This window comes from Cotesia typhae, unplaced genomic scaffold (assembly GCF_013202065.1).
Source record: "Cotesia typhae breed Kobodo isofemale line unplaced genomic scaffold, CoteBio_Ctyphae scaffold_121, whole genome shotgun sequence".
NCBI classification, from domain to species: Eukaryota; Metazoa; Arthropoda; class Insecta; order Hymenoptera; family Braconidae; genus Cotesia; species Cotesia typhae.
The window spans coordinates 136595-372655 of record NW_027423773.1 but is presented as its reverse complement, the minus strand read 5'-3'; the positions used below and the strand labels follow the sequence as shown (position 1 = coordinate 372655).

Sequence of the window (236061 nt, the reverse complement as noted above, 5' to 3'; positions counted from 1 at the left end):
TAGATATGCAATCAGTTACGTAAATACTCTATCTGTTGTTTGTTTGTTTGTTAATTACGGACTTTTTTATATTTTAAAAATAGCAACTGGTAAGGATATTTCTGGAGAAAATTTCAAATTTTCTCAATTAATACAAAACTTAAATTTTCCAGAACATTTATAAAATAAAATTTTCTATAATTTCTGGAAAAAAATTCCAATTTTCTAGAAATTCTGGAGAAATCAATTTTTCCAGAACCTCAAAAAGTTCCAAATTTCCATAAAAACAAACCCAGGAAACAATAATTGAATTCTCAATAAAATTATTAATAGAATTGATAATTTACCTTGAGATCTGGATTAGAGTATCACTATCGATTATTACACTTGATATTAATTTATCAATTTAGTCAACAGACATTTTATTAGCTATATATATATATATATATATAATAAACTAAACGAATATAGAAAAATCACTTATTATTATCATTATTATTAAAACCTTAGATCTTATATATTGTATATTGTAATATTGTATATAACATATTACATGACTACGCATCGATACCGTATCGATAACGGATAGAATCATTGATATTGATATTGAGGTTGTTATTTCATTATTTTCATCACATCAAACTATCGCACGTCATGAAATAATATTTAAAAAATCCACGGAATTTTTTTTAACATTTAAATAATTATTATTTCTTGGGAAAATAGAGATCCATTTGCACATTATTGATTAATATTATTCATATTTATATATGTCGGCGGTTTGTTTGCAAGCAATTGTAAATATTGTCATTGATTGTTTAAATATTTTCAACATACTTTTAACGAGTATCCGATCTTTTCTCACGGAATATTCTATTTTCTTATTTATATTATTTATATTTTTATCATTTTTTCTATTCACTAAGATTTTTCCCTGAGAAGCTATTAAAAAATTTATTAGCTCCAAGAAACAAAAGAAAAAAAGGTTTTTTGACCCTCCAGGAGACTTCTAGATGACTATTAAACCTTCCAGAAGCCTTAAATCCCGATATTTGTCCTTCTAGATGATCTTTTGACCTTTTTTTAATGTAAAAATAAAATAATTATTTTTACCTTCTAGATGCTTATTAAACCTTTTAGAAGTCCAAAAATCTTCAATTTTCTCTTCTAGATGATTCTTAAACCTTCTATAAGTCCCAAAACCATCAATCCAACCTTCCGAATGATCTACAAGCCTTCTAGAAGCATCAAAATCATAAATTACAATTTCTAGATGATCATAAAACTTTTTAGAAGTGTTTAACTCGCTCTTTTTCTCTTCTAGAAGTATTACCCCCACTTTTACAACCTTATAGACTTGAAAAAATTCTTTTTTTCATCCAAAAAAAGTCAACTTAATTATTCTAGAAGCCTTTTAGACGATTTTGAAGCCTTTTAGACGATTCAAAGGCTTGTTAATAATTCAGCTGATTAAAATTTAACATAAAATTGTTCTTTAAAACTCCAGCAGTGCAACATGAGTACCACTGGGACCACACAGGCGTGTTATTGTTGCAAAGTGGAGCTCTTCTGCTAAAGACGTTGTTAAATATCACAGAGTCTGTTATTGCAATGCATCCAATGAAAATAAACTAATAAACGCCCGCCCCCTCTCCGCCGGAAACTATTCAGGCTCCGCAACCTGTGCCTCAGAATTACCGAAATAAAAAGCGGAGAGAAAAAAAAATAAAATAAGTCATCAAGCTATTAAGATATTTGTCCTTGCAAACGAGAAGATAAAAGATAAATGAAACGAAAGAAGTGCTAACCGGTGTCACGGTAAACACTTTTTCTAAAAAATTTAAACCTGATGTTTATCTTGGGACATTTTTTTACACCCCAATGTCAAGTTGCGAGTGAACCAGACGGACGACCGCTTACGTTTGTTCACCGTAATACTTTTTTCATTTTTTATTTATTATTTTTGTAGTAATATAAAAAATTAACGGGGTTATTGATTTTTTTGGGGAAAATCCAAAGAGCTAAAAATTTTTTTTTAGGGCTTAAAAAATTCTCCAGACTCTCCTCTAGAATTTCCAAAAAAAAAAAAAAATTTCAAAATCCCCCCACTCATTCCCCCACAAAAAATTCCCAAAAAAAACTTCTTCTATATTTTATTATCGAAATAACTAAAACGTTGATGTTAAACGTCAAAATAAATAATAATAAAGCTCATCCAATTTATAAATTAGTCTTGGTTACTTAACTCGTCATCCCCTCGTCATCTTAACGCCGATTATTTTCTTTTTCTCCAGTCTCTACGGTGATTTAATTCCATTTATTTCTATCAACATCAGTATCATTTTTTGTTACAAAAATAAATTAAATATTTAATTACCGAAAAATATCCCGATTAAATTATTATTTAATCCTTCTGGCGAAAGAGGCTCCCTCTTGCCGGACAATAATAATTGTTTTGGCTCATTAGCGCCGTCCGCGATCAAAGCCGCCGATTTATATTTATATTAATTAACGAAAAAAGATTAAAAGAAGATTAAAAGATTAAAAGATTAAAAATGAAAATATGAGAGTTCTAAGGTCGATTTAAGATAAAATAGGAATTCGATCGATATCTCCGATCCGGCTATGTACATAATCGAGTATATAGAGGTATATATAAGCTGGAATTAAATATATAACAGAAAAGATAAAGAAATATATATAAATATGTGTCTGATTGAGAAATAAACGCCCGGGCTCCCTCGTCGTGCTCTTTAGACGCGATCATGGAAGGCGACTGATGGAAGAATTGGAGACTTTTTTTTTTGGAAATTGTAAAGGAGACTCTGGAGAATTTTTTGAGACCCTCCAAAATTTTTTTAGTTGGTTACTTTCTGAGAAAATTCAAGTTAAAGATTAAAAAGTGGATTTTTTTAGAAATTTTGCAATAAAAAAATTTTGAGAATTTTTTTTGAGAAAATGAGTGGGGGGATTTTGAAATTATTTTTTTTTGGAAATTGTAGAGGAGAGTCTGGAGAATATTTTAAGCACCTCAAAAGTGTTCTAAGTTGATTATTTTCGGAGAAAATTTAAGTTAAAGGTCAAAAAGTGGAATTTTTTGGGAATTTTTTGCAACAAAATAATTTTGAGAATTCTTTTTTTGAGGAAATGTGTGAGGGAATTTTTTAATTTTTTTCTTAGAAATTATAGAGGAAAGGGGAAGTCTGGAGAATTTTTTAAGCCTTAAAAAAATTTTTCCAAAAATTCCAAAGCCGTAGGAATTCTCGTGACGCAATCAAACCGAAGGTATACCTGAATGAGTCGTCAACCGGTGGGTCTTTGGGCTGATAAAGATTTCCGGGGTATCTCTAGTGAGATAACCGGCACCTGTATCAGTTAAGCCTAGCAGGCGTTATCGTCTATCGTCTATCGTTTATCGGGCGATCCAAAACTAAACGCCCGTGTGTAAACTTCTTCAGAAGGACAGACCTGTGACCGAACGGAGAACGGAGAACGGACAACCGACAACCGACAATTGGGCCTAATAGGCCCGAATAAAAATGCCGCTTTTGTTCTATGATTTACTGTAGGCCACTAAAATCCGACCAGGTAATTAAGTCCTTGCGACTCACTGGCACCGGTTCAACCCACGCCCAATCCAGGCTAGAGCTGGAGCTGGAGCTGGAGCTGGTAGATCCTTAGATAACGCTACTAACTCCTAACCTCCGCTAGATAAAACTCTGTAATAAAATAGTCAAGACGCCGGCCGGCCACTTAACGGATGGTGCTTTACACGTCCACTGATAACCTCAAGATTTATGCATCTCTTTATTGGGCTGTTAATCAATCAGTTCTTTAATTAGTTTCGAGAATCCGGGTGACGCTCAACATTCGTGTCAAGAATAACAATCTTTAGTTTATGACATTTTTTATTATAACTTTTGAGGTTATCAACCAATTTCGATCGGATTGACGGCAATCGACGTCATTTTACAACCCAAAGACTTCCCTAGAATTTCAATAAGATCGCACCAGCAGTTTTGAAATTATCGCGAAAAAATTAAAAAATGCAAATTGTGATTACCCAATAACAGTTTTTTGATGATAACTTTTGAAGTTATCAACCGATTTCGATCAGATTGGCGGCAATCGACGTTGTTTCGCAACCTGAAGATTTTCTTAAAATTTCAAATTCATCAGTTCAGTAGTTTTGAAGTTATTTAAAAAAAAATGAATGATCAAAAGACGGCTAAGTAGCGAATTCTCAAAAAAATGAATAACTTACACCTTAGAAAAAACTAGTATTGTAAAATAATAATTGAATTCTCAAAAGAAAACCACAAGGTATCGTTAACAAGGCCCGGGATGAAAAAAAAAAATCGTTGACACAAATAAAAAAATATTGTATAGATCTTCGGAATAAATACAGTATAGACAGCCAGTGTTAACGTAAGTGTCAGTGGTAAATGCTGATTGCCGATTGGTGATTGGTGATTGGTGATTGTGTTTAGCCGAGATTGCGTAACAAAAAAATAAATAACAACCTAACCGAAGAAGCACAATAACGATCGCCGGATTGGATACAATGATTGACCGCTTTAACTGAGCAACCGACTCACTCACACCGTTCTATATTATATTATACACACACTCAGTTACTCAGTTACTAGCTCTGTCTCTTTTACACTCTCGAAATTCACGTACAACACACATGAGGATAATCACCATGAGAATTCATGTTGTATTATAGAAAATTAAATGCCCTTTCATACCTACTCAATTATTATTATATTTTCTTCTTTTTGGAATTTAATATAAATTTTGTGAAAATCTATAAATTTTAAATCATCATTCTTTTCTCAATGTAGATTTATAAATAACTAGAAAGTGTTTTTTATTTTGAAAGTATGATAATTTTATCGAAGATTCCAAGTTAAGGTTAATAGATTGTTTAGAAATTTTATTAGTTTTTTTTTTTTTTTTTTTTAACATAAAACAAACATTTTAAAAGCTTGAAGAATTATTTTTTAGCTTGTATTTTTTGGCAATAACTAAAAAATCCACTTGACCGATCAATTTAAAATTCTACAAGAGTTTTAAGATCATAAAAAAATATTAATCGCCACAAACTTGGTCAAAATCGTTCAATAACTTCAAAAGTTATCGTCAAAAATATACTCTCCTGGTTTTCCACGACAAACATCTCTATTTAAAAAATAATAAATTCCGGAATTTGTTGGGTTGACCTTGAATAATTGATAAGAAAATAATAGAGTAAACACCGACTTGGTCTAAAACTAGTCTTGAATTACAGTGGAAGGTAGGACACCTGAAGGTTTCACCTGTCCTTAGGTTTTCCTCCGGTGATTAGTAACCTACTTTTCAGCTTAGCACTCCTCAATCATCTCCATCCAACCATCCCTCAAAATACATTAAATGAAGGTGGTATAACATTAGTTCTGACACTTGTAATCATCTTTTAAATTATAACTACTCAAAGTTAAGTGGCTCATTTATCTAAAAAAAAAAATTTATCATCACATGGTCACATTTTATCACTAATAACATTTTCTTACATACAACTACTCATACAGAATGACTACATATGATCATAAATGGTCACATGATCACAAATGGTCACATGTGATCATATTGATTACTGATAAAATATTTTTATTTAGGGAAAACTGATCATATAAGGGTCACATGGTCATATATGGTCACATATGATCACTGATCAGATATATTTTCATTTAAATACTGATCATATATGATCACAAATGGTCACATGATCATAATAATCACATATGATCATATGATCGTATGATCACATAAAAATTTTCCGGCACGCGTCTTCCAACAGCAACCGTTTAACAGTTCAACTTCCACGCGTGGATAATATCCTCATACACATACCTCGAGGCTTCATATATGTTATTCTCAACATTCACTACACACTATCACCGTAAACCCGCAACATATCTAAGTAAGTAAGTAAGTAAGTAAGTAAGTAAGTGTTAGACAGAGAAACTCGGCTGTGAGTTGTAAGAATCTGAGTAGCGAGTAAAGAAGTGGGGGGCCGTACGTGCCTCGTGCGATACGATACGACGTGAGAGCCGTAGAGGGGGCTGTCGAGCCGCTGAGTGGGGGCTATTCTCTAAGCAGGGACAATCGACGCCCGGCAGGTAAACGAGAACACTAGTGGGGCTGACTCACGCGTATATGCTTCTGCTAGATTTGTTCTGCGGCTGACTTTTTTTTTTCGAGTGAAAAGTTTGGAAAAAATTTCCCAAATGGATTAGGGGGGTGCAAAAAAAATTTGAAAAAAAAAAAAAATTTTTTTTGTGTTAATTGTGTGTGAAATTTTTTTTTTTTTTGGAAAATTTTTTTAATGTGAGTTATGGTGGATTAAAGGTGTGACAAATGTATATGTATATTTATATATTGGTATATTTATATATGTGGAGATTGTAAATTATATATATATATATATATATATATATATATATATATATATATCTGTATGTGGTTGATATGATAAGTGGAAAATGATCAGTCGGGGGCGGATATGGGTGACGATAATAAAAACAGAAGAGAATTGAAGATTTAAAAAAAAAAAAAAAAAAAAAAAAAAAAAAAAAAAAAAAATTAGGATAATTGATAACAATAAGGATAATTTATCGGTGTGGATGCCGCGGGTCGATTTGTGGATGAGCATTTTGAAAAGCTGAAGAAGGCCAGCCCGACGCAATGCGTCGACGCTGCTGACGCAACGCGCCTGGATGCGTCTCACTTTAAACACGTGAGTTTATTTTTTTTTCTTTTTTTTTTTTTTTTAAGGATCAAAAATTTTCCGGCGAAAAATTTTTTTGGGGAAATCACGATAACTTCCGGAGTTATCAATCGATTTTGATCCAGTTGGTGACAATCGATTTTGTTTCCTACCCTTAAGACTCCTATTAAATTTCAAAAAAATCGGTCCAGTAGTTTTGGAGTTACAGCGAAAACTTACTGGTCGAAGAAAACTTTCTACAAATTTTCTTGATCCAGAATTTTTTGGCAATAACTCAGGAACTAATCAACCGATTTTGACCAGGTTGGTGGCAATCGACGCTGTTTTTCATCCCGAAGACTCGTATATATTTTCAAATCAATCAGTCGGGTTGTAGAACTTGTAAAACGAAAAAAGAATTTAAAAAATAACAGAAATTGAAGCTTAAAATAGTTATGTAAAGTAGAGGAAGGGTCGGGGCTTAAATTATTCGCTCCCTGACAGCGAATGCGTGTTTTTTCACCCTCGGACATTCATCCCTCTCCAATTACACCCCTTATTATATTTACGATGTACAAGCGGTATAAAGTGCCTGGGAATTGATGTCAGACAGGCTTATACCGCGGATTTCTTGCACCCCAGGGAAATTTTTAAAAACCTCTTCTATGGGTTTACCATTGTCATTATAATTATTTTTATCAATAACTCATTATTATAAATTGATTTCCCCCCCCAATTCAGTTCTAATGCGGTTTTTTTTTTTTAAATATATGCGCAACAAAGCATTGCTTAGAAATTGTAAAAATAGCCATAACTCCTAAAATATTAATTTTAGGAAAAATTCATAAGATACCAAAATTATAGCTTAGGAAATTTCCTACAAAAAACATTTTTATACTAGGGGTCTATCTTTAATATTTTACTCATCATCTCTCAAAATTCAAAATTATAAATTTCCCTCTCCAAATTACAATGTTTTCATTTTTATCCAAAAATCTATTTCCGATTCGTATAACAGATTACCAAAAACTCCCAGCTGTGAATTTCTAATTCTATTTAATAACCCGAAAAAAGAATATTTTCACCCGTCATCGGCACATTAACACAAAGAAAAAATCAATAAATATTATTGATAACGCCGTGTCATTATTGTCCAAATAAATAACTGATATTTTTCCTTCTAAATATATATTTTTATACACCGTGAAACTATTATTCTTTATTCAGGCAAGGTGATCATAATAACCATCATATACAAACGGATTTTCTCACCCGTGACCCCCGCGGCGTCTCAAATCAGCGAAATACGTTGTATTAATACCTACCCTCGAAAAAAAAATCCGTTGCGATATAACTTCCCCTTAAATTTATTTTCTCCTTTCATTCCGAGCCCCTTAAAATTTTTTTTTTAATTTTTTCCCGTCAAAGTAGACCCTCAAGAGAGGGTTAAAAATTTTTCCGCTTCAATTTTCCAATTTTTGGGGTTTTTTTTTAAGCAAAAATCAAATTTCCCGGATTTTCCGCAATTTGGAAAATTAAAAAATTTTAAATTGTCTGTAACTTTAAAACTACTCGCTCGATTTTCTTGAAATTTTGTGGAGTCTTGTGTAACTACCCTTTGGATATTTTAATAAAATAAGGGGCAATTTGGACCATTAGAACGGAAGTTATGGCAATTATAAATTTAGCAAGTAAATTATTTATTGTGACTTTTATCTAAAGTATTTCTTTATCGGAAGATAAAACCGGAATTTATTAATGAGAACAAAAAAAATAGAAACAAAATTAACTGGGTAATTATTAGCAATTGTAACAATAGTACATTAATAAATAATAAATGAAAAAAAAAAAAAAAAAAAAAAAAAAAAAAAAAAAAAAGATTTTATTGATAGTAAGATTTTTTTAACAACAAAGAGATCAATGTCCTGGGAGTCATAAACTGAGATAAGATTGATAAATCATCGGCTGCGATTCTTGCTGTTTAGTTTTATTTTTATTTACAAAAATTATTTTTTTTTTCTTTTTTTTAAGTGTAACTTCCGTGATTATTGTCGGAATTCCTTTAATTTTTTTTTTAATTTTAGAGGGAGGAATTGTGACAAGAAATGTTTGAATATTATTATTATTGTTGTTGTTATTGCGGTCGGTGCATGTAATTTTGAAATAAAAGTTGAGTAATAAGAGAAGGTCAGAACTTATGATGATAATGATGATAATAATAATAATAATAATAAATAATGAGTGTGTTTGTCGGCAGAAACTAATGAAACAGTTTATAAACGACAACTGGTCATTAATCGAAAATCCATTACTGCTATCTTCGGTGGACGATTTATTTCTTATGTGTATTCATGTTAATATATGTCTTTTAAATGGTTAACATTCTCATCTAATGCAAATTTTTATGAAAAATTTTGGAGAATTTTTAGAATTTCAGAGGGAATTTCAGGAGATTTAAAATTTTGTGGGAATTTTGAGAAATTTCTTTTAAAAGTTTCTTATGGGAAATTTTTAACGGGTCGTAACATGAAAGTGGTCGCCTAGATTTCTATGAAATCAACATGAGCATGTATGAAGTATATAAATATACAAGTATGTATGTGTTATTGTTGATTTACAATAACACTATCGCAAGACTAAAGACTAAGAGCAAATGTTTGCTTTGTTTCCCACCCCTTTATCCTCCCTATTCTTTTTTTGCCGGCTAAGAGTGCTATGGTGTATGGTGTATTAACTTTTCTCGCGTAAGTCCCCCCGGATATATTGTGTATATATATATATATATATATATATATATATATATATATATATATATATATATATATATATATGTTTTGCGAATACGACGTAGCGAAAAAGTACTTGGGTCATGATTATTTCTCAAGACGCTTTACTGGCGATACGCTGGGCGTTGAATTACCTTCACGGTTATTTGTCGTACTTCGAACCCTATTACGTCTACGTACTTTATTGTATACAATTATATTATTATTATTATGAGAAAAAATTTTTAAATTAAATAACAAATAATTACCCAGGAGCTGTAAAAATGGCCATAACTCCTAAAATATTGACTTTAAGAGAAATTTATAAGAGATAAAAATTGTAGCTTAGGAAATTTCCTAAAAAAAAATGTTACTATTTTAAGGGTCTATTTCTAATATTTTAGGAGATACAGTCGCTAAAGTAGTAATTATAAATTTCTCCTAAATAACTGAAGACTTTTCCCCATTATTTTCTCACACTTCACCACTTTTCCCGAGAAATTGATCACTTACAAGCTTGGTAACTCATAAAACCTCACATCAACAAACCCATATACATAAATACATAAATACATAAAAATCCGTATAATATTACTGACAAAAAGTGATAAAAATCTTTCCTTGTAACTTGTAACAGCTTACCAAGTTGCGTTTAAGACGACAGTTTAAAAAAACAGGTATCACCTTGCCGATCCAAGATATTTATAATTATTTTATATTAATTTTACCCACACTAATACATTCATGATCAAAAAAAAAAAAAAATATGTATGGTAATGTCGTCACCATCACATCAGGGCATCAGGATCGTTATCACCCATAAGATCAGACGTTAAATAATAAATTGATCTAAACATGATAGCCGTGACATGACTGATGACAAGCCTGTTTTTTTTTTTTTTTTTTTTTTTTTTTTTTTCATCTTACCCACCCGAACACAAAACAAAATACAAACTTTATGATTCAACATTAAAACTCCTATGACTTAACTAGATGTCATGTTACCAGTCACCAGTCACCAGTCACCAGTCACCAATCACCAGATGATATGATGAGTTTTTAATTTAAATACTATGTAGTACACGGCAGCTTACAACCGTCGACCGGCAACAACTCGTTAACTAAAGATTGATCGATCGATCTTCAAATTTCCCACGCCGGATTCCACACCGGGTGTCGGGTGTTGATCGTATTCTTAAAGGTGTAACACCGAGAAATTATTATGACAGCAAAAAAACGACCGCTGATTGACTTTTTAATTGAACCTGCTCTTAAGTAGCTTATAATATCTCAAAAGCTACTCGTTCGATTCGTTCCAAATCAGAGCTCTTCAGAAACTGGTCTTCTTTTTAGAAATGGCTAGTTCAATATTTTTGCAATTTAGAGGGTACTTTTTGGGGGTAATAAGGAAGATACAGTTTCAATTTCAAGTCAATCGGATGATTAGTTCGTCAGAAATCGCGATAAATGTAAGTATCAGGATTTTTAACCATTACTTGGTCGCTGGTATTCTTTTTGGAAACCACTCAGCCGATCATTTGCCCCAACTCCAGGGGTGTTTTTGAGGATCTCCAAGGAAGCTGTAAGTTGAGTTTAAATTTAATCGGAACACTAAAACCTGGTAAATTCATCGTTGATGTGATGGGTCGTAGATATCTTAAATAAATCTCCAATTTAGGGAATTTTTCTTTCTTATTGGGAGGAATTAAGCTTGTATGCTTGTAAGCTTGTAAGCTTGTAAGCTTGTAAATATGTTAAAAGCGTGAAAGTTACAATGCTTCCACCTCAATTTTGAACATAAAGAGGACAAATGGTAACTTAGTTGTTTATAAAAGGACATAAAAGCTGGGTATGTGTAACAATTCTCTATTATAGGACATTGCACATTGCGTAGATAGCTGTTTACAAATAGCAGAGAACCTCCATAACAACTGTTCACTAGAACTACTCGAGTTTGACTGGTTTATCTATAGATAGATTGACTATAACTGTAACTATAACTATAACAGGAGTAGTTTCCAGTAGTTGTCTACTGTCTACTGTCTACAGTCTAGTGTCTAGTGTCTAGTGTCTAGAGTCTAGAGTCTGCCGAATCGTGATAGTTCAAATAAACTTTTCCCGGTTTCCTTTTCCACCTCCGCATTCTCAACCACACTCAGTATGGATAACACTGAGGGAGAAAGAAAAAAAGAATGAGGAGAAGAAGAAAGGGGAGGAGCTGATCGGACAAACACGCTAGCTTTAGCTGTAAAACCAGGGAAAACTTTATTCCGCTGAGTTGTCAAGGATTTTTGGGTATTGTTTTGTCACTGGACCATGGATATTGATATAAATTTTTGATATAACAGTCGGGTATTGAACTTTGGATTATGTATGTTTTGGGTTTAGAGGTAGGGAGTTTTTCTAGTTTAGTTGTTGTAAAAATTAAATTGATAGAAAAAAAGAAGTTTTATGATAATAATAATATTAATAAATAAATAAATAAAACTAAAAGGTAATACTAATAATATTACGATGTAAGAAAACGTAGAGTAGGCCGACGTTATACCCGATATCGACGTGACGTCGACCCTTAAACAATTCATGAGCGAGTTCGTCGTACCTTTGGTGAAAACGCTATAATGCAATCAGCTGGTAACTACCATCTACTCCTCCGACCCTCCTTCCTTCCGAAACGATAGCAAGCCAATTGTTAGCAAAATAGTGGATGGTTATCGATGACATTTGACTTGCTTTTTTTGTTATCGATCGACTGGTTAAATTCACTTCCAGGAACTCCCTTTTCTGCTCAATTCTTTCGAATGTTGAGATATTAATCCCCCCACTCCTCCTCCTCTGCAAATCAAAAGTTGAAAGTAATAGAATCGATAATTGATAATTGATAAGTAATTCCTCGAACAGGATCAACTAATACGGTATTATTTCCTCGGGAATAAACAATTAGTGGATAATAAATTTTCCTTAGGCCATAAAACTCTTACTCACTCTCACTCTTATTAGTGTAAACTTATTCAGTTTCTTCATAGCCCATCATAATAATAAATAACTGACCCATCATAATAATCACAGAGTTAAGAGTTTAATTGAATATTTAGTCGGTATCAAGAAACAAAATTGTATGTTATTATTTAATAATTTAGTCTCATTTCTTTGAATTATTTACGATCGAACGGTTTTTTCATTACGTACTTACCCTCTTTTTTCATCCGACGTGCATACACTCATGCATATTGCACCGCTGAGCAGCTTAATGGTCGAGATAAACGGGTGATATACGGCCAGAGTGAGCAAACATGATTATAAAAATCCTTTTTGTTTTTTGCGGCCTTTTCACTGAAGACTTTAGGATTTTTTAGGACGTCGTTTTTGGTCGTTGGGGTGGTCACAATTTTATTTTAGATCAAAACGCGCTCAAAGGGTGTTATAAAGTGTCTTAAGGAAGGTGTATATAAAATTTGAAGTTGATTTGAAGCTTAGTTCGCTTTTGGGAGCCAAAAATGTAAGCGGTTCAAGACGCAAATTTAAGATTTGGGCTTTTTAATTGTTCTGAGGTGGGGGGAGGGTGTAAAAATGTTGTCGTAGGTCAAAATGCCTTCAAAGGATGTTGTAAGGTACCTTAAGAAGGATATCTACAAAATTTGAAGTCAATCTGAGGGGTAGTTTGGTCATAGGAACCAAAAATGTAAATTGTCTAAGACGCAAATTAGTCTTGAAATAATCATCCATATATTAAAGCAGTTAATTAACACAAATAACGGTTGCAAAAGTATAAATCTTGTTATTAAAATGACTATTAAGGTGAATCGGCGACCACAGGAACCGCTGATAATTATTCATGCATGAAACCTCATGCTTGCGCTAATTAACCGCGGTAATATTAATTCGGTCGGTGATTTTTGCCCACCCTTGATAAATATAAAATGTAATTAATTAACAAATAAATTTATTAACCGTAACGCATCCGTAGGAAACAAATAGCCGGATAATTAGCGGGATACGTGGACCAACAGGGGGAGGATTATTTTTTTAATTTTTTAGGACGTCAGATCAGGAATTAGCACAAGGTGATTAAGATGATTAGTTTGCCTACTGCGGTGTTTATTCTAATAATTGTTGGCGTTATTTGTTATTTGTACCTATTAGTAACCACCGAGGAATTCGCGGTCTATATGTTGACTCAAAGAGAGAGAGAGAGAGAGAGATACACGTGGCCGTGCATATTATTAATCGTTTGTCCAAGGCTAGCTGAGCTACGATAAATATATTTTAAATAAATTATTTATTGTGTGGCTTAGATGATAATTATAATAATAGTGATGAGTTGAACGAAGGGAATCCGGTAAATAAATAGGATGAGGATTAAATAAACAATGTTTGTATTTCGATTGTAACGTGGGAATTTTAACGGTCATCGCAAACATATGAATTTTGTAAGTCATCGATCACTCAGTGGCGTAAGATTTTGTTTATTTATTTATTTTTTTTTGGTAGTTAAATCATATATTAAATGACTATTATGGACCATATAAAGTCACATGCGAACAAAAATTAAGAAAGTAACCTCTCTCTGATTTCTGTGAAATAAAAAATCGAGGTTATGGTTAGATTATGTATATCACATGCAATAGAGGATATCTGATATCACCTTCATACACATGTTTATAACCCAGATTAGCCATTTCTGTGGTTATTACTCATTCGTGTCTACTCCAATTAAATTGTATTAATCAATACCGTGTGTGGATAGAAATTCGAAAATGATTCGATCAAAAAAATTCCCGGTCGATGGTCTTTGAATAAATTTCATTGGACTAGCAATCTCTGAGTTGAGTCGAAAAAAAATATTGATTTAATGACTGAAAAGTAATTATGCCGTGACGGTAAAGCAATTAATCCGCGATATCGATCGATTCTTGCCAGCACCTTAGGGTATTTTCTCGGTGCTTCTGGACACGATCGTAACTTTGTTTTATCGCGCGTTTTCGTTTCCGCCGTCCGACGTCCACCGGGTGTGTGTGTTAGAAAATACACATACGTACATATATATGTTATATATATATATATATATATATATATATATATATATATATATATATATATATATATATATATATATATATATATATATATATATATATGTGCAATGATAAAGACGCACTAAAAGGATCCATGAAAACTCGGTTCTTCAAAATAAGAGCTTCCATTTTATTTTAAGTAACCTCGTAAAAACATTTATAGACCCTTTTTACAATTATTTTTAGTGGGTAAGAATTTTTTATCGTCAAATATGAAAAGTAAGTGCAAAAATTGAGACGTTGAATATTCGACGACTGTAATTACCGTTCGGACAAGTACATCACAATTAGCAGGTTATGGATCACGGAGGTCATAATTCACTGAAGAACAGTGACATGTAGCATTTAGGAAGTAATTGATTGCCGGTGTCAAGCATATATCTATATCTACTCCAAACTCTCATTTTTTACCTCGAGGGATTGATTATAATCGAATTAGCCGGAGCACTTGATTAACTAACAAAGATCCCTATTATCAGAGTTTGTTTTAATTTTTATTAGAGAAATTCAACAAAGTCTGTTTTTTATCCAAGTTTTTAGAAGAAAATAGTGGGAGGATTTAAAAAAAATTTACATTTTTGGTTCCTATGACCAAACTACCCCTCAGATTGACTTCAAATTTTGTAGACATCCTTATTAAAGTACCTTACAACATCCTTTGAAGGCATTTTGACCTACGACAACATTTTTACACCTTCCCCCCACCCCTGAACAATTAAAAAGCCCAAATCTTAAATTTGCGTCTTGAACCGCTTACATTTTTGGCTCCCAAAAGCTAACTAAGCTTCAAATCAACTTCAAATTTTATATACACCTTCCTTAAGACACCTTACAACACCCTTTGAGCGCGATTTGACCTACAATAAAATTTTGACCGCCCCAAAAATTCAACAAGTCCAAAAATCAAAATTTCATCTCAGAAAACTTACATTTTTCGTTCTTACGGCTAAACTAAGCATCAAATCAACTTGAAATTTTTTATACACGTTCTCCAAGAGCCTCCCCACCCTTCGTAAGCTCCAATAAAAATATCTCACCCCGATTGACGGTTAACCCGCAGAGTTTTCCGAGCAATTTACCCCCGAAAACAAATTTCCACAGCGCCTTAGTCTAGACTCCCAATTAATGCTCCCGGAAATGACGGAAAGACGTGACTCAGAAATTAGTCATACGAAATCCGATGGCGAAACCACACAAAATCCCGAAGTAGTCTCTGTCTGCAATATTATTATCATTATAATTATAATTATAATGATTATTCGGGGAGAGGCTTTGGATAAACTCGAGACTAAACAAGATTCCTGGCAGACATCGAACCCATGGCCAAAAATAAACAAAATCGATACCAATTGATTCAACGTTGTTTTTTTTTTTTTTTTTCTTTAGAACCTTTTTTATCCTCACCCGGTGAACCCGCTTCGGAGTATTGATTCCTAATTCATACCCAAAATAATAATAATAATAATTCCAATAATCTGAATAAAAAAAATTCATTGACCCAAATAAGGGCTTATCGTTTATCATAACTTATCAGTTTGTTTTACTTTTTACGCGTCAATCTTATTGATTAACTCGCTGTAGGTTTAGTTTTTATTGCTGATAACTATTTTTTTCGATATCACAAGCCGTATCTCATATAAATAGGCGTCATGGGAGGTCACTGGAAAGGGAATTTTATTTTTTACAATTTATACTTCATTAAAAAATAATGTAGAGTCGATAGTTATCGAGTTGTCGCGACTTTTATTTGAAAAAAAATTTACTGAAATGCCAGTTTTTCCCAAATTTTTGTGATAACTCGGGAAATTATTATGATAACTCTATTACAATGAATTTATTAGAAAGGAAATTTTATTTTCTACAAATTTTGTCTCTTAGTAAATTTTAATAACACTGATAGTTATCGAGTTATCGGCACTTTTATTAGTGAAAAAATGTAAAAAACCGCTAAAATGCCAGTTTTTCTCTAATTTTTGCAATAACTCGTATAATTATAATGATAATTAAATTAAATATAGCACCATTGAAAAGGAAATTGAATTTCCTACAATTTATATTTCTTATAAAATTTCCATAAACTCAATATTGAAAAAGTTACAATTTAAAATTAAAATAAATAAATAATAAGTTTTTTAAAGTAAAACTAAAAGTTGTTATTTCGAAAAAGTATATTAAATAAATCGACTCTATAAATAGTTTATTGAAATGAGAATTGACTGGAGAATCTAAGCCCTTGACCGTGGTGGGAAGAAGATAAAAAACGGTCACAAAATGTCAATAAATAAATAAATAATTCATTAGAAAATAATTGTTTAGATTAAATGCGTAATTTATTGTGAAATAAAATAATAATTTTGTTCGGTAACTTTATTTATTAGTATTTAATAGTCTGAAGATGAGTGTCGAGACGAGGCGCCTCATCAAGTTGTCGTCAATCGAAACCTGTCGCCGGCTTAAATTATCAAAGATAAAGTACTTTTTTAAAATTATTATTTATCTAATTAGTAATGACTCATTTTTTTTTCTCTTTTTTCATTTTATTTGGTACATTAATTATTCTTTATTATTTTGTTAATAGTTTTGGTGAAATTAGTCACCAAAATCACCGGTGGCCTAATTAATGTCCTGATGTGTCAGTCACGATGCATGTGTCATGTTGCATGTTCATTTAGGTTATTACGCTATTTTATTAATTTACTCGTGGGATAATTTCATTATTAAATAAATTGTTCCTTGTAATTGTGATAACTTGATAACTATTAGTCCTAATAAAATTTTAAATGAGACAAAAGTTGTAGAATATAATATTTTCTTTCTAATAGATTTATCTAAAAGAAATTATTGAGAAATCTCGTACTAAAAACTAGAATCTTAGAAAAAGAAACATTTGAGCATAAAAATTCCATAACTAGTACGTGATTGTTTAAAAACAATGTAATCTCACGTTTTTCGATAACTCTGTCCAGTACTTACCAGGCGAATTTGTAGTAGCCGAGTTTGAAATAAAAAAAAAAAAAAAAAAAAAAAATGGTTTATTTAGAGTGTAGACTTAAAAATATCAAGTGAACCCGCAGGATCTAATGGGCTTGCTCTCTCGAGGTTTTATTTATAAGAGGTTTTAGTGTCGTCGAACCCCGTAATCCCTAGTTTGCTTACCAAAAAATAGAGCACTACATACACACTTATCATGTATCATGTGTATTATGTATAATGTTAACACTGGACTGAACTGGACTGGCTGGACTAGGAACACAACTAAAATATAATCCAGACAGATGATTCATCGGCGGCCTTTTAATCTCATCTTTCACTCTCTTCGCCGTGTTATTGAGTATCGTTTTTACTGGATTTTGATTTTCAGCTTTATTCTAGACCGAGAGTGAGAGTCAGATTGATGGAATAAGAAAATTTATCCAATATCCATTACGGATTAGCCGATAAAAGGAGTCAAAATAGCTGACGGGATCAAAATTATTATAGTTTCAGTTTGTTTTTTGCGATAACTAAGATTATTATAAAAATAATTGAAGCGCTTATGACATAAATCTGAAGGAAATTTAATTGGCTACAATTATTGTATCTTATTAAATTTTTTTAGGACCGATAGTTATCGAGTTATCGGTACTTTTATGAGAGAAAAAATGTAAAAAACTGCTAAAATGGCAGTTTTTCTCAAATTTTCATGATAACTCGCTTAATTATCACGATAACTCTACTTAAATAGCAGTTATCCAAAGGAAATTTAATTGGCTACAATTATTGTATCTTATTAAATATCTCTAGGATCAATAGTTATCAAGTTATCGTCACTTTTGCAAGCAACTAAATGTAAAAAACCACAAAAATTCCAGTTTTTTTCCAATTTTCGCGATAACTCGCTCAATTATCATAATAACTCTATTAATTATAGCACTGTTGGGTAGGAAATTTAATTTCCTATGCCTTGAAATTTCTATCTGGCGTCCAATATTTGAAAAAATTTAAAAATTCGCTTTGAAACCACGAGTGCAGACACAAACGGGAGGTAGAGTCGCGACTTTAAGAAAAAAACTGTCGCGTGGCGACTTCATAGTCTAGCATTGGGACACTTGCCTAGAATTCTGAGGACACTTGATGATGCTGTCATCTAAATATAAAAAAAAAAAAAAAAAAAAAAAAAAAAAAAAAAAAAAAAAAATTTTTTCAGGAAATCGCGTCAGCAAAAAAATATTTTAAGCTCAAGTGAATCCTACCGCAACAGCAAACCGCAATCCCCACTTGCAACCCGTCAATAAAAGTCCCCACGTGTGACACGGGGTGACATAAAACAGTGACCTCATCTCATTCTCTTAACAGCTGATCAGTACGCCCGTGATTTTTCGGGACGTCGCATCTTTGCTCTTGTAATTTTATAATTTATTTATTATAATTTTGTGTAAATATTTTATTTTATTTTTTTTATTAATTAAAAATTACCAGTGAAATTATTTTATAAAATTTTCCCCGACAATGTCATGAATTTTAATGGGTGAGTGTTGCTCAGTGGATCATAAAAGTGACGCGTGCCGCTTATAAAGACAAGACAGGAATTTTAAATTCTAATTTTTGTTGCGTCAAACTTTACGCAATTTTATAAATTTTATAATTTGAATTAATTTATGAGAAAGTTTTAGATTTTTTATTTTATGGTTATGGATTCTGTGAAAATTTCGGAGATAAATTTAGATTTTTTTTTTTTTTAATGGGATTAAAAGGTTGAGAGGCGGAAAAATTTATGGGCAGTTTAAAGTGTGATAACTCTTAAGGAGTTTTGTAAGAATTTTTTAGAGAAAATTGAGTAATATAATTGAAATTAAAATGCCAGTTTTTCTCTAATTTTTGTGATAACTCGGCTAATTATTATGATAACTCCATTTATTATGAGTGAGTTAGAAAGGAAATTTTGTTTTCTACAAATTTTGTTTCTTATTGAATTTTGATAACTCTAATAGTTATCGAGTTATCGGCACTTTAGTAAGTGGAAAAATGCAAAAAACTGCTAAAATGCTAGTTTTTCTCAAATTTTCGCGATAACTCGATTAATTATCATGATAACTCTATTATCATCAAGCCATTAGAAAGAAAATTTAATTTTCTATAAATTTAGTCTCTTATTGAATTTTGATAACACTAATAGTTATCGAGTTATCGGCTTTAAAAAAGTGACAACTCAATTTTAAGAAAAATAAAAGAAAAAAACTGAATTACGACCCTGATTTTTTCAAATAGCTCCCTCCTTACATGTCATTTGTGGTGAAAAAAAAAAAAAAAAAAAAAAAAAAAAAAAAAAAAAAAAAACTGTAAGATCGGTAATTGATAATGAATTGCGTGAAATCTCGTAGGCGTACCTTAGTTAGAAAATAAAATAATAAATAAATAATAACCCGAGATGAGAAATAAATCGGTTGTATAACAACTTCTGTATGTTTCTGTTTTACCGGAGATTAATCACAAGTAAGCTCTACTCGGTACAGCCGACACGCATCAAATTGTAATGCGCAAAGACGTTTATATGTGCACATACTCAGGTTACGATATTTAATTGCGCACCGACAAACATTTTTCATTTTTAAATTTTAAATTAATTACTCACAATTCTTCCCTTTTTTATTTTTTTTTTCTCTCTACCAAATCGGTTTAATTTATTGAAATGCTTACGGAAATTATAGGGCGATTATTTCTTTAGATCGGGTTTATATGATAATCGGTGAGAACGCCACGCCTGCTGATCCTTACGATTTTTTTTTGCCCAACATTTTGAGTCGATTCATTTTTTAAGAAAAAGTTTTTGTTTAATTGCCGATAACTCGGAAGTTATCAGTCCTAGAGAAATTTTATAGGAAACAAAAATTGTTGAAAATTAATTGCTCTCTCTAATGGCACCTCAAGATGTCCAATTATTCTAGTAGAACAGCGTGAAATCACGCCGGTTTTAGCACACTTGTTAAACAAATAAATCTTAAAAATAATGTCCTGTGGTGACACAAGACTTGTAATTACGCAAGTACACTAGCTAACCACAGTAACTTGCTTGAAACCGCAGTACAATGACAAATTGTATAACCGTTACAATTTCTCTATTTATTATTATTATTATTATTTTTATGAATTAAAATAAAAATTGCTAATTAAAAAAAAGGGCCAGCGTTTACTTTTTTTAATTTTTTGCTGCCCCTTACTAAACTTGCATTTTCTCGGAAAATATTGGACTTGGCGGAAAATTTCCAAAGACCTTTTTGGTAGGAAATAAAATTTCCTACACAAACATTTCCATCAATTTCTTTTAGCTCCTATAGTTTTCCAAAAAAGGGCGCTCAAAATCAAGCTTCCAAATTTTGGTCATGAAATGACACTCTAATTATTATTATTATTATTATTATTATTATGGTTCCAGGTTACCACAGCTTGCCGTCTTAGCGAAGATTTTGTGCCTACTGATGGTAAGTTTCCAAAAAAAAATATAAACTCCTAAAAAATTGGAAAATTCCTAATAAATAAAATTATTTAAGGTGGTGATGTGCGGGGCGGTGCCGGCAATGGTGCGCTCCGTGAGTCTCTACTCGACTTGCAGCAGCGGGAACATTACAGTGATTGGCCGAAATGTCAAAGCATCTGCGCGCGACCAAGATAATGCCCCCTATCGTAAGTAACGCAAAGCTATATTAATTAAATAAAAAAAAAAAAAAAAATATATATATATATATATATATATATATATATATATATATATATATATAAATATAAATGTTATTGCAAATTAATGCATGAGTTGCTCAAGGCAATCTTTTAATTTATAAGTGACAAGTTTATTATTATTTTAATCTTTGTTCGTCGGTAAAATTCAGGTGGTAGAGAGAGAGAGAGAGAGAGGGTGAGAGAGGAGAGGGGGTAGGGTTAATCGGGCAGTTGTTTTTGGGGTAAAAGGTCCGCCGCGGAAGAAGATGATTAGAGAGTAAGACCGCAAATGAATTAAAAGCCAATTTTAATCAAAACGGCCGTTGTAATCTTTAAGCTAAGATTATCCGTAATAGGTTTGGGAGGGGCTATTATGACTCGTGATCTTATGCCCGGGTCATTTGTAATATGTTTTATAGAAGGTTTTTTTTACTTTTCAAAGGAGGATTTTTAGTTTTTTTTTAGGATTCGGAGGGAAAAAGTCGTGATAACTCGAAAAATATTGAGTTTAGAAAAATTTTTTACTTGACAAAAGTTGTAGAAAATTAAATTTTTAATCAATTAAAGACACATTTTTAGGGTTATCATCATAATTAACCGAGTTATCACAAAAATTGTAAAAAAACTGACATTTTAGCGGGTTTTTTTTTTTTTTTTTTTTTTTTTTTTTTTTTTTTTCATTTTTTACCTATAAAAGTGACGATAATCTGATAAATATTGGTACTAGAGCAATTCTACATGAATAAAAAATGATAGAAAATTAAATTTTCTTTCATTAACTGCTGAATTTAATGGAGTTATCACGATAACTCGCTGAGTTATCGCAAAAATTAGAAAAAAAAACTGGCGTTTTTTCAGTTTTTTTCTTTTGAATTCTATTATTTATGAAAGCTGCCGTATTTGAAAGTGACGATAATCTGATAAATATTGGTACTAGAGCAATTCTACATGAATAAAAAATGATAGAAAATTAAATTTTCTTTCATTAACTGCTGAATTTAATGGAGTTATCACGATAACTCGCTGAGTTATCGCAAAAATTAGAAAAAAAAACTGGCGTTTTTTCAGTTTTTTTCTTTTGAATTCTATTATTTATGAAAGCTGCCGTATTTGATTTAGTTATTCTGAAAATTACCCAGTTTACACAAAAATAAGACAAAATAAAACATTACATTCCTCAATAATGGAATAATAATAAAAATAATAATAATGAGTGAAGTACTCGAGAAAGAAAATAAGCTGTCCGCCCTCCGTAGCGCTGATAATACCCGACTGGTTAGCGTGAACCAGCGGCACCTTTAAAGGATCACGCTTTCGCGCAATCCAAAGTAACGTTTAATATAAATGAGTAAGATCGCGGTTAAATAAAAATTTTAATCAAAATTAGCCTTTGAATAAACAGATAATTTAAGTTAGCGCCTTACTAGGGCGTTCTTCCGTATATATCAATCAAATCGTAAAGTGTAATTCTCCTTTACAGTAAGTCGAGGTTATCCGCTCAGATTATTGCAATCAATCAGAAGCTAACCTTTTTTAAATTGAGTTACCGACTGAAGGTAAAACGTCATGCTTTATACTTTGATACCGGTCAGGAAAAATTATCCTGTATGATGAAATTTAATTAATCTAGTGTGTTGCGAGCGGTGATTATCGCGTCATACATTTCAGCCTGTCTGTTTTAACTTTCAGATTAACTTATTTTGCATTTTCATTTTTAGAAATCCAATAGTTTGTTAATGCTAACGATTTGGAGTAAAAATAAAAAAGTTACTAGATCGGAGGAACAAAGATAAATTTCTATGAACCGTACCTGAAAAATAGTTGTATAGGACACTTGACTAAAAAGCCGGAGCTAAAAATAAGAGAGTAAAAAGGTCTTGAGATGAGTGTTAAATAGTTAAGTACATAGTCCCAGTGTCTCCTTCATTAGCACATGGTAGTAAGAACAGAACCCAGGTATAGTACAAGTGCCAGTGTCTGCTCGTACTTAAAACTTTTATCCTCGAACGCCATAAAATATAATATCGTTTTCTCAGAATCACTGGCACCACACCATTCGCACTTATTACCACGGCTAGCTAACGGACACTTCCGGGTCGAAATATATTAATATTTAATATTTACCGAATTCCTGGCCTAAAAACACTCGCTAAAAATTATCCTTTTTTATTTATTGATTAAATTCCTGTTTGTTGCAGAAAAACTTACGACGCAATCAGACGACTTTAGTAGGAAGTTGTACATCTTCGCTGAAAAATCTCAACGGTTTATTTGCTTCAATAAACGCTGGAAACCCATTGCTTTGGTAAGATTCTTTCTTTATCGACACTTTTTTATGTTCAAAACGCCATTAAGCGCGTGCGTATTTTGACCCGTTGGAAAATCAGCGATATCTTGAAGGGGATTCGAGATATCGATTAGGGCCAAAGGACAAAACCTTTAGAAAATTTCAAGCCCTACAACTTTAGTTTATTTGCTCTGAATCGATATCTCCAACCGTTTCTGAGATATCGCCATTTTTGTAGAGGTCAACAAAGTTAAGCGTATGTTGGGTAGCCGCCAATAAAAAAACCCACTAAAAATTAATTGTTTTGTTTATTTTTTAGCCTAAGAAACAACGTGACGCAATGTGTCAATTCTACGAGACCTACAACGGGCCTTACCTGCGGTACCGCAGCGCCGTGGACCCAACGAAGTATCTAGGGTTCAACAAATACGGTCGACCGATCAAAGGACAGCGTGCGCGGCCAGAGTGCTACAACTTCATGAAGTATAACCCGAGCTTCAGTATAAACGACCACAACGATTGGATGACTGGAAATACACGCGTGCGCGAAGTTCACAAGCCCCACCCTCATCCTCACCACGAGCACGCGCACAAAGAGCCACTGCGGGTAAAAAAGACCAAAAAGTCCCCGCGTAGGCAAAATTTAAATTCTAATTTCGAGTCGAAACAAGACTTGGATGTGGATCCGCCGCAGCGTGACATATCGCGCCCTCTGGATTTGTTTGAAAAAAATCCAGATGAATTTTTGCGGCCTCCGCAATTTCTCGAGCCGGAGTTTTCTCTGGAAAAAAAGAAACTTCTTTTGGAAAGGGATGTTATTACGTACCAGAGGAACCCCGAGCTGGAAATGGCGCGACAGTCGAGGAAAAACCACCTCCAGGAGCCTCACCGCCATCGACATACGAGTCGCGGAAAGGGGAAGTCTGGAGATACGCGGACTAGGCGCCACCGTCTGCCCGCGAGCAAGTATTAGATTCTGTTAGTTTACCTTTTTTATTATTAATTATAATTATTATTAGTTGTAATTATTGTTAGTAAATATCAAGACTGCCTCTTTTTTTTATGTCCGAAGTGCCGGTTTCACACGCTAAATTTCATTTTTTATATGTCATTTACGCCGTAGGCTTTCTTTAGGGTGTTGTCATGAGTGGTGAGAACAACTGAGCGTGTATTTTTATTTAATAAGAGTTTTTTCCCGCCTTTTTTTCGGTTGAAACAACTTTAGAAGCTTGAGACGACAAAATGGCGTCGATGGGAACTTTAAATGGCCGCCAGGGAGTCAAAATACGGTTAAATTTAATTCTTAGTGTCTTTAATCAAAATGGTGGCTTAAAAGTGACACAAAATGGCGGCAAATCGTTCTTTAACAACAAAATGGCGGCTTTTAACGATCACAAAATGGCGGCTATGATTTCAAACTTCAATATAATCTCTCTAAAACATCACAAAGTCATTCTAAATTGCTCTAAATCATAAAAAAATATTTATTGTCAACAAAAATGGCGGACTTTGACCTAAAGGCGGGAAATTTAAATTTTATATTAAAAAAAAACTCTTATTAACCCCCAAAGTATTTTGTTATTTTGTTGTATTTAAGGATGTGCTGTCATTTAAAATGATGTGAGTGACTTTTCGTACGATTGTGTGTAAAATATTAATTAGTTAATTAATAATTAATATTTTTAATTAATTTCTTATCTAAATAATTATTAATTACCATTATATATTTTTAGTAATTAAATTTATTACTATTATTATTATTATTATTATTATTATTATTATTATTATTATTATTATTATTATTATTATTATTATTGTTATTATTAATTATTATTATTATTAATTATTATTATTGTAATGAAGTTGAAGTAATAAAATAATTGCTAATGCAGACTGTATTACTAGATTTTAGTGTTAGGTGGGGACTCAACGAAAAATCGATTTTTTTTATCTGGTCAAAAAAAAAATTTTTTTTTGATTAAAAAATTTTCAATTGCCGATTTTTCTGAAAAAAATTAAAAAAAAATAAATGAGTGGGCTTCGCGATGTAACATGTATGCTGTAGTGAGAAGTAATTAAAAAAAAAATTAAATAAATAGTAAATACTAACTGATTAATAATAAATAAATAAATAAATATAATTATAAAAAAAAATTAAATTGGACGCTTATAATTTAATAACGGACAATTAATTATATAATGTACTTGTAATGCCATATTACGCGGAAAAAAAAAAATCTATAAAAATAAACTGATTTTTTTGTATGTAACCAGGTTATTCCTTTTTCAAAAAAGATCTGGGTCTTTGTATTAAATAAATAAATATATTAATTAATTAATAAATATATATATTGAACATATTTAACTATAATCTCAAGAGGCCTGAAAATTTGTTCACGATTTCACTAGATTGACAATTATCTCATAACTAAGGGCCGGAAAATTTTTCTAAGGGCATAGGTCGATAGGAAATTTTGTCCTTAACAATTTTGGTCCCTTGGTCGAAATCGATATCTCAAACCGTTTAAGAGATGTCAATGATTTACTTATGGTCACTCAAAATACGCTGAGGTTTGAGGAGTTCTACAAAAATGGCGATTTCTCGAAAACGGGCCAAGTTATCGATTTGGACTAAGGGACAAAAAATGTAGGACTTAAAATTTCCTGAAGATATTGTTCAGAGTCCTAATCGATATCTCGAATCCCTTTCGAGATATTGCTGGTTTTGTGACGGGTTAAAATACGCACGCGCTAGATGGTGTTCTGTCCATCAAAAAGTGTCTATATTTAAAAAACGGTGCGAGATATCGTTTCGGGTCTAGAGACTTGAAGTTGTAGGACTTGAAATTTTCTAGTGACATATGCCCTTACAATGGCGCCAATGTGTACGGAGTAGGAGATAAGGAGGGAGAAATATGAATTTTTTACTTTTTGACCGTGAACTAAGAATCTGACTAGATAGAATACACAATAATTATTAATTATTATTAAAAAATAAAAAGAATGTAAGATACGGCACGATAAAAAAATTGTAAACAAAGCTTTCTATTGATGTTTATTTAATGTATGTTGATGGACGCACTGCTGATTGACAATAAAATAACTACTAATTATTTATTTTAAATCGGCCAGTGACTTAGAGATATTTTGACTATTTATTTTATCATTTTTATAATTATTTATTGTTAAAATTGCAGTGCGTCCAAAACTAGCAATAATAAAAAAAAAAAATAAATTAAAAAATATACATTCCAAAATATTTATAAAAAATAATAATAATAATTATATAATAACAAAAATTATAATATTATAATAATAATGGTAAATTGTGTGCCGCTATGAATTTATAAAAAAAAAAAAAATTATGATTTAATTAATAAAAATTTAATTTAAATTAAATATACAAAAACAAACACTGTCAAATACACGCTCATACACTGCTAATTATTGTTTTTTTTTTTTTTTTTTTTTTTACTTTTCCTTTTCCTCTTTTATTTTTAAAGGTAAGTGGAAATTTTTAAATTTCCGGTCTTATTGTCACACCATAAATCGAAAACACCGGGAGTTTTATATTTATTTTTTGTAAGTAGGACCGTTAAATTTGAAAACTAAAAAAAAATTTCTTTTCATTAATCGTAAATCCGTTATAATTTTTGATGTCTCTGTCGATATTTTTTTTTTTTTTTTCGAAGATGGATTAATTTTTTTTCTATAAATACATTTATATAGTGAAGTATGTTTACTGTTACGGTACTCCAGTGAGTAAATGTTTGTTGTAGCTGCCCAATTTCTCAATAAAGTTAAATCCCTCTTCTATATCTATTTATCAACCGTGTAAATATAATCCCTGCGGTGATTCTAACTACATTATGCCTATTTTATCGTTTTATTTATGTTACAACCCCAGGATTCTCTGTAAACATAAATAACTATTGTTCCGGATAGAATACTGTTTCGAAGGCTCAAGAGAGTATTGTTCAATTGTTCAATTATTCGGAGAAATTTTTTGGAATTTATTTCGTCACTTTTATAAGTAGTAAGTAAAACGCCAGTTTTTCTTCAATTTTCGCGATAACTCGCATAATTATCATGATAACTCAATTAAATATACCATCAATAAAAAGGAAATTTAATTCCTTACAATTTTTGTATCTTATTAAATTTTGATAAAACTAATAGTTATCGAGTTATCGCTACTTTTATTAGTAGAAAAATGTAAAAAACCGTTAAAATGTCAGTTTTTCTTAAATTTTCGCGATAACTCCCTCAATTATCGCGATAACTCTATGAAAATAGCTATTATCTGAAGGAAATTTTATTGGCTACAATTATTGTCTCTTATAAAATTTCTTTATGACCAATAGTTATCGAGTTATCGCCATTTTTGTAAGTAACTAAATGTAAAAAACCGCAAAAATGCCAGTTTTTCTTAAATTTTCGCGATAACTCCTCCCTCAATTATCAGAATAACTCGATCAAATATGACACAAAAAGAAAGAAAATTTAATTGTCTACAATTTTTGTGTCTTATTAAAATTTGATAATACTAATAGTTCCCGAGTTATCATAATTTAAAACTCTAAATATTTTTTTTTTTTTTTTTTTCTAATATTTTTAATTCAATTTTATTTTATTTCCCCCTAAAGCAACTAAAAAAAAATAAATTCTGTTGTCTGAGACATTACATCTGTGGGAAACAAGCTACAATGGTGGGCTCTTATTAAAATTCCACTTGTATTTTATGGCACGTGTACGAAAAAAACAACAAACCCAGATAAAGATTAAGAGAAAGAAAGTGATAAGGGTCCCGAACCTACACACAAAAGACCAAATAAAATCCTCTTGCTTATACTCAGCCTCCTACTTTCCTCCAGCCCCTACTTTTTACCAGCTCGCCCCCTCCAGATCTGCGAAAACTCGCGCCAGGGAATAGGACACTGTGGTTAGTATATAAAAAATCAGGGATTATCTGCTGACAAGCATTACATACGTAATATTGCCTACAAATTGAGTGCATTAGCCTTTATCTGAATAAACATGCTGGTCAGTACGTTGCGTTATCGCTAAATGACCGTGGAATGCCTTAATTAGAATTTAATTATTTCTTTTTTTGCTTGTACCAGCGGTTATTTAAGATAAGCTTGTATTACCACGCGACATTCACATTTATTTATCAATTAGAAAATTTACTTTACTAGAGATTTATTTTTATTTGTGTCAAGAAAGTTGACAAAGATTTTATTTTATTTAGCGAAAAAAAAAATTAATAAATATTTTCTAAATTAATTTTTATAAATTTTTCGAATGTTTTAGGACATAATTTAAAAACTGCTTGACCAAGTGCATAATTAAAAATTTTTTTAATTTTTTGAAGAGTCAAACAAGGTCGACAATTGGTAAATTCAATTTCATTTCATTTCAAATTACCAAAAGGATGATTATGTAGAAAATTTAATGATTTTATCTTTAACAGGTTCTGCAGGACTCTACGTTTTCAGCGGCCCGTCTTACCCTCCGTAAGTATCAATTACCCTGATAGCCACCTTACCTATAACTTACTGTCAATCTACGTCCGCAATTTGAAGCAAACTTGACGGAAAGAGTTGGCAAAGCGAGCGATTACCTATTAGTTACCTATAACTTACTCTGCAAATAGACGTCAAAACTTGCTGTACAAGTATTTCCTTCAAATTGTAGTAAAGTTGAAAGGAAATTTAACTACAAGTTTGATTGTTAACTTATATTCAAGTTGCGGCCGTAGATTTCTGTCAATTTGCTTACAACTGTTGTTGAGTGAAGAATTACCGCCAACTTGATGTATAACTTAACCGTAACTGCTGGGAGTCAACACTTACTGAGAAAGCGCTGGCTATCAGGGTAATTTAGTGCAAGCACACGTGTAGTTAAGATATAATAGACAATACAAACAACTCATTAGAATTATAAAATAATAAATTAGAATTATTATTAAATAAATAAATATGTCCGATACTGAAGAACTTAATGGATCAGAATTAGGAACGCTTGAGCAGTAAGTTTTTTTTATATAAATTTATTTATTTCATTTTTTAGAATGAATTATTTTTGTATAAATTTATTTAGGTTAGAAATTAGAGAATTTGGATTGTTGAATAATTTTTTTTTTTGTTATTAGCTGGGAGAAGATTTATGATGAAGAAATAAATAATTTTGAAGAATACGGCGATGTTGGAGAAATTTGGTTTGGAAAAAACAACGCTCTTAAATTGATAAAGTAAGTAATTACATTCTATTATATGTAACTAGCAACCTTGCAGTCACTATGTGACTTATAGAGACTAAATAAAATTATTATGATTAATTATTAATTTTTTTATAATTTCAGGTGTATCGAAAACCTAAATATATTAAAATCAGACCCAATAATAGACCTCGGCTGCGGAAACGGCTGGACACTGATAAAACTCCAGGAAAATGGGTACACTAATCTCCTGGGCGTGGACTACTCACCAAAAGCAGTCGAGCTAGCAAGGACAATCCTGGAGGAGCAGAAAATCGGTAAGGAATCAATAAGAATCGAAGTGTGCGATATCTTGGCAGACATGAGCAACCTGGAGCAATCTGCGGACTTTCTGAGGCCCAGAAGCTATAAATTGGTCCACGACAAGGGCACCTACGACGCAATAAGTCTCAACCCGGAAAACCGGCACCAACAGAGGCAAAAATATATAAAGAACGTCGGGAGACTGCTGATGGACTCCGGGTTGTTGGTCATCTCCTCCTGCAACTGGACCAAGGACGAGCTGGTCCATCATTTTAACGAGTTTGAGGTTCGAGAGGTTCTTGAGACTCCCGGAATTCAGTTCGGGGGAAAAGTGGGAAAGTCTGTCACGAATATTGTATTCACGAAAATAAAGGAATGAATTGTAATCTATTTATAGATTTTTTTTTAGCTTGAAAATTATTTGATCGGTAATTTTTTACGAAACAGTAATTTATAAGATTTTTCCTACAATCTTCCCAAGAAAATACCACCCAAATTTACCTGAGCTGCATTAAAGAGTCTCCACATCATGACTCTAACTTCCACCATTCACCTTTTTTGACCAGGATTTGTTCAGCCGGTGAATAATTTAAAGTAAATTGAAAAAAATTTTTTTCAACGATTTTTAGATCATACAATACCAATGAAGGTCAAGCAAACTTCGCTGCCACGGACAGTAAAAAGACTATCTCGTCTGACTCACTGTCAGAAGTCATCAAACTAAATGTTTATTACTAGAAGATATCCAGAGGCTAAGTTTTGAAATAATTGACGTGGCTTATTTAGCATCGTTGAACAAAAAAGTAAATACGTGTCCTAATTCAAGGATTCTGACTACTAAAAAATGATGATTCTACGTCTATCGCTGATAATCTTGCTGGGTGATGTTACTGGCGGATCAACCGAAGAGTGTTCGCCAGATTTTATTCAGATTGACTATCAGTGCGTGCCGCTGGTTGGAGGAAACTGCATAACGGACGATGAATGCCTGGTGTCCAACACCTACTGCAATGGAGCCTGCACGTGCCATAAGGGACTAAAACCGTCAAAGGATAAAACCTTCTGTGAAAATAACAATAAGAGTAAGTACTCAGATGTAAGAATAACCTAGAGTGATTAATAATGATGGACTGAATTGGTCCTTAAAGGAATTGGTGACAGCTGCAAAGGAAATGAATGCGATACGATCAAAAATGCAGTTTGTGCAACAAATAACATCGGCAAGTTGATGTTCTCACCAAGGCAAGAAGGATACGGAGAGTACAAGTGTCAATGCAAGCCAAACCATTACAAGCGGAAGACGTGGTGTGCCAAGTTCGCGAATAGTAAGTAGAGAAGAGTTTTTAATTGGAATGATGGGAGTAATGATGAATTTTGTAGATTTAACGGACACATGCGAAGACAATATTGGATGTATCAAGATAACTGGAAGCCACTGCAAAAAGGCGTCCAAGACTTGCCAGTGCAGACAAAATAGCTTTTACCCGGCGGAAGGCAAATGCCACAAAAAAGCAACAGGTAAGATTAATTGAGATGAAAAAAGGAAGTGATAGAATACTGATTGGTAGGTTGATGGCAGGTTTGGGAGGAGACTGCAAAAATGATGACGGCTGCACGAAAATTGACAACGCGGGATGTCCAAATACAACATGTGAGTGCAAGAAAGAATTCTACAATCACAAAAACATTTGTCTCCTTAAAGCAAAGACACTTGCAGGAAGCTGCAAAAACGACGATGGCTGCCCTGCTCCAGATAAGATGAAATGCCTCAGTAATATATGTCAATGCAAAGATACTTTTTATGAGAACGACAAAACATGCCTCCCGAAGGCACGGTCGATCGGTGGTGAATGCAAAAACAACAACGGATGTCTCAATTTCAATAACGCCAGTTGTAACATGACGTCATTTGTTTGCGAATGCAAGGCTAACTTCTACAATCACGCAAACAACTGCCTTGCCAAAGCGACGACTCTCAAAGAAAGCTGCAAGAATGACAATGGCTGCCCTGCTCCAGATAAAATGAAATGTCTTAATGATATATGCCAATGCAAAGATACTTTTTATGAGAACGACAAGACATGCCTCCCGAAGGCACGGTCGATCGGTGGCGTATGCAAAAACAACAACGGATGTCTCAATTTCAATAACGCCAGTTGTAACATGACGTCATTTGTTTGCGAATGCAAGGCTAACTTCTACAATCACGCAAACAACTGCCTTGCCAAAGCGACGACTCTCAAAGAAAGCTGCAAGAATGACAATGGCTGCCCTGCTCCAGATAAAATGAAATGTCTTAATGATATATGCCAATGCAAAGATACTTTTTATGAGAACGACAAGACATGCCTCCCGAAGGCACGGTCGATCGGTGGCGTATGCAAAAACAACAACGGATGTCTCAATTTCAATAACGCCAGTTGTAACATGACGTCATTTGTTTGCGAATGCAAGGCTAACTTCTACAATCACGCAAACAACTGCCTTGCCAAAGCGACGACTCTCAAAGAAAGCTGCAAGAATGACAATGGCTGCCCTGCTCCAGATAAAATGAAATGTCTTAATGATATATGCCAATGCAAAGATACTTTTTATGAGAACGACAAGACATGCCTCCCGAAGGCACGGTCGATCGGTGGCGTATGCAAAAACAACAACGGATGTCTCAATTTCAATAACGCCAGTTGTAACATGACGTCATTTGTTTGCGAATGCAAGGCTAACTTCTACAATCACGCAAACAACTGCCTTGCCAAAGCGACGACTCTCAAAGAAAGCTGCAAGAATGACAATGGCTGCCCTGCTCCAGATAAAATGAAATGTCTTAATGATATATGCCAATGCAAAGATACTTTTTATGAGAACGACAAGACATGCCTCCCGAAGGCACGGTCGATCGGTGGCGTATGCAAAAACAACAACGGATGTCTCAATTTCAATAACGCCAGTTGTAACATGACGTCATTTGTTTGCGAATGCAAGGCTAACTTCTACAATCACGCAAACAACTGCCTTGCCAAAGCGACGACTCTCAAAGAAAGCTGCAAGAATGACAATGGCTGCCCTGCTCCAGATAAAATGAAATGTCTTAATGATATATGCCAATGCAAAGATACTTTTTATGAGAACGACAAGACATGCCTCCCGAAGGCACGGTCGATCGGTGGCGTATGCAAAAACAACAACGGATGTCTCAATTTCAATAACGCCAGTTGTAACATGACGTCATTTGTTTGCGAATGCAAGGCTAACTTCTACAATCACGCAAACAACTGCCTTGCCAAAGCGACGACTCTCAAAGAAAGCTGCAAGAATGACAATGGCTGCCCTGCTCCAGATAAAATGAAATGTCTTAATGATATATGCCAATGCAAAGATACTTTTTATGAGAACGACAAGACATGCCTCCCGAAGGCACGGTCGATCGGTGGCGTATGCAAAAACAACAACGGATGTCTCAATTTCAATAACGCCAGTTGTAACATGACGTCATTTGTTTGCGAATGCAAGGCTAACTTCTACAATCACGCAAACAACTGCCTTGCCAAAGCGACGACTCTCAAAGAAAGCTGCAAGAATGACAATGGCTGCCCTGCTCCAGATAAAATGAAATGTCTTAATGATATATGCCAATGCAAAGATACTTTTATGAGAACGACAAGACATGCCTCCCGAAGGCACGGTCGATCGGTGGCGTATGCAAAAACAACAACGGATGTCTCAATTTCAATAACGCCAGTTGTAACATGACGTCATTTGTTTGCGAATGCAAGGCTAACTTCTACAATCACGCAAACAACTGCCTTGCCAAAGCGACGACTCTCAAAGAAAGCTGCAAGAATGACAATGGCTGCCCTGCTCCAGATAAAATGAAATGTCTTAATGATATATGCCAATGCAAAGATACTTTTTATGAGAACGACAAGACATGCCTCCCGAAGGCACGGTCGATCGGTGGCGTATGCAAAAACAACAACGGATGTCTCAATTTCAATAACGCCAGTTGTAACATGACGTCATTTGTTTGCGAATGCAAGGCTAACTTCTACAATCACGCAAACAACTGCCTTGCCAAAGCCTCGACTCTCAAAGAAAGCTGCAAGAATGACAATGGCTGCCCTGCTCCAGATAAAATGAAATGTCTTAATGATATATGCCAATGCAAAGATACTTTTTATGAGAACGACAAGACATGCCTCCCGAAGGCACGGTCGATCGGTGGCGTATGCAAAAACAACAACGGATGTCTCAATTTCAATAACGCCAGTTGTAACATGACGTCATTTGTTTGCGAATGCAAGGCTAACTTCTACAATCACGCAAACAACTGCCTTGCCAAAGCCTCGACTCTCAAAGAAAGCTGCAAGAATGACAATGGCTGCCCTGCTCCAGATAAAATGAAATGTCTTAATGATATATGCCAATGCAAAGATACTTTTTATGAGAACGACAAGACATGCCTCCCGAAGGCACGGTCGATCGGTGGCGTATGCAAAAACAACAACGGATGTCTCAATTTCAATAACGCCAGTTGTAACATGACGTCATTTGTTTGCGAATGCAAGGCTAACTTCTACAATCACGCAAACAACTGCCTTGCCAAAGCGACGACTCTCAAAGAAAGCTGCAAGAATGACAATGGCTGCCCTGCTCCAGATAAAATGAAATGTCTTAATGATATATGCCAATGCAAAGATACTTTTTATGAGAACGACAAGACATGCCTCCCGAAGGCACGGTCGATCGGTGGCGTATGCAAAAACAACAACAGTTGTCTCAATTTCGATAATGCCTATTGTAACACAAAAAAATCTGCTTGCGAATGCAAAGCTAACTTCTACAATCATAACGACAACTGCCTTGCCAAAGCGACGACTCTCAAAGAAAACTGCAAGAATGACAATGGCTGCCCTGCTCCAGATAAAATGAAATGTCTTAATGATATATGCCAATGCAAAGATACTTTTTATGAGAACGACAAGACATGCCTCCCGAAGGCACGGTCGATCGGTGGCGTATGCAAAAACAACAACGGATGTCTCAATTTCGATAATGCCTATTGTAACACAAAAAAATCTGCTTGCGAATGCAAGGCTGACTTCTACAATCACGCAAACAACTGCCTTGCCAAAGCGACGACTCTTAAAGGAAGCTGCAAAAATGACAATGGCTGCCCTGCTCCAGATAAAATGAAATGTCTTAATGATATATGCCAATGCAAAGATACTTTTTATGAGAACGACAAGACATGCCTCCCGAAGGCACGGTCGATCGGTGGCGTATGCAAAAACAACAACGGATGTCTCAATTTCGATAATGCCTATTGTAACACAAAAAAATCTGCTTGCGAATGCAAAGCTAACTTCTACAATCATAACGACAACTGCCTTGCCAAAGCGACGACTCTCAAAGAAAGCTGCAAGAATGACAATGGCTGCCCTGCTCCAGATAAAATGAAATGTCTTAATGATATATGCCAATGCAAAGATACTTTTTATGAGAACGACAAGACATGCCTCCCGAAGGCACGGTCGATCGGTGGCGTATGCAAAAACAACAACGGATGTCTCAATTTTGATAATGCCTATTGTAACATGACGTCATTTGTTTGCGAATGCAAGGCTAACTTCTACAATCACGCAAACAACTGCCTTGCCAAAGCGACGACTCTCAAAGAAAGCTGCAAGAATGACAATGGCTGCCCTGCTCCAGATAAAATGAAATGTCTTAATGATATATGCCAATGCAAAGATACTTTTTATGAGAACGACAAGACATGCCTCCCGAAGGCACGGTCGATCGGTGGCGTATGCAAAAACAACAACAGTTGTCTCAATTTCGATAATGCCTATTGTAACACAAAAAAATCTGCTTGCGAATGCAAAGCTAACTTCTACAATCATAACGACAACTGCCTTGCCAAAGCGACGACTCTCAAAGAAAACTGCAAGAATGACAATGGCTGCCCTGCTCCAGATAAAATGAAATGTCTTAATGATATATGCCAATGCAAAGATACTTTTATGAGAACGACAAGACATGCCTCCCGAAGGCACGGTCGATCGGTGGCGTATGCAAAAACAACAACGGATGTCTCAATTTCGATAATGCCTATTGTAACACAAAAAAATCTGCTTGCGAATGCAAGGCTGACTTCTACAATCACGCAAACAACTGCCTTGCCAAAGCGACGACTCTTAAAGGAAGCTGCAAAAATGACAATGGCTGCCCTGCTCCAGATAAAATGAAATGTCTTAATGATATATGCCAATGCAAAGATACTTTTTATGAGAACGACAAGACATGCCTCCCGAAGGCACGGTCGATCGGTGGCGTATGCAAAAACAACAACAGTTGTCTCAATTTCGATAATGCCTATTGTAACACAAAAAAATCTGCTTGCGAATGCAAGGCTGACTTCTACAATCACGCAAACAACTGCCTTGCCATAGCGACGACTCTTAAAGGAAGCTGCAAGAATGACTATGGCTGCCCTGCTCCAGATAAAATGAAATGTCTGAATGATATATGCCAATGCAAAGATACTTTTTATGAGAACGACAAGACATGCCTCCCGAAGGCACGGTCGATCGGTGGCGTATGCAAAAACAACAACGGATGTCTCAATTTCAATAACGCCAGTTGTAACATGACGTCATTTGTTTGCGAATGCAAAGCTAACTTCTACGATCACGCAAACAACTGCCTTGCCAAAGCGACGACTCTTAAAGGAAGCTGCAAGAATGACGATGGCTGCCCTGCTCCAGATAAAATGAAATGTCTGAATGATATATGCCAATGCAAAGATACTTTTTATGAGAACGACAAGACATGCCTCCCGAAGGCACGGTCGATCGGTGGCGTATGCAAAAACAACAACAGTTGTCTCAATTTCGATAATGCCTATTGTAACACAAAAAAATCTGCTTGCGAATGCAAAGCTAACTTCTACAATCATAACGACAACTGCCTTGCCAAAGCGACGACTCTCAAAGAAAACTGCAAGAATGACAATGGCTGCCCTGCTCCAGATAAAATGAAATGTCTTAATGATATATGCCAATGCAAAGATACTTTTTATGAGAACGACAAGACATGCCTCCCGAAGGCACGGTCGATCGGTGGCGTATGCAAAAACAACAACGGATGTCTCAATTTCGATAATGCCTATTGTAACACAAAAAAATCTGCTTGCGAATGCAAGGCTGACTTCTACAATCACGCAAACAACTGCCTTGCCAAAGCGACGACTCTTAAAGGAAGCTGCAAAAATGACAATGGCTGCCCTGCTCCAGATAAAATGAAATGTCTTAATGATATATGCCAATGCAAAGATACTTTTTATGAGAACGACAAGACATGCCTCCCGAAGGCACGGTCGATCGGTGGCGTATGCAAAAACAACAACGGATGTCTCAATTTCGATAATGCCTATTGTAACACAAAAAAATCTGCTTGCGAATGCAAAGCTAACTTCTACAATCATAACGACAACTGCCTTGCCAAAGCGACGACTCTCAAAGAAAGCTGCAAGAATGACAATGGCTGCCCTGCTCCAGATAAAATGAAATGTCTTAATGATATATGCCAATGCAAAGATACTTTTTATGAGAACGACAAGACATGCCTCCCGAAGGCACGGTCGATCGGTGGCGTATGCAAAAACAACAACGGATGTCTCAATTTTGATAATGCCTATTGTAACATGACGTCATTTGTTTGCGAATGCAAGGCTAACTTCTACAATCACGCAAACAACTGCCTTGCCATAGCGACGACTCTTAAAGGAAGCTGCAAGAATGACAATGGCTGCCCTGCTCCAGATAAAATGAAATGTCTCAGTGATATATGCCAATGCAAAGATACTTTTTATGAGAACGACAAGACATGCCTCCCGAAGGCACGGTCGATCGGTGGCGTATGCAAAAACAACAACGGATGTCTCAATTTCAATAACGCCAGTTGTAACATGACGTCATTTGTTTGCGAATGCAAAGCTAACTTCTACGATCACGCAAACAACTGCCTTGCCAAAGCGACGACTCTTAAAGGAAGCTGCAAGAATGACGATGGCTGCCCTGCTCCAGATAAAATGAAATGTCTGAATGATATATGCCAATGCAAAGATACTTTTTATGAGAACGACAAGACATGCCTCCCGAAGGCACGGTCGATCGGTGGCTCATGCAAAAACAACAACGGATGTCTCAATTTCGATAATGCCTATTGTCACACAGGACAATCTGTTTGCGAATGCAAAGCTAACTTCTACGATCACGCAAACACCTGCCTTGCCAAAGCGACGTCTCTTAAAGGAAGCTGCAAGAATGACTATGGCTGCCCTGCTCCAGATAAAATGAAATGTCTGAATGATATATGCCAATGCAAAGATACTTTTTATGAGAACGACAAGACATGCCTCCCGAAGGCACGGTCGATCGGTGGCTCATGCAAAAACAACAACGGATGTCTCAATTTCGATAATGCCTATTGTCACACCGGACAATCTGTTTGCGAATGCAAAGCTAACTTCTACGATCACGCAAACACCTGCCTTGCCAAAGCGACGTCTCTTAAAGGAAGCTGCAAGAATGACTATGGCTGCCCTGCTCCAGATAAAATGAAATGTCTGAATGATATATGCCAATGCAAAGATACTTTTTATGAGAACGACAAGACATGCCTCCCGAAGGCACGGTCGATCGGTGGCTCATGCAAAAACAACAACGGATGTCTCAATTTCGATAATGCCTATTGTCACACAGGACAATCTGTTTGCGAATGCAAAGCTAACTTCTACGATCACGCAAACAACTGCCTTGCCAAAGCGACGACTCTTAAAGGAAGCTGCAAGAATGACTATGGCTGCCCTGCTCCAGATAAAATGAAATGTCTGAATGATATATGCCAATGCAAAGATACTTTTTATGAGAACGACAAGACATGCCTCCCGAAGGCACGGTCGATCGGTGGCTCATGCAAAAACAACAACGGATGTCTCAATTTCGATAATGCCTATTGTCACACAGGACAATCTGTTTGCGAATGCAAAGCTAACTTCTACGATCACGCAAACACCTGCCTTGCCAAAGCGACGTCTCTTAAAGGAAGCTGCAAGAATGACTATGGCTGCCCTGCTCCAGATAAAATGAAATGTCTGAATGATATATGCCAATGCAAAGATACTTTTTATGAGAACGACAAGACATGCCTCCCGAAGGCACGGTCGATCGGTGGCTCATGCAAAAACAACAACGGATGTCTCAATTTCGATAATGCCTATTGTCACACAGGACAATCTGTTTGCGAATGCAAAGCTAACTTCTACGATCACGCAAACAACTGCCTTGCCAAAGCGACGACTCTTAAAGGAAGCTGCAAGAATGACTATGGCTGCCCTGCTCCAGATAAAATGAAATGTCTGAATGATATATGCCAATGCAAAGATACTTTTTATGAGAACGACAAGACATGCCTCCCAAAGGCACGGTCGATCGGTGGCGTATGCAAAAACAACAACGGATGTCTCAATTTCGATAATGCCTATTGTAACACAAAAAAATCTGCTTGCGAATGCAAAGCTAACTTCTACAATCACGCGAACAACTGCCTTGCCAAAGCGACGAGTCTTAAAGGAAGCTGCAAGAATGACTATGGCTGCCCTGCTCCAGATAAAATGAAATGTCTGAATGATATATGCCAATGCAAAGATACTTTTTATGAGAACGACAAGACATGCCTCCCGAAGGCACGGTCGATCGGTGGCTCATGCAAAAACAACAACGGATGTCTCAATTTCGATAATGCCTATTGTCACACAGGACAATCTGTTTGCGAATGCAAAGCTAACTTCTACGATCACGCAAACAACTGCCTTGCCAAAGCGACGACTCTTAAAGGAAGCTGCAAGAATGACTATGGCTGCCCTGCTCCAGATAAAATGAAATGTCTGAATGATATATGCCAATGCAAAGATACTTTTTATGAGAACGACAAGACATGCCTCCCGAAGGCACGGTCGATCGGTGGCGTATGCAAAAACAACAACGGATGTCTCAATTTCGATAATGCCTATTGTAACACAAAAAAATCTGCTTGCGAATGCAAAGCTAAGTTCTACAATCACGCGAACAACTGCCTTGCCAAAGCGACGAGTCTTAAAGGAAGCTGCAAGAATGACTATGGCTGCCCTGCTCCAGATAAAATGAAATGTCTGAATGATATATGCCAATGCAAAGATACTTTTTATGAGAACGACAAGACATGCCTCCCGAAGGCACGGTCGATCGGTGGCGTATGCAAAAACAACAACGGATGTCTCAATTTCGATAATGCCTATTGTCACACAGTACAATCTGTTTGCGAATGCAAAGCTAACTTCTACAATCACGCAAACAACTGCCGTGCGAAAGCGACGTCTCTTAAAGGAAGCTGCAAGAATGACAATGGCTGCCCTGCTCCAGATAAAATGAAATGTCTCAGTGATATATGCCAATGCAGAGATACTTTTTATGAGAACGACAAGACATGCCTCCCGAAGGCACGGTCGATCGGTGGCGTATGCAAAAACAACAACGGATGTCTCAATTTCGATAATGCCTATTGTAACACAAAAAAATCTGCTTGCGAATGCAAAGCTAACTTCTACAATCACGAGAATAAATGCTACCCTTCAACACTTCGTGAGTATTTAGATTATTGATCACAGTCTTTTCTTTGTTATCTATTTTCTCTAGTGATACTGTAATATATCACATTTTATTCGTTTAGGTCTTCATGGATCCTGCCAGCATGACGAAGTCTGTGCGTTATTTCCTTACTCACGCTGTTTCTCGGATACTTGCGAGTGTCTTCCACATTATCGTGAGGTCGATTCCCGTTTTTGCAATGGTACTGTCGGTGCTTCCTGCGTTAACTCCTACGAGTGCTATGGCTCCGCCTCTGTCTGTTCTTCTAATTCTTGTGACTGTCCTTACAAAAATGGCTATCTCTTCAACGACGAATGCTTACCATATGTCCCAGGTTTAATTTTTTTCGTACTTCATTTATGTCACTACTTTTGACTGGTCTTTTTTTTAGACCTCCGTACGAAATGCTATAATGATGCTTCTTGTCGACGAATTCCTTTTTCAACTTGCGGCCCTCACTTTTGCGAGTGCCAGTCTGGCTACAAGCCTAATTACAATGTTTGCCAGGGTCCTATTGGCGCTCAATGTTACTGGAACGAAGGCTGCTACGTTACCAACTCTTTCTGCTCTCAGAATGTTTGTCGTTGTCCTGAAGGCCACACAGTTCTGAACGACAAGTGCATCCGTAGCTCAAGTAAGCTAACTTGATTCTTTTCCTTCCAATTTTCTTACTTTCAGATCTCGGCGATTCCTGCAGCGTTTCTGATCAGTGCATAACCAGGTTCTCCTACTGTGATAGCGGTCACTGCCAGTGTCTTTCAAACTTCCATGTGGTCAACGGCGCTTGCTTAAGCTTCAACAATGCTATGTGCTCTGTCAATTCAGGCTGCTACAACGGAAGAGGAACACCTCCAAATCCTGCTAGGGAGTGTCTAAACAACGAGTGCCGTTGCCTGCCTACCCACCGGCCTTTTTCGTACTCCTGTCTTGCGCTTACCGACGGTTTCTTTTATGGAGATAAAGATTGTTACGTCCTGAACTCAATATGCAGGGGCACCTGTCAATGTCCATCAGGACACTATGAAAAGAACTTTATGTGTCGCCCCTTAGTTACTCGCCTTGGTGATAGTTGTTTTTTTCACGAAGATTGCAAGAATGTGATAGTTTTGACCTGTGGGTACGCCCTTGGCTGTCCTGATTATTCACTCCAATCCCAATGTGTCGATGGCGTGTGCTCTTGTCCTCTTGGCCACTACATTTCTTTTAATTCTCTAGCTTATTGCTCTTTTCCAGGTGATACCGATGATAACTCTCCGACGTACAGCTTTTAATTCTGTTATAATTTCAGCCCCTGGTCGCCCTTGCCAGGTTCAGCGCTACAACAGTGACTGTCCACGATGGTTTACTTGCAAAAATGGTCGATGCGTTTGCCCATCAGGCTACTGGAAAAGTGAGCGAGGTACTTGTCTTGCCCATAATGGTCATCGTTGCTACTATAATACTGACTGTGGATACAAGAATTCCGAGTGTGGACGTGGTGGAACCTGCCAGTGTAAAAAGGATCACTATCTCATCGACAACATCTGCTACCCTTACGCCAAAAGTAACACCTGATCTTGCTAGCTTATACCAGGTTGATAGCTTGGCTTGTTTCAGGACTTGGTGATGCGTGTCACTTTATGGAAGCTTGTACGACCATCAAGAGCGCTGCTTGCATTTTTGGTACCTGCCAATGTCATCGGACTCATCATCAGCTTGGCGGATCTTGCTGGCCAAATTTAACCTGCCTCACCAGAGAGCAGTGCAGGCGTTACGAATTGAATGATTGCAACAATCTTATGGCTGATAGTGAGTTGTTGGGGTTCTTGGATAGGTATTGTCATTGTCTGCTGGTCACTTGATTTCAGGTCCTGGCGATTGCTGCCACGTGGATGCTACGTGTCAGAATATCAAAGTCTGGTCCTACGTTGAACCTCAAAAGCCGATCTTGGAACACCCTGAGCACTTTCCTGTTAAATGCGTGGATAATATGTGCCGGTGCCCCAGCGAGACAATCGCTGGAGTTTATGAGTGCTTTATTTATTGGTTTAATCCAAAAAATCGATAAGGGATAGGGGTTGATTAGTTAATGACTTTTTTTTAATTAAATAGTTTATTTAAGCAATCATTACAAGTGTTATTTTGAGAATTATAAATAAATAGCGTTATATATGGTGGTAGTTTAGTACTTGATGATGGTAAGAATTGAGAAAATCAATAGCAGGAGCGAGTTCTCCAAAGATATCGATCCTGAAAGAGGAAGAAAGGTTAGTGGATGTTGGTGGAGTGATTGTGTGCTGGTTTGTACCGTTGCATTTGAAGTCTTCTTCGTAGTAATCTTCCTTACACACGCATTTCTTTGTTGAGGAGGTGGCGTTCTCTCGAGAGCATTCAGCGCCCTCACCACACTCGTTGTCGTCGTTACATATCGCGTGCAATGCTGGAAGAATTTATCTTTGTTAGTTACATTAGTTTTTATTTTTAGGAGATATGGAAAAATCATAACTTGTATTAATTGTCACTAATTAAGGCTTTGAAATTAATTCTAAGCTTTAAAACTCTCAGGATATCATTGTTTGTCGCCTCTAAATTGGCCCAAAGAGCAACAAAGTCAAAATCAGCCCATGTCCCAATTATCGACTGGTTGGTACCAAAAACTGGACCACTATTTTTTTTCAATATAATTGTTCTAGCAGACTTTTTTTGGGTAAAATTGAGCTTCGAAAGTGAAAAATAATCACCTTTGAACTGATAGCTGCAAAATCCGTTGACAGGAGCCGAGAGATCGCCGCAAAGACAACGTTTCTTGTCGCCATTCGGATCCTGGACGCAAGTTGTATTTTGAATAGCACTGCAGTCAGACTCGGCTTTGCACTCCCGAGCTTTTCCCACTGAAACAAAGACGTGCGGCAATTAATAAATATATAATGATAAAAATGAAGATTATCGAAAAAAAACATCATGCTGGCCGTGTCATCGGAAGTAAATTACATGTAAAATAAATAGGTGGTGATTGTAATTGCATATTGGATAAATAATATAAATAGGTTTATTTATATTATGGTCTATAAAACTATTTACAGCTGTTGTGTCCGACATGCGACGAGGAGCCCTTCAACCCGGTTGGTCGCATTCCGCTTCTTCCCATACTAGTTAATCGTGCTAATTCAAAAGCGCTTTTATTGAAGTTACTGCCAATTACCACCTCGTTATTGTAAGCTATAAAATGTAAAGACAAGTCTATCTAATGGTAGTCCTAGTCTACGGCTTACTACATAAGCATTATTGTCAATTGTAAATTGACATTTTTTTTTACTGAGAATTTTTTTCGAAAGTCGGATTTTTGGAGAAATGGTGGGAGATACGGAAAAATTATAAGAAACAAAAGTTTTAAAGATTTTAATTTGCTATAAAGTTTGTTTCAATTATTTTTTTGTAATTCCAATAGTTTAGTCAAAATATCAATTGGAAATTTCCCGCCAAAAATTCTCAATAATATAAAAATAATACTAAGCACTTTAAATTATAAAAAAAAAACTTACCTGGAGTAGGAGGAGGAGGGTTTTGATTCTGGGTGTTAGTTTTCCCAAAAGTTGTAAGCGCACTTGAATTAATGGGCAACAAAATCAAAAAAATAATAAAACTCAGGAGATTAATGTACAGCAGGTATTTTTTCATGATAAATATTTAAGAATAAACGAATTAAAATAAAATTAATCACACACTGCACTTTTCAAAGTTTAGCTTTTGGAGACGCGGCTTATACTGGTAGTGAGTCGATACCTGCGAGTCCTTTTAAAGCTTTGCTCCCCCTTTCTCTTGCCAAAGAGGTAAGTTAAAATTATTGTGTTACCGAAACTGCGGTCTTTTAAAAATAATTCCTGATTTGAATAATAACTGTAATTATTTGTAAATAAATTTCTTTTATTTCATTTCAATTGAGGTATTTATGATAATTTCGTATAATAAGCTTGTTAGGGGTAAGTTGGGTCATTTTTTTTACAATGCAAATTTGTTTAGAGAATTTTTCGGTTTTTTGTGACTTTAGAGAGCTTTTTTGGAGAAATGGTGGGAGATATAAAAAAATTATAAGAGACAAAATTTTTAGAGGGTTTAATTTTTTATAAAGTTTGTTTGAAATATTTTTTTGTAATTTTAATACTTTAGCAAGAATTTTAATTTAAAAGACAAAATTATTTTATTTTTTGTAGGCTAATTGCCAATTTGCAATAATAATAGTTATTCTTGTAAAAATAAATAATTTATACTAGCCCAATTTGTAATCGATTTTATTTGAATCAGTCAAGCTCGCGTGTTAACACAAATTCTGATCTTTTACAACTTGATTTATTTTTTATCGAATTTTTAAATTAAAATAAAAATATTGGAGAAAATTTTAGAATAAAATTACAAAGGAGATTTTATGTGGAAGAAATTGTTACAGTTAAAAAAAAATAATAATAATAATAAATAAAGTAAAAAAGTAATAAAGAAAAAAAAAACTTACCCGTGTGTGATAAGAGCCGAGAAATCACGATTGCCGACACGCAACGTCCTTAAATTCGAGCTAACACGAATACTTTGGCACAAAATGTCCGCGGCCTTTCACGTTGATGACGTTGCGAGAAGATTGTGACGTCATTTCTCTCGAGGTCAAGGTGTTTATCGACTGTAATTTCTTAAGTAATGCAATTCATAACTATTTTTCTGGGGTGTTATTTATTTATGTTATTTATTTTCCGATTTTTTGGCTTGCTGAGCTGAGGTCTGATTTGGGAGGCGATTTTTGGGAGAATGGTGGAAGGTATCAAAAAATTATTCAAACAAAAGTTATAGAGAATTTAATTCTCTACAATATTTATTCGAAACATTTTTCTGTAACTTGAATATTTTTGAAAAAAAAATTGGATTTTTTGAAAATTTGATCTTAAATCGCGGTTAGAAATTTTGAGGCGATTTTTGGAAAAATGATTGGGAATATCAAAAAATTGTAAGAAACAAAATTTATAGAGAATTAAATTTTCTATAAAATTTGTTCGAAGAGTTTTTTCGTAACTCTTATATTTTCTCCAGAATCTAACTTGGAACAATAGTCAACAAAATTGACCTTTTTAGAAAGGTCAGAGCCCCCCTCCAGCTGTCCGTCGGCTTGCAAAGAGATCGAGGTTAAGGATGTCATCTTGATTTGTTCCAAATTGGTGTTAATGGATTAGTAATAAAAGATTATGGATCACCGATAACAAGGAATACATTTGTAAATATTAACACACAACACACAATTATACCGTATAATAATTCAGGGGTGAGTTATTTGTCGGTATTATTGGATCGCGTGTCGCTTGACACCGGGATAGAAGGGGGTAGGAACAGGCAGGTGGAATTAGTTTTGCGTTATTTAAGCCTGGACATTATAATACCGTATTACCGAGGTCAAGGTCACCAACCACAATGGAACATTTCGAAGTAACACGGAAGAAAAATTTTAATAACAATAATTAATTAATTACTTCACGTTCACTTCGACTCAACTTCACGTGTGACCTAATTACTCATTCGACTTCTAAGAAGTTTTCTTCCGTTAATTCTGATAGTGCTATCAGCATTTCGTCGCCTAAATCTCAAGTGCTTTGAATATTCGGCGCCAATATATAAGCCCAGATTTAGCTGGAGTTCATCAGTCTGAAAGATACCACGATAATATGGCCGATTACGCAATATTTTGGTTGGTAATGTTCTTTGGAACCGCCGCAAGTTCACGTGACCAACCTCACGGCTAATGTCAGTGAAAACTCTATCAAAGACACCCTGCCTAGCGTACCAAACACTCAAGGTAAGTCAAAATATTCTATTGTTCCAATGTTTCATTGTTTTGTGGTTCTATTGTTCCATTGTTCCCTAGTTTTCAAGATTATTTGTTCCTCTCTTTCTATGCTAAATTATATTTTCCAGGTCAATTGTTTTTTTTTTGTTATATATTGTACAAAAAAAAAAAAAACAGCAGCTATTTTAATTGATAAAAATTTTAACAACTTGTTTTTTCGAATTTTATTCTTGTTAGAATCTTGATCTAATCTTATCAATAATTAGATAATTTATCACTATTTAAGAGATGACTGATTTGTTATAGATGTATTCAATCGAATATGATTGAAAAATATTTTATTTATTATCTTAGTATCTTAAAAAGTAAGTTGTTATCAAATGGCTTCTTGATTTTAATAAAGTTAGAATAAAATTTTTAATCTAGATATCGTTAAGAACTGTACTACGAACAACAATTGTACCAGCCAAAATTCAGTGTGTACCAACGAACACTGATATCGTTGTAAGCAATATTACTTTGAACTGAACAACCTATGTGTTCCTGGACTAGGAGCTGATTGTTCGAAAACCATAAAATGCCAAGCACTGAATTCGACTTGTGGATTAACTGACCACTGTGTTTGCGAAAAGAGGTTTATCTTTTCTAATACCAGTCGCTGTCTTCCAAGTAAGTTCTCAGAAGAATAGAACTGTAGAACAATAGAACCGTTATTTTAGTTACCCTTATTTTAGTTCAGTCATTTGGGAAGCCTTGTGAAGAAGACGAACAATGTTCCTGTATGGATGACACGAAATGCCAATTGGACAACAAAACATTCAAAGACATTGTTTGCTGGAACAAACAATGTAACTGTCAGCCAGGCCAGCACTACGCCATCAGAAGGAACGCCTGTGTTCATACTGCAGGTAAGTTCTGGAACTATCAAATTCCTGGCTTGTTCCAGAACAATAACTGACATTTTGTTCTAGGAATCGGCGAACAGTGTTCCATTGACGAGAACTGCGAGAAGCTAATGTTCGCGGAGTGCTACGAGAATAAATGCGTGTGCAAGCCGAACTATTTTGCATCAGGGGGCAAGTGCAAGATAGGATTGAACGCTGATTGTATCTTTCCCGACCAATGTTCAGCAGTGAAACATGCAAAGTGTACGAAGGGTAAGTGCAAGTGCGAGGATAATTTCGTGGAACGGTCGGTGGAACTCTGCGTTCCCGTGACTCCTTACGGCGGAGAGTGCCAGTACGTCGAACAATGCACCAGTCAAACCTCGAACGCGACTTGCGAGGCGACGAAAGATGGCGCGAAGGTGTGCGGGTGTGGAACCGGGCAGCACCACCACGCCTCCGGGTGCTTCCAAACTAAAACACTGGACGAACGATGTGACTTAACCAGCGAATGCTTCGTTACTTCCAAGTACGACAGCATTGCTTGCGTAGGGAACAAGTGCGTCTGTGTTGAAGGGTTTAAGAAAGTCAATGGAACATTCTGCGGTACGTGAGTTCTTGGTTGTTCCTGAGCGCCTTTACTGACAAGACTTTCTGTTCCAGGTAGCGCGGGAAGTATTCTCAGCTCAGCTGTGTTAGTTTTCTTCATGATGGTTGTCAAGTCTGTCATCTAGGAACGATTGTTCCATAACAACTGATTTTTTATCGTAGTTTTACATTTTATAATTTATAATTAGTTTAATAATTAAAAGTATTGTTCTAAATACTTTTATATAAAATATTTCTCTGTGACGTAAGGAAAATTGTTCCTAGAACACAAAGGATATTGTTCCGAGAACAATAAAATAATAATATATTTTTTTATTCTATAAATAATTTCGATATTTATTTTACATTTGATACAATATTAAATATTAATTTTACAACGAAGACATTAATTAATAAATCAAAAATTAAATTAATTACAATGTGCGTTTATAAAAAGAATATTTAATTAACGGTTAATACTTAAACTTATCTTTGATATGATGAATGATTAATTAATTAATACTTTGGTAAATAAAATAAATAAAAATAGTGTAGAGCTTAAAAAAATAATTTAAAAATTTGTTCGATTTTTGCAGGTGGAAGATTTTTTTTTGCGCCTATGACTAGACTATAATTAAACCGAAATTTATTTTTATATAGTTAATAATTTAATGGCACTAAGTTAACTCTTAAACACTAAATAATAAAAGCGTTCATTATTATTATTTTGTACACTATGATCATTTTTAAGTAAATACCAAGTTTTTATTTACAAACGCGATTGTCGGTCAACGAATTTAAAAAAAAAAAAAAATTGAAAATTCTACTCAAGTGAAAAATTTTTATCGCCGAATATCCAATATTTGTCCTTTAAAAATTTACAAAAATAAATAATAATAATAATAATAATTGAGGCAGTTTAAACCGAAAATGTATAATAAAAAAGTAACTTAAACAGTGACAGGAGGTTGATGTTCCTTGCTGACGACGTAAAACTTGTGTTTCTTACCGAGCAAGGCCCAGATGACTGCGATGTTCTCGGTGACGAGGTTAAAGGGAATGATTGCGAGGGCTCCTGATATGAACGCCAGATACCGGAAGAGCCCAAACCTGCTTAAGGAGAAGGACTTTATCACTCCGAAGACGTACATGTAGATGCTCATCGCCCCGATAAACGCACACAGCCCGTCGAGGATCTTCGGACAGCTGATGGGGCAAAGCCCCGCCAGGAGAATGTTTGAGGTTGACAGTGGGAGGGTCGCCCACGAGTACCAGCTGACCCCCAGCAAGAGCTTGTTCTTCAGGGGAATCTGCCGGGAGTGGACCACCAGATAGATCCCCTGGATCCACCGCTTGCGCTGCTGGATAAAGTCCCAGATGGTGAAGGGGGACTTTTCCCACATCTCGCCCTCGATGAAGTTAAACGAATGCCCGAGGCTGAAGGCCTTCAACGCGAAGAAACAGTCCTCGGCGATTGACCCGTCTATCCCGTTGTCGAAGCCGACCTCTCTTTCGGCCCCCGCCTGGAATAAACCCCCAAAAATTATAATCATCATAATACAGTGATAGATGATCATTCGAGAGAGCTTATTACCTGTGTGACCACGTAGGAGCCTTTCATGCTGAAGAGCGGCCGGTGGAACATGTTGAATTGGAACCGGAGTTTGCCCATGTCATCGGCGACGCGGAAGCAGTCGGCCATTGTCGTTACCCAGTTGACCACCGTCTCGTTAGCGTAAGTTATCAGTCCCTGGCCGAAGGGGTGCTTCCCGTCCAGAACAAAGTTCAGGATCCCCCTTAGGGAGTTCTCAGTCAGGAGAGTCTCCTCGTCGAGGTGGACGATCCAGTCGTGCTCGGCCAGCTCGTTTACTCTCTCCTCGAGGCAGTACTGGAGGGCCCGAGCCTTGAAAAGGGCCCCCGTTTTGGTCCGGTACTCGCTCGGGACCACCAGCTCCCTCAGTCGCCGGTGGGTCTTGAGCCCCAGGGGCTTGTCGGTTACCACCTCGATCTGGAAGTTCTCCAGACCGACGTCCAGACACTTGTTCAGGTTCCAGGTGACGTTCCTCGAGACCAGGTGAGGATAGTCCCCCCGAGTGACCACCCGGATGCTGATAAACGGCGCCAAAAGGGGCGAACCCTTCAGAGTCACCTTGTCCGGGAAGGCGTTGTACAATATCAGTCCCAGGAAGTTAAAGAGCGACTGCGGAAGCGCCAAAAGCGTCAGCAGTCTCAGTAGGAACAGCAGAGGCGTCACCACTCCGTACCGCTCCCACGAGTCTATCCTCGGTCTTTCTTCGCTGTCCAGGATACTCAGCACTCCCGAAGTGTACTCGAAGGTTGTTATTATCAGGATCAACAGGCAGCAGTGTGACACATGTTTCACTGTGCTTGTCATTAAAGTTCCTGGAGTGAAAATTTATTTTCATATAATTTTACAAACGTCAATTAGAATTACAACAATAAATAATATCAAAACTCACTAAAAAAAAATATATACCACGTCAATAAGTGCCTAAAAAAATTAAAATTATATTTTTTACCCCCTTTTGACTCTCAAGCAAATAACAACACTGAAATTATTAATCACCTAACACAATTTTTTATATTTTTATTAAAAATATAAACTACATAACCCCCGCAACCACTTATCTCCAGACTCGGTTAATCATTCAACAATTTCTCTTTCGCTCAGACAAACTTCCCCCTCTCTGTCTGAGAAATTAAAAACATAAAAATTGTAAACCTACCTGGTAAAAGTGTCATGTTTACTCAACACTCAACAAAAACAAAATTGTTAAAACTTTCTTAGCGTCTATGGTTGTATGCTGTCCATCCATCAATCCGAGCCGACCGTCCAATGGGCTAACACTAACACATTATACACAAATGTTGATTCATATTTATGCAAATAATAATTAAACTATATGAATTTATATATTTAACATCTGGTAAAAGAGTTCGCGCCTCACTTTAGTTCAAATTAAGACCGCCAGATGGCGTCTGTGCAATATTTCAATATTTTAAGGCAGCTAGTCAGCTGATCCGATCACAATTCTGCTGACTAAAAAATTTTGACAATTAAAATTAAGCTTAAAACTATAGTAATTAAATTAAATTTTTGGAAAATTGTTACTGCAAGTTTTTGATAAATTTTTTTTAGAGTTTGAATTTATTTTTTAATTAAGTTAAATAAATAAATTATCGAATGCGCTTCGAGGTATCGACTAAACAACAGTAAGTGTTTTTTTTTTTTTTTTTTTTTTTTTTTACAGTCGCGTCTCCCGTCTTCGTAACGGCGAGTCATTTTTCACACAACAATTCACTCAAATAGTTGACAATAAAAAACCATCTCTAAAAATTTTTTACATAAATTCAATATTTACAATTTTTATTATTTTATTGATCTCAATAAATTTTTAGTGAATTTTTTATAACTGACAATAATAATTATTATTATTGAATATATATTTTGATTTTGTTTTTTTGGTTATGATTTTAGTAAGTTTTTTTTTTTTTCTTTTTTTTTTTTTTAATTTATAAATTTATATTTTTTGTGTTGAAATTGAAATATTAATTGCAATTTTATTTATTTCAGATAATGGTGGAAGTTTCCGCAAAAATGAATTCATTTTGTGATGGTTGAAGTTTGGTGAATGGTTTTTTGATAATTTACTATTTTTTATTGGAGTCTATTTCAAGTCAGGTGGGTTAGATTTTTTATTTTTATATAATTTTATGTTAAAGACAAGTTTCTGCTTGTGAGAAAAAAAATTATTTTAATTTAATTTAATTTTTATCAAAATACAAAAAATAGAAAATTTAATTTTTTTTATGGAATCCCGAAAATAAAAAAATAAAAATGACTCATAAAATTTTCTATTTTATTAAAAATGATAATAGTAATAAAATCTATCACGATATATAAATATTCTCTAGACTGATAATATTAAAAAATAAACATTATTTTTTGACATAAGAAGATTAACCGATTTACTTAAGTGATAACGAGTTAGATTAATTTTAAATATTACTATCAATAATAATAATCATAATAACTTACATATATTATATATATTTTTTTGAATTAGTCTGATGATAAGATTCAGTCACATAAATTTATAAAAGTTTATTTTTTATTAAAAAATTATCCATGCAATTTTTTTATTTGAAATTTAATTGTCGGAAAAAAATTAAAAATTATTTAAAATCGGCTAATTTTATTATCATAAAAAAAAATTTGTTTTTTTTTTTACAGATAAATTTAAAAAAAAAAAAATGGGAAGGTATACAGGAAAAAAATGTCGTTTATTAACGATGTTATGGCTGACAGCATTTTTCTTCCTAGTGGAAATAATAGTCGGGTATGTTACTAATTCAATGGCGTTAATAGCCGATAGTTTTCATATGTTATCAGATGTGGCAGCGCTGGTGGTTGCGTTTCTCTCTGTCAAGGTCAGTTAATTCATCATTAATGACAATTAAATTAAATCACTGATTATAAATAATTTTTGACAGATGTCGCCAAAAAAATGGTCGAAAAATACATTCGGGTGGGCCCGAGCAGAAGTACTTGGCGCGCTAGTTAACGCCGTATTCTTAGTTGCCTTATGCTTTAGTATAACTGTTGAAGCCTGTAAGAGATTTATCGAGGTCGAGGAGATCCACGAAGCTAAACTTCTGGTGATAGTCGGAGCTCTGGGATTGTTTGTCAACCTAATAGGATTGTGTCTCTTTCATGGTAATTTTTAATTTTAAAAAATTTAATTAAAATTAATCATTAAAAAAAATTTTAGATAGAAAAAAAAAGAAAATAGAAGAAATAAATTACTACAAATTGTGTCCTCTCTCCTGTCCTCACCCGTGTAATTATATCCTTCCCTCGACGTCCTACCTAGGTTTGTGCAAGCACTTGGCTCAAGAATCAATTCCCAAAAATAAATAAAATTAATATTAATTTACAGAACACGGAAACATGCATGGACACTCTCATGGAATTTCCAGAAGTCACAACCGACTGAGCACCCTCGTTGGCACCGATGACAATGACAATGATCATGACAATGACACAACGACGAGCACTGCGTATCGTCCCGCTACTCCGGTTAAAAAGGTCCACCATGGACACAGCCATGATGCCAGTCAGATGAACATGAGAGGCGTATTTCTTCATGTACTTTCAGATGCACTTGGCTCGGTTATTGTCATTGTTTCTGCGTTGATTGTTTGGTTGACTAAGTGGGAGTACAGGTTAGTTACTTGGCGTGATATAATTCAAGGTACTTGGCAAGAAAAAATTATTACATTTTTTTAAATTAAAAATTCAATGATTGAAAATTTTTTTCATACCAAATAAATTTTTTATTGTTTACTTGGTATCCAAAATTAATGTACTTGGCATAAAAAAATTTTTTTTTAATAAAATTAAAGATTCTACATCGATCCAGCTCTATCACTGTTATTAGTCTTACTAATTCTCCGATCAGTGTGGCCGCTACTTCAAGAATCAGCGTTGATTCTCCTCCAAACTGTCCCAACACACATTCAAGTAGAAGCTATCCAGCAACGATTATTGGAAAATGTAGATGGCGTTTTAGCAGTTCACGAGTTCCATGTATGGCAATTAGCTGGGGATCGAATTATTGCATCAGCTCACATCAGATGTCGTAATTTATCTGAGTACATGAAAATCGCTGAACAGGTCAAAGAATTCTTCCATAATGAGGGCATACATTCTACTACTATCCAACCCGAGTTTATTGAGGTAATCTCAATTATTAAAAATTTTTTTTTATTATTTTTAATTAATAAATTATTATTTTTTTTTTTTTTTTTTTTTAGTATCACTCGAATAGTGAAGTCAAAGAAACTCCTACTGAAGACTGCGTATTAGATTGTCCTAAAACTGACAAACCGTGCAATCAAGCGACCTGCTGTGGTCCTTCTAAGCAGGTAAATTATTTATAAATTCATTTAATCATTAATTGTTATTAATATTATATTTTATTAATACAGTATTACCTGAAAAATCCTCCATCCCCGTCATTATTTTCCCGATGTTGTGAAGCTTTACATTCTGAATCAAGTTCAATTGCTTACATGTAATAAATAATAATAATAATTATTATTATTATTATCATTGTTATTGTTATTATAAAAATTTTTTAGGGACGTGAAACACCATCACCAGGTGAAACACCATATATGTGCCGACAGCGGAACAGTTTAGCACGATCAAACATAGCAATAAGCGGAATAGGCATAAACACTTCATCAAATGGCGGCCAAGAGCATCAAGAAGTTAACGAGATGGAACGCGGTTACCTACTGTCTCAATTCCGTCCAACTGCACCAGATAATCCGCAAGTTTGAGAATCCGGCTGATTTATTAATTAATAAATCATTAATTTAATAGAACAATTTATAATTATAATTAATATTATTATTTATAATTAATCACTGTCTTAAGTTTTATATTGCCGGGTATTCAAATCAAACTGCTGCTGATGTATTATAATAATAATGTGAAGTATGGTAATCCTTAGTGACTATTATTATTATTATTATTATTATTATTATTATTATTATTATTATTATTATTATAGATTTATTAGAGTATTTAATGGATAAATTTTTTACTATAAGTGCTCATTTTTGAATGAATTTTTAATAACCGTACAAATTTATCGGACGTTGCAATTCATTTTATGAATTTTTTTTTTATGCAAATACAAGACTTAATAAATCAATTTTAAAAGTTTTTCTGGATTTATTATTCTATATGTTCCTAGAACAATATCCCGTATGTTCCAAGAACCATTTTATAATTATTTTGAAAGTAATGTTCCAGGTAAGTACAATAATATATTAATATACAAATAGTTACAGCAATACTTTTTATTAGTGACTACACAAAACTATATTGACTAATATATAAAATGTATAATGTACAATCTCAGCTACATGTTATTAAACAATTGTTGCATCATACAAAAAACAGTGCCATTCCAGCAGTTCCTGGAACAATCGTTTCTAAACGGCCGACTTGATAATCGCCATGAAGAAAACTAACACTGCTGAGGCGAGGATACTGCCCGCGCCACCTGGAACAGAAGTATTGTCAGTAAAGGAGCTCTGGAACAAGCAAGAATTAACATACCACAAAATGTTCCATTGACTTTCTCAAACCCTTCAACGCAGACACACTTGTTCCCTATGCATGCGACACTGTCGTACTTGGAAGTAACGAAGCATTCGCTAATTGAGTCACATCGTTCGTCCAGTGTTCTAGTTTGGAAGCACCCGGTGGCGTGGTAGTGCTGCCCGGTTCCGCATCGGCACACTTTCTTCGCGCCATCTGTCGGCGCCTCACAAATCGCATTCGAGGTTTGACTGGTGCATTGTACATCGAACTGACACTCTCTACCGAAAGGACTCACCGGAACGCAAAGTTCCGTAGATCGTTCCACGAACAGTTCCGTACATTTGCATTTACTGTCCCTACACTCGGCATGTTCCACCGCGGAACAGTGATTGGTGGTGTTACAATTAGCGTTCAAACCTATCTTGCATTTACCTTCTGATAAAAAGTAGTTCGATTTGCACATGCATTTACTGTTGTAACACCCTGTGAACGGAAGCTGTATGCAGTTCTCATCAGTGGAACAAAGTTCGCCTATTCCTGGAATAAACTTTCGTCAGTCATTGTTCGGAACCAAGCATAAAACTTCCTACCTGTCGCGCTGTGAATACAGAACTTAGATTTGGGACTAAAGCGGTAATTCGCTGGACAACTGCAAGTTCCACCGGAACAAACAAGATCTCTGTTCGGTTGTTTCAAGTCACATCTTTGATGCAAGCAAGAACACTGATCATCCATCTCACAATTTTCTCCAAGCTCATTTACTACGAAAAAGTAGAAAAATGTTCTAAGAACTTGTTCCAAAAACGGAACTGATGGAACTTACTTGGAACACAGCGATCCTCTGCAGAAAATATGTGTCCAGGAGCACAGATGCACCGCCCATTTGATCCACAGATCGAGTTTAATCCCTGACAGTTCCCGGAACAGCGGGCTCCGATCCCTGGAACACATTGATTCTGTTGCTGGTAGTAATATTCCAGGCAAGAACATTTATTGTCCCAACAATGAGTGTTCGTAAGTCGTCCGCAGTGGTCGTTTACCGAGCAGTTTCCTCCGACGGCTGAAACAAATTATTTCTATCAAAAAACAATTGTTCTAAGAACCAAACAATGGACCTTACCTGTCGAACTTTCTACACACGCTCTTTTGTCATCTACATAATGAAAACCGTTGGAACATGAGCAAGTTCCATCACAAACAAGCTCTGTGTAAGGAACCTCCAAGGTTTCATTATTCTGACACTGTTCCTGGAACTGACACGATTCCCCATGGCTAGCAATCACTGCGCAAATTCCAGTTGATATTGGAATAAACTTATCGATGCACTGACACTCATTATCAATGCACTGAGAGTTTTTGACCGCGGAACAATAACTGTTGTTGGCACAGCCTGAGTGCAAACCTTGCCTGCATTGACCTTTATAGTTGAAATAGTTGTCGATGCATTGACATTTGTCTTGGTTACACTGGGTGTTGCTCAAGAGCATACAATTGTCGTTTATCGTACATGGATCATCGATAGCTGGAATAAGTTTTCATAAGAACATTGGAATGGGACATGAATAAACTAGATCTAAAAGTAAACTCACCTTTTGTACTACGGACACAAGAATCTTGTTCCGGAATATAATGAAATCCCTCAGAACAACTGCAGATATTGTTTGTATTGGAACAGATGAGATCTTTGTATATTTCATCCAAGTAACACCTTCTATTATTTTCACAGGAACATTGTTTGTTTATCAGACAATTTTCGCCTCGTTTCTTGACTGAAAAAGAAACTTAGTACTGTGTTTTAACCGAACGGAACAGGAACTTACCTGGAATGCATTGCTTCACGGAGAGTTCTACGAACTGGTCCTTGCATTGGCATTCTATAAATCCGCAACGCGAATTGTTGGCCTTGCAATTTTCACCAATATTGGGACACATGGCGCCTATGCCCCCGAAACACTGACCTTCTTCCACGAAATGTTTGTCAGGACAGGAACATTGATCGTCAATGCACTTAGTGTTCTTTATAGGGAGGCAACTATCAGTTACTGTACAGTTGTCACCTAGTTCTGGAACAAACGAAAGAGTGTTGGAACAGTTTAGGTTCCTGGATGCTTTATTCTGATTTTCTTACTTTGGGCGCTTTTAACGCAAGTGGATTTTTCAGGTACGTAGTGGTAACCTTCGATGCAGGAACATTTTTTTCCTACGCACAACACGTCTGTATATGGATCTTCAGTGACGCAGGTTCCATCGCTCTTGCAGCTGCACTGGATGTCATGCTCGCATTTTTCTCCATGTTTTGAAACTATAACAGTCAATCATTGAGTTAGGAACTCAGTTCTCGGAACTTGGAACTTGGAACTAGTAACAAAAAAATCCAACTTACCCCTCACACACTTAACTTTTGACAAAGCTACAAAACCATAATCACATTGACAAGTTCCATCGTTACATATTGTATTATCAAGCTTGAAGTCATTATAATTGCACTCTGTGCCAATCATCGGAACACAGTACTCGTTCCATGCAACGTACTCATCTTTACAAGTACACTTTTCATTATCAGAACAAAATGAATTCTCCAAAGATGGACAGCCCATTGACTTAAAGCATTTATCTCCAGGAACTGCAGATGTATTAGTGATAGGTTCCGCACTAGTCACAGCACGGAACCCCAAAGCTACCAGCAAAATTAACAAGTATTTAGGTGTCATTTTAAGTCAGAGTAAAAATTCAACTGACTCAAAGTTCACTTAAATTTAATGCTGCGGAGATTATCTCAGATAAGAATGTCTGCTATCTAGTATCGGATTAAGATAGTTGATTATTCTCAGGCAAATAAGCTCTGCGACTAATTAATGTCTCGGCTGAGTGATTTAGGTCACGAAGAATCAACCAAATGTTTAATCCAAGATCATTCCAGAAGAAAATTAAAATAAAGTACAACTAGGCACGAAAATATGCAACTGATAGGAATTTATCAGAACGTGGTCTTGCATTAATGATCTCAGTCCGAGGCATCCATCGTAGTCTGTACCAGAAACTAGTGGTAGTAGCAGAAATGACAATAACAAGTACAGTAAAATATGTGTCGCACTGCTGCCTGATGTTTCTGATAATAATAACAACCTTCGAGTACACCTCGGGAGTGCTGAGCATCCTGGACAGCGAAGAAAGACCGAGGATAGACTCGTGGGAGCGGTACGGAGTGATGGCGCCTCTGCTGTTCCTACTGAGACTGTTGACGCTTTTGGCGCTTCCGCAGTCGCTCTTCAACTTCCTGGGACTGACGTTGTACAACGCTTTCCCGGACAAGGTGACTCTGAAGGGTTCGCCCCTTTTGGCGCCGTTTATCAGCATCCGGGTGGTCACTCGGGGGGACTATCCTCACCTGGTCTCGAGGAACGTCACCTGGAATCTGAACAAATGTTTCGATGTCGGTCTGGAGAACTTCCAGATCGAGGTGGTGACCGACAAGCCCCTGGGGCTCAAGTCCCACCGGCGACTGAGGGAGCTGGTGGTCCCGAGCGAGTACCGGACCAAGACAGGAGCCCTCTTCAAAGCTCGGGCCCTCCAGTACTGCCTCGAGGAGGGGGTAAATAAGCTGGCGGAGCACGACTGGATCATCCACCTCGATGAGGAGACTCTCCTGACTGAGAACTCCCTAAGGGGGATCCTGAACTTTGTCCTGGACGGGAAGCACCCCTTCGGCCAGGGACTGATAACTTACGCTAACGAGACGGTGGTCAACTGGGTAACGACAATGGCCGATTGCTTCCGCGTCGCCGATGACATGGGCAAGCTCCGGTTCCAATTCAACATGTTCCACCGGCCGCTCTTCAGCATGAAAGGCTCCTACGTGGTCACACAGGTAATAAGCTCTCTCGAATGATCATCTATCACTGTATTATGATGATTATAATTTTTGGGGGTTTATTCCAGGCGGGGGCCGAAAGAGAGGTCGGCTTCGACAACGGGATAGACGGGTCAATCGCCGAGGACTGTTTCTTCGCGTTGAAGGCCTTCAGCCTCGGGCATTCGTTTAACTTCATCGAAGGCGAGATGTGGGAAAAGTCCCCCTTCACCATCTGGGACTTTATCCAGCAGCGTAAGCGGTGGATCCAGGGGATCTATCTGGTGATCCACTCCCGGCAGATTCCCCTGAAGAACAAGCTCCTGCTGAGGGTCAGCTGGTACTCGTGGGTGACCCTACCACTGTCAACCTCAAACATTCTCCTGGCGGGGCTCTGTCCCATCAGCTGTCCGAAAATCCTCGACGGGCTGTGCGCGTTCATCGGGGCGATGAGCATCTACATGTACGTCTTCGGAGTTATAAAATCCTTCTCCTTAAGTAGGTTCGGGCTCTTCCGGTATCTGGCGTTCATTTCAGGAGCCCTCGCAATCATTCCCTTTAACCTTGTCACCGAGAACATCGCAGTCGTCTGGGCCTTGCTTGGAAAAAAACACAAGTTCTACGTCGTCACCAAGGAACATAAACCTTCTGTCACTGTTTAAATTTCTTTTATTATTATTTATTTTCGATTTCAACTGCCTCAATTATTATTGTAATTTATTTTTGTAAATTTTCAGAGGATAAATATTGCCAATTCTAAAATCTCATTTATTAATTAATCTAGCAACAACAACTAAAATACATAACATGTATAATTATTATTATTATTATTATTATTATTATTATTATTATTATTATTATTATTATTATTATTATTATTATTATTATTATGATACCTTTGCAAGATAATTTATTTACTAAATTAATTAAATTAGTGATAAGTATACGTATGCGTTATTTTTATTGATTTAATTTTATTTATCAGATAACCAATAATAAAACATGAATGATAAGATAACTCGAATTGTAGAACAATTGTCTGGTCAATTAATTATTCTGATTGCTAAAGAATAATTATTATATTATTATTTGCTTAAAATAATTTTCCTTCTAAGAAACATCGAGAATTTAAAGTATCTAAAAATAGTTAACAATGTGAATAATAATAGCTGACGATTGTAAGTTACGTAAGCCAAAGTGTGAATATAAAGAATGACTGATAATTAAAGTTGTTTATGCACTGAGATTCACCGGCTACAAATTCTCGTTATTATTGACTATCAGCAGTGTAATTTCTAGATTGTTATCTAGCTTGCCGAGTCACTACGTTAGTTGTAATTAATAATAAGGAGCGATAATAAGTCATATTGATCCGAAATGTCAGTCGAAGTGGTAGCAATAAAACAGAGTTTGTTGATCCTGGTGTGTCTCTCGTTGAGTTCCGCGGATCCTCCGGGAAGAACCAACAAAACAGTAAAGACTTTTCTATCATTGCTACGAGTCTCAGAGAGTTACGCTCCAGAAAATAATTCCCTGGAGGCAAAATGCGATCACCAAATCCAAATTTTCGAGGACTCACTTCAAAATTTCGAGCTCTGGGCGCTGGAAAGTATTTAACCTTTTATTAACACATTGCCCCTGTTCTACCGTTAGTTTGTTTTTGTTAATTAGTTGACACTCCTCCTGCCCTTGCCCTTTGTCCTGAGAAGGCTTTCAAGTTAATGGCTCCTTTCGTTTGTTAGTGTTTGACGCGAGCACAAAGATTCCCTCGGGGATCTTCCAGGGGAACATCAAGGACCTGGGGATGTACGACCAGTGCCTCAAGGTCAACGCCACTGTCGGGAACGAGACCATCAGAGGGAAACACTGCATGTATACCCTCGAGGGGGAATTCAATGCAACAAAGCTGCCTGTAAATCCTGTTCTGAGTGTCTGCTTCCCAGCGACCTGCAGCCCGAAGCAGGTCAAAGAGAAGATGCAGGGGCTGATTAACATGACTGAACCGTTCCTGGGCGGCATCAAGATCCAGGTCAAAGACGCTACCTGCTCCGAAGTTGATGATCAGCCCTGGGAACTCGGTGCTAAAGTCACTCTGTAGGTATTTTTGATTATAATGTTGATTAACTAGGTTATTAGTCAGTGCGAATTTATTTCAGTGGAGTCTTCGGGAGTCTTGTGACCTTTCTATTAATCTGCACCTTCTGTGACCTGCTGTCGCGAATCACTAGCATCAACAGCAGCTTGGTTAATACTCTTTCCAAATTCTCATTAATCATAAACGGTCAACGCATTCTGAGCACTGAGATCGGTAAAGGAAACCTACCAGCTATAGCAGGCATCAGGTTCTACAGTATGTGTTGGGTCATTCTAGGACACACTTACATCCACAATTTCTTCGGCAGCGTCATTAATTCTGCTGATGCTTTGACAGTAAATCATCATTATTAATTATAAATTATTATCTTGAGTATATTATATTATATTGACTTATCAATTTTTTATGGTAGTGGTTCCGCTCCTGGAGCGCTATGCACATCCTTACAGCTCCATATGCAGTGGATACATTTTTTTCAATGAGCGGTTTCTTAACTTCGTACTTGTTTTTTAAAGAAATGGCTCGAGGACGCAATTTTAACATTTTTTTCTATTATTTTCATCGATATTTAAGGTAAAATATCGATTTTACAGCCTTTTTTTAAATTCACAGCCATTTTAAAATAACCTACAAAATGATTAACTTAGATTAACACCGGCGTTCATGGCGGTGCTGTTATTTACAACCTTCTTGCTTCCAAAATTAGGCTCAGGCGCCCTCTGGCAGACACTAATAACTACTGAGAGTCACTACTGCAGAATCAACTGGTGGCCGATGCTCCTTTATATTCACAATTACGTTTACAAAGATGGTCTGGTCAGTATGACCGATTAATCGACCATAATAATGAACTTAACAAGTGACTTAATTCATCCAGATGTGTATGGGCCACTCCTGGTACCTGGCAGTGGACATGCAGCTGTTCTGGGTGAGCCCATTAATCATCTATCCGCTTTACAAGAAACCCAAGCTGGGATTAATCATCCTCTCGGCTGCCATTGCTGCGTCGATAATCACGCCAGCTGTTGTAGCGGCTGTCAATAAGTTCACTGTTGCCTTAAAACCGATTGGCGAGTGAGTAGACAATGTTAATTCACTATTTTTAGGGAAAAGCCAAGCATTAATCGATTTTTTTCGCAGTCTCAGCAACACGGTAGACATGATGCTTTACTTTTACATTGTTGCTTACACTCGGGCTGGGCCCTGGGTCCTAGGAGTTCTATTGGGGTACATTTTGGCAACCGGTAGGAGACTCCCCACCCCTGGAGGGAGGAAACTTGGCTGGATTTTGGCGATTCTAGCCTTCCTGTACTCGTTTTTTACGTACAGAATCTACCAACAAGATGACTACGAGTGGAATATCTACTGGGAAACCTTCCAGGCCGCGTTCGCGAGACATTTTTGGGCGTTTGGAGTCTGCTGGATTATCTATGTGTCTGCTCTAAGCCACGGAGGTAAAAAAAATCGTTTTAATTATCGAAAAATCAATCAAAATCGTTGATAGATCGATTAATCGACTGACTACACTTTTATTTTTCAGGAATATTGTCAAAATTTCTTTCACTACCGATATATTTGCCCTTCAGTAGATTATCATACTCGATGTACCTCCTTCACTATCAAATTCAGACAATTAAAATTGCTTCCTCCCGAATTCCAGCCTACTTTAGCGACGTACAGATGGTGAGCTTTGCAATTTTAATTGAAACGTCGTCTAAAAAGTCCATTAACCTATAATTAATTTATCTACAGGTTGAAAGATTTATCAACGACCTGGTGATCTGCTTTTTCAGCGGATTTGTCTTCAGTCTGGTCTTTGAGTCACCATTTTTGGTCCTGGAAAAATTGATACTCACCGGAAAAGAGAAAGTAAACCAACGCGAGACTGTTGATAAAAATAATTTCGAGAAATTGTAAGAAGGAGATACTTTAGTTGAGAACGGAATCGTTAATAATGAATTTGAGAAGTAGTTAGATATTAATCTGTTAATGTTTAAGATAAATAAAAGAGTAATATTAATATATTGAACAAAATAAATGTTACGAAAGAATTTGAAGTAGCCTTTACATTTGTTTTTAAAAGTTTGAAGAAAATAATTCGATTATATCAAAGTTTGATGACTTCCAAAAAATTTTTATAAAAAAATCCAAAAACATATATGATTAACATGCTGTTGTTGTCTTAAGGCAAATTGATTAACCAAGCTTGGTCTCATTAATATTCAATAGTAAGGAGCGATGATAAGTCATATTGATCCGAAATGTCAGTCGAAGTGGTAGCAATAAAACAGAGTTTGTTGATCCTGGTGTGTCTCTCGTTGAGTTCCGCGGATCCTCCGGGAAGAACCAATAAAACAGTAAAGACTTTTCTATCATTGCTACGAGTCTCAGAGAGTTACGCTCCAGAAAATAATTCCCTGGAGGCAAAATGCGACCACCAAATCCAAATTTTCGAGGACTCACTTCAAAATTTCGAGCTCTGGGCGCTGGAAAGTATTTAACCTTTTATTAACACATTGCCCCTGTTCTACCGTTAGTTTGTTTTTGTTAATTAGTTGACACTCCTCCTGCCCTTGCCCTTTGTTCTGAGAAGGCTTTCAAGTTAATGGCTCCTTTCGTTTGTTAGTGTTTGACGCGAGCACAAAGATTCCCTCGGGGATCTTCCAGGGGAACATCAAGGACCTGGGGATGTACGACCAGTGCCTCAAGGTCAACGCCACTGTCGGGAATGAGACCATCAGAGGGAAGCACTGCATGTACACCCTCGAAGGGAATTTCAATTCAACAAAACTGCCTGTTGAATCTTTGATGAGTGTCTGCTTTCCAGCAACCTGCAGCCCGAAGCAGGTCAAGGAGAAGATGCAGAAGCTGTTGAATATGGCTGAACAGTACCTTGGCAATCATAAGATCGTGATCAAAAACGCTACCTGCTCCGAAATTGATAATCAGCCCTGGGAACTCGGTGCTAAAGTCACTCTGTAGGTATTTTTTTCATAAAGTCAATTGTTTTGGAGATAAGATACATATCAATTAATCATTAAAAATTCTGTACAAGTTATCAAATTTTGGATTAATAAGCAATTTTTTGTCCCTCTGATTTTTTTTTATTAAATCAATACTCCAAATGTTAGACAGCCATCAATCAAAAATATATTTTTAACATAATATCACATACTTTTAAGCGCACCTGTGCAAGCAAATGTTCCGTGATAATGCATTTGATAACATTGTTAACGAATTATTTTATTATAACTCACTGCTTGCTTATGAATTTAATATTCATCAGTTATCACAAGGAACAATTGTTGTCGATTACTGTAATATTTAACGACTACGTCATCGAAATTTAAGCATGATTGCAATATTTCAACCAGAATTAATGTTACAAAATATTCAAGGGACAATCAAAAATTTTAGCAAGAGCTAGAAAAATTTTATAACCCCTTTCCCTTTCCTATAATCTTTTCAGGGGCGTTTTTGGTTGTCTTGTGACCTTCCTATTAATCTGCACCTTCTGCGAATTACTTTCAAAGTTCACCAGCATCAACAGTGGCTTGATCAACACCCTCGGAAAATTTTCATTAATCGTCAACGGCCAAAGCATCCTGAGCACCAAAGTCTCAAAGGATAACATTCCCGCTATTGCAGGTCTCAAAGTCTTCAGCATGTTCTGGATAGTCTTCGTTCATGCCTATATTTATTCCTTCAGCAGTTGTATTATCAATTTGGGAGGAATCGAGGATGTAAGTTACTGATTAACGGCCGTTCATCATCAATAACTGTCCTTCTTTTTTCAGTGGTACTACTCTTGGCGGTCGACTCACGTTTTTGTGGCTATTTATTCGCTGGACACCTTTCTTGCGATCACTGGATTCTTAACTTCATACTTGTTTCTCAAAGAAATGGCTAAGAGACGCAAGTTTAATATTTTATTGTACTATTTACATCGATACATAAGGTAAAAAATTTTAAGAAAGTTAGTGGTTAATCAAAAGGATGGTTAACGGGAACGGGCTGTAACTTCTAACCTATCAATTTTAGAAATAAACTTTTGGAATAAAAGTTGTAGAAAATTAAATTTTCTATAATTTTTAATTCTTTATAAATTTTTTTAGGACAAATATTTTCCAAGTTATAACGACTCTAATATAATCCACAAAATTATTAACACAGATTAACACCCGCGGTCGGAGCGCTGGTGCTATTTTCGATATACCTACTTCCAAAAATGAGTTCAGGAGCCCTATGGCAGACAGCGTTTTACAACCAGAGTATCAGTTGCAAGAAAAATTGGGTGCCAATACTCCTGTATGGTTACAATTTTCATTACGCTCAAGGAATGGTCAGTATAAGCGATTAATCGATGATAAATCACTAACAACAAGTGTCTAAATTATTCCAGACATGCCTAGTCCATACCTGGTACCTGGCAGTGGACATGCAGTTGTTCTGGGTGAGCCCATTAATCCTCTATCCGCTTTACAAGAAGCCGAAGTTGGGATTAACCATCCTCTGGGCGGCCATTGCTGCATCGGTAATCACACCAGCTACTGTGGCGGCTGTCAATAAATACACAACGATGATCACCAAGGAAGCTTAGTGAGTAGAGTTAATTATTGAGCTATTAAATCAATAGAATTTAAGGATTAATCAATTAATTGAATACTTTAGCTCGGACATTACAATGTTGGTGAATTTTTACTCCCGTCCTTACACCCGTTCTGGGCCTTGGCTGCTAGGAATCCTAACGGGGTACCTTTTTTCATCCGGGAAGAAAGTTCCGAGTCCTGGAGTAAGATTAATCGGCTGGATTCTGGCAATTCTAGCCTTCGCTTACGGATATTTCTCGTTCAGAGTCTACCAACGTGAGGATTACATGTGGAATATGTACTGGGAAATATTCCACGGTGGGCTCGCAAAGCATATATGGGGTTTTGGAGTCTGCTGGATCATATATATGTCTGCTCTAGGCCACGGAGGTAGAAAAAAATCATTTTTATCGCGATATTTCAAGGCTGTTGATCAAAAATTTTATTAAAGCTATGAGTTTTGTGATTAATCGATCGATATCTCAGAAACTATTGATCCTAAGCGAAAAATCATTAGGACCTTTCTTGTAGCTCATTAAATTTTCTATAAAATTTGATCAAAATTTATCTTAACCTACAAATAATAACCGAGTTGCAATCGATTAATCACCAAAACTGCTTGAAATGACCTTGAAACCACTTATTTATCCCCACTTTTTCAGGCATTGTTACAAAATTCTTGTCACACCCAATCTACTTGCCCTTAAGCCGGGTGTCGTATTCAATCTACCTGCTCCACGTGATAATCCAGGGCATTAGAACGTACTCGATGCGAACTCCTATCTACTTTACCGAATTGCAAATGGTAAACTATTCTTCTCACCTTACTATAATTAATCACGCTTTAATAATATATACTGGATTAATTAACTTTACAGATAATTATCATCATCGGTGACGTAGTGACAAGTTTTTTATTGGCAATTGTCTTCAATCTTGTCTTTGAATCGCCATTTGTAGTCCTGGAAAAATTGATATTCTCCAGAGGGAAGCCTATTAATCAACCGGTGGAACCGGTTCAAAAAGAAATCACTTCTGGGAGTGGAATTATTAATCCCGGATTTGGAAAACAATTCGATTAATCATCTATTATAATAATTTAGTCTTATTATTATTATATATCTTAAAAAAAAAAAAAAAAAAAAAATAATAAATGTTACAGAATAATTACAACATTAATTTATTATTTTCGTAATCTCATTGACGCTATAAAGATAAGATAGAAAAATTCACTAGGTAAATAAAATAAGTAAGTACACAAGTGACGATAATAAATCACCAAATTTATTCTTTTGTCAGACGCTGTTGGTGTTTTATTTTTATCTAAAATGTTGGTTAGAAAAATTGACAGCTGTTGTTGCTTTAACCTTCAAACGGGGACGTTAATAATCGCTATTTTGTGGATGGTTTGTTGATATTTAATTATTAATAATTAAATTTACAACTTATTAATGGATGATTAATTATTACAGTTAAATTATGTATTCTTCTACGGGATATTGATATTTAACCATGACGTCTGCGAGGCCTTTTCGTCTCTGTGCCTAAAAAAAAATGACCTTTGGACCATTTGGAAGCTAACGTATAACACACTTGGCTCTGTTTTTATTCCGCTACTCATTTATGGAACGCTCAAGGTAAAATTTTTGATTAATCCATCGATATCTCAGAAATTATCGCTTCAATTTGAAAAAATACCAGGACCTTTTTTATAGCTTGGATAATTAGCTAAATGATTGATTCCGACTATTTTTTTTTAAATATTAATATTTAACGAGTTATGGCCCATTAATCACTAAAAACTACCATTTTTTTTTATTCCGTGATTTTTTTGATTAATGAATTAATATCTCTCGGAAACTATTGCTCCAATTGAAAAATTTCAAAGGACCTTTCTTGTAGCCTGGTAAATTTCCTATCCTACTGTATTATTGTTTTACATAAATCACCTAAATTAATCGAGTTAGCGCCCATTAATCATCAAAATCTCTAGCTTAAATTAAGTAACACTGCAATTAATTTTTTACAGGAGGACCACAAATTGATGTTACCATTTTTAGTCTTCGAATTTATAAGATTAATAGCCGAAACCTTCGCATTCGTATTTTGGACCGTCAGATTGTTAATCGACGACTTTTCCAACGGATGTTTCTTTCTAATTATTGGAATAATAATCATAAGTTTGTATATTATTGTAATTAATCTGCCATAAGTGATTAAAAATTTTAATATAAAATGAATTTTAATTTCAGATATTCTGGCTTACTTTTGGGTGATACTCTACAACAGGAAAGAAGAGATAAAAAGTGTTAATTTACCAAGCTACAATAAATCCGTCCAGCCTTACGCAATTAATGTCTAATCTCTTCTGATAAAAATTTAATCTTGTATTTTTTGTATTGAAATATTAAAAAATCATATTAAATTTCCATTAAAAAATTTTTAGATTACTTTTTTACCGAATGTGTTGATTAATCGACTGATAGATACACAATAATGTTTCTAATGATGAATATGTTATTGATTAAAAAAATAATTTTAAACTTCTAGAAAAACTCATGAATCATCAACGGGAATTCGTGTCATCAGAACAATTAAATAAAGTGTGTAATTAGCCGCAGGGAAGAAGTTTAAAGTAATTAATGACTATAATTAAACTTTAATACTAAAAAAAAAGTTTAATCTATTTACTTGCTCCGAAAAATTCAGTCCATTGTTCTCAATAAAAAGTGTTTTGTAACGTTAATTCTTAAAATATATTAAAATGGGATGGAAATTAAATAGCTGTTGTTGCTGCTTCGAACTCAAGACTGGAGTTGTCATTATCGGAATTTTGGGGCTGGTAATATTAATTTTTTTTTTTTTTTTTTTTTGAGGGGTTAATTAATGACTGGAGTTTTTTTTTGCGATCAGATTGGAGGAATCACGATTCTTATAACGCCATTTAGCGGCAATGATGTAGCTTGCAACAAATTTTATATGAAAAATTGCTCGGATTTCACCGACGGAGAAACTGCGGGGATCACTATTTGGAATTTGGCTAACATTTTGTTCACGATAATGCTGATCTATGGATCACAAAAGGTTTGTTTTCCTTTTTTGGCGCCAAAATTAATGATAACTGTCTAAGAGGCGATCTCTAGTATTTAAGCTAAAAAATCAAGTTAAAAATTATCTGTTTCAATATTTTAAAATTTGGGAGCATAATCTTGATTAATATTTTTCCAGCACAAACCAACCTTCATACTTCCAGTGATAATCGTGTCCATATTTGGCCTGATCTATTACTTGGTTATAATTTGGGCAGTTATGATAGTGGCGTTCAATAACGGTGAAACTGAGATCGGAGTAATCATCCTGATCTTCGGTCATGCTTTGTGGAGTAAGTACAATTTATATTAACAGTTCGTTAACATAATAATTAACGCTATATTTATTCCAGATGTGATGTTTTATTTCTTCATGGTTATCTACAGTCGGTACAAGGACCTCAGAGCCGACCAGCTGCCCGCCTATCCCAAAGAAAACAGTCCTTTGTATCCCTAAGACGCTTTTTGTACTTCCATAAGAATTTAAAAATAAATATTTGTTAATTAATCGATTGATATCTTGGAATTTATCAATTTTAGATAAAAATTATCCAAATCTTTTTTAAAAATCAGAGAATTTCCTACAAAAAAGGTTTCTTTGCTTTTTTCAATCCCATAGATATTAACCGAGTTACAGGCCATTAATCATTGAAAAACGGGATTTTGAGCAAAGTTCTTATATTTTATGATTAATCGATCGATATCTCAGAAACTATCGCTCCTAGAAAAAAAAATTACAAGGACCTTTTTTGTAGCTCATTAAATTTCCTACAAGATTGAATTAAAATAATTCAAAAAAATGCTAAAATTAACCGAGTTATCATGGCGTAAATAAAAAAAATAGCAGTTTTCAAGGTCAGCACTGACTATTTATTGAACTTTTTCATAAAAGTCCTTTAATAGTCGTCATATTGGATCTCAAGCTTCCGGCTGTTGATGACTAGCCACAGATAAATCTCCAGACCTGCGAGGAAATATTTTTATTAACTAAAATTTGGTTAAAGAAGTTAATTAAGCGATACTAACAGATAAAAGCGTTTCCAAAAATTAAGATAGTGAGGCCCCAACCAACTATCGTCAGTAAGTACTTGACTCCAATGTACCAAAGCGTGGCAAAGAGCAGGACAATCCCTGTTCCTCTGAGAAACAAGTACGGTACCATTAACTTGTGATTATCCTGGAAAAAAAAAAAAAAAAAAAAAATAATAATAATAATAATTGATGGATTAAATGATTAATGTTAAGCGGGGGGAAAATTACCCGCGTGGATCCAACAAGCATTATCGCTGTAACAACAAAGAACATGAGGTTACCGACCAAGGTAAAGACGACTTCCATTGTTGACGAGCGCTGGCACGCTAAAGGGTCTGGAACTCCGACGCAAGTCAGCTTGTTGTTCCGCACCACGCTTTGGACAACCGATATCATTTGGCCGATCTAAATCGAGTTAATTAATTGTTTTAGTTCTGTTTATTGTTGCTTAATTATTAATATTACAATTAATAATTACCAAAAAAATTATCCCGATGCACAAAGTCCCGGACCTTAAATCCAAACAACAGCATCCTTGTAGCCTTATTAATTTCATTATTTATTAATGGTTATAGGGTAATTAATGTCTAACCTTAGAATTAGTTGCTTGCGTTAGTCTTTTTTTTTTTTTTTTTTTTTACAGGTGCTTTTTAAAAGTAATAATCGAATTTTTATTCCCATTAAAATACATTTTTATCAAGCAGAAATTGAACTTTTTTTTTTCTGAAGAAAATTCTTTAAAAAATCCTTAAAAATTTTAATTATTTTAACGATTTTTAATTAATTAAATCGGTAATTATTGATGATATTAAAAAGTTAATTTAGAACGTTATAGGAAATTTTAGCGATATTGATCAATTAATAAAATAAAATGAATTTACAACTATAATTAATTTCTTTCTTTCTTTATTTTGTATATATTTATTTATATTTTTAACGTTAGTGTCCGCCAGATCCTTTAACGTTGATTTATTCCTCCGAAATAAGGTCAACTTCCTGGCGGTGACACTGATTAACGATCTCGTGTGTCAATTAATAGCTTCCCTCATGTCCATTTTATTAGTTAAAGTATGTCCGGATGCTTGCGAATTGATCATCTGTTCCGTGTTGTTTAATTTCCTTAGTGTCCTAGAGAAATACGTGAGTATTAAAATAATTGGGTGATTTTTGACCTGCGCGAGATCTATTAGCGAATATATCGTCGACTTAGAGGACGTTCAAAAAAAAAAAAAAAATAATCTTTTGACGGGTTAAATCGGTCAATTAGAACTCGAGATATCGGCGTTTTAATTTTTTAACAACTTCTGAGGTCCCGGGTTCGAATCTCCGACGGGTTTTATTTTTTATTTTTTAATAATATAATTTACCTGACATTAAATGAAATTCGTGCTCTATCATTCCGTGTCCGTGATCACTGTGGTCGATTATTTCGGGATTATACAGTAGAAAAAAAACTATCGACCAAATAACAAAGGATATGATGAAAAAAATAAATACTCGAGCGTTGAATGTGTCCCAGCCGAAAATAATATCTTTTAGAGAAATATTGTTGTTGTTTATGTTGTTTATATCACTGAAGACACTTTGACAGCAAATATTTTCAGTGCTGGGATTTTCCATATTTTTTTTTTTTTTTTTTTTTTTTTTTTTTTTTGTAAAATAAAAATTATTTTTCTGCTTCTGACGACTTTCTAAAGAAGACTGATTATCTACGGAAGAAATTTACGATAAAAAAAAAAAAAAAAAAAAAAAAAAAAAACGATTATTTTATCATCAGGTTCATTAATCGTTAATGATGTCATTTGATAACAAATTTACGAGTGTTTAATTAAAAAATTTAATTGTAATTGCTTTATTATTTTGTTATCTTTATTTAAAGTTATTTATGAAAAGTTTTAGAAGCAGCATTGAGAGTCGGGAGAATATTTGTCCCAAGAAAAAATCCAGAAGCCGAGACCCACGCCTGAAAGAACCGCGATCGCGAACCAAACATTGTAGGTCATAAAGATGAACATCAAAAAGTACCCGAGGGTGAATTGGAGGATGTGCAGTACTGTTTGAAACACATGGACAGGAGACAAGATTATTTTTCTAAAAAAAAAATTTTTTAATAATTTTTTTTTATAATTAAATTAATTTTTTTTACCTTCGAGATGTTTGGTTCCGGTAAAAATATGACAATTTTATAAATACTGACTCTCTGGAAGAAAATTAAGATTTTTATTGGAGTAAAAAATTAAATTGTGAGAAAAAAAATTACCTGTAACTTTTGAGGCCTTCGTAAATAACTCCGAGGATAAAAATACCTATACACGATCCTAAGACACCCTGCCAATCATTAGTTTTCCATCCGGAAAATAAAATTGCAGACTCTTTGACGCCAAAGTGAAAAAACATCTACCAAATAAAATATAGGACTAATATAGCACTGTATTTTCTTAACTATTCAAGTTTTTAAGGATATAAGCTGTTAATAAATACTTATTAAATCCTAAGACGTTAAAGAATCATTTATTAACAGTTATAAAAAATTTTATACACTATCAGTGTATAAAAAATTACAAACTAAACAATTTTTAGGTAAAAAAAACTTACGGCCATCATTGTAAAAATTTTTTATCGTCTCTGACGGAGTTTCGAAACAAAATAATGATAAATGTATAAAGATACGCTTATTAAAAATTTAATAGGAAGTTGGTCTTATCATAATTGATAAGATAGCAAGATAGCCGCAGGGAATAAAAAAGACCGAATGTAAACATCGTCAAAAAACAGCATTGGGCCAATTAAAAAAATTCCTTTGTGCAATAAAGCATCATTCATCTCTACAGTTGACAATGCCTCGAAAAAAGGGCAGTGGAACTCACCCCAGTAAAAAAACCTGTAGCTCTTTTTCGGAGCTCAGACAGCGCCTCTATCTTCAGCGTCGGGTACTAAAAATCAACCCTCGTGAAGCTACTTCACCCGATCATTCACGAGCGCATTCCTTCAGCATATCCCTACTGACCTCTCTGTTTTATTTCCCCCTCCGGTTTTCGAATGCTCGCGTGCTCTCTCTCTCTCTCTCTCTCTCTCTCTCTCTCTCTCTCTCTCTCTCTCTCTCTCTCTCTCTCTCTCTCTCTCTCTGGTTGCTCTATATCGTATCGAGTAATTCACCGTCTCAGAGGGTTATTATTGTCATACCAGAGTACACACGTACTGGTAAAAAGTATCTTTCAGTGCCATTTTTGCCGCCCGGGCGTACACATCGCCCAAGTATGTTTAAGTTTATTAATTAATTAATAATCAACTTTGCTGAGGGTATTTTTTTAATCTATTAGGGTAGGTATCGCCAGAGATTATTATTGTATGGTGTTTTTTTTTTTTTTTTTGTTGGGATAAAATGTTGGGGTGGAAATTATTATATTGAATTTTCTCTTGCGTTTCCATGGATATTATACTCCCTATTTTTTTTTTTTTTTTTTTACGTCGATGAATTGTCAGTGATAAAATTTATTTGTAAAGAAAATTTTTAAATTCTCCACAAAAAAACAATTTCTTTAATTTTTAATAAAATTATAATATTCACTTTTTTTTTTTTTTTTTTTTTTTTCCAGATTTTGTATCAACTTTACCGTCTCTAGCTGAAGATATGTACAAATAAAATCTATATTTTCTTGGAAATTCTTAATTATATCAACAATAAATGACTGGAAATTTTCTAGTGGGACCAAAATATTATCTGTGATTTATTTACGTGCCAAAAATATTTATCCGCTGGACTCAGGATTTATTTACATAAATTGATAATTAAATAATCAAAGGAATTAACTGCCATGACTGGACACTCTACGAGAACAAGCAGTGAAGCCATAAGACTAGAGCCTATTGGCAGGACCTCAAGTTCTAGAAGTCCTGGACAAAATGGGACTGCTAACACCGAAATTCCCGAAATTTCTGGTAAGAAATTTTTTTTTTTTTTTTTTTTTTTTTTTCATAATTTTTTTATAGAAGGAGGGAAAATCTATTTTTTGGATGTCGATAGAGCTGAATAATATATTTACGGAAGAATCTTAGATGTGTTTGATGAATGTAAGGTCACAAGTTCAAGAGGTCGTTCAGTGGCTCCCTATTTAAAGGAACTATTTTTCGGGTTGAATAACTTTAATTTGACTATTGATGTTAGATTTAAATAAACTTTTAACTTTTAAATCGAGGTTGGATTATTTTTGGACGTCCCGGAATAAAAATTGATCACTTTGTAAGATTGTAATTTATTTTTGTAGAGTTAATTTTTTATTCAGATCTCAATCTGAAAAAAATTTCACTTGCTAAGTGCCAAATCGAGTAATTAATTAAGTATCATAAAAAATTTATGCTTGATGAATTAATTATATGTGTAAATATTATTGAGTTATTTATATCACAAATTGAGGTAATGTTTCTTCTTAATATTTACCTGTAGAATTGATCGAGGTGATAAATTTTGGAATTATGTATATAATTAAGAGAATACTTGGATATTTTTTTTTTTTTTTAATTAAATAATTCTTATTAAAAAAAAAAAAAAAAAAAAAAAAAAAAAAAAAAAAATAGCTATTAAAATTAATTATACACTCTTAAATTTTTTTTAAATCATCACCAACTCTGAAAAAATTTTTTTTTTTAGTTCGGCTGTAAGAAAATAATAAATTTACCTCCAACTATAATTTTAAGGGTTGAAATCTGGCTCGAGCGTATGTCAGAAGATGGCAGCACATATTTACCAGAAATGCGTGACACAAATAAACCCCCGTGAGTGCGAGCGTGAATGAACGAGCACCCAGTAGAAATCAATCCGCCATTTTTGTCAAACCACGCACTGACTAGTTTCACTTGCTAAATTTTCCAAATGCTTGCTAATAATCATCAATAAATCCATCAAACTTATCTGCAAATAAATATAATAGCGTTAAAAAATTACTGGGAGGTAAAATGGCCAGTGAGTGGGAGGAAAGTCTAGCAGTAGTAGTTAACATTGCAAATACGGATTAATAATGAGTAAAATTTAACTCGAGAAGTGTTTTATCTCGTGGAATTCATTTTTTTTTTTTTTTTTTTTTTTTTTTTTAGTATGAGTGATTGATTGTGACGGTAATTTTAAAATAAAATTAAATTCGACAAATTTATTCTGGCTGAATCAACCGAGCCCTTAATTAAGGTCGCGTATGCGTCAGAGGACCAGGTTAAGGGATTTGTTTATAAAAGACCGCCTCTTAATTCTTTTGTAATAATGAGTGAGCAGGATGTTGACGATGTTGCTTTTTTGACGGGTGAGAAATTTATTTATTTAAAAAAGAAGACTAGGAGGACGAAGGGGTTGAAATTTTTTAAAAAATTTTTGCAAATTTAAAATTTACAAAACTTCAAAATTTGGAAGTAAAAAACCAAAAAGTATTAATAGAAGATTTGCTCTCGATAAAAAGTCCGCAAATAGCATTGTGTGCATAGTAATACACATGTTAGCACGATGTACACAATCGACACAAAAAGAGACCTTGTAACAATGACACGGTTGCATTAATTTATAAATAATTGTTTCCCCGGCGATAATTATCATTAATTTAAATTGTAATTAATATATTGGAATTGCAGGTGACAGTAACACTGGATTGCATAAACGGAGCATCTACGAGCACAATGGAGTCGCGGTGTGCTCACAAAAACGCGCATTGTGCATCGCGACTATTGTTTTCGCCACGTTGTTCGCCATATCACTTATTATCGCGTTCGCGGGACCACAAAATGGTAATTAAGTTTTTTTTTTTTTTATTGTAATTTTAGTGGGTCCAAATTTTAAACAATCTTTGGGAATTTTCAGACTGCCCATGTGCCGGTGAAAGACCGGATAATTTAGGCATCGATGATGATTACGAAAGTCTAGAGCCGTTAGCGACTAATGGAGAGGTAAATGATCTTTAAAATTTTCTTTGATCATGCAATTTTATTAATATCACCAAAACTAAATTATATATAAAGCCAAAATTATTTATTCTATGCCTTCTAAAATATTTTCAGATCCTAAAAACACTTTAAAAAATTTTTTCGACCACAAAATAATTTTTTCTAGATATTCCCGTGGGACAACGTAAGACTCCCATCATTCGCGCACCCAACCCGCTACAACATCACAATCCACCCAAATCTTACGACCTTAGAAGTGAAAGGCCAGGTGACAATCGAGTTCTACGTCGACAAAGAGACCAATTTCGTAGTCTTCCATTGCAAAAACCTGACAATAACCGAAAAGGTAACAGCGATCCTTACCATTCCGACCACAAACCCTTCTGACGGCTAAAATTACTCCCCAGATGGTGCAGAACCGAAAGGGGCATGACATGAAGATCAGCCGGCTGCTGGAGTACTCCAAGCACCAGCAACTCTACCTAGAGCTAGAAGAAACCAAGTTCAGAAAGCGAGGGAACTATTCAATCCACCTGAGATTTGTCTCCCAGTTGACCAGCGAACTGGAGGGTTTCTACTTGAGCACCTACACCACTGCTGATGGTGACAAAAGGTATCATCACCATCACCATCACCATCACCATCACTAACACCCCCAATTCTTGCAGGTACCTAGCAACGACCCACTTCGAGCCAACTTACGCAAGATCAGCGTTTCCTTGTTTCGACGAGCCTCAATTCAAGGCCAGGTTCCGGGTGTCAATCTTCAGGGACCGGTTCCACATCGCGCTGTGCAACATGCCGATCACCAACACAGAGGACGCGGGCTTCTACATGGGCCGTGGGTTGGTGAGTACTTAAAAATCCTTTACCTCAAAATCAGCCTCGTGCTCCTCAAAAGACCATCCTGGACAATTCTACCTCTGGTTTTGGAGACCAAGCTCCTGATCCAGTCGAACTTCCAGCTCAGGGACGACTTTGAAGAATCCGTGGAGATGTCAACCTACTTGGTGGCCTTCGTAGTCTGTGACTTCAAGCGGATCTCCCAGCTGACCAGCAGGAATGTGTCTGTCAGCGTCTACGCATCCGAAACGATGCTGCCGCAAGCGACCTACGCCCTGGACACTGCCGTCAAGGTCATGGATTACTTCGAGGACTTCTTCGGTGTCCACTATCCTTTACCAAAGCAAGATTTGATCGCAATTCCAGATTTCGCAGCCGGTGCTATGGAAAATTGGGGCCTGATCACTTACCGGGAAGCTTCCATCCTCTACGATCCTCAAGAAACTTCCACAGTCGCTCACGAATGGGTTGCTGTGGTGATAGCTCACGAACTGGCCCACCAATGGTTCGGGAACCTGGTCACCATGAAGTGGTGGAACGACTTGTGGCTGAATGAAGGAGCAGCTTCGTTCTTCGAGTACAAGGGTGTTAATCACGTGGCTCCGCATTGGAACATGATGGACCAGTTCGTCCTTGACAAGACCCAGTCGGGGTTGAGCTTGGACGGACTGGCTACCAGCCATCCGATCAGTGTTCCGGTCAAGGATCCAGCGGAGATCGAAGCTATCTTCGATACCATCAGCTACAACAAGGGTGCCAGCATTTTGAACATGTTGGAGGGCTTCTTGGGGGAGGAGGTCTTCAAGAAAGGGATCAATGAGTACCTCAACGTCCATGCTTACGGCAGCGCTGATACCAACGATCTGTGGGCTGTCTTCACCAAGCACGCCAACAAGAGCTTCGATGTTAAGGCTATCATGGACACCTGGACCCAGCAGACAGGCTTTCCTCTGGTTAGTATCAAAAGAGAAGGAAAGATGATCACTGCCAACCAGAAAAGGTTCATGCTCACTCCAGATAATGAGACTCTGGTGGGTGGCAAGCCGTTTAAATGGTATGTTCCACTGAGCTACTACGTTGACAAGGATCCTAATACTGTCTTTAATGTCTGGATGAACTTGTCTGATGGTGAGTGATTATTTTGCGCAATTGTTTTGGAGATTTGTTGTAATTGTGATGTGTTGGAATTTTTCAGTGACCTTTGAGATCCCGGAGAACACCAGCTACATCAAGTGCAATGTCAATCAGTCTGGGTTTTACAGGGTGACCTATCCGGAAGAGATGTGGGATGCGATCATTGAAACCCTGATGACCAAGCACCAGCAGTTCAGTGCGATAGACAGGGCGAATTTGATAGATGATGCATTTACATTGTGCGAAGCTGGGGAGATCAATGCCAGCATTCCGCTGAGGTTGAGCTTGTATCTGCTGAAAGAACGAGACTATGCTCCCTGGGAAACGGCGCTGAGCTACTTGCATTCTTGGAAGGGCAAGCTGGCCGAGAGTTCTGGGTACAAGAGGTATATCGTGTTCTTGAAGAAGCTTCTTGGGCCGATAACGGAGTTTGTTGGGTGGAAGGATGAAGGCGATCATCTGACGAAGTAAGTTGGATTTGTGCTTGATGATTTCTTGATATTAATGACTTTCCTTGATTCGTTGCTTTCAGGTGGCTCAGGATAGCAGTCCTCCAAGCAGCAGTTGAACTTAAATTAGAGGAAGTGGTCAAGCCTGCTAAGAACCTCTTCGAGGACTGGATGCTCCGCGGCAAACGGATTGTCCCCAACATCAGGGACGTCGTCTACATCGCTGGAGTCAGGTTTGGCGAAGAGACCGAGTGGAACTACTGTTGGGAGACCTTCAGGAAGACCCAGGTTCCTAGTGAAAAGAGGCTGATGCTCCAGGCTCTAGGAGCCTCCACGGATCCCTGGTTGCTCCAGCGGTATCTACTGAAGACTCTGGATCGGGAGAACGTCAAGTCTCAGGATGTCGAAGCGGTGATTTCCGCCGTTGCTAGGAATCCTGAGGGAAGGAGTCTTGCTTGGAGACATCTCAAGGCCTACTGGCCCCAGTTTCATGCCCTCTTTGGAAACGGATCGCTTACTATAGGCACACTTATTTCCACGGTCGTCTCGGAGTTCTTCACTGAGTATGATTATCAAGAGGTACGTGCAACTTTGATTTTTTAACCTCAATATTTTCCAAGTTACAGCTGAATTAATCCAAAACTTTACAAATTTTCTCAGGCGACAGAGTTCTTCAGTGACGTAGAAGTAGGAAGCGGCCAGAGGGCACTGGAGCAGAGCTTGGAAACAATAAGGTTCAACATCCGGTGGGTAAAGGAGAACGCGGACACGATAGACCAATGGCTGATCGACTATCTAAAGGATCACAACGGCTAATTCGGCTATTAATCAAATTAATTACTCAAATAAAAGTATTAATTACTATTATGATAATAACAATAACAATCATAAATACATTAAAATTCAACGTACAATTTATACCGGTAACTATATATATATATATATATATATATATATATATATATATATATATATATATATATATATATATATTTATATTTATCAAATTTGATGTGATAAATTTATTGATAGATCATAGACGTCATATCAAAATTAACCATCAATTATCGATTATTGCACTATTTTTATTGCTTTTTTCATTAATGAAAATTTTTTTTCAGAAATTGTACTCATTGATTCATGTCTCATGTGTAAGGATAAGTTATATATTAAGAATTAAGTATTAATCTTGTAATTAATTAATCAAGAGTGGGGATTTTTCGGCTTTAAGCTAATTAAAGGGAAATTATTGTTTGCTTTTGGCGAGTGGGAAAAATTTATATGTCATCAGATGGAAAATTTAATTTTCTACAATTTTTGTCTCTTATAAATTTCTCTTAATCTCAATATTTCCAAAGTTATCGCCATTTTCGTAAAATAAACAACATTTCCCGTCAAAATTCAAATTTTCTGCCAAAAATAAGAAAAATAAAATTAAAAAAAAATCTTCACTCTTCTCACGTATAACAACAATAAGTATACAATAATTAACTATTAAAAAACCATTAACAATACTAAAAAAAAAAAAAATATTTTAATAATACAAGTATTATAATAGATAAAAAAAATTTTTTTTAATTTGTTTTTTTTTGTCTCTACCGTCCGTAGTCAAAAATCATTTTTTTTCATTAAATTAATGCACTTTTTTTAGTTAATTATTATTGTAATTTTATATACAAGTAATATATATGTAAAAAAAAAAAACGTAAATATTTAAAATTGTAGATTTTTATACATCAATTAGAAAAATTTCCAAGTTTCTGATAAATTAAGTTTATTGTTTACGCACAAAAATAAATAATTATACGATTATGATTATTCTATTAAAAAGTAATGATGTAAATATTATAGGATATTTTTTCACAGAGCTTTACAATGTTTGATTATATTTATTTGTGGACAGTTTCTTTATTTAATTTAATTTTAGTATTTAATATTAATATTATTTATATAATTAATAAAAAATTTAAAAAGCTAATTCTGACTTTCATTTTTCATCTTATTTAAAAGAAAAAAATTTTTTTTTAGGGGACATTTAATATTTAAAAAGTACAAAGTCTTCTAAGGAACAAGGTCGCAATCTTTGCGCCATCTATTGGCTCTTTTTCAATTATTTTTCCTCACCCGCATGGTAAAATTATTTTCTTTATTATCTAGCTTGTTTTTATTAGTATATTTTATATTTATTTTTACTATGAAATTCAATTTTAAAAACATTTCCTAAATTTTATTCTACAATTTTAAGTTTACTATTTTTTTTTATAAATTTTAATAATTTTTATTAATATTTAAATAAATAAAAAAAAATATACAACCTGCGGTAAAAATTTAAAAATTTACAATCTCTTTCTTAAGGCCGTCCGAATTAAATAAAAAAATTAAAAAAAATTGGAGGTATAGCATATGCTGTTTAAAGTTTAACTGTATGGTGATTCGTCGGTGCAAAATCATCTGTTTAGTACCATCTTATAGTACTTTGATGGCTGTAGCCACGGAGGCTAGATATAAGGAGGACGATCGTAATGTATTACAAGCGTCCGAAAATTGGAGGACAGATCTTTCACCACTAGAGTGCGCAAGTGTCTCTAATGTCAGGTTTTTAAATAAATGACGCGGAATGCAATGTACAATCACATTTATCAAAAGAAAACATTAAAATTTCATTTTTAGTTGCGAATTGGGATAATAATAATAGTAATAGTAATAATAATAATAATAATAATAATAATAATAATAATAATAATAATAATAATAAAGTATTCAAATAGTTTAGGTAATTTTATTCTTAATTAATAAGCGTATATATGTTGAAAGTAGAATATTACTGAAGAGTTTAATAAGTTAAGCTAGTTTAGAAATTTTACGATGTTTCTTGGCCATCATCTTTCGTTCGTTAAGAGTTCGGTTGATAAGATTAGCTAAAAATTACCTCTCATAATTACAAAATTATTCAATATTTTAGCCGTAAGCTCCTTTTTGTGTTCATCACATCCTAGGATGGGGAGGCATTTAGCTTTTGCTATTTTCTCTAGCACTTGGTGCATAGTATTTATTTTAACAGTTTTAGTACCAACTACGGTTAAAACTATTTGTTCCAATTTTTTAATTAGTCTGAATAAATTTTCACTGGGAAAAATTAATCCACCATTGCTCATTAATTATATGACCCGATCACGTTCAGAGGAATTCGCAGAGCGTAATGTTTCAATACATTCACAGCAAGAAGTCATTCGCTGAAATTTTCTCGCAACATATCCAGCAATATAAGCAACTATACCATCACTGGTGGAAACAACATCATAATCATGATGGTAATGCTGGTCATCACGAAAACTATTACTTCCTTCCCAATCATTTTCACTTTGTAAAAAGTTTTCATTTGAATCAATATTAATTTTATTTTGATTATGATGATTAATGTTGTTTTCAGTAGAAGAATCGTCAACCTCAGTTAAATTTTCGAACGGATAATGATTATCGTGATACAAATCATCATCGTCCTCTATATCATCCTCACTATCTTCGTCTAATAAACTTTCGAATGGTTTTCTAATAAATGACGGTATAGTATCATCATTATCGTCATCACTATCTTCGTCTAACAAGCTTTCAAAGGGTTTTTAGCCACAGAGGTATTTGGATGAGAAAATGTATTATTATTATCATCACTAGACGAATAATTATTACTAGAAATACCATTTTCAACAATAGCGTCAATTTCATTCAGCCAATTTTTTTAATGCATTAGCTGTAGCCAGAGAATCTTTGGACTGCATTAAAGATTGTAGTAATTCACCAGCTGTGACATTGGACCCTTTCGGCGGCGTGACTAATGAATATGAACACAATAATCGAAAAACTTGCCCGAAAAGGATTGTATCCGGATGATCGTTGCAACGACAAACACTCCGCATTATACCGAAGAACTTCTATAAATTAAATAAGATTCAAATATTAAAAAAAAAAGAATATTTACTATAACAATTTTTAATTATTCATTTGATAAAAATCCAACGATTAATACATACTTCTAATTGATCTTGATTAAGCCGCGATGTCATCAAGTACTCAAAATTACATTCTTTTTGCAAAAATTCACTTAGCTCTAAAGTAGCCTGTAACGTAATTTTTAATCCAGTAAGAGTACTAGGAGTAATTGCGAAAAAAAATTTATCATCAACTTCATTTTCATTTTTGATTTTTGTTTTTTGCCTTTCTTCTTCTTTTTATAAAGTTCTCTTTCTTCATTAGCTTTGGCTTCCCAAATCTTCAGATAATCAATAAAATCACTTATTACCTAGCAAAAATAAATAGCATTACTTATTTATCCTCTATCTTATGGTAGTAGAAATTACTCTAGAAAAATGCATGTTTCAGAAAATAGGATACATAGTCCAAGAGAATATCAGCTATGATAAAGATTAGGAACTTCCGCAACTAATAAACTCAAATTCATTGAATTTGACTATCATTTGAAGTTTCGTTTAATAAGTTTCATATTGAAAATGTAAGTAAACTTGCGAGACTGGATTATGTGCAAACATTAGTAGGAATAATGTCATGATAAGATTGGAGTGTCTTAAATTATTTTTATAGTTATATACTTACATATATATACTTTATAAATATTTTCCAATATTGGTTATAATATGTGATTATGTACACATGGTATAATGATGGTTTTATGTTGACAATGGTTCTCCGTTTAGAACTATAATTTTCGCTTTATTATTGCGAAAAAATTGTATGAAGCTATCAAAAGACCTAATGTATATATTAAAAATTACCTTTTTTCGGGGACAATTATCATTTAAACGTAAAGCATTCAAAGGAGTACGTGAACTCATGGCTTCAATTAAATCATTTACTCTTTTAATAAAAACCACTGTTGGATCGCAATCACTGAGCTCAGGAGTAGCGTTCTTATAAGTCGCCATTGCAACTTGTATATTTTTCGAAAAAAGCTAAAAACAAAAAGTTTTAATTTTTCTCATTAAAATTAGATAAGCAGTTGTTATGATTGAAAATTTATAAAAATTAATTTTTTATCAAAATAAGAATAAATACATCTTATTATTTATTTTAACTGAATCAGCTATTTATAATATGAATTGTTAGAAATTAAAGATAAATATTAGGCCAGTTACCTCGATGTTAATGATAATCTTAAATTCATTTTAACTTACTCTCGCAGCTTTATAATTATAATTACCTGATAAGCCAACGGGACATTCATCTTTTGATATCCTTCTGGATTTAAATGCTGGGGAGTTAGTTGATAAGCTATTTTTAGATTGGCTTTCAGATAAATTTCATGCAATAATAAAGCTTCCTAATGACTTTTTCTTACAAAACCATCTGGAGTCTAAAAAATAAATAACATTTTCATAAATAATTAAATACAATCATTGAAAAATTTGATAGTTGTAAAATTAAATAGGTCACTTATGAATATATTCATTCCAATGCTAACTAAATTGAAAATTCAATCGTGAATAACAGTACACTGGTGTTAAAAATCATATTATAAGAGAAGCTTACCCAAAAAACAATCGTTTCATAATTTTGTTCCTGAAACATTTTATTAAGTGTGGAAAATCCGAAATAAACCAAAGTCTGCGGTCAAAATTGCATGGATGATCACAGCTACATTGTCCATCTTTGACACCGAAAAGTGTCCATGCTCCTCTGTTCCATTGAGCTGCATCAGAAGTAACGACATCAACATAAAACCCAGCATTCTCCAGTAATACGATGCATTCAATGAGTAATTTGTGAAGAATGGCACTCGTGACAGAATTTCTGCTCAGGAAGCTACCAACTACTTGCACCCAGTTACCCTGAAAAGGTTGGTACATGAAGACTAAGGCATGATCAGCCCGACTGTTGATTAAATTTTCCGGAGTATGTGCCCCCAAGTCTACAAAACCATCAAGCTGCATAGTTCTCCGATTTAGCTTCACGGCTTCACTTAAAGCTACTTCATCTATTAAAAGGGTACCTAGGAGAAAAAATAAAAAATTGTTAGAATGAAATAAATGTGAATCAGATGTAGTCTAACAATAATAGCCAGCTACTGTTAAAAGTTAATGAAGCTTTTAAAGAGTTATTTAAAAATATCAAATACGAATTACTTTTTCAGCTAAAAACTTATGCGCTCGGATTTGTTAATATAATCATACTCGATAGCTAAGTAGAGTTGTTAGATATAGTTAAAATGGTTGCGTTTTTAAGATTTGCATTTTTAAGATTTGCAGTTAGTAGTAAAGTGTGACAGGAATGGTGCATGGATACCCCGTTTTTCATGTGGTTCCATACGTGAACTTTTAATACGAAGAGTGTCGAATATGGCTTTAGGGAAACCAAAAGCGCTATCCAACTTCTGGATATATTTGTTAAGGGTGTCTTTGCAGGGAAGAGGGAGGATTTGACGTTCTCTGAGTCGTTCATATACCGCAGCATTTTTATACCAAGTAGCAAACATTCATAAACCCACTCAACCGTATATCTTCGTTGTTTGGCATTTTTAGCTTTTACTGCATTAAAACAAGCACGAATTGCTAGTTGTTGCACGGGAGGCAAAATAGAAATTTCCGCTCTTAGAGCTTCATCTTTAATTGCCATACAATTAAGTCTTTGCGTTTCTATAATTTTGATGAGTGATTCATTCTGTAAAGGGTTAAATAGTTAAATAGGCATTTACAGGTGATTTAATTTAAGTTCTCAGATTGTAGTTGATTAAATTTGTATTCACAAACTAAACCGTATTGACGAAATGATAATGTAATGTAACGAGCATTGTATCAAACTTTTAAGTTTATTGAAAAAAAAAAAAAGAATATTGATCTTAAACACTCACAACCTGTAAATAATCAAGTATACATGAAGAAACGATAAATAAGTAAATACCTACTTTACGTTTGAGGCGCTGAATTTGTTTAGTTTTCAGGCTCTCCTGGTACTTCAAGTCAGTGTACGAACTTTTAATGTCGGGTTTGACTTTGTACGATCGATTTTGCAATTTCCGTCTCAATTGCCGACAAGCAAAGCATCGAAAAAGATTCATTTGTTTCTTATATTGTTCGTCAGGCAATGACACACCAGAACACGCCGATGAACATCTATTATTAATGAGAAATGATACTAGTAAAGTTCATTTAACAAGTAATAAAAACCTTAGAATTATCATTTTTAGGCAATTGTAGAGTATACTAATGTGCTCCGTACTTAAGATACACAATAATTATTAAGTTTGGTAATCGATTTTTTAAACATGGAAAATCGATAGCAAATTTTTTAAATTTATTAATAACAAAAAATTAATGTCCGTAGCCAAAAATGGAAAAGTAATCCAGTCCCTTCACATAACTCACAGTTTTCCATTCCTTCAAAAACTCCCAAAAATCAGATATTTGGGAAAAATTGGTATTGAATTCTACCGACTCTTGCGTTTTCAAGTTAAGTAACTAATCAAAAGTATAATGTTAACATTACCACAAAAAAAAAACTGACGTTCGAACATTAGATTCTTATGAATTTTCAAAATTCTTGAAAGCTATTCTATCAAAATCTTCAAAAATACGCGAAAAAAATCGAGAAAATAACTTTGAGAACTGATATATTTCTGTGTAATGTTCGCTTCGAAGAAATTTGAACATTCGTTAGCAACCAACGTTCGGAACTTTATGTTTATACTGTGAAAAATAAATTACAAGATCTAAAAATTTCTTACTGATATATTGAAGTCTTCACTTATTTTTATACGAAATTTTAAATTCATGGATACTTTATCTAAATGACATAAAACTATATTTTTGGATTAACTAAATCTGTTGTCCAACTCCAATTTTGTGGCAAAGCATTGAATTTCAACACGTTGATAATTGTTAATAAAGAACATTTCTCAAGACGTAATTCAGGAGTAGATAACTCACGTGGCTTGAAATGATTAAATAAACAAAAATTAATGATTATTTTTTTGTAATAATAGTTCTAAATTTATAGGAGACGATATAAGAGACATGTCTAAAGACTTAACTTTTTTAACATATTCATAATTCAGATTGTTTGACTTATTGAAATATCTTATAACATGATTCTTTAATTATTTCATTTACTTTTGTTTTAAAGAATTGAATAGAGAAAAGAACGTGAATATGAAAAAAAAATAATTAATAATTTCTTTTCGAAAGACTATTTGTTTTATAACAATATTTTTCAAATTTAACTCTCATACACTGCTATAATAAATTCGAGTAAACTTGATAATTTTTATAGTGAATGTTTCTTATTATTTATAATAGTATATTACACACCTACGGAAGAAAAGTAAGAAATGTCTCAGATCACATGTAATTGTCGGCCGAGGCGAAGCCGAGGTTGACAAATATGTGATCTGAGGCTTTTTATTTACTTCCCGTAGAGTGTATACTATTTTTTTGCTCCACGAAGGCAGGGAGCTTCACTTTCTCAATATCTCAAGTACTTAAATAAATATTCTAACAAACAAGAGTAATTAGGCCTCCTAATTGTTTGTGCTTTTATCTTAAGTTGCAGAGTAATAATTCGAAATTTTAATTTTTCTTACCTGCATTTCGTTCTCACAATTATCATTTTCTTCAAAATTTTCAAATACGTCAATGCGTTTTGGTGACTCACAATTAATTATGTTTATGAGATCATTACTAATTATTGGTTCTTGGTTTTGTGGTGAGTTAGTTTTATGGTCATTTGTAATTAATAAATGGCATTGCATATACTGAGCTTCGTTATTTTCATTGTTGCAAGCTTTGTTTACACGGTTCGGATTCAACGTCGGAATAGCATCAGGCTTTAGCGAGTATCTTTTTCGAGGTAATTCTTCATAAATTCCAGTAGTCAATAATATTTTATCAGTTTTAATAATATCTTGATCATTAAAATGTAATTCACAGACATAATCTTTTTTTTTGGGGTGAGATCTTGCTTTAATCCACAGTACCACAATTTTAACAAGTCTGGACACTTGAATAAACAAACAAAAAATTGACATGAAGTTATATTTGGAAATAATTTTGATAAGTTACTTTGAGTAAAACGTTAGCTCCAAAAAATGGTAACGATGCAATTTTTTTAAAACTAATTCTAAGAAGAAAAAAATTACGTTATACCTTTTACAATTTCTTTTTAATTTGATCAAAAATGATACTAAAATCTACTGATATAAAAATTTTTGGGACTCTTGTAACATAAATTATTTAAAAAAATATTTTGAAAAAAGAGCACTTATAATTTCCTTTAATTTCTATAGGTAAAATTTTTTTATAATCATTTAATTAATATAAATTTAATTAGTATAAAAATTATTTCTTACAAAAATACTAAGTTAGGTTATATTACCTGTGGCACAATAAATAAAGACGTGTTTCGACTATTTAATTTTAATTTTTTATTACGATCTTTTATCCGGCCACTCAAACACCCATCAACTATACATTTATTTACCATTTTAAACTATTATCACTTTGATTATTAATTAAAAACTAATTAACTAACTGAATGTCAATTTGGTGTTATTAATAAACAATAACAAACGGACGCCATGATCCGGACATTAGCGAACGTAGTGACGCCCTAGCGGCTTCTTTTTGAAAATGATCTATCCTCAGTTTTCCGGACGCACTAACTGTACATTTACCTATGTCGATCGTCCTCCTTATATCTAGCCTCCGTGGCTGTAGCTGTAACTGTTGTTTAGTCTTACACAAAACTAAACAAAATATATATAAATTAGTTTCAAGTTGTTGTTTTGTGTCTTTTTCGGACGTCTAATTTCTGTTTCTAACGAACGCCTGTAAATAATAATTATAGTAATAATAATAAGTAAATTTTTTTAAATATCAACAAGTTAGGTATTATAATATAAATTTTGGAGTAAAAAAAAAAACTTTTTTTTTTTTTTTAATTTTGTTTTTTAATAATATTAAGGCAATAAAATTCAGTGACTTTAATGATAATAATTATAATAATAATAAAATCAACAAGTTTTTTATTGTATTTATTTTTGAAACTTAAAATTTTTTTTTTTTTTTAATTTTTATCAAAAATAAAATTCATATAATAATAAAAATAATTTAACTTTAAATCTTTGAAAATTATTATTATTATTATTATTATTATTATTGGAGCTTAAAAAAAATTTTTTTTTCCAATTCGGTCCTAAAAAAATTAACAAAATGAAATTTATTAATAATAATGATAAAATCAACAAGTTTTTCATTAAATTACATTTTTGAAGCTTAAAAAAAATTTTTTTTTTAATTTTTACCAAAAATAAAATTTATATAATAATAATAATAATTATTATTATTATTATTATTATTATTATTATTATTATTATTATTATTATTAAAGCCAAAAAAATTTTTATTTAATAAAATTTTTATTAAATTGAATCCTTGAAAAGAAATTAATAAAATAAAAATTTATTATTAATAACAATAATAATAATTTTATTATTGTTAAAATTTAAAATAGATAAATTCAAGGTTAATTTTTTGTGTTACTGACCTAGTAGCTATATATAATTTATATATATATATATATATATATATATATATATATAAAAAATTTTCTTTATTCGCGGCAAGTGATTGGTGAATCAGCCTAGAGCTCATATAATACTCATACTCAGTTTGTCTTGGCGACGAGACTTGGAAGCATCGCCAATTGTTTTAATTGTTTTTTTCTTTGTTTGTTTGTTGTAGTTTAAATTTATATTTTTCACCTAATTTGTAGTAAAATTAATGAATAATATAAAATTGTTTTTAGTTGGAGCAAGTGGAGTGAAGAGTGATTGAATTGTCGGCGGTAAGGTTATAAATTAACTTTGTGAGAAGACTCTACTCTGAGGACTTTAAAATGGAAAAAATAAGTGGAGTGGCTTATTAAGAGGGATGGACGTCAAAATGGTGAAATTAATAATTAATAAGTCCGACCCGCTGTGACCCCGATTGTTGTTGTTATTTGTTTTAATTTGATTTTTTTTTCCTGTCAAGATTCCAACAAATTTTGTGGTTAGTTTTTAATATATTTATTTATTATTATTTATAATAATTTTATAGAAATTATCTTGAAGGTTTAATTTTTTTAATTTTGTTGATTTTATTTGAGAATTAAGTTTTTAAATATCAAGAATTTTAAATTGAGTAAATATTGTTTTTTTTTAATTTTTATCAGTGATAATTTAAATTAAAATACTCAATATAAATTTTTTAAATTATTAACATCAATATTTAATTAAAAATTTGACATATTCAATTTTTTTTTTTTTTTAATTTAACTCATTTAAAATTCAAAAAAATTTTTTTTATCAAAATTTGACTCAATAAAATTTTTAAAAATATTTACATTTAATTTTTATAATCAAAAATTGTTTCAGATCCGATTTCCGCTCCAAAAATTAACCCCTAGATATTTAAACCCTCAAACCAAAATCCGCAAAAATGATAAGCCTGAAGAAATTGTACCGCGAGGATCTCCTCCAATTGGCTCTGCTCCTTTCCATCCTGCGAGTGGACCCGGAGAGCTACCTGGGAATTGACATCCAGAACATCGGCGTGGACCTATTGGACCTGAACAACGGCTCGGGATGGCACACCGACTCTCAGACGATCGCAATCCACCGACCGACTTTTCTTCACCCCAAGAATCCCGACTCGATGCTCTTCAACTACGAGCACGACATCTTCGAGGAACTCAACTCACTTGGGAGGTATAACTCGCGCCTGGACGTCGACCCTGGGTCGCTCACTCAGAGGAACAGTATTCATGCTTACCTCTTGAATGTTGAGGACTCGGGGAAGAATGCCAATGCCAATGATCGTAGTAACCCCGACAGGAACGCTACCAATGCCGATGTAGATGTCGCACAAACTCCCAGTGAATCTGCTGCTATCAGTGAACTCACTCAGGAGGTAAGTTTTTTTTTATTATTATTAATTTTTTTATAATGTTTGTAAAGATATAAGTTCATCCCGATGTTACAACGATTTTCTGCGTTCGTGTGTGAGCACACATTTTCTGCTCGTTGTCCCAACCTTTTCATACCCGAAAACCCCCACCACTTTCTCACATTATATAATACACTACTATTTCTCTCAAAATTTACCCACAATAAAAATTCTTTAGATTAAAAATTAAAAAAATAAAATATCAGACGATAATAATAATAATATTAATAATAATTATAATAAAATTCTACAAGTCTATCGTTGACGATATGATTATTAATTACACGTGTAGTTTTTTTTTTTTTTTTTTTTATCGAGACAATTTTTATTCAGACTTATCTTATGTATGTATGTGCGATTAATGTGAGTCACTTTTTATATTATTATAATTGAGCAATATGGTTTAATATTATCCGATTCCAATTAATGATTGTTATGATTATTATAATTATAATAAAAATGAAGAGTTTACATTCTATTTCGGGTGATGAAAGCGCGTAAAACGTAAATAAAAGTTAAAAACTCGGCGAGGATAAATCTGAAAAATAAGACAAATAATACAAATAATACAAATAAATTTCTTGGCAATATATTCGGGTATATATTAAAAGTATTACTTTTTTTTCTTATTATTGTTATTTTTGTTAGTTTACTTGTTAAGTAAAAATAATTCGAGTAGTGTTAAATTTGTAAATGCACTCATTTTTTTTAGTGGAATATTGATTTTGTTTTTAAAAATTCGACCTCGATTATAAAAATAGAGAAAAATTATTTGTTATTGTTAAGGACGTTATTGTAATGATAATTATTTTTTATAAATTTTTTAGCATGAATATATATGAACTGAATCAATATAGTATCTAAAATAAAACGACTCCACGTGTTGATTCACACACAAGTCGAATAATTATTAATAGACTTTATTCTATTCCACTATACAAGCATAAATTACCGTCCAAAGTTCATCGAAATCAAGTTATCTCAAAAGCTTATCGAACTGACCAGACAAAAAGCTCTATTACCTCCCCACCAGTCCTCCCAAAGTTAACCGGACCTACATATTTGAATTCTCCACTTCAAACCCTTTAAAATGAGTACCCACAAGTAGGCCTAGCGACAGAGTGCTCGTGTGTGCGCCGTGTGTGCTTGTGTGTGTCACATGGAGCAAATGGGGCTTGTGGGTACTCATTTTAAAGGTCTCAACGCGTAGATTCAAGTAATCCATGTCCCGCATCCCTAAAGTGACTCTGATTAGAAATAATCAAGGTTTTATCGAGAGCAGTAGTTAGCAATCAACCTCGTCCGATTGAGCCAATTTCTCAGTGACCATCTAGGGACATATCGAGAGCGAGCATTGAAAGTTGCCGATTAGGTAATCTTCATTTTAAGGGAATAGTTTTTTTTTTTTTTTTTTTTTCCTCAGCCTGAATTCAATTGACCTACGGAAATAATGTCGATATACGGACATCACACACGTGTATTAACAATTCATATGTATGCAAAATGGAAAATATGGTAATTTAATTAATGAGACCGCGTTGACCTTAAGGGGAAATAACAACGCGGATTTTAGTAGTCGTCGCTGTCGTCGCGAATCAACTTTAATTTTCGGTGTCTCTATTTTTTTTATTAAGTTTCTGAATTTTTAATTTAATTTTCTAAAGAACTATCAGTGAAAAATTGGAATTTTAAAGGCCTCTAGTTAGAAAATTTTCTGCTCTACAAAAAAGGTCTCTTTGAATTTTTTGGTAACTCCAACCGTTTTTCCGGAAGACTCGGAAAAAGGAATGGCGAGGAAAAAGAAGAAAAATCCAAGAATGATCCCCGTTTTTGTCTCAGATGACGTAAGTTTTGTAATTAAAAAAATTTTTTTACACATTTTTGCTTTTCTATACCCCCAGGGACTTGTATACAAAAATTCGTGGGTCAAAAAAAATTTTTAAAGCTCAAAATTTTGAAGAATAAAAATTTTTTCTTATAGCTCTAAATTCGGGGAAAATTTTTAATTGTGATAATTCGAGAAATTTTTGGAATTTTTCTATTTTTTTAGCATTGGGAGACAGAAAATTTAACGGGCTATAAAAAAAGTTTCTTATAATTTTTTGATAAAGTCAATTGTTCTGGAGTTATTTGATATCAAAGGTCGATTTATAGCAAAAACTCCGATTTTTGTTCTTTTTATTCCATTTTACGCGTATTTTAGAGAAAGTTTTCTTATCAGTGTCCAGTAGAGCTACTTGTTGTCTTACCGACGATCACTGACGGTCCTTTCTTGGTAACAGACTGTAAATTTTCGCTCTTATCGATAAAAGTATCAAGTAATAAAGCGATTTCTCGCTTACCGATTGAATAAAAATAGAATAACCCTGATAGCCACCTTACCTATAACTTACTGTCAATCTACGTCCGCAATTTGAAGCAAACTTGACGGAAAGAGTTGGCAAAGCGAGCGATTACCTATTAGTTACCTATAACTTACTCTGCAAATAGACGTTAAAACTTGCTGTACAAGTATTTCCTTCAAATTGTAGTAAAGTTGAAAAGAAATTTAACTACAAGTTTGATTGTTAACTTGTATTCAAGTTGCGGCCGTAGATTTCCGTCAATTTGCTTACAACTGTTGTTGAGAGAAGAATTACCGCCAACTTGATGTATAAATTAACCGTAACTGCTGGAAGTCAACACTTACTGAGAAAGCGCTGGCTATCAGGGAAGATTTGATAAATAAAGATCGAAAACTCGACATTGAAAACGTCCGGCCTTGGCAATGTATGATTAAAATAATCTAAGAGAATTTGATAACCTAATCAGGTACCTATTCCCCTACTAGGTTGTAGTATAAACAAAAATAGAGGGAATAATTCTAATATTCTGGGAGAAAAAGTAAAAAACGCGGCTGAGCTGCGGTTTTTCCAAATTATATTGGCTGTAAGTCGGAAACTATCGATCCTGAACGATTTTTTTAAAGGACCTAAATTATTCCTCAGAAAATTTCATAACTGTAATAGAAAATAGACCAGCCGAAGACTAATTTCTTCAGAGATACAAGCTTTTTTGTAAACTTAAAGAAAAATCACTGAAGAAACATCTTTTTTTTATTTATTTAGTTTTTTTTTTCTGTCTGAGAAGTTTGTTCTGTAATTAGTAGTTGTGATTAACCATGTAATAATATATCGTTATCTCCCGCTCGGCAGTAATCACACAACGTTCTTTACTCACAGTGCTTGCTTCCTTCTGCAGCGTGTTATATAAAATAGTGTAGATTCTAGTCTTTATTATTTGAGAAGAAACTTGTCGATGGTTTTTGTCTCATAAATATCGATCAATTATATATATATATATATATATATATATATATATATATATATATATATATATAAATTATTATACTGGGATTTTTATGTTATAAAAATATATTTTCGTCTAGTTTTTATTTTTTTTTTTTTAAATTATTTTATTGACGTTTTTTGTGAATTATTATTTTTTATTGTGGGTATTTATAGATATTTAATATATTATCTATATATTTGTTGGAATTAAAGAAAATAGTGGATAATTGTACTGGTTCAATTCGCTGGAAAAAATATTAATATGTGTGACGCAATAATGAGCAACACTACTATTTGCATTAAAGTGAGTTAATGTATACAAAATGTTTAATGAAAAAGAAGAAAAAGAAAAAATTTGTTTTCTGTCTTTATCTTGAAGGAATTTTCCATTGGAGGAAAAAAGTTGTTGTTGAAAATTAAAAAATTAATTTGTAATTTATATAATGATAAAAACAAAAATAATAATCATAATAATGATAATTAAAAAATCACTTATTATTATTTATTTTTTATTTAAGTGTATAAAATTAATAAAAAATTAGTAAAATTAATATTAAATACATGTTGATAAATTTAGCACAGATATAAATAGTAATCTAATTTATTATCAGTATAATCTAGGCGATAATAATAACCACAATATTAAATTCAATTAGACTTTTCATAATAAACGAGATATGAGATAATAACAAATAATTTTTTTAGTAGATTAATCTAAAAACTAGCAACCTTACAGTCATTATATGTGTGGATTAAAAAAAAAATTTTATTTTGCTTGAGAGCAATTATTTTCCTAAATAAGTGTTATTTTTGCAAAAATTGAATAATGCCTAAAAAATTGTTAATACTTAAAAAAATCTATTACAAAAATGATTTATTAAAAAAAAAAATGTAAATGTTTAATACATATTTACTATTACAACCGATTGATTGAAAGACCACCCCAAAAAAAATTAATAGATAAATTTTCTACTCCACCTATCTTCGAAAAACATATTTAATATTTATACATCACACATATATATTTCATGATATATGACTAATGATCTTCAAGACATCGGCGCTTTAAGTTGCGGTCAAAGAGAAATTTATAAGAAAGGAGCGACCGAGACAGAGACAGAGAAAAAAAGGGAAAAATTAATGGAAAATAATGAAAGAAATTTTTGGGAAGAAAGGCGCCGTACTGAGGTGAAAGCCCAACAGCTATTCTAAATATAACGAGTATTTATCATATTGTTGTGCTGCCTTGCGACCTCAAGTGGAACTAATGAGCTTCTTTTTATTCCCAAATTTTAAATCTTCGAATTAGTGTTTACTTTTTTGAGGAAACTATCAGAGGTAAACCCTCACTTGAAGAGTGTTTTGGATCGTAAATTTTCTGATCTACCCAAAAAATCGTTATGAGTGTAGCAAAAAAGTCGACGATTCGCGAGTTATTGCGATTTTAAAAGTACTAGTGTCCTTTTTTAGAGTTTTAATTTCCAAATTGGGCAGCTGGTGCTTTCAAATCGCTATAACTAAAAAACGGTTCGTTTTTTTGGTATGGTCATAGAGAACTTTTCAATAGATCGGTAAATTTCCGTTCGGAAACACTCCTCAGATGTCGATCTAAACCCAACAGTTCTCGCCAAAACTCGAAATTTAAAATCTACAACCTTCAAAAAGATTTTATTCACCTTTTTTCTCTTTAAGATACTTCCACTATAAAATGCAATTCACTTTGGAATCCCAGGGGAGCAAATCGATCAAACTCGGACGTGTTCCACATGTCGCGTCAAAATATTTTCCGTGTGACAAAAAGATATTATTTAAATATTTAATAAACAAAATATCTCGGGGGACTTATCAATCCTCGCGGATGTTTATGTATATTTTAGCCTTGACTAATTTTATAGGAATTTATTTACAGCATTAAATATTAACCATATCGATTGAAGGTTGCCTCAGCATCAACATCGATCTTTTGTGTTGTATATTATATTGTATAAATTGTATATATAGGTTGTATTAATTCACCCGTAGGCCGACGGCCATTTTGATTGACCCAGCAGGGTGTCCAACCGCGCCCACATCGTAATTTAAACGTACAACCCACTGTTATTAATGCAAACCACGCTCTCTTTGTGCATTCGTTAAAAATAGTCTCTCTAAAATAGAAAAAAAAAATTATTAATTGTAAATTATAAATTAAAAAAAATTTTTTTTTGTTTTTGAGTTTTGAAGCGAACTGCCGGGTTTAGATAGACACTTGAGTAGTGTTTTGGAACGGAAATTTACTGATTTATAAAAAAGGTCCTTTTGATCATGCCAAAAAAACAAACCGTTTTTGAGTTATAGCGATTTGAAAGCTCCAGCTGCCCAATTTGGAAATTAAAACTCCAAAAAAGACACTTTTTCAATCGCGATTAAAAAAATTCTAGGAATTTTATTTTTTTTTTACGAGACAATATTCAAGCAAAATATATAAATCAATGCAGAAATTACGCATAATAATTCCCATCGTTCCAGTTACGAAAGATTAATTTCCTTTTTAATTAAACCGAGCAATGGCGGCTTGTTTCCTTTTTTTTTTTTTTCTTCAGTTCTGTTGAGGATTTTTAATTTTTTCCCGGCCTCCCATTCGTTGGGAAAAAGTGCTCGGGAACGAGACACGAGGGGAATTTGATTAATGATATCTTCTATCGGATTTGCCGTCGCTGATTAAAAAAAAAAAAAAAAAAGTATCTTTTTATCGGAGTAATTTTATTTTAATTTTTACAGAAAATAAAAAATTCTAAAATTAGGAAAAATTTACGGAAGATTTTGGAATTTTGGGTTTTTTTCAGGATATGGATCTTATCGAGGTCCTCTGGAAGCAGGATCTCGACTTGGGCTTCACAATGGCGGACGTGGAACATGCTAAAACTGAATCCTCGAGTTCCCAAGAGAAAAAAGTTGATTTTGAGGTTCAGAAGCTCAAAACCGAGGCTGTGACGAAAAAAGAGGTGAGTTTTTGGGTCTTTAAAGCTCTAATTATCGAAAATAAAGTTCAAAAATAGTTTTCAACTTATTTACCTATTTCAAAGCTTCAAAAATAACTTCCTAAATTCAGTCAGCTTTTATAAATCCTCTTGCAAGGTACCTCGAGTCTTTCCAACAAGATTCCGATCAGATAAAATACCTAACTCGTTAATTTTTAAGGCTTAAGATATTTAATTCTCTAAAAGTAAGTCAGTAGCATTCGGAGTATTATCTAAAATTTGATAATTCCTTTTAAAATATATAAAAAAATAATCTTTAAGAACTTTTGAATCAAACAGTGGCGACATCCTGAAGATAAACCGACTTTTTAAGCCGTAAGCCCTACCTGGGCTTACATCAGCCACTAAAGGGATTAAAAGATTTCAATTTTGGACTAATGCCACGCGTACAAATATTTATTTTTAAATAAAATATTATATTAGTCAATTTTTTGATTAAAAAAATAATTTCTTTTTTTTTTTTTTTTTTTTTTTTCCCCATTAAAATTAAGGAAATAATTTTTTTTTTTAAGTGAAGCTGGAAAAAATAAAAAAGATGACTTGCAGTTTGGGCGGCTTAATATTTTATTTTATCGAATCTTTTGTAGCTTGACGCCGATCGGTGAATATATACAACAAGTAAAGGTATATTATACACTAAAGATCTTTCATTTTCGATAATCGTGATCGTAAAGATACGCTCTGGACATTCTTTGTGCTCAAGACCAGAACAAAGGATAGATCATTATTCCCACGGTTATAAATTTAATTTTAAATATTTAATAGTTGTTATCGGTCCTATGCTAGACTCTAAAAAATATATAAAGACAATTGGTAAATTATTTTTACGATAATTCGTCCCAAAAAAAAATAATAAAATAATAAAAAATCGGAGCAAGTCGAGCAGAAACAATTTCCCCAAGAGTATGTACAAGATGTATAAAATTTCCATAAGGATAAAAAACCACCGAGATTAATTCTACGAGGGTTACTATCACAGTGATAGTGATAAATTATCCTGTTCCCTGTTTTATTTTACTTTAGTCCTTAGATATACATCCGTATAGAGCGGAGGGTGGACCAGTCTAAAAAGTGTAAGCCCCTTTTCAGTAGAGGGGTCGCTCTAGTTCTTCTCAGTGTGATTTAGTGTTGGTGTTACGTCCTATTCGCTGGGAGAGATAAAACGAGAGAAGATGCTGCTTGAAAGGAGATTGGAGATCCCTCGATTTAATGCTGTCGTTCTATTCCAATGGTCGCTTACATCAAATCTAGATTATTATAAATGGGCGTTACGATATAAGCGTCTACTTTTTTTGTAAAAAGTTAAAAAATTTTGACGATTTTTCGAGAATTTTTATCTAAATTGGGCTATAACTCCTAAAATACTAAATTTATCAAAAATTGATAAGAATCAAAATTTGTAGGAAATTCAATTTCCTATCCAAAAGTATCATATATATCAAAAAAAAAAAAAAAATTCATATTAACCCCTTCAATAATTAATTTAAAATTATCAAAATTTTTTACAATAAAATTTGAATTTTTAGAAAGAAGAAATTAAAGACGAAAAAGACGACAATCCTTGGGCGGGTCTGTCATACACAGTTGACGTAGAAACCGGTGAGTACTCTGAACAATTATTTTATTTGTTACATCATAAATAAACACTCGGAGTAAATGTTATTAATTATGAAAGATAATATATAATGTATAAACACAAACAATAGCGTTGAAACAAAAATAATTTTGGAAGTTTGAGACAAGGATAATTAAACGACTTGCTTGCCGTTTCATGACTCGATAATTTACGTCGCTGCGCACGAGCTACTAGGGTGTCCAAGTAATTAAACGTGCCTATTGTTATTATTATTTTTGCGTTTTAGTTTTATTTTTAATAAAATTCTTTTTTATTATTTTTATTTATTATTTTATTACGTCAGCGTTAAAGGAGTGTCGCGGATACGCCTTTAGCTTTCAAACTTATTGCCCTGCCCTTTAACTCTTCGTGTGTATTAATTCTCTTAATGTATATATTAATAAATTAATTGTTAATCGAAAAAAATTAATTGTTTTGTTTATTTTGTGTAGATTGTTAAGAATTTTAGAGATATTTTTGGATAATTGGAATTTATGGAGAAATTATGGAGAAATTTTAGGAATTTTTAGGGTGTGTAGTTAGGAAATTTAATTTCCTATAATTTTTGTGTCTTATAAAATTTTTATAGAGCTGATGGTTCCTCAGATAAAGTCGATTAAAAAAAGTCGACTAATAGGAAAAATGAGAAAAATAGCAAAATTTTTGGTTTTTTGGAATAACTGGAATTTATGGAGAAATTATGGAGAAATTTTAGGGATTCTTAGGGTGTCTAGTTAGGAAATTTATTTCCCTACAATTTTTGTTTCTTATAAAATTTTTATAGAGCCAATAGTTCCTGAGATAAAGTCGATTAAAGATTGAAAAAAAAAAAAAAAAAAGAAATTTATTTTTTTAAACAGATTCATTAATCAAGCGGCATTCAAAACTTTCGATCGATCCTTGATAGCGAGTAATGAGTAGATTGATTGCTTTTTTTCTAATTATTATTTTTATTTACAATGTACAATGGTTGTTATTATCGGGGTAATTATTATGATTATTATTATTATTATTATTATTATTATGGATAAAAAAGGACAAATATGATAAGTCGTGGACCCACCATGAGGTCCAGATTAAAATCTTCTCTTACCGATCACGATCATTGATCGTACATTGAGCAATATCACAATCCCGTAGGTCTTTTCATTACGTTTATACTCTTTGAACACATTAATTAATCATTAAACTTTGATAATAAATAATACTGTAAATAATTATTATAAAAATTAAACTAAAAAAAATATTTAGTGCTTTCTTTTTTTGACAATAACTCTAAAACTAAGGGTTTTAAGGAAATTTTATATCAGACCAAAATTTTAGGGAAATAAATTTCCTAACTAGACGCCCTAAAAATTCCCAAAATTTCCCCATAGTTACTCCATAAATTACAATTATAAAAAAAAAAAAAAAAAAAAAAAAAAAAAAACGACTCAATATTGCTCTAAGTTCCGTCTAAAAATTAAATTGAAACCTCCTATGGATTACAAGCTCGATAGCTCAACAGTACCGTCAAAATTAACTCGTCTCGCTCGTTATTACGCATCATCAACTATTCTATTTGCTCATAATAATATTAACCGTGACTGATCCACCGAAAATTGAGTTTTATTAAATTTAATATCGAAACATACTTTTTTCAGCTCTAAATTTATTTTTTCTTTTTAATTTTTTTAAATTAAAAAAATTAAAAAAATGTGGGTCCGTCCTCGGGGATAAAATACGCCCTCATACGCGACAGATGCTTGAACGTACTGTGTGTTCTGTTCCAACGCATGCGACTTACGTATTTCGCATATGCTCCGCCTAGCTCCCTTCTATAGATCCTCATATATATACAGATATAGGTATATATAGATATATAAAAATATAAATATAAAAATTTGGTAGATTGAGCGAAAATAAAAATTTTTAATTTGGAAGAGGAAAATTTTGAAAAAGTTGTGGGAGTTAAGGAGTGAAATTTTTATGGGGTTGTAGGGGAAGGTTCAAAGAAACTTTTGTATCTAATTAGAAGGTTCTAGGGTAATTTGGACCAGAGTTATGGCGTTTTAAAAATTAAAAAGTGAAAATTAAAGAATTTTTAAGGAATTTTTTGGAGGAAGTTTTAAAAAAGTTTTAGGAAGGATAGCTATGGGAATTAAGGAATTTAATTGTTATGGGGTTGTAGAGGAAGGTTCAAAGGAACTTTTGTATATAAATAGAAGTTTCTAGGCCAGTTAGAACCAGAGTTATAGCGTTTCTAAGTTTAAAATTAAAGTAGACTGAAAAAGATAGCTTTCCTTGGTTATATTTTTTGAAATGGCCGCGAGTCCCAAGGGATAATCAATATTTGGAAGCAACCGTATTATATATGATGTACATTGTACATAGTTTCGGCATTGGGTGGGTAAGGCAGCTGAGCCGGGACCGAATCGTTGATGACTTGGCTCATTTCACCCCGCTGTTGTCGAGCAAAACTTGAACACGCACCATTACTCATATCTCGGCTCATTGCATAAAGAGATATATACACGCCCGAGGGGATGATACCTTCTTCCTTCTTATTCTATTCTTCGTCCTCCTTCGGTCCCTTTGACCTCCTTGCTATAAGATTCAATTATTTATTATTTTTCCCAGCAACAGACCCTCTTTTTCGCGATGCCCAAATATTTGCCAGCTAGTTTAATAATTAATCATAACTCTGGTCCAAATTACCCCACCGACTTTTAATTTTATACAAAAGTTTCTGTGAACCTTCCTCTAAGACCCTATAAAAATTTCACTCCTTAATTTTCATAATTTTCCAAGCTACGAATTTTCAAAAAATTCCTTCATCAAGATGTCAATATAAAAAATAGTAAATTGTATATATCTATACTTCCAAATAAAAATATTTGAAGCGTGTAGTTAAATAACAATGAGACGCTTGTGACGTGATAGCTGAATGAGAAGATGAAGAAGTGACTTTTTAAGTCACCATGAGTTTGCAAGTCTCGAAAAGGAAAAGAAAAATAAAATTAAAGAAAACGAAAAAAAAAAAAAAAAACTAAACTCGGAGCCGGAGAAATAGACATCGCAAGTTAAATCCCAAATAATTGAACCTGGCTCCGCTCAATCCAACGCCGCCATTGTGGTCGGCAATCCCAAAAAAATACACAACAATAATAACAACAATAATAATAATAATAGTTGAAAGAAGAGTAAAAAATAATTCGAATTTTCAATTGACGGGAGAAAAAAAGTGACATGGAGCCGACGGAGCTCTAATACGAATTTTATTGTAATATTTTAATCTAGAGTTATGTAAAGGCATTCCTGTACTTTTAAGTGATTTATTGATTCACTGTAATTGCTTAGAAAAATTTTATTATTATTGTAAGTAAGAGATTTTGATTTTTTTCTTGCTTCAGATGGAAGTTTTTGATGAAATTTTCTTAGTAGAGAAATTTTGAAAAAATTGTAGGGAGGAAAGTTATGGGAGTTAATGAATGAATTTTTTTATAGGGTCTTAGAAGAAAGTTCAAAGTAACTTTTGTATAAAATTAGAAATTGGTGGGGTAATTTGAACCAGAGTTATGAAGGAACGAAATTTGAAAGTGAAAATGAGATATTTTTAAGGAATTTTGAAAAAAGGAAAATTTTAAAAATTTGTTGGGAGGAAATTTATGGGAATTAAGGAATAAATTTTTTATGGGGTTGTAGAGAAAGATTCACAGAAACTTTTATATAAAATTAGAAGTCGGTAAGGTAATTAGGATCAGAGTTATCGCGTCTCAAAGTTAAACAAAAATCAGGGGTAAATTTTGTTATTTTTTTGTTAAAATGAACTTTCAGTTATAATTTTATGAATGAAAGGTTCGATAAAAAGTGATAGTGATAGTACAAAATCACAAAATACATTATACATGTATTTAGTAGTACCAAAAAGTGCATGTAATGCGGTAGCGGTGGCGTTCATTGACACTTATGCTCTTCGATCAGATGGTATTCAAATAAGCGGCGCCTGGACTCCAACCATAAGGATATTATTCTATTTCCTACAAGTTATTCTGGCGGTCGATAACATTATTTAACACTAAATAAATAAGCCGAGTTAACATCGAAAGTGATTCTAAGCATGACAGCCAAAATCAAACTGGCTCTAACTATCACACTAACCTCCGTCGAGCTTGCGATTCATGACAACTTGCAATACTCTATCAAGGTTAACCTGTCTGTATGGTAAATATTACGTATTATACCTGTTACATCCTCGCTTTCGCCATAAAAAATTCAGATAATTTTTTTTTGGTCGATTTCGACTAAATTTAGCTATTTTCAAACTTCTTACCTCCATAACTCCGGTCCAAATTACCCCACCAACTTCTAACTAAGTACAAAAGTTTCTTTGAACCTTTCTCTAAGGCTTAATAAAAATTTAATTCCTTAATCTTCATTACTTTTCTGTCTAAAAATTTTTTAAAATTGTTCTTCCCGCAATTTTATCTCCAAAATTCCAACTTCATCTGCATTATACTTCACAAACTTCCCAATAACATCCCACAAGAATATCTGGTTGCTCAAAAATTTAGAAAAAGTGTACCAAATCGTACACAGGCTCTAATGTACACAGAAGTAAGTCGAAAAATCTAACCGAAAAAGGATCAATAATAATCTAACAATGGCGTTAAGAAGTTAATGGCGGCAAAGTGACAACTCGTCACTCTTCTGTAAGCTCCTGAAGAGTTTAGTAGACCACTGATCTATATCTAGACTATTTAGTGTTTAACCAGACCCTAAACAAATAGTCTGGAGACAAGAGAGACTGGAGAGTCTTAACGCTGGCACCTGACCTATTAAAAATATTTTTGCTCGGCTGCCTTCTTTTATATTTTTTATTTTGAATTCTTAACATTTTTAACGACTTACTTTCCCATAAGCGTCCGGCTCTTGACTATTATGAAATTATGCTTACAATAACAAAAATAGTAAAGTGTTTTTTGTTTTATTTGGTTTTCAAATTTTTTTAAAATAAAATAATTGGAACTCTGGTTCTAGTGGTCCGATTATGGAAATTTTTTACTTAAAATTTTCTTTAAACCTTCCTCTACAATCCCATAACAATTTCATTTCTCAATCTCCACAAATTTCTTTCATACAATTTTTTAAAAAATTCTCTTTTGAAAATTCTTCTGAAATTCTCATATTTTTAATTTCAATTTTCAAAATGCCATAACTCTGGTCCAAATTACCCCAGAACCTTATAATTAAGTACAAAAGTATCTTTGAACTTTCCTCTACAACCCCCTAAAATTTTGAATCTCCACTCCCATAAGCTCTCTCAAAACTTGCTCATCAAAAATGATCAATTCTTATCAAACTTCTTCGTACCATTTTGATTTCTCTTAAATAAATTCCTGGCGTCTTCCACCTATCGATTAACCAGTTTAAAACTCACCTACAACTTATCCACATATATATATATATATATATATATATATATATATATATATATATATATATATATATATATATATATATATATATATATAGTTCAATGTTCGATGTGTGAGAAGAGAAATGATGATTACAGTCCCCCAATCCCCAATGGGGCTCGGGAATGCCATAGAGGCCCCTTTCCCTTCGCGTTCCCTCTCTCTGTGGGAACCTTCTGTGCGCATTATCGGCAGCCATCTTTGATTCGAGCTGCCACGGGATTGGCCGGCTGACTTTTTAATTTACATTTTTTTTCATCACCCGGGTCGCTGTTCGCTCCATTGCCGGATAAATTCATTGTCTTTCTTGTTTCATTGAAACAACATCGTGCTCGCGGTCCATCTTTCAACATTTTCCGAAAGAGTTTTCCGGAAAAAAAAGTTTGGTTTTTGTTGTGGTAATTTGTAAAATTTTGTGAATATACTAGTGAAACTTTTTTGGATTACTGAAATTTAATTTACAAATTTAATCAGGTAAAAAAAAATTACTTTTCACGAAAAACTACCCCGAAATTTCTAAAAATACCTTTTTTCATCCAAATTTGCTCCAAAATTTTCCAAAAAATTATTTCAAATAACTCAAAAAAATTTTCCACAAAAAATTCAACCAAAAAAAAAAAAATGATAAAATTTATTTAATATTAAATAAAAATTAATTTTTCTTCTCAAATAAAATTTTTAAGCTTAATTCTTATCAAAATAAATCTCGAAAAATATTCCGCTCAGATTTAAGATTTAAGATTTATTTTTCTGGACATTACATTAATTAGGAGCTCTTTAGTATATCTAGTTGCTTACTTAGAAAATCAGAAATAGACATCAACCCTGTTTCCCTTCTCTATTTCCTTTCTGTCACCAATATCTATCTAAATATATTTGTCACCAGAACTTCTGACAGGACAATTGTTGCCAGAAGAGTGGAAATTATTCAGTATACTTCTCTTTCTCTGTTTGATATATTCTTTTTTCCTAGCTCCTTATATATTTATATATATATATATATATATATATATATATATATGTTAACAATTGTCCGGGATTACATTATTATTATTAATATATATGTACGTGAATAATTTCTGCCTCGTAATGCCCGAGTTATTATTGCTATCGATCGTTAGGGATGAAAATGAAAATGAAAATGGAAAATATGAAAAATGATCTGTCAGCGGCTCTATATATGTATATATAGATTTGAGCTGCTCCGATGAATATCATGATTATTATGGTGACCCGGAAAAGAAATTTTATAAATTCGGGTTCGGATGAGTTGCTAAATTTGGTTAAAATTTTTTATTTATTTTTTTGGTGAGCTATTCAAGAATTGTAGGTGGGTTTTGAACTTTGGGGCACTGTAACTTGGGCTGTAATTGTACCAGAGACTTCTATGAGGACGCAAAAGTTTCTTTAAACCTTCCTCTAAGACTCCATGGAAATTTCATTCCTTAGTTTTCATAATTTTCCGAGCTACGAATTTTTTAAATTTTCTTCTTTTCAAAATCCTGTAAAATTCTCCGATTTAGACTTTTAATTTTCAAAATGCTATAACTCTGGTCCAAATTACCCCACCGACTTCTAATTTTATACAAAAGTTTTTGTGAACCTTCCTCTACAACCCTATAAAAATTAAATCCTTTAATCCCTATAACTTTCTTCCCTACAACTTTTTAAAATTCCCTCTTTTAAAAATTCCTTAAAAATTCTATAATTTTGACTTTTCAATTTTTAAGACACCATAACTCTGGCCCTAATTACCCCAGAACCTTCTAATTATATACAAAAGTTCCTTTGAACCTTCCTTAAAGACCCCATAAAAATTAGACTCCTCAATCTCAATTCCTCCCGCTGATACCTCACAACGAAAATAAAGTCTTCAACTTGTAGCTTTCAATAACCCCGACATGAAAGAGGGTGTTGTCAGCCATTATCGTCCTCCGAGGCCACGAATTCAAACCAGACAATGGCCGCTACTCGTTATATTAATGTACCAGGCATGCCTCAAAATGGTGTGGGACCTTCTTCTCATTATTATTCTTTTTTATAGTCTCTTGGCCACTCAAAGTCAGACCGCCGAACAAAAAAGAACAAGCGTAAATATAAATTATTATAAAAACTAGCCACCTTCATTATTATTATTATTATTATTATTATTATTATTATTATTATTATTATTATTATTATTTTTATCCTTTTGTGGTTGGGTACGATAATTTCTGTGGATAAATAAAAATATTCTCGGTCTCTGTTAACCGAAAACTAAACGCAGGTGAATTATTTGTTACCTGCTAGCCTGCATGCTTCTTTCTCGAGTGTACTTTTAGTCGAGCTGCAGGTTCAGCTTGAGAGCGACTTATTATTATATTGAAGACGGTTACTCTCCTCTAAGGTTTAACCTTCATCATTATGGCTCGAATTATTCCTGGCGAGTTTTGCGGGACATGTTTGGAGTGGTAATTATCCGATTAAAGGGAAATTGGAGGAGAGATAAAAGGAATTTTAAGGATTGTAAGGAGGGAAATGAAAGTGGAAATTTTTAAAATTATGGGGTCGTAGAGAAAGGTTCACTGAAACTTTTGTATAAAATTAGAAGTTGGTGAGGTAATTTGGACCAGAGTTATGGTGTCTTAAAAATTAAAAGTCGGAAATATAGGATTTTTCAGATATTTTGAAAAGGAGAATTTTTTAAAAAATTGTAGAGAGAAAAATTATGGGGATTAAGGAATTAAATTTATATAGGGTTATAAAGGAAGGTTCAAAGACACTTTTGTACTTAATTAGAAGGTTCTGGAGCAATTTGGACCAAAGTTATGGCGTCTCAAAGTTTAAAATTCCGAATTAAACACTTTTTACAGGACTTCCCAGTAGAAATTTTTTAAAAATTCGTCGCTTGGAAACTTATGGGAATTAATAACTAAAATTTTATGGGGTCCTAGAGGAAGGTCCAAACAAACTTTCGTACCTTAATTAAAGTCTTTAAAATAATTACAACCAAAGTTACTCCAATTTAAAATCCACATCCTAATTCCTTTTATTTTTCAAACATACCCCAGAGTTGACATTAAATTCCGAGCTTTCTACGAGTCTCCAAGCATGCCTACAGATTCCACATCCTACTCGAGTTCCAGCTGCTACGAGAGAAATCGTTCCAATAAAAGATTCGATCCCTGGTAGGGGATCGCGAGCTGTTATTGGCTGCGGGGCGGAGCCCGAGGGGAATTTAGCGGTTGCAGGTGGATCCTATCCCTAATCCCCGTCGGGTTCTCCTTGGTAACTTTTTAGGGATCCCCTCCAGAGGCCCGAGGATCCGGCGTCAGTTCTCGGGCGATGATCTTTGACGGCAAACCAATTTTCGCCGCGTCATTTACGGATTTTGTATTGTGGAGAGAAAAGTGAAAAAAAAAATTTTTTTAATTCTGAGAAAATTTTGGAAAAGTTCCGGGAAATATCATAGGAAATTTCCAAAATATTTTGACGGAAAATTTTAAAATTTTATAAAAATTTCTTGGAAATTTTTTAAGTTTGTGAATTTTTGGTGAATTCCAGGTGAATACATTCTAGAAAATCCAAGTCTAGAAGGAATAAGCGAGGAAAGTGGCTCAGAGCCTGGACCTTCGTTGGGTGACCCCGAGATCGGACTCGAGGACTCTTTGGGCCTGAGCAACAATTTTGGACTCGAGGATGACTTTCCGTCGGAACTTTTGAGCGATAGCCTGCTCGCTAGCGCGGGAGTCGACGGATTACTCTGTAACGACTCGCTCGGGCTTCCCGACGGGTTCAACCTCGAGGAGGCCCTGCAACTTGTGGGACTCAATGAGCAGCCGGAGGTAAGTGCCAATTTTAGGAAGCTTTGGAGAATTTTGGGGAAATTTTAAAAAATCGTTGGGAGGAAAGTTATGGGGATTAAGGAATAAAATTTTTATGGGGTTGTAGAGGAAGGTTCACAAAAACTTTTGTATAAAATTAGAAATCGGTGGGGTAATTTGGACCAGAGTTATGGAGACTTAAAGTTTGAAACCAAAAATTAGAAATTTTAGCAGTGAAAATCAGAGTTTAAATTAAATAAAAAAATTCTGGCTGATTTTTTTTCCAGGAAAAAGAACTGAAGAAACGCGACCGAGGAGGTTTGAGAGTGCGCAATCAAAACGAGTTGTCCTCAACCTCCCCAACTCCCTCAACTTCGACCTCAACTTCCATTTTGAGCTCCAATTCGATCCTCGAGGAGGCCGAAATCGACGAAATGATGCACACGCAGCAATATCACCCTCACTCCCATCCTCATCTTCACCCCCATCGGCACTATCAGGTAATTATTTATTTATTTATTTGAAATAGAAAATTTTTTAGCAACGGAAAAAAAAATTTTTTTTATAATTGCTGTAACTTTTGAACCAAGTGTACGAAAATTAAGTACTCTTAAGGAGTGTTTAGGAAGGGAAATTTTCCGGCCTATAAAAAAATAATTCTTTGGAAAATTTCATATTTTCAATATTTTACGAGTTATAGCCGTCTAAAGACAATACTAAAGTAAATTTTCCAAAAATTAGACCATAAAAAAATAAATTTCATTAGAAATAAATATTTAATCTAATTAAAAACCGACGCAATCAGAATAACCGTTATAGAGCGACGGTCCCACATGTCAAAACACATCCGAAAAGGTAAAAAAAAAAAAAACAAGACAATTATTTAACGGGTTATAAACAGACGAAATAAAACAAAATTCCCTAATTACTTTATTTATTTAAATTTCTAACACTTTAGTGTCTCTTGGAGCCTAAAAAAAAAAAAAAAAATTCCACGCATCAGCTCTCACTAATTTCTCGTTAAAATTCTTTACCGTAACCGTCGATAACTCCCAAGTTACTCAAAAACAATTATAATTACTATAAAGTACAATTATTCGTCATTACTCGTCATTGTTTTTCAATTTTATTTTCAAATGTCAATTACTTCAAGACTAATTAAATTAATTATTCACATTAGCATCCATTGGATAGGAAATTTTCTGGTCTAGAAAAAAGTATTCCTAAAAAATTTCCCTATTTTCAATATTTTCCCAGTTATATATGTGTTTTAACATAGGACAAAGTAAACTAAAAAAATATCTATTACCTCTTAAGTACTTGAAGCCCCCCCAGGTGCGTGAATAATGATAGTAGCAACGAGACCAAGTGTCCAGACGGATTGGACGTTGAGTATCCCCCCCCCTCTCTCTCTCTCTCTCTCTCTCTCTCCTTCTTATCGTACAAATTACAGTTACTCGGTCTCTGTACCTGCAATGTGCATTCACTTACTTCAGTTGTCGCTCAGTAGTCTTCCGGTATGCCGGTTTGTCGGTTTTAAGTAAAATAATTGTCAATTTTTCCGGAGTTTTTCGCACATTTATCGACGTTATAAAATCACAAGTGAAAAATGTAAGTTTGGAAAATAGTGAGTGAATATTTTTTCAAGTGAAAAATTTTTCTGAGTTGGAGTTTTCCGGAAAAATAAAAAAATTCATGGAAAATAATTTTCTGCACTTATGAATGTGGAATGTTTAAATTTTCTCTCAGAAGAGGATTTTAATCAGGTGAGAAAATTTTATTCCGAAATACTCATGAATTTTCTTGTTTTTGCGAAAGATATTCGGAGAAAAGTTGTTGGAAATTTTTAGGTTAGCATCGGAAAAAAGAAAATAGCGACATTTAAGATTATATTCATAGTTATTCGGAAAAATTAAAAAAATATCGGCTTCTAGTTTGGAAAATTCTCTACAAATTTTCCCTTGTATAAAATTTTTAATTTCCCAGCAACATTTTCAAATAAATGATTTAAAAGTCAAGTATCGCAAAATTTATGTTTTTTTTTTTTTTTCTAACCTTATATCTTATTTTTTCAGCTGGGAAAATTTTTTTTTAGAAAAACTAAGAAAATGCACGTGTAGCTAAGTAAATTCCCTACAAAATTCAGTCATACGACCTTAAAAATTTCCCACTGGAATTATCTGGGAATATTTATTAATTCCAAATTCACCTTAATGTCCGGGTTTTTTTACTTTTACGGGATTTTTCCGAGTTTGAAATTTTTTTTTGGGAAAAATGAGCACCAAGACTTGTACCTTATTGAATTACCTACAAATTTTACCTATCAAAATTTTTTTTTTTCTCTTATTGGACTCCTCTGGGAACATTTATAAAGTAAAAATTCCCCTTAATTTAAAAATTTTTGGACTTTTCTGGGATTTTCCCGGACTTAAAATTTTTTTTTCCCAAACCTAAGCCCATGGACTTACTTAGTATAGCTTGAACACTTATCTACAAAAAATACCCATTAAATGTCTAAAAATCGTCATAAGACTCTTTTCACAATTTATTATTTGAGCCTGAGACTACTAATGGGGAAATAATGACCAATAATAGTCTTAACCTCCACCTCCCTCTTATTAATTCCGTAAGACCTGGGACAGTAAGTTACAGAAAGAATGACAATTAAGACGTAAGTAGGGTGAATTAAAGCAGTGTCTGTGTAATAAAATACAGAGCAATTAGAGTCTCTAAGGTGAGTAAGGTCAGTGTTAATGTGAGAGGAGTTACCAAAAAATGACATGTTACATTACAATTATAATTAAGTACACGTTTAGTCTCTAGTATAATGTACACCGGCTGAGTTGCTCGTAGCTTGTTGCATAACGCACAATAACTCTCAATGCTATTACCTGAAAAAAGTAATATTATAAATAATTAGAGATTTAAATAAAAACATAATAATAAAAGGACAGTGCATTAAGTTAAGAATTAAAATACGAGCACAACTTCTTATAAAATGAAGAATATATTCATTTAATTCACTCATTAAATGGATTTGTCCTCCATCGTAATGACACACTAACTTGCTGAGGGATTCGCTGATATATCATGCACGACAATTATTTGCACGATTATTCCCCTTTTTTATTAAGACAATTCGATTTTAATTGCCAGGATGGATCCAGGTCACTATATTTTAATAATAACACATTTTAAGAATTTCGGTGGGGGTTTTTACACCTTAAAGTTTTACGGACAAAAACTCTTATAATCTTAAAGAAAAATTGAGTCAGTAAAAGTCTTTCTAGTCGCTTTAATTTTAAAAGTAACAAAAAAAGATAAAAAGCAATTTTGAGACTTACTTATTTTGTAGATGAATGCTAAAACCGGTAAGTCGGGTAATTACAAGTTTTAACCGCAGGTAGACGAAAGCTGTCAAAATGTTGCCGAACAATCGGCATTCAAAAATTCTAAAGTATAGTAAAGTGTAAAGTATAAAGTTAAAAATTGAGAAAAATTCTACCTGCTTTGATCGGACGGTTTTTTCAAAAGAAAATAAAATCTTTAGTTGGAATTTTTGGCGATCTTCAAAATAGTTAACTGTTTAGGAAGAAAAGTCAAATAGTCACAGACAAATTTCTGCGGTTATTTTGTGGGATACGGTCAGTACTTTGTAATTAATCAATTGTTCGCTCAAAGCGGTTCCTCTCTGACGTTTTGACGGACAACTTTTAGGGTTACGCTTCATAGGTGATTTCAAGCGAGGAGTCAAAGGGTTTCTTTTTTCTTTTTTTAGTTTTGATACTTTTTTTGGTGTTGACGTGGGTAAAATTCTTTAAAAAGAGAATTTTTTTTTAAATTGTAGGAAATAAAGAGTTATTATAGGAATTAAGGAACGAAATTTTTATGGGGTTGTAGAGGAAGGTTTATAGAAACTTTTGTATAAAATTAGAAGTCAGTGGGGTAATTTGGACCAGAGTTATCGGGACTTAAAGTTTAATTTGAAGTATAATTTTACAAATTTTTTTATAATATTTTTTTTCTCAATTTTACTTCCGTATTAAGTCGTCCTTGACTTCACATACATACTGTATATATATATATATATATATATATATATATAAGTACATATTTATATAAAAGTACAATAAACACATAAAAAAAATTAGACAATTTCCTGAGACGAGAAAACGCGGCAGGACGTCAACATATGTCGGATTTATCGTCTGTGAAATCGATAATTCACTTATATTATTTATATTTTTATATATTATTATTATTATCATCACTCGATTTATAAGATTAAAAACAAAAGCAGGTGTTTCCAGGGAAACAGCCAACCAAATTAACGGTTTAAAAGGGTCATTCGAAAGGAAATTTAATTGGCTACAATTTTTATTGGATATAAAAATTTTGTGGGAGTGATAGTTTCAGAGATAATAGCGTCGAAAGGTCAAAAAATTGCTGTCTAACAATTAATTTAATTTTTTTTTTAAGCCAATAAAAAATAAAAATAATATTTTTACAATCAGTATTATTAGAGGATTGAATTTACTTATAAAGTATATTTTTTATAAATTTTTTCGAGAAAGGTATAAGGTGTAAAGTGTGAATGAAGAAATAATAACGGATGATTTATGAAAGGTAAAATTTAGCGTCGCCCTTTTTTGTTTATTTATTGTCAAGGTAAGAGAGGGGGGGGGGAACAAAAGGGTCTGTGTTTAAAAATGGATTATTGTTCACGGCTGATGTTTTTATGTGCACTTGCTTGTGTAATGTCAGGGACGTATGCGTTTGTTGAAGAAAATTCGAACGGTTCATTATTTAATCGGATAAAAAAATTTTTGCTTATAGTTTTAAATTTTAAAAGTCTGTAATTTTTATTCTAATTATATTACAGACTTCTAATTTGGTACAAAAGTTCCTCTAAGTCCCCATAAAAATTTTATTCCTTAATCCCCATAAATTTTATCCCAACGATTTTTTTAAAAATTCTTCTTTTTAAAATTCCTCTAATTTTCTCTTTTCAATTTTTAAAACACCATAACTCCGGCCCGAATTAACCCAGACCATCGATTTTGGGCTTAAAATTTTCCTTGAACCTTCCCCTACAATCCCATAAAATTTCTCTCTAAAATTCGCCATAGAAACTCCACAATAAAATACCAAACTCTTACAAGTCTCATCACTTGAAATTAAACTAAAATTTCTTCTTGGCAATAATAATAATAATAATAATAATAATAATTATTATTATTATTATTATGATTTAAATATTTTCCAGACGCCATCTGGTATGAAACTTCTACCGTTTGACGGCCTTAAATCTCAATTTTCTCTTTTTTTTTTATCCTCTAAGACGCTTCCTACTGTAAATCACGGGCAAAAAAATCTAAATAAAAATCCCCTCTAATTTCCGCGTTTATAAAAGTCATAAATAATAACAATAATTACCGGCCATTAATCATCTCGTATTTTTATTGATTTCTCTATTGAGTCAGCTGAGAAATCTCGACTTCAATATATCCATTTTTTATTTTATTTTCAATCTTCCGCGGTTGTTTATTTAACGCGAATTTTTTAAGAGACCATCAAGACACTTTGACGTTTCAGTCAATCGCGAGTTGACGTTTGAAAAAAAAAAGAAAAAAAATTATATATATATATATATGGTACACACACATATGAAAGGCGTGAGAGAGGTCAATTTTTTGTTGTGAGCTGTAAGGACTTACTTTTTTTTTTGTTTTGTTTTTATTCAAGTGACTTTGAGTGTGAGAAAAAGTTTGAAATTTTTTTCAAGAGCAATTTTTCAAAATTTTGTTGCTCGGAAAATTATGAAGATTAAGGAATGAAATTTTTATGAGGTTGTAGTAGAAGGATCAAAGAAACTTTTGTATATAAATTGAAGTTGATGGGGTAATTTGGATCAGAGTTATAATAATTTTAATTTAAACTTCCAAGAGTTGATTGAACAAGACAAAAAATAAAAACATAAAAATAGGTTGTAATTGAGACAGAAATAAAAGAAGAAACACTTGTGTTGTATTCAAGATATTTGTCCAGGTAACAATTCCGAAATATCTTAAATCTCAAGCCAGGTAATAAAAATAATAAAAATAATAAAAATAAATCCCTGGCCCTCTGATATATAATGTATTACATATTATACAAGTTAGACTTGTTGTCAACATCGATCAACTTGTCACCCGTGTCAACAATCACCGACACACAAATTAAATGTGTATTTGTCTCAGGTGTCTTTTGGTATTTTTACCAGTCAAGTCACCTCTTTTCTGTTTTTTCAACGCAAATCCACAATATTATCAGATTATTAGATTATTAGATTATTAGAATATTACTTCGTTATTAATCTAAATATTTGTCAATGTTACTTTTCTTCACACGGTATTTAATATTTATTTGTAAGCAAACATTATCATAATCCTAAAAAATAATATTTTGTTGCTTTTTATTATTTTCGAGACGCTATAACTCTGGCCCAAATTACCCCACTGACTTCTATTTATATACAAAAGTTACTTTGAACCTTCCTCTACAATCCCATAAAAATTTCATTTTTTAATTCCCATAACTTTCTTCCCAACGAATTTTTGAAAAATTCCCTTTTCAAATTTTTCAATTTTTAAAACACCGTAACTCTGGTCCAAATTACCCCACCAACTTCTATTTATATACAAAAGTTACTTTGAACCTTCCTCTACAATCCCATAAAATTTTCATTCCTTAATCTCAATTCCCTTCTTCTCTACCATTCTTTAAAAATCTAGTCTTTTCATAATTCTAATTCAACCCAATAACCTCATTAATAATCATAATCACCATGAAAATAATTAATTACTCTAAAATATTAAATAATTCGCATTAAAGTATTTCTCGTCCTACATCTCATCAAAATTTACAGCTACAACAACAATAATAATAATAGTAATAATAATAATAATAATAATAATAATAATAATAATAATAATAATAATAATAATAATAATAATAATAATAATAATAATAAAATGACAGTAGTACTAAGTGTTGAAGACTCGGTTTGCCATATGGCGTTCTGGAAGACAGCGATAGAAATTTATTTTACAATATGTCCTCGCTCATAAAAATAATAATTTATTTTAAAAACTATAAAAACGCGTAATCACCTCACCAGATGCATTTCTATTTTTTTTTTTTTTTTTTTTTTTTTTTTTTTTTTATTACGGTACAAATTTTTATTTAATTTTTTATCGAAAAAATTTACAAAAGTAAATTCCGATGCATTGAAATAAAAATAATATTTAAATCTTTATGATTGATGAATTTTTAACGATTTATAACTCCCACGGGCTCCGCGGGGGCCCGATTAGACTAAATGCTTCTAAGCTAACAGGTATTTATTATAATAATAATAATGATAATGAGGTTTGACACCTGACAGCTCGAGAATTGTCCCCAAAAAATTTATAATAATTTTTTTTTTTTTTTTTTTATTGTATTTTATTCAGGCTGGAAGATGTTGAAGTAAAGTGTGGAGGAAAATCAATTTTTATGGGGTCTTAGAGGAAGGTTCAAAGGAACTTTTGTATGTAAATAGAAGTTTGTGGGGTAATTTGGACCAAAGTTATAGTGGGAAGAAGTTTGAATTAGAAGTAAAATAATTTAAATTAATTAATTGAATATTAAATTATTTTTGCAGAGTCGAGTAGCATATGGCCGACCAATGGGCGCCGACCAACGATGGCCACCGGGGGAACTATTCCTATCATTTCCCGGTGCGACAGAGTTCGGACATCCATCACATCCCGGGTATCCAGGACACGGCTTGAACTCCTCTCTTAATCATTACGAGATGCAGCGTAATGTTGTTCTCAACAATGCTACTCTACCTCTGCCGGTTGGCGACTATAATTCAACGGGCCCATTTCAAAATATTGGTAAGTCCTTAAAAATTTTTCATAAGGCCCAAAAATTTTTAAAAATAAGACCCAAAATTATTTTTTGCCTCAATTAAAAACAAAAAAAGTCGAAATTTAACTGAAAAAAAAATTTTTAAGTCCCAAAATTTTTTTTCTCAATATTAAAAAATAAATAAATTTATTGTAGGACCGTCGAATTTAGGATCAGCTGTAGCGACCTCAATGAACCTGACAAACAGCTCAGAGCCAATTGGGACCGACACAACTGGGCCTTACAAGCCAGAGCCACACGATATAAACTACAGTCATTATTCACACAATCCACTTTCATCTGAGGGAAATTTAAACCCCGACGGGTTGTTTTCCAACATCCTCGATGACACCAATTTGCAGCTGATGGATTTTACTGATGATGGTAATTATTATCATTAAATTATTATTACTTATATATTTTTTTTTTTTTTTTTAATAATCAATTATTTATTCATTAGAAATTTTTAAGCATATCAAAGTCATACAAGTCATGTCCTCATTTTTTAATGTCAATTACTATTAATAATTTTTAATAGCAATAAATGTTTGATATTTTATTAAATATCACTTATCGATTAAATTTATGATTGAAGTTCAAAAAAAAAAAAAAAAAAAAAAAAAAAAAAAAATGAACATTCTGAAAAGAGTTGTTATTGAGTCATGATTAATTTTTTTTTTATATTATTTAAATATAATTATTTTATTAATAATAATATTAATTAGAAAAATAGAAAAATTAAATTCAATTATTGAAACAATCGGGAAAAATCTTCCGATTAAAAAAATAAAATTAAGATATAAGAACTATTAATTGAATATAATAATTATAATTATGATTGCGATAATAAAAATAATAAGTGTAAAGTTAAGCGAAAAAAATGCAGGCTGCTGGTTGAGAGAAATTTTACCATCCTTCGTTCGTTTCAGTGTCAGCTGGTTGATTGTAGTTCTGAAAGAGAATAATTGAAAATTCTAATTAGGTTTTGGAAAAGTTTTTTTCAATTAATAAATATGTTTAAAATATTGAATAATTGAAAATAAAAATTTCAATTAATTTTTACTTAAATAATTTAAATTGAAATAAAAACTTACATCTCTAATGTCATAACCACCAAAGCTGCTGGATTCTCCAGCATTGAATCCACCACCAGCATCAAAGAATTCAGGAATTTCCTGACCAGCTTGAGTAAGGACCTTGATAAGGTCAGCCACCATTTTATCGTCATTCTCTGGTGTATAAAAGCTTGTCGCTTTTCCGCGATTTCCAACTCGTCCAGTTCTACCAATTCGATGAACATAATCATCAATGCACTTTGGAAGATCGTAATTAATAACATGCGCAACATTTTTAATATCCAATCCTCTTGCTGCGACAGAAGTAGCAACTAAAATAGGCATTTTTCCACTACGAAAATCAGCTAAAGCTGTTTCACGTTCACGCTGTTCTCTGTCACCATGAATACTTGTTGCTGGGAATAGGTTGTCGCTCATGTATGCAGCAATAAAGTCAGCAGTTTTTTTTGTCTCGACGAAGATTATTGTCTTGACTTTTAGACTTTGGCCTCCGTCGCGTTCTAAAAGTTCTTTCAATTTGTTGCGTTTGTCTTTTTTGCTGACTTCATAGAAAATTTGTTCAACATCACTGTTTGCTCCACCGACAATTCCGACTGTCAAGAAAAGATAGTTGTTCAGAAATTTACGGGCTAATTCTTGAACATCGCTGCTGAAGGTTGCGCTGAACATTAATGTTACTCGTGATTCTTTGGGTGGCATTTGCTCGTGTTCTAGGATTTCTTCCATTGATGATCTGAAATTTTTAATTATTTTTAAAATATTTTTAAATACTTAAAAAAAAATTAAATAATTGAAATAATTGAATTTTTTAAAATAAAAATTTACCTAAATCCTGAATCAAGCATACGATCAGCCTCATCAAGAACCATAAATTTGATACTGTTAAAACTGATTCTTCCTCCTTTGACAAAATCATTTAATCGTCCTGGAGTTGCAACAATAATGTGAGCACCGCGACGCACCTGATCAGCCTGGTGCATAGGTTTAACACCTCCATAGCAAGCTACTGTCCTGAGAATAGTGTCCTTGGCGAATTTCTCAGCTTCCCAGGATATCTGAAGTACTAATTCTCTGGTAGGAGCCATCACAATAACTTGAGGCTCACATCCTCTTTCAATAAGCTTAAGTTCGTCGTTATCCTCGAGCAATCGGTGGACTATCGGAATCAAGTAAGCCGCGGTTTTTCCACTACCGGTTTGAGCACACGCCATCAAATCGCGTCCTTGAAGAATTATTGGGATCGCGTGCTTTTGAACTGGGGTTGGTTTTGTGTAGTTTGATTTTTTTATGTTGATCATCAAGGCGTCGCGCAATTTTAAAGTGTTGAAGGCTGTGATTGGTGGTGCGATATTTTCACCAGTTACCTTAAAAAAAAAAAAAAAAAAAAAAAAAATTATTAATAATAACTAGCGATCTTTCAGTCACTATGTGACAATAAATAAAATTACCTTGCACTCAATGTCATCATATTTATCAAAATTAATTCCCGCAGTGACATTGGTCCCAAATATTTCTTCATCGTCCATGCTTCGCTCAGGGGGCACGTATGTGATAGGAGCTTTCTTCTCTTCACCATCGGCTCCATCGTCTCCACCACCATCATCCCCATCGCGATTGCGGTTGCGACCTCTGCCGCCGCCTCCAGTGTAATCGGAATCCTGATTGAAATCTCCGCGGTCTCTTCCACCGTCTCTGTCTCCACCGCGCCCGCGACCTCGACCACGACCTCTTCCGCGTCCGCGACCTCGTCCTCGGCCACCCTCTCCGTCGTTATCATTGTAATTAGAGTAGCCATTGGACCCAGAGTAGTTGTTGTCATTAGAGGACAACCACTCACTGCCAGTGTCATTGCCTCCGCCGTTTACCCAGTCGTCGGCTCCGTTGCTTCCATTTGTTTGGTCTGTTCCATTGGTACCGGTACCCCAATCTTCTGAGCCGTTGTTTATGCCAGGATTTTTGGATTCTGATGAACTAAATCCTCGACCTCTGCCGAAACTTCTGCCTTCTGAGGAACTCTGGAAATTTTTTTTTAATAATGATTATTATCAATTTTTTTTTTTTTTTTTTTTTTTTTTTTTTTTTATTTAATAATAATATTAAAATTTTTTTTATAGAAAATTAAAAAAAAAAAAAACTTACGTTAGTTCCTGACAACCACTCACTCATGTTGAATTTTTTTTCAAAGATATAATTCTGAAACAACAATAAATTATTATTAAAATTACAATAATAAATAAATAAATCTATAAATCAAGTCAAGTGTCTAAGTTTATAGTTTAAAAAAAAAAAAAAAAAAAAAAAAAAGTAAATAAGTACATAATAAAATAGACACTTTAAAATACATTAAATTAAAATAACAATAATAATAATAAGTGTCGAAGCTTCTCGGAATTCAGAAACTGTAGTTACGCTAGACTTCTCTCTCTCCGGCATAACTTTAATACATAAAAAAAAATATACTACAAACAAAAGATAAACCCTCGATACAATGATGCTCGGGCTTGAGAAAAAGAAAATAAAAAGATATTTTCTTATACAAACAATTATCTCGATATTTAATACATAATCTTTTTATAAATATGTATAGATTTATTCATAAATTCTTTGTTAAATTTATTTTAAAATGTTTAATTAATTTAAATATTTTAACAATTTTAACAAAATAAAAATTTCAATTAAGAAGTGAATTATTTTATAATTATGAAAAAAAAAAGTTCAATAATTAATAAAAATTTGTTAAATTCTCTCTCTCTCAAAAAAAAAAAAAAAAAATAAATAAATAAAATAAAATAAAATTGTTACAAAAATTAAATTATGTTTAAAAATTTAAATAGATTGACATTTAAATTAAAAAAAGAATGTAAAATAAGAATAGCGAAGAATTTTTTTACAAATGACAAAGAAATCTACAACAAAATGGCCGCTTTCAAGTATAAAAAAATTCTTTTGTCGTTTGCTAAAAATTTTTCAACAAAAGATTCGGTAATTGTTAAAGAAATTTTCTTATTAATTAATTCACTTTTTAATAATAATTATAATTGTAAAAAGAATGAATTAAAAATATTAAAATGAATTAACATAAAAATTACATACCAGGAATTAGCGTGAATTTTAGCAAAACAGCTGATTATTAACAAATTTACTTGTTAAATAATAATAGCAATAAATAATGAACTGTGAATATTATTTAATAATTAAATAATTTAAATTATAAGAAAAACACAAATTAAACAAAAAGGACGATGCGACTTTTGTAAAATTGCCGGTAGAAATGATCTGTCGGGTTCGAGAAGCGCGACAAGTGACTTCGGGACTTGTGTCGAGACAATGGGCTCGTGCCGGCTTCTCGGGGGGTGAAATCTGACACCCGCGACAGCCAATCACCAATCTTCCCGCTTTTTGTTAGTTCTAGAAGAAATTTAGAGCGTGCACGGTAGTTTCAGTCTGAGCGCGGGGAAATTTAAACTCTTTAAATAAAAAAATTACAATAATAATTACTTATTTCTCCCTCTTTACTTGTAAATGTAATCTATATTAGCCTCCCACTTGACTTGAATAGTAAGAAGCCGTCTAATAAAATATGATTCAGACTTTTAGAGCCACTCAGTAGATCTTTGCGTAATAATAATAAAAATAATAAAAAAAAAAAAAAAAAAAAAAAAAAAAGAAAATGACTAATAATGTGTCATTATTATAACAGATAAAAAAAAATCACATTTTTATTATCAATAATAAAAAAAATTAATTTTTTTTTTTTAGGAATGTACGGATGCATGAGAAATTGGGACACAAGCAATAATGGTACCCAAAACAGTACCACACTTGCGCCGCAAACAAGCACCGCTCCAGCAGTTACAAATTTGACAGGCGCGGTCACTGACGAGCGTTTGGACGCCTCCAGTGACAGCGCGGTCAGCAGCATGGGCAGCGAAAGAGTTCCGTCTTTGTCTGACGGTGAGTGGATGGAGACTGGAAGCAATTCCAGCCACACTCAGGCCGACTCTCATTACTCTATGGATTACGCGAGGTAAATATCAATTAATGTTATTAATTAATGTATTAAAATATTAATTACTGTTTTTACTTACAGCAAGTACCGAATGCAGTATGAATGTAACTACACAGTGAATGGCAGAACTGGTAACCGGTGTCCGGCGGACAGAATACCTCCGGTAGCGCAGAAGAAGCACCAGATGTTCGGTAAAAGATATCTCCAAGACCATGGGACCGGTAATTATTTTTTATTATTTTTAAATTAATAAATTTTGTGAATTTTGTTAACTAATTTTTTTTTCTCAGGGTCACCACTGGGTCACCATGGCCATGGGGCGCCTATTAAGTACGAGTATGATCCTCAGGCAGTAGCTGCAGGTCCTGCTCATGCTTATAGTCCCTTAGATGGCACTGCTGGTCCTGAAATGAAGTTTAGTTGCAGTGTAGACTTTGCGAGGCAATGTAAGATTCCTTTTTTTTTTTTTAAGCCGAAAATATTGGTCTTAGGAAAAACTTAAAAAATACCAATTTTATAGAAAATCAAATTATTTTTTTAAACTCATTAGTTTACCAGATATTGAATTTTTTCAGTGCACCATGTACCTGGAAGAACAGCTTTAGAGCACATTCATCACAACCACACGTATCATCTACCTCCGGACAGTTCGGGCGCCATGCGACCTCTAGCGAGGGCCAAAAAAAGTAATTATTTATTTTTTTTTTTTAAGAAAGAATAAATAAATAAAATTTTGCTAAAATTATTTATTAATAAATTTATATTTTTAGTGCGCAAAAGTGAGTCAGAAGACCAACATTTGACGCGTGACGAAAAGAAAGCGCGACAACACAACGTCCCGATCTCGGTCCACGACATAATAAACTTACCAATGGACGAGTTCAACGAGCGAATGAGCAAGTACGATCTCAGTGAGACCCAAGTGAGTCTGATCCGCGATATAAGGCGCCGCGGAAAGAACAAAGTAGCCGCCCAGAACTGCCGCAAGAGAAAGCTGGACCAGATCATGACCCTCGCGGACCAGGTCAAAGAGATGAAGGACCGGAAAATGAGGTTGATCAGCGACAGGGACTACATGCTGAGGGAGAGGCAGAGGGTCAAGGAAAAATTCGGGCAGCTTTACAGACACGTTTTCCAGGTGAGTTTTTATAGAATTTAATTTAAGGGGGAAATTTTAAAAAAACTAAATTTTCTTTTTTTTTTATTTCAGTCTCTCCGCGATTCGGAAGGAAATCAGTACAATCATCAAGAGTACGCACTCCAGCAAGCCGCAGACGGAAATTTCCACCTGGTCCGTAGGAACCAGGTCCTTCAACAGCATCACAATCACAATCACAATCACACGGGGCCCTATCCCCGGCAATCAATGGACCCAAAAACAAAACCGGACTCCGACCGCAAAGAATGAAGCGTTTTTTTTTTTTTAAATTGAATTTTTTTAAATCTTAAAAAATTTTCTAATAATTAATTAATAAATTAATTAATTGAGATCTCGGTGACGGTTAATCCGCAATTAATATTATATTATTAAAATTAATCGACACCAAATTTAAATTAATTATTTAATGTCTACTTAATGTACAGGTGTCTAATTATTAAGAAAATTTATTAATCATTATTATGTTTTTTTTTTTTTTTCTTAAAAAAAAATTTTTTTTAATTCAGGCATTTAATTTTCGGAATTTTTTTTATTTATTTTTTTTTTATATGTAAATAGATTTTTTAATAATAATAATAATATTTAGCATGTAAGTTAGAATTTTATTAATCGATTAGATTTAATGAAGCAAAAATTAATTAATTAATTAATTAATTAAATGCTATGCCTTTATTATATTTATACTTGAAAAAGAATGTATTAAAATATTTAAAAATAATTAATAATAAATTAAGGAAAATTGGGTTAAGGTACTTTACTGTACTCTATGAATTTAAATAATTATTATAATAAAACATAATTAATTATTAACGTAAGAAAAAATATAAATATATATGTCTTTCTTGATAATGAGGATAAATAAATGTTGAATATGTTTTATTTGATAATAAATGGATTAATTGATGATGAATTAAAAAATTTAAAATCAAGTTTTATTTAGACTTTTCCTCTAAGGCCAATATTTCTCTAGATATTTTGTTTTTTTATTAAATATATTCATTCAATTTATGAAAATCTAATTTTTAATTTTGCTCGCATTTTTTACCGACTGTGTTTCTCATTTTGGTTTATTATTCTGCCACCAGAGACTAATTCCTAATTTTTATTATTATTGTTATTATTTTTATTATTATTGTCGGTGTAATAAAAAAAAAAAAAAAAAAAAAAAACCAACAGTAACACCACAATAAAAATTATGGCGTGTTTTTTTTTGACTTGTCATCGGTGAAAATTAAATTATTCATTATTACATACTTAATAACGTTTTATAACAATAATAACACAACAATACAGTATTGACATACAAGTTATTAATAATTATTTCATTGTACAGTATTGAGTACAGCGATAAGAAATTTTTATACTTTTTATTTATTTGTATTAAAATTTGTTTCAGTTTTTTTGCAAAATGAATTTTAATAGAATTTATAACAGTAAGTATTTAATAAATAATAAAAATAATAAAAATTAATAACATTATTTTTTTTAGATTCTAGAAGTGTCAGCAATAATTTAATTCGTAATTTTTCTATTGGAAAATGTGAAAATACAGAAATTAAATCAAAACCTAAAACTGCAATTTTGATGTTAAATATGGGAGGACCAACTAAAGTTGAACAAGTTGGAGATTATTTGTTGAGAATTATGACTGATAGAGATATGATGCAATTACCTATTCAAAGGTTTATTTATTTATTATTATTATTAATTATTATTAATCAAAATTATTTTTGACATAATTTTTTTCTAATAATTTTCTAACATGTCTTTTAAATACATACAATAAATAATAATAATAATAATAATAATATTATTTTAGTAAATTAGGACCCTGGATCGCTAAAAGACGAACTCCAGAAGTAATGAAAAAATACAGTGAAATTGGCGGAGGCTCCCCAATTTTAAAATGGTCAAACTTGCAGGGCGAATTGATGACCGAGGAGTTGGACAAAATTTCTCCAGAAACTGGCCCGCACAAACATTACGTCGCTTTTCGCTACGCTGATCCGCTGACTGACGTAACTTTGCAACAACTAGAAGCGTAAATAATAATAATTAACAATAAATGTATTAATAAAATTTTTTAATTAAAATAATAAATTTTTAGGGACGAAATCGAGCACACTGTAATTTTTTCACAGTATCCGCAATATAGTTGCGCAACATCTGGCTCCAGTTTTAATGCAATTTGGAATTACTACAAAAATAGGTTCATAAATTTTTTTTTGTTAATGTTTATTCACTGATAAAAATTTTTAAATACAAAAATTAATTTTAATTTTTAGGGATCTGCCTAAAAATATGAAGCTAAGTATAATCGACCGATGGCCGACGCATCCACTTCTAGCCCGAACATTTGCTGAAAAAATTACCGAACAATTAAATCAATTTGACGAAAAAATTAAAAAAGATGTTTTAATTTTATTCTCTGCGCACTCAATTCCGCTCAAGAATTTAAACAGAGGCGATCCGTACCCCAGTGAAGTAGCAGCTTCGGTTCATATGGTCATGCAGGAGTTGAATTATTCTAATCCTTATCATCTTGTTTGGCAATCAAAGGTTATTTATTAAATTATTATTATTATTATTATTATTATATATAAATTAAATGAATAAATAAATAAAATTTTAGGTGGGACCACTGCCATGGTTAGGTCCGTTCACCGACGAAGCAATAAGAGGCTACGTCAAGCAAGGCAAAAAGCACTTTATCATCGTCCCAATAGCCTTTGTAAACGAGCACATTGAAACTTTACACGAGCTGGACATTGAATATTGCGACGAGCTCGCCCACGAGCTCAAAATTGATAAAATTAGACGCGCTGCTGCCCCAAATGACCATCCACTGTTTATTAAAGGCCTCGCAGATATTGTCAAGATACATTTACACTCCAAAATTCCGGTATCAAGGAAATTTGAAACCCGGTGTCCCCATTGTGTTAACAAAAATTGTTATTCCAGCAAAATTTGGTTTTCTGAAAATTGTCGGCTTTAAATTATTATTATTATTATTATTATTATTATTATTATTATTTTTTTTTTTTTTTTTTTTTTTTTTTAAGTTTAATTATACATTTTTATGTTTAAAAGAATTTTTACATGGGAAAAATTTTTTTTACAAAAGATTTAGTAGAAAATAAAAACTTTATTCAATTAAAAATATTATTGTTAAATAATTATTCATAATTCTTTTAATATTAAATTCATTTTATTAATTAATCAGTAAATTTAATAAGAATTTAAAATAAAAATCAACTTTCTACTTTTAAATTTATCATTTTTCCCGCATTATTAAAAAACCAACATGTCGGCCGTTGCGCATGCGCAGAAGCTTCCGACGCATGCGTCGCCATCTTAGCGTCACTTCTCCCTCAGAATTCCCAGATCAGCTGTTCCTCGCGTCGCTCCGCTAAAAAACAAACAAAGAAATTAAAATTTATCGTTAATAATTATCGACAAGTGTCAAGGTTAATAATTAAATATAAAATAACAATAAAAATCACCAATGAGTGTAAAAAAAATATCAAAAATGTCTCAAGTAACAAAAATAATTATTTTTAATAAAAATAGTGTCATGCGGTCGCGACTAGCGGTGAACCGAGTAACTAACACCGAAGAATTCTAGCAGCAATTGCGTTACAATCAGTATCAGTGGATGTGGACATTCATATCAGTACGAGTGCTCAATCCGAACTCAGTTTGTCGGTTGACGTCCACGCGAGCTGTCAGCTGACGGGAAAATATTCCAATTTGTTCGCGGTATTTTTTTATTTTAGATTAAAAAATACTTTTAATTATTTTGACAGTTTTTAATAATAATATTTTTGTTTTCAGAAATGAAAAATCAGTGGGAGCAATAACAGTAGCAGTGATTATGTGCCGCGGTACAATAAAAATGCAATGCGGTACATTATTTACTAATCCGAGTGCTAATTCGCCGTCATTATTGTTTTCATTGGCGGGTTTTTATTTTTTGTTTATCGCCAGTGGGCTTTGGTGCTCGCTTTGCTGTGCTAATGGAATATTTCATGACATCAAGTGCAGTCATCAACATCCTAGACCACACGAGGTTAGTGATTTTGTTGATTTTTATTTTATTTTATTTATTTATTTTTTTTTTTTTTAATTTCAAGGGAAATGCGAATTTTTTGGAGCCAATTTAAAATTAAAATATTTTTTTTAATTGTTAAAAATTTAATTTTAATAAAATTTCTGTGACTTGTTAAAATTTTGCACAAGCTGACGAAAGATTTTTAATTAAAAATATCTATACGATTAATAGATCAATATCTCTTATAACATTGATCCTATCAAATTTTTTATTGATACAAATGTCATAGGAAATTAAATTTCCTACAAATTCTGTCCCAAAAATTTTTCTCTTAACTCATTAGTTCAGAAATTAAACTTCATTATAGTAAATAAAAGAAAATCTAGAATAATTAATTAATAAAACTTCTCTCAGTAGGTCGCTTTCAAAATCAAAAAGAATTTTTAATGATTTGTAGAAATAATATCCCGGTTTCTTTCGGTTGCACGAATTTTTTAGCATAAACGTGCGCTAAATATTTATCGGAGACAATACCGGGAATATTTAGCTCGTATTGAGTCACGATAATTTTAAAATAGAACAAAATCGAAATTATTACACCGATTATAACGAATATTTAAACTACTTTCATCGCACGTACACTTTTATTGTATTATTATCACGGCCGTGGTGAAAGTTTTGCTTTAACAATCATTCTAGATGCACGTGTTGTCTTTACTCACGTGCTTCCACTCCTATTGTCGCTATAATTTCATAAATAAATAAAATCCTGAATATTTTATCAGAATAACCCGCGAATTTCGGTTATATTCGAGCTTGGGCCATGAAATTTTAGTGAAATTCAAGATTTAGATTCTCGAGAAAAGAAAGTCGATGATGAGCTGGATTAATCTTTGATTAATGCTGGGTAATTTAGTCGAGAGTTTATAAATAATAGCAATTTTTTATGGTTTCTAATTTACGACCCTTGATTTCGTTGTTGAGGTGATTAATGGATCGATATCTTGTAAAATATTGATCCTATAAAAATTTTCAATGTTACCAATCTTGTAGGAAATTAAATTTCCTACAATTTTTATTAAAAAAATTTTTTTCTAAACGCAATAGTTACAAAATTACATTAATTTTTATAAAATTTATCTCTTTTCTAAAATCATTTCCTATTTTTTTTTAATTAATTAATTTTAAACCTTTAGAAAAAAAATTAAAATAAAAAATTCATAAACATGTTAATAATTTTTTCCTCAGTAAATATCGGGTGTATTTTATCCATAGTACGTGCGCAATATTGTATGATAAAAAACTAAAAAAATAACAGGAGGAATAAAAAAGAAATAAAAGAGGCGAAAAGAGCCCCAGGAGGTAGAACGTATACAGATCATCTATGTCGACTGTTTGCCTCCTAAGGCATCTACGCAGAGCTTTTTTTTCTTTTTTTTTTTTTTTTTTTTTTTTTTTTTTGTTAGCTTGCGGGGTTTTTTAGTTTTTATTGGCGGCAACAAAAAGCTTGTGATTCAAAAAAATTTTCTTGTAAATTCATGAATTCATTGGCAAGTTTTGATCCGGCTGGAGGGACCACCAGGTACGAAATAAATGGAATCGGGATAAATGAAAGGAGTGGTAGATTGCTTCGCTAGTCGCCGTAGACAATGATTCATCGAGATATATCACGAGCAAAATACACAACACACACGGTATTAAGTTTAGAAGAGAGAGAAGGATAGGTCGTCCCATTCCCACGTTTTGTTCTTCTATTTATCCCATCACTCGCGATCAATAAATCGATCAATTTTGGAAACTTTTTTTTATTTAAAAGGATTTAAGTTACCAGGATCGTAACTCTTGAACTATTCATTTTAGCGTGAAATTTTTCAAACAAAAGTTGTAGATAATTTAATTTCCTATAAAATTTGTGTCTATATACATTTTTTTAGGATCAATAGTTTAGGAGATATTGATCCATTAATCAAGCACTTGCACTCACTGCAAAATCTATTTTTTTTTTGCTCAAATTTCGGAATTTTAGGAAAATTATGATGGTAGGCAGAATGTTATCCTTATTTTTTAGATTCTCGTGTAAAATCTACTCTATTGGATCATAAAAATATGTTAATATGCTTTAAAAAAAAAAAAAAAAAAAAAAAAAAAAAAAAATTTTATGGGAACTCCGCCAAATTGAAAGCGTCAGGTTCTCCGATATCATAACAGAGCGAGCGTGGAAATTAATCGAATAAATTTGGTTCTTTTTTTCTATTATATGCACGCGGTACTGTTGTATAACCGCGACAATTGAATGAAACGAACGCGAGGTAAATCGCGATAAGAGAGAGAAAGAGAGAGAGAGAGAGAGAGAGAGAGAGAGAGAGAGAGAGAGAGAGAGAGAGCGAGAGTGTAGTGGCGCAATGAAACGGTTGATCGACTAAAAAGAAAATAGCGTTAAAAAAGTACAATAGACACCAGTCCATCTTTTTTTATATTTTATTCTATTAGTGTCCCCTCGATCGACTTAATACTCGCTCGGTCTATTTATACACACTCCAATTCAATCATGCAAGATTTTAATAAAAGATTTTATTTTTATTCAGACTGTGAAGAGAAAATTTATATGTCAATCAGTACGTGAAGCCTTTTTTAATCTAAGATATTCCTCCAGTTGAATCTTATGTTAAGTGATTACTTAATTGCTTTGTAATTTGTTGAGTAATTATAGGATTTCTCAATGTAATATTTTTTTTTTTTTTTTTTTCGTTTCGAGAATTTTTCATTAATTTTCTCTGTTATTTGAGAGAATTACTGAGAAGAGACATTAAAACTGAGATTTCTAAGAAACTACTGGAGAAAATTAGAAGTTGTTGGAATAAAATTTATAGAAAATTGAATTTCCTATCGAAAAGGTTTCCTTGACTTTTCCGCTAGGACCAATATTTTCCGAGTTATAGCCACTTTTTAGGAAAAAAATCTTAATTTAAGAAAAAAAAAAAAAAAAAAAGAAATTAAAATTATGTCAAAATTTATTTTTTAACTATCCGGGAAATTAAAAATCCAATTAACTGAATTAAAAAAAAAAATAGTATCGGAAAAAATAAGTTTAATTTTATTTATTCATCAGGGTAAATTCTTTTGTCGGGAATACCGTGGGTAAACGAAAAAGTAATTGAAATTTTTCGAGTTTCGCAAACGTCAATTGTAAAAAACAGAGACTGCGGGTCTGCTCTGTTGTTTGTGCTTCGTTTTGTATTCCTATATGCCACTGATTGTATTGTCTACTATTTCAATATCATTTTACCTTTTATTTTTTTAACTCCAGCCTTTTCTCTTTCCGCCTCCATGTAAATTTTTTTTACTCTAAATTTCATTATTTTTTTCTTTGATCCCCTCTAGCGTTACAATTATTCATATTCGCCGGCAAAATTGTCGAAATAAAAATAAATTCGTCTGTAAAAGGGAAATTATTAATTACAAATATTAAATTGATGAGTCTAAATTATTTAAAAAAAAAAATTAAAACTAAAAACAAAGGGCGCGAAAGTTGAATTATATATTTTATTGAAAAATATTATTTTTCATGAATACAGAATATAATAACAAGTTTGGCAAGCTACAAAGTAAAATCTTTGTTGTCGAAGATTGGTTTATGTCACCGAGAGACCTTACCAACGAAATCCCATTCTATCCGAGTTAAACTACAAACAGAACAAGAAGAATTTATTCCGCTTTGTACACTCGCTACTGCTATACTGCTCCAGTGAAACTTGGATCTGGTAAGGACGTTTTATCCCGGGATTCGGGGATTTACCTTTTTGGGATGCGTTGAGGGAATATGTCATGTGATAACATTCTTCTTTCGGTTCGATCAATTATCAATTTTGCCTTCCAAAAGATCTAGGATAAAAAAAATAATTTTTGGATAGCTTACGGTCGCAATTTTAATAATTAATAAGCCAATAACTCCTAAAATATTGATCCTATCAAAATTTCCACTGAAATCAATCTGATAGAAAATTTAATTCCCTCAAACTTTTCTCCAAAAACTTTTTTCATAAAATCAATACATTAAAAGTTATGATCTAAAAATCTCTTAAATTATTTTGCGACTTAAAATCGATAGCGTGTTTTTTAAACATAAATACTTATCATTTTAAATAAAAAAAAAAAAAAAAAAAAAAAAAAATTACAGCAACTAGAATCGTAATTTGCTGTGAAGGTATGTAAGATGTACGACCGTCGAATGTTTAATATAATAATTTAATGATAGTCTAGCCGCGATATAAGTGAATAAGGTGAATGTATTGTTTGTATGACACGATTTACTTAGTATCCTTGTAACAATGTTACAACATGTCTACTTATATTAATATTGAAAATGGAGTGCCCTTTTAAGCATTATTATTTTTCTCTACTCCTCAAACACGTACCGTTTATATCCGAGCATTAGTAATAACTTAAACTGGGCGTTGGAGTAAGAAAAGTGGGGAGTTACTGTGACGTAGGCGCGAGAAAAAAAGCGGTAGTGGGAACAGAGCGAAGTTCAGTCGGCGCGGAGATTCTGAACAGTTAAGACACTGGAATTTAAGTGCTAGCGCGGCGTATTGACACGAAGGAACAGAACTACATCAATTATGGCGCGCTTGATTAAACCGCATTAGTCTCGACTGTTAATGCTCTCTGGTATCAATCAAATCTATGTCTTTCTCTGTTCCTCTTTGTTCGCTATTGTGCGAGGATAGATTGCTACCGGGATTTCGAGGGGCTTTAAGCTCTAAAGCTATTCGCTGATTGATTTAAAAGGGATAATGCAGATTGTAATTGATGTTGATTAGAATTTTTTTTTAATTTTTGGATAATTTACGATGACTTTTAAACTATTGAGTTTAGACAAATGTTTTTTAGGAGAAAAACAAATGAAATTCTTATATTATTTTTTTATACGTCGATAATTCAAATTAGTTAAGGGTAGTTGATGATGTGGTTGCTGTTTTTATCGAAGGAAAAATAGGAATCGTTAAGTTAGAGTTTGTACACAAAATAAGAGTGAATGAGCTCGGCTGGTAGATGGTAGAGCGCCGGAAAATGGATGGTTCAACTCAATCCTCTTCTTCTCTTCACGGGGAAGTTTTCTGTGGTGGGAAAACAGTATTTGCACAAGAACCGAGTAAACTACAGAAGGAACTCCCAGGGTCTTGCCCAGAAAGTTTCCCCAGGCACTTTTCCAGAAACTTGTGAGTTGTAAAATCAAGGATCGTACCACGGCCATCGTGTTTCTCATATCAACTCCTTATAAACTAATGGGTTCTATATTTGTTGGTATTTTATTATTAGGAAAAACTTCATGAAGGTCGAATTCCATCTTTTTTTTTTTTTTTTTTTTTTTTTTTTATCTCTATAATATAAATCTCGGAAAATCATATAAAAAATAATTATTTAAATGGCTCAACTTAACAAAGTGACATTTTACCCAGCAATTGCATAAAATAAGACATAACCCAAAAAAATTAAATAAAATAAAGAAACAAAGGAGCGAATAAAAGGACCCGGATAATTAAAACATGGAGCTGCGGTTTCAGAATTAATTCGAGTATAAAAGTTAAATGAAATAAAGTGCTCCTGTCTCTTGACAATAATAATGATAACAACACAACAACAACAACAATAATATTACTAATGGTGGTCGCTCTGTTCTGAGATAATACAATGAAATTATAACTATAATTAGGATAATAATAATGGTAATAAATATTAAATAAATGAAGAAACCCAGGAAGTGTGATTGCGATCGAGAGAAATGATATGAGTCAATCTCTTATTTTTATTTCTTCACTTATTTACAACCATTCTTATTTTTTTTTTTTTAATTAACTGAAAAAAGGCTAATCATACATTGTGCGAAAACATACAATTTTTTATCTTTTCATTAATTAAATAATTAACTGTAAGTAATTATTAGGCCCATGGCTTCCACAGTAGTGATTTATGAAGTTTTTAGAACGAAAAATAATTTGAGCTAAAAAATTAGCGACTAATTCTATGACTGAAAATACAGGCTAAAATCGGGACTAATTACTCTCATAAATAATGAATAGAATAATAATAACGTTGCGTAGATCAATGACCACACATAGAATTACATGTATATGAATGACTTTGTCTATGTAGCCTATGACCATAACTGACTGACACACTACAGTATAGTCAGTATTTCAGCGCTGTATGACACTCGACTGTTATTATGACAATAATAATAATGTCAAATGCAAATGCTCTCTCCCATTACTGTTACAAGTACAAGTTTAGCCAGGAATTATTCAACGAGTAGAACAATAATGACATCAATACCCTGGTCTGCTCTCTCCCTTTCCCTTCAGTCACAATACTTGCAGTCCTGGTACTAGCTCTAGTTCTAGATATTGTTGTTGTTGTTGTTGTTAGTCTATGAATAGTCAACTACAAATCCAGAATGGTGGCGTCTAAACATTGGACATTCAGACGTTTGGATACTCACTAGGTCGAAATAGAGAGACATATTAGCATGCTTCCAGTTTGGATTGTTGGAAAATTGATGGAAAATTCGGTTGTCTATGAAAAAGTGTGATTTATTCTTTTCAAAACTTCCCAATTAGAAAAAATTATAATTTTCATCGTTTAAAATCGAAAATTTGTCTCCTGGCGCCCAATCCATGCGAGAATTCTCCTGAAACTTTCTAAAAACCATAAAACTGCACATTTCCTGGCTCGTAAGCACGGAATAACACTACGGGCCCATAAAATAATCAATAAACGAGGATCATAAGCTCTTGGTGCTTAATACTGAGATAAGTCTGAGTGTAAGTAGACAATATCGGGTGTATGTACCAGCTAGTACCCTCTTTCTTCTATTCTTTTCACCGAGAAAGCAACTAGAGAAACAAGGAGGCCCTGAGTACTAAGACGGGTTGTTATTATCTACTCATTTATTGTGTCTTGTAATTCTCAGCTGCACTCTTCTTAGAGCCGTCTCCTGATCCTATTTGATGTCCTCCATTTTATCTCCAATGAGCGTTATTTCTCCTTCCCACCCTCTTTCTTAGTTTATTTTATTACTCTACTCTAACTGGGAATTTCTTCACTTTTTTTGTGTCCAAAAAAATCTAGAGGTACAAAAAAATTGGAAAAATAGAGGTACAAAAAATTTTAAAAACTCTTTTTTATGTTAAAATAGCTATTAATTAACCTGAAAAAAATTTTGACAAGTTTGGAAATAATTTTTCTTCATAAAAATGTACTTTAATAATAATGATAAAAATTTATTGGATTAATTATAAAAATAGTTTGACAAGTAGAAACATTTGATACAAAACGGAAGCATTGACCTGGACCTAGAGCCAATTAATCACGCGAAGTAGTTCCGTTAAGCTACACCGCTCGTCCGAAACACACTAGTTTCCCTTTCCTAGGGGAAAAGTGGGAAAAGTGGGAAGGGAATCCGATCTAGTATAAACTATTCCCCGAAAGTTTTCCCAGATCGATCCAATCTTTCGTAGGGCTATTCTACGTACTATAGTATACGTTCTACACATGCTCGTTAAATTTGTGATGTGTGGGTGGGTGTATGATGATTTCTGACTATATCTCTATATCTCTGTCCTATCTTAGTCGTCCTTCCGTATCCGGCTCGAACTTTAATTTATCGGCAATCACAATTCAATGCTTATTCGTGATTAACTTGCTCTTGGAATTTAAATTGTAAGCTGGGAGTTTGATAAAATAGAACTTTTGGATTAAAAGTAGTTTTTTTTTTATTTTTAAAAATAATTTCTCTAAAAATTTATCAAAGTACAATTAAAATTAAAAAAAAAAAAAACAAAAAAAAAATCCTCAGGCCTAATTAAAGAGCCAAAGATAATTTAAAAAAAAATCAGAGCCGATTGAACGTCTCCATTGTATTGGAACAAAGCTTGCCTCACTCTAACCTTGTATCTGTAATGAAATCTTTCATAGAACCTGAGTGCTTCCGCTTAAGCTTACTGTTTCAGAGCATACTACCAACTACCTACAACTATCCGCTTTTGTAGCTATTGTAACCTCTGCTCCACCCCCACCTCTTTAGTCTTCCCCTCTCTAATACCCTTCACTTGAACTAAGTATTTCCCCAAGTGTGAGCAGTAGTATTATGTATTATGTACATAGTACTACTCGCCAGTTTTCCCTTGGAGAGAAATTTCCATTAGCGATACGAAAAATCCTTCAGATTTTTCAGAACACTAGAAATTTTGGCCATTGCTTCTTTAAATGGGGGCCATTTTCACGATAACGAGACTTTTTACCGACTTTTTAACATAATTTGGTATCCCTTCAGCTTTTATTGTTTCTTCTAGTTGTATCACTTTCCGGAGATTTTCCGGATAGTTGCCGGCCAAAAATTACGTCATTATTTCCTTTTTCTTTCTCAATTTTTTAAATACTTTAAAATCGTTCAGAATTTTAATTTTTTATAAAAAATCTAGTGTCTTAATAATTCTAATGGACGTAATAATGTAATAGTAAGATAATAACTTGACCAGCGATACGGAACGTTGAACCCAAAGATTCAAGATCCGAAGTTTTGGGATGAAGTTTTGATTTATGCCGCTAATGCTCGGTTAAACTTGGATAAGATGCAAGTACGTGGCGGGAATGAATAAGACGTCACCATATATATATATATATATATATATATATATATATATATATATATATATATATATATATATATATATATATATATATATATATATATATATATATATATAGCTTGTTCTAACCTCTAATATATGTCTGGTAATATGAATTCATAGAGGGTGGATGTAAAACCCTTGAGCGAGTCAATTTGTCCAGTAATTAGTCCAATATAACACTATAACAATCCTAAAACTTTAATTAACTTTTAATTACTTATTCATATGGAATATTATTAATTCTATTAATTAGCCGTTTAAATATTGATTTCATAAAGCAAAGTTTTATTTATTTATCGTTCACAAGTCACATAAATATTTTTCCTAAAGTCAATAGTTTTACAGTTGCTCTTTATCTTCTCAAAATACTCCATATAAAGCCTCTATTTTCGATAAATGATATTTAACGTCACAATTAAGAGTTACGAAGATAGTAAATAAGATAACGCTCGAGTGTTAGAGTGTGGGAGTTTAAGGGGAGGCGGTGGGCGTTCGCGATCAGTAGTTCGTGCCGGGAATTACGATTTATTTTCAGCGCTATCGAATCGGCCTTACGTGGCACTGAATATCAATACTGCTCTTTTCATCCAGCCTACCACTCCATAAAATAGATAGTCTGTTATTATACACTCCTTTAACCAATACCATCATCAAAACTTTTTCCTTTTCTTCAAGAAAAATTTTTAGGAAATTTACTCAAAAATTTATTTCCTCAACTCTAAAAAACGTCCAAATCTGGACTTTAATACTCGCTCTTCTATCAACAATAATAACAATAATCGTAAAAACAAGTAGTCGGTAAAACAGGTCAGAAAAAACAGAGGGAAGAATAAACTAGCCAGCAGAAAAAAGCAGCTGGATTAACGGAGGTTTTCATCGAGCTGATCTTAAATTGAGATAGTAGGATATAGTCTTTGGACTCTAACCCATTTCTTTTTATTTTATTTGTGTACTTACCCGAACAATCCTATCCCTCATCTTTTTTGCGAGGGTAAGCTCGACATTTTTCCAACAGTGTCCCATCACGTCAAACAGTATCATACCCTATTCTCACTGTAGAGGACGTTTTATTAGTCATTGCTTCAGTCTAATCTACAAGTGATTAATCTTTCGGCTAAAAGCACTGATGGTAGGTCAGTCTCGAGCCCAAAAAAACTCACATATTTAAAAAAAATACCATAGAATCAGATAATCTAGATTTAGAGTAATTAAGATGTTATTAAAATTATTTAAAACTTAATAATTTTTTTGCCAAAAATTATTCGATAAAACAAAATTTCTCCGCGGCACAAAATAAAAATAGTGCCAGAATAATTTTCCTTCGGAAAAAAACGAAAATCGCTTTAAATACTTTTCCTAAAAGTCCGCATTATTTTCGTTGTTATTCTCAGCGTCATGACAATGCCGCTACACAATTATTATTATTGTTTATGTTCCTTCAGTACATTTTTTGAAAAAAATCATGATGAAAACGGTTGACCCAAAAAAAAAAAAAAAAAAAAAAAATAAACTCATAAATCATGAACGGTTTTTGTAGGAAATTTCCCGAGGAACAATTTAAAGTGGTCAGAATTGCTTGTAAACCCATTATTTTAGGAGTTATGGCCATTTAAAGATCCGGAAATATGAATTTTGATTTTCGAATTTTCGAATTTTTTTCAAGTCAAATAACTTCCTGATTTTTAAAAATCTTCGATTTTCTTAACGGAAAGTTAAAAAAATACATAAAATTATTAACCGGGTTAGCGGAAATTCTCGAGCTCGTTATCGAAGATATCGAATTGGGAATTCCAATAACGAGTTCTCGATAGCGGAGAATATCGGATTAACGCGAAATTGCGTGCAACGGTTGAAATTTTACCCCGTTATTAAGGTCACGACTGAAATTAAAGGATTAAATTACTGAAAAGAATTTTTCCGATGAACGGATTTTTTTAAAAATATTTTACTATAAAGGGTTGTTAAAAAAGAAAAGGGAGAAAAAGAAGTCGGAGAGAGTATGATAAAAGCAAACTAATGACATGAGCTTCGAAAGTGGAAAATCGTGTTTCCGTTAGCGTTAATGGGTTTTATGCGTGTGTCGATAATGCAAAATCATGAATTTATCGAGTCTCCCTCGATCCCTCGATTTTTCCATTTCTTTCTGCATTTTACGATTAAATATATTATCATTGTTATTGGAAAGTGCTTCTGAGTCGGGACTTATTTGCGGTATTATTTTTAAAAAATGGGAAATAAAATTTATAATTTGTTGGATATTTTTCTAAAGGAAATTTCAAGCTCTACAATTTTGAATTCTTTGATATTTTTTATAAAGTCAATAGTCTCCGAGTTATCGATCTTCAAACTTAACATTGTCCTAAAATTTAAAAGTAAGACCCAAGTCAAAATAGAGCACTAATTTGCGATTATTAATATCTCAATTAGCCGCAATAAATCAGAGATAGTAGACTTGTGAGTTATTGTATGTTTGTCGTGTATATAGATAGATCCATAAACTCATGATAGGGTGAAATATAAGCAGTAATATCAGAGCACACAAGAAGTTTCGTTAAAGTTTTTGGCTCGTTCTCTCGAATTTTCTTAATGCTCACTCGACTTTGGACATTTTCCAAAACTTTGTAATTTACTTTTTAACTTTACCTTTTCATTAACAAAATTATCAAATATTCATTATCCATTAATTGGCTTTGAATTTAAAACCAGTTAATTACATGTCAAATTTGTCAAGGACGAGTAATTTTATGATTATTGATGGACGAGTAATTTTAGATTTTAATTGCAAAAAATCAATCTTAATTATTGACAGAAAATAATTTCCTATTAGGTGTTTGAAAATGTACCGATCACTCTTATTTCATGTCATTCTTACCGATAATCAAAAGTTTACGAAAATTGAAAAAAAAAAAAAATTTTTTTTGACCTTATTTTTGAGGGGGAGCACTTGTGCCCCAGGCTCCCCTATAATTAAAAAGTTATAAACTAGTCAGTATTTTTGATGATTGAACATTTCAAAAGAGACTTGTATCATGAATAATATTCCAGCCCCAAGGGGAAGGGGGATTTCATCTCCGGCTCCCGCAGCGAATATTAAAATATCGAAAACTGGAGGCCTTCGTGACTATATTACCGCGGAAGTTAAATAAGTACGGAAATTTTATCGGATATTACTTCGCTGGCACAAAAGAAATTTTCTTATACAATATCTGCGATCGATAATTAATAGATCGATATCTTTTGATTTGTAATTTCAATTTTAGTCTTAAACTTTTTTTTTCTAAAATCATTAATTTAGAAGTTATAAAAATTTTCCATCAAATAATTTCAATATTTCTATTATTTATTTCTTATCAGTGATTGGTATTGCTTATTTATGTTGGTACTAGCTTTGAGCGACATTTTTCCAAATTAAAATCGGATGACAGTTCTCATGTGGTGCTTTGATGTCTTTGTCATAAGTGAAATATAAATATTGGGATTTTTGTCAACAAACTTTTAAAGATTAAAAATCTCCGTTTTCATATATGACTTTTTTTTCTGTACTGGTGACGGGCTTTATTAATATCGACCAGTTCAGTTCATTTCAAAGGTTTCGGTCAATATTAATCAAAAGCTCCGTAAAAAAAATCCTTTTCTCATTTTAGTTAGGAATTTTTTTTATGTGAAAATTTTTTACGGTTCTTTTGACTATTTGTTTTCTTAATAATTAGAGTAATTAATAAAAAATTTTCACAAATAGCTTACTAAATAGGAAATTCTTTTCTCTACAACTTTTGAATTTTACAAATTCTCCTTAATTTTAATATTTTAAGAGTTATAGCCTTTTCAAAATCACTTCCAAATATTTTTATGAAAATTTTTCTTCAAATTTTCCCATAAAAGCTCCGTAAAACCCAACAAAGACTTTTCACTATAAAAATCGAAGCCTTGAGCCTCTTTGACATCAGTAATTCGCAGTCGTTCCGGAAAATTAAGTATGCAAAGTTTGAATTGAAGCGTCTCTCCTCTTGAAACGACATTTATGTTCGACCAATAAAATCGATACTCTCGTTATTCACCTCACGAACTTCAGAACGGCTAAAAAAATATCCGGAAAATTATTCCGGGGAAAGTGTCGCTTATCGCAAACAGATCACAGAACCACCAATTGCCTATCAATCATCATTGATCATCAATTAGATGATTTTTGCCTCCTGAATCTCGAAAATTTTCCTTGCTTTGAAGAAATTTTCATTATATGTAACAAAATATTCTTGTTCTATTTTATTCTGAAGGTAGATTACGGAAGAGTTATTGCGAAATGGTAGAAGCAAATTAGCATCTCATGTGAAACTGTTGTCTCTTGAGCCGGAAATTTGCATACTACCTGGATCGTTTTTCGTCTTTTGTGTTGCTAATTAACGCAATAGCCCTCTTAAATAATGTTCCTTGTTAAGGATGATGATGATAATAATAATAAAGGGTATTTATTTGATACTATAAGAAAGGTGGGATCGTTTTAAAACGTAGTTTATGACTGAATTTTGAGATTTTAGAAGTAACAATTTATCTGATGATGGTTCTAATGGAACCAAATTTTGAAGATACCTTGTTAGAGACTTGGAAAATCTCGTTCCAAAGTTTGTAAAGTAATTTCATGGCTTTTTACATAAATGGCGCCCAACGTTGATATAAAAACCGGCTTTTGAAGGAAGTTCTATGTAAAAATTCGCAGACTCACTGCGAAAAATGACCTTCCAAGTTCCAAGAACAGACGACGCTAACGAAATTCCAGAGAAAGAGACTTTCGAAAGTTTTATATCAAAGCACTCTATGAAATGACGTAATAGGGCATCGAGTAGCGTTATTAGTTTACCGGCAGAGAGTTGATCGGAAACTTTTATATGAAATCTAGTTGAGTCGTTACACTGGAAGGGAAGAACTGGAAGTTTAGTTACTGGTGGATCTACGGGAGCCTAGAGGATATTGAAGAGTGAGTAGAGGTTGATTCTCAATTCTCTATCCTGGACCATTATATACCAGTTTAGATTTACTTCAGTTGTTTGGGCGGAAACCTCAAGAGCTATCGACTCGCCGGACTAACCTTAAAGTAAAACTACTATGGAATACCGTAGCTTTGAGGTAGGCTAGACTGATACTGCGGTTTGGAGTGAGGTTGTGGAACAGTGGATTTTACTTTGAAAAATCCGATCTCAGATCCTCTTAGCTAGATTAGTTACTTCCGAGCCTGATGCTTACCCGAATTTTAGTTACGTGTTTTAAAATACGGAGCACTTTTTTTACTATGCTTTCTTAAAAAAAAAAAAAAATTCATGTTTAATGGATCAATATCTTTTAAAATATTGTACTACAATTTTTATTTATATCAATCTTGTAGAAAATTTAATTTCTAACAACTTTTATTTCAAAAGTTTTTCTCTAAAATCAGTAGTTCAAAAGATCCATCAATTTTTCTAACCTTTTCTATACTTACCAATTTCCAAAAGAATAATTCGCAAGTAAATTATCATATCAAACAAATAGAATTAAGCGTAATATAGAATGAGTATTGATTCAAATGAAACCACAAATTATCTAGCGAAACAGAGAACTGGTAACCGGAGATACCGAATCCTAGAGCAAATTCCAGTTGCAATCATATCTCCCTTGGCCATTAACTCCGCACAATGCTCCAGTTTCTCCCCTCTGCCCTGTACGGAGTACAAAGACAGAATATACCAATTAGAGAGATAATCTTGTTGTTTAGATCGATTATGGTCACTTTGGTATCCCACAGTCTCGCCGTTGTTTGAGTTTAGGTTATGATGGTTACATGCCGTCTCAATTCTCAGTTCTACCCTTGCTTGCTTATCCATTGAGCAGATAATTAATAAGTGGATTGTTCCAGCAGAACTTAACTGTAATTATAAAAGGTGTTTTACAAAATTTAACAAAAAAAGATACTTAATTTGGACGGCGAGAAAACGTGTGAAAAATGGAAAAGCTCCTCTGGGCTTTGATGCTTCAACACCTTCAAGTATTTTTACCGTTCTGTTTGATGGTGTCTATGTCACACTACGCGAATTCGGACTTTTGTCCTGGCTATCGATCCTAACTATCGCTCATTTCTGGCCTACGCATGCGGTTTTTTTTTTTTTTTTTTTTCTTTCTTCAATAAACTTTATAAATTGATTCCAAACTTTGGAACTGTATTATCCAAATCTTTTAAAAAGTAGATCCAAATTTAAAAATAAATCTGACACTTTGTTCCATAAGAATTAATTTTATCATTGGGCGCCATGCACCTGCACCTGAACCGTTCCGTATACATAACACCAAAACTATTTAGCAATAACAATAACAATAATAATTGGGAAAGAGGGTGGCGATACATAAAATTAAACGAGTTGTCAGTGGTTAAAGTATTTCTATTTTCTCATGCATAAATACACACATGGTAGCGTTTGTATGTAAACAAAATACCAGTTAGCTGTTTCTACCCTATGTATTTCAAATGTAAATATGTATATTATGTCAGTGTACATGGGTACATGGGTTTTGTACCTACAAAGTGAAATTCAACGTCTGCTACTACTAGCAAACCCCCGAGCCCATTTTATACTCCCAGATTCTTATATATCTTTCTCTTTCTATTTCTCCTTCTCTGGCAGTGGGTTTAATCTCCTCTTTCTCTATGGGACTAATTCAATTGCGCAAAATAACTGGGAGCTTGGAAATTATGAAGCAAATAGTAATGGAAGCATACACTGAGAGCATTAGCGGTAGTCTGGTTAGTAGCTTCCTCGTTTCCTCACTTCTCCACCAGTAGATCCTGTGAAAATCCTCGTTTGTATAATTATGCAACTCATATTAGATGTATTTATTATTATGATTTATTGCGAAAGATTTGCTGCGAGTAATGACTCATTATTTTCGGTTAATGAGCTTTAGATTGAACAAACTTTATCATAAACTTAGAAATTTTCCCGAAGAAAGTTTTTAGTTGGGCGCCAGGTTATTTTAAGTTGATATTTCGAAGAAACAGTCGGAGGAATCTTAACATTAAGGATTTATTTGATAGGAAATTTTCAGCTCTACAATTTTCGTGTTATTGATATTGTTTCTAAATTTAATGGTTTTCGAGTTCTAGCCCTTTAAAGTTAAAATTCCAAACTTGAAAATATTTTTCAATTTAAAAATTGGATTAAAAAAATTTTTTTCTTTACTCAGTTCTTATTTTTACGATCGTACTACATTATTACCTTCATTCATATTACGATACATCACCATTTAAAGAAGTAACGGTACGACTTTTTTTTAAATCTAACCATTTCATCGCCGTTTTTCCATCATCATCATGACTGACAGATAATCATTATTATCATTGCCGAGTAACAAAATAACTTTCCATCTTACAGAGCTGAATGAGTACTCGTTCCATTATTTATGTCTCGAAGTCTCCTGGGACGCATACATAAATATAGAATCTAAAGTATAAAAATATATAAAATGGAAAATATCTAAAAGCATGCAGTGGATTTATTAAAGCTCAAATTACAGCTTCTGAGTGTCATTAAAATACCGGGGGGCTGAAGAGATACTGGTTACTTTATTTAGGGTGCTCCGGTTACACGGAAGCTTTTAAGCTTCATGGAAAATTCACGAGGATGTGAAAATTTGTTTGGAAAAATTTTTTTGCTTCTTAGAATTTAAAACTTTTGATAAATTTATTTCAAAGTTTTTTTCCTTTAAAAATTTTTAATTTTAATGTTCACGGAAATTACAAACAAAATAATTATGTTAAAAAAATAGCAACAATTTTTCTAATTATCATAAAAACGTCACCATTTTTTTTTTTCTGGCTTTTAAACTCTTGAAAGAAAGAAAAAAATGCTTTAAAATTGTGGTGGGTGGTGGCATTTCACGCAGTAGTTTCATCCAGCCGTCATCTTTTCCTTTTCCGTTGGATTGCAACCGACGGGAAAGCATTCACAGGAGCGCATTCATTACGTTTTTCGAATTCCTTTTCGCAACACAGGCCAACATTCTTCCACTTTCTTACATAATATACGCAAAAATAAAAAAAAAAAAATGTAAAAATTTTTAATGCAACTCAAACTTTTTTTTTTTTTTCTTCAATTTTTCAATGATTAATATGTAAAATTTAACGCTTAAATGGCTTTGTAGTAAGTAAAAATATTCAGCATATTTTTTATAATTACTTTAAAAAATTATTCATCGCGTAACAAAAAAAAAAAAAAAAAAAAAAAAACAATTTATAAAAATAATTTATATTAAAGTCAATATTGGCTAGTAGTTATCGATATTATAATTATTTAATCAAATAATTAATCGGTAATCGATCGTAAATGATATTTATATTCTGTCAATGACGGAATATGTGTACACATGTATATAGACATATGAATAGATATTAAACCGCGAGTGAATTCGCGGTTTAATTCTATTTTCGCTCTCGCAAACGAGAATATTCTTGGTGTAGTTTCTCGATATTTGATGATGGTAGCGCCAATATTATTACCAAAGTGATGCTTGATTGACATTATTCTATATTTTTGATCGTACATTGATATCAAACAGCATTGCGGACCGTTAATACCGATCTGGGTAATTTTTCAGCTGTCATAAAGTGGTTAAATGTAAAATGAGTATCAAATTATTAAATGATTTCAAAGGAAATTTAATGCTCTAAAAATTTAATAAATGTATTCAATAATTATTAAAATAAAAATTACAGTTTTTAAATTGGGCGCCAATTTTAATTTTTTCTTTTATCAATCAATTTTTTTTATTAATTATTCAATAGCAAGCGGAAAATAATTAGATCAGTTCTTTCTTCGACAGTCTCAAGTACTTAGCAAACAATTCTTTTGTAAGAAAATAAAGGAATAAAGAAAAATAGAAGCGGAAAAATAGACGGGGCTGAAACAATAGACGGAGAACTTTTCTTGGAAACGATCAGACCGGATTTTTTTAAGCTGTCTAGGACATACATCAAGATCTATTCCAACGTTTAATTACAGGGTATTAAGTCCTCTATTTTGTTAATATTCTTTATTTTATGAACGATAAAGTGAATTTTTTTTTTTTTTCTTTTGAAAAAAATATAATTTTTCATTTCAAGCATTATTTTCTTCAATTTAAAAGACGATAACTTCGAAATTATTGAATTTAAAAAAAATATTAATGATAATAAATTTATAGAGCATTAAATTTTCTTTTTAATCACACCCTCCAAGTTTAATTTCACTCATAAATTAACAAGTTATCATTTAAATTTCGTTAATATGTCACAAACAAAATAAGCAAAGCTAATTGTTATTATTTAATGAAATAATTATTAAAATACAAAATCGATAGTGAAAAATTGTTTACTGGTGTGTTATCGCGCAAGCTGAGCGGACGATTCGATGACAATATATGATAAAATATACGGATAAATACCAAAATAATGGGTACATATGTCATTAAATATTTGTCGACGTTCACATCCTATCCACAGTCCGGCCTATCTACATATTTATATATTTATAAATTTATAAATTCATATTGAGCCGTTAAATTATATATATATATATATATATATATATATATATATATATATATATATATATATATATATATATATATATATATATATATATTTGTTATAATGTGTTATTGTTATTTTTCCGAGGGACAATTTGTGTTTGATAAGCGCCTTTCAGGGTGAATCATTGATTTTCAATTCAACTGCCCGAGTTTTGTTTTATTTTCTACTCAATTACTGAAAATGTATCGCTTTGAAGAGGGAATTTTCCATGTATGTGATTGATTTATGGTTTTAAATTGGAAAAAAAAAAAAAAAAAATGAAAAAAATTGACCGATCGCTATTTTAAACTTGAAGTGACTTTTTAAGACTGCAATTTGGTCGATAAATTCTCAAGATATCAGCAATTAATATCCAACGATAAATTCTTGACAACATTTTTGTTGGAATAAATTCTCTCTAAAATTTACCCAGTCAATAAATAAATATTTGACATAAGGTAGAATCGAATTCTCGGGGGTCCATTTCTGGATCGTAACACATTTGGATTCCCTGAAGACATAGTAGACATAGTGCCACAGCACGTCAACAATTTAAAGGGTGTATATTCTTCGATGAACAAACTTAGAAGCACTTGAGAATTTTCTGGGATGGATTATTTACTGAGTAAACAAAAACGGAGTTAAAAATTAGGGATTCCCAATATTTATTCGAATGCCAGGAATGAAGGATGAATAAACGAGAGAAAAGTTGGATAATCTACTTAGCCAAGTGCGGTGTGCCAGGCGAGTACATTTGTCAACTAACCTCCAAAAGTTTAAGCTCTAAGGCGCATTATGCATTATACATGTTGCCAGGTTAACGCTTATACGCTTTTCATCACTAGTTTCTATGATCGAGCATAGTTTTGCTGGGACTCTTCAAACATCCTAAAGTTAACTCCTTTCGGTTGATCACTCTAATTCCGAAGGATCATTTTTTAAACAATTTTTATTGCTACAGCTTTCATTCACAAATCCCGACAGTCACATAATGACTGCAAGGTTGCTAGTTTTAATATTATTGATATTTTTTTCTAAAGTCAATATTTTCCGAGTTAAAACAGTAGTTTCAATACTCGTAAATTCACCTTCCAAAAGTTAATTAAAACTCTGTTGAAATTTATTCAACCGAAGCTTAAAAAAGCGTAATAAATAAAACAAGGCAATTTGTCTCAATTGGATAGTATAATATAGGGTAATGAGTGCATAGAGTAATTATTTTATTCGCTCATTTTTGTTTCATCTCACAGCAATATCGATTTTACAATTAACGAGTTATGTACTAAGATTCTTACATACACCGCTCCGAGGGTTAATTTGTTAATTGCTGTATAATTACTCTAATTAGTTTTATGTATGGAAGGTACCCGGGTATTAACTTTTTCCTCTCTACACTCTGTTCAATGTTATACCACCTCTAAAAAAATTTTATTACCTTGTACTTGTTCCTGCTGATTAATTTTATTATTTATTAGTTATTTATTTTAACTATTACCCTTTAAAATTGGCAGGCTGCCAATGTTGACTGGATTTCAATTTCAAGAGCTGAAAAACAAAAGGACGGGTTGGTACTTACTACTTCGAACACTTGAATTGATAACGGTCAGGTTCTGAGTCAATAAATGTCATGACAATTGATAGGATTTCGTAAAAATAACATTTTTTTAAAGAGAGGGAAGTTAAATTTCTTTAAAAGGACGATAACTCGGAAATTATTGACGTAAAAAAATTTTATTGACAAAAAATTTGTAAAGCGGTAAATTTCCTTTCAGATAATTCCATTATCGGATCCCTAATTAACCCTCTGCCCGCAATATGATCTACTTTCCCCAAAAGATTCGTATTTTCCTAAAAAATATCTAAAATCTTTAATTGCCGAGCTTGCGAGTCACCGAATAAAGCTCTAAAGCTCCTATACCTCGTATCAATTTTCTATCTCGTCTCCGATAACAAGTCTGCTGTTGTCAGCCGAGAACAAAGATAAGGACTTTAAAGTTGTTGTTGTTGTTGTTGTTGTTGTTGTTGTTGTTGTTGTTGTTGTTGTTGTTGTTGTTGTTGTTGTCTCGGGGATGGAAACGTTAAAGCACGTCCTCAAGCCAGTCAGGCACAAACGCAGTCAACTTTTAAGAATCTTGGAGCCTATTAACAACTTCTGACGTGGAAATTTTCGTTAGAAACAAGAAAATTCATTCTATTATCATTTTCTGCTATTTTACTTGCAAAGCTAAAAATATAATAACAATAATAATAATAATAATAATAATAATAATAATAATAATAATAATAATAATAATAATAATAAGCCAGGTTGTGTATGGTGCAGCAGTTTCGGCTTTTCCGAGAGAGAGACAATGTCTCTCGATCGAGGCAAGGTTGAAACAGCGCATCTCACAACTTGGCTTGAAAATTGACATGTCCCGGAAACAGGTCTCCCGCATTCAGTGTGTGATTGAGTACGACACAACTCAAACACCATACACGCCCCGAATTCGGCGCATTGCTGCTGAACTTCGGTGGCGTCATCACACACTGAACAAGAGTACTCTTCATGTCATCAAGGAAGAGTCTCTTAATAAATTGCGGGCTCTAGTGGCTGCTAAAAAGTCATTAGAGAAAAGGCTGAAGCGGTTGGTCGACAACTCGTTGTTTCGATCCAGCCCTTCACGGTTTCTGACACCAAAGACCGATGTTACCGGGAATTATCCAACACCTGAGCGGGTGGAAGCTTTTTGGACTGAGTTGTATGGAGATCAACCAAACGTGAACGCCAACACTCCAGCTCTGCACGACTTCAAAGTATTCTGTCGGGAACACCGTCGACAGAATGCTGATGAAGAGAGCCCTGCAGTCAGTGTGGATGAAGTTCGTTCAGCTCTAAATGGCAGCAAAAATTGGGCTGCCCCGGGACCAGACGGCATTAATGTCTTCTGGTGGAAGAAGTTTACTTCTACCCACCTCCATCTGGCCCGCATATTTACATCATACATTAGAGCTGACGATCCGATTCCGGACTGGCTTGTAGAAGGGCGAACCGTACTGATACCTAAAAAAGGTGACTTGTCTGACCCTAAGAATTTCAGGCCTATCACCTGCTTGAATGCGGTTTATAAAATTTTTATAAAAATTTTAAATAACCGTATCTTGCAGCAGATAGAGTCTGTATGGCAACAGATATATGAACAACGTGGCAGTAAAAGAGGCCTGTCAGGTTGCAAGGAGAACCTGATAGTGGATCGATGCGTCTTACAAGATGCGATCTACTATCAACGCAACCTGTCAATGGCTTGGATTGACTATCGCAAGGCATTTGACTCAACTCCACATGAGTTGATTTTATATCTACTCAAATGCCTGGGAGTCAATCCCGAAATAGTGGAATGCATTCGGCGTACAATGCAGCTCTGGCGAACGCGATTTCACATTGGAAGTGGAAACGCATTGCACGTAACCGGAGTTGTAGAGTACAAACGAGGGGTCTTCCAAGGCGATTCCTTGAGCCCTCTGCTGTTTTGCATTTCACTGCTGCCTATATCTGTTGCTCTCCGTAAAACTCATGGGTACTCTGTGGGGCCTCCGGGTGATCGAAACTATTCGATTACCCATCTGCTTTACATGGATGATCTGAAGCTGTATAGCGCTGATAAAGATCATCTACAAGCGGCCCTCAACATCGTAGCAGAGTAAACACGAGATGTCGGAATGTCTTTTGGGTTGGACAAGTGTGCGGTCGTACATCTGGCGAGGGGTAAGTGCTCTGATACTGGTGATGATGTCGAATTAGTGGATGGGAGCGTCTTAAGCCAATTAGACGCCGGGGAGTTGTATAGATATCTAGGAATGGAAGAGCACCGCATGCATGCGGTCTCTGAAGTCCGAACAACTCTCCAGAGCGAGTATGTTAGGAGACTCCGGAAAATTTGGTCCTCCGAACTTTCCGGCAAAAACAAAGTCTCAGCTACTAACATGCTCGCTGTCCCAGTCTTACTATACTCTTTCGGTGTCCTGAAATGGACCCGAAAGGATTTACGAGATCTCGACATCAAAACCCGTAAGATCATTAATATGAATCGGAGCATGCACCCCAATTCATCAGTCGCCAGATTATACCTCTCCCGGTCCATCGGTGGGAGAGGTTTGCAGAGTTTGGAGCGGCTTCACGACCGTTTGGTCCTGGGTTTAACTCACGAAGTTGTCAATTTCACTGCAGACGAGGATGACTTTCTTATGCAAATTGTACATAAACATGAAAATGCGCATAAGGGGTCATTCTTGTATAAGGCAGCAATATATGCGGCAAGAACCCTTGGTCTTGGAGAAATAAACGCTCTTATGGAACTCCGAAAGGAGGAATTTAAGAGCGTCATCAGGAACGCCGAGGAATAACTACTCCTTGGCGAACTGATGGACAAGTCCATGCACAGCGTGTTCTTTAAACACGTGCGTGATCATGGCTTGTCCATCCAGCTGACATTTTCCTGCTTAAAGTCAGCGGGCCTGATGTCCGAGACTGAAGGGTTCATATTTGCCTGCCAAGATGGTGTCATTAACACTCTTGAGTACCATAGCAAGGTGCTCCAGGTGCAGCTTCCGGACACGTCCTGTAGGAGGTGTAGACAACATCCGGAGACGCTTATGCACCTTTTGTCGGCATGTCCAGTGCTGGCGAGAGGTGCATATATCCAGCGTCACAATGCTGCCCTGAGAGTACTGTACTACTATCTTCGTCATTGCTACGGTATTGACGTGACACCAGTGCTGCCTTATTTGCCAGGAGATATTCCCCAGGTTGTTGAGAATGACAGTTGCAAAATTTATTGGAACATGCCATTTGCAACAACCCGGCGGATAGATCACAACAAACCTGATATTGTGCTCTTCGACAAGGCCACTCGTGACATTTATGTCATTGAGTTCTCGGCCCCGGCTGAATACAACATCTCAGCCAAAGAAGAGCACAAAAGACAAATATATCAGGATCTCCTGTTTGAAATTGGCAAACTTTACCCAGGTTACCGTGTCAAGCTTGTCGTCCTGATTGTTGGCGTCCTAGGAGGGATGAAACAGTCTTTTGTATCCTCACTTGCCAAAGTTCCAGCTTGCTCATCAAAAGCTGAGTTCTTGGCAGTTAGGATGCAGAAGGCTGTTTTACTTGGTTCTCTCCGTCTCTTAAGGGAAATGACTTTGGCCTGCTGTGATCACTAACCGCCTTGTTGTGCGGAGTGGTCCAGCAGTAACGGATGGAGCTCAGGCTGGGCCCTCGGAGAATCGGACTCCGGGGATAACCCCCCTGAGCATTTAATAACATAATAATAATAATAATAATAATAATAATAATAATAATAATAGTTCATTTATTTCAACAATCATAGGATAATCAGAATCAAGCATCATTACAATATTTGTGAAACTGGATCGTTAAATCATATTAATTAAAGCTCATTATTGTTCGCCGGTGTGTTTGTCCGAGTAATAGCTGTGACAAGGATAATCTTTATTATAATTATTTTTATTGTTATTGTAATGAGAGAGAATTACAAGAACCAATCCACCGTGTTGGATATCATTATGCTCTCCACTAAAATATAATTAGATATTAACCCGACTGTTGTTCCTATCGGGTTATTATCAGACTCCACGAATGAGTTTAATTATAATTTATATGGAAAATTTAACTGGGTAGATTTTGAGAAGGGACTGTTGGAGGGTAAAGGACAATTAAAGTTGTGCAACTGGAAGAATTGAAAGAAATTGGGTATTTAGATTGTGGAAAATATGGTAGATAATTTTGGAAGGAAGTATCCTGCACCAATCCGAGGCCTAGAATATGAATCTCTAAGCCCCATTTTTGTCTGTAAGACCAGACTAACAGCCTCTAAGCCTTAGTATTGCGTCAGGCATAATAATCCTATCGAAATTTGTCAAATCCGTCATCGTAGAGTGGTAATCTGTCATATATCGAGGCTGTTAAGCCACCCGATACCTTATATATATGTTTGAAGATTATCGGTTCCTACTTAAGAACTATACCTCTGCATCACAGTATCTACGGTACACTTCTATGCGCTATGTACACATAGTACTATTAAATACATAGCCCCATGTATCTGTTCGGGTACATACCAGCCGGGTTTATGCATGTTGTGTGTGCTCAGTCGCATTGCTTTGATATTGAGGTAGAGCTGTCTGTTGATAACCGGCTTACTCAACTCGAGTTGAGGTGATGCGCCAATCGATAATTCATTATTACTGTATATTTTTTAAGCCATTTGTCACTCCTATTAACTTTCCTAATCACTTAGATTAATTGAATTCGTTTATTTATTCATAACTATGTCTCAAATTTGTCGTTAGATATCTCGCTTAGAAGAAAAGCTCGTTAGGATTTTTTGTAGAGCATTGAATCCTTGAGATAATCCACCTCGAGCTTTTAACGGAGTATCAAAATTTGAAGATCTACAAGCTTTTGAAAGCTTAATGTCACTTTTGATAAAGTGCCAATTGAAAATAGCGAGTATCTGATCAAATATTAAATGTACTACATTTTTTTCTGTAGAGCATAAAATTTTCTATTCAAAGGTTTACGTATTTGCTATTCTAAGTAAAAAATAAAGAATCTTTTGAAATAACACAAACGTATGTTGAATAAAAATGAAAGAAAAAGCTTAAAATATTTTTAAAAAATTCATTATTTACGAGCGATTTTACCGCTCACATAAACATTTTTTAACCCATAAACTTTAACAGCTTCATAACAATTCATACAAAAAATATAGGAGTTATAAATTGCTGGATCTAGATAAAATTTGAATGAAAAAAAATAATTTTCCGGGAAAGGCATACATTTGTTTGTCGATGTTTTCACCGAAAGCTCAGTAATGATTGCGTAGGTAGCAAAGTGGGGAGCAGAAAGTGGGTGGGTTAGAGCCTCGGGACTTGTGTGTACACGACAGCAGAATACAGAGGAGCTTCAACACAGAAATAAGCGGGAGCGAGCTTGTGACGATCAAAGCTATCACGTGGTCACGCGCGCCGCCTAAGAGAGCTTGCGGCGCCAGAGCTTTGGTAGCTCGAGTGTATAACGGGTTGGTGTAAATATTCAAGCTCTGTACACAAACGTAAAAGCACTTGTCTCTGAAGCGTCAATTTCATACGCGAGAAAATCATTTTAATCATCACCTACCGTTTTTTTTTTATTTGGTTTTTCAGTCATTAGTGACTACCAAGAGACTGACGTGTAGAGCTTTTATGAATATTTATTTTTATTCGTTGAATACATCATTCAAGACAACAGTCATCAGAGAAATGTAGTATGTAGCTTGTTATGAGCTTTAGAGCTCCTAGATATGATACGATGTTGAAAGCTCTCGGCTTATTTTATAGAGAATTTCATGCTCTGTAAAAAAGCTCTCGTATGTTTTTTCTGTATCTTCGATATTTAACGAGGTAATTGCGATTTTTAATCGGTACTTCTCACTAAGGTTGACCTTGAACTTTCTGAGGCTTCAAGAGCTCTAAATTTCGATACAACATTAAAAACTCTGAATTTTTTTTTTTACAGAAAATTTCACGTTCTACAAAAAAGCTCTAGTAAACTTTTATCATAACTCAAATATTTATTGAGATATTCACAATTTTCAATCAAAAAATCTAAGATCCAAAGTAACACCAAGAATCATCGAAAAGCTTTCTTTGAAACCTGATTAAATTTGATGGAATACACTCCGAATTCATCCCTCGCTTTCACTACTTTTATCCTTTTGCCGTCATACTCAGACATTAAAAAGTTTAGTAGTGTAAAAAGATTTTCTTTTCTGAGCACGATCTTTTCTGTTGAACGAGTTTCGTTGATAATGCACCTAGCTGAGTTTTAAAGTAGTCGACACTCGTTTTCCGGCCACTTCCGGTCGTTGGTCATCGGTCACTACTCGACTTCTATATCTGTATCTGCAGATCCTTGCCAGACTTTTAAGAAGTCTATTAATTTGAAGAGGCACTTTAGCCTGGTCCAACTTTGAAAGCATCCGAAAATTCTTCTCCGAACCGGCTACTGCAGTTTTGACCTCAGACAACCCAAGATATCATCTTCTTCGTGCTTCAATCAGTCGAAAAACCCGTGGTTGCCTTAATAAAGACTCAGGGGGCTAAAATCTCATCATGGAGCCTTCAAAAAAAAAAAAAAAAAAAAAAGAAATGACGTGTCTAGTCGATTATATCAGGCAGGTGGCTCTAATTGGATTAATCGGGCACCCGGAGGCTAATGGTCAGGAGAGAGAGCAGTGGCAAGGTCGATACGGGTGTCTGTGTCCCGAGGTGATAATTAAGCTTCCGTCGGATCACTTGTAGTAATAGCAGTGGATGTAGTTTGATGGAGGCAAGGGTTGGAATGATGGGATACCTTGTGGTGGTGCTTGGATAACGCTTTGATAAGCTGGATGATCCATTTTTCAGAAAATATTCACCAGAATCATGATTGAACTGCCTAGAGCATATTATCACCAAATTGAATTGTTGGACCTCCTTAATCTCAGCTTCTAATTATCCGATCAGATTTTACCCGGTCTTGCTGGACAGCTGGTGCTAAGTAGAAAAAAAAATCACTGAGATGTTTTGCTCCACAATGAACTCCCGCGGAGCTATCTAAGAAAAACGAATTAACTTGGATGAAATTGTAGTAAAAGTAGAATTGCTGTAATTTAAATTAGAATTAAGCTGAAAATTTTTTGAAAAAAAAAAAAAAAAAAAAAAAAAAAAAAAAAAACACTTATAGCTTATGACCTCTACTTTTTAATGTATTGAACAGTTTTCTGAAAAAAAAATTTTTTAGAGGGCGTAGGAAGCATTTTCCATTTTTTAGTAGGGATTCTAGATCTAGCATTGCTATGATCATGATTGTGAGCTCTTTATTGACGGACATCTTTATATTTGTGTTTCAGGTGGTTCATGGAGTCCACATCGAGCCAGCGCATGAAGTGAAGAAGCGCAGTATCAACCAGCCGCTGAGGATCCTCCTGTTCTACGATGAGAGTGTCTATCGGTAAGTCTATTCATGAATAAATAACAATGATAGTAACTTTAAAGTGTAAAAGTTTGGTCGTAAAAATCAGCAAATACCTCCTCACAATAAATACGTAACTAACAATCCAGTAAATTTATCGCGCTATGAATAGTAAAGTGCTCAGGAGGAAAATAGGAAAATTCTTGAGTTAGTCAACCAGTTAATAGCAAGTATGCAAAGTTACACACAAAGTTTAAGGTTAACTCGAATGAGGTTCGCTCGGTGGAGAATCCTCCAAAGGCTTCCAACTATGATACACGAAACACCAGACAAGTATTGCCTAGCTTTGTCTTTGTTGGTGTACTCAATTACTCTTCTTAAACTCCCGAGAAAGTTCACTTACGTTCAGGCTGTTTGCCGTTCCACCGATGGAACTTGATGTGCTCAAACTCGGTCCATTGTCTCAGCCGGAATCTCCCAGTCCCAGGATGATTCTCATGTCACTTACAGGTGCTGATGCATGCGCTTTTAGCTTGTTTGTTTGATTCTCATTATCAACATTGTCAAATTTGTTAGAAATAATTGATTTTTTTTTTTTTTTTTTTGGGAAAAGAGAGAAATTATTGATTAGAGTGAGTTTGAAGTTGGTTGCTTGAATGTCGAAGATTATATTGACGAGATTTGTAAATATTCTGAAGCTTGGCTCTATCAAAATTTCTAAAACTTTGATTTTTAAAGATAGCCATATCATTTCAAGGGCTTCAAATCATTAGATTCTTTTAGAAACTGCTTTACAAATTGGTTCGAAACTTTAGAACTGTTTTAACAGTCTTCAAGATGGTACCACCAAGATTTGAAACGGAGAAGTTTGAATCTGTTCAATTTAAAATTCTACAATAATAAACCGAATATATTCCTGCTCTAATAAACTTATTGTGATAGAAAAAAAAATATCCAACTTCTCAATTGAACAGTTAACAAAGTGAATCTCGATAAATACATTTTATTAAAAAATTTTTATAAAATTCTTCTTATCATATAATGCAAAAGAAATAGAGTGGGTTGAAGCAAAAATAACCGGAGATAGAAAAATATATTTAGTTTTAAAGATATAAAAGCTCGATATTGACTTGGAGCTTTCTATTCTTCAGGCATCGGTATATACCTCTTTTATGAGGAGGTGTGACGTCATTTCAACGAGTTTAAAGTTGAAGCACTTACTTTCTATATTAAACCACTTCGTGTCATTCGTTTACGGCTTCAATGTGATTTTATATCGAAATAAAGTCCCTTTTCTCCTTCGACTACAAAGCTTGCAAGCTTTAGGTGCAAAGATATCGAAAAATAATCGACACCCTGTTGAAGTTTACCAACTTCAAACCTTCAAAGGCGTTGAATTAAAAAACAAGCTTTCGTGGTTGAGCGACAAAGCAGCCGCTAAATTTACTTAACCCATCGACAAGGTGATACCGCATAGGGATAACACGGTGCAAGCTACCTTCTGTTACATAACCCAACAAGCTCTCCCTTTGTACACATAATCTCCCTTTATTCACCCTATTGGCTGAGCTTGCAAGCTCGGTCTGTACTTTAGAATTGTGATAGAAAAAGCTCGGGCTATTTGTTTCCTACTAATTCGAAGTTGTAATTATCACAACGCATATCCAGAGTAACGATTTCTTCCACGAGAAATTTATATCTCTAGTGAAGCGTGACGGGGCAAAAAATGCTTCGCTTTGCCAAACATTTCCCGCAAACCAGTCAAAGACACGATATACGAGTGGAAAACTGTCTGCACTCTGCTCCCCGGTGTTCAGTGAGCTTTTTGCCGTGTAAGAGATGAGAATCAACACAGGGTATAAAAAGCACAACAGATATGTCGCACGACTCCAAACTCTTCTTATCTCGAAATTGTCTCGGTAAACTTAGCCAAGATATTTTTATTATAAATGTTTACTGCTATAAAAAGCACGACATAAAAAGCTGCCGTTAAAAAGTAACAATCTTTAAACGTAAAATATTTCCAATACGTTAGAACAGCTTGTAAGCTGCTTACTAAAACAACTAGCTCGTGTCCGTGACCTTAAAAATCAAACATAATTACAGAATAATGAATATCTGAACGAAAGTTGCAAGCTCTGGAAAACTAAACTTTGGAAGATCTCAAATCGCAAACATTTTTAATCAGACAGCGATTTTGCAGAAAAAAACTCGAGAGCTTGCGAGGGAAATTTTATATATCCAATTTTATAAAAAAAAAAAAAAAAAAAAAAAAAAAAAACTTTCACTGCTATCGTTTCTTGTTTAGCAAATAAAGCTAGCTTTTTGTTAAACTATCAACAGGGGTGGAACAAAATAAATACGCTCTTGCAACAGTTCGATGAACACCAAAGTCAAAGAGAATCGGTTTTAATTGACCATTTAAATTTGTTCGCAGTATTTGTGAATAAAATTTACGAATAAATTGAATAAACACGACAATATTTGTTATACAACCAGATAATTATTCTAATTAACGATCGAATAGACCTTGAGCTTTCAAGCATTAAAATTGGTCTGCTCTATAACTGATTCTTGTTTAAACCTCAATATTTCAAGGTAGAGTTTGCAAGTTCAGGTACTTTTACCTTCGGAGAACCCCAATGATAACAACTTGATCTGTTATTTATAAAAATAATGCATCGAGTACGAGAGCTTGCGGCCAAAAGCATTCTAGTAGCTCCGAACATAATAATAACGGCAATACCGCGTTTTTATCGATATTGTGTCAAACAGTGCAATATGCGTGACCAATAAAAAATGTACGAACGAATGGACGAAGAAAAAAAGCTCGAAAGTGGGAGTGTGGTCGTAACTGTCCGTGTCGATTCTAGTACTCTCTATCGACTACACTATACATTGTGGTCACTTACAACTGCTTCGAAATGTTATAATACTATATGCTATAGTCAATCCCCTCTTTTTTCACACTATTCCACTTGTGCTTTTATGAACTATCAATTTTTCTGATAAAAATTGAATTTCCAACATTAGAATCCGTAAATTATTTCAAAAAACTTAAATTTTTCTTGCAGTGCAGGAATGTCGAAAGCTCTGTATGGATTACTGGCAATAGCCTGTAAAATTGGACGTCTATCTATTATACATTCTATGCAGCACTTTTTAAACATTGAGCTTGCACGGTTGGAAGCGCACAAGTCGAGAATTTGCAAGCAAAAAAATTTGTATTAGTCTCTATAATTAATTAATCTTGCAGGGCAACAGATAATATGCTTTAGATTTGCAAGCTCGTCCGTTATTTAATTAATTAACACAATTTTATTCTTTTTCAATAGATTATTCGTTGAACACGCTTCACTTCCGGAAAAATTTTTAATAAACTCCCACATTATTTTCATTCATATTTTTATTATTTAAAATTTTCAATTACTCTAAAATATGTTTAATAATTCAGCTGTAATATAATTTTTCATTTCATTAAAAGCTTGTTATCAATTAAAGCTCGAGTACATGTTGCTGACTCGATCTCTGTCAGAGAATTCTAATGAAAATGGGAATAATATGTATAGAGTAAAATATATTTCACGTTAATTAAAATTTTGTTGTCATGGTGATGAACCAATTTACATATTTCCCTCAATATTATAAATTTTTTTACGGTCAACAATTTATTACTGACATTGATTCGATACAAGCTCACTAGAAATCAATATTAAAATTTTTGTATAAGCTCGAAATATTTTTTTCAGTTGCTAAATAAATAAAAAAGAAGATCAATTACACGTGAGACGTACTCTAAATTCGATTTCTCAACGCGAGCTTTTATCTACATACATTTTACGTCTGGTATATAAAGTAACAGTTCGTACCTCGTCGCCGTTGGAACGTGAATTTTTACGTGATTTCACTTTTATTTGCCATCTATACAATGTTCTTGAGCTTTTTTCTCTATACATATATTACGTTCGTTCTATTTATATATTTTTTTTTATTTATTTTTCGTGTCTTTCCAGTGAGAAAAGTTTTATCCGATCTATCGTAAATTCGTCGAGCATTTTAAACTGGAATAAGCACAACAAATTTATACAAATTTTTCCAAAAAAATTACCAAAATTTTGTCAAAGCAAACGTTGAAACATAAAAACTTGTTCCTCTTTTGATAATATACTGTTAAACGAATACGTGTGTAAGAATGAAAAGGATTTCATTGGATATTTGTCGAATCCACTCGTGATATTTGCATGAAATTGTTTGCTCCGTCTAACTCGACTCAGCGTGTTCCACTATTGGTAAATAGTATTGCATAGACGTAGAATATACAAGATCTATATAGATAATAATAAAATAGAGTATTTATTATTTATATACTATAAATTCATTGTTTTTCAAATACAACTATTTCTAACATCAATTTTTCTGTATTTATATCGATCAGAATCTGCAAGCTCGGTGTTTTCCTTTTCTTAAACACTTTAAAATATCAATCCTCACGAAAAAATACGCAAGCTTGCAACAATATACCCGAAGCTTGCAAGCTCAATAGTGTCATTGTCCCAAAGTGGTAACAGAGCTACCCTTTCTCGATAAAAATCTACTGTCTCGGTAACAATCGACACGAAAGTTTACTACGTCCTCGTATTGTCATAATTAATGTATGTAAAAGTTAGTTAAAGCTCTAACAAAGTCTATATGAACGCATATAATAATATCCAGTGTATAATGTTGGTTGTATTGCCTGAGTAAATAGAGGTAGCACGATATCTGATAGAATATTTGCTATAGTGAATAAGCTGAACTACTAAACTACCTTCAATACACTACTAAAGTTGATTTTAAGTTTGTTTCTAGTTAAAGACCCTATTATTCCTACCGTGGCCCTTGGAAAAAAAATTCTAGTGCAGCAGTAAAAATAAGTGTTGAAAAAAGATAGCGAGATCGTAAAATAGATAGAGGGAGATAAATTTTACTGTAAGTAAAGTAGAGGAAAAAACGAAATATACAAAAAAAAAAAAAAAAAAAAAAAAAAAAATAGGGTAAAGCGTGCATGCACGTAACCAATCGTACTTTGATATTCTCACCATTTCTTCCGTATACTATTTTCAATATATGTCTACCTTTATACGAAAATATATATATATACAAGTTGGCGCTCTGCCATCGTATTTTATTCCACCACTTCGATAAACAACATCTTTTACTTCAGGGAAATAGAAATATTAATGATAACAAAAAACTTAGAAAAATTTTACGATTCTATATTTTTATAAATATCTTATGACTTGTCACAATCGGCCATGAGCTATCAAGCTCAGTCATTTTTTGGTTTCAGGTGGCCAATACAATCATCCTCCACAAAAAAATGTGTGTTTTTACAAAAAAAAAAAACTTGGCTCACGATCCAAAACTACCAAGAAATTCCGAAGAATTCAGGTGCAAATAAACATAAATACTTTAATTTTGTAGAGTGCATTATTTGCATCCGAGATGAGTAGAGAGCACCCGAAGACGGTAGCCAGTCATCAGTTGAAGCACTTGGGGCCGAGTTTAACAGAACAAGGGCCAAAGGAAAAAGAAGAAGATCAAATGCGAGCCGTGAAATCCCGTGATGGATCGCTCGTATATTTTAAAATGATCCAGGAAAGACCGCCCTCGGTTTCAATTTCATCATTTCTTTTTCCTTTTTTCGATTCCATTTTATTTTTTTCTTCGCTTCATATTTTTTTTTATTTTGGCCACTTCTCCGAAAGCTCTGACCCCAGAGACATGACTTTAGCTTGGAATAAAATTACGAAAAAAATTTAATTCGTCTAAAGAGGTGAGAGGTTGTGAAAAATTGAAATATATCTCTTAAAGTATCCTCAAGTTTATCATTTTGACAAATTTTTCTTTTTCTTTACTACGACATCTAAGCTCTAAATGTGTCAGAGCTTTATCATCAAGCTTTCATGAACTTTTATCATGAAACATAAATATGATGTAAAGATTGACGTAGTCACTGGGGCGTTAATAACTGGGTTTATATTTCATAGATAAGGAAGAAGAAGGGGGAAGAATACAAAGATAAATCAGGAGCTTTTAACGGAGCTTGGGCTATAAAGTTAACAATACCGTAAGTTTATCGTATGTTAGAGTATAACGACTGACATGAGAATCTTGTACAGCCCGGAAGCTCAGACACAAAAGCTTGCTGGAAAATTACAAGCTTTACCTGGAGAGCTTTCGAGCTTTGGAGTCGACAGCGGTCCTCAATAAAAATACAAGGATTCATGATTGATCAGTGTAGACGCGTAATTTGTGAATATGCAGCTGGTTGCAAGCTCTGGCAAGCTTTTAAGCCGGTCTGGCAAGCTCCCCTTCCAATCGTTAAGCCGTAACGTTACCGGTGGCGCTCACCCTCCCCTTCATGTCTCCACTCATATCATGTTACATCAGAACAAATTGATTTTAACGATTTAAAGTGTGTATGTAAATGTAAACTAGCAAAACATTTACCACCACCGGACACAAGTAAACACCTGTGTCCTAATAAATTAACTGTTATCACTCAATTTGAACCCTGTAAATTTTAGCTTACACTCTCATCAACGGTTTTTATAACTTTTTCCATCAAACTGCTGGAAAAAGCTTGAAAGGTTTTCGTGAGGTACCTTTTAAAAATTCTATGCATTCTTGAGTTCCGAAACGTGTAATAAACTAGAGGTACAACTTTTAAATAGCGAAAAAAATTTAAGTGATCACAGAAGCTCGAAAGCTCGCACGTTAAATAATAATAATAGTTAAAGGTGATTAGATGTCGTGTTGAGTCATAAAATCTATGAGCTTGCAACAGGAACACTCAAAGCTTGCGATCTGAAAAATAATTTAGAGTCTAATTGTAAGAATTTATAAGCTAAAGTAATTAAAAAGGGAGACTTTACTGTTAAAAGCGTGGAATAATATTAATATTAATAAAAGCTCGGGTTATAATTCATCGTAGGAGGTCTAACGTTCCCACGTAATGGGAATGTATCGTAGTTCATTTTAACTAATTTACCCAGTTGTCTCTTTACCTATTTCCTCATACAATATTATATGTTTATGTAGACAGGAGTATATTATAATATACTTTTCCCTCTGTGAATATAACATTCTCAGTGTACACTAACTTCATCGTCGGATCCGCAAGCTCGTAATTCTAACCTTTACTACAGATACTGCATCCACTGAGAGTATAATTTATGTCCCTGTTCATTTCGTTGTTTGCTTTCTTGATTCTCCCAAACGACTTTGTATTTTTAATAATTTATCTTCAAATAAGCGCCCGAGGAAATGTAGAATGAATTACTGATAGTCGATGACATTTGAATTTGTAAGCTAGAGGCAATAATAATCAACTCTCATGCTTCAACATCAATAATGTCATTCTGAATACAAAATCATTTGATAGGCAAACTTAGAACCATTTGTTCTTGTACGTAATAGCTTACGATGCGTAAAAGCTTGGATGTATTTCCATGGAACGGGGTTGTGTCTCTAACAAAGCAATAATATTATTGAGCTTGCAACCTCTTTGAGTAATTAAAAGCCTTGAAAATTTTAAATTCTTGGCAGCATAATGAATGAGGTTTCAAACATTATGCTAATGAAAATTAAATAATCTGGTAAATATTTCTCGAGCAAACTGAGCGTCGTGTTCTATCTGGTAGAATCTTACAACGGATAATAATAAATATTACATACATATAAGCGGGTAATAACTGTAGTGTGTGCTACAAAGTATCAAGAGACGCTGACGAAGCTTTTACAAACCTGTTATGTCACGTTTCCCGTTAATTTTACAAAAACTCGACGTGGTAAGTTGCTCTCTGGTGTTAGGATTTACAGCTTCTGTAGACGACAATTTTTTTTGTTTGAATAAATATTACGAGAAATAAAGGTCACTGTAATTGCGGATTTCTGGTTGGATAAAATATTGTATTCTACTGTCAGTATAAAGCATATGATTAAAGGATAAAGACAACTTTGATCACCTTCTTTCACCGTTTGTCCGTCCCGTCGGAGCTCGTAAGGATTGTCGAGGATTTACAAGTTTGCTATCTGATGGGTTGTGACAGAAAATAGTTGAAATTTAACCAGTTTTAACAAGATTTCATGAACCAAAAATCCTCTGAGCTTGTAATAAATACTTTGAAACTCACGAGTATTATCACCAAAAACTATTTGAAGTATTTGCTTGCTTTGAAAAATACGTGAGCTTGCAAGATCTTGGGTTTATTTTCGAGTAAAATTGACAGTAGCTTGATAAATTTGCATTTTATTTGTAAGTTGGTAAGTTAACTATTCTATTTGTCGTCATACAATAGTCACTTGCAATTAGTAGATGTTCTCTGGATGCACGTGCTGGTACAGACCTTAGCAAAGTTGGTTAAGACACTGGTGAGATTGAATTTGAGGAATATTGACGATGCGGTTAGACTCCAGGGAACTTGTCGAATATATATTAGCACCCAATTCAACTCGACAATAATTTAATTTCGCATAATTTAAACAACTCTCAGGTAAGATGAATTATTTCCTTGAATGCGATGAAAATTCATCATTAATAAAATTTAATTCGACGAGTTGAAAATCACTGAGTAATAAAGACATCCGAGTAATAAATCTCTTGCGATATAAAGACGAATTGTATTACATTATTTCGTATAAACGAATAGTATATATTGCACTCTCAGCTTGGTATTTTCAAGAGAAAATATTATTATAGGTACATGGGTACCGAGATGATACATTGAGACAATGAAAAATCTTATCTTAAATTTAATGACAACAAAATTGTTTTTCTTTCTGATTTATTGGATTTAATAAATGGAGGTTGAAAAAAAAAAAAAAAAAAAAAAACCAAGAATTTACCTTTGTTTTATCGAGCTGATGTTTCTATGCTGCAAGTTCACTGGATGTTAAAACGTTTTTACGTTCTTCAATAGCCGTTCTGACCTTAGAATGCTACCATTTGAAACCTTGTAGAAAATTCAATCGCTTAAAGTTACAATAATCATTAATTAAAATGAAATCTTCAAAGCTCACCAGTTTCCTCAATGTTCTCAATTAAACATCTCATATCGATTTATGATCTGCAATCTTAATGTAGTTATGAATTCAAAGTTATATTCATCCGTTTGTCGCTAAGTTGTTTGACTAAAAAAGCTCGAGCTTTCAAAGGTTTGTACGGCTGTATTCGATTTAACTAAACAATGATTTAAATTATAGATTGCATGTCTAGCGTCTCGTTCTCAAGTCTAAAAGCATCCTTAAATTTGACTCCCGCAATTTTTGAAGCGTATCAAGACACAAAAAGCGTCGTTTATTGCAAGCTCGATTTATTATTATTACCTGAATAGCTACTTAGTCGATTACACATTCCTTTAATTTAAGCATTCCATTATTTATGGAGCAATATTTTAGTCTTGAGTTTACTCATCCCACAAAATACCACCAAGAAATTGTATAGAAAATGTGTAATATTCGTTGTAAGATATATATTATATAGATAGATTCATGGAAAAAGACGTAAACTCGTTGGAATACAAAATGAGATAAGACGTCTAAAGGTAACGAGTGACATTACTTCGAGTCATGCGCGTTCCATATCTTATTTCACGAATTCAACGTTATTTCTTTTCTCCAAGAACTTCTAAGAATTTCAATGAGTTATTCAAATGTTAAATTTCATTGAAAAACAAATAATATTTTTAGTAATCGAGATAAAGTTTGCAAGCACGCCGCAAGCTCGGGTGGTTTTAAGTTTTGCCAGGCTCCTAAAATATGTAAAAACATTTTTTAGGTCGAACTTGCGATGTCTTCATGCAAATAACCTCACAAATGCATCTCCAATTTTATTCCTCCGGCAAAGATTCACTTCTAGTGTTATTTTAAGGTTCCTCGTCTTCAAATGTGACTGAGCTTGTAAGCTCGCGTAAACAGGCTGCAAGCTCGACCATTTTGAAGTTTCATGATGCTCGACAGACATTTTAAATACCAGCTTACAGGATTTTTATGCAAATAACACGCCTCAATAGCGTCTTTTTGGTTCAAATTTACGTTCAAAGGCGCTTATAGATACTATCGCCTCCCCAGATGCTTGCGAGCTCAAGCAGATATACTGAAGATTGAAATTTTTAGTAGCTCAGTGACTAATTGTTATGCACGGTTACAATCAAAATACAATATCTCACAGCAAAACCAGGTAGAGGTTTACGCTTGAATTTGAACCCTAGAGAAGAAAATTATAGGGGTGAGCTTGCGGGAGCGCAGGCCAAGCTAATCCCACCGTATAATTAACCACTAGCAACCGTGCTAGGTTTCTCTACCCCGTTACTGCTATAATTCATGGCTAAGCTTCCTATCCAGTGTTGTTTCTCTGTTTCTTTTGTTGTTTCTACATTTTTTTTTGTTAATTCACGTGAACTCCCTTTCCCGTCTAAATAAATCCTTATTTTCACTAAGCCCGAATGTTCACTGCAACCTTTCTAAATAACCGTCAGCTTCCGGGGTATTTGATGGCTGTTCGAATTTTCAATTCCGAATGAATTTAAAAAAAAATTTACAACTAGACGTTGCAAGCTCGGCTACTATTACGATCCCCGAGGTACAAAAATGCAGACCGTCGAATAAAAATACCGAGCTTGCAAGCTCTGGGCGCAAATATTCAATCTTTTATTACTTTTCTATGATTTTTTTGTGTGATAAAGTTAGTTAAATTATTAAATTTTCTATGAGCATGGAAGCTGATTCTTTAGAGTCTTTTGAAAAAACACCGTGTTAATTATTTGTAAGTATATTAATAAGATGAATTAATAATTAAGTCTTTAACGAGAAAAGATTTTAATTTTAGTACTTAATATAATAAAGCAAAGCTGAATAGCTTTAAATAGGATTTAATTACGCGGAAATAAGGATAAGGACTCGGAGAAAAGAAGTGAGAGAAAAAGAGCAACCGAGCTTTTAGATTCGAGAATAAAACGGAATGAATATTCCTTTTTGCAGAGGTTTGTCGCCCGCAATCACAATTTATGGTTGATGTCGGAGTAGTAATTCTGCTTTCTTCTTAACTTCGGAATAAGAGCTAGCGATTGAGCGGAGAAAAAAAGAGAGGCGGGGAAAGAGATCGCTGGTCTCATCTGGCGTTCTTATCTTGTATGCTTGATAGTTCGATATAAAAAGTTCGAATTTTAACTTCCAACTTCATTTTTTCGCTATCGATCAAAGTAACGAGAATACAATCGCAAACTCTGATCTCACGCTTTTGCTATTCTCTTGAAGCTTTAAAGCTCCGCAAGTCTACTTGCTCCAATGACATTTTCAAACGATTCAAGACATTTCTTTAACTCGATTCCGGATTGGTCATTATTTTATCCTGCAAGCTTTCAAGGTAATTGTTGCAAGCTCAATGTTTTTTTTTTTTCAATTTTACATTCAATTTATGACCTTTCGTCAATGTATCTATGAGCTTGCAGAGAGAGAGAGAGAGAGAGAGAGAGAGAGAGAGAGAGAGAGAGAGAGAGAGAGCGCTCAAAATTCGAGTTTCATGAACTATAAAATAAACAGTATACAATTTTACTCTATTTAATACCCGGATATTCCCATGACCTCGTAAAGATCTACCTAGCCAGCTCTGGGCGACATATTACGGATTTTATCGTTAATTGCTGGAGTATAAAATTTATCTTACGCCCAGAAAATTAAACCCCTTTAAAAGCGTTAATCGATATTATTATTTAATCTGTTAGATGAAAAATTTTCAACGGTAACGTTGCAAGCTCAGTAGTTTTTTGTAATAATAATGTTGTACGAGTTTGTTTTTTTTTTTTTTTTACATAGAAGCTTTCGAGATCTGAATGAACCTGCAAGATTCGTTAAAACTTTCAGAATCTAGAACGTCTACTTCAGCACGTCTCCACTCGAATGTTGATGAACACTAAATTAGTTTAAATAAACCTCAAATAAACAAAAGCTCTTGTTACATGTTTTTTTTTTTTTTTTTTTTTTCTATAAATGTTTTGCTTTTTGTTTCAGGCTCGATGCAGAGAAGTTGGATCTCATTAATGTAAGTAATTAATATGTTTTTTTTTTTTCTTCATATACTCCAAATTTAATTTATCATTGATCGAAAAAATTGTAATATGACAAAATTGAATTTTATAAATTCATGATAAATTTATTGAGAATTTGTTTGTTTGTTCATTGAACAGACGAATGAATTTCTGGAATTTTAGAGTTGATTAATCACGAGAGAGCTTTTCAGTATACTCAATACCGCTAAATTCTATCCGAGATTCTAGCGTTAACAAAGGATTCTATAGTTTTATTAAATAACGTGAATAATAATTCCTTTGTTTTATTATTTAAATATTCTCTGCTTTTCTTGTTAAATTGTTCGGATGTTTTAGTTATTAAAATTAAAATTTACAATTATATTATTCTGCTATTCGTCTAACTCTGAATAAAATAGCAGAGCTTGGTTAAAAATCGATAATTACTATAATTTGTTAGTAAACTTATTAAAATACCCGGACTTAAATGCTGAATATTTCCGTAAATATTAAATATAAGTGCAAAGGTCAGAAGAGTATTTTTTTGTATAAAATTTAAAGGGTTACTAAAAAGTTCTTTTGACATTCTCCTATCTCTGAAACTGAACGAGTTACATTACTTTTCGTATAATTTCAACAGAATGTAAATACGCATTTAAATTTCAAATGCAATTATCCGCGAGACTCAAAAGCTTCTTACATATTTACAAATTAGTCATGCGGAATAAAAATAAAATGCTCGGGATTAATATTTCAAATTAATTAATCCAATTTTTTTGAGACGTTAAAAAACTTTTTATATCTTAAACGACTAAGTGCTTTTCGATTTTTTTGTGAGCTTTTTTAACTACAATAGCATTGTTATGGTACCCTTTGACACACGTCTGAGGAGTTCTTTTATCACTTTTTTCTTCAACGTCTTTTTTTTATTCACCTTATGAGAGCTTTAACGACACCGAGTACACACTCGACGTTTTATACCGTAAGTGACGGGAATTTTTTAAAAATTTTTCATTATGTTATTAAATTGTACTATTTTATTATCATGGATAAGTGAATTACTCATTTTGCCCCAAGAGAAAAATACACCGTACATACTGACGAGAATTTTATTCAATTAGCCACTGCCGGATACGCTGGAGATTCAATTTAAGAAATAATGTTTCTTAAGATAACTCAGAACTGATTAAAAGCTCCACATAATTTTGCTTCGACAATTTTTTTGTTTTGCCTGGAGCAATTTAATATTTTTTAAGAATTATTCACTTAAAATCCTGCAAGCTCGAGATCTATTTTCTAAAATAGGTCAAATTACGAAACAATAAAAAAATAAAATTGATAAACTTGCAGGCTGTCGAACTGAAAAATCATTAAAAATGCAGAAGCCCTACAATAACGTTAATTTTTAGACCTAAAACTTTTGGTAATCATTTAGGGCAGTTATTTTGTGGTATTTTTGAATCATCAGTGTTCCACAGAAGGATAATCCGTAATAAAATCTTCGAGCTTGCGGGCTTAAAATACAATAAATCAAATTGTTAATTAAAATAATATAACAAAGTAGAGTTAATTATCGCCTACTAATGAGAGTTTGTAAAAGTAAAGAGTGGTAGAAGAAAAATGGGGTCGATAGGAAAAGAGCATGAGGGTGAACAGAGCGAATGATTAAAAAAAAAAAAAAAAAAAAAAAAAAAAAAAAACGATAAAGAAGGACAGAAATGCAGAGAGTTGGGGGGAATTTCAAGTGAAATCATTTGTTTTCGTGGCAGCTGGAGGTAATTCCGTCCATTTCTCTCCCGTTCTATTCGCAATTTCACCCAAAAGATGTGGATTACTTTGTACAGTTAATCTATATAATAAAAAAAAAAAAAAAAAAAAAAAAAAAAATAATTAATTTTTTAATGTAATTATTTTCGATTTCAGAACACTATTTTACCGGAGGCAGTGCATTTCTGGGAGCGAACATTGATGGTTAGAGAAACTAAGAATACTATCCGCCTCAACCGGTAAGATATTGATTTTACTTATTTATAATGTTATTATAATAATAATAATAATAATAATAATAATAATAATAATAATAATAATAATAGATATTATTTATATACCGTTATTTCGCGGTAATAAATCAAGAGTAGTGACAGCGTAAACACAAATCTCGTGCATGCATATTCACTGTCATTGTGCTGAACATTTCGGTCTGTATGCAAATCACAGGGTAGGGCCCTAAGCATCATCCTCAACTATCTACTACTATTGCAATCTACCCGCAGCTGTACGTGTTAATATTACAACAAAATCTCGTAATATGCACGCGAGCTTACACTTATATAGGTGAAAGCTTCGTACATATATATCAACCAGGTAGTATGTGTACCTTTTCTCATGGCACATAAATCTTGTCGTACACGGCAAACGAGTCACATACCACACCACCGATTGTCCGAGATGACAACGATGAAGACTGATTATATAACTTTCATTACCGATGATAAACTAGATAACATACATCTTTTATTTAAAGCTAACATTAATATGCAGCAAAAAAATTTCTTTAACAACGAGTTTTCCAGCTTAATACCTTCAACCAACGGTTTGCTACCATTAAAACCCCGAGCTTGCGTTTCCTTGATAGAAAGCTTGCGAGGCAAACGTGAAATTTCTAAGAATCGTTAAAAATTCGACGGTATCTATCTAATCTCGATATTTATTATACTTACATCAATGGAAAGGAGTAAAAAGTAATAAGGTTTTTTTTTCATAACTCAATTTACCTCAACCGATATTCATCAAAATGCTCATCGAGTGCAGCCAAGCTCTACTCGATATAAATGAGCATTCAAGAGCTATTGAAATATTTCCAAGGCTTTTTATTCGTATTGATCCAACTTCACCGCACTTTACCCACTCATCTTTTCTGTACTTTTTCGATAGTTTTTTATCCTCATCATAAATATATATATACATATATAGTCTTGATAGACGATTGTGGACTATTTTTTCATTAAAACTTTATACATCTTTTGATTTTTATCTTCCCATTAGGCTCTTTTTATTCTCCTATTCTTCTTTTTCTATACAAGGAAAAACTTTTCTAGAAATAGAAATAAGAAGGATTAAATTCTTTCTACAAACAGTATTATAAAATATTTGATATATAATATTTACTACCTGAAAGTATTTGAGAAAACTTTTGAGAACTTATTTATTATTCTATTTCATGAGAAGCTTTTCTTAAAGCTCTGATTCACTGTGCTATGTTGTGAGAGTCTTACATTGCTCAGGAGCTTTAATGATTTTTGTAATTTATTTTCTCAGTAACTTCATATATTATTAGTTATTTTTATTCAGTAACCGGGAATACATTAAAAAACTCGAGCTGTTTATTTAATTCTTTTCAGATCGATATCTCTTATCTCATTAGCCTTTTGTATAATCATATCATATTTTCTATAAAATTCTACGAAATCTTTAAAAAATAATAACCAACTTTAATTTAGACTGGTATAAAAAAAAAAAATACGCAAGGTACGATAAGCCGAGGCATTGACGTGAAGTGTACTCTGACGAAGATTAATGTATCACGTTATATATTTGACTGTGGAAAACTCTGACATAAAGATTCCTCTGGCTGATAACCTGGTGAGATTAGAATACGTGGTACTTTTTTAGGAAATACATTTCCAACAAAAGAGACTTTATTTCGCGGTTATTTATGGCCAGACTCCGAAAGCTCATGTATGGTAGAAATGACTTGTCTAATCAGTCTGACTGATGTTATGGGGAAAAAAAAAAAAAAAAAAAAAATCAATGAGCTTGCGGTCTAAAGTTTGCTATATCAGGAAAAAATTATTGACCTCAAATTTTTTAGCTAATCAATTTAAAAATGATGAAAATTTATCATTGCTTGCAAGCTCGATAATTTTTGGGTTCAGGATAAGTCAAAGAATAATATTCCACAAAAATCGAAATATCTTTGACGTAATCTTAATAGAAATTTATCGTACATTAATGTAATTTGATGATAAAGTATTATCTCGCAGGTGAAATGTTTTTGATGAAATTGAACCAAGTATATGGGGTAATTGCATTTCTGTCCGGCGGATAAATGATCGATGGGCGTTAGGACAATAACCGAATAGTCTAGTCTAGTTAATCTCCCTAAGGACACGGATAACCTCTAGATTAATATTTCGAGATTGTAATCATGCCAGTGAAGTATTGTTTTATGTTTAATTAAACTCATATTACACACCCGAATTCATTTATTATATCTAATTACTTTCGTTCAATTATTTACGGTACACTTGTTGCAAGCTCACTCTTTTGGAATTAACCGGTACCATTTATCAAAGAAAAAATTTTCAAAACAATTTTTTTTTAATAAAAAAATTTTCAGATTTAATTGACAGTAAAAACCGTAATATCAATGTATATTGTATTTCAATTCTTCTCTCAGCATTATTACTACTGAGAAAATAAATATTAGTTGTACAAGTAACAGCTGTACTGTCACCCAGTAGACATTTGGTGGAGGTAATGGATTTTAGAGTACTTTTGGGAAAACGCAAGAGATACGACCGGTGAGAAATCGTGAATTTTCCAACGATCTGCTTGCAAATCCAAGCTCCGATCGTAAAAGCCCTGGTTGCAATTGGAGTAAACAAAAACAAGAGATAATAAAAAAAGTTTATTTATTTTATAAATAAACAAATGGATAAAAAAAGAATTCATATGTCACGGAAAATAAAATGCTATTGACGTTTACATAAATCTGCAGTTTATTCCAAGTTGACGGTACACCTGATACCACAGTCACAGTACACTTAAATTATTTTATCTTTGTTTATTTTGTTTTGTCGATAAATTCAATTTTTTTTTTTTTTTTTTTTTTTAAATATAATTTACACGGCATACTATTGTCTACTTTCGTTTTAAGACAATTGACTCTTCTGGTGTAATTTTTTCTAAACTAAACTAGATGTCTGTATTACTTGGCCGCACTGAAAAACACCAGAGCTTGTGACCGCATATGCTAAAGCTTGCAACCTCAAAGTTTAAATGGTCTAGCACTGTCTAAAACATGTTCATGCTTAAGAAAACGCCTGAGCTTGCGAGTTGTACGATTTTAATACTAACGTTTTTATCCAGTTCGTATTCTTGATCAGATAAATGCAGTGATATAAAAATTTGTTCCATATCGATATAAAATTCTCTGAGCGAGGCATTTATCATCTCTATCTTATGCAGAGTAAATTTTTTCCTAGTGGGTACCTAGTAATTTTTTTACCTCATAGATTCGAATATCTGCAGTGAGTCAACTTTTCCAAGGATGTCAATTTCATCTGCACCATGTGCCTTCGAGCTTTATACGAACCCGTGCACACATAAATTTTATCTTCTCTTCTATAGCTACCCTCGCCCCCTTAGCAAAGAGTAGTCTACCTCATACCTTATACCTTATATACCTTATACCTCACTCTCACCAGGGATGATATTACATTTTCGACGTAAATTTTTTTTTTTTCATCGTATGTGCATAATATGACTTACTATTTCTTAATAAAAAGACTGAATAAAATTATACGATGATAAGGAGTAAAAAATACCTCTGCAGGGTCACGGGAATCTGTGATATTTATTACGGGTGACATAAGACAATCATTTATTCCTTTTTCTTTTACACGAATAGTCTCAGTTATTTATAAGGATATTTTATATTTATGATCTGTATTATTTATTTAATAATTTTAAATATAAATTGTTCTACATATTTTTTCAAGATTCAAGATCTTGCAAGCTCAAATATTTTTTCGGGCGGATTGACTTTATAAACAATTTTCAAAAAAAAATCACTGAGCTTGCAAGCACAGTTGCGTTTATTACAAGCTTAACAACGTTTATGTTCTCTCAAATTGATTCCGTTTCATGATACAAAGTAATTTACTTACCGGAATCGAAATTCACCGGCAATGTTACCTCAGATATCTCCGACAATTCAAATAGAAAAAGCTCATATTCTTTATCTCCGTTATGTTTACTTACTTCTTTTAACTGCCTTGATACTCGGTCGAGTCGATCAACAGCAAGCTTCTCGATCGGTGTTTTTACATAAAAAAGAGATGCAAATAAAAAATTAGTCAAATATTTATTCTGTAAATTGCTTTCAATATTTCTTAAAATTTTCTTCTCTGCTTCTATATCAAGTATAAAAATAAAAAGCTTGCAAGCTCTGGTGAATTTATCGCAAGCTCAATGATATTTTTGTATTTATAATAGTAACAATAGTTCTCGCGTTGGATAAAGCGATAAAATTTGACGTTGAAGTTAAAATCAATAGACTATTTACTGTTTCAGTGGATAAGTTTAGTAATTGCATGCATGAGTTGAATATTGACTTAATTTACTATAGGTTGTTTACTACCCTTCGTATTGAGTTGCGAACACTGTCTGCTCTCTACAACTCTCATTCACTTGTCTTACACGCACACATGTTAATTACAACAAACACATATGATAGGGACACACACGGAAACGTGAATATCAATCACGGGTCTTCACTTTGAAATTTCTTAATTGACTTGCTATTGCAATCACGTTTCATTTAAATCCATATTATGATTGGCAGTCTATTAAACTACGGTAAATTCAAGGGATTACATGTCTGATCATTGTTACAGGAAATGTGAGAGCAGCCGGGTGTTTGTAAAGGACCACCACACTTACTGCATTGATACTTGTCGAGCGGTTACCATGTGTGGCGAGGTTATTGTACCGAAAGAGCATCTTGATGTGAGTATTTTTCATTGTTTTTTCTTTCAGAAGGGGAAAGGTGTTTTAATAAATGATCCCCACCTATTAAATTATTGGACTTGCAAGTTCAAAAATAATTTCGAAAATATTAATATTGTTCGGCTGCATATAATTGACAATAATTAGTTTAAATCAATCGATTAATTAACTACATAAATTAAACTGTTACAATACCTCGAGTATTCTGTTATTTTTAACTTAAATTAATCAGGTTTGTAAATTTCTGTTTAATTAAATTGATCGTCCGTCCGTGTCAGCTTTACCAATAATTCGTTAATTAAAATAAAAATATATATATATATATATATATATATATATATATATATATATATATATATATATATATAAACGATTTTCAAACTTAATAGGTTTGTCGCGTCTGCAACGCAACTGGACAAAAATGCCAAGTCCAGGATGATAGTATCGCTGGAGCGGGGATAGATGGCGCTGATTTTGTGTTTTACGTGTCAGCGCTGCAATCAGAGCGGTGTCACAACGGACTAACAGTCGCCTATGCAGCCCACTGTCAACAAGAAGCTGCTCTTGACAGGTAAAATGCTGTTTTTATTACCAGCCGCCATTTTGTTGACGATTTAAAGGCCTATTTTGAAATTAAGTCGATTTTTTACTTCAGAAAATCCCTTTTGTCCACAGGCCTATTGCAGGACACGCAAATTTGTGCCCCGGAAGCATCAGCACGAAGCCTCAGGAGCTGGAAACTCTTTTGAGTACAGTCAAACACGAAATTCTCCACGCTTTAGGGTTCTCTTTGAGTCTCTACGCGTTTTATCGCGACGAAAATGGAGAACCGAGGACGCCAAGACGGAGCGAAACGGGAAAGCCTCAGCTTAATGAAAAGTAAGTAGTTATTTTATGTGAAAATTATCATCCCTCCGTAATTATTCATTTAAATTGAAGGCTACAGACTCATCAGTGGAGCGAAAACACGATAAGAACAGTGGTGAGACCGCAGTGGCACGTAAGAGGCGGGACCGTCAATCGCTCAATGCAGATGATCGTCACGCCACGTGTCAAGGAGGAAGTTCGCGCCCACTTCAAGTGCCCCAGTTTAGAGGGCGCTGAACTGGAGGACCAGGGCGAGGACGGAACCGCATTGACGCATTGGGAGAAGCGTGTTTTTGAGGTTGGTTCTTTATTGCAGCGGTGATTAATGTTAAAAATATAATGAAATTATAATGATTAATTTATTAGAACGAAGCAATGACTGGAACTCACACACAAAACCCAGTCTACTCTCGGATAACCCTTGCCCTGATGGAGGACACCGGGTGGTACACGGCTAATTACTCGATGGCCCAGGAGCTCGGGTGGGGACGCAGATTGGGCTGCGACTTTGCCATCAAGTCTTGCAAGGAATGGATTACTTCGAGGTCTTCGAGGCTGTCGTAGGTTTTTTTTAAATTATTTAAAATTTTTTTTATTTAATAAAGCACTAATTGTCGTTGATGATGATGATGATGATGATGATTTTTTTTTTTTTTTTTTTTTTTTATGCTAAGCGAGGAGAATCCTAAGTGAGAGACAGTTTATATTTTATATCTGTAATTAGATATTGTTAAAGAGTTTGGATTGATTAATTTTTTTTTTTGTTCAGGGGAAAGACAATCCATCCGTTCTGTAATAAGGTTAAACAAGATCCACTGCAAACTGAGTGTACTGACGACCGGAGTTCTGTTGCGCTTTGTAATTTAGTTGAACATTCACAACCGCTCCCCAAGAAATATCAGGTTAAATATTTATCTATATTATTAACAGATAAAAAAAATTTTTAATTAAATTTTAAGATTTTTTAATCAAACAGATTGAAAAAAATTAAGATTTTTGAGAAGTCTTTGAAATAAAAATTTGCATTATTTGTTCTAGAACTTTGACTGGATCCCCCATGTGCCTCCAGGAAAGGAACAATACTACGGAGGATCAGTGTCCCTAGCCGATTACTGTCCGTACATCCAAGAATTCACCTGGCGTGCTAAAAACATCGTGATCCGGGGTTCCCACTGCCTCTACGAAGAAAACAACCCCCGTAAGGATTAAAAAAAACTCTTCATCTATCTAATTTACCGACCGCCATTAACAAGTTTTATTATTTTAGATCCAGAAAAAAACTTCGCTCTAGAGAACTACGGGCCCTACTCCCGGTGTTTCGACCACACGAACGACATGTGGGAAGAGCGAACCTGCAAGCAAGCCCGCCAATGGCAGCACTGGGGCTCCGGCTGCTACCAATACAAATGCGAGGCCGGAAGGCTTCACATAATGGTCGCTAATTTCACCTACACCTGCTACCACGCCGGTCAAAAGCTCACTATTAAAATAATTCAGAACGAGTGGCTCCACAAGGGGGCTCTCATTTGTCCCCCCTGTAAAGAAATTTGCCAGCAGGAGCTCAAGGCCAAAGGCGAGTGGTGCAAACCTGGAGATGAGCATCCTCCCTCGACTTTCTACCACCAAGATCACTTGCAGTGCTCCACTGGAGGTATTATACCGATAATTTTACTCACTGTCGGTACGACAGTATTGTCCTCTGTGATTTTGAGATGATCAAATTTTTATTAGACATTTTTAAGGCGCCGTCATATCGTAATTGTAAATTAGAAAAATTAATTTTTGTTTTTATGTAATGTATATAGTTTTTAAAAATTGTGTCGGTAATTTTTTCATGGCTCACTTTTTTTTATTGATTAGGTAGGAAAAAAAAAAAAAAAAAAATCTACATATATATATATATATATATATATATATATAAATAATTTACTTACGATTGGTAAGAAAGGAAATTTTTATGTGCGGGCATTTTGTTATCGATTGTTGATGAGTGATTGTACATACACAAGTATTTTATCTATTGATACAAACTATTTTAAAGGCATTTTAAAAAATTATTTATTAATAATATTAATTGTAACATTCCGTTCTTTTTTTTTTTTTTTTAATGTATAATTATCTTTAGTAATTAATCAATTGGGTTATTATATTATATATGAAAGTATTTAGAGGAGTTTGGTGCCATTTTGTTCGATATTATTATCAATAATTTTTATTTATTCGAAGAATCTCAAATTGTAAGTAATTATAAATAATTTAATGTATATTGTAATTGTATCCAGTATATTATTGTACTATTGTATGAATATTAATATGAATATTTTGTAACAGAATGTAAAATAATATAATAATTAATGAATATTAATATTAATAAATGGTTATTGATTTTTATTTTAAAAAATTATAAAAAGAGACAAAATTTTCTGTAGTCTTAAAATAATGGTTAAAAAAATTTTTTTCATATATATAATATAAAATCTGAATGAATAACATTCATCCATTTACATTGCGCTAACAATAAAGCAATAATACTTGACTTGAGATAAAACAAAAAAAAATAAAAGTTCTAAATATAAAATATAAAAATTTGACTCGGGCCTTTCCTACACATCACACGTAACACGTCACAAGCGTCTAATGCCTTATTATTACTGTAATTACAAAATAGCTAATCATACCCAGAAAAGATACCTGAGCCCTAGAGTTTGGTTTCTTTATCTACGGCTTAACAATATTCTCTCTCTCTCTCTCTCTCTCTCTCTCTCTTCCCCCACTCCACTCTCCCATTAAATAAAATAAAATAAAATAAAACTATACCAAGGTAATTACACTAAAATTAAATTACATCAGTTTTCATTCAAAGACCCGACAAGTGAGCACGTGTAAAAAAATAAATATTAAAAAATTTATTTATTTTTATTTTTTAATTATTAAAAATTGATTTAAATTTTTGGAAAAATGATTGAAAATTCGGGAGATTGCGAAGCCGTCGGCTGTACGGGAGATGAATTTATGCGGGTGAGTTTTTTTTTTTATAATTATATTTTAGTTTAAGTGTTTAATTTGGCTGATGAAAAATTTTTTTTCTTTTGTAATTTATTTCGATTTATTTATATTAAATTAATAATTTTGGATTGTAAAAATTATTTTTTTTTATTATTAAATATTAAACATTTTTTCCTAGGGAGTGAAAAGATTGTCAATAAAAGTAACCGAAGCGGTGATGAAGAAGCCAAAAGAACGAAAAGGATGGGCCAATAAGGCAGAGTTTGTAATGTCTTGCATGGGCTACGCAATAGGTATCGGGAATGTATGGCGGTTTCCCTTCTTAGTTTACAAAAACGGCGGCGGTAAGTCGCAAATTAAAATTCAAAGACATTTATTATATTTTTTATTTTAATTTTAATTTTTAATTTAGGAGCCTTTTTGATTCCGTTCGTACTGATGCTGGTCACTATGGGAATCCCAATCTTCTACTTGGAGGTCGCTGTGGGCCAATACTCGGGTCTGGGCCCCTTTCAAGTGTACAAGTCCCTTGCTCCGGCTTTTGGGGGGATAGGGCTGTGTACCCTATTGGTTATTGCGCTGGTCAGCGTTTATTATATGGTTCTGATGAGTTGGATTATGTCTTATATTGTCGCTTCTTTTTATTCAAAATTAGCCTGGGGGTACTGTGACTATGAATGGAACGATCATGGTAATTAAAATAATTAAAAAAACATTTGATTTTTTATTTTATATAAAAATAAAAATTTTATATTTTTTAAGCATGCTTTAGTCAACTCCAAGACTTAAAATGCCGTGAAGAAAATTCCACGTCAATTTTTTTCAACAAAACTTGTCAATCTATCACAGGAGTTTGTCAAAATTTTGGATATCCTCACGGAGATTTCCACGGAAATTGTTACAACAGTTCATCTATCGTCCCTGTAAAATCCCTGTACAAGAGGGTATTGTCCAGTGAACAATACTTCAAGTAACTTTTATAAAATTTATAATTTTTAAAAATATAAATTATTTTAATTTTTTTTTTTTTTTTTTTTTTTTTTTTTTTTTAATTTTTAGCAATTACGCTCTCGGAATGAATGGCGCGACTTGGGAAAATTACGGACCGCTAAACTGGCAATTGTTGATTTACCTATCCCTCGGATGGATAATAGTCTTTATCTGTTTGTCCCGCGGAATTAAATCGGCGGGTAAAGTCGCGTATTTTACCGCTATTTTTCCATACGTGATGCTCACTGCTGTATTGATTCGAGGTAAATTGAAATATCAAATAATTTAATAATAACAATAATTATAATGCTTATTTTTTATTAGGTGTAACACTAGAAAATGCGATAGAAGGTATAAAATATTTCATTATTCCCGACTTTGATCAATTGACAAATGCTAGCGTTTGGGGAGATGCCGCGTCCCAAGTTTTTTATTCTCTGGGAATCGGATGTGGATCCTTAATAACAATGTCCAGTTTCAATTCCTTCACCAACAATTGCTTCAGGTAACTGATAATTTCTTAATAATATAAAATTGATAAATTGTTTAAAAAAATCGGTATTTTCCAGGGACACAATTTTCATAGCGGTAGCGAACGTTTTTACCTCGGTATTCGCCGGGTTCGCGATATTCTCAATTCTCGGGCACTTGTCGATGAAGATGGAGATGCCGATTCAAGAATTAGCTCAGGATGGGGGCCTGGCTTTGGCCTTTATTGCTTATCCGGAGGCGGTTAACCAGATGCCCATGCCGAACTTGTGGGCTGTTTTGTTCTTTATGATGTTATTTATCCTCGGACTCGGGAGTCAAGTAAGTTTAAAATTATTTTTATTATTCTAATTCTTAGGTCTTGTTGTTACAGTTCCCCTCATTCTTGTCGTTATTATTCACAATATTTTTTAGTTTCCAGGTGTCCAAGCCGTAAGTACAGCAATAATTGACCTGAAGCCGTCGCTCCGAGGCAAAGAACACTTTGTGATATTTGCCGTCTGCTTCGGAGGCTGGTTGTTAGGCTTGCCAATGATCTTCGGCGGAGGAATCCTCCTGTATCAATTGATGGACTGGAACACCGCGAGCTGGGCCGTGTTGCTGATAGGTGTAGCGGAACTTGTCGTTCCCTGCTGGATGTACGGCTGCAATAAATTCATCAACAACATCACTGAGATGAAAATGAAATTCAACAAGTTTTCTTACGTATATTGGTGGGTCAACTGGGTCATCCTCGCTCCTTTTACTTGTATGGTAAGTTTTCAATTAACAATAACAAAGTAAAATTCTTCCAAAATAATTTAATATTTAATATTTTATTTAAGGCGATTTTCATCTACCAAATGACTCAATATTATTCTGTAACTTACGGAAGCTACGAGTACCCTCTCTGGGCGAAATCCATTGGAACAATGATTGGTGTTAGCACTTTGATGCCATTGCCGCTGTATTTCTTCTATCGTCTCTACAAAGGCCCGGTAAATTTTCAAAAATAAATTTATTTTTTAGTTTTTTTATATTTATTTTCTTTTTTTTTTTTTCAGCGAGACATGAGTTTGTTCAAAGTAACCAAATACTGGGGACCTTCAAATAAAAATCAGTGGCAAGGATAATATTTAATTTTTTTTTTTAATAATTATTAAGACGTTTGTTTTTATAACTATAATTTTAATAAAATTTAAACAATTAAATTTTTTTTTTTTTTTTTTTTTTTTTTTAAAATGATAAGGCAGCTGTGAATCACCTGAATAATTATTTTTCATAGAAAAATTACATCATGGCCTTGGTGATTAGATAGGAAGAAAATATTAAATTTTTATGATTTTTTGATAAGTTTAAAAATTTATTTTTCTATTTCAATGTCTAGTTTTTAGAGCATTAAGAATTATTCAATAAGCTAGACATTGGAAATACGGTAAGAATTTTTTAAAAAATATTTTGTGTAGTTTTAAATTGTAGTTGTTCTTGTTTTTTTTTTTTTTTTTTTTTTTTTTTTTTTTTTTTTTTTTTTGTTACAGTTAAAATGAAGTCAAACTTAACAAAATTGTTATCTATCTTGATAATAATAACTCCACTCACTAAAGCGCAAGCTCTTCTGGGGATCTATTGTAAGCAAAATGGCGACTGCACTCTCCCAAACTCATATTGCAACGATACATCCGACAGATGTCGCTGCACAGACGGTTATTACCCATCCAATAACAAGACTACGTGCGTTCAGTATGCAAAAATTAAAAAAAAAAAAAAAAAATATATATATATATATATATATAGTAGTTAGTATAATCCAGATATTACTGAGTATAATCTGAATTATACTAGCTACTATCTGAAATTTTTTTTTTTACCACAAAAAGACAATATAATTACTATTGCAATAATTATATTCTAGAAGTAAATGACACTTGCGAAAGAGACGCTGGATGCAAATTTATAGAACACTCGTTATGTGATAACTACATTTGTAAGTGCCCATATGAATTCCAAGTAACAAATGGTGAATGCAAGCCCAGTAATCATGGCGCATGTGACGCTAATGGAACTTGTACTAATGTCCTTAGCGACGGGATTTGCACCAATGGTTTCTGCACTTGTACAGAAAATATTAACTACTTTGGGGCAATGGGCTCATATTGTTCTCCTTATCCTTCACGTGAGTATTTACATACCAACAGTACCAACCGCTGTTAAGGTAAATTTAAGAATTATCAAGGGTAAATATTTATGTTTATGTTCAGATTTATGGCAGTTCACCAGTCGTGAGGAGGGTTGTAAGAATTTTCCAAATTCGTACAAATACGAGAACAATAGAAAGAAAAATTGTTACTGCAAATCAGGATACACAAACGATAAGAAAAATAATAAGTGTCTTGCTGATATAGATCTGAATTGTCCTGACGATAGTTATTGTCAAGTTGAATACAGTTTTTGTAATGATTGGCAAAAATGCGAATGCCAGTATGGTTACTATCCATCTAAAGATAAAAAAAAATGTATTAAATATGGTAAATATTTGTTTTTTTTTTTTTTTTTTTTTATAATCACCGAAGGGTTCAGTGAAAACAATAATTAATTGCTTTTCTTCCCCAGAAATTGGCGAACCGTGTGACAATAACAGCAACTGTGATCCCTTACAAAACTCCAAATGCGAGTCAACGATCTGCGTTTGCGTGCCCGGAGCCACAAAAGGAACCGATGGGGAGTGTTGGTTCCCCGACTCTTTATCCTGCAATTCTTCCGAGACTTGTCCACCCGATTCCTTCTGCAATTCATTTACATCATGCAACTGCAAAACAAATTTCGTCCAGCACAACGAATTTTGCTACGCAGTTCCTGAAACTACCTGTTCCGCAGTCTCTCAATGCTTGTCTTCATCCTACGTAAACATTGGATCTTCCTGCAGTCTGATTAAGGAACACAAGGAGAAGTACAGTAGCTGCAGTTCCAAAAACGGATCAACGACCTGCTGGATGGAAGACTACAATGGCCTGTTAAAGGATTTTGGAGTGTCTGTTGGAGGTTCTCGAGAACGGATCTGCTTGATAAAGTACCAGAATCGAACCTCTGTTCTGGGAACCGTGTCTGCTTCCGAATCTAAATGTAGTATCCAGTGGAGCACCACTAAAGATTCTTTTGAAAGTTACAAACTACTTGTTGACACCCGGAACCTGGAGTGGAACAAAAACTACGTCCTCAACAGCGCCGTTTTTGGAGGATCTGAAGGAACCAATTTGTTCCTGATCTGCAGAACAGAGATAAAGATAGGAATTTATGTTCTAGGTCGGCTGGAACCTCCAAGGTACAAAAGGTGTCATGTTTTTCAAAAAAAAGATTACTTTCAGTCAAAGTTCCAAGTGCTGACAGTAAAGGGTGCTCCTTGTACCAGTGAAAACTTTACATTCGCTGGAGGAATTTGTAAATGTTCATCAGGATTCTACTCCTATTACAGGAACTGTTACAAGATTCCTTTAAGTAAGTTCTAATTATAGTTCTGATAATCCAATCTAATTATCAAACGTTCCAGGACCCAATGTTCGTGTTGATTCCTTCGAGGCATGTAGATATCTAAAAAATACCATCTACTCTGGTGATGGAAAGTGCATTTGCAAGATTGGATACTACCTAAATGATGATGATCACTGCGCCAAAATTCCAACTGGCTTGGAGATTTCATGTGATCAAGAGTGCCCAATTGATTCTTCATGTTCTGAGGGCTTTTGTCACTGCAATCAAGGATTCGTAAGAATGAATGGAGCTTGCTACGGGTTCAGTGGTTCAGCGTGTTCCAAGGCTTCTAATTGTACTTCCAAGTCTTATGTCTGTCAATCAGGAATTTGTCTAGAGATTGAAAAAAGAAAGACAAAAAATGAATCTTGCGTAGGTAGGATCAATGATCATAGTTATGAATTATTGTTACTTATCATTGGCCATTAAATTGTTGTATAAGGTTCCATGTGCTGGATGCCTCATAATAACGAGAACAATACAAATCTCGGAGTTGTTGGTGGAATTGATGAAACAGGATCACAGTATGTTTGCCGATCACTTCACGGAACTCTTACAATACCTGGAGAATTACGAGTTCACCGCTGGCTTCGCTGTATCATAGTCGTAGGGACCAAGTCCATTTCAAGCCTGCAATTCGACGTAAGTAACTTTTTTTTTTTTTTTTTTTTTTTTTTTTTTTTTTTTTTTTGTTGTTGTTTTAAATCCTGATAATAACTCATGACCACCCACCAGATGCTGGTCGACAACGGAAATCTAATCTGGACCAAGTTGTACCAATTGGACCAAGCTGTTCCTGGAGGAACCACCGAAGACAACAAGCCTTACCTGATCTGCCGGTTGGACCATGACGGGCTGCTCTACGTCGGGAAACTAGAACCTCCACTCTACGACCTCTGTTCCACTGGTGGAAAAACTGTTCTAGTCTCTTCCGACTTTGAAGTTCTCGTTGACAATAGCACAGTTTCTGAAACATGCCAACCAGAGTGCTCAGCAGTGGATTCTGTCTGCTCCGATGGAGTATGCCAATGCAAGCCAGGGTTCTTCAAACACAACGGAACTTGTTACGGTCTCCCCCTAGCGAAATGTTCCGACAGCTCAAAGTGTCTCTCTACGGCCTACGTCTGTCAATCAAATAGTTGTCAAAAGATTGAAGAGATACTAATTGAGGGCACTCAATGTGGGGATAGGAATAAAAAATTCGTCTGCTGGAGGCTCTATGATGGAAATAAAACTGATGTTGTTACCACACAAGATGGCGACGCAAAAGAAAATGTTTGCCGCGTAAATTACCAAAATCTTTCCCTACCAGGGCGACATCCTTTCGTAGAAGGATTCGAGCAGTGCCTGGTACTGATAGATGGCAATGTTGAGGCCTTCGATAAATTTGATGTAAGTTTTCATACTGATGAGGAAAAAAAAAAAAAAAAAAAATTTCAGATAATACCTAGTATAATTCAGATTACAATATATGAGTATAATCAAATATCCTTGCAGGTTCTTTTATTCAATGATAATTTCGGATGGGCCAAGTCTTATTCTCTAGATAAAGCCATTCCCGCAGGATATTTTCAAGATAAACCTCTGCTGTTCTGCAGAACAGAAGTGGAAGGCAGCGCTACTATTGGAAAACTTGTACCCCCACTCTACGACTTGTGCTACATTACTTATAGGTGGAAGATGGCGGTGCATAATCATTTTGAGGTTCTGGTTGAGAAAAAGAGTTATTGGATTATAAGTTGATGGCTTTGATTTTATTTGAACATAATTTGAGAATAATAAATTTGAAATTATATGAAGAAAAAAATAAAAATGCGGCAAAAAATTATTTTATTGTTGCAAATTTTTATTAAATTTAAATTATTAGTGTTGGAAATTACATTAATCCCTAAATTATCCCGAGGGAATATTCCTCATCTGTCTAACAGCAGCAACAATCCTCGGATTGAACCCAACACTTCCCTCTAAATACTCTTCAGGATTTAATCTAAGCAGCAGCGCCACTGCATTAAGATTATCCGTCAATTTAAGCCCCAATTCCTCCAAAATATTCCCCAAATAATTAATATCCACCGCCAATTGTTTGCAACCTTTACCATCAAGTTCACAAATTCCCAAAATCTGATCCAAGAACATCTGACAAGCGTCTTTAGCAACAATTCCCAGAAAAATTCCTGTGAATCCTCCACTTCCGCTCTCCATATGATTGAACTTGTCGTCGGCCATTTTAAGCGCATAATTCAAACTCGGATTATCCGTTAACAAAAATGGCTCCAAATGCTGGGGAAGTGTCATCAGATATTGTCCAACCAAGGTAATAAATTCCTGGGGTATAAAACTATAATCCGGTAGGTCAACTTCATTGGCCGCAATTTTGTCGACTCGCCGCCATTTTAATGTCTTTATAATCAGTAATTGAGTATAAATCGGCCCAAAAATTACATCATACGTTCCTCGGTATAAACTTAAACACAATTGATTAATTCGTTTGTTGATTTCATCAAAATGGCCGCCATTAACCGCGTCAGTCATTTCTTTTATAACTTTATCTCCATTATTTGTCAGCAACAAGTGAAATTTTCCGAAATTATTATTACAATTAAATAATTTCAATTTATTTTCATTAACTGCCGCAATTAACTGACGATTTATGTCATTTATCGTCAATTGAAGGCTCCCAATAATCTGCATCAAAGTTAGGCACTGCTGAAACAAACCCCAATTCTCAGTTCTAGATCTCCCAGAGCCAATCAGTGTCAAGCAGGTTGAGTAATTCTCCAAATAATTGATCAGCAAATGATTTATCGACATTACCAAATGAGAAAATCCGCAGAAATTCGTCAAGTTAGCACACCGCTTGAAGCTTTCTGCAACTATTTCGTAAACTCGCGGCACACTGAGTGACAACTCATGAATTAGTTCACTAAGTTCTCCGCTAGATGAAGTCGGGAGCAAGTTCTGGAGCTGATAAGTCATCAAGGCAGTTTCGTAGATGGTGTACTTGGAGATGAAGCTTATTAAAGGGCAGTAGATGCTTTTGGCCAAAGCCAGAGTCAATAAAGAAACACATTTCGGCGTAATATTGTCAAGCGAGTGGCTGAAGTTAATCGCGAAGCTGTCGAAGATGCTCTTTAGGTTTATCAGAGGTGTCAATTGCTCTGGAAGCGGAAATTGACGCAGGTAAAAAGATATTTGGGTCTCGAATGTTTTGCTGAGATTTGTCAGCAACTCGGTGTAGATTTCTAGGGTTACGGTCAATTTTAAAGGGACTTCTGAGTTGTCATTTGGAAACAGCGCGGTGGTTATTTTTGACTGCTCGGGAAAATTTGTTAACAGTTTGTCGAAAAACTTGATCAATTGATGAGAAAACTGATCCTCTGAGCTGGATATTTTTTGCCACTCTGAGATTAAGTTCACTCGGGTGCAGTTTTTGTAGTATTTTTCTAGCTGGTCCAGCCGCGAGATTTCGGAAAAAATTGTTACGTAGATTTTTGATTGATCTGAAATAATAATTTATTTTTTATTAAATTTTTTTAATTAAAATTATTTAAAAATAATTACCAAGATTACGGGTGGTGAACGCTTGGACCAACAAAGGGCTTGCAAGAGCTTCAAGTCGGTTCTTAAGACCTTCTAATTGGAGTTTTTTGTTCTCGTAGTCTGAAGAAGTCGTCAGCATGCTTAAGGATTTTTGCATGCTGAAGATCTTGCTGGAGATTACTTCAATATCGTCGGTTTCGAAACTCTGGAAGGAAAAATTAGGGTATTAAAAAAACCAATTCGAGTGCTGTTTGCTGGGTTGAGGTTATGGCAGACTTACTTCTTCAACTTGGTTCGCTAGGATTGACCAATTGTCTGCTTCGTGTAGACTTTGCTTAGCTTGTTCCAAGTCGAACTTTATTTTGTCGATTTTTGCCAAGGATGTTATTGATAGTGAGGTGTCTTTTTCTATCTAAAGGTAAGAATATTCTATGTTATTAAGAGAATATTTTTTTTTTTTTTTTTTGATTATTTATTTTTAAATTAATACATTTTTTTTATACCTTAGCTATTTCATCCTTGACAACAGACATTTTGTCTTTAAGAGAAGCTGCTTCTTGTTGGAGCAATTGAGTCTCTCGAAATATTCTTGGTAAACTTACTAAGACATTTTGGCTCGTTTCTTCAACAGTTAAATTTACTTGTTGAACGTACATCTGTAATTTCATTACCAGCGAGGTAACGTATGCCTAAAAAAAAATTTTTTTTTTATAAAATTTAATTTATTTTACAAATTATAATAATTACATTACTTACATCTTTGTCATTTTGTAAGTCTAGAGACTCAAGTATTTTATTAACCCAATCTTTTACATTAAAATTGTCGTTTGAAAATCCTGCAATGTCCTAAAAAAAAATAATAATAATTTTAAATTTTATAATACCCACTCTTTAATTAAATTTTTTTTTTTTTTAATAATTTAATCGGACTGTCTATTCGGACACTGTGAGTGAATTCCGCGTGAGGCTATCGTGAATATTACAAATTATTTGCCATGCTAAAATTCACGCTACAGTATCCGAATAGCCTCAGCCTAATTTAATTGCTACAAAATTCTAAATAAATTTTTAATGTTTGTCAACAGTGTTATTAAATTTTCATATAATATTTTTATAGAATTAACTTACCATATTATATTTAAATTAAATTTTATATTATTTAAGCAATAATTAAATAGTTATTGACAAATATTTTGGAAAGTATACAAGTGAGGAATGAAAAATAAATAATCAGCTGTCACTGATGACATGTAGAGAATTGTCGGTAAGTTAATAACTTATTTTTATCAGTTGTTGTTTTTTTATTTACTGTCGGATAAGTAAGTATTTTTTTTTTTTTTTTTTTTTTATTTTAAATAAAAATTTAACAACAATTTAAAAATTTTTTGCCGCTTAATAAATTTTTTGTGTATTTAACAAAAAATTAAAACAATTGTGAAGTGACAGATAAATTTAATAATACTGAAGTTAGCTGTCAGCTGTCAATTTTGAAAATTTTTTCAGCAAATAAATAGTAGTAAAAAAAAAATTTGTGGAAATTTTAATAAATTAAAAATGCAATTTTTTAAAAATAATTTTTTTTATTAAAGAAAGTTAAAAAATTGTCAAGTGACAGCTAACTTTAATGTCATAAAAATTTTTAATTAAATAAATAAAAAAAAAAAAATTTGAAAGTTTTTCTTTAAAAATAAAAATGTCGCGCATTCCAACTTACAGCAATTCCCCTCGCCTATCTAGACTACAAATTCCATTACACATATATATTGGATTAAAAGTAGTAAGTCGCCTCGGTACCTCCCTTCTCCTTTTTGCTTGCGATAATAAATATAATAAATATAATAAAAAATAAAAATACACGGCATCTAGCGGCGATTCCGATGGGACGTTAGCCGCAACGCGCTCAGTGCTGCCAGTCGATCTTTAGCCGTAGACTACGTAGCGTCGTACCGTCGTGATGTAGAGACGTGTGTGCTCTGTTTTTTTTCTTTTATAGATACAAATATATTACATATATATATATATATATATATATATATATAATACTTACCAAACTGTACACTATATATATATATATATATATATATATATATATATATATATATATATATATATATATATATAAATATTTTAGTACAGGATCACGATCTCACGACATTCCGGCATTTTCCACCTGATTGTGTGCGGGCGGGTTAACGCCATCTTGTACCACACGTTTTTTTGTTATTTTGTTGTTATTATTACGGCAATAATTACCAACAAATAATTTAAATACTAGTAATAAATATTATTAATAATAATAAATAATAATAAACTGTGGTGACAGTACCGGATATTGTAAGTAGTGAATTTAATGAATTTGTTTTGTGAATAAAACCAATTCCGTTTATGTATAAACGACACAAAGCGTCACTTCATTTGTGGGGTTAATTTTTTTTTTTCTTATCATTTATGATTTTTTTATTTTTTAAATTGTGATTATTTATTTGGATTATTAAAAATTATTTTTTATGTTTGGTTGTAGTTTCTGGTTCTAGTTAATGTTTTTCAAGTGCCCGGAGTTAATTATTCATGTTTATTCTTTTATTTCATTTAAATAAATGTGAAAGTTTTTTATTGGAGCTGAGTCTGGTGAGTTTTTTTTTTTTTTTTTTTTTTTTTTTTTTTTTTTTTTTTTTTATTATATATTTTTAAATTAATTACTTCTTTAAATTCATTTTTGGACATTTTGTATGATAGTGATATCAAAAGTCATCTGACAATTTTTATTACAATTCATTTTTTTTTAATTTATACATATGGAATTTTTTTTTGACACTTAAATTAACAGACTGTCAATTTTTTGGATTTATATAATTAAATTAATATGAAAATTCGTATAATACTGAAGTTGACAGACATTAAAAATTTTTTTAGAATGTTGGAGCTATTTAATTATGATAAAAAAATTTAATTAACAAGTTTCACATGTGAAAATAAATAAAAATTACAAGTGAAAATTTTTAGAAGCATTTTTTTATTGTAATTGATTTATTAAAAAAATTTATAAAATTAACAGCTGACTGCTAACTTAAGTATTTTAATTAATATGAAAATTTGTGTAAAATAAATAAAATTGACAGATTTCTGCCAATTATAATTTATAAATTAGTTATAAAAAATTATTAAATTTTTTTTCCACCATTAATTTAAAAAAAAAAAAAAAATTATAAAAATTATCAGATGACTTAATTTGAGTACAAATAAAATATTAATTAGTCAACTGCTCCGTTTTTAGAAATTTTATATTTAAATTTAAAAATATCAGGCTATCTGTCAGAGATATAAAAAAATTATCAACTAGTTTTTTGTAGAGAATTTATCTAGCTAAAAAAAATTACTGAGATATTTTTGAATATCCCTAATATTTTAAAAAATATCGCGATTTCAAGGTCAAAAAAGGATTACCGCGCAATACAATACTCTTGTTTTAGTTTTGAGTGCACGTGTGTTGTAGAGAGTCGCGATATTTTATGTTAGTCATACTATTGTATTGTTACATACATCATTGTCACGTTCATGTGTGAGTTGATGTATATAAGCGGGGTTCAGAGCGGAAATAATAGAGTTTCTCACTTGAGTTTTAAAAAAATTTACATAATAAAAATGATAATGATAAAAAAAAAAAAAAAAGGATAATAATAATAATAATAATAATAATAATAATAATAATAATAATAATAATGTCGGAGTAAGCGAAAAATTAATTAAGTTGAAATTAAATTCTTGGAACTCATTTCTTGTCATTTATTATTATTATTATTATTATATAGTTTGTTTTTTTGCTTTTAAGAGTTTTAATCTATAAAAACGATGTAGGTTTTTATTATCCTGATTATATTTTCGATTAGATTTAATAGAATTTATTAATCAAAAATTTTTTATATGATTTATTATTTCGAAGGGGAAATTATATTCGTTTTATAAAATGGTATTAAAATTATCATGCAAAAATTTATTTATTTTTTTTAATTATTATTATATAATAATAATAATTTTTTAATTGACCAGAATTAAAAAAAAAAAATTTAAAAGCTCCAATTTTTCCAACTTGAATTAATTTTATTAAAATTAAATTAAAAAAAAAATTTATTGTATCGATCTATGATCTAAATGATAAATAAAAAAAATCTTTAAAATAATTGAATTGTCAGGAAAAACAAAAAAATAAATTTAAAAAAAAGAGAAATACGTATATAATATTCTGTAGAATAATAACAGCAACAATAAAAAAGTTTAATTAAAATTTTTTCTATCGTTCAATTCCGTCCAATTTAAAAATTAAATTCATAAAGTAAAGATGAGATATAACCTTCCTCTTGCCTCTCCTTTCTCACTCCTCCCTCTCTTGGAACCTAACCTCCCCCTACCTAAAACCTTCTCCTTTCTTCCTCTTTCGTCTCCTGCTTCGTCTTCTCCTCATATTTTTTATTACCATTTTTTCTTCTTTTTATTTTTTTTTTCTTTTTTCATTTTAATATTTTTATTTTTTAACATTTTTATTTTCCTCCCACTCCGTTCGATAACAGCCAGACCCTCCCGCCTTTTTTCCTCTAGTTTCATTCCCCAGCAGTTTTTTATATTTTTTTTTTTTTTTTTTTTTTTTATTTTGTTGCTGTTATTGTTATTTTATTTTTATCCTTTTTGTACTTTGACTTTTTTTGTTATTAATATTAAAAGAGGGGCTATCCAATCGATATTAATTTTTTACTGACGACACAGATATCCACTAAGGATATTATAATTATTAATAATAATAACAATAATATTACTAGTTACTGAGTTCTCATAAAATATCGCATTAAAAATTTTAAACTTTAATTACACTGTAAAGATAAATAATTATTCAAAAGCTAGGGAAACTTTTGGATAGGAAATTTTCCGGGCTACAAAAAAGGTCTCAACAAATTTTTCCGTATCTCGAACCGTTTAGCCACAATAACAATTCAAAGCAAAATATTAATTATTTGTTCTAAAATTTCCTTGGTGGGAATGAAAAGTAATTACCTTATTATTATAAAAATATATCGGATGCACTGAAATAACTTAAACATTTCGTCACAGGTCGGTGGATACATTTTTATTGGCTATATATTTTCCATTATATTTAATAACTTACGTATATAAATATAAATTCATAAATATATAAACTATAAAACTAATGACAAGGGAAATAAAAATTATAAAATCATATCCGAGAATAAAAAAATTTAATTACTTATTTTAATGTATGTGCAAGATTAATTATAATTTATTAATAATTATTAAAATTATAAATATATTAGAGATATTAAAATATACAAGGGTGCTGCACCGGAAGTCAGATCTGTAACAAAAAATTTATAAATTTTAAAGGAAAATAATATTTTTCTTGTTTTTAAGGTACTAGGGTCAACGATCCCAATACATTAGGTCATTAAAAATTGCATACTTTATTTTGTTCAGATATCTTGAGAACGGAAACAGTTAGAAAGGCTACTAGAGAGTACTTTGGATAGGAAATTTTATGGGCTACAATTTTGGTATTTATAAAAATTTTCCTAAAGCTTATATTTTCCAAGTTATGGGCCTTTAAAGCCAAACAATTTCGAATTAATTATTATTAATAATCCATCAATAAACATAATGTATGATAATAACAATAATAATGATTTCTTATCAGTGATCCGTAGCGTACATTGACGCTGTAATTCCAATTATTAAGTATAATAATAAAAATAGATCAGAAAAAAAGGGAATAATGTTATTTTAATAATAATGTATATTGTATGGGTAAAATTAAGTGCAAATGAATGAATAAGAAAATAAATACACTTATGATGTAAATGTAAATATATAAATATATATATATATATATATGTAATGTATTCATATCAATAGCCGAGTAATTGAAGCACTTGTATTTCGTTATCTAATATATATTATTGTGATTTTTATACAACCAAAGTTCTTTCACTTAAATTTCATTATACTTGCTCCTATTTCGGTAAATATAAAAGATAAATATTCATCATAGGATCTCAGGAGGTAAAAAATTTTCTGGGCTACAATTTTGGTTGAAAAAAAATTTTTTTAGAACCAATTGTTCCCCAATTATTAAGCTTTAAACAATTGGGAACCAATTTTCCGTAAAATTTTTAATGATTGATCTTTCAAGTGCTGTAACTTGAAGAGTATTCAGTTTAGGAAAATTTTTATTGATACCAAAATTGTAGCCCGGAAAATTTCGTATCCAAAAATCCCCTGGGTCTCCAATTTTCTCTTCTCCATTTCAAGTTAGCAGCTTTGGAAAATTATCTACAGCCATAAACGCTATAAAAATCTACTTAAACGTTTTTTATTGTCCACTATTATTTAAACTGCATACACAGTAATGTAGAGTACCTATACATACGTACGTCATACAATTTACACAAGTGGACTTACACGCTTTTGACGCTCGAGAGTCTTGTAACACAAAAAGACCGACTGAGTTTATATAGACCGAGTTGTGATAAAAAAAAAAGTTCAATTGACTCGAATAAAAAATTTTCAAGTTGAGTGAACTTTGTTGAATTTCAATTTTTTAAATTTTCATTAAAAAAATAATTTTTTTTATTAATAAAAAAAAAAAAATTGTTTTAGGATCGAACCCAAGCCTTTAAAATTGATAAAAAAAAATTTTTTCTATCCAGATCGAGATTCAAACCCTGAACTTTATTAATTAATTTTTGAATATCCGTATTTAAAATTAAATCTCCGGATAAAATAAAAATAAATTAATAAAACTAAAATTAAAATATGGAAGAAATAAAAATGTCTTTTTATGATAAATATGACCGCGATAAAATTATTGATTTAAAAAAAAAAAAAAAAAATAAAAAAAGTTTAATGACCTTTTTTGTCGATAATTTCCCAGAGAATGATTCTATACAATTTTAATGATAAAATCAATAGTTTAAGCTCATACTCAACTATAGGAAGCGGATCAACTATCGTGCCGTAAATCTTGTGAATTATTAACAATTTTATATTTTAATTTTTTTTTTTTTTTTTTTTTTTTTTTTTTTTTATATATATATATATATATTCACCCGAAAAGAAATTTGTAAGTAAGTTTTGGATTTATAAAAATATATATTAAGGAATATTGGGGTCTCCCGGGTGAGAAGTTGTTAAAAATAGTTCATTTGTATTTTTTCTTGTGTGTGTATTGATGAAAAATTTTATCGAGCGAAATTATAAAAGAACCTACTAAAGCATTATCGGTAGCGGCCGGAGCGACACTAGGGGCTTGGGGGGGGGGGGGGTCTAACCCCCTTTTTATTGACGTTATTACTCACCGGCACAATTTTTAAGTGAGTGCTAATCGATTTTGTTTTTAATTGTTTGAATTTTCTATTTTTTAAATACTGTCACCGGGATTCGAACCGTAGACTTGAAAATTTTAAAAATTTTTTATATTTTATCAGTACAAATTCATGGTTAGCAATAACAATAATAATTGCCAGGTTTATTATTTTTATCTTGATTTTTATTAGAACATTTTCCATCTAAAATTGCAAATTGTCGCGCCAAATGTTCGCGAAAATGCCATTAAGGGTATTAAATGCCAAAAAAAATAAATAAAATAAGAAGGTTAGGTCATAATAAATATAAAAATACAAAATTACCCATAAACCAAATCCATCTAGACTATTTTATCTCCCTTGTAAATAAACTTTATAAAAGTTAGTAGAAGAATCATTTAAAATATTTTTTTTTAAATTATAATTAAAATGTTATAAAAAATTTAGATAGGAAAAAAAAAATAATAACAAAATTCGGAAAAATTGTATCGTTCTCCTTGGGATCACGTGGCCGCGTCTGTACAATAAAAGTAGCATGTCCACACACTGACACACACACTCTGAGAAGTATTCTCCCCTCCAAGTTCCTTCCCTGATTTCCCCTAGCTGGTAGTAGCCAATGATAAAGTTGAATTGAATGGTAAAAGTTATATAGTAATCCCCTCCCGGTTCACCCGCGATCCGCGACCTGAGTTCTTTACCCGCGTCTTTTATCCCCTCCAAAAGTTCGCCCCGCGATTTTTATTATTTCTATTTCCTTTTTTATTATTTTTAATATCGAGTCTGTCGCTGATAAAAGAAAAAACCGGCGATTAAAAAAAATACTAAAATTAAAAATAGGGTGAGGGCGAGCAGAGGGTGACGCCGCGATTTCGCGATCCCATGTTCACCGAGTAGTACCAAGTGGGGGCTACTTTGCTGGTTGTTACTGTGTCCGTTGTGCTTCATACTTATAACTAAATGTAACATTAATAAAAAGCAACAATCAATATCTTGCCGGTAAAAAAATTTAATCTATAACAGAATTCCCGAGGAAAGCTGCCCGCGTTCGCGTTCGCGTTCATGTTCGCGTTCGAGTTCGCGGTAGCGGTAGCGTTGTGATATATATATATATATATATATATATATATATATATATATATATATATATATATATATATATATATATATCTATGGAGTATTAAGTCGCGTCACCAGCCCGCAAGCGCCGGAGGTATTAGTATTAGGTATTACGGATAAGAGAGAAAAATATATACATATGTCAGCCATGATAATGTAAGAGATGGAGCTAACGGCGATATTATACTCGCGACCACCATCACTCATCAGACGCCAGTATGTGAACTGAGAAGCGATGTTGCCGAATAGCTGGTAAAAATTTTTAAAATATGTATTTTTTTTTTTTTTTTTTTTTTTTTGGGAAAAAAAAAAATTAGCCTTAGGATCGAACCTGGGAAGATTATTTTTAAGTTTGGTCATTGTGTGGATGAAATAATTTTTCAAAGGTTGATTTTTCTAGAAATTAAATTTTTTTAATCGAAAAAAGGTCAATTAAGTTTTAGAATAAAACTTAAAGGAACAAATAAAATATTCATCAGAACCTGGGACCTTTATTTTGACCTTGGAAACTTATAGTTTGTTCCATTATTTAAAAATTAATTATTAGAAGGTTTTTAATTAATAAAAAGTCTAAGGTTGACTTTTAAAAAATAATTTTTTTTTAAATCTTGAAATTAAACTTCTGTAATTTTTATTTTAAAAACAAAATTGTTCTTATCAAAAAAATCGGAGCTTTAAATAATTGTTTTTTCAATAAAAAAAAAAAAAAAAAAAAAAAAAAAAAGTTATTTTAAAAATTCTGTTTTTCACTCTTTAATTCTATATATTATTTTTTAGTGTAATAAAATATAAACGTTTTAAGTTTATATGACGTACTGGCGTGAAAAAAAATATAAATAATAAATAAACTGAATGCCGCGGGCGATTTTATATTATACAACCAGTCATATGTATATATTCAACAGTTACAATGCGTAGGTCAGGTTGTTACATGCGTGTTCACTAGATTTCAATCACTTTTACACTTGGCGAGTCAATTATTTTTATTATTATTTGCATAACCAGTAAAAAAATTAACTTTTTTTATTTTTCTGTTATCAAGACTTGTAAAAATTACTATTATTGTTACTATTATTATTAATAATGAAATCTCCATAAATATTACGATCATTATAGTGATTACAGCTACTACTAGTTAGTACGCATTAAAAATGATAAAAGTAAAAATTAAAAAAATGTCGTTGTTCTAATCAGCGTGATAAGGTATTTCGTAGTTGGACTTTTTTTTTTTTTTTTTTTTCCTACAAAATTAACGTTTCGATTCGTAAGTGTAGTGTATTTTTATCACTGAATTTATCTACCAGATAAAATTTTTTTTCTCTAAATTTCCGACCGCAGTGCCACCTGTAAGAGAATCTATAATTAACTGTCAACTGTCCAAAAAATTTCCAAACTTTTAGAAACTTAAAATTTTCCTCCTGAAATTCTTAAAAAATTTACACCTCGATCGTGAAGATCGGTCAACAATTTCCCGAGCAATAGCTAAAAAAAAGAAAACTCCAATTACACTTAGTAAGTTCCGGGTTCGAATCCTGCCGGAGTTAAAAAGAGAAAAATAATAATTTTTTTTTTTTTTTTTTTTTTTTTTTTATATTGAAAATTCACAATCAATAAAAAGCCCCAGCAAAATTTTATTCTTTAAAAAAAAAAAAAGACGATACATTTACAAATGGGGGATCTTTATCAAAGTCTCGGGAAGTCGGTCGCCATGGCAACGAAATTGGATTTTTTTTTGGTTAATTTTTGTTGCTGGTACTTTAGCATTTTTATTTAAACTTTCTCTTTTTATTTTTTTCGACCCTCCCCACCCCTTTCAGTGCCCCTGTGTCCCCTTCAAACGGCGCATCGTGTTCTCTGGCCATCTAGACTTTTTTCTTTCTCGCTTTACTATTTCTCATCCTCGATTTTCTTCCCCTACATTTCCTCCCCTTTTATCTGCGAGCCTTTCCCTCTCTCTGGGCTACCGAGTGGTGGATAGTCGCCCCTTTGCCGCCAAACTTTCACCCACGGGAGAAAAAGTACCAAGTAAAGACGCAGCCCCAAAAGCGGAGCAAGAGAGAGAAAGAAAAAACGAGGAACATTTTTCTTTTTTGAATTTTTTTTCTCCTCAAATTTGATTACTTTCAGCCGTTTTTTTTTTTTTTTTTTTTTTTTTTTTTAAACTCGTATTGATTTTATGCCTCGCCGCTACACTTTTTAGTTATCGAAGCTCTTAAAAAATTAGACGTAATTACATTTTACTTTTTTGCTGGGTTGAGCAGAAATATAATTTATATTTTAGAGAAAATTGAGAATTTAAATTTAAATTATCGTGATTTATTAGAAAATATTTAAATATCTTGGAAAATATTGAAGATAGCCTGGGAAAACCTTGTATTGGTAGAAAGGGGATAAAATTTCCCACAAAAAACATATAAAACTTTTGACGATTGGACCAATAGGAAACGAGAAAAAAAAATTTGTTTCAACAAAAATTGTTATCAATTTTAAAAAATCAATAAAAAAATAAAATATCATCCTTCCGTATAAAATTCCACAACTCCTTGATTTATCGATTTTCACCGTAGACTTAAAACTCTTTGTTGAAACTGTTCGAATTCTAATACCCAATCCATAATTATTATTTACAAGTTTTTTAATTAAAAAACTGTAATAAATAACGATAAAAAAAAAAAAAAAAAAAAATTTTTATTACGAAAAGTAATGAGGGAAAAAATTCTAAATTTTTTTTTCATCCTTCTTCATTTCACCCCATTTTTATTATTATAATTTTTTATTTTTTATCCACCTACATGTACATAGAGATTTGTGTGTGTATTGTATTATAAATTCCCAACAGTAAACTCACATTAAAAGTTTGTATGGAATAAAAATAACAAAAAAAAAAAAAAAAAAAAAATTACAGCAATAATTCAGCTTTTTTTACGAGCTTTTTTTCCAATAAAATTTATGTACTTACGGTTAAAAAAATTCTGGCTCGAAATATTGCATTGGTAATTTTAGGTAAAATCGATGTCTAAAATAATTTTATTGAAAAATATTAAATTTAACAGTGCCATTAAAATTATTTGAAATATTTATAAATTGCAACAATTACAAAAAAAAAAAAAAAAAATAAAAAAAAAAAACTGTAATTTTTAAATTTTTTCTATGAAACATCAAATATCTCGGAAAATATTAAAAATAGTTTAGGGAAACCTTGTATTGGTGGAAAGAGGATAAAATTTCCTAGAAAAAAGCTCAATAACACCAATAATTTCGACCAATAGGAAGCCGGGATATCCTTGACGAAAAAATTTCCCATAGTTCCTTCCACTTAATTCAATTAAATCAATTAATCTAAAGTTGTAATTATTATCTGATATTCAAACGTAATAAAGTAATAAAAAAATATGAAATTCAGAATAATTAAAAATCAACAATTATCAATAGTAATTTACCTCAGAAGCAACACCATGAGAAGTATAATTACCGCGTTATATTATTTCCACAATAACAATAAAAATATAAATAATTATAACGGTACAAGTGCAAGTACAAGTACGTAGTCCCCCTCTCCTTCTCCCGTCAACCGGGTATTTATTATTGTAGAGTAAGTATGTGTATTACAGTCTCACGATGTAGTACAAGTGAATGAGAGAAAAACGTGTTATAGTAAACATTAGAATTTACCTTTAAAATTTTATTTAAGTCGGTCTCCATATCTTATTCCTTTTCGCGTCCTGGGTCAACCAAGTCTGTTTGCGGTAGTCTCGATCTTGATCTTGATATTAGTTATTTTTTGTTGCAGTAATTTAAATTGTAAGTTGATATTTTTATTGATGAGATTCCAAAAATTAATTAAATTAATAAAAATTATTTAAATTTTGTGGAAATGTAACCCAGGATAGTTTTTTTTTTTTTTTTTTTTTTTTTTTAAATGGAAAAAGCGGTCGAAGTAACTTCCTCACTCCCATGACCTCAACATTGAGGTTAGATCACATCGTTTTCTTACTATACTTTCACACAGTACGGACAGTACACAGTAGAAGAGTCAATATACGCGGTCTAACGATTACCGAGAAATCCCAGTGTGTGGATATGGATGGTAATAAGGATTATATGTTACATTACATTGCAGTACCTTAGTGTCGATTCGATTATTATGGCTGAAGATCGGAGAGATCAAGAGTTTTGTACTTGAGAAAAAGATTAAATATTATAGTAACTACATTACATTCAGTAAATATAAAAATTACAAATTAAAAAACTTTAATAACTTTTGATTGAATCGACCGATTTTGATTTAGTTTTGTCTTTTATAAGCTTTAAATTTATTTAAATCTTGGAATTTTTCACGTGTAAAATTTTGCTAAAATATAAATAACAAATATTTATATAAGTTAGTTTACGACACAATTTTCCTTAAAAATTATTTTCCGGGTTTATATATTAAAAAAATTATTATTATTATCATCTTGAGTGTTGTTATTATTATGATTGTGAATTTTAGCCCCTCGATTTCCTCCTCGAGCCGAGACAGTCCCCCAACTCTTATAAAGTCGGATGAAGCTCTTCCATTATGGAAATTTTGAACTCATTCGAAAATCAATACGGACACCCGATCGCCATTTTAACTAGACTATTTAGCTAGTAGTATGTCCCTACTACCCCCTTGCGATCCTCCTCCCCTTACCCTCCTGCCCCTTTCATATTTCATATTTCATCTATTCATATTACTTGTTAGATAATTCTTTAAAAAAAAATCAAAATTCTTCAAATTTAATTTAATGTTATTATTTCGTCGAAAATATTCGAGATATAGAAAAATTGATAGAGACCTTTTTTCTAGCTCGGAAAATTTTTTATCAAAAATTTCTATATGATTTTTTTAAAATCTCGGGTATTTAACCCAGAATCGAAATTCAAAGTTTTAAAATACAAAAAAAGATAATCTTTAAGCGGAATAAAGAAGTGGCTATAAAATAATAATAATAATAATAATAATAATAATAATAATAATAATAATAATAATAATAAAAATGGTCGGACATACCTTGAGGAATTTTTAAAAATTCTTGGAAAAAATAAAAGCAAGAATTTAAGCTAGAGGTATTAAATAAAAAAAAAAAAAAAAAAAAAAAAAAAAAATAAGAAGAAAATAAAAAGCAAAGTAAATAAATGAAAGATAGAAGAAAAAAGGAAAAAAGGAAAAAAGGAGCCGAGAGGAGTGAGGAAGGGTTAAGTTTTTTAGTTTCACAAACTGGTTCGAATTTTTAATGAAAAAGGCGGGTGAATGTGCGCTCGCGCAAAGCTTACAACTCTAACTATACGTACACCGTCCACGGAAAAACCGGTTATTTATACTCTATAACCCTCTATATTTTGCTTTTGTACAGATATAAATTTACCTTTGTATCTAATATTATATTTTAACGCTCATTCCGAAATTATAGATCTTCAATATATACATTTTAAAAAAATTTTTAAATATTTTTTTCTACAGAAATAAATTCAATTTTTTTGATAGAAAATTTTCCGGGCTACAAAAAAGGTCTATCAATTTTTTTTTATTTTATCAGATGGGCTAAATAATAATTATATTATAATTATTATAATAATAAAAAAGAAAAGTGTAATTTTTATTGCAACTATGCAAGTATGCATCGACGTTAAAATTGCACAAAGTGCATACATACATCATGTTGCAGTCAGAGAGTAGAGTGTAGAGTCACAACACAATAAACGTTTAATATCTAGAGTCTACAGTGGCTATATCCGTACTCTAGTTTATAAGCCGTCATATCTATAGTAAAATCCACGCAATTTATATTCCATATACATAATATAACAAATATGGCGGAATTGACCGTACACGCGAGCTTATCCTACTACAGTAAGTTGATGACATGTAAATAATTAATTTTGCTTAAAATTTACTTCTCGGCTTTGGAGGCTTCTAGAGCTTCTGGTATTGATTTTATGACAAAAACTCTCAGACATTTTTTTTTTTTTTTTTTTCAACATTTTATTTCCTACAAGTCCATTTTATTACATTTTTTTAATTTAGAGGAATTTTTTTGTAAAATTACAATTTATTTGTCGAAAAAAATGTAATTTTTAAGACTTTAGTGAGAAAATATATAAATATCTCAGAAAATATTGAAAATAGCCCAAGAAACCATTATGGTTTTTTCTGATTGGACCAATAAGAAACGAGAAAAATTAATTTCCTGACAAAAAAAAATTCTAAATTTTGATAAAAATTTTAGAATTTTTCCATAAATCTCAAATTTTCTCGGAAAATATCCAAAATAGCCCTGGAAAACCTTGTATTGGTAGAAAGAGGATTAAATTTCTCAAAAAAAAAAAAAAAAAAAAAAAAAAAAAAAAAAAAAAAAACCCTTTATGGTTTTTGGTGATTGTACCAATAAGAGACGAGAAAAATGAATTTTCCGGACAAAAAAAAAATGTAACTTTTGTAAATAGCTTAGAATTTTCCGATAAAACCTCAAATATCTCGAAAAATATCCAAAGTATCCTCATCAAACCTTATATCATTGAAAAGAGGATAAAATTTGCCATAAAAAAGGTCTAATAACTTTTGCCAATATGACCAATAGGAGGCCCGGAAATCGGGATCGAAGTAGAAGGAAGCAATAAATAACGTACCAACAAGGATAAAAAATAAATAAACGTTAGAAGCCACCGACATTTGAGTAGCGTCTGTAGTAATAGTAGTCGCCGGTAGAGGTGGTAAGCCCTCTTGCTGCTGGAGAGGGGGCTGGAGAATAAAAGAGAATAACCGGCGCAAAAAATGACTGAGAGGGGGAATGAATTTGCGAGGGGAATTCGCGACGCGGGTTTAAGAGTCACGACCGGTAGGAGACAAGCGGCCGTGTGGGGAGGCGAACTTTGGAAGGAGTGAGTGTAGGGGGTCCCCCTACAGGCCGAAGCTGGCGTCGGATGCAACAAAATGTAAAAAAATTCAGTAATAAAAAAGTTAAATAGAAATAAAAATATCCGAGGAAGCGAGGGAGCCAGTAAAGATCCAGTGGGGGCGGAAAAAGAAAAGACCAGCGAACAAGGAGAACGCCACGTTTTCTTCCTTTTTTTTCTTATTACTTGTTATTGTAGGTCGTTGTATTTTGTTAAGTTTTTACCGCTAGAGGACCTTTAGGAGTTCACAAGACCTAAATAATACAATTTTTCCGCAAAATTTCTCCTAAAATTATTGTTAGAAAAAATTTTTATTTTTGTTTGAGAGATTTTAACGGAATTAAAGAGAAAAATTTAAAAAGTGGGCAGGTCAGTTGATAGGAAATTTTCCGGGCTACAATTTCGTTACTTTCCTCTCTCATTTTCCAAGAAAATGTCTTCTATAATGCTGAAAAATTCCCAAAAAAATTGGACGGATTTTCCAATTGTTTGATAAAAAAAAATTATGATATTAATAATTTTATGAAAAAAAAAAAAATAAATAAATAAATAATAATAGGTTAAATTTAATTCAACACAATAAAATTAAAAAAATATGAGTCATCATTATCGTAACAATTAAGATACTAATACTTTTATATATATATATATATAAAATTTTCAATGTACAGTCGTAATGTATAATTAAATAACAATTAAAATTTTATCATTTTTTTCCAATAAACAAAAATATTAAGTGTATTGACTTTTTAAATCTTATCTTTTACTAAAAATATAAAATAATTGTCGTGGGTCATTTTTATTTGTTTTTATTTTTAAAATTTATTTTCTGGAAAAGTTTTCAAAAATTTTCTATAAAATTTTCTGACAATTTTCCGGAAAATTTTATTATTCGTAAAACATATTATAGACAGTAGTTTTCATTCGTACTCACAGACCCTTTTTCCCTCCTTCAATCACTGTGAACTCGACGATTGTTTCTCTCTTTTTAGCATATATATATATATATATATATATATATATATATAAATGCTTTGACTCTCTGGTCTTTCACTCTTTTACTCTGTTTTACTCTGTTTTACTCACTCGTATCATTTCAAAACAAACGCACATGTACACACCAGTTGGTTACTCGCGCTCTATAAATATAATAATAATAATAGTAAATGTAATAATATTACATATTTTATTAAAAGAATTACACGGAATATTTAATTAAGTTAAAAAAAAAAAAAATAAAATACTTAACACATTTTAATGTAAATATTATTTCAGATTATTTTATGAATAATTTTATTATTAATAAGTATATTGTCACTTTAAAATCAATTCAATTTTATTATTTATCATTACTATTATTTTTTAAGAAAATAAAAAAGAGTTTTTTTTTTTTTTTTTTTTTTTTTTTAATTTATTTTCGTTCGCAATGAAAACTTTCTAAAGTATTTTTAATATTTATTAAATAGTTTACTAGTGTAGTATATAAAGCAATATTACAAGAACTTTCTATTGTATAACGTCACGATTTCATGATTATTAAATTTTTATTTTATTTCATTAAATTAAATACAAAAATAAAAAACTTTCATTGAAAATTAATAAATTTTTTTTTTTTTTTTTTTTCATTATTACAGATCTGTTCCTGAAAAAAATAAAAATTTTAAATTGGAGAGAAAATTACCGGAGCCTAATAAGAAAACCAATTAAATGATAATTGTAATATAATTAAAAAATTTTAATGAAAAAAGAAAATAAATGCGTATAAAACCAAAAGCATATATCCGGAACGCAGACGGAATTTATCACAACGTTGAAGACGTATCTAAAGAAATGACAAATATGTTTCCCCAGCAGTACTGTTTGAGGTGGAAGTACCACCATAGCAATCTCCAGACAATGTTCTCACAGCTGTTGGAGAGGCAGGCTTACTGTGACGTCACTCTTGCCTGCGAGGGACAAACTCTTCGTGCGCATAAGGTTTGTTTATATTAACTCTTTTTAACTTTTTTTTTTTTTTTTTTTTTTTAAATAAAAATTCATAACTTAAAAAATTATTAAAATTAAGAAAATTTTCTCCATTAAATTTCTGACCTGTGCAATTTTTTTTTTTTTCTTCAAAATTCCTCATAGATTTTCTAAAAAAATATTCCCAAAGTTTTTTGGTTTTTTTTTTTTAATTTGTAACTTAACAATTTATAAAAAATTTTTCCACAATTTAATTTTCTTTTTCTTAAAAAAAAAAAAATAATCTCTTTAGAACGATGACTTTAAAATTCTTATTATTGAAAAAGAAACAAAAATCATCAGGAGGATGACAAAGTAATTTATTTTTCTTGAATAAAAAATAAAAAGTACAAAAAAAAAAAAAAAAAGAAAAAACAGTGCACGGTTATTTCGAAAATTGATTATCTACAGTAAAATAAAACGATATTGACTCACTGATAAAAGCAACTTTATATTAGAAAAAATTACAACACACAGCAGGCTTTTATCGTGACCCAAATAGCCTTTGGTAAAAAATTTAAAATTTTATATTCAATTAGTTTCGGAAAATAAAATAACAAGAAATTAAAACCCCGCCTAGAAAAAAATTAAAAAAATTAAATTTCATTTTTAAATAATTATTTTTTGAAGTATAGTGAGGAGTGCGAACACATGTATGAGTACGAGTATGAGTATGAGTAACTAACTAGCAGTGAATAGTTATAGTAGTGACATCAATATAGCTTGAATATTTAATATCGCGCGTCTTGTGTATTGATTTTCTTGAATTTTCTCCTTTCCACCTTCGAGCTATCCGCGAAATAGCCGCCGAGAAGAAATGGGGCCGAAAGGCGTCAACTTTTCACCTAACATTTGTGCTACTTATTTATTATTATTATTTTTAATTTTTAATTAAAAATTTTTAATAAATATTTATAATAGAAATTTTCTATAAAAAATTCCTTATTAATTTTTTTTTTTTTTTTTTTTTTTTTTTTTTTTCAGGTGGTGTTAAGTGCTTGCAGTACATATTTTGACACAATATTATCACAATATGAAGAAAAAGATCCAATAGTTATAATGCGAGATGTTAAATTTTCCGACATTAAAGTTCTTGTTGAATTTATGTACAAAGGAGAAATTAATATTGATCACGTAAGTTTATTTTATTAAATTTTAATTTATTATCAAAGATACGGTAGCACCCGTACAAAGTATCCCTACTCTTAAAATGTTTGCAGACGAGACTGTCATCACTGCTGAAGACTGCCGAAGACCTGCACATAAAAGGGCTAGCGGAAGTAAGTTGGCGAAGTGATGCTGCCCAAAATGACTCAAACAACAGCGGGCACAGTCCCGGCAGTGGAAGCGGAGCCAGCGGAATCGGGGGCAGCGGCGGCGGAGGCGGAGGAGGAAGCACTGGGACCCCTGGGGTCGAAACTGTTCTCAGAGAAGGTGACCTTGACGACACACCTCCACCCCACAAGCAAAGACGCAGGGGCCGGCCGCCCTTAGACGATCCTCCGTCTCAGCACGACGTCTTTACCCCCAAAGTTTCCTGTATTACCGGCAGCGGAAATGTAAGAAATTTTTTTATTCTTATTTTTAAATAAAGTGTTAATTTTTTTTTTTTTTTTTAATTTTTATTTTTAGGAAGAAATGATGAGTGAAGGTGACCATGAAAGTTGGGATGATGAAACTATGATGACTGACAATGATCCCGTACAAAATGTTAGTCATTTATTTTTTATAAATTATTATTTTTTTATTTTTTATTTTTAATATTTAATTAATTTTTTTTTTTTTTTTTTTTTTTTTTTTTTTTTTTTTTTATAGATATCGTATCTTTCAAAAGAAGAAAACGCTAATGAAGACAAAAACGTGAGTTAATATAAATTTAATTTTGATGTTACACTCATCAAGAGCTTTAATTTAACCCTTACTCCTGATGTCAATTATTATAAAACTATATAAATAAATAATTACAGCAAATATAGCGACAAATTCAAATGCAACAAATCCAGCGGTTCCAGAACAATTCCGAGACGTAATAAAAATGAATGACTATTTAACAACCGGTAGGCGGCAGGAGTTCTGGGAGGAACCCTTTACACGTCGAGTGATGGACGCAATTAAGAGTAAGGAATTAGAGATGAAGACTGCCGCTGAGATTCTCGGCGTATCTTACGGAACTCTATACGGAAGATATCGTGACAGCTATGGTTGTCTTAAACATCCATACAGGTAATTTTTATCTTTATCAAAAAAAATTTAATGACTTTTTAAATATTAAATTTATTAAAAAAATTTTTTTATATCTTGCTTGGAGGAAGAGATATATAGATATATTTTGTTGTGGCACCGAGCATTACGAGTGTGTTCTAAAAACTTAAAGCATTTTTTTTTTTTTTTTTTTTTTCCTCCTTAGAGTCCGAGATTTCTGGTCCGAACCAGGACCCGCGGACGTTCTGGCGAAGCTACGCCGTAAAGAGATCACCCTGTTCCGAGCAGCAGAGTTTCTGAACGTGACCGTCCACACCTTAGCGACGTACTTGTCGACGCTCCAAGGCCCAGACCGGATTTCCCTGGCGGGGGAGCTGAACGCGAGCGTCCTGGACAGCGTAAACGACTCGGAGGACATTAACGACATCGTCCAAAAGTATAACGCGGAGAAGATCTCCTCGACCCCGGCGTCTCCGACACTGCCTCCTTCTCTCTCCCTGTCGTCGAAGCGCAGCAGCAGCAGCAGCGCCGAGCTCGTCAGCAGCCTGGTGGACGTCAGCATAAAGGCCAGCGCCGCGGTGCTCGAGAACAACCCGGACATCACTATTGTCAAGACTGAGAGCCTCCAGGGGTCCTCTCGTAAGCGGGAACACGCGAAAGGCGCCACTTCTGCGACAGTCACCGCACTAGCCGCCAACTCTGAAAACAACAACGCTAAACTTATGAGTGGTGGCGGTTGCATCAGCGAGTCCTCTTCTGCTCATAAGTTGAATGATCAGCTCTCGCTTAATAATGATCACAAACCCTAACTATTCAGGCCTTATTTAATTATTAATAATAATAATAATAATAATAATAATAATAATAATAATTATGATTATGATATCAATCAACAATTTAATATTAACAATTATAATAATGTTTATTTTAATGATAATGCTAGAAATAATAATAATAATAATAATAATAATAATAATAATCGTATGCAATTTTATCAACGTAAATTCGTTAGATTTCTGACAAATTTCCGTACGAACTGATAATATTTATATAAATATTTTTTTTTTTTTTCTGTAGATTAAGTTAATTTTGTTTTTTAATCATTTCAATTGACTCGATTATTATTATATTGATTTATTTAAAATTAGGAGTAAAACTCCATTAAGGCTCATAAAAAAAAAAATTTTTTCCATTTTTAATTTATAAAAAAAAGCATTTATTTAAATAATACAGCCATTAAATTTTTTTTATTAAAAAAAAATTACACTTCAAAACAAAAGTAATTATTTATAAAATAATGACATTAAAAATAATATATTCTATACAACAACAATAATTAATAATAATAATAATAATAATAATAATAATAATAATAATAATAATAATGCAGTAAATAAACAAAGAAAAGATAAAAAAATGTATACACTAGAAATATTTTCTGCATGTCTTTATTTTTAGGCATTATAAATCAATAATCATAAATAAAATAGACTTATGATAATTATTATTATTAATTAATAAGTAATAAAAAATTTATAATATTAATATTATTAATAATGATGATGAACAATGGAAAAAAACAAAAAAAAAAAAAAAAAGAAAGACAGAAACAGAACAAGAAATAATAATGTTATGAACAATTGAAACAAAAACAATAGGACAATATATATCTTGTTTTATTTATACAGGAACCAACAGAACAATGATTTTAATAGAAAATGGTTATTTATTTAAATTTTTAAAAATGGTTAAATAATTTAATTAAAAAAAAAAAAAAAAAAAAAAAAAGCCTTAAACGACACTTATCTATAACATGCAACATTAAATATATCAGTTAAGGAATATAAATATAAAAATATAAATATAAATAAATTATAGATTATATAATTATTATTATAATAATTAATATTGATATGGTAATTGTATTTATTCACTTTTATTTTTTAAGTTAGAGGCAGACAGTAGTATTTTTTTTTTGTAATGAAATTAAATTTATTTTATTTAAAAAAATATTTTTGGTCATGATCAATTATTTTTATGACCAATGGTCAATGATCAGTGACCAATAATTAATGATCATATATCAATGATTTATGGTCTGCGACCAGACATTTATGATCAATGATCAGTGATTTTAAATCAGAAATTTGAAAAAAATTAAATTTCAATATGGAGATTTATTTTTTAACTTTTTTTTAATAAAATTTTTATTAACAAAATTTGGCTAAAAAATTAATTGTGTGATTGTAAAAATTAGGCATTGAAAATAAATTTTTTTATAAAATTGAATTTTACAAAAATATATATATAAAAAAAAAGGAAAAAAAAAAAGGAAAAGAAAATAAAGTTAAAATTGTAAGAGTCTATAAAAGACTCGGATTACTTTTTTGGTTGTGTAAATCAAGTAATTGGAATTAAATTAATGATAATCAATAATTTAAAATTAGAACAGAGACTGTAAATTAATAACAATAATATTAATATTAATAATAATAATAATTATAACATTTAGTTAGAAAAATTAATTAATTATTAATCTATAAAAAAAAAAAAAAAAAAAAGAAAGCATGAGAAAAAAATTAAAATTGCAAAATTGAGCAACAAAAAATTTGAAATTAAAAAATAAATAATAATATAATAAGTATATAATAATAAAAATACACACAAATGCGATAAATTATATTTTTGTTCCTTTTTATATAAAAAAAAAAAAAAAAGTAAATAAAAAATAAAAGTATATATATATATATATATATATATATATATATATATATATATATATATATATATATATATATATATATATATATATATATATATATATATATATATATAAAAAATGATTATAACAGTATATAGAAAAAAAAAAAAAATAAATTAGTAATTTTCAATTTAGGTGATTATTATTAATATTAATTAATAGGGTGTGTAAATAATTGATTAATGATTATTTTTTTTCTTAAATGCTTAAATTATCCCATAAAAATTTTTTTTAAATCAAATTTCCTCATAAAAAAATTCAAATTTAAAATCATAACAATTTTTAAAAAATTCCCCAGAAAAATTTACACGCCTACTAATTTAAAAAAAAAAAAAAAAAAAAAAAAAAAAAACACGTAGTCATTTTTTTTTTTTTCTTAAAAAAAGATTATATATCAGCTTTTTTATATAAAAAAAAAAAAAAATCTATATTTAAGAATCCATTTTTTTTTATAAATAATTATTAATTAATAATTATTATTATTAAAAAAAAAAAAAAAAACCATAAAAGACATAAAAATAAAAAAAATTAAACTAAAAAGAAAAATATCAATTACTTTTTGTATATTTATATTTATTAATTAATTAAATATTATTTTTATTTTAGCAAATAAGCATCACGTCCATTGTAAATATGATGCGTAATCATTAAAAATAAAATTAATAATAAATAATTGATGAAACAAAAAAAAACCATCGTTAATTATTTATTATTAAAAATAATAATATAAATTTTTAATTATTAATTGTTAATTAAAATCGACTGGATTAATTAGTATTTTTATTTAGATTTTTAATTGATATTACTGTTTTGATTAATCGATCAAATCAACACTAATGATAATAATAATAATAATTAATGATTAATGGTTATTATGAGTAATGATTTAAAAAAATAGTTAAGGATATTATTGTGTAATTATTTATAAATAATTATGAAGATTTATTGTGAACAATTAGGTTAAGATTAAATTAATTATTAATGAGTAATTAATTATAATAATTGATATCGTACATTTGTATTAATTAAAAATAAAAGATTTGAATAAATAATTACTTTTTTTTTTTTTTTTTTTTTTTTTTTTCCTTTCAGTTTAAGTTTAAGTTTTTTTTTTTTTTTTTTTTTAAACTTTCAGTTAGTTAACCAATAGAATGTCTAGTCAAGTAGAATAGTCTTAAAATAGTCAAACAATTATTATACTCAATATTTAAGTAGAGCCCTGGCTCAATTTTCAGTTAAGTAGTACAAAATTATTTTAGTCAGACGCTGAAAATTTGAGAAAAATTCAAGTAGTATGAAATTATTTTTGTCAGACGTAACAATTAATTATTTTTTTTTACACATTGCTCATTGAATATTAATTTATTTATTGATTAAATTCGAGTGTATTAATAATTAAAAGAATTCAAACGATTGAACGATCAATCAGTTTGATGCAAGTAGCGCGAAAACGATTCAATAAGGCCGTGAATATTATTAAAGCAACACCCAGGTGTGATTTTTTAAATTAGTAGTTTTAATGAATTTTAATCAGACGCAAAAATCTATTGAATTTTAATTGAGGAATGATAAAAAAAAAAAAATAATTAAAAATTTGTTTTAATAGAATCATCTAAATGATTGTTTGTCACCTTAAATTAATATATATGATAATGAAACCCCGGTGTCTCATGCACAATAAATGCATGTTGAAAGCACAGAAAATCATTACAATGCGCGCATTTAATAAAAGACTCTTCATCACACTTTTTACATTTGACTTCTGACCAATTTTCTCCGAAAGCTATTTTTACCGGATTATCAAAGGCTTCAGTGTCGAGATTACTAATATCAAGGTACCCGAATTTTCTCCAAGCGTTTATAAACAAATTTGTGTATATTTCAGCACTTAGTTGATTGTAGACAAACGCCTGAATCTTAATAATATTTTCCATCGATTGTTGATCAAAGTTCACCTCATTATGACCTTCTATATAATCAATGATTGCATTTATAAAGGATCTCCAGATCTTGAAACCTTCTCTCATTGGCTCCAACATGAACTCCAAACCATATGGAATTACATCAACAGTAATACTTTGCGGCTCTGTTACAAAACTCTCAACATTTTCCGGAGCTAATCTTTGATTTATCACTAGGCAGTTGTTTACGGCCATATTTGGAAGTAACTCCTCTCGAAACCACCTAACACCTGGACGAGGAGTAATAATGTTGAATCTTCCGGTTATCACCCGCAGATAAGGATTTTCCTCTTCGGCTTTAATTGCAATATCACCAGCAGACTTGGTAGCATCTTTTATTACTATCGTCAGCGGAGTTAGCAATTTTCCTTCTCCGTTTATTATGATAACAATTGAGTACCTCTTGTTGAATTGATAGTCTGCGACGTGAAATAAATCACTAAATTCCAAGTTTTCTATATGTTGTCGAACCATCCTGCGAAATTGATAGGCTAATTCAAGATTATCTGACACTCGGCTCTCCTTGTTTCTTATCAAGAACTTGTAAATCTTTCTTTTTATTATCTTATGATCCTTTTTGAACTTCTCTAGCCAATTATTTGAAGCCCTAAATCCTTCCAAATTGATTTTTTTATTCTCGTCCCGTGCCCACGCCTGAATGTCCTTTTCCTTTATGATTCTATTAACGCTAACTTCTTCCGCGAATTTATCCAGGACCTGGATATTTATTCGATCGAGTCCATTCATTATTTCCATTCCAGTGATTTCTTTTTCCCACATTTTCAGTTGACTGATACTTTTGACTAGATTGAATTTAGCTTGAACGGCCGAAAAAGAACGTTCTATTTTTTGCATATGCCAGCCGGGTCTGTAACTGCGCCAGTAAGCTACAGTACGTTGTTTGTATTCTAGTGGTACCAATGAGCCTGATAATGTTGATGGTTGATTTCGATCAATTTCTAGTGGTAGTGGTAGTGGTAGTGGTAGTGGTAATGGTAATGATGTCTCAGTTATCATTGGCTCGATTTTGTATTCTTTAAAATCATAATTTTCCTTGAATTCGAGGGTCTTATCAGGGATTAAATCGAAAGTAGCCGCTTCTGATGCATCTTTTAGTATTCTTAATAAAGCAAAAGTTAGATTTAATTCGAAGCGATTTACTCCTGATTCACTTCCGTCTTCCGGAAAATAAGACTGTAATAATCTTACTACGTGTTTTTGATTTATTAAAGGCATTTTTATTTATTTATTATTATTATTTTTCAAGTCACACTTGTTAACTATAATAAATGATTTAAAAAAAATAAAAAATTATATTAATTTTATTTTATTTCATCGCTTTATATAGTAAGAAGATTTATCATAAATATTGACATTTGACATTTTATTTAGTTTTTTTGATAATTCTTTTGTTTTATATAATAAAATGACTGATAGTAATTCTAATGCTAATTATCAAATTATCGATTTAAATTTTAATGACGTAACTTCAAAATTAAATTCTGTTGACAATGATGTTGACTCTGCGATCGAATCAAGCCTTGCTTTCGGGTCAGACATCAGTTCTGAGCAAAGTGACCGAGAAGAAGATCCAGATATAGAAAAAAGTCAAGTATCAACTACGCTGACTGAAGCTGACATAATGAGTGATGATGAAAAATTTCGATTGGCCGAGTTTTATAAGGAGTTGGAGGAGAAGGCCGCAAAAAAAAAGAAAAATAATCAAAATACCAAGCAACAGGCAGCTGAAGAAGAAAAAAATAGAGGAAAAATTATCCACCTTAGGTATAAACAAGCCGTAGTGGACTACCTCCTCTACTCTGGTGCCAGTCAGGAGGAAGTAGTCGCGTTATTTAAGCCTGATCGCATCCTAAAAAGTGTTCCTGTGCTATCAAAGTGGAAATCTTACGTTCTTAATGTAAGACAAGGAGGAAAGCTCAACAAGATTGACCGAAAAGATTTACTAGATAGATTAGTATACGGCGAGTATCGACGTAGGCGGGAATTTTATCTTCCGGTAAAAGGCCAGGACCTGATAAATATCGCAAAAGACGTCGCTCAAGTTGAGAAAATCACATTTGCGGGAAAGAAATTCGTTGCATCTAAAACCTGGCTGCATTATTTCAAAAAGCGACACTCAATTGTCTCAAGGAAAATTACTCACTACCTCTACAGCGTGAGAGACAGGAATAAGGCCAAAGAAATAATTACTACTGCAAAGTTTGTCTTATACATCAGAAATGACATTGAGAAATTTGGGGCTGAAAATGTTTTCAATGCTGATGAAAGTGGATACCAGTATGAATTTTTGGATAAGCGAACGCTCGATGACAAGGGTGTCAAGGATGTCAAAATTGTAGGTGATCAAAAGAATATGACCCGGACTTCTTACACAATAATGCCGGCAATTTCCGCCGCAGGTGAGCTTCTACCTCGCGTATTAATTGTCCTGAGGGAGAAAAAAGGATATATTGGACCGGATGTCGCTTCTAAGCTCTTCACTAGCCCGAATCTTTTTATTACAGCGGGAAAAGGTGGAAAGACTAGTGGCCCAATTGTCGACAAGTGGTTTGAAAAAGTTTATTTGCCTGCAACTGGGGAGAAAACTATTTTATTATTGGACGCTGCTACCACTCGAAAGAAGGAGGCTTTGAAAAAATTACTGATTGATAATGGAACACCTGATAAAGTTACCATACGGCACATTCCTGGTGGATGGACCAGTGTGCTTCAGCCTTGTGATCAATACTTTTTCCGCGGCTGGAAGCACTACGTCAAGGAATTCCAGAGGGAAATCAAAATGTATCCTCAAAAATTTATGGTCTATGAAAGGAATAATATCTTGATGATTCAGGCATTTACTCATAATCAGCTTAGTAGCCCAAAATGGCGACAGGCAATAGTCAAGTCTTGGGAAGATTGCAATTATACTGAACGGGACAGAGACGAAAGATTTACCAATGCTGTTGATTGGGCGTTTAGGGACAATGATGTACTATTTGAAAGAAATAAGCAATGTGAAATTGGTAGCTGTGAAAATCCAACGCTTATAAGGTGTCTCAGGTGTAAAAAGTCCATTTGCATGAATCATTGCTTCTGGATGACAGAAAGTAAATATTATATTCATTATCATGGTGATCATGGAAAGCTCTTAAGTGAACAGGAGTTTGATGAGATTAGACCTGATCCAAAGGAATATCAAGAATGGATCCAAAAACGAAATACCAAGCAGAAAAAAAGCTCAACGAGTTTTTTATCGATAAGCAAACGAAAGGGAAAGGAGTATTAGTAAAAGAGGACAGAAAAAATTTTAATTAATTATAATTATAAATATCATTAGTTTGTAGAGATTAGATAATTAATTTAATTGTTTAATGTAATTATTTGAATAAAGATTTTTTTTTTTTTTTCCAATTATAAGGATAAAAATCGGCATCTGGTAATAATACTGATGATAATAATTTGTACCAGTAGATTCCTATCTGTTTGTCTACAAATACATACCGTTAGCAATAAAATTGTCGATAAGTATAACGTTAAATTAACAACTGCAATTACTGATGGAAAATTTTTTATTGATCATCATGATATGGTAAAGTGAGGTGTTGGTAAAAAAAATATAAATTTCAGAGGTTTCTTATCATCAGAGGGATCTAATAAATTACAAAATTATCTACAATAATAATAAGGGAGAGTCAATAAATTGATATAAATATTTCACATACGCAATATTTATTATCTTTTTTTACATATATAAATACATATATTTTTAAGCCGTGTAAAATCACGTTATTAATTAAATTTATTTATACTGTAATTTATTCATATACATATCTCACTCTACAAAAAATCAATAAATTTACATCACATTACAAGTAGAGTATTTTTACCAACATTAGTAGCAAAATTAACAAAGTTGTGTAAACTGACTCAAATTCATCGATATTAACATTAATCAATCAATACGTAAATATGTTTCGATTATAGCCTTACATATATAACTAATTGAATTTATAAAAGATAACTTATTTTTTATACAAAAAGCGTTTTTAATTTTTTTTTTTATTTTGCTAGTTTTCTGGCAAATATTATTTAATTGCAATCGTTTTATTAATAAACTGGTTACATCTAATGGTGCGTGTATTTTCGCTTGAGTAATTCTAACATTTATTTTTAAATTATTTAGTTTTTATATTAATAATTATTACTAATATGAACAACAGTATATTTGAAAATGAAAATTTTTTTTATTTTATTATTCTTTATTCTTTATTAATAAAGGCAGTGCTATTATGACTAAAAAGACATATATTAAAAAAATTTTTTTATTGTTAATACTGTATGTTTCATTAGATATTTGCTATAAAAAAAAAAAAAAAAAAATTATAAAAATAATTATAATAATGCCACCACAAAAAAAAAAAAAAAAAAAAAAAAAAAAAAAATAACAATAATAATAATAATAATAATAATAATAATAATAATAAATAAATAAATAAATAAATAAAAGAAGAAGAAGAAGAAGAAGAAATACCTAACTGGCATCATCGTCGGAAGATAGAATTTCTTCGGTTTGCGTGGCGGCATCCCTATTTCACGTTATTGATAATTCATTAACCCCGATGATGCTCTGATAATTTAATTCCCAAGGTAGAGGTGGAGTCACTAATGACGGCGTTGAACACCGTGCTAGCGAAGAATGATCTATTGAACATCGATCGATACCTTCAAAGTAAATTTAATTTTCAATTTACTTTTTTTTTTTTTTTTTTTTTTTTTTCTACGAAAATACTACCTGAAATATCGAAGCCGCCGATACTGCAGACGTCTAGTCCTCCGGTGCTAGTTGCACAGCAATTTTTGTTTGGACCCAATTGTTTTTGCCGGCAAAAAATCTGAAATGATAATTTTTATTTTTTATTAAAAGGATCCAAAATTTAAAGATGTTTCTACTATAATATCGTCATCATGTCGCTATTAACATTGACCATTTTTAAAATTTAAAACCGTATTCTCCGTTTTCGGTAATGTTTTTTATATATACAATAAATCCATGTTGAATTTTTTTCGGCAGTTGCTCACGTGTGAACAGCAAATGTATATGTATAATATACGATAGTATATAAATTCAAGTAGAATCGTTATAAACAGGACAGAGATTCATTATTCACTGTCACATAAATCACTTGAGACCTACATTAGCAACGAGCTTTAAAAATATTGTGTATCTGTATGTGCGTCTGTGTGTTTCTATAAATAGGACAAATCGTTAAAGTGTATTATATATTAATTACTGTTATAATTTACAATTATTGTCAAAAAAAATTTCTAGATACCAGTTTTAAACTACATGGTGGAAAAAAAAAAAAAAAAAAAAAATTAAAACTCATTTATTATTTATTGTCATATTACCTTGGTATTGATAATTTCTCGTGAAATTCGCCGAAAATGATTGTTGAGAAGCCAGTAGAGAAATGGATTCCAAAAGCTATTTGACAGCGCCAGCCACGTGGCAAGGAAGTCTAGAAATGGCGGCGGTTTGCTTCCTGTACACGCGACCACAACTTCCTGTATTGTCCATGGGGTGACCATCACAATAAAACCAAGACTCATTGCCGCCATTGTTCTCGAGGCTGATGTTGACAGTCTTCTCTCGTGTGCTACTAACTGAAATTTTTATTTATTTTTAAGTGAGCATTTTCCTTTGTGCTATGAATTATTCAGATCGACCAATTTTTTCCTTATAAAATTTGTCATTTTAAATGAATAGTAGATAAAAAGGAGCTACTAAATTTAGTTGATTCAAATCAAGTAGTTGAAAATAATTAAAAAAAAAAAAAAAATGCTAAAGCTTTCACCATTCTACCTTTTTATCGTTTCCTCAATCTTACATTTTTTTTTTTTTTTTTAACTATCTTATATCCTCCCGTTTCTGGTATAAATAAATAAAAGTAGAATATAAAAACGTCTTACATTTATTGCTCTGGAAAAATCAATGGACCAAACAAAAAACCCTAAATAAAATAAGTAAATTTATTTTGTAAAATCCGTGCAAGAGTCATATTGTCGACAATTTAATTATAGCGACTACACTGTAAGTTACTTTAGTCAAAATTGTCACAATGATATATCATATCGATTATAGTCTATAGAAGGAGCTATCAAGTTTCAAATGAATACACTTCAGAGTTGGACTTTCTATTACTTGAGACTGTCTTGTCAGATAGCAAGTTAATCATTTAGCAGACAGCTTTTCATGTACTTTGACAAAGTTTACTCAAGTCAGTAAGATTGATCGGTTAGACAAGTTAAATATTATATATATATATATATATATATATATATATATATATATATATATATATATATATATATATATATATATCCTTATTTTTTTTGCCCCAAGGATAAAACTCGGTAATTTTAATTTTAATTAAGTCCAAAAATATATAATAAAATAATTAGAGCTATTTAGAAGGAACTTTGCGGTTTTAATTAAAAAATACTAATTCAATGATATTTACCCTTTCAATGTTACTGCCGCTGATAACTTCCGGTGTGTTAACGCAAACAACGCGTTTTAATCGTAATTTATTGACATGAAACGCTGAGCCGTAACAATACATGAGGACCATAGTTGTCGGAAAATAGAAACAACAGCACGCGAGGATTCTTAAAACAAAAATTAATTTTTACAGGAATTAAAAAAATTTTTTGACAATTATATCAATCTATTCACCGGTAAAAAACGTTCTGATTACCTGAAAGATGCCCGAGTAAAAAATGGATCGCAAGCCAGCAGACCCGAGCTGTTGAAGTAGTATCCTCCACTGGGTAAAACAAGGCTTCCAAATATTGCGATACTGGCAATCCAAGTCGTAGACATTACAGCCATGCAACCTTGACGCATGTAGTACTACAATGGTAAGTATTCAAAGTTGTTACCTATATTTACCTATTGTTACTATATATTCATATTTTCAATAAAATACAAAGTTTAAATTGTCAATTTATCCCATGAATAATAACATGGACAATATAATCTCTGTCCGTTGATAGACGTGAAATTGAATGATTATCGCATGCTAATAATTGAGTCAACTAACCACAATACGATTTTGTTGTTATTCTGTTAGTTTGTCTATATATCTATATATTTAGATATGGTCATTATAACTAATAACTTTAACTTTAACTTTAACAAAAAAATTTATTATCCATTAATTAAAAAAGTTTTTCATACATTATTTATAATTATTAATTAAAAAAAAAAAAATAAATAAATAAATAAAGAGCGTTACCTTTTTTGAAGAGTGCCGGTGATAACGATGAGGATGCAGCATACAAACGTAACGATCGATTGCCATACAAATAAGAATAACTGCACTTTGCTGGGTGAGTGCACCCCGTAAAAGTGCCTGCAACATTTAATTCACCGATATGATTAACTTTTTTTTTTGTGAATGGTGGTTGACAATATGTCAACCTCAAATTACATTTTTATCATAGCATTTGTGATAAAAATTTTGTTCATTTGACAAACAAAATAAAGAAAAATTTGATATAATGCCAAGAAAAAAAAAAAAAAAAAAAAAAAAAAAAAAAAAACATTGATAATCCTGGGCGTTGAGATTTCACAGAATACACCAACGCGTAACTATTCTAAGTTAGTACACTTGTTTTGGTATGAGCTTTGGTATTCAATAAAATATAAACGGGTGTACACCAGAATTCTTACACACTACTACTCTGGAATCTATTCTATATCCGTAGTATCAAATGGAAACGGAATATATCCTTGAAATAGCTCTTCAAACGGCTTCCGGTCAATTTTTATTATCTGCTATCGTATCTTCTACAGATTCGGTAGAATCTGGCGCCAAGTTCCGTTCAAAAATTCCATTGTAAACGGAGCGCCAGACTACCGACTGTGTTTACTGTAAGCAGAATGGTATTTCGAGGTTGCAAAATTTTATTTAATTATATGGTACTCCTTTTTCCAAAATGATATATCATAAAAGTAAGTCATACTCTATTTTACTGATATTAATTAATTATAATCAATTATAACATTTAATTCACTTAAAATTATTAAATTTTAATTACAGCACAAACTATAGTAAGCCCAGAAATTTTGATCCTGACTTTTTTTTCATGGAGAAAAGGAGAAAAGTCACCGCCACAGACTAGATAAAATAAAAGTGTGTAGTAATCTTACTATAGATACGCAACTACACTGAAAAAAGTTAATTCACAGCTTGCATCTACAATTACCAGAGTGCACTGGAATTATTTCTACATAAACTGTAGATTCAACGGGATAGCTCACTGAAGTTAGAACCCCAAATTTTTTTCTTTTTTGATTTTTTTTTTTTTTTTTTTTTTTTCTATCACGTTTTCAGCTATTTGTTTGTTCTTTATTATTCACTCTCAACATTTGATTGTTCTCCATTTATTTATTTTAAAAAGAATTTATTAATAATGTACCTTTAAGTTAGCCCCCCTGTCGCATTTTTTAATATTTTGGTAGCAATTTGGGTCATCAAGCCTGTATTTTTTATTGTTCATGTATATTTAACATTTGTTCCTACTTCACATTTTTTATTTGTTGTTTAATTAACATTTTTAATTAGCTGTATGTATGCATTCTAAATATTTGCACTGCGCATGCGTCAACTTTATGTATATAGACTTTTAGCGTGGTCTTTTGAAAATTATAATAACAAGCACATCTCATGTGGAAAAAATTAAAAAATTTACGAGTGTAATTTTTTAGGAATTACTATTTAATTAATTCAAATAATTAAAAAAAAAATTGTTAGACGTCAGCCAATATCAATATCATTAAGTAAATAAATAAATAACTAATAAATATTCATTTCATTCTAAATTTTTTAAAAATATCGAGAGAATTGTTAATCAATGCATGTACATTTTTTTTTTATTTTCATCAATTCTATTTTCATGAATACTACAAACTATTAAAAAAAAAAAAAAAAAAAAAAAAGATATAATATATAATTATACATATTTACATTACATAAATTCAAGCGAAATCGTTTTTTCTCGAGTTGAAATTCGTTCGAAAAAATTTGGGGTACTCAATGACGCGCGCCAAGTACGATAAAAAAATTTTTTCTTAATTTTTAAATTTTCAACAAATTTTTTTCAATTTTTTCAACATTATGACGGTTTCTTGGTATTTTTTTGTATTTAACTTTTTTTTTGTATAGAATGAAAATTATTGTAACGAGTCTTATTTTTTTTGCAAAGTGTAGATGTTATTAAGATGAGTTTTATGAACGTGGACTTGGCGCAATTTTTAACAGTGAAACTGTTTTTGTTCGATTGTATGTGGCCATAAACTTATACTAACAATAAATATCTATTTCTTTTTATTATTTTATACTTTGTGGGCTATAACTATTATCCACGTTATCTTTTTTCTTTTTTTAAGACAATTGAAAAATTTTTGTAACAATATTTCCATCAGTATTATTAATCAGTTTGTATTTATATATGAACCAAAGACAAACAAGGTGTCTCGAAATTATAACATTTACTACATATAATCAACAATTCAAACTCTGTCAAATCAACTTGAGCATACATAACCGACGAGAAAATCAAAAAGTTTGTGGTTTTAGAGAAGCAAAGGCATGTTTCTTGAACAAATAATGAATTAGCAAAATTAATCCAGGATAAAATAACTGAATCTTGTATAATTTTTATTATTATTATTATAACCAATGTTTGCGTTGTTTTAATAACTAACCTGAATTTGACAGACCACTTCACCATAGGGCCAGCACCCGTAAACTGCCGGTAAAAATCCAAATGGCGTAACTAATACGCCAATTGCAAGGTCATTACTGGCTAGACTCGTTAGCAGATACTTTGGCTGAAAGGTAGGTAAAAAAATAAAGATTATATATATTTTATTAAATATACTAGCATAATTGAAAAAAAATTTTTTTCAACAGTCTTCTCTGAATCGCGTACAACGGGAAAGAAAAAACTATTCTAGATGTAATTAATTAATCTTTAGAAATAGTTTATCGATAATAAGCTCTTGTAAGAAGCTCTTGTACGGTGGGTTCGTACGTATAATAAATAAACTATCTATATTTTAGATTTGAATTACACAAATATATAATGGGGATAAAGCTCTTGTAAGCCTCATGATGATCTTCATAGAATAGTTTATGTCTCAGTCTGTTCCTCTCATCGACTTACTAACATTTCATCATATCTTCTCGGCTTACTCACCCTCCTATACATACACTGTGTAAACTATATATTGTAGTATATAGCCACTTTCTACAGCTTTGCTCATGCATATGCAAATGCCAACAGCCCAGTAAATACATTCAGATATATAATACCACCTTGTAGTTTTCTTTAATATATAGTATACTTAAACTAATATATATCAAGTTACTTTATTCTACGTGACATGGATCTTAAATTTTCAAAAGATTTATTGTTATAGTAGTTATTATTCTATATGAATTTTTATCGTCCAGATATAAAAAATTGATTTTATTATACCCATTTCTTATATTTATTCCAATAGCAAGAAGCTTTCAATGTTGATTATAAATCAATTTCTTCTTTTTAACAATTTATTTTTGAAACTTTGAAAAACTTGAAAAACTGACCTGCGCATGGATGTATTTGCTGTAACGACGACTGTTAATGACGCAGATGACCAACAAATTGGCGACCAAAATTCCAATACTTAAGAAAAGTATCAAGGTTGCGCGCAGTAATTGTCCAGGTCCCGGTGTTGGCCAATGTGTATATTTATGCCCGGCGTCAGTAGGCCAACAGCTGCTGTTGTTGAGTGCTGGTGGTAATAAAGTTGGCGTCTGATGCTCTAACATTCTTCAAATACCTTTTTCCTTGAGTTTCTATTCGGCTCACCCTCTGTTTGAGCTTCAGCTTAAGCTTACATCCCTCCTTTTTTTCCGAGTCTTCTTACCACCACCACCAGTGTCAAATAAATTTTCTACCATTACCACTACCATCAACGATCACTGTTGCAATTATTTTTTTATTTCCCCAAATTTATCCCCATTTTTTATTCATTCCACACCATAAAACCGAGTTTTATGTTTCGCCACTCAATTTCATTATAAATATTAAAGATACGTTAAAATTACAATTTACATTTATCTATAAAAAATGTCTCTTTAAATTTATTAACGAGTTATTAAGAAAAAAAATACATGGATCAATATTTTAAGGACTTTTCAGTGTCGTCGGTAAAAGCTGAAAATAACAAAAAAATGAAAAAAAAAAAAAAAAAAAACCCAAAAGTTTATAAACTTTTTTTGCCCTCGGCTAAGAGAGAGCTTTCCACTTAATCTCATAAACTTTCTCAGTAAAAAGTAAATAGACCGCAAATAAAAAATAGTATCCAAAATAAAGGAAAAAAAATTGCATAGTTTAATTTTTTTTTTTTTCTTTTTTAAATTAATATTTCATGCACTTATGACTCTACCAATATTTCCGTCGCTGTAAATTCAACTATAATTCGATGATGAGTTTTAACCAACGTTCTTGTTAACTAACCTCTCATTATTAACGATTGTCGGATTAGTTGACCTCATTTTTTTTTTTTTTTTTTTTTTTTTTTTTTTTTATTGAAGGAATTTTGTTGAATTTTCATCGCTAATAATTATTTTTAAATCAATTATTTAAAGAGTCTAATTCTAATTTTTAAATTTTGTTTTAAAACTTAACTTATTTATTTATCAGTATTTTTTATTTGGTGGAGTATATGAGGCTCTAATTTATACGAATAAACTTGAAGGCGATAACCGAGTAATTAAACAATTAAAATTCACGCGAAAAATCTTTTTTATTATTATAATAATTATAGTAATGACTGTTTTGCATAATTAAACCATTTCAAGTAATCTTTTTAATGTTACTAGTTTAATTTTCATTGTCATCATCATTGTTATAATTATTATTATTATCATCATCATTATCATATAATTAAAGCTGACTCTTTTCCGTTTGTAGTAGAACTATTGATTTTGTATTTAAAGTTATAACTGCTGATAAGTTTTAATCTACTGCTGTAAGTCTGAAAAAGTAACGGGATTATGTTTTTTTTTTTTTTTTTTTTTGAGTTAACGATTCATCAAATATAAATCATTACTATACTTAAGATTTAATATGAAAAATTATCTGAAATACTTAGCATTTAGATATCATTCAATGTGGTGTTAACAATAAAATGAAAAAAAAAATGTAATCCTGATTTCTTGACTTGTGTCAAACCGAACTTGCAAAAGTATCTAAAGTTCTGACGTCTAGTCATCAGACTTTTATCACGTCATATCTGAAGTTGTTGTTGTTGTTTTTTTTTTTTTTTTTTTTTTTTTATTTCTCTACTTACACATAACCCAGAGATTTAAAAAAAAATAGAACAGCTCTCAGGGGATGTGTGACTGTATGTCACTCTCTAACTTGAACAACTCTCGAGGGCATCGAACTTGAAACTAAAAAAAAAAAAAAAAAAAAAAAAAAAAAAAAGTTGACAAAGTTGTGATTTATTTATCTTCCATTCGGTCGAATATCAATTAATGTCACTAATAATTTTTTCAATTGATAAATTCGCGAAAGAGGTCAAGTTAATTTATATGCCTGAGTGTTTTTACGGGAATTTTTTGTTTTTCATTATCCGAGGGATTTTTCGGTAAACTGTTGTAAAAGGACAACGTTAAAAAGACAACGCATAAATTACACCAGGAGCCTGCTAAGAATATACTTTTCTATTGGAGTAGAATTCGATAGCGTCTGAATTAAAGATTTTTTGCCGAATTTATTTCTGTTTATTTTCATGAATAAAACATATTATTGCTCTAAATATTTTTAGACAATCAGCATTGATTTTTATCAAGCCTATGATTTATTGCCAATGATAATAATAACAATTTTTTTTTTTTTTTTTTTCTATAATATTTTAATGGAAATATTTTATAGCAAGACGTAACAGAATCCGTGAGATATGGAAAACTCGCGCGAAATCTAATTTTCTCGTATTCTATTCGTATTATTCTTCTTCCATTTAATATTGTTATTCTGTCTGATGCGTGCACGGTAACAAAAGTATAATATCCTTTACTTAGGTCTTGTCTATCACCTTCAATATTAGTTAATTTATTTTTTATTTCTCTTTTACTCTGAGACATTGAATGCAAATGAACGTTTTTTTATTGAAAACTATTTTTTTGTTAAGAAATTCTCAAACATTGATTATTATTATTAAAAAAATCAACTAGAATTATTTTCCAATAAACTAAAAATTTAACCTCTTTTGAATTAAAAAAAAAAAAAAAACTTTTTTATTCGAATACACAAGACTATTATTATTTTATGAAAATACTTTATAACTCAAATATTTATTCAACAGCCCGCATTCTAGCAATAAATTGCCAATTCTTTCGTTTCAGTAGTAAAAAGTGGACCCGGATTTTATGATCCGTGAGAAAAAAAAATAACTGTATAATTATTTACTCCCACCAGACAATATCGAATTTTGTATGTTCCCCTGCTCACCAGGATTTCATTCATTTATTTAAAATTAAAAGTTTACTTTTATTTCATTTATTCAAACGATTTTATTATATATTTTATTTTACAACCCCTTTTATCGTCTTTCAGTAAGTATATTTATAAGTATTTATTCATGAGTCACGTGTCACCGACATGAGTCCTAACATATACTGAATAAAATGAATGGATAACCTTTTTTTCCTTAACTTTTTTTACAATTATTTTTTATATTCAATAATAAAAGAGCTACTGACTGTTAACTTTTTTCTTTCGAGATATGTTACCATTTTTTTCTTCAACTTTTTCCATAATCGTAAAAAAAAATTTCATTAAATTAATAATCGAAATTATTTATCGCCAAAAAATGTTAATTATAACATTTTATAGTCCTTACAAATGGCATCTAGAATTTTTTATACAATTCGACTCAGAGTTACATTAACACTGACGTAGCTATTATGTTTTTTTTTTTTTTTTTTTTTTTTTTCAGCTTAGCACCATTTTACAATTTTTTTATTTTACTTTTCTTCCGTTTTTCTCTTCCTATCTTTAACCATTTTTTTTTTTTTTTTTTTTTTTTAAATCTCATTCGACGTCTCACCCTTCGATTTTCTATACCATTGTAGAGCGGGCGTTATAAAAGATGTCTCTTTAACGCACATAAAATTATTATTTTTATTTAACAAACCTTTTGTATACCTAGGTTGCAAAAATAAAAAAAATTTTCTAACCTTATATTTGAGAAAAAAAATTTTTTTTTTTTATTTTCAACTTTTATGTTAATTTGTAACATTTTAACAAAATCAGTGTTAACATTTTAATACCAAATTGTTAAATAAAATTACCGAGCCAAAATTAAAAAATTGAAGCAATTGTTAATAATTTAATTATTAAGCTAATAATATTTTTATCCACAAACTTTTGAATAATAAATAAAATATTTTTTAAATTTTAACGGCAATGTTAATAATTTTACACTTTTCAGTGTTGAAATTTCACATATACTATTATTAAATAAACTTCTTTTCGATTTAACACACTTGAAAAATTAAAGTTAACGTTTCAGCACTTGATCAACAGTTATAAAATTTCATTAATTGTTAGAGTTAAAAATTAAACATTCAAAGTGTTACCACTTTTGAAAAAATGTTCCTTACTTTCTAAATGAAAAAAAAAAAAAAAAAAAAAAAAAAAAAAAAAAGAAAGAAATAATTTTACTAATAATAACACTATTTTACACAAAATAAAGATTTGTTAAGACTTATCATAAATAATTTCGGGAAAAAATGAAAATCGAAAAAGGTGTCGTCATCGCAGAGTCTGACGACGCACTGACTAAAACTACTAGGCTGGGAGAATGGGCGTTTGTGAGTCCAAAATTTGACGGTAGAGCGCACACGTATAAACCGCGCGAGAACGTATCACACATACTTATATATATATATATATATATATATATATATAGATTAACTAATATTAATCTGAAATTATATTTTATATTTTATAAGCTTCATTATTATTTAATTTTTTTTTTTGAAATTAGAGAATTTTATTTGATTCCGTCAGGCATTTAACGATCCCCATCCCCTACTAGTTCCTATCGAGCTGGAATATTACTCTGGCACTTTCTATCTCCCACACTTTCCACCCGCAGCAACCCATCCTTTCCCGCCACTTCCGTTTCCGCTTTCTCACTCACTTCCATCCTCGTCTGGTAGTCTCCTACCTATTATTACTCGGTGGTACGATCTGTACCATTGGTATTGGTCGTGAATTCGTAGTTTCAGTGTCTCCCAATACCAGAACAAACGGGGAAAAAAAAAAAGGGCCAAGAGAAGAAAAATAAAGTGGGAACGTTGGGGTGGGAGTGATCAAGCCACTACTTTAACCGATGAGTTTAAAACGACGCCACGACCTACGCACGACTGACCTAGCCTCATTGTCTTGATATCTCTATTATTTTTTAGTCGAGGCCCTCGAGGGGCGACATCAGGAGGAACCTCAGTGATTTAAAGTCTTTTAAAGAAATAAACTATTGAGTTTGTGTGAGTCGTTTATCAGAGATTTTTTCAGTTGATTTAGTTTAATGCTAACAGATATAAACGAATAATCAACAGGCATTTTTTTGTGGTAATGTTGTTATATACTGATCAAAATTTTAAAATAATATTAATCAAATTCAATGTAAATAGTTGAATCTATAATACCGATTGTCAAAATAAATGATAAAAAAAAAAAAAAAATTTCATTTTAAATTCGCTGTCTCTGAATCAGTTACTATAACGCAAAGTTCAATTCAAGCTTACAAATCGAGAGTAAAAGGTAAAAATTGATTAACAATGCGGAATAATTCGACAATAGATTCACCGAAGTAAATAATCCATCAGGCGGATTAAGTAGGTATCTACAAATTGATAGATAAATTCTTATGCAATTGAGAGTCTATGATTCAGCATAATAAACTATTTAATTTTTTTTTTTTTTTTTTTTTTTTTTTTTTTTTTTAATATATATAATAAATACTAACAATGATAAGTTACGACAAGTTATATTGGGATATTGCTATTGTTCTTCATCTTGTTCAGCAGAACAAAGCCAAGTAGGAAATCTGTGTTAAATCCAGTTGACGTAAAGTATAAGATTATCATACAAAATGAGACGCCAAAGTTAGTATAATAGTAACAACACGAGTAATGAGATTCAAAAGTTTGTAGTATTATATATATATATATATATATATATATATATATATATATATATATATATATATATATATATATATATATATATATATATATGGGTATTTAGTTACATAGACAGATAGATAAATCACTTTGTTTGATCTTGGAGTCATATATAGATAGACTGATGAGCCTGATATAATGAGTTTTGAATTATAAGTAAGGCGATAAATTACCAAAGTTAATAATTTAATATTAACAGTAATGAAGATTTGCTAAAACTTTGTTTTATCTTTCACGCCTCTTTAGTCTTCCTGCAGGAAACATGTTTTATATATATTGAAAGTTGTTTTTAGGTGAATTTTATGTTGTATCATTGAATGAGGATGATAAATGAGGATAAATTTCGAAAAATCAATAGTTTATACGGCAAATAAAATGATAATTAGTTTTATCTAGTTTAAATAGTACTTAGTGATCAATAACCTACATACTCTATATATTATTATATTTGAACGGCTTCCGGAAACCTTTTAAAGTCCTGGGAATATCAGTTAACTATTTTTCAACAGTCGCTATTAGAAAGCCGGGCATTAATATCATATTTTATAATATACTCGCCATTAATATATAGTATTAGTATTAATAATTGTATTAAAGGAAGGCAGTTTCATTTAGTTAACTATATGTTAAAAATTTTATTTTTTATTATTAATATGTGTGTGTTAAAATTACTTATCGTTAATACTGTTGAAAAAAATAATAATATATTATTTGTTTTAGTGATATTAACAATAAGTGTACCCTATCTCTTATTAAATGTAAACGCTGCAAATGATTTTAATTCCGAGTACATATATCAAGATGAAACGTTCAATTTTAATTATGACACGAATAATAATTTAACAACGATATTAACACCGCTCGGTCTTCTTGAATCATCTCTTATAAATTTTGATGATAATGAAAATCTTACTGCTGAAATGGATTTTCGTAAAATGGACCATGATTTAAATATTAATAAACAATTGTTACAATTTCCAAAAATTCCATATAATCAAGACTTTCACATATCTGATACAATAAAATCTTCTAATTACAGTTTTTATTTTAATTTTTTACATGCATTTATTGAATTTGTTCAGCCTTATGATATACCATCAGGTGAGGAGTAGTCTACAATAATAATAATAATAATGATAATAATAATAATAATAATATTATAATCACATCATGAAAAAAATTCCCTTACCTCTTTTTTGTTTTGTATAGATTTACTAAAAGACATCTTAGAAAATCGTTTAACAACATCGAAACTAATAACAGAGGTGAGTATAAATCAAAATTCTCCACCTTTAAAATTTCTTTTAATAGTTTTAGGGTGTCTCCTCCATCAGTATATCTTCAAGTCACCGATGTTATTAGTTATTTATTTGTTTATTAAATTAATTTGGGATTTAAATTCGCTTAGCATTCATAGAAACTGAGATTGTTGTCGTTGCTGTTAAATAGAGTTAAAAATAAATTAGATTATCTCTCTCTTTTTTATCCTCACAAATTAAAGTTAGATTTATTTTTTCCCCATTGTTTCAGTCAATGAATATAGAGGTCGGTTTACTCATCCTTCTAGGCGTTTGTTCTATTTTGGCTTGTGTCATTCCTGGCACAGAACTCTGGCTCGCTTGTCGTCCTATCAGAGAGGATTATAAGCCGACACAATATCCCGGATTTCTAACTTTTGTACTCTATATATTGGCCTTTATACTTGGGTAAGTCGCCAACTATTTGTTCTTTATTCACTTACTGACATTATTTATATTGATTTTCTTTGATCTTTACTTTGATTTTCATTATTATCATCATTTATTTCACAGAGTATAATTTTAATAAAAGTTAAAAATTTTTGGGTTAAAACCACGATAATATTTAATTTTTAATTTCTTTCTTTAGACTAGGCATAGCGGTTTTGATATTATTTAATGAGTTGACTAATATGGGTATTGAGAAAATCCCTAAGACAATTGATCAAGCAATTGATGATCTCAATAATTATCACTCGGGTACCACTGTAGAATTTCGCAAGTGCCTGACCAGAAGCTTAGATGTTGCAAGCGAAGCGATTATGGCTGACCTTGATAGTGAGTAACAAAAATTATTTTACAGGTCAATTGATGATTTCTTAAATATTTATGTTATGTTGGTAGATATTGATGAGCTGCTGGGAAAGCCAGTTCAAGTTGAGCTGTCCTATGAAACCGGGTTGGAAAATACGCTGACCCAGTTACTGAATGTTGCTAATTGTGAGTATCAATATAATTGTTTAAATTATTATTTTTTTTTTGTTAACTTATTTTAAATCAGTTCGATTCTTACAATAGCCACAACTTTTTGCCACAGTAGCCTCAATTACAATCAGTTATAATTATAAAAATTAATATAATATTATTCATTATCATTCTATAACCATATAATATAAATTATACTTATATCAATATTAATTTAATATTACTACATACTTACTCCGAATTGTAAACAAGTCTGTGCAGCTGTTGAATCTGTTGAGTATAAATAACATGTCTTATCAAAATTGTAAATACAATATTAATTTGAATTAAAATACTTATCATTTTTAATGATCGTAATCGAAAAAATATTCATTCAGTCATAATTAATGTCCGAGATCCATCATATAACACATTATATTTTTGATCGATAATTCTCAAAGGTGACGTCATTTTGCTGTATTTAAAATAATAATAATAATAATAATAATAATAATAATAATAATAAATATATTTAAGTGAAATTCCCAAGTGATAATCTGATATTTTTTATTATACAAGTAAAAAAGTAAAAATGTGGAATATAACGATATTGTTGGTTATTATTGTTATTACATCAGTAGGATCTGTATCTGCATACTATACTGTTAATAGTGATTTAAATAATTTTAAGACTGTTAATAATATTATCGATGAAACGATTGATAACAAAATCCAGAAGACATCTTTAGGTGATCTTGTCAAGACTTTGATTGATACTGATAAAAAATCATCCAATTATAAACAAACATCATCAAATGATGAATTTTTAATAACTAATGATGATAAAAAAGTCTCAAATGATGACCTCTTTTTTTCTTTGATTGATAAAAAAGCTCCTGAATATCATGATCCAACTGCTAATGATGATAAAGCAGCAACCAGTGTTGCTGAGCTTATAATAGTTGTCAACGCTGCAAAATCTGTAAAGCACAAAAAAAATTTTGCTAGTGATAATGAAATATCCATCAAAGACCTTATCAAACTTTTAATTGATAAAAAAGAAGCATTAAATTTTTTAACATTTGAAAGTGACCAACCAGCTATTAATCACCCAAAAGTTAATAATTTTCAAACTCGAATTTCAAATCATCAAAATCTAGCAATAACTGATGATGAAAAAATATTTAATGAGGTTATCCCAGCTTTACGCAATGGAGAAGCTAATCTTGAAGAACCAATTTCGGATTTAATAACTGCTGTTGATGATGATGATGATGATGATGATGATGATAAAGTAACAACAATTAGTGACTTTATAATAGATGTTAATCCTGGTAATATTGCTATTATTGAAGCCAATATTGACAAAAGTACCGTCAAAAACTTTATCGAGACCTTTATTGACGCTAATCTGGATAAAACATCTATAAAAGATTATGATGGTGTTAAAAATGAAGGATCAAGCATGAAATTAATAACTAATGATGAGAAAAAAGCTGTCAATCACCTTTTAAAGGCTTTAGTTGATCCTAAAATTGCTAATCTCGAAGAATCAGTTTTAAATTTTGAAAATTTAGTTCCTAATGATGATGTAATTCCTATGGGTGACTTTGTAGAGATCATCAACGATCTAATAATTGGTAATCTTGATGAAAATCCTACTGGTAATACAAAACATATGATAAATAAAAAAGAAGATTTTATTGATAATAATTTTAAGAAGCTTAACAGTTTGAAATATTATCCAGATATTATCAAAAACCTAGGAAACGATTTAAAAGTTGATAATGACCAAGAAAAAGGTGATTATTACCTAGATAAATACTTTTTTTACGACATCGACGAACCCGTTGGTTACGAGTACTATCCCGTTGTCGCAAAAAAGATTGATGATAAAAAAAAACAGCAAGATCGTCAGTTTCTTCTGTCATTATATCATGTTTATTGAAAGTTATTGTTAACTACTTAAAAAATTTTAAATATGTATTTTAGAATAAATAAATCCGAATCAGTATAGCTTAAATTATTTTAATTTATTTCTTATTAATTATTTTAAATCATCATTACCTTGAAATATTATCGGTTTTATAAATAATATACAATATTTTGTAATATATACGTATCGAAATTTATTTCAAATTTATTGTTGTCGTAACTGCAAGAATCTTATTTTTATTTTAGCCAGCCAAGATATCGGTGTCAATGCAAATAATTTGATAAAAAATGCCGAAAGAGCCAAAGAGCTGACCGCTGAATTGACCAGCGAATTGAACAGAATCAAGCGTGACCTTGAAAAAATCATCAGCAGCTGCTCGAATCCTCAAGATCGGTTGCTCTGCTCTACTATAAATACTAATGGTCTTGTTATTAACTTTCAAATCAACAAGGTACACCAACTCTTTTTTGAATATTTCAAATAGTTCAAATAGTTTAAAATTTAAGGGCTTGTCATTATTATGGATAAATTTGTAGATAGTTTTGATTTGATTAATTAAAAGAATGTAATTACAGACAGCAAATAGAAACCATGAAAATTTTTTTTTTTTTTATTAGACGCTAGTAAAGTATGGTTTTAATTAAACGTTACCGATAAAACTAGAGCAATTGGCAATTTTGTGGTGACAACGAGGAAAATGTTTCAAGAAAAAGAAAACAAAAAAAAAAAAAAAAATTGAGTTAATTGAACTGAGGGGGAACATTGTTTCTGCGAGAACATTGAATAGTTGACAGATTTATTAAATTTTGCAGATTTTAAGGGACGAAAGGTTGCTGAGGTTACGCAGCATAAACCGGGATAATTTGACAGAAGATGCACGACGTGCACGTGGGGAATATTTGTATGTGCCTCACCATATTTCAAGAAGTACTTTGGACATGAGAAACCGTAAGAACGTTTTCGTTTTGTTTTTTTTTTTTTTTTTCCCATTGGTCTTTTTATAATGTTGATATTGACACAATGCCTGGGGGCGCAATATATATATATTTTCTCCATCGTAAAACTATTCTCTTATGATTTTCAGACATTCTTTTGACGACCCTATAATATTATGTTCATAGTTTGTGTACATAGTAGTAGATACTTGTATAAATATATCAAATTTTTTATCTCTTTAAGGATATATATATATAAGATTTATTTATAATATACGTTTTCTTACATGAAAGGTTCTTGATGGATCAAAAGATTTAATATTATTATTATTATTATTATTATCATTATTATTATTATTATTATTATTATTTTTTTTTTTTTTTTTTTTTTTTTTTTTTTTTCAGAAATAAGAAGAGAGTTAAGTTTAATTCGAGGCCGACTTTTTTATGAAACTCGTAATTTAGAATCAAGTAATTTACACTTTAATCGAAAAATTGAATCAATTAAAAAATACATTCACCGTGATGTCGTTCCTTATATTCTTGAATTTGAAGAAACAAGATGGCTCTGTGGAATCGGTAATATAATAATTAAAAAAAATTTTTTTTTCTTCCATTATTTGATCGGATTAATTTTGTATTATATATTATTTAGCTACTGTTATTTTGGTATTTTTTGTATGGATTTTATTGATAAGCGCATTAATATGTTGGTGTACATCTAGTGATAATAAAATACGCACCGCGCTACTGTGGTAAGTTTTCCTAAAAATAATCAAAACAATAATTTTTTTTTTTTAATTTTTTTTTTAGAATAAATTTTAATCTTTAATTATTTTAGCGGATCATTTTTTAATTGTATCATATCAATATTTCTCTGGTTAATAATGATATTAATGATATTTATATCAACACACACTGAGCTAATACTCTGCCGAGCGCTTGAAGGTGACAGGAATTACAAAACACTTGAGACAATAATCGAATCAAAGCATTTGCTGGGAAAACCTCTTGAAATGTCACTTAAAGATTTTATCGAGTAAATTATTTAATAATTTTTTTTTGTTTTTTGATAATAGTTTTTAGATATATATATATATATATATATATATATATATATATATATATATATATATATATATATATATATATATATATATATATATATATATATATATATATATATATATATATATATATATATATATATATATATTATATCTTATCAGCTCTAATTATATAATATATGATTTCATACATTGTTATGTTTATAGATTCACATCAGTGAAGTATACTCAACGAATTAAAAACACTGATTACTGGATTAATATCAGTTTCAGTGAAAAAATCCGTTTCGAAAATTTTTTTCAGATTTTTAGTGAAAATATCTGTCAATATGGTAGTCTGGTGAAGATATCTGATATAACACAAAATTTTTTAATTCAATTTTTTTCAGTTCCGTCATTAAGCTTTCATGAAGAAACTTAATCATGCTTCGTTTAATTGTAATTAACACATTTTGATTGGCAATAACACCGCATTTTCTCAATTTAGTCGGCCATACGTTTTATTTTTTAATCAACTCAATTTTCGCAGTGATTCCACGACAGAGTCAATGTATTCAGGCGTATTCACTTGTAAGCAAATTGCATAACCGAACAGGAGAGGGCGTTTTATTGAAATCATAAACGATGGGCGGAGAATTTAAAAATTTCAAATAAAATACGTATGCCATGTTGATTTTACCTAACTTTTGTTAAACGTATCATAAAATAATATTTCATTAATTACATTTATGCATTTTATAGGTTGACTTACTTATAAATGTTGAAACATTAAAAGGATGTTCATGTATCCTGAAAAAATTTGGGGTACTCAATGACGCGCGCCAAGTACGATAAAAAAATTTTTTCTTAATTTTTAAATTTTCAACAAATTTTTTTCAATTTTTTCAACATTATGACGGTTTCTTGGTATTTTTTTGTATTTAACTTTTTTTTTGTATAGAATGAAAATTATTGTAACGAGTCTTATTTTATTTTGCAAAGTGCAGATGTTATTGAGATGAGTTTTATGAACGTGGACTTGGCGCAATTTTTTACAGTGAAACTGTTTTTGTTCGGATTGTTATCTCTTTGGTATCTTAACCTCATTGTTTATTTCCTCTTCTTTTGACTTATTCACAATTGCGGTGATTGTGCACATTTATTTTATATCCATGATCCAGATTATTTTTAGTTTGATCTATAGGCAATGATTTATTACAATTTTCAGTATTGTTCTGTTAAACTTTTTTACAAGCATCACTAACAATGATGCATCTAATTGTTAATAAGAAAATGCAACAATGGCTGCCGGAATTTAGCTCACAGACGGTTGCGCCCCCAGTTGTCCAATCGCTGTACTAAATTTGTAGTCACATGATTGAAAGCGCTAAATTCAAAATGAATAGAAACATCAATAAACAGTTTCAACTCCAAAAGTGTACGCTTTAAAAGTATTCATTTTTAGATATTAAATAATACTGAAGTCAGCAGTCAGCTGTCAATTTAAAAAATTTTTTTAACAAATTAATTACATTAAAAAAAAGGTTCTAAAAATTTTCACTTGTAATTTTTAATTTTCACATGTGAAACTTTTTAATAAATTTTTTTTTTTTTTTTTTTTTTTAATAATTTAATTATTATAAAATTCCAAAAAAATTTTTAATATCTGTCAACTTCAGTGTCAGTTCATTAAAAACAAACCTTTAATGATGTTTTCTAATATTTTTTGATTTCAAGTTTAAGCAAATGCGTTTTATATATTTCATTGTGCATAATTACATACTAACAAGTAAATTACAATGTCATTTATTTATTTAAAAAATACTCAATTTTTTTTTCAATTCCACATGCGTGGTAAAAAAAAAAAATAAACTTGTTTGCTAAATTACAAACGCTAGCAATCATTATATTTGTTTATTTTTTTTTTTAATTTGTAATCAGGTAAAACAAAGATTTTGCAAAAGTTAATTGTACGTTTTTTTTCTTTTCTCCAAAAAAATTTTTTTTTAATTTCTAAATCCATTTTGGAACGTAATTAGAAAAGCAATAATGTTTCTAAAAAGTATATTTACTACAATCTATTTCCTTAATATCCATGAAATATACAGTAAAATAAAAAGTAAATCTTATATTGTAAATTCAGTCACTACTCATCGATTGTGAATGATAAAATAATTTTTTTTAAATTTCAGGGTTCGCTGGAACCTTTGACCTCTCACTCATAGATCTATCATCACTGAAATTTGTAAAATTACTAGTTTATAAATTAAATTATCAAAATTGCAATACTCGCTATTCAATAACTGATAGCACAGCTACATACGATATGACTAAGAAAATGTTTTTCACAAATATTTACGATGTTAAAAATGTTTTTTTTTTTCCTTTTTTCTTAATTGAACCCGTTTTTGTAAATTTAAATAATTTAAATTCTGAAGTAAAATTCTTAAAAAGAACACTTCGGTATTTAGTCGGATCTTATTATGTCAGCATACAAGCGAACTTTCAATAAAAAGGTTTATAATCATGAATTAATTTTGTTCTGAAAAAGTTGAAGTAATTTTTAAAAAATCTAAGTAACTTATATGTTTTAAATAGTGTTTTTTAAAGATATATAATAAATTTCTTTATGATTCTATCGACGGATATTTTAAATCTATTACGCTTCCCTGATATTAAGTCAATGTTTATAATTTTAACGAGTTAAATTTAAATTTATTACACCAACATCCTTTTCAGATTCATGGTATTCATTATCCATTACTTGACGATATTTAGTATTCCAACAGTAGATCCTTAAAAAAGCAGATTCATTAAATTAAACTTTTATTTAAATAATTTTTATCATTCTAATAACTCAATTCTTTTAGTAATTTTTTTGATAATTGAAACAATGAAACTTACACAATAATTCTTGCGGATACTGGCGCTAATTATAAAATTAAAGGCAGAGGTAAACCGGCTTTCTATTTGTTTTTGAAAGAAGAAATTAAAATACTTGATGTAGATATTAATATTTTGAATGATGAAAACAAAACATCATTAGAGCATCTTACTGGCATTACACTTTCATATTGCGAGGGATGAGATGAGTTTAAAATACGATATTTAACTCTTGATCAAAAGCAACGTAGAGATCACTATTGAAAAAATTCCTAAATTTTTATAGAATACATTTTAGAACTACAAGCTGTCAACTCATATATTTGCAACAAAAATTTGTTAGCTGTCAATAAATTTGATGAAAAATATGGTTGGGTCTCCAAAATCCAATCCGTAAATAAAAAAGACCAGCCTCTGAAAAAAAAAAAAAAAAAAAAAATTTAAAAAAGGATGTCAAGAAGAAATAAAATTAATTAACCTACATACCTTTAAATATATTAGTTCTATAAGCGCTTGCTAGTTTTTACAAGTGTCCATCGATTAGCGAGATTTGTCGTTTAGCAAAATTCCACTTTCTTCATTTATGTTATCTGTCAGCGATGAAAATTTTCCATGTATGGTATCTTGATCAGGAAGTTTATTATAAAATGTTTGAGAAAAAAAAAAAGTTCTGAAAGAAGATTCGATAAATTTTATTCAAGCTTTCTTTCTATTTTTACCATACATTATTTATATATATCAAATGCTGAGATATCTTGATGATAAATATTTGCAAGTGCTGATGACAGCTGCCATTAAATCAACGGTGAAACCTATTTCAAACGAAGAAAAGTCTAGGAATATTAAGACCGCAATGCTGTTCATACTGTTAAAAAAATTATAATTGATTGAAATAAAAATTTTAATTTCAGAACCAAGGATATTTTGTGTGATGATAATAGTGAGAATAACAGACAGTTGATAATTTTACAAATTTTGAATTTATAGAAAAATTTTATGCTGTTATATATTCTGATAACTAAATCTAAAAATTTTAAAAATTGATTATTTTTACGCTATGAATATTTAATTTTTTTTTCTTTTAATAAAATCATCTGATATTTGTTTATTTTTTTATTTCAACTTTATTACATGCTGTATAGTTTAAAGTAATCAGTTTCTAATTGTCTATTTTTTGAATATAACTAATTATTTTTTTTAAAAACAATATTTGATACCAAAGTTACAACAGTTAAATAAAAACCGCATTTAGATATTTTACGGAGCATGTATATAATAAAACCACATAATGATAAATCATAAAAATGAAAGTAAATACTTAAATTTCAACAAGAATTAATTTGCAATTAATTCAAATTGATAATAGTCATAAATAATTTGAATATTTTTAAAAAATATTTTTGACAAGTTAAAAAAATAAATAAAATATTCTTATATTTAAAATGTATTAAAGAAAATAAAATAATAAAAAGTTTTCTAAAATAAAGTTGTGTTAATTATTTTACAAATACATGTAAAGAAATAGTCAATGAATTTAAATTCAAAATAACAGCTTAATTTTTCAGACATGCCAGATGCATCTAGAAGCAATACAGCTTACAGCTGGGCATGTATTAGGATTATGTATGAGTACAATAAATTTGAATTAATTTTAATATAATATTTAAAATGAATTCAAATTCGCGCCTTTCTGGCACATAGTGACACCTGCTGGATACATTTAGAAGTATCCCAGTTCAAAGCTGAGGAAAAAGTAATGAAAACAATTCACACTATACATTTACATCAAATATCTACAACAAATATTTATTATTATAACAACTTTAAATAGTGATAACAATAATATTAATAATAACAATAAAAAGAATCATGAAAATCAAACGTTAAATAGAATAAAATTACAATTTTAAATAGACTAGATTTGAATTAACCGCCTATTTTATCAAACTTTCAATGGGAATGGAACAACTTTGATACTATACAGTAGTATACTATTCTAACAAAATGGAATGTACCAACTTGAAAATAAAAAAATCTGGAGCAGAGTAACTATCGGGAGAGGATCTCAGGCGTCAAATGGAAACGGACTAACTCTCATACTCGAAGTGGTATACTATTCGCAGAAAATTGAACAGTACCAACTTTGAAATAAAAAATTCGACCGAAATTAGTAAAATCTCTCGTAGTATCGAAAAACGGGGGACCGAAAATTTTATTATAAATTAAGATAACGCTAAAAAATGAAAAAAACTATATAATTATTGCTGTTTTATAGAAAGAACT

The 236061-nt window shown here is 32.1% G+C and overlaps 28 protein-coding genes and 1 long non-coding RNA gene across 46 annotated transcripts; 18 read left to right on the top strand and 11 right to left on the bottom strand.

Annotated features, from left to right (window-relative positions):
- The first annotated feature begins 6068 nt into the window (after positions 1 to 6068).
- LOC141533718 (uncharacterized) lies at positions 6069 to 26994 on the top strand. 2 transcript variants are annotated; one of them, XM_074252743.1, is made up of 6 exons: positions 6069 to 6372; positions 6501 to 6760; positions 20983 to 21028; positions 21098 to 21230; positions 23462 to 23568; positions 23870 to 26994. In XM_074252743.1, the coding sequence occupies exons 2-6, from the start codon at positions 6741 to 6743 to the stop codon at positions 24521 to 24523; spliced, it is 960 nt and encodes a 319-aa protein (XP_074108844.1). In that variant the 5' UTR covers positions 6069 to 6372; positions 6501 to 6740; the 3' UTR covers positions 24524 to 26994. The 2 variants fall into 2 exon arrangements, with proteins under 2 accessions (XP_074108844.1, XP_074108843.1); XM_074252742.1 differs by having other exon boundaries at positions 6069 to 6760.
- A 2115-nt stretch (positions 26995 to 29109) lies between these two features.
- LOC141533776 (EEF1A lysine methyltransferase 2) lies at positions 29110 to 30463 on the top strand. Its single transcript, XM_074252819.1, has 3 exons — positions 29110 to 29581; positions 29705 to 29803; positions 29915 to 30463. Exons 1-3 carry the CDS (start codon positions 29532 to 29534, stop codon positions 30450 to 30452), a joined length of 687 nt encoding a protein of 228 aa, XP_074108920.1. The 5' UTR covers positions 29110 to 29531; the 3' UTR covers positions 30453 to 30463.
- A 102-nt stretch (positions 30464 to 30565) lies between these two features.
- LOC141533853 (uncharacterized) lies at positions 30566 to 33823 on the top strand. The gene is made up of 4 exons (XM_074252944.1): positions 30566 to 31155; positions 31222 to 31398; positions 31454 to 31591; positions 31653 to 33823. Exons 1-4 carry the CDS (start codon positions 30918 to 30920, stop codon positions 33821 to 33823), a joined length of 2724 nt encoding a protein of 907 aa, XP_074109045.1. The 5' UTR covers positions 30566 to 30917.
- LOC141533852 (uncharacterized) lies at positions 33820 to 42920 on the top strand. The gene is made up of 7 exons (XM_074252943.1): positions 33820 to 35867; positions 36089 to 40755; positions 40844 to 41095; positions 41153 to 41395; positions 42050 to 42304; positions 42358 to 42549; positions 42609 to 42920. Exons 1-7 carry the CDS (start codon positions 33820 to 33822, stop codon positions 42806 to 42808), a joined length of 7857 nt encoding a protein of 2618 aa, XP_074109044.1. The 3' UTR covers positions 42809 to 42920.
- Sosie (oogenesis-related protein sosie) lies at positions 42835 to 46567 on the bottom strand. Its single transcript, XM_074253053.1, has 5 exons — positions 44283 to 46567; positions 43822 to 43959; positions 43482 to 43631; positions 43049 to 43180; positions 42835 to 42990 (listed from the first exon to the last, which is right to left on the bottom strand). Exons 1-5 carry the CDS (start codon positions 44416 to 44418, stop codon positions 42923 to 42925), a joined length of 624 nt encoding a protein of 207 aa, XP_074109154.1. The 5' UTR covers positions 44419 to 46567; the 3' UTR covers positions 42835 to 42922.
- Positions 46568 to 47061: 494 nt separating this feature from the next.
- LOC141533939 (uncharacterized) lies at positions 47062 to 48487 on the top strand. The gene is made up of 4 exons (XM_074253054.1): positions 47062 to 47230; positions 47296 to 47469; positions 47533 to 48051; positions 48109 to 48487. The coding sequence occupies exons 2-4, from the start codon at positions 47343 to 47345 to the stop codon at positions 48177 to 48179; spliced, it is 717 nt and encodes a 238-aa protein (XP_074109155.1). The 5' UTR covers positions 47062 to 47230; positions 47296 to 47342; the 3' UTR covers positions 48180 to 48487.
- A 13-nt stretch (positions 48488 to 48500) lies between these two features.
- On the bottom strand, positions 48501 to 50894 carry LOC141533937 (beta-1,4-mannosyltransferase egh-like). Of its 2 annotated transcripts, none has more exons than XM_074253050.1 (3): positions 50781 to 50894; positions 49628 to 50436; positions 48501 to 49556 (listed from the first exon to the last, which is right to left on the bottom strand). In XM_074253050.1, exons 1-3 carry the CDS (start codon positions 50794 to 50796, stop codon positions 48984 to 48986), a joined length of 1398 nt encoding a protein of 465 aa, XP_074109151.1. In that variant the 5' UTR covers positions 50797 to 50894; the 3' UTR covers positions 48501 to 48983. The 2 variants fall into 2 exon arrangements, with proteins under 2 accessions (XP_074109151.1, XP_074109152.1); XM_074253051.1 differs by lacking the exon at positions 50781 to 50894 and adding an exon at positions 50514 to 50722.
- A 194-nt stretch (positions 50895 to 51088) lies between these two features.
- On the top strand, positions 51089 to 55134 carry Znt63c (solute carrier family 30 member 1). Of its 2 annotated transcripts, none has more exons than XM_074253049.1 (8): positions 51089 to 51267; positions 51629 to 51736; positions 52289 to 52485; positions 52549 to 52771; positions 52995 to 53280; positions 53461 to 53794; positions 53872 to 53982; positions 54199 to 55134. In XM_074253049.1, the coding sequence occupies exons 3-8, from the start codon at positions 52309 to 52311 to the stop codon at positions 54400 to 54402; spliced, it is 1335 nt and encodes a 444-aa protein (XP_074109150.1). In that variant the 5' UTR covers positions 51089 to 51267; positions 51629 to 51736; positions 52289 to 52308; the 3' UTR covers positions 54403 to 55134. The 2 variants fall into 2 exon arrangements, with proteins under 2 accessions (XP_074109150.1, XP_074109149.1); XM_074253048.1 differs by lacking the exon at positions 51089 to 51267 and adding an exon at positions 51327 to 51531.
- On the bottom strand, positions 54913 to 57928 carry LOC141533933 (uncharacterized). Its single transcript, XM_074253046.1, has 9 exons — positions 57558 to 57928; positions 57303 to 57476; positions 56995 to 57237; positions 56764 to 56943; positions 56295 to 56696; positions 55998 to 56234; positions 55765 to 55935; positions 55190 to 55711; positions 54913 to 55133 (listed from the first exon to the last, which is right to left on the bottom strand). Exons 1-9 carry the CDS (start codon positions 57883 to 57885, stop codon positions 55063 to 55065), a joined length of 2328 nt encoding a protein of 775 aa, XP_074109147.1. The 5' UTR covers positions 57886 to 57928; the 3' UTR covers positions 54913 to 55062.
- Positions 57929 to 57962: 34 nt separating this feature from the next.
- Positions 57963 to 59983, top strand: LOC141533934 (beta-1,4-mannosyltransferase egh-like). The gene is made up of 2 exons (XM_074253047.1): positions 57963 to 59042; positions 59114 to 59983. The coding sequence occupies exons 1-2, from the start codon at positions 58173 to 58175 to the stop codon at positions 59684 to 59686; spliced, it is 1443 nt and encodes a 480-aa protein (XP_074109148.1). The 5' UTR covers positions 57963 to 58172; the 3' UTR covers positions 59687 to 59983.
- Positions 59984 to 60125: 142 nt separating this feature from the next.
- Positions 60126 to 68147, top strand: LOC141533851 (uncharacterized). The gene is made up of 22 exons (XM_074252942.1): positions 60126 to 60633; positions 60767 to 61118; positions 61181 to 61454; positions 61532 to 61692; positions 61767 to 61935; positions 61997 to 62193; positions 62260 to 62573; positions 62660 to 62802; positions 62872 to 63033; positions 63375 to 63612; positions 63746 to 64097; positions 64589 to 64862; positions 64917 to 65077; positions 65293 to 65461; positions 65522 to 65718; positions 65791 to 66098; positions 66371 to 66513; positions 66587 to 66944; positions 67008 to 67114; positions 67181 to 67345; positions 67738 to 67888; positions 67961 to 68147. The coding sequence occupies exons 1-18, from the start codon at positions 60402 to 60404 to the stop codon at positions 66788 to 66790; spliced, it is 4050 nt and encodes a 1349-aa protein (XP_074109043.1). The 5' UTR covers positions 60126 to 60401; the 3' UTR covers positions 66791 to 66944; positions 67008 to 67114; positions 67181 to 67345; positions 67738 to 67888; positions 67961 to 68147.
- Positions 68148 to 68472: 325 nt separating this feature from the next.
- On the top strand, positions 68473 to 69254 carry LOC141533850 (uncharacterized). The gene is made up of 4 exons (XM_074252941.1): positions 68473 to 68550; positions 68622 to 68792; positions 68937 to 69090; positions 69151 to 69254. Exons 1-4 carry the CDS (start codon positions 68473 to 68475, stop codon positions 69252 to 69254), a joined length of 507 nt encoding a protein of 168 aa, XP_074109042.1.
- Positions 69255 to 69557: 303 nt separating this feature from the next.
- Positions 69558 to 70383, bottom strand: LOC141533906 (uncharacterized). Its single transcript, XM_074253001.1, has 4 exons — positions 70308 to 70383; positions 70058 to 70234; positions 69824 to 69974; positions 69558 to 69761 (listed from the first exon to the last, which is right to left on the bottom strand). The coding sequence occupies exons 2-4, from the start codon at positions 70223 to 70225 to the stop codon at positions 69694 to 69696; spliced, it is 387 nt and encodes a 128-aa protein (XP_074109102.1). The 5' UTR covers positions 70226 to 70234; positions 70308 to 70383; the 3' UTR covers positions 69558 to 69693.
- Positions 70384 to 71665: 1282 nt separating this feature from the next.
- LOC141533818 (high affinity copper uptake protein 1) lies at positions 71666 to 74649 on the bottom strand. Of its 3 annotated transcripts, none has more exons than XM_074252900.1 (4): positions 74506 to 74649; positions 72090 to 72226; positions 71976 to 72029; positions 71666 to 71920 (listed from the first exon to the last, which is right to left on the bottom strand). In XM_074252900.1, the coding sequence occupies exons 2-4, from the start codon at positions 72224 to 72226 to the stop codon at positions 71725 to 71727; spliced, it is 387 nt and encodes a 128-aa protein (XP_074109001.1). In that variant the 5' UTR covers positions 74506 to 74649; the 3' UTR covers positions 71666 to 71724. The 3 variants fall into 3 exon arrangements, with proteins under 3 accessions (XP_074109001.1, XP_074109000.1, XP_074109002.1); XM_074252899.1 differs by lacking the exon at positions 74506 to 74649 and adding an exon at positions 72425 to 72475; XM_074252901.1 differs by lacking the exon at positions 74506 to 74649 and adding an exon at positions 72425 to 72475 and having other exon boundaries at positions 71666 to 71882.
- On the top strand, positions 72490 to 80469 carry LOC141533812 (endoplasmic reticulum aminopeptidase 2). Of its 2 annotated transcripts, XM_074252884.1 has the most exons (12): positions 72490 to 73150; positions 73426 to 73768; positions 75443 to 75595; positions 75669 to 75754; positions 75918 to 76097; positions 76159 to 76364; positions 76420 to 76600; positions 76717 to 77722; positions 77790 to 78195; positions 78261 to 78756; positions 78838 to 79100; positions 79299 to 80469. In XM_074252884.1, the coding sequence occupies exons 2-11, from the start codon at positions 73645 to 73647 to the stop codon at positions 78991 to 78993; spliced, it is 2994 nt and encodes a 997-aa protein (XP_074108985.1). In that variant the 5' UTR covers positions 72490 to 73150; positions 73426 to 73644; the 3' UTR covers positions 78994 to 79100; positions 79299 to 80469. The 2 variants fall into 2 exon arrangements, with proteins under 2 accessions (XP_074108985.1, XP_074108986.1); XM_074252885.1 differs by lacking the exons at positions 72490 to 73150; positions 73426 to 73768 and adding an exon at positions 74794 to 75120.
- A 473-nt stretch (positions 80470 to 80942) lies between these two features.
- LOC141533817 (uncharacterized) lies at positions 80943 to 87922 on the bottom strand. 6 transcript variants are annotated; one of them, XM_074252896.1, is made up of 9 exons: positions 87556 to 87895; positions 86765 to 87180; positions 85910 to 86115; positions 85087 to 85298; positions 83719 to 84178; positions 83390 to 83542; positions 82786 to 83141; positions 82206 to 82474; positions 80943 to 82106 (listed from the first exon to the last, which is right to left on the bottom strand). In XM_074252896.1, exons 4-6 carry the CDS (start codon positions 85241 to 85243, stop codon positions 83524 to 83526), a joined length of 636 nt encoding a protein of 211 aa, XP_074108997.1. In that variant the 5' UTR covers positions 85244 to 85298; positions 85910 to 86115; positions 86765 to 87180; positions 87556 to 87895; the 3' UTR covers positions 80943 to 82106; positions 82206 to 82474; positions 82786 to 83141; positions 83390 to 83523. The 6 variants fall into 6 exon arrangements, with proteins under 6 accessions (XP_074108997.1, XP_074108994.1, XP_074108993.1 ...); XM_074252893.1 differs by lacking the exon at positions 85910 to 86115 and having other exon boundaries at positions 82786 to 82888; positions 82965 to 83141; XM_074252892.1 differs by lacking the exon at positions 85910 to 86115.
- Positions 87923 to 88873: 951 nt separating this feature from the next.
- On the top strand, positions 88874 to 122107 carry Cnc (NFE2 like bZIP transcription factor cap-n-collar). Of its 3 annotated transcripts, XM_074252887.1 has the most exons (14): positions 88874 to 89231; positions 89597 to 90131; positions 96322 to 96480; positions 98043 to 98115; positions 107131 to 107411; positions 107678 to 107890; positions 115075 to 115312; positions 115482 to 115709; positions 120161 to 120428; positions 120492 to 120631; positions 120701 to 120856; positions 120986 to 121096; positions 121181 to 121548; positions 121621 to 122107. In XM_074252887.1, the coding sequence occupies exons 2-14, from the start codon at positions 89661 to 89663 to the stop codon at positions 121816 to 121818; spliced, it is 2904 nt and encodes a 967-aa protein (XP_074108988.1). In that variant the 5' UTR covers positions 88874 to 89231; positions 89597 to 89660; the 3' UTR covers positions 121819 to 122107. The 3 variants fall into 3 exon arrangements, with proteins under 3 accessions (XP_074108988.1, XP_074108989.1, XP_074108990.1); XM_074252888.1 differs by lacking the exons at positions 88874 to 89231; positions 89597 to 90131 and adding an exon at positions 91770 to 92011 and having other exon boundaries at positions 121621 to 122106; XM_074252889.1 differs by lacking the exons at positions 88874 to 89231; positions 89597 to 90131 and adding an exon at positions 93628 to 93800 and having other exon boundaries at positions 121621 to 122106.
- Vas (ATP-dependent RNA helicase vasa) lies at positions 115992 to 119716 on the bottom strand. The gene is made up of 6 exons (XM_074252890.1): positions 119495 to 119716; positions 118541 to 118594; positions 117850 to 118416; positions 117227 to 117765; positions 116420 to 117134; positions 115992 to 116276 (listed from the first exon to the last, which is right to left on the bottom strand). The coding sequence occupies exons 2-6, from the start codon at positions 118565 to 118567 to the stop codon at positions 116232 to 116234; spliced, it is 1893 nt and encodes a 630-aa protein (XP_074108991.1). The 5' UTR covers positions 118568 to 118594; positions 119495 to 119716; the 3' UTR covers positions 115992 to 116231.
- A 644-nt stretch (positions 122108 to 122751) lies between the features above and the next one.
- Fech (ferrochelatase, mitochondrial) lies at positions 122752 to 124706 on the top strand. The gene is made up of 6 exons (XM_074252891.1): positions 122752 to 123002; positions 123059 to 123251; positions 123389 to 123610; positions 123677 to 123778; positions 123855 to 124128; positions 124202 to 124706. The coding sequence occupies exons 1-6, from the start codon at positions 122978 to 122980 to the stop codon at positions 124562 to 124564; spliced, it is 1179 nt and encodes a 392-aa protein (XP_074108992.1). The 5' UTR covers positions 122752 to 122977; the 3' UTR covers positions 124565 to 124706.
- Positions 124707 to 124975: 269 nt separating this feature from the next.
- Positions 124976 to 174898, top strand: Invadolysin (leishmanolysin-like peptidase, invadolysin). 2 transcript variants are annotated; one of them, XM_074252914.1, is made up of 14 exons: positions 124976 to 125328; positions 125404 to 125638; positions 152815 to 152915; positions 164928 to 164958; positions 166868 to 166950; positions 171625 to 171736; positions 172126 to 172307; positions 172412 to 172615; positions 172676 to 172901; positions 172970 to 173163; positions 173278 to 173292; positions 173373 to 173505; positions 173642 to 173801; positions 173871 to 174898. In XM_074252914.1, the coding sequence occupies exons 2-14, from the start codon at positions 125444 to 125446 to the stop codon at positions 174317 to 174319; spliced, it is 2085 nt and encodes a 694-aa protein (XP_074109015.1). In that variant the 5' UTR covers positions 124976 to 125328; positions 125404 to 125443; the 3' UTR covers positions 174320 to 174898. The 2 variants fall into 2 exon arrangements, with proteins under 2 accessions (XP_074109015.1, XP_074109016.1); XM_074252915.1 differs by lacking the exon at positions 173278 to 173292 and having other exon boundaries at positions 173871 to 174895.
- A 556-nt stretch (positions 174899 to 175454) lies between these two features.
- LOC141533833 (sodium- and chloride-dependent GABA transporter 2-like) lies at positions 175455 to 178278 on the top strand. The gene is made up of 10 exons (XM_074252916.1): positions 175455 to 175621; positions 175788 to 175953; positions 176022 to 176300; positions 176372 to 176579; positions 176669 to 176862; positions 176924 to 177104; positions 177169 to 177409; positions 177503 to 177841; positions 177913 to 178065; positions 178132 to 178278. The coding sequence occupies exons 1-10, from the start codon at positions 175562 to 175564 to the stop codon at positions 178198 to 178200; spliced, it is 1890 nt and encodes a 629-aa protein (XP_074109017.1). The 5' UTR covers positions 175455 to 175561; the 3' UTR covers positions 178201 to 178278.
- On the bottom strand, positions 177411 to 177935 carry LOC141533834 (uncharacterized). Its single transcript, XR_012480351.1, has 2 exons — positions 177794 to 177935; positions 177411 to 177732 (listed from the first exon to the last, which is right to left on the bottom strand). It is a non-coding gene; the product is annotated as an uncharacterized LOC141533834 (long non-coding RNA).
- Positions 178279 to 178486: 208 nt separating the features above from the next.
- Positions 178487 to 182420, top strand: LOC141533829 (uncharacterized). Of its 2 annotated transcripts, none has more exons than XM_074252911.1 (9): positions 178487 to 178502; positions 178606 to 178818; positions 178980 to 179240; positions 179326 to 179592; positions 179678 to 180559; positions 180612 to 180968; positions 181035 to 181234; positions 181328 to 181984; positions 182090 to 182420. In XM_074252911.1, the coding sequence occupies exons 2-9, from the start codon at positions 178611 to 178613 to the stop codon at positions 182333 to 182335; spliced, it is 3078 nt and encodes a 1025-aa protein (XP_074109012.1). In that variant the 5' UTR covers positions 178487 to 178502; positions 178606 to 178610; the 3' UTR covers positions 182336 to 182420. The 2 variants fall into 2 exon arrangements, with proteins under 2 accessions (XP_074109012.1, XP_074109013.1); XM_074252912.1 differs by having other exon boundaries at positions 178488 to 178502; positions 178606 to 178798.
- Positions 182418 to 185356, bottom strand: Cog7 (conserved oligomeric Golgi complex subunit 7). The gene is made up of 6 exons (XM_074252913.1): positions 185261 to 185356; positions 184889 to 184978; positions 184636 to 184821; positions 184413 to 184544; positions 184154 to 184337; positions 182418 to 184092 (listed from the first exon to the last, which is right to left on the bottom strand). The coding sequence occupies exons 1-6, from the start codon at positions 185261 to 185263 to the stop codon at positions 182486 to 182488; spliced, it is 2202 nt and encodes a 733-aa protein (XP_074109014.1). The 5' UTR covers positions 185264 to 185356; the 3' UTR covers positions 182418 to 182485.
- Positions 185357 to 186029: 673 nt separating this feature from the next.
- On the top strand, positions 186030 to 205527 carry LOC141533762 (uncharacterized). Its single transcript, XM_074252801.1, has 10 exons — positions 186030 to 186096; positions 186264 to 186466; positions 186654 to 186760; positions 201168 to 201510; positions 202522 to 202671; positions 202758 to 203096; positions 203170 to 203247; positions 203353 to 203401; positions 203505 to 203760; positions 203945 to 205527. Exons 4-10 carry the CDS (start codon positions 201289 to 201291, stop codon positions 204546 to 204548), a joined length of 1698 nt encoding a protein of 565 aa, XP_074108902.1. The 5' UTR covers positions 186030 to 186096; positions 186264 to 186466; positions 186654 to 186760; positions 201168 to 201288; the 3' UTR covers positions 204549 to 205527.
- A 2559-nt stretch (positions 205528 to 208086) lies between these two features.
- LOC141533629 (uncharacterized) lies at positions 208087 to 209719 on the bottom strand. Its single transcript, XM_074252620.1, has one exon. The coding sequence runs from the start codon at positions 209695 to 209697 to the stop codon at positions 208138 to 208140; it is 1560 nt and encodes a 519-aa protein (XP_074108721.1). The 5' UTR covers positions 209698 to 209719; the 3' UTR covers positions 208087 to 208137.
- A 111-nt stretch (positions 209720 to 209830) lies between these two features.
- On the top strand, positions 209831 to 211858 carry LOC141533609 (uncharacterized). The gene has a single exon (XM_074252591.1). It carries the CDS (start codon positions 209888 to 209890, stop codon positions 211748 to 211750), a length of 1863 nt encoding a protein of 620 aa, XP_074108692.1. The 5' UTR covers positions 209831 to 209887; the 3' UTR covers positions 211751 to 211858.
- Positions 211859 to 212191: 333 nt separating this feature from the next.
- LOC141533610 (trace amine-associated receptor 9) lies at positions 212192 to 219758 on the bottom strand. 3 transcript variants are annotated; one of them, XR_012480319.1, is made up of 9 exons: positions 219123 to 219756; positions 218237 to 218362; positions 215763 to 215879; positions 215223 to 215377; positions 214986 to 215133; positions 213874 to 214128; positions 213257 to 213356; positions 212996 to 213186; positions 212192 to 212821 (listed from the first exon to the last, which is right to left on the bottom strand). XR_012480319.1 is itself a non-coding variant. In XM_074252593.1 (8 exons), exons 1-8 carry the CDS (start codon positions 219345 to 219347, stop codon positions 212811 to 212813), a joined length of 1137 nt encoding a protein of 378 aa, XP_074108694.1. In that variant the 5' UTR covers positions 219348 to 219758; the 3' UTR covers positions 212192 to 212810. The 3 variants fall into 3 exon arrangements, 2 of the variants coding, with proteins under 2 accessions (XP_074108694.1, XP_074108693.1); XM_074252593.1 differs by lacking the exon at positions 212996 to 213186 and having other exon boundaries at positions 219123 to 219758; XM_074252592.1 differs by lacking the exon at positions 212192 to 212821 and having other exon boundaries at positions 212881 to 213186.
- Positions 219759 to 223319: 3561 nt separating this feature from the next.
- Positions 223320 to 230892, top strand: LOC141533849 (uncharacterized). The gene is made up of 11 exons (XM_074252940.1): positions 223320 to 223419; positions 225498 to 225878; positions 225987 to 226042; positions 226308 to 226483; positions 226665 to 226852; positions 226919 to 227014; positions 229160 to 229365; positions 229727 to 229862; positions 230255 to 230428; positions 230505 to 230604; positions 230691 to 230892. Exons 1-11 carry the CDS (start codon positions 223320 to 223322, stop codon positions 230890 to 230892), a joined length of 1815 nt encoding a protein of 604 aa, XP_074109041.1.
- The last annotated feature ends 5169 nt before the right edge of the window (positions 230893 to 236061 follow it).

Bases quoted from the DNA above. Each gene is read 5' to 3' on its own strand.
- LOC141533610 (XM_074252592.1), bottom strand. From the start codon at position 219,347: ATGTTAGAGCATCAGACGCCAACTTTATTACCACCAGCACTCAACAAC. The intron at 218,363-219,122 runs GTCAGTTTTTCA...CCTACCTTTCAG, and splicing joins GCAAATACATCCATGCGCAG to CCAAAGTATCTGCTAACGAG. The intron at 215,134-215,222 runs GTAATCAGAACG...TTTTGTTTTAAG, and splicing joins TTTACTCGGGCATCTTTCAG to AATCCTCGCGTGCTGTTGTT.
- Cnc (XM_074252887.1), top strand. From the start codon at position 89,661: ATGATAAGCCTGAAGAAATTGTACCGCGAGGATCTCCTCCAATTGGCT. The intron at 98,116-107,130 runs GTGAGTACTCTG...GGTGAATTCCAG, and splicing joins CACAGTTGACGTAGAAACCG to GTGAATACATTCTAGAAAAT. The intron at 107,412-107,677 runs GTAAGTGCCAAT...TTTTTTTTCCAG, and splicing joins GACTCAATGAGCAGCCGGAG to GAAAAAGAACTGAAGAAACG.
- Znt63c (XM_074253049.1), top strand. From the start codon at position 52,309: ATGGGAAGGTATACAGGAAAAAAATGTCGTTTATTAACGATGTTATGG. The intron at 52,772-52,994 runs GTAATTTTTAAT...ATTAATTTACAG, and splicing joins AGGATTGTGTCTCTTTCATG to AACACGGAAACATGCATGGA. The intron at 53,983-54,198 runs GTAAATTATTTA...AAAATTTTTTAG, and splicing joins GCTGTGGTCCTTCTAAGCAG to GGACGTGAAACACCATCACC.
- LOC141533718 (XM_074252743.1), top strand. From the start codon at position 6,741: ATGCGTCTCACTTTAAACAC. The intron at 21,029-21,097 runs GTAAGTTTCCAA...AAATTATTTAAG, and splicing joins AGATTTTGTGCCTACTGATG to GTGGTGATGTGCGGGGCGGT. The intron at 21,231-23,461 runs GTAAGTAACGCA...TGTTTGTTGCAG, and splicing joins CCAAGATAATGCCCCCTATC to AAAAACTTACGACGCAATCA.
- LOC141533849 (XM_074252940.1), top strand. From the start codon at position 223,320: ATGAAAATCGAAAAAGGTGTCGTCATCGCAGAGTCTGACGACGCACTG. The intron at 226,853-226,918 runs GTGAGTAACAAA...TTATGTTGGTAG, and splicing joins GATTATGGCTGACCTTGATA to ATATTGATGAGCTGCTGGGA. The intron at 229,366-229,726 runs GTACACCAACTC...TAAATTTTGCAG, and splicing joins TTAACTTTCAAATCAACAAG to ATTTTAAGGGACGAAAGGTT.
- Sosie (XM_074253053.1), bottom strand. From the start codon at position 44,418: ATGAAAAAATACCTGCTGTACATTAATCTCCTGAGTTTTATTATTTTT. The intron at 43,960-44,282 runs GTAAGTTTTTTT...TACATTTTATAG, and splicing joins CCCTCCTCCTCCTACTCCAG to CTTACAATAACGAGGTGGTA. The intron at 43,632-43,821 runs GTAAATAGTTTT...TCTTTGTTTCAG, and splicing joins GCATGTCGGACACAACAGCT to TGGGAAAAGCTCGGGAGTGC.
- Vas (XM_074252890.1), bottom strand. From the start codon at position 118,567: ATGAGTGAGTGGTTGTCAGGAACTAAC. The intron at 118,417-118,540 runs GTAAGTTTTTTT...AAAAATTTCCAG, and splicing joins AGTGGTTGTCAGGAACTAAC to AGTTCCTCAGAAGGCAGAAG. The intron at 117,766-117,849 runs GTAATTTTATTT...TTTTTTTTTAAG, and splicing joins ATGATGACATTGAGTGCAAG to GTAACTGGTGAAAATATCGC.
- LOC141533939 (XM_074253054.1), top strand. From the start codon at position 47,343: ATGGATGACACGAAATGCCAATTGGACAACAAAACATTCAAAGACATT. The intron at 47,470-47,532 runs GTAAGTTCTGGA...ATTTTGTTCTAG, and splicing joins CGCCTGTGTTCATACTGCAG to GAATCGGCGAACAGTGTTCC. The intron at 48,052-48,108 runs GTACGTGAGTTC...TTTCTGTTCCAG, and splicing joins AGTCAATGGAACATTCTGCG to GTAGCGCGGGAAGTATTCTC.
- LOC141533762 (XM_074252801.1), top strand. From the start codon at position 201,289: ATGCGTATAAAACCAAAAGCATATATCCGGAACGCAGACGGAATTTAT. The intron at 201,511-202,521 runs GTTTGTTTATAT...TTTTTTTTTCAG, and splicing joins AAACTCTTCGTGCGCATAAG to GTGGTGTTAAGTGCTTGCAG. The intron at 203,097-203,169 runs GTAAGAAATTTT...TTTTATTTTTAG, and splicing joins GTATTACCGGCAGCGGAAAT to GAAGAAATGATGAGTGAAGG.
- Fech (XM_074252891.1), top strand. From the start codon at position 122,978: ATGAATTTTAATAGAATTTATAACA. The intron at 123,003-123,058 runs GTAAGTATTTAA...TATTTTTTTTAG, and splicing joins TTTTAATAGAATTTATAACA to ATTCTAGAAGTGTCAGCAAT. The intron at 123,252-123,388 runs GTTTATTTATTT...ATATTATTTTAG, and splicing joins ATGCAATTACCTATTCAAAG to TAAATTAGGACCCTGGATCG.
- LOC141533817 (XM_074252892.1), bottom strand. From the start codon at position 86,790: ATGATAATTGTGAGAACGAAATGCAG. The intron at 85,299-86,764 runs GTAAGAAAAATT...CATTAATAATAG, and splicing joins ATTGTGAGAACGAAATGCAG to ATGTTCATCGGCGTGTTCTG. The intron at 84,179-85,086 runs GTATTTACTTAT...TTTTTCTCCTAG, and splicing joins GCGCCTCAAACGTAAAGTAG to GTACCCTTTTAATAGATGAA.
- LOC141533629 (XM_074252620.1), bottom strand. From the start codon at position 209,697: ATGCCTTTAATAAATCAAAAACACGTAGTAAGATTATTACAGTCTTAT.
- LOC141533851 (XM_074252942.1), top strand. From the start codon at position 60,402: ATGTCAGTCGAAGTGGTAGCAATAAAACAGAGTTTGTTGATCCTGGTG. The intron at 65,462-65,521 runs GTCAGTATAAGC...AAATTATTCCAG, and splicing joins TTCATTACGCTCAAGGAATG to ACATGCCTAGTCCATACCTG. The intron at 66,099-66,370 runs GTAGAAAAAAAT...CCACTTTTTCAG, and splicing joins GTCTGCTCTAGGCCACGGAG to GCATTGTTACAAAATTCTTG.
- LOC141533850 (XM_074252941.1), top strand. From the start codon at position 68,473: ATGGGATGGAAATTAAATAGCTGTTGTTGCTGCTTCGAACTCAAGACT. The intron at 68,551-68,621 runs GTAATATTAATT...TTTTGCGATCAG, and splicing joins TTATCGGAATTTTGGGGCTG to ATTGGAGGAATCACGATTCT. The intron at 68,793-68,936 runs GTTTGTTTTCCT...ATATTTTTCCAG, and splicing joins TGATCTATGGATCACAAAAG to CACAAACCAACCTTCATACT.
- LOC141533609 (XM_074252591.1), top strand. From the start codon at position 209,888: ATGACTGATAGTAATTCTAATGCTAATTATCAAATTATCGATTTAAAT.
- LOC141533812 (XM_074252884.1), top strand. From the start codon at position 73,645: ATGACTGGACACTCTACGAGAACAAGCAGTGAAGCCATAAGACTAGAG. The intron at 76,601-76,716 runs GTGAGTACTTAA...TCGAACTTCCAG, and splicing joins TCTACATGGGCCGTGGGTTG to CTCAGGGACGACTTTGAAGA. The intron at 77,723-77,789 runs GTGAGTGATTAT...GGAATTTTTCAG, and splicing joins CTGGATGAACTTGTCTGATG to TGACCTTTGAGATCCCGGAG.
- LOC141533906 (XM_074253001.1), bottom strand. From the start codon at position 70,225: ATGATATCGGTTGTCCAAAGCGTGGTGCGGAACAACAAGCTGACTTGC. The intron at 69,975-70,057 runs GTAATTTTCCCC...TTTTTTTTCCAG, and splicing joins TGCTTGTTGGATCCACGCGG to GATAATCACAAGTTAATGGT. The intron at 69,762-69,823 runs GTTAGTATCGCT...ATTTCCTCGCAG, and splicing joins TTTTGGAAACGCTTTTATCT to GTCTGGAGATTTATCTGTGG.
- Invadolysin (XM_074252914.1), top strand. From the start codon at position 125,444: ATGTGCCGCGGTACAATAAAAATGCAATGCGGTACATTATTTACTAAT. The intron at 152,916-164,927 runs GTAAGTCTATTC...TTTTTGTTTCAG, and splicing joins TACGATGAGAGTGTCTATCG to GCTCGATGCAGAGAAGTTGG. The intron at 171,737-172,125 runs GTGAGTATTTTT...CAAACTTAATAG, and splicing joins TACCGAAAGAGCATCTTGAT to GTTTGTCGCGTCTGCAACGC.
- LOC141533776 (XM_074252819.1), top strand. From the start codon at position 29,532: ATGTCCGATACTGAAGAACTTAATGGATCAGAATTAGGAACGCTTGAG. The intron at 29,582-29,704 runs GTAAGTTTTTTT...TTTTGTTATTAG, and splicing joins GAATTAGGAACGCTTGAGCA to CTGGGAGAAGATTTATGATG. The intron at 29,804-29,914 runs GTAAGTAATTAC...TTATAATTTCAG, and splicing joins AACGCTCTTAAATTGATAAA to GTGTATCGAAAACCTAAATA.
- LOC141533937 (XM_074253050.1), bottom strand. The intron at 49,557-49,627 runs GTAATAAGCTCT...GGTTTATTCCAG, and splicing joins GCTCCTACGTGGTCACACAG to GCGGGGGCCGAAAGAGAGGT.
- LOC141533833 (XM_074252916.1), top strand. From the start codon at position 175,562: ATGATTGAAAATTCGGGAGATTGCGAAGCCGTCGGCTGTACGGGAGAT. The intron at 175,954-176,021 runs GTAAGTCGCAAA...TTTTTAATTTAG, and splicing joins AGTTTACAAAAACGGCGGCG to GAGCCTTTTTGATTCCGTTC. The intron at 177,105-177,168 runs GTAACTGATAAT...GGTATTTTCCAG, and splicing joins TTCACCAACAATTGCTTCAG to GGACACAATTTTCATAGCGG.
- LOC141533829 (XM_074252911.1), top strand. From the start codon at position 178,611: ATGAAGTCAAACTTAACAAAATTGTTATCTATCTTGATAATAATAACT. The intron at 179,241-179,325 runs GTGAGTATTTAC...GTTTATGTTCAG, and splicing joins TTGTTCTCCTTATCCTTCAC to ATTTATGGCAGTTCACCAGT. The intron at 181,985-182,089 runs GTAAGTTTTCAT...ATATCCTTGCAG, and splicing joins AGGCCTTCGATAAATTTGAT to GTTCTTTTATTCAATGATAA.
- LOC141533818 (XM_074252899.1), bottom strand. The intron at 72,030-72,089 runs GTAATTTTTTTT...ATTTTCTTCCAG, and splicing joins GAAGGCCTCAAAAGTTACAG to AGAGTCAGTATTTATAAAAT. The intron at 71,921-71,975 runs GTAAAAAAAATT...TTTTTTTTTTAG, and splicing joins CGGAACCAAACATCTCGAAG to AAAAATAATCTTGTCTCCTG.
- LOC141533933 (XM_074253046.1), bottom strand. From the start codon at position 57,885: ATGACACCTAAATACTTGTTAATTTTGCTGGTAGCTTTGGGGTTCCGT. The intron at 57,477-57,557 runs GTAAGTTGGATT...TGACTGTTATAG, and splicing joins AAAAGTTAAGTGTGTGAGGG to TTTCAAAACATGGAGAAAAA. The intron at 55,936-55,997 runs GTAAGTTCCATC...ACTTTTTCGTAG, and splicing joins AGAGGATCGCTGTGTTCCAA to TAAATGAGCTTGGAGAAAAT.
- LOC141533934 (XM_074253047.1), top strand. From the start codon at position 58,173: ATGATCTCAGTCCGAGGCATCCATCGTAGTCTGTACCAGAAACTAGTG. The intron at 59,043-59,113 runs GTAATAAGCTCT...GGTTTATTCCAG, and splicing joins GCTCCTACGTGGTCACACAG to GCGGGGGCCGAAAGAGAGGT.
- Cog7 (XM_074252913.1), bottom strand. The intron at 184,338-184,412 runs GTAAGTCTGCCA...TTTTCCTTCCAG, and splicing joins TAGCGAACCAAGTTGAAGAA to AGTTTCGAAACCGACGATAT. The intron at 184,093-184,153 runs GTAATTATTTTT...TTATTATTTCAG, and splicing joins GTTCACCACCCGTAATCTTG to ATCAATCAAAAATCTACGTA.
- LOC141533853 (XM_074252944.1), top strand. From the start codon at position 30,918: ATGATGATTCTACGTCTATCGCTGATAATCTTGCTGGGTGATGTTACT. The intron at 31,399-31,453 runs GTAAGTAGAGAA...TGAATTTTGTAG, and splicing joins GTGTGCCAAGTTCGCGAATA to ATTTAACGGACACATGCGAA. The intron at 31,592-31,652 runs GTAAGATTAATT...GGTTGATGGCAG, and splicing joins ATGCCACAAAAAAGCAACAG to GTTTGGGAGGAGACTGCAAA.
- LOC141533852 (XM_074252943.1), top strand. From the start codon at position 33,820: ATGACGTCATTTGTTTGCGAATGCAAGGCTAACTTCTACAATCACGCA. The intron at 40,756-40,843 runs GTGAGTATTTAG...TTATTCGTTTAG, and splicing joins ATGCTACCCTTCAACACTTC to GTCTTCATGGATCCTGCCAG. The intron at 41,096-41,152 runs GTTTAATTTTTT...TCTTTTTTTTAG, and splicing joins ATGCTTACCATATGTCCCAG to ACCTCCGTACGAAATGCTAT.